The following is a 288,358-nucleotide window of genomic DNA, read 5'->3' on the forward strand; positions in this document are numbered from 1 at the left end:
GAACAGTCGCGAGTTGTGATGTTTTGCGAGCCTTTGCGATGTTTGTTGTTACCCAGCTCAGCGACAATATACGCATGTTGAATATTATGACATCTCATGTATCACAAAGGAGTTGTACATGCCTGCGGCCAAAACGTTTCGAGCCGCAACCTCTTGATGAAGCAATTTCCTCGGAAAGTTTCTCCCCCAACGAAGGCGAGAGTGTCGGCCCACACGTGAACGTGCTGTAGGAAAATGATAACATTCTGCGAACAAATTGGACTTTCTCAACAGGGCATATATCCTCGTACCGTCCGCTAACAGCCCCGTTCCGCTATTTCCTCTGCACGTCGCCAGACAAGAAAAATCGACGACCTCAGAAATTATTCCTGATAGGAATCCTTTATCTTAACGCAGGGGCCTGGGATATGTATCACGCCACACTGGGCAAAGCTAATCTCTGTATTCCGTCGCATACGCGTCAATTCGATAGGTTAGCTGTAAATCTTGGCTCCCCAGGGTTGATATTCAGAGGGCACGTTGCGAAGCAGACGACAAAAAGTGGCGAACAGGGAAAATTAAAACCGCAATAGCCGATAAGCAAACAAATGCGAGCGACGCATTATGCTAGCTTCATTTTCGCAAATCATAAGTTTCGATCCTGTCAGGTTTTGTTATCTCCAGTTCACATTTATCCGCCTTCTCAATATTTGACATATTTTGTCATATCAGTTCACAAACCAAAACAGAATTATTTTCTATTGTATCCTTGACTGCATTTTACAAAACTACAACTGTTAAACGTTTCCTGCAGTACTGATCCATTTATGTCGACAACACATGCTGTTGCTCAAAGCCGGCAATTTCATTTAAAACGTTGCTAGCATTATCCCAGTGCATATGTGTATCTCCACATCATATTCTTCTAACCTTTTCAAAACTTACTGGGCAACTCAACCTTTTGAATGACTCTTCATTCTGATAATTGCGGGCATTACTTTTGATAGATAATCTTATCCCACACAGCAGATTTTTATCGATATATGTTTGTCCATTATGGCTGATTCAGAATCACATTAAGCGTGGTTGTTGTTCTTAGCCGATGAACTGTTAACGGTATTACCAGAACATTTCCACCGTAATTAATGAACTACACAATCTTTATCCCGACGGAATGTTTCAGGAAAAAGTGTTAGAGGGCTCCAATCCATTAAAGTTAACTTTTGATTTCTTATATTTCCTCGCTATTGGATAACCTTTATTTTATCTCGTTCATTCATTGTTATATTGTTGAACAATTAATTTATGTCCTAACAAAGATTATATTAATAATGACAAAGACGCTTGTTGTAAACCTAATGGATTATTGATAAAGACAAATACCGGGTATTTCAATTCATTTGAGGCAGTAGAAACAAAACTGTTGTTGGCACAAAAATGGAAGGTGTTTGAAACAAACTCGTTCAAGGGTCAATCTGAATAAAGTACTGTTGACTAGCCTTAATACTACAACCGAAGTGAGTCATCTGTCATTCAAAAATGTTTTCATTGTAAATGCACAAGACAATTTCTTTGTAACAATGTGTCCAACATATTTATTTCTTGCTTGGGCTTTTGATCATTTCCCAAGAGATGAATTTCTGTGCGATAGGCATTTCTGGAATCAAGTTTTACTCACTACTGCAAAACACTATTTCCCCATCTTTGAAAGCAAGCAAATAGTTATAATTATGATGCAATGTTTTTCCAAATAGCACGAGTCACGAGTCCTGCACTTGGAACTTATGCAATGCGAGTATCTAATTACTCAACACATGATTGCCGACAGAAGACTAGCTATATAAGTGTCCAGAGGTCCTATTTGGAGAAATTATTGTGCTCGATGCTAAAAGCAGAGCGTTATAAATAATAACACAAATTACTTCAAATATAAATACTTCTTTATTGTTTCACAAAGGAATGATTTCCAAATGCAGTGAAAACCTATATCTCTTCAGAGGGTAGAATTCAGAGAAAACCAGGAAAGAATAGGAAGATATTTTGAGGTCAACCAATTTCAAGAGTTAGAGCTAATGGGGGCTTTAATAGATACTGTCACGGAAGAAACAGCCACCCTCCTCAAAACTTAGCCTGGCCAAGTATCACTGGCGCCTTTCAAAAGAGAAATTTGATAGTCTCATTTCACTGCCAAACAACCAACAGATAGAAAGGATAGAAAGCCATAAAACACTTTCAAACATGACAATGAGGCTATAATTGAATCTCAAATTCACTATTTGATCTGGTATGTCGACCAAGCAATTCATTTATACTCTCAAGATCTCTAGTCAAATATTCATTTTGCTATTATATTAAAAAATAAATTATTAAATTATTGCCGAACAGAATTTTATATATATATATATATGTGTGTGTGTGTATATATATATATATATATATATATATTAATATATCTATATATATTTTATATATGCATATATATACACATATACATATATATATATATATATATATATATATATTTATATATATATAACGCCTATATATATATATAACGCTCTGCTTTTTGCATTGAGCACTGTAATTTCCCTTGAGGACATCTGTATATTTCATATCTATCTATCTATCTATCTATCTAGAAAATTTGTATAGCGCCTAATATCCAAAGTTAAACAATGCTCAGTGGCGCTTAGAGTTACAATGAAAATGCTCTCTGGAAGATGTAAGTTTTTAAGCGTCTTTTGAAAATGTTGACATTAGGAGAGGTTTTTATGTCCAGGGGCAAAGAGTTCCAAAGGACAGGAGCTGCTACAGAGAAGGAGCGGCGACCATAGGTAGTCAGATTCCATCTAGGTGTGTGCAGAAGGCATTTATCAGATGAACGAAGAACACGTGATGAGGCACATGGTGTTATTAAATTCCTGAGATATTGTGGAGCTTGTCCATTTAGGGCTTTGTAAGTAATCAGCAAAAGTTTATATACAATGCGATGATGTACTGGAAGCCAGTGAAGTTGCATAAGTATGGGGGTAATGTGGTCGGATTTCCTGGTCTTTGTAACAATTCTAGCTGCTGTGTTTTGGGCACGTTGTAACCGCTGTAATTGTGTATCGGGCAAGCCATATAGTAGAGCATTGCAGTAGTCAAGCTTTGAAGATATAACGGCGTGGACGAGGGTGGCACAGGAATCTCTGGACAAGTACTTTCTGATACGACCAATTTTGCGAAGGAGGAAGTGAATAGCACTGCTAGTGGCACCAATATGTTGTTGGAATGTATGGTTGTCATCAAATATTACACCGATGTTCCTCGCAAATGAAGTGGTTTCAATAACACTGGAACAGATGTTGATGTCAGTGAAAGGCGCTGGTGAATGGTCAAATTTAGATCGAATTAAAATGACCTCCGTTTTAGAGTTGTTTAACTTCAGCTTGTTTTGTGTCATCCAGCTCATAATATCATTAACAGTTTCTTCAACAGAAGAATACGGCAGACGTGGTATTGGATTCTTGAAAGATAGGTACAGCTGATTGTCATCAGCGAATTGATGGAACTGGAGTTTGTGGCGGTGGATGAGCTGTCCGAGTGGTGATATGTAGATTAGAAACAAGAGAGGTCCAAGAACAGACCCCTGAGGAACTCCGTATCGCAGCATTTGAGGCAGTGATCTTTGTCCATTTAGTAACTGACTGGGATCTGTCTGTGAGATATGAACGAAGCCATTGAAGAGGAGTAGATTTGATCCCAAGATTGATAAACGCTGTAAAAGTATGTCGTGATCAATGGTATCAAAAGCTGCAGATAGATCCAATAGAACCAGTAAAACATTTGTCCAGAGTCAAGAGCAGTGAGAATGTCGTTATGAACAAGGAGGAGTGCTGTTTCTGTACTATGATATTGTCTGTAGGCAGATTGTAGTGGATCGAGTAGATTGTTTTGGTTCAAGAAGTCTTTCAGCTGAGCAGCAACGACCTTTTCAATTACCTTCGACAGAAAAGGTAAATTGGAGATTGGACGGAAGTTTTTGAGAATTTCTGGATCCAGGGTTGGTTTCTTTATGAGCGGCTTGACGACTGCAGACTTCAAAGAATGGGGTAAAAAGCCAGATTCCAGTGACAGATTAACAATCCATGTGATAATCAGGAGTAGCTTATCAAGACACAGCTTGACAAATGATGTTGGAAATGGATCCAAACTGCATGTTTTATTCGGCGAATCCTTGATGAGCACAGAGATTTTCTCCTCTGATATTGGTTGAAAATGATCAAAGGATACTGGAGAAATGACTTCCATATCACCAAAGTCATCAGATGAGCTTCGAGCATCAAGGCTTGAGCGGATGTCTGTGATCTTTGTAGTGAAAAAGTCACTGAAACGGTTACTTAATTCCAATGCAGATGTATGGGACGGAAGCAAATTATTATTTGGTGACGATGAAATCGATGATACAATTTTGAAGAGAGACTTCTGGTCGTGAGCATTCTTTTCAATGAGATCTTTGTAATAGTTTACTTTGGCGTTTCGGATGAGGGCATTGGTATTTTTGCAGGAATCACGGTAAATTTGTCGGTGAATTTCAAGTTTGGACTTACGCCACTGTTTCTCAGCAGAGCGTCTAGTTTTCTTGGCAACTGCAATTTCGGATGTATACCATTTACAATTTGGTCTTACAGTGACGATACGCTTTTTTATGGGTGCATGCTTGTCAAGAAGTTCACAGAGTTTTGAATTATAGGTATGAACGGCATCATTCAGATCACGTTGTGGATCAGAGAATACTGCAATGCTGTCAAGGTCTTTCAACAAATCCTTAGTTGAAAGTTTACTCAGTTGACGATATGTGAATTCTTTTTTGAGACGATGTGGTTTCGGGAGAGATAACTTTGCAACAACCGGATTGTGATCAGAGGAGCGGAAGCCATCTACATAGAGGGATGATACGAGTGAGTCAGAGTTGCATATTACCAAATCCAATGTATGTCCGTGTTTATGGGTAGGCTGATCAACAAACTGAGTGAAGTTATATGAAGACAGGAGATCTGTAAATTTCGTGGCATTGGTATCATTGATATTGTCCACATGGATGTTAAAGTCACCAATAAGAACTATATTCGATGCACATGTAGCATACTTTTCAATTGTTGATCCAAACTCACCAAGGAACTGAGTGACTGTCAGCTTGTTTTTAACACTTGGAGGGGGACGATAAACAATGACAACTTTGAGTGAGATGCCATGTATTGAAAGGTTGCTTCCGAGGCTTCAATATATATATATATATATATATATATATATATATATATATATATATATATATATATATATATATATATATATATATATATATATATATATATATATATATATATATATACATATATATATAAAATTAACGTAACCACTTACTGGAAAACAAGTTCATTTTGTTCATAATATTCTGAACATGGTTTAGCCTGAGATACGGTTTTCATATTCCCATGATGGATATTATTAAGGTAGAACGCGCCTTGGGGACAGAAATTCGGGCTTTCACATTTGTATTACTCTTCTTACCTAACACTTATGGGGCTTTTTTTAAAGCTCTTGGTGAAAGAAACGTTTTCACTGTCTTACTTTTTCTTTTAAATCAAAATTTTATTTTCCACCTCAGAGTTATCACAGGGATGGCGGCTATTTTGAATTTCAAATATCAGGTAATCTTGGGTATTTTTTCTCTCTAGTACCAAAATTTGCACGGTGAGAATGATGGAAAGTTTTATTGAAGAAAGTTTGAGCAAATGTTTTAGTCTTTCACTTTTGAGGCGCATATTACCTTAATAAAGAAGACTGTATAATAGATAAGTTATATATATTAAGAGGATAAAACATAAATGGCCTTCAGCTAGATGCTGCTTCTTTACGCTATAGATATAAAACAAAACAATTAAAATGCCTAAAGTTCATTCCAGCGGGAGTATCATACTTTAGTATCGCTGCAATGTGCAGAAAAATTACCAATTTATCCTCGCAGTCAAATAATTAAAATTTATGACTGCTGAGCGACATTCCAAATTCTAACTAAAATGGAAAATTCCAATTTAAACAGATTTCAATTACAGCTTTGAATATATGTTGACCTTGACAGTCCGCTTGCAGTTGACGTCATCAAATTACAGCATTCCAAAGTTGATTACCATATCGACAGCGTCAAAGTCAACCTTAATGGTCAAATGATGTCAATTCTATGTTGTGTTAAAGAGACAATATGGTTAAACTTTCCAGATATCTTTTCATAAGGTTTGTAAAGAAAACATATATAATCTTCTTCTTACCCAGTAAAGTATGCTGAAGTATACGACATTACCCTTGCTGAAACAACGCATTGTCTAGAAATAGAAATATTTTCGTTAATGAATTGATTTTGTCTACATTAGAGGTCATCGTCAATAGAAACTGACATTACACACAGTCTGTGCCGACAAGTTGACCAACCATAATTTCAAACACTGTTTTCGGGTTGGAAGTGACGTTGTATTTCACAAACGGGCAAGAATGTTGGGAAATATATCAAATGCCGCATGGCCGTGAGCTTGAGGTCATACAAATCCGAATGGAACACGTTCTGCCATTGTTTAATGGTGATTGCTTTACCGGGATTGGACTGTTATGGAAGTTGGACAGATCAATTTATCTGTGAGTGCCTATGTTATTATAAAGATGTCGCCTTCTCTGTGCTTTATGTCATCTCTGTATGTGCAAATAAATCGCAATTTTCGCCGATATCACATCATCTTCTTCATTATATAGTTTTCAAATGGACAAAAGTCACGGAAAGATCGCCCTTTTTAGTCACCATCGGACAGGGAGGGCAGAGCCATACGTTTACTGAATACATATACTTGTTTTAATAGCAACATTTTGCACGCTGCAATAGGGCTTTAATGTTAACTGTCGCGCGCTAGTACTAAATCCAGGACGACAAAGTCATAACGCGGTTTTTCAGAAAAATAACACGGCACATGTAGTCACGTGTCCCTCATCGGTCGTGTTTTTTCATGCAATTTACAACACCGACCTATAGGATCCTCGGCACCCTTTGGGAAATTACTCTAAAAACTACTCCAGCTCAGCTACTGATACGGCGATGATAAATCTTTTGTTAAAATGTGGACACTGAAACCAAAGAAAACGCAAATTTATGAAATATTTTACTGCCTTCACCAAGAGAGACACATGAAGTATTTGACTGTAAAACCGATCCTCATCTATCACAGTACAAAATGACAGCTTTACATCCGTTTTCATTCGCAGAAGTTGCATTTTACTTTAAGTTTGATTATTTTACATGGAAAATCACAGGCGACCCATGAAGTATTACTGAGATTTTCACACTGTTTTCTCTATCATTTTCTCTCCTTTCTTCATGCTCTGACTGATCGGAGTAAATAAAATAAATGGTTTATATAACCTAACCTAGCCTCTGTGACTCTTTATTTATTTTACACTCCATTACAAGGACGTATATCTCTCCTACACACATGCTGTAATTAATTAGTCAACACAACTAATTATGCTAATCCGTGGACTTATCAGAGGTTTAGTAACCATTCCTATCTTTCGCGATGTTGACCAACCCGTAAAATCCCTGATAAGTCCACGGATTAGCATAATTAGTTGTGTTGACTAATTAATTACAGCATGTGTGTATGAGAGATATACGTCCATGTAATGGAGTGTAAAATAAATAAAGAGTCACAGAGGCTAGATTAGGTTATATAAACCATTTATTTTATTTACTCCGATCAGTCAGAGCATGAAGAAAGGAGAGAAAATGATAGAGAAAACAGTGTGAAAATCTCAGTAATACTTCATGGGTCGCCTGTGGGAAAATGGAACCCTGAGTTCTATGTGCTTATCAGCAGGCTCGGCATTTTTGTAAGGTTTCTCATGTGTCAGTTTCATGCAAATGATGCAATGTTACAAACATATTTGTCAATAATGACGATTATTCTCTAATCATCCACGTTTATGCCCTAACCCGTTGTCACAATAGCGTTCCTGGACCTGTTTGTAGCGAACAGCATGAACCTCCGCTCGCTTCATAAACAATTTCCTCAAGTTTATTGGCCTTTCTGTGTCATGCGCTAGCGTAAAATTACACCCGAGAATATCAAGGGCAAACCTGCGATTTGGCTTCCTGATGATACATTGTACTATAGATAAAATAAAATCTACTCCAACTCTGCTGCTCACGGTCATCGTATATCATCGCATCTGTGAGGATTATTTTTGTATCCTGTTGATGATATACAATCACAAAAAAGGAATCTTTCCTGAATTTCCAATTGGGAAAAGGACATATAAAGCTCTGTGCCATTGCCCCGCCCTTTGCATTGCCTAAACTATCAAAAAGTGCAGTAAACTTTTCATAGTCCTGGACGTTACTAAGAGTGTATTCGCAATGACCTTTGGCAAATGATACAAGATGTAGGGCTCAGAGGCACATTTCGGTTGTAAACGTTGAAAGTACTTAAGTGCCAACTCTTCCCCTCAGATAGTTTGATATCATAACAAACGGTTTTCAATCTTCAGACAGAACCTTCCATCAAAACGCCTTCTAACAATGAAAGGGCGAGTATAGTACAATGTCTATATAGAGTTTTTGTGACTTGAAGCATGCAAACATGCAAAACATTGCGGCGAGCGTTTTGTCCTTTAAATGGACGAAAATTACTCTTGGCCCTTAGAATCACCGCATCCGAGATCTGCCTTATAAATTTGGTAAAAAAAACCCCATTTACTACAAGGAACCTACCGTGGCGGTCAACACCAACTCCAAGCCAGTGTGTTTTAAATGAAGGCTTTTGTAAATACTCATAACGCCAATCTTAAATTCATGTTCGCTATTCAGTAATTGACCCAGTAACCGCACACAATAGAAAACTTGATTAATATAGCATTAAACCACTATCTCCATTGATGTGGAGAGATATTACTCCAACACTGTTTTCATGCAGAATAATAAGAGTCTATTATATAGTGTAATTATATAACAACATACCTGCAGGCATCGACGATCAGTCGCGCGCCTTTGAGTCGTCAATTTGTTTTAGACAAAAGGTACATGCACTAAAAGTTTAACGAGTATATAGTTTATCCTTAAATTTTACGTCATACATGCAGTGGGGCCCTTTGTATTGTGACCTGATTTGCATATTGACGCAAAACAAACAAACATACGAAAACAAACGAACTGATGTCGTTCACATGCACTCGCTGAAAACCAAATTTACAGTTACAGGAGAGGACGTTCAGTTTCACTTTCAACTAATTTTACTTCCTATAATTCGAGCAGAAAACAATTTCTTGGTAGTTTTTCAACCACCTGCGCTTTTTAGACGAGGCTGTGACTTCATTAAACCAACCCACAATTTGTCGTAAAGAGTACGTATAGCCTCCGTGATAATATTCATCCCATTTTGTGGTAAAATGAATGAATGTGTTTTGTATCAATTTTTTCAATGAAATCTTCTTTACAGTTTCTTTCCTTGAATGTTGAGCCAACTTTATAGGAGCAAAATAATAATTGTGGAGCTTATTGGTACAGAGGCACTTTATATGAAAACGACAACGCGCTGAAGTTACAAGAGTGCAAGAGGTCAACATAGTATCGCGGAATATCACTTTCCCTTTCGACACACATGCAGAAAATTGTATTTCGAAATCCCTTATAAACCTCTGAGCTTTAACTAGCGATAAGAATTAAGAACGTGAAGGTATTAAACAACTAACCTCAGGTAATCAAATGTAAAATGTGTGACCGCTCTTATACCATTGCCAACCCTGTCGCACATTTTATCAATTTTGATGTATTTTCTTTCGTTGGCGTCGAGTTTCAAGTTCTCCGTCAACCTACTATATGTAATCATGATTGTCTCTGTGTGTGTGTGTGTGTGAGAGAGAGAGAGAGAGAGAGAGAGAGAGAGAGAGAGAGAGAGAGAGAGAGAGAGAGAGATCAAGCATTTGTCGTTATATGTTGTATCATCAGTTGGGTAGGGGTAGCCTGGTATTTACAATAATTGCTTTGACTTCGGAGCCATAAATTATCAGGGCAATAACATGTATGACAAGTGTAATTACCCACATAAACATGGCTATCTCTTCCACCGAAACAGATAGTATCTTGTTTGCCATACGTACAGCCGCACTTTCTCTGGCTGACCCCAATTATCAATAAGATCAAACGTGAGATAAAGAAGTAAAGTAATATATATTGTATTTCAAGAGTGGCGATATTTGCACAGCTATATATATTACATTAATGGGTCCAGAGGAATCGTCAACAAACAAACAAACTGTTGCCATCGAAATCTGTATTCTCCTGCGAAATTGTTGTCTACCCGTTTTATTCTTCTCTTCAGTGACTTTGTTCTTTTTTAGTACAGACATCTAGTGAAACAATCAAACATTTGCTATCAGTCGGTCCTCCATTTTATCATGCAATGTTTCAGAGGGGATATGATTCCCTCTTGCATTATTCATGCTAAACATCATAATTGATTTTACAATTTTCTTAATGTACTGTTGGGTAAACGAAACCACAAATAACTGCATTAAGTTTGATTTGTAGTGTCACACAATACGGCGTTTGGTTAAGACACTATTCATATTGGCGATTTTTTTTCGTCTTCATTGACATGTATAGTGAACACTAATTAAACAAAGTAAAACCGAAAAAATTAAACGAGTATATGCCTAAAAATTGTTGACGAAATCTACTTGTGTTTACAATAGTGTGAAATCCGCTTCGCAAAACAATCGATCGATCGCGAAAGGGTCGTACATTTGTGTTTGCATAAAGACCAACAGGTCGACCCTTTCTCTTTAAATGGCGTTGGAGCAATTGTCTTTAGCAAGGTGTCTGAAATAAGAAGAGGCACTGAAAGTCATCGGTGATTCGAACCTATTATTTCTTCATGCAGTTAAGGGAAACAAAAGTGTAAAATGAAATTAAACTTTTGTGCGATAATGAATGCAGCAAAAGGAATAAATAAGTCTAATAGTTTCCTTGAGGAACTCATTCACATATGTATGGGTAAATGAAAGTTATTACGCAGCAAATCATAATAAATGTCTGTTATAACAGCTAGTGGTGGGATAGATCTTCCTCATAAAGGAAACTTAACCGTTCGTACAACATTTTTGAATAACAGCGCACTAAAGCGGAAAAGGAATTCTGATCTTGATGCATTTCAACTTTCTACATATACTCTTCTTTCAAGTGAAATATTACATTTCAGAAAATAGTGTCAAGTTTTTGACTTAAATTAATTGTTATCATTAATACCAAAATTGAGTTTTTTACCCCAAATATACACTCACTTCATCCTTTGTGTAAACTACTGCTATCATACTAAAGTTTAGAGTCTCTGCTTTTTGAAAATTTATAGTATGAGGGTTTCCTTGTCATCTTTGACGAGAACTATTGCTTTGAATAAAACTGTGTTGGCAGCATGCAGCTCCACCTTAAGTTCAAGAAACTATATTGGGGAACTAAGGGTGTTCAGTGAATTACGCACAGCTACATGTGCAGAACTTCGGTACTTTACTTTAGCCACGTTCACATGAAAAGGATATGATACAATCGTATATTCTTTGATAACGGATTTCCCCATGAGAACGCATCTCTTGTGTATTTATGTAAAACACCTTTTTGACAGAGAAAATCCGCCTTGAACTTTCACATTTTATGTACAGAGTAAAAATCCCATCATTGAATCAGAATTTCATAAGGTTTATGCCGCGATCCAATACGACATTTCAACGTGATCATGTCACGTGATATGTGAGGGCGATCGTATATTTCATAAAACAGACTGAAGATTAATGTAATCCCGACACGCTGAATCAAGAATATATGATCTCCTCGGATACAGTTTAATAATTAGTCATATCGCTGAAAGATTACTGAGGAATAATCGGTGAATATAAACATTAATATGATGATGTAAAATATGGCATTATCGAGAGGATCTCCCCATAAATTTTTTATTAAGCAATCTATAGCCATTCTAAATGTTTCTAAGCATGGTTTTAGATATTAATGCATGTTTTGGGAGAAGATGAAAGAATTAATCAAATGAGATCCGCCAAGGTTCAAGCATGCGCAGCATAGCTCTAAATTGGTAATTATCAAAGTCTCAGCATCGAGCGAATTTTAAATCGTATAGTTTAAATATCGGCGGTGCTACGGAAACAGAAATTTTGTTACAGCTATGTATACCGTCCCTTGTCGATGAAGTACATTTGCAGCACTTGCGTTTTGGTTGTTTGTGGAGGCGACGCGCAAATATGGGCAGACACAGTATACGAATTCGTTGATATATTCTAAATTACGCTATCTTCCGCATGAAGTGCGTATGAAAATGCTGACTACGTTGTATGAGAGAGAGAAGATTGAATAGAGGGAGTGAGTGAGTGAAAAAGGGAGGGAGATAGGGAGACAGACAAACAGTGATAAGCACAGACACAGAAGGAGAGATAAGGGCAGATCGACACAAAGCTAGGAACAGATGCAGACGGAAACAAACAGACAAGTGGAGAAATCTTATAAGGCAGAGGGAGGCAAAATGTCAGGCAAAGTTGTGTGTTACTTCTCTGGGTGGAAAGGGTTCGAGTTTGCTCATTAACATCAAACTGCGTCATGAGGTTTATCGACCGAGAGAAAGGTCTGTGTACACCACCTGGAGATTTAGTCAATTCAATTTAGACTCAAATCTTTTCTCATGTCAATCTTGGCAAATTTTCAAGGCTGGACAGGTAAATTGCGTGTGTATGCCATTGTGTGTGTGTGTGTAGGTTGTGGGTGGAAGTCATTTAAACTTGCTTAATGTACGCTGCTGATTTGAACAGAGTGTACGAAAAGTAGTCTCCCGTCGACCATGTAGATTCCCCTGGCTATAGCAGGTGTGTTGCAAATAGGAAGCCTCTTTCCCACGCGTGTCACGTTGCCCTGGAAACGCCAACGGGACATGATTTATGAAGAGCGACAGACACTAGTTGGTTGAGACTTCGTAAAAAACAAACTCGCCGACCTGAATACAGCAGTTGTTCTCTCTTGCCTTGCTTTCAAAGAATGGATGAGAGAGTTGCATCAAAAGAAATTCACTTTTGTGAGATGTTTTGCCTTTATCTTACGCCAATTGTCATTTCATAATAGCAGAATGATGAGTCCATTCAGCCATGAAGATTGACGGGGACAAACTGCTGACCATACGCCCATCGTGGCGACCGTGTCACCGTACAGCGACGTGACGGGCCAGTGCATGTCCTAGTGTCACTCGGCTGAACCACCGATGGGTTTCGACTGCGATAAACTCACTCTAGAAGTTTCGCCGCGGCCTTTTGTCTATTTCATTGCACAGTCTCTGTGTGACATTTGTTGAATCGAGTCCATATTTGCTTTTGTCGTTCGTGAGCTTGGGCACATGAATTATCGACGGTTATGCTGATTAGCTGCTATCCCCGGCATTGGTGATCAGGATCGGCACCGATAAATTCTGTACCGACGCAGAAGTTCAAGCCTTCTGGGTAAGACAAAAGGCATTTCTCCAAAGAGGTAACGGTTGAGCTACAAACAACGTATGCCGGCTGGTCTCAAATCTTTTTCCGGTTGATGAACGACTTTTTTGTCGAAGATACAGGTATGTCAAATAAGTATCAAAGTTTGTTCAACCGCTGCCAAACACAGGTTACTTTACACCATAACCCTATGAACTTGAACTAACGGTTTTGGTCTTGATAAAATGCCAACAAACAGTAGAGTACCTATACTTTTATCCTTCCCTGCTTCTGATATTCGAAGAAGTTGCGATATTCAAGATTTAAAGCTGGCAATTGTCGCTAATATAGATTGCCAGGTCTTGAAGGAACACAATGAGTTGACGTAACTGCAAATGGAACCGAGTTTATACATCCCACAGTTTGATATTTCAAATTGTGGTGAACGAATTTTCCTTTTGTACCAAAAACTGTATGCATCCTTATTCCTTGATTTACATTTTCTACGGAAGAAAGGAAGTCGTTGACTCAGATGATGCAGGCGTTGTATTGCTGTACTTCAAAGCGCACTCGGAAGGACATTACCATATGGTTGCGAAATGACAGAGATGGGAAAAGGCAAACTGACCGACGAGATGCAACTTTGCACGCCGAGGTTGAAGCAGTTGGGCCCCCTGCAGTTTAGAGCAATATGAAACCACGAAGCCATTTTGTGTTTACTTTGAAGAGAGTTGTTCTATGGTCGTTAAACTGAGAAAAAGAAAAATACTTTGTTGCACTATTACTTAAGCATGAAAGAGAGAGAGAGAGAGAGGAGAGAGAGAGAGAGAGAGAGAGAGAGAGAGAGAGAGAGAGAGAGAGAGAGGGGACGAAGGAAGTGTTACAGTGGTTTGAGTTCGACTGGTGGCAATATAGGAACTAGACAAACTGTCTAAACTTGAGCCATAGAGAAAGATAGATAGAGTGGCAACGGGTATTGTTTAAGGCGTGAAGCGGTTACGTAACCAATCCATGTTCGCCTCGCCTCAGGTTGCTCTCGCCTCTCTTTCCGAAGAGTACCGACCATGAATCATTCGGTAATTTCCGGATGTTCGCCAATTGTTAAGCGAAAGTATGTTCGGCAAAGTTTGTGTTGTTGTTGTCGTGTGGTGCTGAGCAGAATTGACGTGCTGGCGAAAACGGGAGTGTTTTGAGCTTCAGGAAAATGAGTTTTACCGTTTTAAAAATTCCTGTCATATTTTTATGAATATATAATAAGTGTGTTTGAACCAAATTTGAAAGTCTTTTATCGATACTGTCTGGTTTTACTCAATGGTTTACGGTCAGTCGTACCCTCTTTTACACGTGCGTCAAGGAAGGACATGTTTATGAAACTGCTGGCGTGTTATTTTTGATTGGCGTGAAGCAGTGTTTTGGCCTGAGAGGTCACAAAGTAACTATGGTTGCTACGCGACTGGCAGTACGATGCCATCTCGTCGTATTTTTCGCATAATCTCGTGTAATTATCAACCACAAACAAAGCCTCCAAAAGTTTAACACCTTTGAAGCTCATTTTAATATGAAAAGCCAATAGGCTACAGAGACGACCATGGAACAAAAGGCATGCAAGTGTTGCCACTCTGTGTATGTTTCTCTGTGCTTGAGCCTATCCAACACTTTATTGTTGGCTAGGCGACAAGGTCAGTCAACTACGAAGAAATAAACGCTGCGAAGGTTGTAGCATTGTCTGCATTGGGATAATACGTATTCAAAACAGCATTACACATCCACACACATCCCGCGCGACAATTCTTCGTCGAATAATGTTTTATTTGGCGAGGCGACAACGGAATATGTTCAGGGTAGCAGCCTGACGGGTGGGGGTGGTGAATGCAGATTGGGATGTGTATTTTGATTAAGTTTGACCTCCTTTCAGACAATGTTTCAACTTTCGCAGAGTTGATTTCTTTGTGATCGACTGATATTAATCCGCTTAGCTGATAATTACAGCCGACAATCTTTTGCAACTTTTGAGAGTATGTCTAGTTCCCGGAATTGCCACAGGTTCAACGCAAACCTCTGCATTATGTGACATCATACAATGGTCTTGTTCCGTGTTACAAAGCATGAGAAAGTAAATATATTGTTATTACACCATGATCGCAACATTAACTTGATCGAATTTCAAATCTAAGATCAAAATCTCTATAGCTACTGTACAACTGAACCGTAAAAAGAGTGTTATGTTCGGACCGTTCGCAGGCGAACAGTTAATATCGCAGCATCAGATCTACTGTTGACGCGAAATCCTTCATAATAGCTTTGTTTATGTGGTCAGCAGTAAAAAGGCCGGTATAATTTACAGCATTAGGTCACAAACCAAGGCATGATTCTCTGTGATACTAAGAGATGGTTCGAGACACAAAAGCGTTAGACTCGCTTGATTACCTGTCTCCGAAGAGAGAGAGAGAGAGAGAAAGCGATAAAGAAAGTTGCAGCCCGCCCAAATCTTTGTGTTGATTGTATGCACATTTCTTTAGAAATCGGCATAATAGCAACCACTTACACCGTACTGCACAAACATTCTGAGCACTGACCCTCCGAGTCTGTGATTATCACGTTGTTGATAGCAACTGTTGAAATCTTGACAACAGAAAGGCAAGCCAAAGTTCATAAACAGCCATAGTGTGTTTGTAGCATTAAAGAACTTCAATAAGCGAAGAGAACGGCAAAAATCAAGCATCATAGGGAGACGACAGCATCATCGGTAGTTCTATGACCAAACGATTCCACGGCAAAAAATGTGATTGAACGTGAAAAAAAAATTAATGCTAGGTTTGTTGCATTTATTGGAGAATCGATGTTTGTTTTCTAATCGGGAACGCAAGTATAAAACAGAATATAAAATATTCGGTTCATACATTGCCACTCAAAGTTATTGAATTTCATGCGGCAACATTTGTCAACATTTCTGTCTTTGTGCTTTCTTTTAATGGTAAGAAGTTTCTTTGTAGCTCGAAAATTAACATATATATTGCTCTTTCTAGTTTATAGCCGAGTTAAAGAGACTTTCAAGAAATTCATGAATTGACATAAAGAATTCATAAACGTCATAAATTCTAGCGTATGTAGACGACTATGTAATTACACATGTCTATTAACTACATACCATCATGGGCCTGTGACTTTGTTAGCCTATACGAACAACCAGTAGGCTCGTTGTCTGAAAGAGGGAATTGCGAGCATAAGTGCATAAAATGGCTACCAATGGCACTTTCTGATAGTCTTTCGCCCCACTAAGAAAGAGACTCCTGGTTTGTGGTCACGTGGCTCGCTCCCTCTACAGTGTGGCGTCTTTCGTTTATTGCGACACGTTTATTGGTCCACAGATTTAAAGCTGGTCAGCCAAGAGAAGCAAGATCAAATTGAGATCCAGTGACCGACACTTCACCCGATTAAGATTTTATTACAAAGCTTACACGAGAGAAGAAAATCATGTCTAGCCGGACAGAGTATGTGTTCTTTTTCCTATGTTGGTGAGAAGGGTTATACCCTCCTCTAAAATGGTTTATTGAGACGCAATTGTTCAAAAAAAATAATGTCTACTATGATCTTTTCTGTGTATGGTTCTTTTCGTTGAATGTCTATGGGTCAAGGAACCTTGTCTGAACAATGCGCCGCTGATGTACCGTTTTTTTCTCTTAATAGTTTATGGAATAGTGACTCCATATAATACGGTCACTTTACTGGAAACTTAGTACATGCATGCGTACAGACATATGTACATACATACATACATACATACATACATACATACATACATACATACATACATACATACATACATACATACATACATACATGCATGCATGCATGCATGCATACATACATACATACATGCATGCATGCATGCATGCATACATACATACATACATACATACATACATACATACATATATACATACATACATACTATATAAATTCAATTTGAGAGCCAGTGAAAACCTGTTCTTTATAGTGTGCGTGTTGAAGTATGAATTGCTCGAACACAGTGCACAATGATGAGCTACGTATTGTAAGGTCGCCTTGAAAAGGCTTGTATATCTTTCTAAAAGATCTCTTTCAAAAGGGCACGTTTTCATCAATAGCCAACCGCCCGAAGAGCTCTTCTACAGAATTTACACCCAGGGGTCTTGTCCGGACTAGAATGTGATATTAAATTAAAGATAAAGATATGGAAGTTATTGTAACACTATTATACGCAAGACAGGGGCTTAATAAGACTTCTATTACAAGCTGTAATTATGTTATATCCCCGGGCTTTAGATATATATGGAGTTTGCATTAAAGTATTTGCCATTCACAAGAAAGAACAGTACAGAATTTTGTCATGCATTTGACAGTAATTAAATAGTTATATCATTTGTACAAAAGGGAATGATTAGCATTCCCGCTGGAAAGAGAGATGGGAAAATGCGTGATAAAGAAGTCAACTGACAAATGACGTCGTCATGAATATATAAATCACTTAATCAGTCCTCATCGAGGAGTTGTAGGGATTTATAATTTGAAAATGAAGGGTTTCGGATTACCTAAATTGTATTGAATTATCGAGCGCTTATTAATGTGTAATCCTGATACACAACTCACGCCTGATTAGTTTCTTGACTTTTGTCAGGAACCTTGTCACTAGTGACCCACATTGTCTAGGTGACGTTATTTATGATTATAAGTGGTCTTACAAATGTATGCCTCATTGTTCACATAATGATCCACTCATTGCATGTCAATCACATATTGTCCTGTCCACGTTCACAAGATTAGATGCATGCGTGTACTATGATGTATGTATGTATGTATGTATGTATGTATGTATGTATGTATGTATGTATGTATGTATGTATGTATGTATGTATGTATGTTATTATGTATGTATGTATGTATGTATGTATGTATGTATGTATGTATGTATGTATGTATGTATGTATGTATGTATGTATGTATGTATGTATGTATGTATGTATGTATGTATGTATGTATGTATGTATGTATGTATGTATATATGTATGTATGTATGTATGTATGTATGTACGTATATATGTATGTATGCATGCATGCATGCATGCATGCACGTACGTACGTACGCACGCACGCACGCACGCACGCACGCACGCATGTATGTATGTATGTATGTATGTATGTATGTATGTATGTATGTATGTATGTATGTATGTATGTATGTATGTATGTATGTATGTATGTATGTATGTATGTATGTATGTATGTATGTATGTATGTATGTATGTGTGTGTGTGTGTGTGTGTATGTATGTATGTATGTATGTATGTATGTATGTATGTATGTATGTATGTATGTATGTATGTATGTATGTATGTATGTATGTATGTATTATATGTATGTATGTATGTATGTATGTATGTATGTATGTATGTATGTATGTATGTATGTATGTATGTATGTATGTATGTATGTATGTATGTATGTATGTATGTATGTATGTATGTATGTATGTATGTATGTATGTATGTATGTATGTATGTATTGTATCTATGTATGTATGACCTTACGCAGGTGTCACACTGAATAAATTATCCCATCATCTCTCCCGAAATAGGAAAGAGCTACCACCAGCTTATTTTTATGTGCAAATTGAGCGAATGTGACACACCTTCATTGGCCGCGTTAAGTCGACGTTGTCCCTATGTCTCCTCAGCAAACATAACAGTCAGGTCACCGCACGTCATTTAACATTCTTTTGACAGCGAGCAATGTTATGGGATCTCCGCTATCGAGTGAGCATACACAGGTTCGGCGACGAACATCTAATCATGAGACTGTCCACATTCCTTAAGACGTTTTGAGTGTAAATTTAAGGTCTTTCTCCAATTTATTGATTTTAATTTCGTCTTGGGAGACACGACAAGCCATCAGGGCAATCATCACTGGAATACCCGTTTATGGGAAGATAGTTGGGAGTTGTCAGAAATGTAACTTGAGTTTTCATGTCGTGCATGACATCTGGAACAATACAGGTGTATACCCACCTCATGGAATTATTGCAAAGTTCAATGCGAACTCCCAGGTCGAACGGAATTGCATCCCTACCGAGTCCGATGTAGAAATAGACTTCCTTTGTGAATTTTCTTTTCGGAAACCGTGCCTTATTCGGCACTCGTCTGATACCTTGAGTGTCGTAATTTTTTTTGACAGTGTATTTCAGCAACATTCTTCGGAGAAGCGAGCAGCATCTTGCCCGAATCAGACATAATGTTTTGTTAGTGTCTCATCTAAAGTTTCGTAGCCTTTTATCTATCCATTCAAACGTGTCATTCCAACCCAATAAATCACTCTGTAAACATTCTCTCAGCACTTTGCCTATCTCATTATTCAAAGAATGTGAATTGAATAATTTAAAAAGATAATCAAGATCGAAGTTACGGTATCGGTCAAAGTCCTTTTCAAATGTTGTGTGACGGTCACCTTTTTACTCGTTGTAAATAGAAAACAGCCGTGACTTTGGACATTTAATTCTTGTCTTGAAAAGAGACTCATTTTTATTCACCCAACGAGAGTGTGTTGATGGGCGAAGAAAATTAGCCTGTCGCACACAACGTATACTGTTTTGCATATTGTATCATACTGCGATCTGATTGGTCGAGACGTGAAAATTACCGTGCTATATTTGCAATATAGCATGGTTGGGAAAAATTCCCATTTCAAAGTTTCAGAATTTCCATTTAGTATCATGATATAATTAGCAATAAACCACCTCAGCAACAGATATACCACTCGATTTTGACCAGTTTACTGCACATACATATATACACTCGCTATATCTCTTGCACATTATGTCGGGAACTGGTTAAAATTTAATGATAATATATGAATTTTAGTCCGGACTAAAATATAGTAGTCAACAATAACGTCGGGCATTTGAACGGGTTACAGGTCGGCACTGACAATTTTACATGGTTTTACTATAAAGATAATTTTCCAAACAGCAGCAACAATTGGTGGGAAATCAATATTTGCAGGTGTTTGCGCCTTAGGGGCCGTGGATAATTAAAGCGCGCGCACGGTAAACGCAATTAATTGTGTTTGGCCTAAACCCCTACTCCCCTAACGAAAGTTTTGAAGTGCGAAAATCCAACAAAGCCTCATCCTGTATCGGCATACCTAAAATAGGTAACTGCTAAAATTGTAACAGTTGGGTAATACATTGAATCTTTGACGTTTTACATATTTATTGCTTCAATAACATAGGCCACCAGCCTTTCGTTACACAAACTATAAAAGGAAATACATAAGTCTTTTGAAGGGGCAAAGATTAAAACACTATCAGTAACAATTACAAATCTACCGAAAAAGAAACTACAAAAGACAGACACACTCGCCGTACAATACTTATATCACTTACACTTGTGGTCTCTCTGACAACTTTCTCTTGTGTATACCATGGTGAATATATTTGGCAAGGCCAAATATCACATGCTTATCCCTATTTTTCATGAGTTCAATAAATTTTACAAAGGATACATTCTCAGTGTAATATACAGGCAGATAATGTTGTCTTAATGCTTGAGTAAAGTCACATATCAACAAAAAATGATATTCATCATCTACAGATCTCTTCTTGCAAAATCTACATAATCTCAACTGTCTTTCTATTTTTAGTTCTCTTCCTCTTACAATTTCTAGTTTGCTTTCTACTGCACATCTGATTCTGGCGACTGCTGATATGAGGTGTCTTTCTGGCAAAATGTCAATATACCTTTCTGGTTCTAACAAATGTTTAAAAGTAATATAATTATAAAGTGAAGTTTCCTTATGGATGTTTGTATGCCACGTTTGCATCGAACTTCAGCGACTTGATACAAATAAAGACAAAAAATAATCAGGATTTCCAACTTCCTGAGTCAACCACGCATAATGAAAACCAAAGTTTTGCAGTAGAATGCGTACTTGACTTGCCCAAGTAATTTTCCCACTATCATCTAAATTTTAAGCATTTTATAGGCTCTGAAAGGGAATCTGTAGTTTTCCATTTGAATCAGTTTAACCAATACTTGATACACTTCTTAACACTTATAACAAATACCGGTAGTCTGCCACATTCTCCTAAAACTGCATTTCTAGATGTATTTAATCGTACGCAAAGAATATTTTTACAAGCTTTTTGTTGAACTCTTTCAACATTGTCATAAAGCTTATAACCCCAAATTTCAGCTCCATACGTCAAAATAGGAGTAACCATAGCGTCAAATAATTTGAAATACAATGATAACGGCAGCTTTTTGATTTTATAATAAAACCTTTGTAGTACGGCTAGATTTTTACTCGCTTGTTGGGCCAAGGTCTTTATTGCCTTACCCCAACTACCCCTACAAGAAAATAACAAACCAAGATATTTGTAAAAGCTTACAGCAGAGATGCGCTTACCGTTAAAATACCATCTCTCTTTTCTAGCAAGTTTTCACCTCGTTTAAAAACAACAATCTTTGTTTTGTCTAGGTTCACCTTTAGTTTCCACTTCTCACCAATAATTTGAAAGCACATTGATAAGATTTTGTAAACCGTTTACCGTATTTGAAAACAAAATAATGTCGTCCGCAAACAAAAGTAAAAAAAGATCATACAAATAATCTATTTGCACCCCTGTATACCCTGCATTCATTATACACGACTGTAATTCACTAATAAATAAAACAAATAATAAGGGGCTAAGCATGCATCCTTGTCTGACGCCAATATTACAATTGAAAAAATCTGAATACTGGTTTTGAACTCTTACACAAGATTGTACATCCTTGTAAATGCTCTTAATCATGTTTAACATTTTACCACCAACTCCAGACATAGACAGTTTTTCAAATAATTTCTTGTGCTCTACACTGTCAAACGCCTTTTGAAAATCAACAAAAAGACAATAAAAAGGCAATTTCTTCCTGGACAAGTGTTTTTGAATGAGTGCGTTTAAAACAAACATGTTATCTATTGTACTGTATTTCTTACGAAAACCAGCTTGTTCTTCTGGGATCTTATTGGTTGCTTCTGCCCAACAATAAAGCCTCTTATTTAAAATACCCGTAAAAATTTTACTGAAAACACTAAGCAATGTAATACCTCTATAATTTTCTGGATTTCCCGTATCTCCTTTCTTGTAAAGTGGCAAAATAATTCCCTTTCCCCAGCCTGAAGGGAAAACACCAGTATCATAAATTCTATTGAAAAGCTTATTTAAAATGGGTAACAATATATCTTGAGCTGATTTGAAAAATTCTCCAATAAGATAGTCTTCCCCAGCTGCTTTATTTTTCTTCAAATTTTGAATGCTTTCTAGGATTTCAGTATCTGTAATTGGTGCATTTAAAGTGTCCTCTTCAATGTAAACCTGTCCTAAATCTGCCGAATAAATTTCCTGAACATTTGCCTCCTCGTGATTTACGTTTAACAGGGAAGAAAAGTACATACCCCAGGATTGAATGTCAATGGCATTTGCAGGATTCCCTTTGTATTTTAACCCACTAAGAATTTTCCACATTTCATTTACATTTTTTGTCGAGTGCAGAGATCATAAAAACTATCAAAGGAGCGAAGAAGAGACATCAGTTTAAGACTTGTGAAGGATATAGGAATACTTCCTCGAAAGTTCTAGAAGATGGGCATCACTGTTGACGCATGGAGAGCCAGAATAGGCGCGTTCCAACAACCGACAACGTGGCGGGGCGGACATCTTGAAAATGAAAGTGTAACAACAGGTGGTCGAAGCTATAGCGCAACGGCTTGTGGTCCCTATGCCTATTTGTTTTCTCCTTGTACTTACAATAAACCTGATTTTGCAGTGTGTTGGGGACGTAGAATTAAACCCGGGGCCAGCTACAGAAAAGGAATTAGCGAGAAAACTACGAAGTAGCAAGCCAACGCCAACTTCAACTCAGTCGTCTCCAGGAAATTCTCCCCAACGCACACCTGTACCAGGAACACATTTAGAAATGAGTGTTGGAAATGAGATACTCAACCAGCTTCAAGAAATGAGGAAAGAAATGAACAATAAGCTGGAAGGGGTTGACAAAACCATTGGTGAGCTGACTACGTCAATGGATGACCAATTTAGTGCTTTAAATTGCGAACTGAATGCGCTTCATTCGGAGGTAAGCAGTTTGAAACAAAGAAACGAGCGTCTGGAAAAGGAAAACGAGGATTTGCAAAAAGAGTTAAATGTCTTGCATCATAAAGTGCAGCAGTTTGAAAATGAGGTCCAAGAGATGAAAAGAGAGAAAGACGACCTAGAAAACCGTTCACGGAGAAATAACTTGTTGTTCTATGGTGTAAATCAAGAAAATAAAGAAAACTGGGATACAACGGAAAGTAAAGTGAAAGACATTATCAAAGACACGATGGGAATAGAAAAGGATGTGAAAATTGAAAGAGCGCATAGAATTTCAAATGCTCCAACCACCAAAGGATCAAACCTATAATCGTCAGTTTTCAATCGTGGAAAGATAAAAACCTTATCCTGAAAAACGGAAAGAAGTTGAAAGGGACAAATATAACGGTTGATGAAGATTTCTCTCCAAGGATAAGAAACATCAGGAAAAAACTTTTCGCGAAACGCAGAGAAATAATGGAAGAAGATGAGTCAAGTAAAGCTTTTGTGAGATTTGACAGACTGATTGTTTACAGAAATGGTCAATCTCTTGCGTACACAGTTGATGAGAAATTAAACCAGGTAGTTGGCGACCAAAGACGAGTATAGAGGTGTGGCCGAGGCCAGAAAATATTTTGTGTTTCTCCTATAAAAATTTCATGTTGGAACATCCACGGGCTAAAATCAAAAATAGGACAACCTTATTTTCATGAATACTGTAGTAAGTTTGACATTTTTGGGTTATTGGAAACTTGGGCTAAAGATGAGTTGGAATTTAGTAATATTTTTCCTGGTTATATTGTGTTTAGTTGTGGTGGAAGAAGGTTAACTCAGAGAGGACGCTTTAGCGGTGGTGTGTTATTATTTGTGAAATCGAAATATAAAATGGGAGTCAAAAGAATCAATAAGGATATAGAAAATTGTATAGTTCTTAAAATGAAAAAAGAGTTTTGGGGTGTTGAAAGAGACATTTTACTTTGTGTCACCTATATTGCGCCAGAGGGGTCATCCTTTTATAATTCCGTAAATTATAGTAACGGTATTGAAAATCTAGAAGACAAATTGATTCAAATTCAAGCAGACCATGAAGGATGTAATTTGATGGTTATAGGAGATTTCAATGCTCGATGTGGAAATTTAGAAGATTTTATCAGTGAGGATGAAAATACTGTAATTGGAGAGTTGGCGGACAGCTACCCAAACGATCATTTCAACACACCGAGAATTCTAAAGATCCAGTGGTAAATAATTTCGGAATGTCTTTGATCTCCATGTGTTGTTCTTTAAGTTTACATTTTCTAAATGGAAGAGTAACTGGTGACGAGGAAGGGGATTTCACGTGTATAGCCAATAGAGGCAGAAGTACTGTTGATTATGTATGTGTATCTACTGACTTGTATCGCCATATTTCACATTTTGAAATACCAACAATGGATGGATCTGATCATTTCCCACTGACATGTATTTTAAAGTGTAACACATCGGGTGATCCTGCTTCACCTTTTGAGAATGCACGTATTGCTAGAGGTACTTACAAATGGAAAGAAGAATCAAAAAGTTTATATCGTGATTTTTTATCAACGCAATACGTGAAAGATAAGCTACATGATTTGCTTATGTTGGTTGATTCTGATGTAAATGTAGTGGTGAAAAATTTATCTGCTCTGCTTGAAGAAGCGGGCAAAAATGCACACATGTTCATGCCTTTCAAAGCAGAAAATGGTATTGCACAGCGCACACAAGCAACATGGTTTGATCAAGAATGCAGGCAGAAAAGACATCTGAAATTCCAGTGCTTGAATAGATTTAGAATATCTGGTGATCCAGCTGACTACGATGAATATTCAAAGGTCAGAAACGAATACACAAAAATGTGCAGAGAAAAGTCGACACATTTCACCAATTTGCAAAATAATAGACTGTACATTGAATCTTTGTAATCTGACGAATCATCTGCAACTCTTTCCTTTTTAGCTCAGGTGTTCACTCACGTGGGCTAATGTCGCAGGGATGTCTGTCTGTCAGTGTACCTGTCTGTCCGTCTAGCTGTCTGTCTGTTGGCGCGATATCTCAAGAACAGCTTATCAGATCAGAATCAAATTTGGTTCATAGATTAGGTTGAAAGCGGCAAGAACTGATCAGTTTTGGTGGGTGTGGCTTGCATATTTTATGCTCATTTGCATAATTAATGATTTTTGAAAAAAAACCCAGACATACATTGAGAACGGCTGCACATAATTTGATAAGACTTACTACAACTATTGATCACACAAGGCTTTATCGGCAATGAAAAACATAAGGGTGTGACAGGAAATTTAACTGCGAATTGCATATTTGATGAACTTTCCTAAATAGGGATGTATCTGAATTGACTGAATCAAAGTTTAAGAAACTTGGTATGTATATTGAAGATATTATGATTTAACATTACTGAAAGTCGAAAAGCATTTTAACGTCAGCCAATTCCTAATTTGAATATTTGATAACTTTCCTAATCAGGGATATGCCTGGATTAACTTGACCAAAGTTGGCGAAACATAGCAAAAATTTTAGTTCATAGACAACTGCAATGTATAATGAAGCAATATGTATTGAAACACGTTAACATTTTCAGTTCATATGTGGTTTGACACAGTTTCTGCCAACTCCACAATGACGCAACTATCAGAATGAAATGAATTGAAACAGTGTATCCAAAATGATTGTTGGGTTATTTTCCACGTACACTAAACCACATGCATGTAGGGCTCGTGCCGCACTACACGCCAAACAAATATAGCGCGATATTTTGCGATACACAAAAACGTGTAGCGAGATATTGCGATATAAAATCATGGAGTGCGATTTTTGCGCACGGTAATCTAAATACAGCCAAAGCCTCTCCCCTAAAAACAGAAATTGCGTTTCCTGTGCGCTTGTTTTAATTATCCGCGGCCCTTTAGGTAGTGATTCTCATGTTGATGGAAGAGGATATTCATTGTCACGATGTCACATGATTTTCCAGTGTCGTGCGATATTAATAATTCCGTTCACAATGGCTCACAATTGTTTATTGCTTATGCAATCACGATTCACAGTACTACCTTTCGTGATGGCGCGTCGTCCGGTCCGCACGGCTTGGTTTCGCCGGGTCGGCGTGGAGGTCCCCTGCCCGGCGAGTAAACCACTCTGAGCTCGCGAAGTTTTTCAGGATGTTATACCATCATTCGGTTGTTATTCAACTTCACGTGACCTCCCCTCTGCTAACATGCTATGACTGTTTCCATTGGTTATTTGAAGGGCATCCTGCGACGGTAGGGACATGCGCGATGTGATTGTGTGCATAATCATAGCTACAAACACCCTAGGTGACATAATTTCATTATAACAATACAAAGTATATTTTTAGGAGAGCCTCGTGCACAATGCGATATTGATGATACTCCAAGGCAATTAATCATCATAATTATACACGACCGTTTCTATGGCAATACTGCCTTACATTCACTGTGATCATGTAATGTTCATGACCTTGCCGATGTGTCCGTTGTAATATTAAGATAAAGAAGTTAATTAAGCGATGAGCTATTTCTTATTTCACTTGATATGAAAGTTCTCAACTCGTGATGAATTGATCCATTATCTTGTGGGGAAAGCGCATGGATGGCCCCTTTCTCGCTTTGTGACTCCGCTCTCGGTGAAGGCATATGTCGCCCGTGGAGGTCTGAGCTGAGAAATTACAATCATAACACTGAAGCTGGTAAAATAAACACCGGGGACGATCGCACCGCATATGATTGTCGGACATTTTGCAAAATTTATTTGCAGGGAACCTGCGCTTTACCGGCACACCAAGGCTGTTGATAATACTTACACAGCAACAATTTTGTCAATGTTGACCGTTGATCGATGTGCGCAAGCGCACGTCGGTTAAGATTGTAAGATGGTAAGCCAGAGATAAAATGTTATCAATTTTTTTTAAAAGTTGTGCCAGCGAAAATCCAGGCTGAATTTCAAATTCACTGCTTTGTATGTTTTCAAATTTAAAATTGTAAGTTCCTTGACAGAATAGCGCCTGATAATGACCACTGAAGCATGACGGTCCGTGAAAGTTAGGGGTCCATGAAAGCTGGGGGTAGGGAGTCGCCACATCAGAACGATGGAAAATTATCAATACTAACCCGGACTATTATAATTCCGGGTACTGTAGGATCTGGAATTATAGATAAATACATGAAGAGGAGGCTTCCTTCCTTCAATAGTATTGCATTACGGTAAAAATGAAAACACTTTCGCTCTGAAAATGAAATATCACGATAAAAAAATATCATATCGCGTTCTCAAAGCGCAACATTTCCTGAATCCATTTGTATTTATAAGCATTTAGGATGAAGGCCCTGTAAACTTTTGGCTGCTGATAATTGATAATCGCATCACGTTTTTTTCCATCATTCAGTGCATTCAGTGCCTGCTTCCTTTATGTAATAATATACACACGATCTTGAATTGATGATAGGCTGCAGGGAAGTGTATTTTGTTCCATGAATGCTAAAGATAACACTGGTGTGAAAAGGGCTGAGAGACGCGACATCATTAAATAAATATTAAGAAACAATCACGTCACAAATTCGGTAGAACTGTTCAGTGATTGAGAATTTCATCAGATATACAGCCAAGGAGTTTTGTTTCTGACGTCATCATCTTATTCCCAACAATGCGCACACAATGTAGGCGATTTTCATCAAGAATTAGGTTTTCTTGTGAAAGTATTTAGAAAGGAAGTTAACAACAGAGGTCAATGCAATTACAACACGAATCAGAAACTTCACTTTGTATGTATGTATGTATGTATGCATGTATGTATGTATGTATGTATGTATGTATGTATGTATGTATGTATGTATGTATGTATGTATGTATGTATTATATATATATATATATATATATATATATATATATATATATATATATATATATATATATATATATATATATATATATATATATACACACGTACAAGCAGAGGTTTAAGTCGTAATGAATTTTTCTAGGTTATCCTTTGTCAAGAAAAGTTTTGAAAACAATCTGTTACACGATTGACTGTGTTGCAACCCTGCGACTCCACGAAGGAGCAATAGCGGCTGTCGTAACAGCATTTCACACTGGCTGTTACGTTTAATAAATCATTAATTGCGTGAATAAATTACGGCTGGTTTCTTTTTCAATACCATGGCTTGTATATAATACATACCGTCAACATTAATTCATTGCAGCTTATTTTGTCGTCAAGAATATCATTTTGGATCGTTGGTAAGAAATATCACGTGTTTCACCGCTTGTTAAGAAACACTGACACGAACATGTAGCAGGTCCTCTTTTTTTTCAAGCAAGTAATAGGACTTCACATGGCGGCGAACTTGGACCAATCACAAGATAGCGTGTTGCAACACTAGCCGAAAGGGCGGGTTGATTGATGTATTTTTCCAACGGTGCCCTATGGAGCTGTGTGCTTTTGAATTTGAATTTGGACTTGTGGACTTTCTGACTGCGCCAGCCGGACGTCGGAGTTCGTCGGCTTTCCAGGTCCCAGTCGGACTATTGTATTCTACATCGCATTCTCTCAACCGCGGTGACAGCATTCAGGTACGCCATACAGCGTACAAGCTCGAATAGTCGTATACCTCATTCCCGGTTTGTTGATCCTTGTCTGTCGTGCGCGAGGCACTGGTGAGTAAACGAATTTTATATGTCAACTGCGCGCGCTTTTGCTTGCAGCCAAAAAATTTTCTTCTTTTCTATTGCCTGAAAACAACAATGGTACTGCGTCAAGATTAAGTATGATATAAAACAAGTATTTAATTTGTATGGGTTTGTTGAGACGACTTCGAGACTTCAAACGAACGTGCAGTGTGCTAATTATGCGTACACAGATGTTGGCTTCCAAAGTGATTAAAACGGCGGCGGCTTTCTATGACTTACACCGTGATGACAGCCGTAATATATCCCCACTCTCGAACAAGCACTGCGCGGAATCGTTACGCGTTGCACCTTCCGGCATATGCTGGACAATAACACTGATACTCACAGACGGCAAGTTCACTCAAGTTTCCATGGCATGATCGTATCCGTGAAGACCCGTCTTCGCCATTGTCATTTTTGCATTATGGTAGTTTTAAAAATAGAACATGACACTGTTGATCAATCCCCACGCGGTTAAACGATATGACGTCTTCATTCAAAGCGACTTCAGGGGGGGGGGGAGACATCGATCTACAATCAACATTTATAACATTTAGTTCTCATGTATGTATGTTTGTTTGGCAGGCATATTATTTTGGAACTGTAGCCTCAGCTAATTATAACCACATAACAAAACTCGGCAACTATTTATTTAGTACATAAACAAATAATGAATAAAAAGGGTTGTATTTTACATATGGAGCTCTGCCCTTCCGTCATAATATAGTATGTATGTATGTGTGTATGTATGTATGTATGTATGTATGTATGTATGTATGTATGTATGTATGTATGTATGTATGTATGTATGAATTTATATATGTATGTGCGTATGTATGTATGTATGTATGTATGTACATACGTATGTATGATGCATACATGCATACGTAGGTAGGTATAGGTAGGAAGCAGGTAGGTAGTTTGATGGATGGGTAGGTGTGTGGGTATGTATGTACGACGTGTGTGACTTATGTTCTTTGCATGTTACAATCTTGCCTCATACTCTAACTGCTAGCCAACTGACAAATATTAAAGTTTCCGTGACGGATGTGACCCGAACTTAGTATATAGACAAATGTGGTCCCCAATGTCAATGTCTCGACCCTTCCGAATTATCAAAGAGTGCCTGGGCAGGGACATATTCAGTTTGCGACATCTAAACAGGGAAAGTTGGCTCAATCCGTTGTCACACATCACACCCGATATGCATTTACACCTGCGCAGTTAGAGAGACGTGGAGCACACGCATCCATTTAATGGAAGTTCATTAACATGTGCCGGGAACATGTGAGCTTTGTAACCTCCACAAATGTAATAATCTCCACAAATGTAATATCTACCACAATTGTAATAAAATCAACCACAAATGTAATAAAATAGTCAACCATTAATGTAACAACTCGCAACCACAAATGTAATAAACAAATTAACCATAAATGTAATAAAACTCAACCATAAATGTAATTAACTTGAACTTGAATATGTGATCGTTTGTTTATCAATGTCCTGAGTAAATAATAACTTTAATAAGACTAGTGTAATGTTATTGCATACTTTCCTGAAACTAGGTTTCCTTTCCGAAACACAGAATAGAATACTTTGAGAATGCTATCAGAAAACGGCGAGGTACTGATCAAACCGTTAGATAATGGAAGTGGAACAGCAGTTCTAGACACTGATAATTACATAATAATCGAAGCGTCAAAATAACTCGTCAACCAGTGATACCACACAAAGTTTATGACAGATGACTCAGAACAAATAACAGAGAAATATAAAACCTTATAACAGAAACTTACGACACAAAACATGTTGACGAGAATATATATTTCAATCTAGTAAAAAAGCAATACGAACACTACCTTGAACACAGTAGAACAAAATTAGACATCCTGGCATCCTAGTTAAGGAACAAACTTCAAGTGGGACAACATAGGAATACAGACAATCTATCGATTATTCCACACAATTTATCCACTGAAGACAAATTTGAGGCGATTGATTAAGAAAGTACGGCAATTTTCGAAAAAACGGTGTTAAAGGATCGTAGTGTTATACAGTCTTCCCCACTCTGGAGTAGAGACTGCACTGATGTTCAGATTACAGCTGTGTCTAGCAATGGCCAATCAGTTCTTTACACAAAACAGGGAAACGTAAAATACACTTTCAAATGTGCAAAATACACCAAACGCAAACAATTAAGAAATGAATAATGTGTGGAGTTGCTTTCCTTATTACATAGATCAATATTTAAGAGCTAATTCCTCAATTGCAACGACAAAATAGATTTATTACATTTATGGTTGATAAGTATTACATTTATGGGTGTTTTTTTATTACATTTATGGTTACCATTTATTACATTTGTGGTTGGTGTTTTTATTACATTTATGGTTGATTTTTGTTACATTTATGGGTGATATTACATTTATGGGTGCATTTTATTACAATTGTGGTTGATATTACATTTGTGGAGATTATTACATTTGTGGAGGTTACAAGCTTTACTAGTGGCGAAAGTACATCACACATCCCGCTGCGAGCTTTCACCGTAGGACTGATCCGACAACCACATATCTCGTATATACAGCTTGGGATTTGTCAAGAGAAGCTTTGAAGACATGAAAACAGTGCACCATCAACTTCCGAAAGATCAAAACGATTTTCACTGTTTTTGTGTATTTCAGACCTTATTATCTTACATTTAGCGCCTCGTGTTAAGTTTAACCTACTAAAACTTTGTTTTTGTTGCACGTATTGGAAAGGGGCCTCTACCGCTTTGGTCTTCGATGTTCTATTATAACAGAGGTCAAGTTGAGTGACACATTTATAGTATTATCGCACTACCACTTAGCTTTGCTACATGGCCATTACATGTATTTCGTCACACCGTTCAAGGTTGCACCGAGGAGCTGAAAGCAAAAGTCAAGGCGCAAGTTTTACAAACCCCTGTAAACGGCGAGTTGAGTGCGATGTTATTAAAAGAGAACTGCTTTTTTTGCCATATGAGATTATGCAGGGCGGTTTGAGTGGCCGGGTCGATAAACACTCACTGCACTAGTTGACTTAAAACAAGCAGATTCACCGAGAATAACAGCTACTTGTTGGTGATCCACTCTCGCTAGTGTGCTCAGGAGCGAAGTTTTTTTAATCCCCGACAACAAACGACAATTAATATCTCCTCAAATATCAAACTTTAGTACATCTCTTTACATGATAACCAATGCATGCCAAAAAACCCGCTCCGGGCTGACCGAGTGCTCTCTATATAGTCCCGATTCAGGAGAAATATTTTCCATTCATGTAGGTGAAAAAGGACGAGGGACAGTCGTTTCTCGATATGGCGAAAAAAAACTTATTACGAGCACTCGACTGCGTTTTTTTTTTTATAAAAGTGGGTGAACCACGCACATTAAATTATGAACTATGTATATCTTTAGACGACAGATCAAGCCGTGACCCATGCAGTGCAAATTACGTTACTCATTCCGTCCTCGATCGGCAATATCAGCGATAATACAACGTGATTCACGCTCCAGTTGCCATCGCCAGGAGACTGATAACCCTAAGCATGCATAATTAATAGGCGATGTTGTTAGAGCGAGAAAATGCTCTCTCAACAGTCGGACGTGGTGTGTGAGTGGTGTCTAGAAATGTTGGCCGTGGCGGCTGGTGATATCTCTCCGTCCACTGTCTCCTAACAGAAAAAATGGAACTTCAGCGAAATGTCACTTCAATTGGCGACATGTATCCGGGCTTCTCCCTCAAGTGAATTTTGAACCGGTCTTCCAATGAACCTACATGAAAATGAAAATGCCTTATAAATGAGAGTTGACCTAGTCTTTGTATTGTCTACACTGGAAACTAGAATTATATGTGAGGATACCAGTCCTGTACAGAGAATTAATGAGGACAGTTTTTTTAAATGATATATGGTAATTGTGTTCTTGTTTGTTGTGACGTCGTTGTCTTGAAAAGAAAGACAAATATTAATTTATTATCTATAATCGGTGCATTTTCTGTTTTCTTAGCAACCGAGAGAAAATGCTAAGAATTGTTCATCGACGTAAACTTGCATGATGTGATCGGTTACTGAGACGGGATATTTGGCAAAGACCTGTCTGTGTTAGCCCGATCACTTATTTTGATAAGGATACATGCGTAGCTGTGGGGTTGTTATAACGTACGCAGTCCTTTAATCATCGCTTCGAATTACAAGTATATCAATATAAGAGATGAATAAGCCGCCATTCGATTTGTCAGCACACAGGTCAGAGTCCCGGGAACGTTCTCTGGAGGGTTAATCTAATTGATGTTGTGTGTCATTAATTATTGTGTTGTTCTTTAAGCGTTATTAATACGGTCGTCAGCGACGCGGCGTATAACACTGCGCCAAGTCCCAAAAACTTAAAGTCAGCCACTGAACAAGTCTGCAGTGTGTCGCAACGAGAGAAGTTTAATGTACATTTACTTGGAATTTGTTTTACAACATCAGTGATGTCATTTTTTTCCCCTTCACGGTAACAATATATGAGTCTTAAGGTTCCTTTCAAGGTGAATACCAGGAAGCGAACCGGTCGGGATAATATCACCGTTTATCGACGCCGTTGATGTCTCGAAGAACAAGGTCGTTCGCTAAAGAGTATAGCGGCCATTTTGTTTTTTACTAGCATGCTACAGGTGTGCTTCTTGAAATTGGAACCGCAAAACTACCGACGTTTTACACACATATGTAGACGTTTGCCGTTGAATGTCGTTGCCGATATTTTATGGTGAATTTCATCAGGATAAGCTGATTGTGGGTCAATGACGCTAAGCGGCACCGCAACATTGTACACTCTTCTGGAATCATACATACATATCATATATCACATGTAGGGACAGTCTGTCATATCACTTTATCATCAGAATCCACACAGTCAATGAATATTAAACGATGTAGCCCCCGGCAAATCGGAGATAACGTGTTGATGCTGTGGAGGGCTGCGATCTGCAGATCGCTGTTGTACGGTTGCCAAATGGTTAGGTTGATCCGACGGTGACTGGTCGTTCCATCAGTTCGCCGCGGTCAGAACCCGAGCTATGGGTTTATCGACAGAGGCCTGCCCGCGCACGAAAGACTGACGCTATGTTTAGAACACTGTGTCGTCTGTCTCATCGTTTCGCCGTAGGCAAAAATTGGTGATTGTCTCGAAGAACAACGACGCGCAAATCATCTATGGTCGCTTTGTATCGTAGGGCTATGTGCGAGCAGTTGCGCATTTCACGCTGCCAAGATAATTACAATCTCACACCGTTGCAATATTTGCACATTGAACGCTGAATAATAGAACTGCGTATTCATAGAGTTTACGTCATCAACCCTCAACAACGAGAAGAAATTATGTTTATTTGATTGTCGTACCATGACGCTCTATTTACACAAAACCCTGTGTTTCCGACAGCGTGGCCCCCTCCCTCACGTTCCACATGAAAGGGCATATCTGACAGCGATGAATTAGAATAAAAATTGCGCTGATCTCTTCAGCATGATGCTTTCGACCCATTAATTTACCCATAACGCCCCTTTCTCTCTATTGCAAAAAAAAAAAAAAAAAAGACAAAGTCCTGAACTGTGAAGTAATGACATTCTTTCACTTGCATCAAAGGCCATGACCTTGACTACCGGAATACGTCTTCTTTAACGAGTTATTTAATGTAGCATTTAAAATGCATGTCGAGGGCACAACTACAGACAAACTATTATATTTTGCAAGGGAACATTACATCGTTAGTTTGAATGACATCGATCGTTTTTTATGCATGATTACGAACCATAATCGCGTTTTCAGTTGAGTGCTGCGAGTATTGAGGGTTACTATGTTGCTTTAAATTGATAACGCCATTGGCCTGTAACTGACAATTTGCCGTCGATAGGGCTCAAGGAGAAACTTAAAAACGCATGTAAAGTTTATCCTGTATGCTACTGTAAATGGCGACTTCATTCACATTCTATACGATCAAAACAGCGTGCGTTATAGGTAGAATCGAACGGATTATCAGTAAAAGTCTTTTTTGCATATGATAACATGAAAATTGTGTAGATAATGTGTTGTTTCGTGTCATGTTCTTTTCGATAAATCGCATTTTTGGACGTGCTATTGCCAATCTGCCCACCCCCAATTCCCTGTAAAAAAGTCCACACTCACCATTGATAACAATGGATTTGGACGAAACCATGTCGAAGAAAGGGTAAAGTGCGACCCTCTAAATTCCTATATTCTTGCATCGCAGTTTTGTAAATACTGGAACGATATTGTAGAAGTCTTGGACTAGGTCCATGTTAAGCTGCTGTTCAATTCAACACTATCCTAGGGGGTGTGTTTGTATATATTTGCCGTCGAAGGAGCCCTTAGACAATCGCTGATATTTATCACCAGGTGAAGGGAAAGTAACCTGGACTGTTGGGGGTCTGTCGTTGCCGGATGAAGTAATCGTGTCAGTACAAAATGACAGTTGCAGAGTTTCCTTGCAAAAAGTTTCCTTTAACTTGTTGAATGTAATAATAAGAATTATCTTGTGACTTTTCTGCTTGTGTCTCGCAGAAGGTGAACTATAGCTAGTTGACCGCAATAAAATGCTTGTGCGTGCAGCAAGCAAACACTTTAAGTTAGTAAGTGTCAATAATTATATGGAAAATATATAGAAACTTGATTATTATATGACCAAGAGGAAAATTATCAAATACGACACGCAGCTTCAAAAGAATGCACAATTTAGTTTCTGAGTATTAAAAATACATATCTATGACATAGTATCCATTAAGAATACAAGACCTTGTATGTTACGGTAGTATGTGACTCGAATGTGAAAGACTTAAACGTTTGACCAAACTTTCCTAAAAGAACCTGTCAACCATTCTCTTTCAAAATAAAGAATTAAAATCAGGAGTCAGGTGCAAATTTTGGTACTAGAGAAACAATTTACCAAAGATTTACAGATACTTGAAATTCAAAATGGCGCCATCCCTGTGTTAACTCTATTGGGGAAAATAAAAGTTTTTCGATTTTCAAAACATGAGACAGTGAATGTTTTTTCTTACTCCAAGGGCTTCAAAATGAGCCACCACAAGTGGTAGATCAGAAAAGAATTGGAACTGTTTGGCAGTCCAGATACCTGTCCCCGAGGCGTATTCCACCTTTAGCATTAATGACATCCGCAGTATGACAAAGGAAGTTATACGTATGTAATATTTGCAAGTCAGTTATGTGTAAACATTCAGTGAACCAGACAAAAATATTCAAAAACTACCCTAGGCAAATACATTATTCTATTGCAATGAGCACACATTCACTAGGTTATTGCGCATATTGAATTCTAGCTGTATATCTGAGATAAAAACGGGACTCAATATGGTTGGAAGTGATAAAAAAGAAACTGAAGAAATTAATTTTGGGCAAGAACTGAAGCGACATTTCACTAATTCAACAAACCTGTATGATTAATTATTATCTATATGCTTCATCCATGATATGCTAAATATGAGCCGAGAACGAGGTTAGCTCGAATTAAACGAGGTCGTATTAAACAGGCTAATTTTAAATTCTATAAATCGCATCGTGTTTGACTAGTTTGATGATAATACTAGGTATTCTACCTGTGTGATTCTCAATATAATCTACAAGTTACACCTGACCTATATTATCCAATCCCTTATCCCTAAACTCAAGATACTCATCCGTTTCAATTTTTGAACACCTAGACAGATGCATGCTAGTATGTGCCACATACCAAATACCCTCACCTGAATTAAATGGTGATCCTCGATCATAATGATTGAGACAGTTTTTATGACGACTAAAGTATTTTTAATTATCGTTCACACGACTATAATTAAATACCACATTTTATTGCACGTCGGTATTACCTCTGTAATGACATGCGGTCATTTACATATTTATAGTTTTACCTCAAAAATGGTCACAGTTAACGATATGAAGTTCAAGAAGAATACAGCAGACTCTCTCAGGCTGTTGATCTTTATTACAATGAAATGAATGTAAAGAAAGTATATCAACAAGTATCATGCTTCTCGGCTCCCTTCAAACAAATATACATGAGACTTACGTTATCATTACTTTATTTTTTCATATATATATATATATATATATATATATATATATATATATATATATATATATATATATATATATATATACATATATATATATATATACACGCTTTGCATTCCGATGTCGACATGATAGATATATAGACAGACAGATAGATAGACAGATAGATAGATAGATAGATAGATAGATAGATAGATAGATAGATAGATTGATAGATAGATAGATAAAAAGGAGGAATAGCTGCTTCTCTGACGTTATTCGTTCACTGATATCGTCGAAGGGAATCATTTTTATTTCGATATGCCATTCTCTTTAATACACTTATTGTTCTCCGTATATTTCAGTTGGATTTCTGTCAACACGTTAATCCAGCAAATGAGCGATTAATCCTTTGTATAAAAAATATAAGCGTCATAGCCTACGTGCCACAAACGAGAACAACATGCCCCAGAGACGACCATGTGACTGGATTAACGAGAGATTCGCTTTGGAGATAGTCTTGCAGTCCACGAGTCCTTGATGATCGATGGAGAGTAAACTTGGATGGCATACTTACGCCGGTTAAGTGGAATCACTATCTTGGATAAACCTGTTTGATCAGCAAAGTGAAAAACATTAGCGCTGAGTTTATCCTGAACTGTTTCGTGACCCTTTCCCTGAGTTCATCTACTCGACAAAACACACCTGGCAGGATAAGAGGGCCACTTCCTCGTGGCCTGTAATGCCAGGAAGGTTTAAGACCTGTGTTTAGTCCTGTAGGTATATATTACTGTATGCAGTCACGTAATCTTTGGCTGTATCTAGCGCCACACCGACAGGTTTGAAAGTGTTGGTAGGCACACAGAACCGTAGCGTGTGTGTGCTTTTATGGCTTGTAAAAAAAGTCAGTAATTTCACTACACATTGACCTCTTAACTGCTAGAAACGACGGACATGACCCTGACGAGATACATAGATCAGCAAAATTTTAATACTTTCTGAGATGTCCGTCAGCAGTGGGCCACATGCGTCCATGAAATGCAGGTACTGTAAATATGCAAGCATTTTAGTCCAAGGCCTGCCACATTCCTGTGTACACAGCGTTTCACGCAGAAATAACATCGAAGCGCTGTGTGTGGACCAGTGTCAAAGCACTTTTAGAATTGTGTGCCAAAAGATATGGGTACCGAGTCTGTTGCAGCATTTGCATGAATATGCAAATGAAATTCAAAATACCGTATACCGTGAATATGCTCGAACTCCATTTCGATATGAGCGTCTCCACGTGAACCTCGACTTGCACACTTAAGTTGTCATTGAAGATTAATGATAAATCTTACTATCATATTATCAAGAGTAACATCTCAGAAATAGAGAATATGATAGCTGCCTTGCGCTACATTAAAAACTCCGCTGCTCTATAAAACTATCATTATGCGCAGTAAAAGTCAAATATTACCATTTTATCATGGCATCAGCGCATTGATGTAAATGATGTTCGGCAAAGGGGTCCAAAAGGTCAGTAGTTTACGCTTTCTTATTCGTGAATATTCCTACACGCTTCATTTCTGGAAATATGTTCAGAGTTTATCCGATTTAATGTAGTGTGGCTTAACTGTTTACTTCTTCAAACGTTTGCAGGATAGCCAAGTAATCGTAGGAAATCATCGGCCGACGATTTTGGATTCCCATCATTGATGACAGGATCCTTTGGGAATTCAAATAACAGTCATTGTGATTGAATCTGAATCCGATGCTGATCCATACGAATTTATACTGACGTCTTACAAGCTCGATTATAGAAATGAAAAATATATATGACGCAAACTACATGTATTTACCGAAAGCTCTACTAGCTGTAATTGTTTTATTTATTGCCATTTTATTCGCTTGAAGTACAGTTTCTTGTTCTACTCCTAAAATTATTTTGAAATGCCAGAACGGTTCAACTTATCAACGCAACTATTGTATCTTAGATTTCCAATGTTATTATTTACCGCTAAATCTTTGTCCGGACTTCTTAAGAAATACAGTTGCTTACATGTGTTATACACAGTACGTAGACAAAGTCAATCCTTTGTATTGCAACATACCTTTGAGAATGGAAGAAGAAAATTACTTTTGTTGTAAAGAGACTATGAACGTGTCAGCATATGTTACAGCTATTCTCGCTTTAAGATGCTGTCCCTAGATGCTCTCTGTCTTTCGTCGCATTATAGTTTTAATGCGCGGACATTCATATACTGACTTGGTAGATTGACAACATATAGACTTCAAACACCATGCAAAACTATTCAGTAACATTTTACAATACTCGGTTCTACTTCGTTCCAAAATATAATACATGTTGTTTTCCATCATATTGTTAAAATAATTTGTTGACTATTACCCATAGTTGACTGTCAATCGCTGTCTTTTTCTTGGGTGGCCACGCATATCCAAGTGCGCTTCCAGTACCGTGAGTGGTAACCGTGCACCTCTTTTACCATATATGGATGTATGCTACTTATTTGGCGATCGAGTAACTTTTGTACCTGCCGGTGTAAATAATGCCAGAGGCACAAGGTTATAGAACGAAGCTTTGCAAGGATTAGCAACACAGGAAGTAACAATATCCATACCTTATTGAAACAAGTTCAGGAAGTGTAGTGCTCAAGGAAATATGACACAGCGGAGAGCCGTTGGAAGTGCAAGACTTTGCTAATGCAGCAAACACAAACAGTTAACAATCCACCGACTATGTGAAAGTTTACCGTCATAAAATCTCTTACTCTCATGCATAAATGACTGTCCCTTATACAAGCTCTGATTTAAAACTCATGTTACAAATATTATAATTTATTTTGTATAACAACACCAACCTTTCGTTAAAAGTGTCACAAATTCAAACATGCAGAAGGATTTACTTTGTCGTAAAGAGTTCGTTAAAGGTAGAATTCTCTACGGGACAGATATTTGGACTCTAAAACATGTTCAATACCTATTTGGTTTACCACTTATGAGAGTTCATTTTGGAGCTCATGGAGTTAAAAATAGGGATGGTGACTGTTTTGACTTTCAGGTACTGGTAAAAACAGGGTAATTAGGTTCTCTTGTGCCGAATTTTGTAATGTGGCACCTGATTTTTGTTGTTGATTTCGAAAGGGGATGCTTTAAAGTTTCTTTACGAAAAGTTTGGACAAAAGTTAAATCTTTCAATATCGAGGCGCGTGCTAACTGAACGCGGAAAGGGCCCGGATCTCCACGTTTTAGCGCTGGCGACATGTTTTTAGGTTAAATTACCCTGCTTTTATCATTCTTTCTTATCTTGTAATCAAGACCCGGATGCTCTGTGTGCGTCAACTGTCCCTGTTAGCTTGACTGACCTCGTGAACTTTAATAGTTCGAATTTCCTTATCAGTTTTACATCGATTTTGCGGATAGATAGCGTCGTGGAGCGTACCGCCATTTACAGAGTTGCAAATCTCCTGAAACCCGTCGATGAAACGCGACCACGGAGGTGCAGGTGCAGACTTCGTTCACGCTCAAGGGTAGGAAAATGCAATTCAACATCGCACACGCCAAACTGAGCCGCTTATGCTAATGTTAAACTCATGGAGACCGGAAGGTAGACGAAAGGCTGTTCGTGAACTTTGAAACGTTCCGACATCCTTGAAACATCAAACATATCAAATTCACCCGATGCCTAAATTTATGCTAAATTATGTTAAAACTTAGCTCTTCTCTGCATTGATATCAACATTGCCTTTCGTTTCAAGGTCACGACAATGACTGTGTCAGTAATTTTGCAATCGATGCAAAAGTACTTTATATCACGGCCATATAGTGTTAGCAGCGTGGTCGTAATTCGGCAACTTCCTAAGAAGCCTGGCAAGATATATGCCGTCTCAATGAACTTTAAAACCTGAAATTGCCCTTGTAGGTCAGAAAACTGAATAGCTAGTAACCAACGATGGAGCAATAGTTCAGCAATATCTTAGTCATATACATATTAATATGCCATCTCCCGCGAAGCAACACATTTGACACTTCCGCTCACAATCAGCTTATCGTTTCATGTGCCGAAAGTTTGACAAGAGTGGCACAGCTGGAGATTTCGATAATTTTTTTCCCTGTTTCCGGTTTGCTGTATACGAACCTTTTGGGATTCAGTCACCATGACCAAAAGAACCTCGAAGACATGTATCGTTAGAGTAGATCACTTAGTTAAAGGCCACGCCAAACTTCTTCTTGATTGCGCATGCCATTCCAACTTCCGCATGGAATAGTAATTCAGGAGGGGTAACTCTGTATTGGACGAAATTCTCACTACTTGTAAAACATTGAAGCCCCATTAGTTGATCAAAGAATAAAATTTTCACTCAAATTTCAACGAATTGGATTTATATTCTTTGAACCCTCTTCATGGAAAAATCCCCGTATGTCATCAGAGTAGGCACAACGAGTCGAGGAAAAAAATTCTTATGTATGTAGTCTGGTGTTGCAGACCTTAAAATGGCTAGACCTTAAAATGGTTAAATATTATATACAGGAGCACTTCGCTCAACGTACATATAAATTATACTACTCGATCGCCAGTATAAACAGAATTTTGACATCAAAGTATCACAGTCCACGTTTGGAATTTCTTTACCTATCGCAGACTAAATGTTTACCAAGTATTTCATACATAAATACATACAAACATAGATAGATAGATAGATAGATAGATAGATAGATAGATAGATAGATAGATAGATAGATAGATAGATAGATAGATACATGCGTACATGCATACATGCACACATACATACATATATACATGTACGTACGTACGTAAGTACGTACATACATACATATATACATACATACATACATACATACATACATACATACATACATACATACATACATACATACATACATACATACATACATACATACATACATACATACATACATTATTCCATCACTCGATACAAGGCAAAGTATTTGCTTCTCAGAAAGTTCCTGTTACAGTATTGTTATTGCCAATCAAGATATTCATATTACACTATTGCAAGATACTCAGAGAATGACAAGCAATATTCTCAGAATTGATGGCTTGTGTAACTTAGTATTTTAGCTGTTATTAGTCTTTTTATAAACGTGCTTGCCGAATGCCTCAAATGGGAAATTTTAAGCTTCAGTGCAAATGTTGAATGTTATCACAATCATGCCAGCCCTGCCCTAACACAAAGTGCTGCTACATAAACATCTCAAGATTTCAATTGTAACTTCTTCATCACGGCTCCTATATTAAGATAAATAATAAATACTGATGATTTCCTGGTTAATTGCATAGGTATTGTTGTATGAGCTCTATGACTATTCCATATTTTAATTCAAATACTTACATTTCAATGGTGAAAGACCATAGTGTTGAACAATGCTGCAGTATTACGGAATCACAATAACCTTAACCTTTATGCATCAATGTATAAAGGACTCGTGTACAAGCTACTGTACCTGATTACATATTCTGTTACGTAAGTTTCATGCATCCTGCAATCTTCACGGCGCTAATGGAAATTGCTGGGTGTGTTATTGCTCTGTACTTGAAGTAATGTGTGTTATTTTTTATAACGCTCTGCTTTCCGCAACAAGCAGTGTAATTTCCCACTAGAACATTTGTATACTTCGAGATATATGTATATATATATATATATATATATATATATATATATATATATATATATATATATATATATATATATATATATATATATATATATGAGAGGATGAGAGAGCCTTGACTGAAGAGAAAATGATTGATTCGTTTCTGATACATTCTAATTTGTTGACAAGTCAAGTCAGACAGTTATTAAACCGTGCAAAAAATTACCCTGCTGTGACAAAAATAGTACGTTGTTTCAATAAAAATAAATGACCTCTGTGAATACAAAGTCGCAAATTGCAGGGCAGAGCCGTGCAACGCTAATCTTCCCGGTGAATTCTGGACTGTTGCCTCTGATTGGTTTATGCTCTGCACAGCTGCTACTCAACCGAGACAGAGAAAACCCATATACATGTATTACTGGAAAAATATGTACCTTTTACACCACAGATACTCCGTTATATACATATCAATTTTCTCTGCAAAATACCACGGGTTACCTGTTAATAGGTGATATATCAAATTCGTCACCGATAAATTTGTTTCAGATACCGCTATTTTTGTCGAGCGGTAAGTACAATCACTTTCCCCATGACCTGATCGTTAGCGCACCGATGAAACATTAGTATAAGATATAAGTGCAACTCAGTATTTCGCACACACAGAGAAAAAAACTACCGGCAGATTAAAGTTCAGTGTCATATCAGTACCTGTAATACCCGCTAATAACCTCTGTTACAGGACCTGTAAATTTTGTCAGATATCAGGGATGTATGAACAGGTCTGTATCAGGCCTGGTATGAAAGGAATGTATTGGCAACAATATTGTCTACATGTTTGTTAAAATTAAGTTTTGTGTCAAGATAGGCCTAATACCAAGGTCTTTCTGATGATTAAGCCTGGAAAGAGATTTGTTACCGATGTGATAGTCGTACACTATGGGATTCTGTTTCAAAGAAATCGACATAATTTCCAGGAATTTGACCACTGTACAAGTTTGTCTAGTGATGACTGCAAATTCTAACAGCCTTAAAAATCACAAATCTTACCGTGAAGTTTGGTATCATCTGCAAATAATAAAGAATTGCTCTTGAGAAGGGGTAAATCATTGACGTATAAAACAAACAAAAAATGACCTAAGATGGATCCTTGCGGTACATCAAACGTTATATCACACCATGAAGACGTACCATTAATAAATACCCTTTGCCTTCTGTTACTTAAGTAACTATGAAACAACTTTAACAGATCCTTATAAAAACATTAATATTGTTTATGAAGCAAGAGAGCGTGATTTACTTTATCAGATGCATTGCTGAAATCAGTGTTAATGACATCTAATTGTGCTATATTGTCAATGGCATCGTATGCACTATTAAGGAGAATAGATTTGAAGTAGTTGATCTATGCTAACATAGCCATGCTGCTCATCAACAATCAATGTATTAATATGGGCATAGATCATATCCGTGATAAGACGCTTAAATATCTTAGATGATGTAGGGGTAAAGAAACTGGTCTGTAGTTAATGACCATGTCTCTGCTTCCTGATTTATGATTGGAATCATGGTGTTTGCTGATTTCCAAACATTAGGAAAACATCCTTGATAAAGAGAAGTTGAAACAATTTGTAAACAGGAATGCTAAAACCTGTATCACACCTCCATGGGATGTGACTACAGAGAGGATCACAATCTTGGGCTATTTTGACATCCAGACATTGTTTTTTTTTGTAATGGACGTATCGACACATCAAAAGTTGGGTAATGCGAGCATTCATATGCATGGCTAATGAGGGTGAAAAGTCCCTTGTCACTGCTTTTCTGCTTGCATCAGCACATGGTAAAAGGGGTGTGTCAACCGTCAGGTGCGTTTAATTTGTACTTGATCGTGATTTCCATGACGTTGTTATCGGCATTGAGTCATGTCATCGGGTTTACATGTCACTGTAGCCCGCAGCGGTTGAATGCAGAAAGTTTGTTAGAAAATTGGTATGAGAAAAAGCAAGAAGAAAATATACGATGAGTTGTAGACTACCTTTTGTTAAATTTACAAGAACATGGGAGGGAGAAAGAAAAATTGCGGTTGTTCAAAAAAATAAAATGCACACAGAAAGATGTATGATTGATGGCCGCCATTTTGTGGTTATACAAATCACGCTAAGGGGTGTATTTGCCAATAGTGATTGCTATTTGGCGTATGGTTTTGACTGTAAATGGCTTACCTCGATTGTTATGTGCTCGGTTTACCCAGGCAGTTAAAATATTTTTAGGGGGCGCACTGTGTGACAGAACCCTCTAAATACAGTCAGTTAAAATGAAATTGTGAAAAATTACACAATCTTCTACTACCAGGATCGATGTAAAAATGGGAAACTAATCAACAAAATTTAAAGATTCAATAGAATGGGAGAATGGCATGCCTTCGATGTTCTTTTTATGCCGAAAAGTGCATGTAAGACTTCTTCGCAGTTCAGGAAAAGAAATTTCTATCTGTGCAATTGCAGATAGAATAGTTCCGTGATATGTAAATATCGAATCTGTAATACCCTGTGCACAAAACTCAATAGGGAATTAAGACCTGTATTTGCACGTCACTTGGCACATATCAAATCAAAATCTTGCATGTTCCTTCAAACTTAACTAAGTTGCAAATCTAAAGGGGCCATGGTTTGATGCTGCCGTTAGGTTACTTGCAAAGCTGTGGGGGCACTTCGAAGGTGCATTTACACAAGAGCCGTAACTAGATGGCGATGATCTATCAAATGATTTAGACACACATAAAGGAGCACCCCGAGATGTTGTTGCTCGGCAACGAGGCTGACTTGAAGACGGCAATTTCTGATGCCCTGGATATGAGACGCAGACAAGTGTTTTTTACAGGTTTAAGTCCCATGCTCTTTTCAGGTTAAGTTAGACAAAAAGAGTCCTGGAATTTCAAGAACATACATTATTTAATAAAATATATTTATCATACTTTAACAGAGCGTATCATCATATAATCGGAAAATGTAAATACATACATTGCGAAACTAAGAGGAGACAATGCTCGAAAATTCTTTTCACACTCGCACACACACACACACACACACACACACACACACACACACACACACATATATATATATATATATATATATATATATATATATATATATATAGATGGTTTTAGATATATCTTAAAACATTGTCTATGTAGCAATTTTTAAAGTTTTTCTGTTTCAACCATGCTATAACGGTCTTCCATAAATGGCCTAGGCTGTGATATCATTTTATTGTATTCATGAAATAAAAGAAAAATAAAAGAAAAAATCCATCCATCCATCCATCAATCCATCCATATATCCATCCGTCCATCCATCCGTCCATCCATCCATCCATCCATCCATCCGTCCGTCCATCCATCCATCCATCCATACATACATACATACATACATACATACATACATACATACATACATACATACATACATACATACATACATACATACATACATACATACATACATACATACATACATACATACATACATACATACATACATACATACATACATACATACATACATACATACATACATACATACATACATACATAGACGGATGGACAGACAGAGAGATATAAACCCAAACACTGTTATAAATTATATTAATGCGTGCATCTCACGAAAGTTAAGTACTCGATGTATCATCAGAGGTGGAGGAACATTAAATTAATTCAATGTAAAACAGTTCATATGTAGTCTTATATGTTTGTAACCGCTGTAATATCGTCACTATATGAGCATAATTACTTGATAATATAATGCTATCTCTTTGTTAGATTATCAAAAGACGTGAAAGCATTGTCACCTGCAGTTGGCCTTACGATTGTGCGTGGGGCACATTGGAATCTGTTATATTCTGTTTTGTGTTACAAGGTCTTTTTTGGTCCTTTGGGTTATATGGTACTAACCACTAATGCAGCGTCGTCTGCGATATACGAGCGCGTGTATACCAGCACAATTTTGTAAATCTATATTGAGATGTTCGATTGTGTATGCAGATTAGAGCGCAACTTTGTAAACTGTCCTCTAATGTGACCTAGCTATCTCTTTGAAGTTATAATAATACGAATAAAAATGTGGCGTTTATCTATTAAAGAGAAAAAGAGGTGTTTTGAAATAAGTAATCCTATTTCAGGAAAGATTTTAGCAGACACAAAATATGAAACTTCGTAAAACGAGTCAGTTATATTTAGTCGCTGAGTAATTTGCTCTTGGTATTATCGCTATTGCCGCTTTCTGTTATTCAGAGTATCAGTTACACACACGTTTAGATAAAGCTAAAATTAAAAGAAATATGTGTTTCCTATTTCAAGGCTTAAAGTATTGATTAGGGTATATCGGCCGATACGGTTTTTGTTTGATATTATACTAGCTGTGACCAAGATAAAGAGTCAAAAGTAATCACAACCACAATCGAATTTGTGAAATTAAAAAAAAAATACAGGTGTAGGGTTTTGAATTATGTATGTCAGGCTACCGGAAACATATTTTTACTGCATATTTTTGAAAGAATATTAATAAATAATACACATATGGGAATATGACGAAACGTAGGAAGCAATTTATGAGTTGAAATTTTAAAATATTACTAAAATGACATCTTAATTTATTTTCCTTACACCTCGTGACCGACGATTCTGATGTATAATTAACAAATAATTTTTCATAAGTTTTAAAACACGGTTGTACCCAATCAGGGTTAATTGCATAAGGTAGGCAATGCTCCTTTAATTTGTGGAGAATATGATTTAGCGAAGATAAACCTACAATGGATACTTATTATTTTTGTAAGTGAAGAATGAAGAACGGAAGATTCAGAAAAAAAACCCAATTTACTTCATATATTTTTTGTAAAATGTCACCATGTCACTCTCGCAAAATAACCCGAATCTTGTTGTTAAATATCATTTCATCTAAAATGGTACATTAACAGAAACATTCTAAAGTCTGGTTACTTTTTGTCTTAATTTTCTTATTCTTACTCTGCTCCCAAAAGTTTGTTCTAATACAAACTATTTACCTTGTCAACATATTACTCCAAATTCATGTTATTGTTTACAAATGAATTCCAGTCGGGATGGAAATTGATTTATCACATATAATGTTTGATATCACACGTGTACAGGATTATTGACAAGTTCAATAAAAAACATTTTGGCGTGATTTTAACTTAGGAGCAGAACAAGTAAACGTGTTTACAGGCAAGCTTGACTACAGGAAGATAATGCTATAAGTTTCTGAGCTACATGTAATGTAGTTTTAACGTAAAGACAGGGTTTATGATTTTAAAGCTTAGGTAGAAGTTTACGACGTGATTATATGGAGGCGCTACAGTGCGGTGCTAACACGTCACAGTGAACAGCAGGAGAGATCTTTTCGTGGGTTTTATTCAAATGAGGATAACGTACACCAGAGGGAGCTACTTGTCATAGCACGGGCCATTAAGCCGCCATTATCAACTTTAGTCAGGCAAATCCCCGGGGCGCATGAACGCTCCCTCTAGGTCCCTCTGACCAAAGACGAAGACGGGTAAGTGATCTCGACGCCTGGAACCCTTGTAATTTACTCACTTATAAGGAGCCTGATATACGTGCCCTTCAATAGCACACTTCTTCTCATTCTGTATAAATTCTCTTCATGTCACAGGTGCGTGCTGTCTCTTTCTCATCGACGAGGAAAACTACGAATAAAGTGTGCCCGTCACCGCCGTGGAGTTCTTTTGAAGTAGTTGTTCAGGAGAATTGACAAGAAGGACAGAACCTTCAACATCGGCGCAGCACTGTCAGGAGTACTTCAAGGAGCTGGTTTTTATGCAGACAGGGAGGATTCACCGGTTTAAATTCGTCAACGGAGTATCTGAGAGTTGCTGATTATCGTCAATGGCTACCTGGATGATTTGTGGGAATATCTACCTTGATTGATTTATTATCAATATCATATAAATAATTTCTCAGAGGAATCTCCGATTTGCCAATACAGTTCCGCCGGGATGTGTTATCTTTGGACTGCTAATCGACTGTGAAGTTGTCCAATTTGTGGATAAAGTTCCGGGGAACAAATCCAGGAGTATAGACGCCGTCAACAACTGTGCGCCGGAATTATGTATGTATCTGTGCGCATATTTTGGGAAAGCAGTACTTGCAACTAGCGACCGTTGGCTCGCATACAAATCTTTTATTTGCATACGGTTTGCAGCTATAGTCCGTGAATAGATTACTGACACAGCGAATGGATGTCGCGTGTGCCTAGAGGACGCTCTACATTTTCTACCTTGCAGTTTCATCCCGCGATCTCCACAACGTACACCGTACGCGAAAGACACTGACGCTCAGGACGACTGTTGTCTGGTCACCCCCCCCCCCCCTCCGCGCAAGACCGAATAAGGAATATACGTAATCTATGTTGAATATCTTAGGATGGATACAGAATTTAACCGCAGTCGATTTACTCCTTGACGTTGTGAAGATCTTGAACAAGATAGTTGAAACTTAACCCGTCGGCCTCGTCAGTTACCGGGTCGCTCGTTCGAATTCGCCAGTCCTCGGACTCCCTTCCCGTCCTCCCGAAGTAGACGGTGGCGACACTACTGAAGACATCTCCGGCCCTTCTGTTATTTACACGCACGATTCTGGTATGCTGAGCGGTCCCTGCCGGATGATTTTATCGTGAAAGTGACCCGCCATGAGAGCTGTAAGCTGGATTGCGTTGTTGGGTATTACAGCTGTACTGTCTTCAAACGTGCCGCCCAATGTACCATCAAGAGTTAGAATCGGTGAGTTATTTTTAAAACAGTTAGAAAAGACAGTTGTCGACAGATATTATGCGGAATTCACTGCTGGGCCATCGATGACTGTTAACAGGTAAAACTGTTTGCGTAGCTCAGCGCACCGCAACATTAATTTTGAGTCCGTTTTCTGTTACTTTTATGCGCAGGGATTACTAACTGGGAGGTTTTAGCATTTAAGTCGGATAGTCCGTTGAACCAATGATACTGCTGACTATACATCATCATGTGAAAAGCTCCTATTCTCATTTCGCCTCTTTTAAAATTATTTCCTAAATTGCAGCTGCATCTTTTTTCTCTGCCTCGCGGGCGAGCTCCCTGCTTAACTATTACTGTACTCTATCATCTTTACGTTGCAAAGCTTTTAAAAATATATCACACCTCAATATTTCATGAACGCGGTTCATTCCCCCCCCCGGACCGGTATAAGAGCACATTAGTTATGCTCCGTTTAAGTTCCATTTCGGGGCATGTGCCAGGTGAACTATCTTCTGGACAGACGGCCAGTTTCCTGTTTATATCTGTCACAGCCGAACAGGTGATAAATTTCGAAAAGTGCTTCACAATTGAATGACTGAAACTAATAGACCATCGCTTGTTATACAAGTACACATTAAAAAAGTCACCTATCTTGATCTTTTTCAAATGCTCTCAATCTCATGCGCCTGCCACAAAACCTATATCACGTTTGGATTCCAAGAATTATCGATCAATTTATCATTCGTGCTTTATACCTCTCTTCGAACGTTGAATATACTTGAGTGCCTAATTTCCATGACATAAACAGCTCTCCCGGGTGTATACTTTTTATAGTTTATTTGGTTATTTTTGATGGGCACTGTGATAACTGTAAGCCTGCTACGGTCGCGATTGTCGCGCGACTGTGTATTTGACAAGTCGCAAGAATGACTGCTGTGTCTACGCAGTAATTGCACCTGCACGGACCTCACAAACAGTCCTCTGCGCATGGTTATCAGATCGCTTTTGTCGTGTAAACGTAACAGAACGAGAATACGATTTTTCTCCCCCGAAGGACATTTACACTGTGCTGTCATTGTCGCTTTTGCTGACATATGTTACGAGATTATTTTGGACACGCCGGGATGTCGTTTTGGTGTTTGCTTTGCTGCATGCACCAACTTTTACTCGTAGAACCACCGATCGCGATGGGGTTGGCGCTGATGGGGTTAACACTGGCCATGGAGAGCCACGTTATTGAATATTTTTTTATCTTGGAAATGCCGGGGTTAACTGTTCTCTGCCACAGATTTTAGTGTGACTGACCCACTGCCATGGAGGACCATTTCTATCATCGACGAAATACGTACGAGAGTAAAAATATGAACACACTGTATTACATGAACATAATCCTATTTTCCAGAACAGTGATGAAAACACGTACAGCAGCTTGTTACAGTGACGAGCGACGGTAGACGAAACAAACACAAAAAAAACCCACACACTGGTCAATCGATAAATAACCTTTATATGACTTTCTGTCTCAAACTGCACCGGTTTTGGCGTAGTTTCTACGTTTTTGTTCCCTTTGAAAAAGACAGTTTCTTGCTCTTTTCCAAATCGTGGCGAAAAGCCTTTTTGCTCACCTTGTCACACCTTTGTATGTATCATATCTCTTTGTTGACATGCTGAATTTTGATCACGACCAGAACTGATCATAATGAATAAAATGACATGCCGTGCACTATGCACTTTCCTTCCAAGACAAACCCGCGACATTTCAACAAAATTTAGCCAGAAGCGGAAGAAAAAAGTACGACGGGTTTCATGACAAAACTAAGATAATGAGGGTATAGTTTGGAGTTACACATACTGTCCCGTTTGATTGTTGAAACAGTTTATTCTAGCTTGAGGTTGTTCATAATATTAGCTTTGCATACTAAAGTCTTTGTTTCGAGCCATACTGTAACGTATATTTTTATCTCATGCGATGTATAAAAAGATACATGTAATAATCCATATGTTTCGAACGCAGTTCATTAATTAGCAATAATGCACCCCTCCCGGCCCATAATGGACGAAAGCAAACTTTGACGACATATGTACGAGGCGAAGCCGAGTACATTATGAAGTGCAAAGTTTGCTTGAGTCCATTATGGGCCGGGAGGGGGTGCATTATTGCTATTATTTTATAGTTTTGGCAATGCCAGTGAATTTGTAGTTGTAGAAAACGAATAAAAAAGGAAAATTAAACTGAGTTTAAAGCCAGTGAGCGTCGTCCAGCATGATCGGCCCTGAATCCATACTGCACAGTGCACTGCACTGAACACGCACGTTCAGCACAAAAAATGACCAGCACTTTCACGGTTCATTTTGAATTGAAAAACGATGTATTTTCGAAGGAAATGAAAAGTAACTGCATCCCTACCGTCTATATCAAACTTGAAACATCACCTTTAAATATCATGCCATTCAAAAAGTCGACACGGTGAAATGCCAGAGATGGAGAAAACGGAATTTCATGAATCAACATCAGTATGATCAGCGAGCTGCATGGTATCAGCTGATCAATACGATCATTATTATGTCGCTAGTAGTACAGCATTCATTGCTAACGATATCAACAGAGTTCAACATTGTTATTCAAATGTTTATATTTCAATAATAATTGTGTCTATAAATTTAATTTTCCGTGGCTTCTTGAGAAGAGCTATTTTATTTCAGCGAACGACATAACTTGACGTAAACGGGTGCTTGAAAGGTACATGTTGACAAACATATACTGGAGGGTTTCGGTACCGTCGCGATATCGAGAACAAGGCAAGGTAAAATCACAGACATGGAGAAAAAACGATGAATGAAAGTTGTCTCCGATTACAGTCAATGCATCAGAATTAGGTGGCCGAGATGTTAGATCAACGGAGAGTCCACGGTCGTCATGATTGTTGGTAGTAGCTGACCTTGGACCGAGACTTTGAATGGCTCCGTAGTATGTCAGTAGACACTTCCGGTTTTTTACATCCATGATGACAGCAAGCTGCCGTTGTTGGCTCGTTTACGGCTGGTTCGAGTAGCCTTTCACGCTTGCATCGTTTACATGGCCACTGACATGCATAATATGCCATGTGTCAAACCCAGTATCGTCTAGGAGTTTGCAAACGTACTGAGTTCTGTTTCACCTATACGGCAACGAAGCGAACCATGTTGTAAACAAACGTAGGATACAACCAGCGTATGCTGAGCGCCAGCCAGACAGACGACAAATGCGTGCGCGAGGACTCAAAAAATGTGATAAATCGTACAGTAAGACATTATTATCAATATGTGCACGATCATCAAGATTTATAGTTTTGTGTATTACATGGTTTATCCGATATTTTCCCTCCTTTTAAATGCGCAGTCCTTTTTTCGTTTTCCAAATAAAAAATTGCTCGCTGTGGGGCCGCAATGCTGAATAATGGAATACATTATCAGAATAATGTATGGATATGACGTCACAAAATTCACTGGTATTGACAAAGCTATAATTTAATTCGCTTTATAATTTCTACAAGCCGAAGTATCGAAGAAATCAGCCCTGGTTCTCCTTTACTCGATCGAACTGCCCTAGTTTTGTAGGTCAGGTGGTTTTTTAACGATTGCCCATGTATGATAAACAGTGTTTTATTTGACGAAAAGGGGTATCACCCGTCTTAACGGGCAATATTTAACTATGTCAGCGGTAATGATTGCTTGCGTGCGGTAATGATTGCTTGCGTGAGGTTAACCGGCTAATTGAATAGCGTCACATGTGCGAGTTAAACATTTCGTTAGAAGTATATTTCATTTTTCTTAAAGGTGGAGAAATGACGCGAAAGATGATATATGCGCAAATATCCCTAATTCTAACGGTAGTATATTCCCCGCGCATTAATTTTGTTATTCTGAAACAAACAAACTCGGAGTCCACAAGCCAGCGTGTTTTCCCACGTAGCCTCCGTCAACCAAACCGCCGGTGACCTCACGCCAATATACTAGCTTCTCGGACAAACATATTCTAATGCACTATTTTTAGAGCGATGTGTCAAAACAGATTGTTTTCAGCTAATAAATGTAACCTTTGCTACCCAGCCTGCACTACGCTCACCGATAAAATTGATTCCGATCCGAACGATCAGCATACAATTGCAATCCGATCGCATAAACAAATTTTCTTTGTTTATTTTAGTTCGGAAATTCTGACTTCCTTGTAAAGAATTAAATTACTGTAACAATAGACAACAAAAGCGTGTCTTATTTCGCAGGGAATTCTCAAATACGAATATTGCATCATGCAATTGATATATGTTTATAACTTGGGAGTAAATATTTCTCCAGGAAGGGATACGCTGCTATCATTATCCTGCGGAGCATGCGCAGAACCCACGGTCTGGTTCGGCAGCTGTGTGTGTAGTTCGACCGACTTAATCGCATCAGCGAATACCTGAATGACAAGAAATGACCAATATCAGTTACTAGGGGAGAGAGGAGGGCGAAAAAAACTCCCTTATTTTGCATTTCAGCCCTCTTGACAGCGATAAGAAAGCGATAATATCTCCCGTTGACCGTATGAAAACCGCATAGCGTATAAGTAAAACACAAAATGCAGATTACAATTGCTTGATACATGAGTAGACATGAAAATGGACAAATGGCAATTGGTGTAGAGATCACACAAATATTAAAAATGTCATATTGAAAAAAAAGAAAGATGTTCCTCGAAGAAGCAAACGAGTGATAAGTTCATGTGATCCTCGACGATTCTGAAGCATTTCTGCCGTGAATACAAAGTCTCCCATGTTGCTATATCATCCTAATGATGAAAAGAAAAGGTCAAATTCTAAAGAGATACAATATCAGAGCCACATTAGGTCACTTGTCAACAACGAGCAATACCTGTCCACCTAACGGCAAGGGATGTCTGTGACAAGACATTTGATGGAAAGACAGACCAAGATAGAGGTCGAATGATAGCATATTTTCACAATTTTGACTGTTTTATTACGGTAAATTGTCATAATTTTTGCTTTTACTTGAATTTTATCGATTTTGACGTGTAAGATGCACTGAGACGTACATGATGTGTGTTTTTAAAGAAATGATGATGATGACAATAATCATCATCATCATCATCGTCGTCGTCGTCGTCGTCGTCGTCGTCGTAATCCTCATCACAACAAAATCCGTATTTTTCTCTCCAAAACGGCATTATTGGGATGATGCCTTTACCATGTCGAGAAGAGGTTTGAATCAGTTCACAGTCCCTCCAACCGCGGACGGACTTTGATCGGGTGGGAAAGCTGATGGCAAAACAATTATTTCCCTTTGTTATACAACACAGTTGTAGAAAAATTTCCATCTTGCTCATGTTCTACTCAGAAACCGGTACCAGAAGGAAGGCGTTACTGTTGTTGCGTCATTCAAGTTTTGATTGGTTAATGAATATGAATGACAGGGAAATGGCTTTGAATCCAACATTACTCATAAAGACTCCCTCAGTTCATGTCATCGATGGAGCTGAATACGAAATCATCAGATTCTCATCAAGGAGGACTTCCCGTCTTGTTGTCAACGTGAAAAAAGAGTTCCGCTTCAGAGATATATTGCCGGCAAATCAGGGTAGTCAATTTTACTTTCCATAGGAACATGCACTCATCGTCGGTTAACCTGTGACGTGAATTCAATAAATATCTGGTGCGTGATAAATCCGACTACAGTGATAATGCTTAACTTGTTGAGAGTGTGAGCATATTTATTTATTGTATTTTCACAAAATAAATGTGATTAGAATAGAACATATATCGTTTCTTAATTTAGATGAGGGGCTATAAAATAAATCGAATTATCGCCACCGATGAGAGATTTCTGACTGTTAACCTTCAGTATACTCATTGTCGTTATGATTTTTTTTTGACAAAAATTCACATTCAAGTAATAATACCTTTAAATAGGACAGGATTTGATTCAATGTGAAAATCACGCACTTGTATGTGCTCAGAAAGAGTTAGCGCAGATGAAAGCACGGGGCTGAAGACCTTGATGGCCAACAAGCCAGGCGCTGTGTGCTGTTACATTGTTTGCCGATTTCGCTTTTAGCGGTTCGTAGAGCGGTCTTTATTACAAGAGAGCAATCAGTGACGCCAAAGAGATTGAAAAAAAAGCACCGTGATCAAATATCGAGCGAACTTTTGTCGTCAATTCCAGGAACACCTTGCGAGAGCTCGCTGGTTTTGAATCGGTGGAAGTTGACTAACAAGCATATTTCTGAAACGTGCGCAGCGTGAGGAGGGAAACATATTGATAGAGCTCACAGGGTCAAACCAAACAGCAAATATCTGAAATGCACCTGTTCACTAGATATAAAAATATCACAGTGAGTCGCTCGTTTTCGATTTAGGTTGATCCACAAAGAGAGGGTCATAAGATATACTCCTTGCTCCAGTAACCACACTCGTTTATTCCACTCAACTTCGGGGCTAACACGATCGAACGTGTAACTTATAATTACAGTACATAAATTATATCGTCCAATGCAGTGGCTAACATACGGTGACTTGATTTGTTTTTAGACTTCCTTACTCAATGACAGAGATCACGCTGCGAAGCATATGCCACCTTTGCAACTCGGTTCCACTCCACCTTTGTGCCATTTGCCACCTAATATTAAGTGGCTCGCCATTAACGTTGCTCTCTTGTACGTGGCGAATGCAATGCAGTTATCATCCCAGCGACGCGCGACCCACGCGCGAAGCGTAGGTCGGATTAAATTGAAAACGTTCTAAAATTGAGTAAATTTAGAGAATAAAAATCAATCATTCGGGTTCACTTACGCTCACATAACCCCGACTCCCGACTTTTGACCCCAGATCTCTGTCACCCTGTGGCCCGAACCCGTTCAGATTGCGACTGTTTTCAAATTCGTCGAGTCTAGTGGCATTGAGTATACTATATAACAGTATGTTGGGATTGCACTTCATATGATATGTTGGAGTTGCACTTCATATGAAAGGATACTGTCCACTCTACGTATAACAGCAAAGCGGGTTTTTCAAACAAAAAGCTAACTATATAAGATGAAATTACTACGGAACGTATCCATCCATCCATCCACCATCTTATGAAATGTCTAACGTAATTATTTTGCCCGTTTTACAAACCAGGGATTGATTGTTATTTATTGTGAATACAGAATCACAATTCTTTCCCTATACTTCATTCTACATTCCAATGTCGATGTAACCTTTAACCCTTTCACCACCATGGTTTGTCCCAAATCCATTGTTTTCTATGGCTAAGTTGGACCTGTATACAGGGAACTGGGGGTGAAAGGGTTAAGGTAGAACGCGCCTCGGGAACAGATATTCAGGCTTTCAAATTTTGTCAATTCGCTTCTGACCTACACTTGCGGAGACTAATTTTAAAGCTCTTGATGAAAGAAGAGTTTTCACCGTCTAAGTTTTTTCGAAAATCGAATTTTTCCCCATAGAGTTAACGTAGGGATGGCGGCCATTTTGAATTTCAAATATCGGTATATCTTCGGTAATTTGTCTCTCTAGGACCACATTGTGCATCGTGATCACTATTCTTGCCTTGGTAAGAGAATAGTCGAAAACTTCATTGGGAAAGTTTGAGCAAAAGTTAAGTCTTCCGCTTTCGAGGCGCATACTACCTTAAGACAATCGATCGGTAAAACGTCTATGTATGTTTCTCTGCACATATATCACAAGCAAGTAATGAGCTATGACCAAAAATAAGCTTATGTCGCTAAATTGCCGTTTTGTCAATATGCGAATATATAGCATGCCAACCATGACAAAATTAAATATCATTAATTGAAATTGCAAGACATGGTTTTCAAGGGGCGAGAGTCCGTTCGTCTGCGCATGCGTTATTTCATCGATTACAACAATACTTTTGTTCATAGACTAGGGTCTATTTTTGTATTAAAGAAACGTTGTTGAATCATGTCAAAATTTCTAACATTACGATGTTACAATAAATGACCAGTATAATTTTCTGAAACCACTTCGCTATCCTTTTTTTACTTAACTTGGTACCACACTCATGACTCGAACTGGACCAACACTTACGCGGTGTTCACGTAAACGGTGCAGGCTCGTATTATTCAGAACCACGTGTTTCATCATTAATCACGTTCTGTAAATCTAATTTTGTATATTTCATCATATGTCTTCTTGCCATGTCATGTTAATGCAGAAAAACTATTGAAAAAGCGTATTTGCAAATTCAATCTGAGTAAATGTTGGTGCACGCCATGTGATGAGGTAAATTGCATTTCATATCGCATTAGATGTACTGCCATTTGTAATGTTTACTGTAGAAATTTTACGGAGATTAGAGTATGTGAACAAAGAAATGGCATTTGATCTAAGTAAGTGATGTAGATACCATGACAAATGCTTTTGTTTGTTTGTTTGTTTTTTAATTTTTGACAGTTGAATGTTGCGATCGTCAAATATGATCTACAAGTCTGTTTGCGTTGGCGATGTAATTGGATATACCTGCAGGTAGAGCGGATAACTTGCAGAGTACTGTTATGATGGTGTGTCGGCAACAGCCGCTATATTTAGGCTGTTTTCCCCAAGCCGTCATATGTCTGTAATATGTCTGTTTTCGGTAAATGGTCTTTGTTCATTGGACACATTACGTGAATGTATCAAAATTGACGCTGCGTCGAAGTGAACATCTGGCTGGATTAAGAGTACAATATGTAAGATACATCTTCACGAGTGAAATAGAAACTAATAAAAAAAAACGTTATGCCGCAATACAATGTATCGCAATTAACAAAATCCCACTGTCATATATCAATGTGGTTGCGTAAGTTGTGCGCCTGCAGTGTGTGATCTGTCATTTTATGATCGATGCTCAATCAAGATATGACTTAATTCGCGCCCTACTAAGTCTACCCGACCCTCCTCGACAGAGACATCGATCAGACATCATCGATGGTAGTGTGACTTCAAAAGAATAGCAATGGCCACAGCCTTTCATAGCCGTGAGTTTGCCTGGTCCTAGTTATACCAGCTGTATTGAGTTTCCAGTTACCTTTGTCGTCATAGTGTTAATCAATCAATATATGTAGCCCAGCAGTGTGCCGCACCATGAACCGAGGGTATCTCTCATCCCCAATTGGGTACAGATGTACCCTTCAGAGTTCGAACTAAAAAACACAGTCTTCAATTTTCCTTTCAATGAAAGTGGTGTCCAAAGTATACATTTTCAGCCAAATTCCTAGGTCTAAGTTCTACATTTTAGATGATTACATTAAGACGCATAATAGAGATCGAAGGTTGAGCAATAGACAGAAATTATGGTCAAACTTTTATATAATCTTAGTCGTCAAAAGTCTACATGAGACTATGAGAGTAATAAGAGGGGTAAGGGACGGGTGTCAAAACCGCCGTGAAAATGTATTTACGTGTTTACTCTACCTATGCCAGCGCCAATCCCCTGGGGGCATGATGTATCAGTGTACACTCGCAGGTTTCACGCGTTAGCATGAAGTAACCTGAATGTTTCATTTTAACACATTGTGTCAGAGATTCGACACATCCGTCCGGTGTTTCAACAAAGCAACCATTGCCGTCATAAATATTACGGATTTGCAATATCACCGCCCGTGCACTTTCAACAATATTCCTAAAGTGTGTGGAGTTTAAAGGGAAACGGTCGTCGGAACAGCGCCTGTGCGAGGTTCTTGTTTACAAACAATGTATTTCGTGCACGTTATTAGATGCTCCTCCATATCATAGCTGCAACATTTAAAGTATACGATGTAGATTATTACAGCCATTTTTTTAATTTTCATCAATCACCATCGTACCTGGGATACAGTGTTTACATTGGCGTATGGGTGCCAAACGACCCCCGGAACAGTTCCGACGACTGTATACCTTTAAGATTGTTTGTATACCACAAAGGTGGCTAAAATGTATGTCTGCAAAACCACGGGAGACGCATTACGGTTGATTGGAGTTTTCTAATATAAATCTTTTGTCGCTTTTTAGGTATATTTGTTGTCACTGTATTGTCTTTCCACGCGTGAATGAAAAGCAATATTGGCCCTTTTTCAGTTCACAATTTCTCATCCTCTCCGATAGGCGGCTGCCGGGAAAGTCAATAATACGCGAGAGAGCCCTAGTACTGCCAGAATCATCGCCATTTGCCTTTCAGATGCCTGGGAACTATTAAAAACTTACTTAAAATTTGCTGAAAGTTACCACTTCTGAAATTGCGACAATTATAGGTGACCTGAGCTTGGTCGAGACTTGCTGGCGCCACCGGCCAGCAAGCCTGTTACGGCACGGTAGTTAATGTTCTGCGGTACTTTTTTTAAAATAGGCGCTTGTCTGATATATTTATTCTGATGTGTAACTGTATATAAGTGAGTATGTGACATAATAAGTATGTTAGGCCTGCTTTGAAAGAAAAATGGTTTTATTTTCTGACGGGCTAAGAGTCTTGTACGAGTTTTGAATTCACTAGCTGCGGTTTAACGTCAACTTTCCGCAATAATTTCAAGCCAATTTCAAACCGTGTTAGCTATCTGAACGCTTATTGTGATAATTTCTTGTAACTGTGCCCAATCAACGTTTTACAGTCTTCATGATGCGTTTCAAGACAATGCAAACTGAGTGGATAAGAAATACATCCTCGCCTGCTGACACCGCGCGTTGTGACGTCACAATCTGAAGTGTCGGTCGAGTTATATTAGCGCGTATTTTGGTATCCGGTTTTCCCACATTCCTTGCCACTGGGAGTGTGATCGTCGGTGTGGGGAAAAATATCACCAACTCGTGTGAGAAATCTGATCCCAGGTCCTTGGGGGTGTGAGATTCTAATATTCTCTACACTTCGGTTGATGTTAGTCGTTGTCAGTAAATATTCAATGAGGTGGATACAAACGCACACCTCGTAAAATTGATAACATTGATAAGAAACAAAACTGCCGACTCTATCATCCAATGCCATCTTCAATACACAATTTAATTCCACTTATCCTCGAACTCTTTCTGCTTTTCACCACCAATATGTCGTTTGACAAGTCATATTTCTTCAAATACTGGTCTATCGGGAGCCAGTACAAGAACTTGTGGTGGTGAAACAAACTTGCACCGCAACATGGGATACATATTTTAGATACAGATGTATTAAGGCGCCACACGCCTCGAAATTGAAATATAAACATACGTTTCCTAAACTTGAAGAAACTTTGAATGATTCCCTTTCGACCTCAAGAATAAAAGATTAGGGGTCTCCATGCAAATTTGGTAGAGAAAAAAATTACACAACTCAGTAAGGTCCGCCATCCCAGTGTTATTTCTATTGAACAATCAGATTCTCGATTCCACAAAATAAATTATGAAAACTCATTCCATGAGCTTCAAAATGAACAACCACAAACGGTGGACAAGAAAAGTGTCATAAACGTTTGATAGTCCGAATATCTGGCCCTAACGCGCACTGTACCTGAACCAAATTCACAAAACCGACTGAAGAAGACATTGCAGGTTCTTGTTAGTTTCCATAATCATACATTTTTACATGGACGTTACCTTCGGCGATATTGGATTGTTGTTTTTCTGGTACCTCGATGATTACTCCCGATACTTCATCGTAATTACTCTTGCAGTTAATGAGAATATCAATTACACTGATTTATGACAGAGTATCACAGATTTTCAACGCCACATATCTACTTGCCATTGGGCAAAATATGATTGCGTAAGTTGGACGGTTTCTTAAAGTTTTCATATTAACTGTTATCATTATCTGATAATGATACAAAATTAATATGAAAACATTCTCATTAATTATTCTATTGTTATGAGAGAGAGAGAGAGAGAGAGAGAGAGAGAGAGAGAGAGAGAGAGAGAGAGAGAGAGAGAGAGAGAGAGAGAGAGAGAGAGAGAGAGAGAGAGAGAGAGAGAGAGAGAGAGAGAGAGCGGGAGGGAGGGAAAGGGGTTCCGAAAGATTTCTATACACATATAGACGGACAAGATCAGAATAAAGAAATCATTTAGCAGTCCTTGGTAAATCACACGAGATTTAAGACAGTATGAGAATGGGAGAAGAGAGGTGTTCCGCGTAAGACTTCAGTAATATTGTATGGTGTTATAGGAGAAACTCAATTTGCCAATGCTGAGAAGACATATGTATCATGACGTGTGCAGTGACAGATCTCAATACAAAGTAGGTGACTGCAGTGCCCTTCTCTAAGTTCCACGGGGAATGATTTAATTAGGTAAACAATTGTTACATCTGAGTTCTACGGTATGATAAATCAAAGATATTGATTATCTGGCTACATAGGACGCTCTCTGAATTTAGGTGGATTTTTGTTTTTGCCAGTGAAACCTTACAGAATCTAATGAGAATTTACCGCATGCGTGTATATCGCTGACATTATTTAAGATTTTTATAATGCATGAACTATACAATATTTAATGTGTTACCTAAAGCTTGACAGGAAGACACTTTGGGACGCCTAGAGTGCACTTTGGTTCTGCCGATCAAGAAGTAAACTCTTTTGATGAAAAATGTTTTTTTCCGGCGTCGAGAGAAACAGTCTGGGATTTTTGTATTCCCTTTGCGTTGTCATCACCCTCGGGCCTAGAGTGCGACGATATCGGTGTTTAATCTAGTCTAGCAATGGAAGCTGAGACGAATGATATATGTTCATTGACGGTTACGGATCTTTTCCCGGACAATCGTTTTCTGGACACGTTTTTGCTTGCGTCATTGCACGTACTAATACACTTTGGTGCGATGATGACACAATAAGAATGTAGAAATTTAAGAAACAATCAGAGACATCCGAAGAAACAATATATATCTATATCTATATCTATCTATCTATCTATATATATACATGTAAGCTCCTACCTAACAACATGCATACATACATAATACATACATACATAATACATACATACATACATACATACATACATACATACATACATACATACATACATACATACATACATACATACATACATACATACATACATACATACATACATACATACAAATATTCGCTCTTTTGTCTACAATGAAACGTTTTCTGTGAAGTATGACTAGTTTAAACTTCCTGAGATACTACTAAGCTATACCATGAGAATGAACATTCAGTGAAACACTTTAAAGGTTTCTACCGTAAAATCAAGTTCTGTGTTCAACTGTCACCGTGCTTGGTTGAATATTCACTGTTACAGAAAGTGTGGACTTCATGCAAGCTTGTAATGAAATCCAGATTCGCAGTCTTCCGTGAGATAAGGGTAGCAGCTTTCATTTCCATACTGACTATGTTAAAGTCATTCATCTAAAAGTGGTTGAAAGTTGACATGTTGTATATGAGAGTCATAAAGGGATGGAAGAGTTTTCCGTACTTTCTAAAATGGCGGCTACGCTAAATTAAAAACATATCTCATAAATTATGTGCTTACCCGATTCCTAGCTACATGTTAAGGCTAGGGCAACTTGGTGGACGTGGCTAACGATGGGACCAATTTTTATTCCAAAATCTTACTTGACCTGTGACCTGCTTTCGTATATCTCAGCCTGCACTTCATGAGACCTAGTATTTGATGACATATAGTACCATATGGAGCTATTCATCTTCTCCATACATCACAATATCAAGACCTCATTAATTATGTACATACTTAATTGTAGGCTACTTATTATGCTACAGCATAGAGAAAGATAGATAGAGTGGCAACGGGTATTGTTTAAGGCGTGAAGCGGTTACGTAATCCATCCATGTTCGCCTCGCCTCATGTTGCTCTCGCCTCTCTTTTCCGAAGAGTGCCGACCATGAATCCTTCGGTAATTTTCGGATTTTCGCCAATCGTTAAGCGAAAGTATGTTCGGCAAAGTTTGTGTTATTGTTGTCGTGTGGTGCTGAGCAGAATTGACGTGCTGGCGAAAACGGGAGTGTTTTGAACTTCAGAAAAGTGAGTTTTACTGTTTTAAAAATTCCTCTCACATTTTTATGAATATATAATGAGTGTGTTTGAACCAAATTTGAAAGTCTTTTATCGATACTGTCTGGTTTTACTCAATGGTTTACGGTCAGTCATACCCTCTTTTACACGTGCGTCAAGGAAGGACATGTTTATGAAACTGCATAATCCGCATAATCTCGTGTAATTATCAAACACAATACAAACAAAGCCTCCAAAAAGTTTAACACCTTTGAAGCTCATTTTAATATAAAAAGCCAATAGTCTACCGAGACGACCATGGAACAAAAGGCATGCGCAAGTGTTGCCACTCTGTCTATGTTACTCTGTGGCTACAGTGACAATATTTGATAGGTATGTGTTATGATGGATATAAAATTTGTTCCAAATATTTGCCTGACCTTTGACCTACGTTGGCCCCGTCAACGCAGCTTGCAGCCTTATTTTTATTATAGTATATATTGTTTTTACATGGAGTGACTTTATTCATATATTATTCTTGATATCACAGTAAAGTGCGACTTTATGCCTTTAAAAATCACCAACAAATTCTTTGTGACATTTTAAAATTTCAATAATAGATTTTGCCCATCTTTAAATAAATGACTGTGGATCTCCGTCAGGATAAGGCGCACAGAACTGACTAAAACCATTGATCATCAGACTCCGCTCACCAGACGGTAATGTTTATTATATTGATTTTAATTCGAACAGTTCCATTTCCTATTGAAACTTTGAAAAACACTGATCAACGGAACATTTTTTGTAACTTGAAATGTTTCAATAAAGATTGCATTGTCAATTGTTGTAAAATTACTAATCAATAAGATAAAAATTAGCCTTTCATAATTGTGACAAAGCCGCCAACTTTGGGCATTACATTCTTTCAAAAGAACAGCCGCTTTTCATACATTTCGCCAGAACGTATTTCCTTCGAAAGCCACTGATGCGAATGCATAAAAACATTGCCGGCATATTTCGTGAGATTTGCATTTAAATCATAAAATCAACATTAAATCATGGCTTGCGATCGAAAATTACCTCGGGCAGTAAATGTTTATCCTCTTCGCTTCGCTAACTTGTGAAAAGTCACCCATGCTGACAGTGATAATGTTCTTAATGGAAATTTTCCGGCCTATTGGAAGATTCTCTCCGGGGCGCTGAAGAGCACAACAGGTGCAGTTGTGTGAAATTAATAAGACGTTTGCTTTCAGCGAAAAGCAATCTCGCTAACAGTAATAGCGATTAAATGTCTGTTATGCGGAAGAAAATGACCCACTCTGAAAAAAATATAATTTAGAAACAATAATTGTGCGTGTACACTAGACTTAAATTTCACATGATTATTTAAAAGGATATAGTCGTCGGAACTGCTCTCAAAGGTCGTATGGGACCCATACGACCAATGTAGACACTGTATCCAAAGTAAAATGGTGATGATGAAAGTTAAAACATGTCTGTCATGATCTACCTCGTATAATTTAGATGTTGCAGCTAGGATGATGAGGTGCATCAAGACATCGTGCACGAAATAAATAGTTTGAGAACAAAAAACTCCCACAGGCGCAGTTCCGACGGCTGCATGCACTGGGCAAAATGCTTGATATACTCCAATATATATACACATATACTGATTCTGTACATGTGTCAAATACGTAAGTATACACATACGTATACTAATAAAATGTAAAACTACACTTTACACTTAGTGAGCAAAGATCTGCATTACGTATACTCATGATCTGCATAGATATATACGCATATCAACGTATTGGAATGTTCCATATATAAAGATATACATTGTGTATGCAATTAATATTGTGTTCCATATACGTCAATATACGTAAATATGTTAAGCACATATAAAGCATTTTGTCCAGTGATATACCTTTAAGTTTACTCAGAAAGCGTTTCGGTGTACGTAATAACATTGCGTTTCAAATTCATACATTTGTAATGTAATTGTAATGGCAAAATGTCAAATATTCATCATAGACTATCTATAGCTTTCACGTGAACAAAGCACACGCGTTCAGCGGGCCCATGCGACAGTCAGACACGGCACATTTAAGTTCTGCTATCTGCGCTTGTTGGACTATATACTTGTGCCGATCTTTATCAAAACTCGCTTTGACGTTTTGTGTTACATTTACTGTGGAGAACCAGCTATACGTATGTGACAATTCTTGTTATACTCAAAGTACTCTCCGTGCTAAGTTGGTAGTGTCGTTTAGCGCAATATACGCATGCATAATCTTCCTTGCGAGCCTTGAAATAGTGCAAGTCTTTCCCCTTCTAATCAACGTACATTAAATAATAAAAAATAATATTTTGTTTTTAAAAAAAAGTTGAAAATCACAACAGCAGTAGCTATAGCCAAAATTTTGTTAAAATGAAGGTGTGTTTCTTTCAATTAAAGTCGAGTAAACAGATGACCATCTTCCCGGGAGAAGGGCTTAGGTGCCGCCATACTCTTTCTTTCTGCAATTTTGAAATAAAAAATTGAACGTAGACCGGCTTTTCTTTTTTTCGGAGCTGCGTGACAAGAACGCGCACAATTTATTTTTGGCTATGTGTAGGTGTGTTATTAATTGCATTGGCCAAAGGGGAGTTAAAATCCGTCTTGAGGCAGTTTATAAGTTGTTAATTAAGCTGCCAATGGCGATCGAGAGGTCTCATTACTGGCTCTTTTCTTTGGATCACAATATTGCGGATATCTTTGACATTTAAGCATGATATTCACAGTGACGCCTTCTTCTTCAACGCATTCGTTGATCATGACTTCGTGACTGATGAGTAAACAATGGCCGGCAGAAATCGCTGTCAAGACAGCGGAAATAAACCACTACTCGCCAGCATGTCACAAATATCCATGTACTGTGTTACCTTTACGACCATTGATAAGAGGTTACGTTTTTCAATGGCTTCTTCATTTGTACCATTTGTTACACCCTGTGAAGAGAGTAATTTTTTTTTTGATGTGCAGCGTGCTCGGATGGTTATATCTGATATGTCGATTGTCACTATTCACAGCAACTTAGGGGCTTAATTTTTATTATTCAATTATAAAGGTAAGATTCAGTCACCCAATTGGATAACAGCTTCCGAAATGCTGCACATCAGCCCTGATTTTTTTCTTACACGGCTTGCACTGTGCTCAACGTGTCGACCCTACAAATGACGCAGTCTTAGAAGTCAACCATTGGATCTTTGGAGACAGTGAGCAAAATGGAAACGGTTAAAAGTAATCAAAAATTTCCCAAAAATGTTCGCAGCCTTACAGTTTTTTCGGAAAAAGAAAAAAATGAGAAAATTACCGGGCTCTTTAAATACCCAAGCTCTACCAACTCCCAAAAAATGAGTAAAACATCATAATGCGAAAAGAGTTACCTATTTGAATGTCCATTGCTAATGTATAATTAGATGTTTTCACTTAATATAGATGTGTGTATCTTTGAAAGTAAAAGGTCAGACAGACGAGGTGCCTGTGATAGATTACAACTGGTGTAAATTATGTACTATAATCAATAATTCAAAACCACCACAATCGTTTAAAGTCTGTTCTGTTACAATAACACACATTATATGGGCATAACCTTCCAAAAATCTATTGAAGTGTGATCATAGAGTGAAGTCCATCGATCGTATTAATCTGCATTAGGAAGAGTACCTGGTTGCCTGGCCATTTTATTCTCGTCACTCGAGTAAATTGATAACAAACCATACGATGGATAATGTACAATAAACAGAAAACCGTATGCACATCGCTGCTTTTTCGAAGTCGATTTGTTATGATTGCTTGTAACGCGCGCTAGCGCGCAACGCAAAGGTCTTTTCAGACACGATACAATGTCACGCCTATTGTCGTGGCTAAGAGAATACCACGAGAGCAAAGCCTGTGCATCGCCTACTTTTATCAGACATCCGAAGGTTTGGCGCGATAAGTGTGCGAGTTTTGGGTATCGGCATTTGTCATTGTTGAACTCTCAGTTGGATGACGCCAATGAAGGATTTTGCAGCACACATTGCGGTAGAAATCGATAAGCTTTTCGCAGCTGTCAAAATATAAATTATTTGTCATGGGGATTTTTGAAAAGGCTTCGATATGATACAGTTCTGAAGAGTACGGCAAAACCGAGATTTTACACGGATCGTGAAATCTTGATCAGTAGCGGGAAAACGCACGATCTCGCCCGATGTGTGCATGTTATCGTTTTGGAAGAGGCAAGCTGTCGCAGCAGAGATATTTTTTCAGATGTAACGCTAACGCCCGATAAACCTATCGAATGAGGCAATCAATACACGATTGTACCGATTGTTAATCTTGGAAGTTTTAACTACAAAGCTTTACTGATTCGGGTCTCTCCCATTATGATCCTTTTTTTCAGTTGCCTAGCAACTATTCATCTAAAAAAAGTACTAGCCACTCTCTTTAGACCATATGGCAGATGTGCCAATCTGAACGTATAGATCCTACTTAATATAGTTCACCTATGTCAGGGTTAATCAAAACTAAAAAAAGAAGATTTTGGTTGGGTTTGATGAGTCGCAATTTCAATTCCTTATTAGCATATTGAAAAATGCGAAGAATTGAACATCTCGTTACCCTAAGTCACCCTCTTGGAATGTATAAATAACAGTAACAACAACAACAACAACAACAACAACAACAACAACAATAACAATAACAACAATGATGATGATTATTGATATTTGACGAATTTCATTACATGTTTACAGGCGTCTCATTTCATTATACCCTGCTGTAGTAACTAGAGACCAACAAACTCATGTCTGTAACCACATTTTGAAATGTTACATTGACGTATGAAGGTTTTAAATAGCAGAGTCATTTGAAAAGTTGTAGAGAAATGAAAATACATAATAAAGGATTATATATATATATATATATATATATATATATATATATATATATATATATATATATATATATATATATATATATATATATATGATGCCTCTGCCCAGTTTGCAGAGAGAGAAAAATAACTTCACGTAAGCGGTGACAAAAAGTTTGAATTTTGATATTTACCGGAAATAATTTTCTGATGAGCAAATGGCTATTTCAATAGACTTGTAATCTCGACTAACAGTAGAGCGAGGTAACATGTGGCACAATTTCACGCCTGACGTGTTTTCCATTATTTTTAGTTGGTCTGTGTACTCCTGAAATCGCGTTGAAATTCTGCATGTGCAACTCGTAAATACGGCCACTGGGTAGGCAAGGCCCGTGTACATGTCAGTGTTGACGACTGAACCTGCGTGCATCCGGGGGACGAACTCAAAATCTTCAAATCTACTTGTGTTTTTCGGTGTGTGTCGGCTAACACATTAATCTGTTGACAAAATTAACTTTAATTTTTTCATCTCTAATCTTTGAGTGACAATGGAAAATTTGATTTTCCCGACAGAGTTCACTAAGAAAACGGGAGCCATTTTCAATTCCCAATAAAAAAATGAACAAATGACGAACAATTAGTCGGATAGTTCCTTCACTTTCATTCTAGGTTATGAAACAATAATTTTTGATTGAACGCCAACTTGTACAAATTGTGAGTGCAAAGTTTACATATTACTTCAACAAGTCCCATAGTCACAGTTGGGTCTCCCTCGTAAAAGGTATGTGTTTCATTCACTTTGCAAACTACGTACAGTTTGCAGGGACGCCAGTGATTTCAAGTCGCCGACCAAATTGACTCTTGAAAGCAGGCAAATTGGAATTACTGCGAAAATAGATAATGACATGTCAGTCCAATTTTAGAACAACAAGCTCGCTCTTACAGCTGTCACACGGGCGCTTTCTGCCTCAGCTGTACGATGTCCATTGATTTCCATTTACTTACTGAACTATTCCAACTGGGTGATATTTTGCCCACACTGTCCCTCATAGAAATGCCGTTGCTATAAATATAGTAAAATCTCATTAGGCGGCATAACCTTGGCCCTCATCAAGTTTTCACCCGGTTTAACCGCGATATTGGTTACAATACCAGTCACTGGGGAGCTGATCTGTTGTTTGCATGCGTGTTTTATTGGGTAAACTAGAGGGTATTGATCGATCTGTACTCGTTGACTGCCGATCAGAATTTAAAATGACGTCGGCACAAACATCAACTTCGTGCACGCTGCCAATGGAAATCCTCTGAGACAGATCAGATTCGGCAAAATTGCATATTTTTATGATCGAGAGCTTCAATCTTTGCGTAAATGATCAGCCCAGCAAACTCTGTTTAGATTGACAGGCACCGTACATGAACTGAATCTTATATTCATAATCGAAGACAACCAACGAGCTTCGGTGGAATTTACATCATTGTCGGGATGTGACGTTAAATTTTTCGATGACGAGACAGTGACATATAGGCCGGAGCGAGGAATAAGTTGCAATAAACTATTCTAGAAGTAACAACTTGGCTTAATCGATGTAAATTAGCCAATAGAAGGGATTTTAAGGACTCCCTCGTTGAAATGCTTAAAACAAGTTGACTTTGCAAACGACTTGTGGCAAACTTTTTACATGCAATGAAAAGAACTAATTTCAAATAAAATCTTAAACAGTTACATTAAAGGGAAACAGTCGTCGGAACTGTGCCTGTGTAAGTTTCTTGTTTACTAACAATGTATTTCGTGGACGATTTCTAGATGCTCCTCATCATCATAGCTGTAACATTTAAATTATACAATGTAGATTATGACAGACATGTTTTACCTTTCATCAATCGCCATCGTACCTTGGATACAGTGTTTACATTGGTCGTATGGGTCCCCTACGACCTTTAAGGGCAGTCCCGACGACTGTATCCCATTAAACAATACGATTAAGATGTGTCTGTTTGATTTATCAAGAGTACAGATTGTCCTGTAAATACGTTTAAAAGTATAAATATCTATATTGTCCGAAGGAGTTTGTAAGAGTGTGGTCGGTAACAGTGACATATGATAGTTAGCAAAGTTTTTATTATCAAATGTAAATCCCTCGCAAGAATGCAGTTTCATGGAGAAGATAATTCGAACGTTTTGAATAACGTTGAGCTGGTATTTGTATAGCTAGACAGTAACGTTCATAAAACGTGTTCAATTCATTGTGTCGCTTCCATAGTGTAGTCATTCACCGTGAAAGGGTTGCGACGCTGCGCGCACACACAGCCGGTGTTCATTTCATAGATGCGAGATTACGAACTGTCTGGTGGATGGACCTTCCCTAATTCGGCCTTTAAACAGTTCGACACTGGTATACGTCGATTTCAGGCGGTTTGATAAGCCGTCGAACCTCGGAACGAAGGTACTAGTAACTAAAGTGACGACACACAGCGGTATCAAAAATACTAATATTTGCCACTGCTGAACGACTCCAGTAAAATTTACCACAATCACATGACGACAGAAAGAGATTTGATTTGTCGCTTGTCAACTGCCAATTGGCTTGTCGAGGTTTTAAACTCTTCATTCACGATAGCACAAATAGTATTTATTTATTCAAGTTTAAAAGATTGACCTATCGGATCAGGATTTGATTAAAATTTGATTTTTTGTTGCGGTGAATCAATGGCCCCCGTATCCATGTTACATGAAGATATCAGACCCATTCTAACAAGCAAATATTTTATTACTTTAAAATGAGTGAAAGCAAATTCAGAGCTGTATTTTCAATAGCCAACACATATGTCACTCGGGGGATTTTAACAGTTCCATTATGCGTTATGTTCTTACATGCTGGTATCTTCATCGGTAATAATTTACAAATTGGCCTGAAAGCTCCGTGTCAGGTAACCATAAATTTTCCCTAGCTGTTTTTTATTTGTGTCGTATCACATCCAAAATGTAAGGAGTTAGATGTCATGAAAAAAGTGCAACCTAATCCATTTAGCCTCGTTCGCATGGCTATCTTTATATGTAACAAACATATATAAGACCCATTCTAACTCGCCAGATTTTATTACTTTGAAATGGTGCAAGTAAATTCCGCCCTACCTTTCACTAGTCGACACAAATGTCGCTCAAAATGAATTTCACGGCCCACATCAATGATATGATATATCCTTACATTCTGGTATCTTCGGCGCTAATATTTTTACAAATTGGACCGAAAGCTTTGTGCGGGACCGGGGTAACGGTAATCGTTACATTCCCCCAGTTATTTTTTATATGTCTCGCAGCACGCAACCAAAATATAAGAGGTATAGTGTAATGCACCATTAAAATTTGCTATAAACATTCAGGCTCGTTTCAGCGTTCGTGACTTACAGATATATGTTTATTTATCTGTTTCTGGTACAAGATTTATGTTCGTTTTGGAATCTGGGTGACTGGCTTGCATTATGAATTATTGAAATGAATGCATGCAAATTAGCCCCACCCTGGCTTTTCATTTAACATGGTGCTCATCCGAGCATGCAAATAGGCCTTTCTTTACATCTGCACCAGACTGATGGGTCGCCCACCTAGAACAAACAGTTACACTGTTGTTGGCTGCAGGGTATAAAACAATGCCTTATCGTGTTCTATTAGTCGATAAAAAAAACGAAAAACATCAAGGCACGGTAGCTGTTTTACCGATGTCCTTTGCCGCCAGAGGGGAGCTGGAACAATCAATTTGTCGTCGAATTGACTCGACAAATGACGGTATCGGTTGTAGCAAAAACAGGTGATTGTGCGCAGCGTGGGGTATGGGTCGTGCGATGATACGTGACGGAAGAAAATAGACCAACGACCCATTGCAACGTTGGCTGCGTTTATAATTACAAAGGAGACATCATTGTGAATGTGTCTGTGTAACAGCGTATATAATCAACATGCTGATGATTCCAATAGTATCCATTTACAAGTATGGTATAATGAGAGAGAGAGAGAGAGAGAGAGAGAGAGAGAGAGAGAGAGAGAGAGAGAGAGAGAGAGAGAGAGAGAGAGAGAGAGAGATGAACTCGAAATTTGCGTTTTTTTCTGCCATGACTCAAACGCATCTACTCTCAACTTGACTGACCGACGGAGTTAGTGATGCTTGAAGAGAAGAAGTCAATTATAGGAGTACTTAAGTAACACAGACCGTAATTCGCCGAATATGATAATAATTAGTCCATTTCTTATCGAGATAACAATCTCTTGATGGGTTTAGAAATAAATGGACAGGGAATAATCCAAAGGAAAGATTTTTAAATTGAGCATTCTCGCCCCAAGGGACGCTCATAGTTCATTTCTCAAGAGCATGATTGCGGGATGTGCGTATTTCTCCGGGATTTACAAATCCGGAATGATACGCGCCGATGGTATTCAATGTGCCACGAAGTGGTTAAGAGAATTGGAAAAAAATCGATATGTCATATTCGATACGGGGCAATGGTGATTTGTGTTTGCCACAGTTCAGCGGAGTACCCTTGCGTAATTTGTACGTGATCTGACGAACTTTCGACGTCATTCGACGTCATTTCGACTTCTGGTATTTTCCTAGTTGTAAATCTCATGTATGATCACAATTGTACGTTTGTTTTGTAGGAATGCCATTCAAAAAGTTGAAAATACATGTCCTGTTCCATAGACCTCAAAAACCGCCAATGTACAAGTTTAAAATTCACCTATGTCGTTATGTCGTGACAAATCAAGAAGTTTTGTCTTTTACAGGACGAGAATACAACGCATATTAATCTCTTTCGCTACGTGGGCTTGTCAAGTTGAAATTTACGCACCAATAAATATGAAAGTGAGAAATGCCCGTCAAATATTACAGCAAAAAGAAGCAAGACTCGGCAGCTACTTAAGAAGCCTTTAAAGCCGTTTTTGACACGGTTTCGTTGGCTCTAGTAAACACTGACTGGACAGAAAATTCCACGAACTACATTAAACAAATCCGTTGGGAAATTTCACAGAAGAGTTGTCGCTGTAAGTGACAGAGAGCTATAACGCTTCACAGCTTTACGTGTCAAAAGGACTCATAAAATGAGTTTTTTCAGGTTTCAAATAATCTGGAGTGCAGTTCTGTTTCGTCAATGTGCAACAACTTTGTAAAAAGTAATCGAGTCATACTATTAGCTTTATACTTTAATAAAAGCTCAGACAAGGAGAATTTTTTTCTTTGTCCTGTGCTTAAAGTCAGCCAGGAGGGGCCTCAATGAAGGCACACTCTCATACCGTACTAGGGAAGTTTCAAAATAGGGCGGAAGATAGCGAGAGCTATAATTTCAATGCATCTCCTTTCTCGTCAGGGGGCGTGGGAGGTAATTTGCCAGTGCAGAGCGTAATAAAATTTCATGTAAGCGTTGATCACACCTTGATGATGTTTCCATCACCCGGGGGGGATAGAATGCAGACTGCGTTGTCAGAAGCGAGGCGAGCGACAAGCCGGGGGTTCCGGAGATACGATCTATCTCACGCGATCTTCAGGTCGAGCTGATGAATAAGTCATGGAATGGATTCCAACAGGAAATAGTTGGTGGACTTCTTGGAGCTCTTCAAGACATTTGCAAAGTTAAGATACCTATTAACACCTAAATCACTCACTCGCTCCTTTCTGACGAAATGATTTGATCTTGGAAAGAGAGTTGACTTAAAGATGAGTCAGGAAACACATGATAATTGAAGGAAACTGACTCAGAAATGGCTTATCCCATGGAATTATGCATGGGTGAAGATATGCCAATTATTGATCCAGAGATTAATTCTCAGTCGCCAAATTATGGTTTTCATTTCCGGGGCTGAGTTTTCCCCCAAAAAACCCGCCAGCATTCATGGAAGATTTACACAAGGCGCAACACCCTTGGGAAAACCGCTTGCGCAAGCCTAATTGAAAAATCGCTTTGCTCAAACAGATTTTCCCTGGAAATGGGGATATTTGTATAATCCTAATCACCGGCTACGTGAGGGAAATTATTGATGCCCGGAGGAAATATCAGCAATCGTGCCCTATTGAATCATTTCAGTTTTGCTTACCTCAAGCTTAAACTATATTTTGTCATCATATTGGAAGTTTAATTTTGCTGTAAACCGCATGATATCCTTTTGGTATCAACATTTTAATCTGGATCGTTCCATATACTATCTTGATTTCGAATTTCTAATTGATTACATTATCGATTAAAAAAAATGTTTCAACTAAGTTTTGAATTTTTTGCTCGTGGTCAGTTACATGTTTAATGTTATATGTGATAAATTTTTATGGTTGATACTTCAATTTTATTTATCTTTAATCTGATATTTAAAGAAAAGCAACCCCTTCGTCTCAATAATATAAAACAATCTAACTTCCATGCATTTCATTGAACGGGGTCTTGTACGGCCGCACAACTGGTAAGCACCAGATCTAGAGTCTAAGGATCGTATGCTATTCCTTTGGAATAAGTTTGCCAGGCTTAACTTCTCGCTTGTGCGTCAAAGGCTCAGTTTGATTAAGTTCAGAATCTGATCTAATGGACATTTAGAGAGGATAAGGAAACACGACGAGCAATGAAAGATCCCCGTTTTGGAACAGATTGACACAAACCAAAATGGAAAGGTTTTATTGGCGGGAAAGCTCCATATGGCTGGGTCGACCAAATGACGCACCGTGTCAAGGAGACAATGTCACTGAGAATATAATCTGTCAGCCAAGCTAAGTAGAACTGAATGAAATAACGACGCTATAGTAATCGTTGTTTATTGCCATGGTTTCTCAATATTCTTTACGCGATGAAAGAGCCATCTGTATGGAATAAACTGCCTACCTCTATTGAATAAAAGTAGCGGTTAACGACCCTCTACATTGAATAGTTGAGATACGCATTCGCCCGCACATAAAGTCGATGACAGATACGTAGTGTATGTATGTATGTATGTATGTATGTATGTATGTATGTATGTATGTATGTATGTATGTATGTATGTATGTATGTATGTATGTATGTATGTATGTATGTATGTATGTATGTATGTATGTATGTATGTATGTATGTATGTATGTATGTATGTATGTATGTATGGATGGATGGATGGATGTATGTATGTATGTATGGATGGATGGATGGATGGATGGATGGATGGACGTATGTATGTGTATGTATGTATGTATGTATGTATGTAGGTAGGTAGGTAGGTAGGTATGTATCACAGATAGATGCTCTATATCCATCTATCTGTCTATGTCTGTAGATAGATAGATAGATAGATAGTAGATAGATAGATAGATAGATAGATAGATAGATAGATAGATAGATAGATAGATAGATTGATAGATAGATAGATAGATAGATAGATAGATAGATAGATAGATAGATAGATCTAGATGAATGGAGGGATAGATGGATGGATGGATAGGTAGATGTGAGGATTATCAGAGGAATCGATCAACAGACATCCAAACACACGTAATAAAATGTCCTTCTACCCATAGATACAGAATGATATAGGAAGTATGTCAACAATTGATAGATTCAAAGATAATAATGTTCCCATGCCGTATTCAAGAAGCTTATATTATGATTTTCCTTAAAGGTGTGCTTGTTGCCTGATAGAAATACATCTATTATTTCGACTCATATTATTGGAGAAAAGCAGCTACTCAGCCTCAAATGCTATCACTCCTCGGGCGTCAGTTTGGCATCATAATGTTCTCTCGAGGACTTTCCATAAATTGTTATTGCACACAGCAGGGGAGCTCATCATCTACTTGTTACGCTTTTGAGATAATTTTGATTAAAAACTCTAATTGTTTGAAGTAGAGAGGACGAAGTCACATTATTCAAACCTAAAGTCTATGTTAATGCAAAACATTACGGCATGATACGTTCCTTAGAGTTTGACTCGATATTACCGGGGGCGGGAGCGAAGTAGAGCATAGAAGGTAATGTTAAATCATAGACTCTGATGGTTAATTTCATCACAAAAAGATGCCGCCAAATAATGTAGGCGACTAATGGTGGATAAAGTCTACCAATTTCAATAAGATTCACGGGGAAAGAAGTCAAAATGACGTTAATTGAATCAAATGGGCGAAAAAAATATCAGCCCTGCTCGTATGCGATTGTCCAGATAAACTAGACGGATTAAACCTGGCACAAGATCAGAGATTAAAAAAGAGACACTTCGCATATAGCAAGACAATCTTCCACTTTACAAGCGCTGGCAAAAAATCACTGATGTGCCTTAGGAGGCTCTTCTGCGTTAGAATACACAACATGGTCTCTGGAGAGGAAAATATATATGTGAGTGGACTAAAACAGAAGAGACGGAAGCTATCCGGGATTTGAAACCTCGTAAATTATGTCTTAAATTCGTCATCGCGGTGTCGCTATTTGCATATTAATGTCAGCGTTTAAGAGACCGTTGCAGGGTCTGTCTGAGGTAGGATGGAAGAGAAATAAAAATATAGTTAAGATAGTATGCGCCTAGAGAGTGAAAGACTTAAACTTTTGCTCAAACTTTCTGTAAGGAATCTTTCAACCATTCTCTTTCAAATCAAGAATAAAAATCGGGGGTCATCGTGTCAATTTTAGTACTAGAGAAACAAATAACTTTAGATTTACCGACATTTGATATTCAAAATGGCCGCCATCCCTGTGTTGACTCTATGGAGGAAAAATAAAATTTTCGATTTTTCGAAAAACTAAGCCAGTGAAAGTTTTCCTTTCTCCAGGAACTTCAAAATATGCCTCCACAAGTGGTAGAACAGAAAAGAATGCTAAAAGTTTGAGAGTCCGAACATCTGCCCCCTATAGGCGCTATCTACCTAAACTTCTACATAAATATATCAGTGTTGACATATAAATAGGTATGGGGATATATATTTATACACGACAGGGAAAACAGTCCAGACGGAGGGGTTAGGATATGTACAACACATGAGAAAGTGTAATTGACAAACAGAATTCGCAAATGTGTACTCAAGAATGTATTTAACATTCAAAACCACTCTTGACGTCATAACGTTTGCACAACAAGCTACTTGGCTGAAACTTTTGCTAAAGAGACGTAGTACGTGCCATACAAGTGAAATACTTAAACTTTCGCTCAAAATTTCCTCAATGTAACCTTCAACCATTTTTTCAATAAATCAAGGATAACATTCAGAGGAGTCACTGGGCAAAATTTGGTAATAGAGAAACAAATTTTATTACATTTACCGATATTTGAAGTTCAAAATGGCCGCTATCTACGGTTAAAATTAAATTATGCGATTTTTGAAAAACAGGAGGTGTGAAAGATTTCTCTTACTCCAAGAGCTTCAAAATGAGCCCGGGCAAGCGGTGGAGCAGGATAGTATTGAAAAAAACCCGCCTGAATATTAGTCTCCAAGATGCATTTAAGCTCCAATGCCCAACGTTTAGACGTACCAATCCTACTAAGCCTTACAGTGTCCAATACACATATACATAGACTAATACACAGGACATCAACCTTTCGTCAGAAGAGCAATGCGTGGGAGTTATCATGACTGAGAGGTAATTAGAAAGAAATATATAAATATATACTGCAATGTCCGGTACTTAGTACCCTCAGAGAGTGATTTTTGGACAGGAAGATATCCTCGCGAAATTTGGAAAGGAAGCACTCATTCAGAATATATTATAGATAATACAAAGAATATCTGTCGAGGTAATCAATTATTTACGGTATCTTCATCTTGATGCTACTCCCACTAAGGAACCGATTAACCAAGTAGATAATAGGAATCGCCTTGATTCAAAGTATTTAACAGGGAGAGAGAATGACTCATAATTAATTAAAATGGACCAACACGTGATTCAGGGTTTTTTAAAAGATTATTGAATTTGAAGATTGCATTTTTCTCCCGCACGTTTAACGCATCTTCAGTTTGGATTTATCTGGGTGACATCATCATAAATATCTTGTACTATACACCTTGCAGGGACGCATTTCATTTTTTTCGTTAACAACACTTTTGTCGCGATATATAAAACTCTAATATCGAAACCCACAAATAACTCTTGGTATTAAGTGAGGAGAAGCTAAATTCGACAAAATGATATGCAGAGAAATACATAGACACGCACACATACATCATGATGTTTACTTAATTGTGTATATATATTTCTAGGAAAAAGCCATCCTCAAAGATTATATATATATATATATATATATATATATATATATATATATATATATATATATATATATATGTATATATATATATAATATATATATATATATATATATATATATATATATATATATATATATGTGTGTGTGTTGTGGTGTGTGTGTGTTATATATGTATGTATGTATGTATGTATGTATGTATGTATGTATGTATGTATGTATGTATGTATGTATGTATGTATGTATCTATGTATCTATGTATCTATGTATCTATGTATGTATGTATGTATGTATGTATGTATGTATGTATGTATGTATGTATGTGTGAGTGTATGTATGTATGTGTGAGTGTATGTATGTGTGAGTGTATGTGATTTAGTAAATTACTTGACTAGTGTGCTCGTCACTTAAATTATACTTTGCTACCCACCGAAATCGTTCACATATTATAGTTTAATGCGCGCTTTCCTCACGGCCTCACAGTCTCACGATCACTATTTCTAGGGCATTTGTAATTCTTTTTAATATTTATGAAATGCATCATTATGGCTTCTCCAAAGGTTAATAGTTGTGAGTCAAACAGTTTTCTACCTCGATAACTCTATAAAAAATTTGAAATACAGTATGTGGTTTAAAAAAGGATTCCTTCAAGTTAAATGCATAAAAACATCACATATCTATAAGTATAATTACTTGTATAAATCGAACCGTTTAACACTGTACAGTAATATTTGTCCATTGTATAACCATGTTATGGCGGAGTGAGATGCTGACTGATTTGCATATATCCGCGAAGACTTAGTGTTGATACCATAAAAGTCACGACCGAAGGAGACCGTGAAAAAGTGAAAATTGAACGGGAAACATTTTTTGCCCGGTACGCTGCCATTTGGCAACCATATACCGCTTCTGAAGTGCTGTATCAAGTTTCATCCAGAACCATCCTTCGTGAGAATTTAGGGTACTGAAGTTCATCTTATAGTGAGCAGTTATCAAGCACATTCAGGTTTCACTCAGTTGCCCTCCTTGGGATCTTTGGGTGCTTAGCATTTTTTGCAGTTATTAAGTGCCGTGCCGTCAAGATTCAATTCAACTTTCTGGAGATTTGTGGTTGCTAAGGTATATCTTCCTAATGTCCGTAGATACCGGGACAGATGACGATGCGCAGGAATAGAAACAGACGTCATACACGTTTATCAGACAGATATCGAACAAACGTAAATGAGCTGTCTGTCGAGAAATGATTTCAAAATGGAATTGAATAAAAATTCATTGTAGAATAATAGCGCAATAACATTTGATAGGTCATTGGAATGCATTGATGAAAAACTGCCTCGCTTAACTCAGACTGACGTACACAGTGTGCAATATACAATACTATACAAATGAAATCTATCCCATCCCCCAATCGGAATTTAGCTGTAAATGACTTTACAGTCAACAAATGCATACCATGTTAACAAGATAAACTCAAAACGATTTTTGGAGTCGAACAAGAAGCTATTGTTTTCTGACACGCCGACTGGAAAATCCAGCAAAAGTTGTTGCTAATGGGAATTTAATGATGTACTTCCTGAACAAAATGTTGAAAAACGGGTTATCCACTGTTCAGCGCCTACGACAGTCAATAATCCCAACATTGCGTGAAATAGGATTCCGTGTTCATATGGCACCTTCCTTATTAATAAAACTTTGTAAATATTCACCGCTCCTTTCATTTCGGTCTCACCATAGAAATAAAAATTACGAAACATCTTCTGTGATAACTAAAATATAGAGCGGTGCTAGTTCTCGCTAACAAACCTTTTTGGGTTTCATTGTTGTCAAATGAATGAGTGAAATTGGTTTTATGAAGAGTGGATTGATATCATGTAATTGCAATACCTGGACCGCACTCATGAAAAGCTATAGCTGCTCAAATTACACAACGATACATCTTATTCGGGACAATGCAAAAGGTTTAATGCGTTTAATATCATAAAGACGCATGACTCGATTGCGCGGGAGATAATTTCACTGCCCTAGGGGTTAAAACCTTTATGCCCTGGAACCAGGATGTACACTTCAAAACGCCAATGCTTTTTTGTTAATGCGAGCAAACTGAGAACTAATTATTAAAACAACTTTTAATATGACTAAATTGGATCGTGTGATCATGCTGCGTCAGTGTTCATACTTCAAAGACTCTGAGAGAAACGGAGACGCTTGAATTTCCCCCTGCCATCCATCTTACCTTTTGTATAAGTAAAGAATGAGGCAGCTCAACCATTTGTGTTAAATCGATACTTTGAATAGTCAAGAGTAATCTAGGCTTTTACTTTCTTCACTTTTTGTTAAAAATAGACAATATATTTTTCCCATTGGGTCTTCCAATCCAAACAGCTGATTGTGACCCCTGATTTGTGTACTTGATTATGAAGAGGAATAGTTCAAAGAATTCTCGGCCAAAGCATGGCAGTTGTATAAAACTTTTGTTTTCAAGATGTGAATTATCCAAATGATGGTAATGACTCTGACTTTTAGCGAAACATTTCGATGCAGATTCTAGATTATTTCACAGCGGTAATGGCGCAACTTGGAATATCCAGGCCTGGTAAAACTTTTAATCGTTTTCACCATAGAAATATAATGTCCCCTCTTTCTTGCTTAACAAACAGGTGGTATATTTAGCAGAGAGGGCAGCGATCTGGCCGAAGAAGCGTTTCATCTAGCAATCGAACACGTCAATGGAAACCCAAACATTCTACCATTTACAAACCTCACAGCCAAGGTCCGGCAGTCAGACAGGTTGGTCAACCAGTTCGGCAACATTCAGAACGGTAAGTGGAGGGTTAGTAATCACGTGACTGAAATTCCACATAATGAATGGACTGTCTACGTCATACATATCATTGCAGTGCTTGATTAATAGATTAATTTCCTGAACAAAATGATTAGTAGCAGTTTAGTTATAGGTACTTGCAATCACTTAATCAATCAATGCTAGGATTTCTCCTTGTGTGTTATGAATGCCACTTAATCAAACTTTAATTCAATTTTGCATCCTTCTAAACTTCAAGGTTTAAGATGGGGTCAATGTTAAACTTGTTTAGTCAACTTGACGTCACTTTATTGAAATATCAATTTGTGCCCTCGTCTTAAAGAAGGAAGGAAACTGTCAGTTTACTGCAATGCATTGTGGGGCTTTCATCACTGAAGTGATTAACAGTCCAAAATTCCTGACAAACAGGCGACAGTTAATGCGACTCATGAATGACAGGCGTTGGGAATATTGGCCATGGAAATTCGCAGCAAATACGGCTGCCCAGTTTTTCATTTTGTATGCGGTAATATCCGCATTTGGTTTGTACCTGTTTAATATTCGCTTTACTGATCCCCGAAGACGCCATTAAAATTGATAAGCAGAAGACGTCAGCCAGGAGCGTGCATTAATGTTTGACTTACAAGACATGGGACAACTAGGATTACCCGTGTCACATTTCTAAGTCCTGGGTGGTCATATAGCGCTATATTTATTTCATAAAGTTTGGCGCGTAACTGCCACAAAGGTACTTTTGTCCCGTGTAAACCACAGAACGTCAAAGTTTTTAAGGTTCCCTGTAGTTTTTTGCTTTTAGAGAGACAAACGGGGAAATGTTTCAGTCTTCATTATATTAAGAACAATGGGTACCCTCTTTTTATAAACTGTAAATTCACTTACACTCGTGCATAAATGTATGTGTGGATTTAAGATCAATCCGCACATGTATACGCAGTTTGACTTGTTATAGTAACAGAAAGATTCTCCGACAGACTTCAACAGCCGCCCTAGTTATCTACTCGCGAGCTTTATCTTATTGATATCAAAGATATTCATCTTATCAAGACCCAACGGTCTACCTTTCCTAATGAGCTTCTGGATCGATCATGGCGAAAAAAAGAATTGTCTCAAACATATGCTCCTGCTGAATGATGGCATTTTTTAAAAACATTCCCTTAAACGATGTCAGTGACCCATCTGTTCTTAGACGCTCTGTGAATGAAATATTGCCCCTTAGTGGCGATAGTCGTTCACCTTTGTCTCATTCATCTGTATGGCTGTGCTTTGACAGGGACATTGACATGCATTAAACATTCACCTCCGTTGTATCACTTACAATAATTGGTTTCCTCCCAATGGCAAAATGGTTTTAGCCTTACCAGGGTATATGCGTTATTTTGTCAAGTAAGTAGCCGACTTTTGCAACTGATAAGATTCGTCTTCTGGATTCGAACTATTCAACTCACAAGAATAGCATACCGGGATGCCAACTTGAAATTCCTGAAGATTCTGTATGGCGTGCATGGCAGATGATATTACTAATGATTTTTATCTGTTAAATTTCCGATTGGTCGGTTTAATTCCCCTTGTTTACGATATAGTAGCCATGTCACAATCGGATACCTTAAAGCTTCTATGTTAATTAACACCACCGTGCTTCTCTCTCACCTATTTCTGAAATATTGAGTCGTGTTTGCTGTATTTGAAAGTTGTCTTCGCTACCTTCTATAGTCTTTCTTTCAAACGCCATTGCTGCCACAATAGCGTGACTTAACAAGTATGTCAACTTCTTCATAACGTTGAGTTCAGCCTTTACACAGGTGTTCTTTCTCACTCTCCTTAAAGCGTCTGAGAGAGCTGATCACATCATCCTTCTAGAAAACTCTTAACCTCTGTTGTCAATGGAACAAATGAACAAATTTGCAAAGACCAATCAATCTGATCTTTTTATGACTTCCAACAAGGCTTCATAAGCACTATGTCCAATTTAGCTTTTTATTCCGGCGAGAACCAACGATCGGATACCGAGAGATGCACTATTTTTTGCTCACCACAGTCGTTCATGAATTGACTTTGGTCGCCCAGGTTACAGCCAGAATATGCATAAAAATTTTCCTCAAAACGTCCGGCGAAACTTGGTTAAATCGAAAAAGGTATCGCTGATCTCAAGTAACACTCTATTGGCATAGTATAATGCAATATCCATTTCCCTGATTAACTACTGTTGTTTTGTTTTGTTAAATGCTTCAAAACATACTTAATTAATCTAATCCACTTAAAACTTAATTATCAACTGGCCATTGTACTTACATTTACATGACTGTAAAGTCTAAAATGGCAAGAGATGTTTGACGTACGTGTTGGTAGCACGTCCCTTTATATACCACCCTTTTGTCTTTGAATTTTCCTTTTCCTTCCTAATGACCTAAGTGTATTTAGTTTCACTGCATTATTAACTATATTCACATGCTTTACTGGCCTCGCATCACACTAATTAATTAATTCATTAATTAATTTCTTTCATCGAATCTCCGATATGACCTCTCCTTACGTCCTCGCCTCAAGGCTAGCCTTTAGAGTTTTATCAAAGATTTCTGAATTTTCAGACAGCTTCCCTATAGTGGCGTCTGTTTGATTAGATCCACACGCAAATAGGAATGTCTAAACGTAAAACTGTATTCTCTCTTGAAATTGATCATTGCAATTGCAGTTACTTACAAAATTTGAATAACGTCATCGGTTAACATCTCTTAACCTATTATATCTGGCGGTAAAAGATCATAAGACAAGTTATCAAAGGAATGGCCTCCGTCGACTTTTTTTATTTGAAGAGTTCGTTCAAAATACGTTGCGAAGCCAGTTTTCTCAAGTGATAATTTAAGTCGTTGAAAACAATATTTCGTTTACGTTGTTGTATGTTGCTGTATATTTTAATTTCTTTTTTTCCACAACTCAACCCACTATCATGCAGTAGTACAATCACTCAGTTAGATAATACTAGAAGAAACCCTCATTTAGTTGATCGATCCGAAGAGGATAAATTTCAACCCTCCAAGAACTCGAAACCGTCTTTATAACTCGAAACCGTCTTTATTTGATTGATGTGATTTCAAATGCCTATTATTAACTTAAAACAAAAGAAATAAGTAATTAACCAAGTTCAAAGACAACTGCGCCGTCAACAGCGTCAAATAAGTCATTATAGGGGGGACATGGAAGAGGTTAGAACTATGAAAAAAATTCCAGCACGGTGTTGAGTCAATGGAATGCCAATTGCTCTGTTTTTTAGTTACAGCTTATATTGCATACGGAGCCGGCAGAGCGTCAAAGTAGATGCAAATATTTGATAATCAACAAAGAAGTAAGATATATATGTTTATCATGGTTTCAATGGGAATTGTTTTTTTGATTTAAAGCTTTATTCTAGGATTACAACTATTGCCACGGAGCTTGTAATTGGGATGGCGTGATACCATTAATCGATTGCAGTATCGGATCACGTGAAAACAAACGTGTTTATGATTTGCTAATATCATGTCCATCCATTCCATTGTGTGTATATTTGCAAAGTTAAGTAATATACCGTTATTTTTCATTCGAGGGCGTGTATATTACACTGCAACTGTATTCCACGCGGTGTCCGGTTCGCCTGACAGTGTACAGTTACAGCGTGCTAGTAGCACATACGCAAAGTTTGTTCTCGATCTTCTGGAACGAGTTTCACACATTTTTCGAGGCATCTCTCAGTTTGTTCACGAGACATAACTTAAATGAAGTGCTCTTTGGCGTTGACGGTTACTCTGACATTCATAATCACTTGCTACTGTTAGCCAAAGACACATCTATGCCATGAAAATGAAACAGAGTAAACCACACTTTGCAGCTTTTATGTTGCAAGTGAAATTCAACTACCATCTAGAGTACGAAATAGCTCTGGAAAAAGACAAATTAGAGAGACATTGCAACAAATGGATTTCAATTTTACACAAAATTGTAGATAACTAAGCACTGTACTTCATTTTTATCTTAAGTTCATGTTACTAAAAAATGTTACCAATAAAACAATTTTAAATACAAAAAAAAAAAAGTTTGTTCTCGATCTGAATGACGGTCTAAATTACTCACCGTGGCGCGGCCGCGGTCGTTTTTTTTTTTGCTTGATATCACGCTGTCTGTATACTTCTTGATAAGCAATCTATAAGGGGTCACCAAAAAGTTAAACGCCATGCCATAGAGCTTCACAAGCAACACAAGCCTAAACGCCTTCTCTCCATTCAAAGATACAATTAGCTTTAGCGTCATGCTGGGCATGAACGAGGCAAGGATAAATGGCTTTCTTTGGCTGTCACGTTTTGAAGAGAGAAAGAGCTTGGGCTAGAACACCCGAGTGGTAAATTCAATTTCGGGTAAATGTTCGCCATGCACCTGTCCTCAGACTTGTATGAATCAAATGATCGCTCACGAAATGTTTTTTTTTAGTTCAAACGTTTTTTCCCGCTCTTCCTGACCATCTCATACAGCTGAAGTTCTTGTCCAGTCGTCTTAAAACAATTTTCATATGATATTCCCAATATTATAATTAAATAGTCGAGTTTTCAAGGCTTAGTAGAACATTACTGAAAGGCAGCGACAAATACATGGCATATTTTATGATTTTTAAGGGCCTTGTCAGCGAAAAATGTTATATAGAGAGTGTATCCTCACATATACATATATGTACTAGTCTGCACTAGCAGTAAATGTCAGTGCACAGATGATGTTATTTGTCAAGGTTCCTCCACAGGGGCAGATATTCGGAATTTAAAAGTTTTATATACAGCTTGTGTGACTTATTTTTGAGCTTACGGATTGAATTAAGTTTTCACTGCTTAGCTGTGCCAAAAAATGAATAATTAATGTTCCCCTCAATAGATAAAGGGATGGCCGCCATTTTGAATTTGAAATGTGGTAGTTGTTTAAATGACCCGACAGACGTACATTTCCACCGAATTTTAATATATGCCTACAGAGGTTTGAATGACATTGTAACCTGATCCTAACCTTGAGCTTGTATAATAATTGATACAAAGGCACACGCGTCACGATTACACATTCACCGCGCAGATGAACAGATCTTCTGTTCATTCATTTTCAGCCTGCCAGTTGGCCATGTGAGACAAAACCCAATCCCGTCAGGCTTAGCGCCAGTGAATGATTAAACGTGGAGTCAGATAACGTGATAATGCCTATCATAATCGAGCGCGCAATTTAATATACAGTCGTATAATTACTCAATTAACTGACAGCATCCTATTGGCAAGACCCCACTGCTCTCCACCCGTGCACAGTCAATTAACACCTGGTGAACAGACATTAACTTCCATCTATTTGACAACTCGTGGTGCGATAAAACCCGACCTACGTTTGTTGGAATTGAAGTCGACACGGACAAAGAAGTCAATTTTTCCGACTACATCTGTGCCACCGGAGATCACTTCAAGGCAATAATACTCGAATTCCTCCTTATTTTAATATGTTTTGTAAGCACAGAAGTGCTCTCCGTCAAAACCGTCCATTGCCGCTGTCAATCAATTTTTGATCAGCCGAGACGCTTGTCAAAGCAAAGTTCGCCTGACCTCGTAATGTAATCTGGACATACTGGCGTTCTATCTAATACTAATTTCCCAGTTAGTACTGTGATAAATCTGGCTCTTTGATAAACATTGTTTTATTAACGTTGGTGTATGGGGTCACGCCACCTACAATGTCGTTTCTTTATATTGATGTAGCCCGTAAAACGTTACTAATAGTTCGATCAATACATTCACACGAGTTATTGACCCAGTGTAATATTACACGGCCATTCTCTTCAAAAGTCACACACATTTTGCAGTAAAACCTCTACGAGGTGCGAAACATCGACCGTATTTCACGTTTAGTCTCGCGGACACCTTTAACCGTACAGCAGCATTCATAAACCCGAAGGACGTACTTCAATCGTTCGCATACACAGACCGTAACATTGACACGCGTTATTAGCCGATAACACGCAGTTTCGTCTGGTCTCCCGTTACTTCTTGGTTGTTTCAATGCGATGTGTTTGGATGGAAAATTTGAGTTGTGAATTTTCTTTGAAATTCTCTAATGAGTAGAATATTATATACCGTTTATGGAAATATCGTACGCTGCCTCTCGGAATACAATCTCCTTGGTTTAACTATTTTCATTCAGCCGATTATTTGAAATTTCCTGAACCCTGTGTAGCCTACATCATGAATACCGTTATAATTGAAAAGGGTACAAATATTCTATTATGTAACAAATCACGATTAAATGTAAAATTAATTTTCAGTGAGCGTGTAAAGTATATCACTGTAGTGGATTTGCGTGTCTATTTGAAATCAGACCAGCCCGGACATCGATGCTTTGGTGACAATTTGGCGGGAAGAGTTTGATAAGGTGTGCCTAATAGCGTCATTATTTGATTCAAATAAATTAAACAGTGGCCCAGCTCACACTCAGCCACTCGGCTTAGCATAGACGAGCTTTTAAACCCCCATTTGAGACGAGACGATTACTGCCAAACACCTGGGAAGCGATTTTTCTCCGACCGTCGCGTGACTAGTGATAGTTTTAACGAAAGGTAACTCTACGCGAGAACCCGCGAGACGGAAAGAGATGTTCAGTCATTGAAGAGAGCAAAAAGTTGCATAACTTTAACTACATTGAAGGATTAATGGTATTAAAGAATGTTTATATGAATTATACAGCCATTAATTATTAGGTCAATAAATGGGATAGCTCACAAAGTTGGAGCGAATATCCTTGATCTCAAGAGAGGTTACATTTGAAATGGTGGACAATGATTTCTTTGTCTTTTATAGCAAGAATAATAATAGCCGAGATTTGCGAAAATCTTCGCTTTGATTTGTTTTGGTCGTTTGAAAACTGGTTTTGGTCACTGAAAAGAATCCGTTTTCAGTAAGATAAATAGTTAATCCCTGTGTTAGATATCATGGAGATTCGTATTCTTTTCGCATATGGAACATGAAATATTTGTGGTTGTATCCAAGGTTACGCTGCCTAAAATTGACTTTCAAAACTTTCGTCCAGTGTGTGCTTGGAGCAGTTTTAAATAGCAAGTACTCAGGTTGTCGATAGAAAACTGACAATTTTATGAAGGATATTTTAATTAATACCCTTTCGATTTATAAATTGGTGTGTTTTTTCAAAAGAATTCGATGCAGGAGCTTTAGTCCAAAAGTCCTACTTTGTGAACCATGTTCCGGCCTAAATATGTGTTCATCGACACTGAGAAAAAACACGTAATGTTTATTATCTTCGTTTTTTCCCATTTTTTTGATAACGTCATAAACTTGCCAGGAAAGACAATATAAAACATCAACATAATTTGATGTGATTCGATACCTCCGTTACGATATGACTCTTTATTCTCCTTGAAAGATCGCGGTGCTCTTCGCCGAAGAGTATTGAGAACCCGGGTGTTCTTTTTCTTCGTGTTACATTTTCTGTAATCTTTTAATGGACGTTTGTTTTTAAGCAAAGCCCTGCGAGCGACATATTGTACCGTGCATTTATCACGCGCCGACAGTAATTTTGCGCTCGTTGGAGGAATTTATGTCCGAGATACAAATCACCGCACAACCAGCAAATGTTGTCGGCCGTAAACCATCCAGGGACTTGAGTATACATATCTAAAAACTCTGACATTCCGTCTTGCACAGTATCTTTGAAATCATTCTGTATACATATTCTCCCATGAGTCTGTCTGTCTGCCTGTCCATCTGTCTCCAAAACTGTCTTGTTATCCGCCTTTTGCCCGCTTGACTTGGTGTATTGTTTGCTGGAAGTTTATTTGCTGAATTTTACGTCTCTCTCTCCTCTCCTCACCAAAATTCATCGACTTTTTATCAATATTTTTCCAATTTGCCACGAAAATTGTATATGTGAATGTAATTGAATTTTAAGTATTGAAAGAACTGTGAAAATGGTTTTAGTGTGTAACTTGTGCATCAACGAGACTCACTAAGCGAAACTGTAATAGTAGGGACAAGATAATTTGCATATTATATAAAGAGAAAGGGGCCAGTCCGCTGCTTCAAATAAGCACAACAGAGCAGATTTGTTTGAATAGCAGTGTCCGAGAAACGAGGTATATTTTCTGAGCGTGTAGTGTGATGTTTACCTGTGATGTTCAGTTGGTTACATTTTATGCCACCGGCACTGAAACGCATGAAAACGTTCTTGGATTCAGATTCACACTATGGCGCTGTGATTATTGGAGCGAGCACAAATATTTATCAAAATGTGCACCACCTGTTGGTGCACCTCCGAACGTCTAGGCTTTTTTAAAATTAATGCTCATTTTATGGACACTTTCTTATTTGAAAGTCTCATTTGAAAACTATTTTTATCAAGGCTGGCTGTCATAAAATACTCTCAATCACGCAGTATCATCATATTAGCAATCTTATGTCAAAGCATATACATTGTACAATATTCTGTGTAAAGGATGAACAAACTGGGTAATTGCCAACCGTTTTGACCACATTAACGGATGCGCGTGTTTATTGTTTTGAACCTCTGGTTTAATGCAAATAAATAAACGTAGCGACATTCCACAGTGTTCGGGAATCACGCGAGTCGATGTAGGATCCCATAGATATCAAATCTTTCACGGGTTTTCGAATTCCTTGAACATCAAGTCTACTTATGACATCTTCAAGGATGTAAGTCATGTTTCATTGTAACTATGAGTTCCTTGCATATTTAATCAATTTACTAACTGCGGGGCTGCAAAAAATCAAGCCTTTTTTGATTCAAGCATTGTATTTTTTAACAATTTTGATCCAGTAATCTTGTTTCTGTATTCAAAGTTTCAAAGTGCTGATCTCATGCACACACCAGTGACATTCTGAAAGTTTCGCCAGACTGATGATTACTGACTTACTCAGGTGATCACAGACGTCCCAGTCTGACCATTTGAAGCAAAGTTATAAGGCCGCAGCTTCTTTTGTGTGCTTCACCTCATAGGGCATCAATTTGATCTTTTGGTATGCATTATGAGGCCGTCTTCCTTTGATGTATAATCGTTATCTATCGGCCTTTCCAAGAATGTCAATTTTAAAAATTGTGAAGTCAATCATTATTTTATGTATTGGCGCCGTTTGGAAATGGAAGGACGGACTGCTTTCATCACTCGTGCAATTCCGATTCTAAATTGCTTTTATCGAGATGGCATCCTTGATGTTTTGTTATTTCGGAACAAGTTTTAATGATATTTCTGTAGGTAAATGACAGCATCGTAATAAAGTTATTGTAATTGCTATAATTCAAGAGAAAGGACCTCTATTTCCAGTGTGAAAATACAATTATAATTAATTATCAAGTACACGTGTAACAGAGGTCTGTAAATTATTTTGTTCTTCGAGGTTAATTGCAACCTTGTAGTTAACAGCATGACAATGCGGTACATAAGATTCCCACTATACTAACGTCCGTTGATGCACTTTATTAATAAATATGTGCATATGTATATAACGTATTTATTACATACCTCGGTGTGACTACAAATCAGTGCATTGATTAGAATAGGTACATCCGGGGAGTTAGTGGGCCGTGTGAACGATGTACGGACCGGTTTCCATGGTTACTAGGTCCGCTGAAGCCCTTCGACGTTTTCGACTTCAAAGTAGACACTTAACGCTAGATGTAAAATATCCATGCGCGCACTGCTATTTTGACTTTCGTTAAAATCTGTTTCATGTTGGTCGATAATGTTAAAATTGTTTGAGAATTCCCGGTATGTAACCAAATGCCATATAGCATTAACTGTGAAGAGGCATGTAATAAAAATATTATTACCTGAATACATGGTTCTAAGGGTCCTCGCAACAGGAGACAATTTGCTCTCCTGGCGTTGGACAAAATGTCACCTGCTCTCGGGTACATAAACCCATGTATTCAGGCAGTAATATATATTACACATTGTGTTATATATATATATATATATATATATATATATATATATATATATATATATATATATATATATATATATATATACGTATACATATAACATACATATACATATACATATATATAATATATACATATATATGTATATGTACATGTATGTATATATATGTATACGTATATGTATGTATATACATATTATATATATATATATATATATATATATATATATATATATATTATATATAAATATTTATCATTGCATTTATAATCACTATCATTATTGCTGTTGCTGCCGTCGTCGTTATCATAATTTCAATCCAATTTTATTCTATGTGAGCCTCACATATGCTGTCAATGAATAATAACCACTCTATGGTAGTGATTGTGATGCGGTGTAAACCAACGTTACGTTCTGCAGCTTTTTAGGATTTATCTCTCCCTTCCACGTTTAATCATAACGCTGTGGCATTTGGATGCTAAGATGGATGGGAGCAGAGACATATGATAAGATCTGTTCCATTTTTCTTGTATTCGAAAATCTCATACAGAACTGCCTTAGCAAACAATCCAAATGGCATCGATGTGATGTGCAATAAATATTTAATGGGGCTCTGACACCTTCAAGTTTCTGCAAAGGGTCAGGCAAAGTTTGAAGCAATTAAAGTTGATCGATAAAATATCAGATTCTACAGAATACGAGATGTGCAGGCAGATTGCGGGACTTGCATCCATCAGTCCCTGGTCGGTCCATGTTAAAAGGTATCTTTAATAAGTTCAGTAATTTCCTAGCGCCTGTCATCTCGGTATGATTTCAGAGCAGTGGTAAACATCTCAGCACATGCCTGTACATGGTCCTCACTGCATCTATTACTGCAGTCACGGTTGTTGATATATGAGTGAGCAGATAAGGCCTCAAATCCTGTGTTACCCCTCAAAGCCTGCTGCTACGCCGTAAAAGTGGAAGATTTATGATTTTTCAACTTCTGAGATATGGCATGCCAATCACACAGGGATACCTATGAGACATACCAAACAAACAAACACCGTCACGTGTATTTGTGCATTGGGATGCTTTACGTCTTACTGGTCAACATCCGGGGAATAGTTCAGGTCTCCTCACATACTTGTGCACGCAACATTGCATATAGCAATGGCATTACACTTTTATAAACGGGCTTGTATCGTGGTACCATTACAGCCCTGAACCATTTTTACTAACGCAGAATTGTAGTGGCACCATGTGTTTGTGATATGAACGGCACTGGGTATATTACTGAAATGGAATTGCGGTATGTTTCTGATGAGGAACGACTTTATAAACAAACTCCTACATTCAGACATAGTGTAAAACACTTTTGAATTACCTGCATGGTTTGTATTAGTGAAATCGGAACTTAAACTAAATGAGTGGGTTGTAATGAAGCTAGCAAGCCACGTTGACCTTATTTATATAGGGAAATGTTTAAATTAGCTGCTTCTTAACTTAGCAAGCCCTAGGCGATAGCTTAATGAGTGACTGTTTACAGTAATATGATGGTCACAATTAAGTATATTTATGTGAGTTTACGTACGTTTAGATCATTGATGATATATTGTATTTCAGCCTTCAAATATCATTAGTCGGTTACACATATATCGTATATCTGTCAGGCAAATGGCATCTGTAAGTCATCAGTGATATTTGTCATTTGAATTTGACCTTGTTTTATTTACTCAATGCTTGGCATACGGTAGGCGCCATATGTGGAGTAGGATATGTTCATTCACGACATCACTTCACGGTTATTTCGACCATAAGCCAAAATATACTTCTTTTTATTTGACTGTTCTATAGGATTTTTGGACTTTCTACAGGTCATTTGGCGTCCTTTTTAAAAGCGCAATGAACAAGTATGCCTTGAATATTTCGCAAAGGTGTTACACAAAACCATTTATGGCATAAACTGAGATAGGTACGAGAACTGACAATGGATCTAAATACTTTGATCTGTTGTGTTACAGCACCAAGAGATATTGCCTTCCATGTATGACCTTTTTCCATACTTGGATAAAAATCTTTCTGACCCCAACACCATTGACCTATACTTGTTTTCTTGCGAATGGATGCATTATTCCTGTTCGGAATAAGTGCAACACTATCGGGAAAGATAACGTCTCCTGCGAATGAGAAAAAAAGTAATGATGGATCATTTTTGTCACGGCCACAAAAACACGTGATCTGTCTTGTCTGTTTGAAAGGGTTAAAGAATATCGATTTTGTCATTATGCGAGATGAGGGCTGCGCCAGATAATTTGCGAGTGTAGCGACCACCTCTCGACTTATTTTCCCTCGCATTTTTTCATCAGTTACTTTCTGCATGTTTGCAAATAATCTTATAATTCATTGATAGGATTGCTGTCTTGGTTTTGGGGATTTCTGAAAGTTACATGTGTGTGATTTAAATAAAAAAGCATACATTATTGACGGCTGCTAGGGTCTAGAAAAGAAGACGTTTACAATTTAATCAAACTTTGAATAAACCCAAGGGATTAGCTCGTCCCATTAGTGGATCATCCGAAGAACATTCCTTTTACTATTGACAAAATCCGTTTTACTATCATTATCTGCCTAACAGCTAGAAACGCTTTTAGCCGTGTTTTGGACTACTTTACCTGTGTCTGTGATCTTTACAAAACATTACTCAAACATTTCACTGGAGCTTAGATTTGAATAGATGTGAAACATTATCCTATCTTAAGTCAGCTTAAGTTAGCTTTCTGCGTAAAGGCAATGATAGTGAAATTTTTCACGTTTAAACCAAGATTACTATACCCTATCGTGTATGGCAAAATGCCATGCAATGTATCTCGTGTTTTAAAAATTTTAGAAAGAAATAACCAATTGAATATAGTATATTGTTACCGTACGCATATTCGTTCATTTGACTATGTACCAGGGCAGAATTACTAATGGGCGGAATACACATATAAAGGTCGTATCAGATGAATTGTTAAAATATGGTTTCGTTCTGGATTGCATATATCTTTCATATAAGATGGAACGTTCTGGCAAAATCGCCTCATTATGCACAGTTCAATATGAATCAACCTACCATAGGATTTATGTTTTCACATACCAGCTTGAAACATTTTGATATCGATACGTGAATAATACATGAAGTGAAAGTTCCAACCGCGATGAAAGGTCAAGAGGTCGACATGTAAGGAATTATAAGGGTACACCACGTTCGTAGAGCTATGCTTGATTATAAAATTGGGCAATTTTTAGTACACCGACATCTCTCGAGAGCCAATTTATTCATAAATGGTTGTATATCCGAATAGCTTTTGCAACGGAATAGCAGTTGATTTAAAATGTGTCCTTGGAAGTTTCAGGGCCGAATAATTTCCATGAATCATTAGTATGGGATTCGGTGTAAATAAGTTTGAAGTTCCCTTCATGAGCCATGATAGTTGACTTTGACCGCAAAAACTAAACGAACGGGGTTACTACGGTCAATTTAATCGTAGAGATAGATAACGATAAGGTCTACTAAAGTCCTACTTGCATGAAATTTAAGGAGTTTGTATTAAAATTGTCGCCTGTCCACTTTAGAACACCAAGGCCGCAGAAGCACAATTTGATGTGCTCTTCAACTCAAACAGCCTCGCCGTAACTAATAGGGTATCGGCTTTTTCTACATCATAACCCAAAGATGTACGATGCCACATAGCTGCGCAAGAAAACCCCCAAAACAGAAAAAAAATTCTCTTACCTATATTTCTCGCTTTGAACTTAACCTTTGGCGTGCGTTTTATAGCCTCTAGAAATAACAAACGCAAAGATTGGCACTACTTGACAAACAACTGTGAGTACTGAATGTCAAGTTCCATGAAGTCAACGGTTCATTAGATGGTTCATTAGCGGCGTCTAGGGATTGTCTGCACTTCATCAATCAGTCGTTGGCTCATCACACATATGTGTTCCGAGACAAGAGACAAACGATACACGAGGCACCACTGGCAACACTGTGACTAGTACACCTCAGTTACAAGAATGAGAAAAAGAATGAGAATAAGTAGTCGAAGACAAGTACAAATTATGAATTATATAGCAAATTTTGATTGATCTCATGAATAATAGATTATATTCCTTGTTTAAATTAGAAAAAAAGTTAAATTTAGGCCAATGGCGTAATTTCCAACCTGTCATCTACCCTAATTACAGAGATATTAAGAAAAAAAAATATATATGTATATATAAATATATATAACCTACATGTATAATATAATATAGTAATACTACATATAATATAATATATTTATATATAATATAATATAACATTATATGCATGTATAATATTATATATTCGTATTGATATATAAAATGTATGTATATGTATATATATATATATATTTAAATATAGAAACATATAGATACATTATATACAATTTATATACAAATATAGATACATTGCATTGAGAAGAAGAAAAATAACAAGATTTTTTAATTTTTCAAATGAACAATTAATACTAAAATCAATGTCTTTTACACTAAAGTACATATCTAATCAATTCACTATTTAAAGACGAAAAAAGGAAACACGAAAACGCCGAAAATAATAAGACGGACAGAAATGACTGTTTAACTGGAAAAACGATGAAACAAACTGAAAAAATAAGAAATTGGCTGTAATGATCAATGATTAACCACTGATACACTGGAAGAGCAACTTGAAACTGGAGGAAATGTACGTTAAAAAGGGCAAAACTTCAAAAGCGACGACTCAAACGCGGGGAGAAGACAGTGGATATAATTGTGAGCAGAAATGACAGCTGAAAATACCACGGCGACAGGAAGATAAATATCAGAGATTTCCGAAAGAATGCACAATTTTAGTCAATAGCATAAGGCAAGATGAGAATTCTCCTTGAAAAGCAGAAAAGCAAATTGGGCAATGGGCGTATACACTGTACTATCGATCACTTTAACTAGAATGTATGAAGTGTCAAATAGCCCTGCACGGTCGAAATTACTAGAGGCCTTTATTGTAGTCGAATTTTTAGTTTCATCACTGACAGTTGTATTTGTATCAACTTGTTGTTCATCCATACCACAGAGGTACATAGTACCTTTGAAAAAAACAAATAACCCAGACACTCACGTTAATGTTCAGAACACAATTTTGAAGGTATACTCGAGGGGGATATGCCACGGCTTCTTCAGATTACCTGTGGACCCTAAAGAATATGGCGTGTTCGATTCTACAGTTTGCAACCCGTCATGATCAATGAATGGACAGCATGATGTTGACAGGCGAAGAAGCATTACGGTCGAGGGGGTACTCCGCAATACCCATCGGACAAAAGTTTATTTTTAGAGTGTGTGCTTTTTTTGACAGGTTTGGGACGTGAGCATATCCCATTGCCTATCTATCGGCGCCGATATTTGAATAAGTTTTTGAATATGTTATATGCGCCTGTCAACAATAATAAGCTGTATGCATTCAACTGTTTCAGCATAGAATTATCAATGCAGGGGGAAAATATCCTATTCCGATTGCTCTATGCTCTTCGGGATGTCTTACCATCATTAAATACCGTCATTTATAGCTGCACACGTGTGCATTCCGTTCACCGTACGTAGAATTAGGGATAATTTAAATATTTTACCATGATTTGAACAAGACTGAGGGTGATTTCAATGCTAGCCTTTTGCATCACTCTTGTCCACACATCTAAAAGTTAGCCATGTTAAAATCCCATGCGATATGTACGGTTATATCTACATCTCGGACAGTAATCTTTTCATGACAGTCTCCTGTGAGAATCTGTCATGAATATGCATGTCGTCTGCTTGCCCTTCGCTCGAGACGTCTCACTAGCTCCTAGGATAAATCGTACTGTCCGCAAATAACTCGTTCATTAGCCATATCATACCAATAAATTATTAGGTAAATACTACGTAATTCTCACCGGGGACACCAACTTTAATTGAGGGAGAGAAATGATTTTTTAACACGGCGCCATTTAATTTGAAGATGAATTGAATTAGCATGAACAACGAAAATAAATAAGGCCGCGCCATTGGTTATCAGGAAGCAATAAAATTAAAACCGGCGGGAAGAGCTACAAGGTGAGGTCAATATTTACAAATTGTGACCTATCGGCAAATGCTGCCTCTGTACTCCAGTCATGTGTTTAGCGATCAGCCTTTAATAAACGGGGAAAACGATAGAATCGACCACCATGTCTGCCATATCTTCTTGAGTAAGGAGAAACCGACGAAACGAGATGAAGAAGTCATATGAAGATGTGTCAAAATGCAATATCCTTTTCAATTGATTGCAATTTGTAACTCTGTCTCAGCGATTTTCCGGTCTCGGGTTATTATCTTGATTTGAATGACAGTGCAATAAATTGACTTTCATCTCCCTGGTCACATCCGTGTCCCTTGATATCCCCATCCTGCCGAGCAAATTTTACTATTTGATTCGGCAAGATACTCAGGTGCCGTCGTTTCTTACTTGATTCTGCCATTTTTCCCCGTTACGGGTTTCGTGGTAGCGGCCATCGATCTACAGTGACAAGAGAAACGCAGTGCAGGAACAGAAAATGAACCGAGCGCAAGGCAGGGTGAGGATTCACCAAAACTAAAGCGGCACTGACAAAGTTGTACATGCCCCCGCCAAATTGTTTTTATGATCATTATAAGAAATCAAGCACGATGATGATGATGATGGTGGTGATGATGATGATGATGATGATGATGATGATGGTAATGATGATGGTGGTGGTGCTGCTGCTGCTGGTGGTGCTGGTGGTGAAGCTAGTACAAGAGACCTGTTCCCGCTTGTCAGTATCCAAGGGAGATAACAATCTGTTCCATCCGATACTCTGCTTTAATGTGGTTTATCAAAATAAGTGATGTAAACAGCAAACAATTGAAGGCCGTATCATGAATGCATATTCATGCACGCATGAAACTGACTACAGACGCATATTTGTTAGCGTGTGGTCTATTTCACGCATGCGTTCTTTGGGAGTTAATGTGAAAAGTAAAACAGGGACAGTTTGACTGTTTATGGATGCAACGTGGTAGTTAACCTTGCTTCTGTTGTTCAACAAGTCCAGCTCGTTTCTATAACACGCTATATGTGGACGAATGACCCGCCACCAGCTACTGTCGGCAGTTATCTGTCGTAAAAGAGGCTGCACTATTATTGCGACAAAGTCGCTATTCTGGGCATATCTCTCATTAAAACTGTATAATTTTAAATGTCAGTACCCTGATCAAAAGAAGCATCAGAGACGAAGAAAAAATATTGTCTTCGACTTAAAATTGCATTTAGAACTAGTTAAGAATGTGTGGGCGTCATTTTTGTGTTTACTCGTAAAATCTGCAAAAAGCGATATTAGTTTAGTAATTTCTGCAAGCATCGATGGAAAAGTGTTGCAGTAAATCATGTCGTGCATGACCAACATTATTTAGATATCCTTGGGTAATTTTTCTGAGGGTATATTTTTCAGGGAAAACAGTAAATAAATTGAAGAGAATTTGCCATCATTAATGGCCCGGCGTAATGAATGAATTTAATATAGGAATATAAACAAATGCATTTTATCAAAGTACGAAACAGAGGATACAAGCTGAGTAGATCTGAGAGACACAGAGAGAGAGAGAGAGAGAGAGAGAGAGAGAGAGAGAGAGAGAGAGAGAGAGAGAGCTACCGTATAGAATAAAATTGATATTCTAATTACAAGGCGCCATACATGCGACAACGTGTTTTTACATTTTTCTATAGTTAGTACTTTCGTCATCTGTTGCCAACACGGTTCTGTTCCAGACGTCAGGTGCGCGGCGCTCGACCAAAATATGTCTGATTAATTAACAATATCGTCAGTTTGCAGTCAAAGTAATCATGCGTATTATTTTCTCTACTCACTTGGGACATGAGTTTTGGCAAGTGGCGTCTTGAACAGCGAAATATAGATGTAAACTATATATAATATATAAATATATATAAATATATATATATATATATATATATATATATATATATAATATATATATATATATGTAAACTATATATATATACTTGCGTTTTGAATCGTTCATGTAAATCAATTTTTGGTTTTGGTCATAGGTCGAGAAGGTACTATATTTTCCATATGCTTAAAACGTTAACTATATATCCGTTTTCGATAGCTAATAGAAATATTTTGTTGATTTTTATCATACTTCGAGTGGGCAATCATTTTTTATTTTCCTGGTGCTTAAAGACTTCTCTGCATAAATATCATTACTTCTTTAATTATGTATGCAATTTACAAACAAGAACTGAAAACAGGGGATGTTTGTATATTTTTAGTAGCTGAATCACACGGATCTTTTGATAAACGACCTTGAGCGTGGCACCATTTGTTAGTGTGTTGGTCTTTTGATTCCCAGGTCAGCCTCAGATGTGTCCCGGTCCACATTTTTTTGAGAAATACGACCCATCTATTAGCTCTTCAGTGGTAATATTTGAGTCGTCACGTGTTGCACTCGACCAGTGGGAAAGATTCAAGCACTGATAAAAAGCCCATAATTTCTCTCCGTGGGACCCTTCATGCATGACGAGTGTGTTGTTCCAGTGTAATCACTGGCGCTTGAAATTCTGAATGCATAGAAAAGTCCGTCATTTCACTGTGCCGTTACCCCTACCTCTATTATCGGTTTTATACAAGGCAAAGGTCTACCTCCTCACGAAGAAAAACATGTTTTGTTGCTGATTAACGGCGTATTCCTCACCTTTGCAAGCGTTATGTCAACCAACTGCATGCTGCTTTCACTTAGCGAAGCTAGGAAGCTGCTTTTGCGAGAAAATTGTTTCATGTCTATAGTTTGTGGGGGTATTGTTTCCTCGTAAGTTGATAAAAAGTAAGATTAAAGATAAAGAGTATTGAGTATACTATCCATCTTGATCCGTCTTGTTTCGACCTGACAAGTGACAGGAATCGATATAAAATATATCTCCTTGATGAGCACGTGTTCCAATATGTGCTTTTCGGCCGCAGATGTTGCATTGGAGAGAAGATGGGTGCCTCCATGGAAAACGCCAGCTCAGATTGGTAAATGCCTGCCGACTAAATTATTCGAATTCCAGGCAAGATCCTGGTACTTGGTTTAATTTCCATGGTAATTTTCTTGGTTTTGTTTTCGGCATGTCGTCGACGAGTTCGCCGCAAATTGAACACGACCGAGTCCCAATTATGTTTGATGGCTTGGACGAAGATTGCTTTGCAAATAGAAAGAGAAATGGCTCGTTCATGAATTACTTAGACAAGTCTTTCTCTTTGCCGATTTTTTTTTGTCCCGAGAATAAATCTGCCGGTTATTTTTGCAAATCGAAAACGGGCATACGGGAATCTTGTTGCTTTGAATTTTCGTTCAAACGACGTATGGCGAGAATCTCGTCAGGACATTGGGAAAGTCATTTCCGCATCTGAAGAGGAGACACGGATGTAAAATCAACACCGGTCTTTTAAGGTGAAGGTCAAAGGCAAGGGGATAAGTTGTCGTACGAAGCAAATGCAATATCAAACACGCAAAGCAAGCAATCTCTTTGATATTTGCCGCTTATGCAGAACGCAATCGCAATGCATATCTTAAACATTGGCTTGTCGGATCAAGTTTAAGTGAGAGAAAGCAATCACGCGTGGGATGTGTTCTATCACCACGTAGATTCTGGATTAGCGCTTGTCTTTATTCCTTACTTTAGCTTGTCAGATCGCCTTCCCCGCGGTAATAAATGATTTGATTTATTGCATGTGGACATTACAAACGATTTCAGGAGGCCTCGGGCTCTACCTGAGATTGTACAAATGTCTTTACGCTGTTAGAAATGCTGTAATAAAGATCGGAAATATCCTGCACGGATGACTATATGTCAAAACCCCGTTTTAGTCTGTGTACAGATAGTATAAGATGATATAGAATCATTATATGTGGGGAGGCCTTCTATGATTTCATCGTTGCTATTCTAGCAGTGACGGTGTTCTTTGGAAAATATTGCATTGCGGGGCGATGACTCCTGCTCTCTCCGGTTTAATTGGTTCTTGGTTATATCATGCTGAGATCGTGAGAGAAACTTCAAGCGCTGCATCCCGGCTGTGGTGAAATGAAAGCGAGAGGAGATTGATCAAGCGACGTGACCAGGTGTCGAAATAATTAAGTGTTCGTCCTTGCCAGTAGGAAGGATGTGGACTTGGGGGTTTTGACCGATATCTCCCCGAGGCCTTTGAATACGTTTGTGTTGAAAACCGTTTATTACGAATTCAGGGAGTTAATCTTTTTCTTATAGCCTGACTTCTCCTGGTACTAGAATGGGCTGAACGCTCGCCGTGTATTGTTCGTAGCTATTTTAGTCAGGTCTGTGTCCCAGCCTTATGTATGTATGTATGTATACCAGGTTTGTTGGCCAAGATTTCGTTTTATAACGCACGTAATTCATACTTCCTTACCTTCTGTGCGGACGAGTGATTCTACCATGATATAAACACAATTCCGATCGAATTTCGTTCAATATTGATTCTGCAAGATTCAGAATCAGACATTTGTTTACGGCTGTGGTTGCAGTGACGTGATAGAGTGGGCAATTGCATGAATTTTCTTCAAATGTCGCAAGAGGAACAAGCGCTTCCTATCTCCAGCCGTGCTTAGAGGGGCAGATCTGATCCCACGATTAAGACCTGGACGTTTTGTTTTATTTAGCCGCAGGTCGACTTTCATGAAACGTACCCAGCCATCGAGCGAGTGGTTATCTTGTACATCAGAGTTTAAGTAGCATATTACTGAAACGATCGCTATCCAAACCAACCAACCAGACATAAAGGGTCACCAGTGGCCTGAACATCTGCCCTTAGTATCCAAAACGTTTGATCTATTTCATTGATTGCCAATAGTGTCTCGTTTAATAGCTGCTTTTTGGGGTCCAAGACAATTAGCCAAACGAAATCACCGTGGCTTGGAGAACTACATGTAAATAGTCGCAGAGCCTCACTCCCTCAATTTGAGCTGCAACTTAAAACTTGGGCTGGCCTTTTTTCTTGTCACGCAATGAATATTGCCTATTCTAATTTGACTGGGTCGCCGTGTTTTCAAAAAAATGTATTTCAATTAGTGGGCTCTCCGAAGATTATCTTATCTCGTTCATGAACTATTAAAGGGTATTATGACGTCACATTACTGGCAATCATGACTTTTGACGAACGTCATCAGAAAGCTTCTGTAAGTTCCTGGGGATGTATATTCTCTTCGCTCGTCAGAGAGGCACCCATAAAAATGGTCTATTTGCGGACTATTTGCTTAAGTCTGCAAATAGACTTAATCAAATAGACACGCTATAATCAAATACGGACGTAAGAAGCATAAGTCGAAGAAGTAACTGTTCAGGAAAACAAGAAGGTTGTACCCTAGCCACAGAGAAACATAGACAGAGTCGCAACGGGTATTGTTTAAGGCGTGAAGCGGTTACGTAACCCATCCATGTTCGCCTCGCCTCAGGTTGCTCTCGCCTCTCTTTTCCGAAGAGTGCCGACCATGCATCCTTCGGTAATTTTCGGATTTTCGCCAATTGTTAAGCGAAAGTATGTTCGGCAAAGTTTGTGTTGTTGTTGTCGTGTGGTGCTGAGCGGAATTGACGTGCTGGCGAAAACGGAAGTGTTTGAGCTTTAGGAAAGTGAGTTTTCTGTTTTAAAAATTCCTCTCATATTTTAATGAATATAATGAGTGTGTTTGAACCAAATTTGAAAGGCTGGTTTTACTCAATGGTTTTCGGTCAGTCATACCGTCTTTTAGAGTGCGTCAAGGAAGGACATGTTTATGAAACTGCTGGCGTGTTATGTTTTGATTGGCGTGAAGCAGAAATTCTGGCCTGGAGAGCTCACAAAGTAACTATGGTTGCTACGCGACTGGCAGTACGATGCCATCTCGTCGTATTTTTGGCATAATCTCGTATAGCTATCAACCACAAACAAAGCCTCTAAAAAGTTTAAAACATTTGAAGCTCATTTTAATATGAAAAGTCAATAGTCTACCGAGACGACGATGGAATAAAAGCCATGCAAGCGTTGCGACTCTGTCTATGTTTCCCTGTGCCTTAGCATAGAAGGCCCTTCACTATCGTTCTCTGTTATAGACTGAAAAGAACTTTATTATTGTATACGTCCTGTCACACACCACCCTACTTTCGTTCAGCGAGAAAACAGCCAATGAGTTTGTACGCAGGTGTCATTAAAACCGCAATCATTAAATATTCAAGATACCTCGCTGTTGTTAATAAATATGTTAAGTGACGCCGAAAGGTTTACCAGCGATTTTAATTATCATTAGGTAAATTCTTACTGTTTTATATTATTTTAATAACTGACATGTTGACCTAATTGTCCAAAAATAGACCACATACGTCACAAAAATCTTCGAAAGGTTCTTTTAAGTAATACTAGTTGGCAAGGCTTCGCCATGCTGGCGCGCCAGAACACCTCTAGCGATATGAGAGTCTGATAGCAGTAATTTGCTGCTTCCTCAAGTGATAGCTCATAACAGGTTTAGTGGAATAAATAATCATTTCCCTTGATTCAATTTCTTAAGTTTTTCACAGCTAATATGGTTCTTATAGAAAATTAAAAGAAGATTCATTAACTCTCGTTATTCATGAAGTATAGTAATCGCATCCTTGTCATGTACCATTGTCACATCCTTCTCCTATCCTGACTGAGCCATAATAAACTGCTTTAAGGTAGGATGCACCACTGGATAGATTTTCGGACTATCAAATTGGTTCAGTTCCATTCTCATCTACCACTTGCAGGGGCTCATTTCAAAGCTCTTGGAGTAAGAAAATAAACTCATGGTCTCAGTTTTTCAAAAATCAAAAACTATATTTTTCCCCATAGAGTTAACACAAGGATCATGGAAGCCATTTTGAATTGCAATTGTCCTTGAATTTGTTTCGCTAGAACCAAACTATTCACAGAGGCCCCTGATTCTTTTTCTGGATTTGTTAAGAGAATGGTTGAAAGTTTCATAGTGTACACCTAATGATATTACCGATTTTTCATATAAAATATATATATATATATATATATATATATATATATATATATATATATATATATATATATATATATATATATATATATATAACGCTCTGAGTTGGTTTCAAAAGGTCGCGACCAAAACATATATTATTTAAATTTTAACACCGACTACAAATAGAATGGTGTGTTCCACACATATAAATGAGAGTGTTGCTTAAAAGCCTTTAACGTCTGTATGATGATTGGAAGATGCATGAAACTCAAGTACAGATATTATTTCTTTATACTTGAAGTAATTTGTGTTATTATATATATATATATATATATATATATATATATATATATATATATATATATATATATATATATATAGATTACTTTATTTACATATATATATACATATATATATATGTGTATGTATGTATGTATGTATGTATGTATGTATGTATGTATATAAGAGATTACTTTATTTACTGAAAGACGTTCACTCGGTCATTTTGTCTCCCCTTCTTACGGAGCACTTTTTCTTTTTACTGAGTAAGCTACATGTAATTGTAAGCCGATTTGATGTATGCACTGGTGGGTCATGTGATAAGGCAATCCGCCTGAGTGATCGGGGAATCGAAAGACCTAGTGGTTACCGTCAAAGCTCGTTGATATGGCGCCTACAAAGTAAAGAACATGCTTTCATCTCTGGCGAAGTGCCTATTTAACAACCCATTTGCCCAAGTGACTTAAAATGTGCGCGTGATCCGAGACTAATTCCACGAGCCGTCCTAATAGATTTAAGGAGAAAGTGTTCCCTGCTTGAGACGTTTAGAGGGTTATTGTTAGTGCTCAACTCCATTACACCAGAAATAACATTTAGATTCAGTTCAATGAGAAGCAGTAATCGTTTAAAATCAACGGTATGATTAAATGATTTCTACTCAAAGGGCAGAATACGCCCAGGTACAGACCTGCAGACTAAGATCCAAAAATCTTCCTTGATGCTCTTGTTTTCGTAAAATTGGACAGATCAACTGGTTTTTTTTTTTCCAAATGAGTTGAACACATATCTATTCGATTTTCGATGTCCTTTCATGGCAACAATGCGTCGTCGTTTAGTGTAAACAGGGGCAGTTCAATGTTTTTCATGAGCACAGCATCTGTCTGACGAGTGTAAATGTGTAAAATTTTCGTTTTCTTGTTGTGTACTGGCAATGTACATGAAAACCAAAATGGACGTCCTAATTTGTATAATACCAATAACAATCTAGGTATCTATCTGTCTGTAGATAACTTCCTTTCTTCCTAATTATTTATATAGCATGTTAGTTACATTATTTCTTTCTTTCTTTCTCCCCTTCTTGCATTGCGTTTAACTTACCATCGAGCTTCACATTCCCATCATATATAGTATTTTTAATGCATTTTTCAATCATTGCACCTCGTCTATGATTCGATAAGCATATCTAACTGCACGTCACGTCACGTTTACCGATGTCGTGTAATTAAAATATTGGCGACGACGCTCACAGACATACCTATGACCATGGCAATTAGGAGACACAAACTTCACTCTTTACACAGTACTGGTGTCAATGCTCTCACACAGATGAAAAACCACGCATATTTCCGTTTTGATACAAACTACTGCAATGCTACTAATGTAGCCAATAGTTCTCATGAGCTAAATTTACTTGCCGAGGTCCGTTTTAGATATTGCTAATTTCGTACCGTGATTAGCTGCCATGTTGTCACGCATATTCGTCGGGGTTAACGTGTACTGTAGAGGCAGACTTGTTTTAAATTATTCAACCGCAGAAGGTTTTGCATGACAACATATGTTTTGTTAACAGTGGTCAGCAAGAATACGACATAGTCAATACAAAATAACTTAGACGAGTTTATTCCCCTGCTTCTATTTTTGTACCTTGCAGCTATATTCTATCTTTTGCTACCTGTGTCCTTCTCGACGGTGTCAGTTACTGCCAGGAGAGCTCTCTCTATAACCGGTTTGGTTCTATCTGTCTGCTTGCACCTGTCTATCTGTGTCTGTCTGTCTGTCTGTCTGTCTGTCTCCCTGTCTGTCTCTGTCTGTCTACATCAAAGAGATTACAGCACTAAATTTTAATCCTAGACTTTGATGGGTTTTAAACTTGCTAGCCGTCAAATTACATCTGCTTAGAAGCCATAGAGAGCTATTTTTATAAATTGTAGCCAAATCTGATGTCTGTCTGTCTCTCTGTCCGTTCTCCCTCTCCCTCCCTCCTCTTCTCTCTCTCTCTCTTTCTCTCTCTCTCTCTCTCTCTCTCTCTCTCTCTCTCTCTCTCTCTCTCTCTCTCTCTCTCTCTCTCTCTCTCTCTCTCTCTCTCTCTCTCTCATATACACTCGAACACAAATTCACAGCAAGACTGACGAGATATTTAAATAACGCACACGTTTTAATGGGATGTGGAAGGATGACATGCAAATTTTCAATAGCTGAAATCCTAGTAGCAGTTAATATCTCCCACTGGGTACCTCATTTGACGCCCTTATCGCTTATACTATGCCTAATTAACGCAAATAAAACCCATTAAGGTTAAGTCATAGTAACTTACCATAAACATTTACATAATCAATTTTCCTGCTAATTCTCTTTATCCCCTCTTAAGTGCGCCAACTCTCATGGATATGCGGAATCTATCCCTGAACTGATGGCCAAGATTAGATCTAATTTACGATATTCGTCATTGAGCTTTAAGACTAACGCTGTCGCATTGACGGCACTCGGCCGGTGATATGCCGTGCCGCCGCCATCTTGATTCTGCATGCTCAAAGGAACAGTGCCAGCGCATGGATATGTCTTGGATGTGATTGTTCGTTATTGCAGAACGACATTTCACGCCGAGGACACTTGATCCATCGACAGACGACACACTGTTTAGGATCATGATTATGTTGTGTCGTTTCCATACTACTACGCAGTCGTTGATTTGGCGAATATATCAAATCATCAAAATTCAGATAAATTTGCCTCTGTAATGTGTTCAAGGCGAAAGTACTCAAAGGCAATGAATGTTTGTCTGGTTTCGATTTAAGGTATAACGCGCCTCGGAGACAGATATTCTGACTCTAAAACTTTTACAATTATTTCTGATCTATCGCCTGTTTGGTTCATTTTGAAGCTCTTGCTGCAAGAAAATTTTTCACCGTCTTAGTTTTTCGAAAAGTGGAAAAATTATATTTTTCTCCATAGAAATAACACAGGGATAGCAGTCATTTTGAATTTCCAAATATCAGAAAATCTTGGGTAATGTGTTTCTCTAGTGCCAAAATATTCGCGATGACCCCCGATTTTCATTCTTGATTTTGAAAGAGAATGATAGAAAGATTCCTAGAGCAAGTTTGAGCAAAAGCTTAGGCCGAAGTCTTTCAATTTCGAAGCGCATGATACCTTAAGTCAATTGAGTATTCGAGTCAGGTACACACTCCATGCTCTACTCATTACTGGCATATACTGCTCCATAAAGTAGTTCTCGCCGTAAGTTTATTTTACAGGATTAGTAGTCTGAGGTGGTACGCACATCGAAACTTAATTTTTTAGAATTTCACACAAACTACTAAAGGCAATATCAAACCAATCTCTTTCGCAATCAAGAAAGTGCAAAAGTGCAAAGTTTGATGAGAGAAATAAATACTAGTAGCACATTAAAAGGATATTTGCCCTATCGGGAAAAAATAACTTTCTAATTTTCACAACGCGCACACAAAAAGAGTGAAGCTTATCTAGTCTGCAGGCTTCAAAAGAGATTACTTGAGTAGGAACTAAGAAAGTTATTGTGAAAATTAGTGTACTAACATTATAATTTTTGTTTTGCAATTTCCTTCATCTTGAATTGGGGGGAAACAAAGGCGCCGTCGATGGAAAAGACAAAGTGCGTTGTCTCATTGAAGACCGGTAGATAAATGCGCCATGAAGTCTCCATTTTTTCTTTCACACAAAAATAGCTTTGGACACATATTCAGGGAAATCCACTGCTACGGTTTGTGCATATGACTGATATCAAGCGGATTTCTTTGCATAAGATTCCCTTGCTTGGACATCGCTCACTTTGATTCATGAGTCTGGGTGACGTCCAGCCACTATAAGCCCGGGCCGCTGTTACGCTTGTCCCGGTACAGTGTTGCAGCCGGCCAGCAAAGCGTATGCATGCTCCTTCACTGTATATATCAAAAGATAATTTTGGTGCACTCCCAGAATGGATGGTATCGCTGCCTCACAAAAGGCGACACTCCATTGCAAACACGACCGCAAACACCGCTTTGACAGTGTGTTCGATGTACCACACGCTCTGCATTGACTCGAACAATGGATGTTAATAAGCGAGGAAAAGTAAATCGGGTTAACTCACAACAATTTTCTAGTAGTTCCATCGCGGCCATTCAATATATCTATGATCGGCCTACGGGCGCTATAGTGCTCTTTCTGTATTCTGTAGACGAGCAACAAAACGGTAACGACAATGCGATCTTAGATCAATATTTACTTATCCATAGCTCTTTATGACAGCCTTTTTCCCGTTATCTGTATCTTTTATTGCGATCTCTGAACCACATGACACTCATAGCCGGCAGCTGGCAGGCTTTTTTGAGCGTTTGATGGAGCGATATTATGCAACGCTGTACACAGGCTGTGAGGAGAATGCGATGGAAATCGGCGACACGTTTCATCGGAGGTGTTGTCTGCCATTACGATCAGTTTCATACCGGAATTTTCATCTTGAAGGGGGCGCTGTTGCATTTTTAGCTGTCATGTTTGATCCAAAGGTTTGATCCTGCTGAGTTGGTGTGAGCAATAAGGACAAGCCTGAACATCATGGCAAATTTGCCGACGGTTTTGCGCAAGGAGAAGGTGACATGGTCACAACTCCAAACGATAAACAGCAAAAATAAAACTGTACTACAATTGCAATCTGGCAAACTGAAGACTGAATAACCATCCTGTAACCATCCACTTATATTTAAGAAAATTAACTTTAAGAAAAATAACATTAAGCGAGTGCACATATGTATTTTCATTTTTTTACAGCATGTCATTTGATATCAAAGGGAGTGGCGGCGATAGTTGGACCAACCACATCCACGGATGTGAAAGCGGTGTACCCTGTCGCCGATGGCTTACACATTCCACACTTCGCTCCGTTTGCTACGGATCCGACGCTATCTCAAAACCCAAACAGATATACCTACCTCTTTAAGATGAGCGCCCCTGACAGTATACAGAGCCAGGCATTGATAGATATTATTTCACACTTCCATTGGTCAAGAATGGCGATATTAACTTCAATGACAGATTACGGTCAGTTTAATAATTTTTGAAAGCGAAATCGTGTATGTATGTATGTATGTATGTATGTATGTATGTATGTATGTATGTATGTATGTATGTATGTATGTATGTATGTATGTATGTATGTATGTATGTATGTATGTATGTATGTATGTATGTATGTATGTATGTATGTATGTATCTATGTATGTATCTATGTATCTATGTATCTATGTATCTATGTATCTATGTATCTATGTATCTATGTATCTATGTATCTATGTATCTATGTATGTATGTATGTATGTATGTATGTTCTTTATATGTATCTATGTATGTATGGATCTATCTTTTCTGCCTCAATCTCACATGCAAGTTCATGTTTATGTTTATACCAGGCATAAATGGAGTTATCGAACTACAGAGAATCGCTATTCAGAGAAACTGGGTCATAACACACGTTGGGCGGTTCCTACCGACCATAAATGCTTCGAGTGTGGATGCCCGGGAGCAACTCGCAATAATACGAAGCAAGGGCGTCCGTCTCGTAATATTGAACTGTCTAGCTAACTATGCAAGATACGTGTTGAGGCAAGCAGCTGAGCTGGGAATGATGCAAACAGGTTGGGCCTGGATAGTTACAGACGGCGTCACGGCAATCGTAAGTGATGTGTTCTCTGTCTTTCTGTCTGCCGTCATGTCTGTCTGCCTGTATGTCTGCCTGTATGTATGTCTCGTCAGTGCCTTATATTAGCACTTTAATGTGATTTTGATTGTATAATTCTCCATTCAAAATTTGCATATTTTGATAGGCGAACTTTGATTGTATCAGGGAGAGATGGTTTTTGTTCATTATTAAGGAGGGACTCGCCTCGCAATCGAATGACTTAAACTTTTGCTCACACTTTCCTTAAGGAAACTTTAGTTTAAACCATTCTCTATAAAACTCGATAATAAAAAATCAGGAGTCACCGTGTAAAATGCTGTTCTAGAAAAACAAATTACCCAGTACTTTAATAATTACAGGCTTTTTATTAGCCTTTCCTGACCGACGGACCAACTATTAAACTGTCAAGTTTGTTAGTTTTAATAAGGACAAAGTCAAATAACAAATGTGTGATTTATTTACAAGCGGCATAGACAAAATTATGAGATGACTCTGTAGAAAATTTTGTTTGATCTGTTATCGTTGATTTCAGTATTTCAATTTAAACCTGCTTTATAGCCTGTCTATGGTGCTAGGAATTTTCTGATAGAAGCTGCACGTCATAAAATGTACGCTACATTTATTAATCAGCATAACTGTTCTCTTAAGGTAGAATGCACCTCGGTGACGGATATTTGGACTCTCAAAATGTTTACAATTCTTTTCTGATCTACAACTTGTGGGGGCTCATTTGAAAGTTCTCTGGTAAGAAAAAGGATTCGCAGTCTTATTTGTTTTTCGAAAATCGAATTTTATATATTTTTCTCGTGGTAAAGTTAACACGGAGATGTGGCCATTTTGAGTTTCAAAGATCGATGGAGGTCAGATAATGTTTCTCTAGGACAAAACTTATATTACCGTATTCTAGATACATAGCGTCATGTTTAATTCGAAAATTTTCCCCGCTACGGAAAGTAACAAAAGATCGCCTTCTATTACGGTAGTATGCATCTCGAAAGTGAAAGACAGATGTTCGGACTCTCAAAATTTTACAATTCTATACTGGGCTGCCACTTTTGGGGCTCATTTTAAAGGTCTTGGGGTAAATAAAGTTTCCATCCTATTTCTTTCGAAATCGCAGATTGCATTTATTGTGTATTGATGGCGGCCATTTTGAATTTCAAATATCGGTAAATGTTAGGTAATTGTTTCTCTAATTCAAAACTTGGGTTAGCTCAGATTGTTATTCTTGATTTGGTCAGAGAATTGTTGAAAGTTACATCGAGGAAACTTGAAGTTTGCGCAAACATTGTACAAAGTAAAAAAACAAAACAAAACAAAAACAAAAACAAACAATCTGGTGGGGACCATGAAAATAGTCGAAGAGGACTGGTCGAGTTCATGGCCGCTGAGTATACTAATAATTATTCAGTACACTCTTAAGTGTGATGGAGGATGGAAACATACACAGTTTTAGATTCAGTAAATGATGTCTCAATGCGGACTTGAAAACTTGTCTACTTGACAATTGTTGAGATAGCCAGGCAGTGAATTCCAGTGTTTCACAGCTGCATACCTAATAAGCTTAATATGTTGTGAAATTGTCAAGTTGAGCTTGGGATACGAAAATTTTCAACCTGTGTTAAATGTGTTGGATACGAGTGCTTTGAAATCTCAAAATAGTGTTCAACTGCATGAGGAAGAATGTTATTTTTCAAGTCATAGACAAACATACAAGTACAATACTATATAGTTTGTAAATATCTAAGTTTTAAGATTTATAAACAGTTTCAGCGAAAACAGGAATATCATGACATTGTATTGAGTCAATATTCTACGCTGGTACATGTGATATATTTTCTGGAGTCATACTTGGACAGTCGTTATAGTTACATCCAATAGGCATACAGGGGACACCGAAGGCCATGTATTGTGGGCAACGTCATACGTGCTAACCACATTGTGACTTTGACTGAAGCAGTGGCTTTTGCTTTTATTTCCTCACAGGAAGGACTTTACGAAGATTGCCTTGAAATCCCTCCTCATCTGATCGGAGTGTTGGGAACCAGGCCGACGATCGACCAAGGAGAACTGTACGACTCATTCAGGGAGTCCTTCAGCGACAACAGACTTGCAATGGCGTCGAAAAAGTTTCAGGTCAACCACCATTGCGAAGACCAATTCAATGTATGCATTCATACCCTTGCTTCTATCGATCCCCCAAATCTGGCGACATTTCATTTTTTTTTTTTTTTTTTTTTTTTTTTTCCCACGTTCACGTTATGTTATCGTTAATCTCATCTCATCGCTGTAGCTACGCTAACTCGTAAAAATGTTATGACTTTCTAGGCTATAAATATTCCCCATTTCCGGCAAATAACGATCCGTCAAGGGTGCTGTAGCGATCTTAACCTTTCTCAGATGCATTCGTCAGACAAATATAGTTACTTTCAGCTAGACTTATTCAAGTAGCCGCTCCCGTAATGGCGTTTTTCCCTCCTGAGAATTCATCCAGGTGATAGAGGGCGCTCTGGTAAGGTCAATGAATTTCATACATGTCAACGATACATTTTCAGGTAACTTTGGGACTCCTCGTTTATGTACATGTACTCCTCATTTTATTTTGCATCACTTTTAAATAATTCATTATTATTTTACTCCGTTCCTTGACGTTAGACGATCTTTACTGTGATGCTTTTATTAATTGATTAATTGCCTTTGTGGTTCAACTACAAATCATAGACACGCTCTCAAAATGATAATTTCTGCCAACATCTTGGCTTTCTTGCCAACGATCTGTAAGATATGATGTTCAAAACGCCCTGTAGCTTCTTTAAATTCTGTTTTACGTCCCAGATCTTGAAGATTTGTCAATTGGTGGTTCAACCCTCACAAACCTGCCCCCCTCACCCCTCTCCCTACTTCATAGATAACTACTCCCGGTTTATCGATGATACAATTAATGCTAAATAACCCGTGGCACGATTAAAACTCATAATGCTATCACGTGCACGTCCGGGCAATTACCCCAAAACGACTTCATAATCAATCGTCATGGGCAATTCTCGGTACCTTAAATATGCCATGTTGCCATCTAAGTGAGTCATAAAAGTCAAAGGCGGTCTGCCATATTTTCAATATGGCGCATTTCTTCAGAAGGTTACAAATCTAGAGTAAAGTTTTACAAGAAGTTTACACCAGAACTGTCTGAAATTTGGCAAAGATCCACGAGTTTAGCTCGTGTTTTTGCCATGAAGACAATTTCAATTGTGTCTAGAGAAGTCGACTTTTTACCCACAATGCATTTCGATATCATATCGTTCGTCCCAAGCACAATACAAAAACTGTTTAAGGTAGCGAGAATTACACATCATTTCATTGCTAACGCTGGTCATTCGCACCATCTTCATTCTCACATCGAATAAAAGCCGCCGCATCGCCTTCACTGACACGCCTGCGCACTAACCATGTTTACATCTGAACTACAAATATCACACAGGTGACGTCCCCTACGGGTACGTACATATGTTGAAATGCGCCAAAATATTATCAGCAGGTTATTCCCCTAAAATGGTGACGGTTTGTTTGTTCATTATGTCTATACGTGTTTCTTCCAGTGTTTGTTTGTTTGTTGTGTCTTGTGCAGTATTGACTACAGCAGATATTTAGAAGTTCGGTTTATTATCATTCATTGTCGTTTTAGACAGATTTTGTTTTATAAGTGAATTGTTTTTATACTTTTGTGTGACAGTGCGTGTTTCTGATTTCTTGCTACCTTTATTAGTTACTATATTCAATAGCTGAAAATTCGACTGAATTCCTCTGACGTCATGATGATACGACGTCATGTATATTGTTATCATCCGCCATTTTTGTCAACCCGTTTTGATAAATCAACCCCATACCTATTAACGTTTCCCCGCCCCCGTTCCTTCCTAAGCCACCGTATTTTCATCAGCAGATGGCCTCCGTCATGCGGACGTACGACGCCGTCATAGCCTTCGCCGCGGCTCTGCACAATTACCTCGAAGACGGTAACAACTTCACGCATCCGAACTACAGCTCCAGGACCTGTTCGAAGAATGACACGCAAAAGTGGGAAAATGGTGAAAAATTAATGAAATACATTCAAAACGTAAGCTTCAACAAAGTGCTATGCGCATGCACACTGTCTTGACCCATCCCGGTTACAACATAGTACTACAGCGATTCAATGATCGCAAACTTTCCCATGGACTTAGTTCGTAACATATTATGCGCCTCGAAATTGAAACACTTTCGCCCTAACTTTCCCTAAGAAAACTTAAAAGAGAAGGTGTTTTATGTACAAGACAAGACGGCTTGACTTATAGCCACGACATTGTAGGCCTCCAGGCATCTTGACACTGGCTTTTAGGATTATATATCCCAGAAAACCAATGTTTGTTACAAATTGTTTTTGTACTTTGTATAAAAGGGATGTATAATTGAGCATATGGTTGTAGTCAGGGTTGGAATATCGTTTATCTCGCAGCTCACGATAGCACAGACAAATATCGCGAGAATGCATTAGGCTTATGCTTCACGTAGAAAAAAAAGAGTAACGTCTTTTCAACAACTTTGAAGAAGATCACCTATGGTTTTGAGATGTACAATTTACAACTCCCCCAAGCAAAACACGCACAGTACATAGTGATTTTGATTACACTTAATACCTCATGCTTTTCACACTTCAGCTCCCGATGAAGTAAATATTAGCAATACTGGAGTAGGAAATAAAATGTGTGTACGACTAGTATTGATGCAGAGCGATTGTAGATTTCGATTGAAGCGATCATTTAAGTCATTCGTCCAATCGGCCAATATCGGAGAATGATGAGCGAGGAAGTTCAGTGGTTTTTACGGAAGTAATTGGATGGTCTCTCAAAATGAATTTGAAGACATCCCAGCCATTGTTCCGTTTCTTGAATATATGTTGGCGTTTCACAGTTTCTGAAAGTAGTTTATTCAAAGCAGCCCCTCTACATTAAACATTTATACCCCTGCACCTACTCAAGACTCTCAGTATTCTCTCTATCGTGACTTCGAAGAAGAAGAAATCAATCGTTTGAAAGACCCCGCTAATTTTTAATGCGGACTAGAATGATTATAATTCCTCTAAAATTTGTATCTACCATCCACCATCTTTAAAATCAAATTTAATTTGACGTGGAAATGTGTTCATTAGAAGTTTTGAACAAAACAGTCGTTTTTGTTTGATAAGTGCTCATGGAGGTCGCTATATGTCCAGGGTATCACGTGTAAGTTGTCTACCCAATGATGTCGACAGAGAGAAAAGGCTCAAAGTTTTGACTAGTCACGAACGATTTTGATTCGTTTCCTCACGGATTATCCCAAGCATAGAATGTGTCCAAGAGTCACACATTCAAACACTAAAACTTTAACAATCATATTGTTTGTTTACCACTTTTGGACCCATTCTAAAGCGCCATGGATAAACAAAATTTTCACCAGCTTATTTTTGTGAATATCGACAATCCATTTGTCCTCATAGCGTTACACAGGAGTGGCGGCTCTTTAGAAGTTGAAGTGTCGGCAAATACCGAGTATTTTTTTCTCTAACACCTGATTGTACACCGTCACCCTGAATTATATTCTTGATAGCGAAAGGTAATGATTTTAAAGTTTCCTCACGGAAAATTTGAGCTAAAATTTGACTCTCAATTTCGAGGCACGTACTATTTTAATATCCAAAGCAACAGACATATTTTATTATCTCCTAACAAAGTACAGTTTTTTATTCATTTGCATATCGTTAAGTGTACACCTTACATTTGTAATACTAGTACTTGCTATTATTCTCCATCGATTCGTTTGAATTTTCCGACGGTGCCTCCATCCCTTCCCCTTTTTTCACCTTTTGAAAAATATTCCTTCTTTTATAGGTGAATACACACGGAACAATGAACTATATAAACTTCACGAAACTAAACACACCATGGATGACCCAATACGACATCGTCAATCTGGGGAACAGGGGCTTCGTGAAAGTGAGTGAACTGGTCTCGTTTCATCCACATTTGAACGAGAGTTCTTGAGTTTAATAATGCGATTTGCTCGTAGTTTCGCCAGCATGCTCGGCGCTCAAACTAAGAAGCAGCCAACAATCTAGTTTTTCTACAGTCCATATGAGATGTTGGCAGACGAATTTCTGTAGACTTCAAACGATGATTAACAAAAGCCCGAAAACATCATGGATTCTGAGTTGCATGTCATGTTACTCAACGCAGCGAATAAAACATGTTTCAGTAATTGGACGAGAAGCATAACTCATCAGCTGCAACTACTGGCGGCAAACCGTACTTTTTCGGCATGGTCCATTAGATTTCGGGGGGGGGGTAAAAACCCGGAGACACATAATCCTCTTTCTCGCTCCAAAGATTTCAAATTGGTACCTTTTTCCGGATTCGGTAAAGCACACAAACATTTTTAAGACTTAAAAAGTGTTTATAATTTCCATTAATATGAATGTTTTGATTATTTTGTCAATTGCAGTAAGGTTGCAATTGTTTCTGAATTACCTGTTTCGTATATTTACTTGTAATTTCCCGAAGATCCAATTGTCTATCGATATTGAAACTCACAGTTAAAACTTCACGTTTCATTGACACTCCACACGCCAACATTGCTAGATGATAGCAATTCATGGGATTGGATCACCGTGGGTTTTTTTTCATCATCACAAGAGGGTGTTTTTCTCGCTGTCGATTAGGCAATCTGATTTCTGCCTGTGTCGATGAATATTTGCCGCAATTCCACACGCTCAATCCACAAAGTGCTGATCTCGTTGGCAAACGCATGTCGATGAAGCCGTCAGTAATTATAGATGGATGCGCTTTAGAAATTTATTTAAAAAACGACGCGGATTTCCTTCAAGCGCCGAGATGAAACATTTATCGACCATTAATTTAGAATACTACTATATATAATATTGATTTTTCCCTGAGGCGTAGCTGTTCATACGCGCTGCTTAATGATCGTGGCGGGGCCCTACACCTATACGGAGAGCAACTCATGAAATATTCACATTGCAATTATCAGGATTGTTTGAAAATTAATGCTTTACGACCAAATATTTCAGTAACTCTAATCCCGCTGCAGAACAGAGGTAACGGCGTTATCACCATCTTAATCTTGTAAAATCTAGGGCACTGATACTCTGACCCCGAAATTTGATCTTTATACCGATGAAAAAAGAACTTTGCCGATTCCTGCATAATCTTCTCTCTTTTCTGAAAACAAGTTTATTCAAGCTCAATGTTCCTTTATGTTCTTTATAAAAAAGGAGCATTAAATGCTGCAAAGTATGCAGGCTAAAGAAATTATTAATAAACGCATTCCTCACAACGAGTCGGACGCTTTTCAGAACATTGTTTCGCAGAGCACCTTCGTCCATACACCCAGTAGCATAGTGAAATATGGAAGTCATTGAGGGCATAAGCTTCCTGAATAATTGTCGTTTTTTCTAGCATTGGAAATTGCTGTTTCAAACAATTTACCTCAATCTTGGATAAACTAACGGCTATAGGCGGGCAAGCGACTGCATAGCTTCTGTTTTAGCTATGAAGCAAACATGGACAGGGAGCTTCATGTTAAACACTCGACAATGTCTCTCGCATGTTTCAGGTCAATTCTACATAATTGCATTCCAGTGTTCTCAGCAAAGGCCTACTTAATTATTGGTTTTCTTCGCACATCTATGCAGAGTGGCAATTTCATCGGCACGGACAGTCGAGGGAGCTTCCAATTTTACTTTCCTAAAAGAATTTAACTCTGTTTTCGTTTTGATTTACAAGGTCGGTGAATGGTATGAGCCGGGCAAACTTGACTTTTTTACGTCGCGTGTGTTCTTCCCCGGGAATACGAAACAAGTTCCTCTCGATACGAATTTGGACTTGAGCAATTACACGCTGAAAATAACCACGATTCTGGTAAGAATGCAGAGATTCACCTACATGAAGAGAGAGAGAGAGAGAGAGAGAGAGAGAGGAGAGAGAGAGAGAGAGAGAGAGAGAGAGAGAGAGAGAGAGAGAGAAGAGAGAGAGAGAGAGAGAGAGAGAGAGAGAGAGAGAGAGAGAGAGACAGACAGACAGACAGACAGACAGACAGACAGACAGTTAAAACATTGCATCTTAAAACTTAGCTGGCGATATGCTCCATCAGAAAACACATCAGCAAAATTTCCATACGCAAAGTGCATGATCGTCGCCATCATTTGCATATTGCCTGTACCATCAACAGTATGCATATGGCTGTGTCTATAAATACTTAAGTGTATTTATTTATTTATGTACTTATTAACAATCTATTTAGTTCAATATTTAATCAACTACTTGATGCGACTTACTAGTATTTTCCAATTTACTACTTCTTACTTCTTGCCTATACCCAGGATGAACCATTCGTCATGTTGACGGAAGACAAGACGAAGAAGGGGAACGACAGGTTTCGAGGGTTCTGCAAAGACCTTTTGGACAAATTACAGACGAGTCTGAAGTTCAAGTATGAGATGAGCCTGGTCCCCGACGGCCAGTATGGCGCCAGGGACGTCGAAAGTGACTCCTGGAACGGAATGGTGTCGCAACTGATAGACGGGGTATGTCCTGGGTTTGCCTTGCATTATATTTCTGAAACCTTATAACCCAGTTTTACGTTTGCAGTACCCATGACACAGTGTCTTAAAGAAAGATAAATGTTGAGATTATTGTTTGAGAAATATTAATAAAGAACTTACAAAGGACGTTGTCATGAGAGAAATGTTATGAACGGAGGATAGATAGATAGATAGATAAATAAATAAATAGAAATATGTTAGATTGAAAGAAAGATAGACACAGACAGACCGACAGACAGACAGACATACAGAAACATAGATATCCACCAGTCTATATATCTGTACGTGTGTAGATAGATAGATAGATAGATAGATAGATAGATAGATAGATAGATAGAATAGATAGATAGATAGATAGATAGATAGATAGATAGAGAGATAGAGAGATAGATAGATAGATAGAACAGTAGTTAGTGCAAAGTAAATTTGACAACAGGAAAAGAGGCTACGTTATGATATCGCGAATGCAGTTGTGGTGGAAAAAAGCATTGCTCGTTAAGGTGTATTCATAATTATATTCTCGCTTTTTCCTCTGGAAAGTGAAAACAGTCGTTTCTTTCTACGACAGTAAGTATTTTACGTGCATCAAATGAAAGCAAAATCGAAAATGTCGTAACTCACAAGTAACCTCCCGTATTTGCATTTTCAACAGAGAGCGGACGTGGCAGTCGCGTCGTTGACAATAAGCTACGAGCGACAGCAGTACATTGCCTTCACCAAGCCATACCTTGACCTTGGCCTGACCATCCTCATGAAGGTCAAGGAGCCCAGCAGGAGTCTGTTCGCCTTCCTCGACCCGTTCAGCTACGACCTTTGGATGGCTATTCTGCTGGCCATGATCTTCTCCGGCATGTGCGTTGCCGTTTGCAGTTACCTCAGCCCCTACGGATATTACGGGGCCTACGTGCAGAGGGAGAACCCGCACGACAACTCGGCGGATTCCACGAAGAGTTTGATGAATCTGTACAACGCCCTCTGGTTCTCGTTTGCCTCCTGGATGCAACAGGTTTGTAGCCTTACCGTATGACACCGTCCCTCCCCATTTTTTATCTAATGTCAACCAGTTGCTTCTTCTATACTTGCCAAAGCTTTCTGAGATACACAGTATTCGGCATGGCAAGTCTACCATGTGTAGATTGCATTACTGTTGACAATCTAATCTTGGTCTGGACTAAATTTATATGTAAACAATAACTGTGCATTTTGCACGTATAGACACTGTGTTTGACAAGCTTCAACGAACTTTTGGGAGTAGAATATGAACTCGCCATTGGCACACCTGATCATAATAGTGAAAAATCATCAAAAATTACAGCCCTGGCCTTTCAAAGCATTCTACTTTGTAAAACGATTGAAAAAATTTACATCGCACATTGTTAACCTAGTTTTTGTTCTGTCAACCAATTACATTTCCTCCACTCCTGCTCGCAATTGCATGTACTGTCCGACTTACTGTAGAATACGGAAGGAGTCACTGAAAACTACAGGTAGCCCGTTTTTACACACAATATGGTCTTGCTTAAATAGTAAGTGCGCGCCAGTAGAATTATTGTCATGTTTTAGTATTTCTGTACAGTGTGTGGGTGCACTTTTCCATTCATGGGCCACAACTTATGCGTAAATAACTTTACGTTTCACTCCTGTCATTACAACAGGGCGCGGACGTCAATCCCAGATCCATATCTGGCAGGATCGTCGGCGGATTTTGGTGGATGGCCGTCATCATCATAACGGCCAATTACACAGCCAACTTGGCGGCGTTTCTCACGGTAGCTAGAATGACCACAGGTGAGCGTTAGAAATGTGATATTAGAGGTGGAGGGACGGAGTGAGTTCGCGAATTAGAACCAGAGCAGCGAAGATCACCAGATGACGCATGCGCATACGCCTCATGTTACCACGGTTATAATCTCTGACAACGGTATTTTCACAACCCACGTCACGGTTCACCGGAGAGCTGAACAAATATGTGACTAGGCCAGGCAGTTAAGTGTTACTGAAAAGAAAAAGGCACATGTTCTGTTTGTATGTATGTTCTACAGGAAGCGTTTCCACGTAAAAACATTATCTGTTAATTTTTTCTTAGAAATTCGGTCATTCTGTCGCTAATTTATATTATCTAGTTAATTTCACTGATTTATAAATGAACGTTTGTCTTTCGTATTTTTCATTTTTTTCTAGATTGCTTTCCTATGTATATATATTATATATATATATATATATATATTATATATATATATATATATATATATATATATATATATATATATATATTAACTATTCCATACAAAGAGTTTTAACCCTCTCCGTAGTGAACGAGTAACACACTATGCTTACTGCGCATGCTTGACTCAAAGCACATTTGGAGGGGATATTAATTCCGTAAAATAAAAAATTAAGCTCCATGATATGTTAAGAATGGTCCATTGACGACCGCCATCCTTTAATTAAACATCGACATATTCTTTAGAGTGAATGGAGCTTTAAGGTTTAATGTAAAATATTCCAATGCATGAATAACGGATTTATTAACGTCCCTCATACCTTGACCTAACGCTGGAGGGCAAAGCATCAATAGCATCGGCACTGCTTCATTGCCACGCCCTTTTTTCAATGTAGTGTTACACAACTGACCCGCCAGGGATCCCTCGAGATTTAACAAATGTCTTCGTTAATTGGACTGGGGCTCCCAGAAGTTTAAACATGCTCCTTCTAATTGCATGACTAACTTCCTCAATAACTTTTCGATGGATCTAATAATGCTAACAGGACTCATGCGACCGCGATGATAAGATAAATTCTCTGATTTTCCCCAACGCGGCGAGGTCTCTGTGGAATTCCGAGGTGTTGTAACCGTTGGACATGTACACAAAGTGAGACATATTGGGTTCAAAACGAAATTTCGCTACGGCCAATTAAAATGATATGAGCATTTCCGGTGACCCGACCTACCCTTGAAAGACCCGCCGACCCTAGATAGTTTTTCACATTTTCAAAAAAATTGAGTAACTTCTCTAAATTTTGCTGTGTTTTATAGATCTCAGTAAACAAAAAGAAATTTTTTTCAAAAATCCTCGATCTACCTATTCTAATTTTCGGAGACACGTTACCGGAAATTCGCAATTTTTATATTGGCCTAATTGGGACAAATGGGTAATTACTATATAAACATACTTCAATATCAATGGAAGGTCTTTCGACATAAAATGTCGTTCTTCTTCAGTGAAACTAGTCATGTAGGATGCCATTATAGTATAGTCTTCTCCAACCTGCAGGGATAAGCTCTCTTGACGATTTGGCGAAGCAGACGGCGATACCCTACGGCACCGTCAAGAGCAGCCAGCCGGAGTCGTATTTCGCGCAGGCCGACGTCGACCCGTACCGGAAGATCTCCAACTTCATGATGCAATTCAACACAAATGTCAACGACACCAAAGCGGGGGTCGACAAAGTACAGCAGGGGAACTTCGCCTTCATCTGGGATTCCGCCATATTGGAGTACGCCGCCAACAAAGAACCATGTGACGTGCAGACAGTTGGCAGGCTGTTCGGCAAAATGGGTTACGGCCTTGGATTGCCGTTGCACTCACATTTAACTGACATTTTCAGTTTAGAAATTTTAAAGTTGAGACAGAGTGGATATATTGAACAGTTATCCAATAGATATTTCACAGGCATATGCGACAAAGGTAAGTGATGACCATTTGCCATGATCTTCTATTCTGGACTGCATATGATTCATGGGTAAGAAATCTGAAACCATTGGAAATCATCCTACTAAATCCCTATGTTATGTGAAAGAAAGGACAAAATCTAGACTGCTATCGATTTCAAACTGTCTAAATTGCATTGTTGATCCGAAGTGCCAATTTTCTTGCGAGGACAGGCGTTTGAGAAGGATATAACCATATTGATGATGTATTTTACGCATGCGTACGGGCATAAAGATCATTTGAACAATCCGTCGACATTGCGTTAGACTTAGAGCGATAGACAAAAGGAAATTCATTTTTCTAACACGGGAATATGAAATCCCCTATGATTTGACTGATAAATGGAGGCAGAAAACGTTATGGCTGGCGATATCGAGAGCATGGAGAAAGTTCGAAGGTCAACAACAGGTCCCAGAGTACTTTTACTAAAACAATGGAGTGTAATTCATCGGAACTGAACTCATTTTATAGGAACTCACATACATTCGTCTTTTGCGGCAGTATGAGTTCCATGAGTGTTCCGTAACTTTGACGAAGTCGCTTTTAAAGCCGATAAGGTGTAACGTTTTGAATTCTTGTTTTATTTTCAACCTGAAATAAGTTCGTATAAATGATATTACTGGGCCATATATATGCAGGTATTATAAACCACAGATTGGAACTCATATGTGCAAGTCTGTCCAAAATAAGCAATAAACGGGATTCTCACTCAAATATAACCCCCTCCATGCAAATACGCCCAAGAAGCTCGATGCGGTGCATATTACATGAATCGGTATCTCCACGGAAAGATGCTGTAATCTATATTGAGACAGGAATTCTGAGGAAGTCAGTTAGATCGTTTAAAAGGTTCTATAGTATGTACGGAGGTGTGGTATCAAACTATGAAACCTCACAATTGCGAACAGATGCGGTTCATTCACTTCTAATGAGTTTCAAGGTAGTTCGAGCCGCGATACTGAAAGATTTTAAAATTTCGCTGAACCTTTTGTAAGGAAATTTTAAAGCATTTCCTTTTTGAAATCAGAGATCAAATTCAGAGATCGGGATGCAAAATTTGGTACTAGAAAAACAAATAACCGTACTAGATTTACCGATATTTAAAATTCAATTGGCCGCCATCCCTGTTAACTTTATTGAGAAAAACAAAATTGTCGAATTTCGGAAAACTAAGCCGGTGAAAGGTTTTCTCACACCAAGAGCTTTAAAATGAACCCCCACAAGTGTTCGACCAGAAAAGAATTGTAAAAGCTTGAGGGTCCGAATATCTACATCTACCCCCGCCCCAGCGCATTCTACTTTAAGTTATGACTTTTCTTGGCCCAACAGACAAGAAGACGAGCACGGAGAAGGCTGGCAGTCAAATGAGTATAAACAATATGCTTGGAGTCTTCTACTTTCTCTTCGCCGGCTTTGGCTTCGGCTTCTTAGTAATGCTGGGAGAGTGGTTCTGGGCTTCCTACAAGGAGTCGACGTCATCGAAACCAGAGTCTTCGAGAAGGGTAATAACAGTAACATTTCTTATTAACGTTAAATTCTCGCCTCGAAAATGAAAGACTTACGCACTTGTTGGAACTTTCTCTTCAATGAAACTTTCAACCGTTCTTCTTCTAAATTCAGGAATACAAATCAGGGTTCACCATGCAAAGCTTGGTACTAGAGAAACAAATTATCTAATATTTACCGATGTTTGAAATCCTAAATGACCGCTACCTCTGTATTAACTCTATGAGAATAACATTTTTGATTTTCAAAAATTAATTCAGTGACAGTTATTCTTACTCCAATACCTCATGAGCCCTAACAACTGGTAGATCAGAAAAGAATTGTAAAAATGTGAGAGTTCGAAGATCTGTCCCGGAGGCACCCGGATTCTACCCCAATTCTGAGTCTAAACGCCACTTTTCATGGTTTGTTCGCGACACAACCTAAAAACCTGATATTACTGACAAAATATCCTTGCTCCGGATACCGAACACTTACAACACTTACGAATGGAAGCTGCTATTAGAATGCCAACAAACGCCATAGTGTCCACTTCATGACTTAATATGAAAGAAAGATGTGTGCGCTACCAGAACTTCCGATTTCCAGCTGCTGTTGTTCGGACAAGAGTTCATAAAAAACACTCGACTCACCAGCAAAAAAGTGTACCGTGCCATTGTGGCGAAAACTTACTAATTAGCTGACAGCCATGATTTTAAACGGTGTTATCGCCCTGTGAATAAGAGTAAATTTTGCCAAATGATGATTGACAAGTAAGTATCACAGCATCCAATTAATGTTATCTACTCAGTCACCAGTTTTTCTGTCGCCACCCTGGTTGTCCCCAAGGAGCAGATCAAAGCATACTTTCGATAAATATTATAAGAATTTTATCAGTGCACTTAATGAAGAGCCCGAGTGTTTGTTACAGGTCGTTCTCGATGCAAACCATTTAATTAGGTGAGAAGAAGTCTCCAGGGAAAAGGAAATTAACGCTTCTTTCGATCCATTAAGATCTCCACTCAAATGCAAATAAAACATATTCAATATGTTATTTTATATTGGAAGATGACCAAGCCAATTTCAATGAACAAAGACGAAGATGTTCACATCACCCTATTTGATGCGTATCTTATCTTTGATTTACGACACTGAAATCGGACGTGCTTTTTTCCAGTCACGTGACGGTAATCTGTCAGAACAAGTCATGATTAACGCTTCAGCGGATCATATCTATGATGATTACTTTCTCGCCCTGTATATTTTTCTCATAAGTCATATCACAAATGGTCGATAAGACATATCGGAGAATTTGTGGATGGCACAGAAAGCAACAAGGGCATGGGGAGTCCTCGTTTCCGTTTATCATCGTCCGATAATCAAATCCGTTCATGGAAAAAAAAATATGGCGGGTGTTGCGTTATTAATGAGTGAGGCCGACACATTGTGTACGAAACGCCCACGAGGAGATGCAACTTAGAGGTTTTTCTTTTTAATGCGAAAAAAACGTTGCGGTCATTTGCCCCGTTCCCTTCTGCTGTCTTCTAGGTTAACGTTAATGCTTTATAAAGAAAACTGCGTGAAAAAGTACCCTGAAACAGTCAAAAATATTTATATTTTCATTAGGATTCGAGATGGGATGATTTGCATCGCAGAGCTTGACTGGTAATATGCATAATATGTGCGTGTGACTGGTGTTTGCAAAATGCGACACGAGCGCTGATGTTATTTTTTAAAAGAATATGGAAAGCCATTGGAATATTATCATTGACTTACAAAATCAATATAGTCAGTTATCCCCTTGATGAGATGCCTAAAATTTATTAAAGACGTGACTTCATCATTGACGTCATCGTGGCCGAGCGTTGAACAATCCCGGCCTTTTCTCGCGCAGTCTGCTTGGTCACATATTACGCAGTTGATCCAAAGTGTGGTCCCATGTAACTACTTTAAAAGAGGGCGCTGTGTCATACCAGCAAATTCGTTGATTTCTGACGTCCCGGAGTCACCTAACGGGAAAAAGTTCAGCGATCGACGCATTGACAGAGAAGAGAGAATGAATACTGCCCTCATCGGCTTCATCTGAATATTTGCAAAGGAAACTGTCTCGATGGGTCTTTCGGTAATATTCTCACCTTGGCGGGTTTGTTTTCATAACGAATCAATGTATGCTGGTTAGAATCCAATCATGGATTGAGGATAATCACGTAAATAGTTACTCGGTGTTCATGTCACGCCGAAAAAGGAATAAAAAAAAAATTACCCGCTCTTACCTAATCGTAAGCGCCGTGACTGAAATTACCATAATTATATTGAAACCACAAGCCTTTCATTTCAATCAATCTAGCATACATAAATATTGACATTAGGGGTACACAGTCGTCCGCGCATGTAAATTGCTAAGAAAGGCATATTACGTCAATCGCGCCGAAACAATCAACCCGTAACCTAAGTTTGCACCGACAGTATCAGAGCTAGACACACGTCAATTTTCACAACTCGCTATACAGGTAACACAGTTACACATTGAAGCACTTTGTAATGTCTCGTGGTGATTTACGCACTCAAGAAATAATCCCCAATACGCTCTGCATAAATGAAAACTGCTATACAGGAAATCGAGCATTTCCAGGCACACTAGGCAAAGCTACTGCCGTGGACTTTCCAAAGATACAACGCGCCGTACCCAGACATATAAAAGCTTAAGCATACTCCTCATGACAGGGATATCATTGTATGTGTACATTGTATACATACATACATACATACATACATACATACATACATACATACATACATACATACATACTCATATAGAGACTGACAAAGACAAACATAAATACATACATATGCATACGTACATACATACGCACGCTTTGGAACTTATCTGAGTACTGAGTTTAATTTTCCAATCACGTTATTATGTTCTGATGATACTGTTGCCGTGATTATTTTTGTTTTTCTCTCTCATTGTAGTTGTCATGGTGCCAGGCGGTGAGGCGGCGTCTGCGGGCCACCTCCAGGAACATCCAGAGATGCGGTTGTAAAACAAAGGATGAATATAACATTGGCAATAATGATAAAAGGGTGACTCTTAACCAACACTTTGTTGGGAACCGCGAGTTTCCACGCGCAAAGTACGAGACGGTGCCCCAGGAGGACTTTCAGCTGGGAGAGCGTAGGCGAAAAGACCCGAGGACAAACTCTGCGGGAAATGAGTGGCGGGCCAACGGACCACACGAGGTTACTAACACGGTCTCCGTCTACTGACAGTCACAATCTCATCATGTGACCACCGTGTGATGATCACGTGTTTGTCAGCCAAAGAGACAGCTTGTTATCACGGTGCAGCTTATAAACATTTTCCTTTGTTTTTGTTTGTTTGTTTGGTTTTTACCTCGTAATCAAACCCTTCTTTCTCACGGGACCCAGTTCCCCACGTCATCTCCGTCCATCGCAACACAATCCATACCGCTGTTAGGTCTTTTTCTGATTTATTTCTTTGTCATTTTGTAAGAAAACATACATTGAAAGCTAGCAAGATCACGAAAGCAGTTCACGTCGTTGATTTGATCAAGCCAGCACCTTGATACCAAGTTGTATTCTGTGGTGAAACCCTCAATTGTAGACAACATCAGGATGAGCTGTTACGCATTTCATTTCCCTCTTCTTGCATGTATACTTTGCATGTACTTGTCTCACACGGGGTGAAGCGACACTTATTTTCGTTTTGTGTGAAGGTTTATTTTCATTATGTACGCTAAGTTAAAGGTATACAGTCACCTAAATATGCCCGTATATGGTCAAAGGGGCATTCCTTGGTATTCAAGATGCCCATGTGAGGCGCTGTTTTAATAAGGAGCCACCCGCTTAAAATCTGTTATTGGTTAGATTTTCTCTTTCCATGATAACTCAGTGTGGCAAAATTGGAACAGGTGACAGTATACCTTTAAGCGGCGTAATTTTCCTGCGCACCCAGTATTGACACGTCAAGACTTGTTGCCCTCCTTCGCATCAGGGTAAAGTTAGAGCAACCTTTAAAGCATGTTTTCTTTAGAATTCTGCCCAGGCCGTGGTCCAGGGAAACCTACACGCAAAGGCCTCTGGGAATAATTATCTCGTAGGGTTATTAGAGTTAGTGAGTGGATGCTGCGCATGTGGTGTCTACGTTCCTCTCGACCTCTTGCCTCATTTTAAGGCGACAGTAGTTGACACACTCGGTTCTTGTTCTTGGTATCAACTGCGGCTCTTTATAGAAGCATCCAACAGCATGACGAGGCTCAAAATAACAGTATTCACCTTGACCTCCTAGGGTGTCTTGGTGCACTTTCTAAGATTCTGATTGAAAAAAAAACTCAAAAGTAATCTGTCCTGACTCAAATTGCACTTTGAACGATATTGCTAGACATATGGTTTCTATCAGCATCCCAAACAACGAAATATATTTTTAAAGGTTGCCATAAGTTCGATCAGTGCAACGTTGAACATCAAAAAACGGTCTCGCATAGAGCACCGGAGGTCGCAGCTACTGTCGGTCTTAAATTAGTTTCTTCCACCCTGCTGTGGTAACAGCACACTCCTAGCTACATCCGGGGGGTTTCTCGGGCGAGACCTGTGTGCATATGGTGGCGATTGTGCTGTTAGTCTAGAAGAGATCTTGTCAATAACCCTGAGTGATGATTGCACAAACGACTTTGACGACCAATCTATGGTAGTCCAACGACACAGTCGAGCCGCTACACTGACAAACGGAAGTGAAATCGGGAAAAAAAGTCGCCACGGATAGACAATTCAATCGATAAGTGAGCGAAAAGAATTTTTTTCCCGACAAGTTCATATAGAGGTATACCAGATAACCTTTTGGATCATCCTGCTACACGGGGCGCGTGATGAGGGACTCGAATTTTCCATCGTTTTTTTCTTCAAAACTCCACTAACGGTATAGGATATAGTCACGTGATTTTTGTTACCAAACTGTATCGGTAGATAAAGGATATAATTTCATATTTTTATACCGGTAATGCAAGAAAGCCGCGAAATCGTACCGATCACGATCAGAAATTGGATTAGGTTAAAAGAAAAAATTAAAAAATTGTTCTTAAAGGTAGTTATAGTAACTAATAACACCTCATAAATCTAAACTATTCCGTTAAGTTTATGGGTTTTCTGTAGATTACGTCATTAATGGACTCTGTGATGACGTCACCAAGAACGATGGGCGTCACGGATCGATCGTGAATGATTATTTTACATTCATGAGTTTCGTTTCTTGCTATTATTTTGGAAACTTAACACACACACATATACAGCCATGCCGAGTCCACCAGTCTTCCAACCTACTATGTATATAGAGAACACGACGTTTTGTATGTAGTATCCATGCCCGTGTTGCGTCATGGATAGACTCGTTGTTCATTTAAGTGATAGGACGTTTAGTTACAAGCGCCAGATTTAGACTTTTGTGTGACTGGACTCAGTCAAGTAGATAAGTGAAAAAGAGACATGTAAATGTTGTGTTATATGTAAGTACCATTATCTGACATGATTCCCTTGATTAATGTACGTACCACTGAAATGCCACAGTGGCCAGTGGGTTTGATTTTAGATTTTTGTATAATTGCGTAATATAGAAATTCTGTTTTTGGTTGTTTGAACCCAGAAGTCTTACAACAGACTGTCCAAGCGTTACTGCCTGACGCTCTCAGACCTGAAGCAACGCGAGATGCGTTTTTACGATGATCTTTCATTCGAAATTATTCTTGAATGAGCGAAACAACGTGGCGATAAAGATCTAATTACGCTGTAAAATATAGTTTAATAGCTCAAAGCCATTCCTTCCGTGAACCTACGAAAGTGAATATGTTATTAGAGTGGAAAACTCGAGTTTGTTGAGGGGTAGAACAGAGACTCTGTTCGATGTCAGTTGCCATAGCAACAAGGGATCACCAAGACGCAAACAGTATTAGAGCAACAGAATATATTATTATATCGACGAATACAGAAATTTGGCTAACCGCGCTAATACATTGTATGGAACAATGACATAGTTTTATGAGACTACGTTTGTACCTTGATCTTTGAGGTGACAGTGATTGAACCACTGTGAAACACTCTCCACTTTTTGCAGCAGCGATTTCGCAAGTATGGAGTTTCTGATGTCGACCTGGTCGTAGTTTGCTTCGATTGACCGTGTACATAACAGCTTGGTTGAGAACACGTGAGAGTTCTTTCGAACGAATCGCAATCTGAAAATTTGTAATGTCCCCAGATTGAGATTAATGACTGGGGAAGTTGTCAACTTCATTAAACTGTTCTTGTTTCTCAATAAACATCCTTTTGACAGCTTATCAACTTTGTTGTCCTGTCTTGGTGTCTACGAAGTCCAAGAAGACCAATAATGTTCCAATAAAAAGACATGAATTTTGTTCCAAAGTCGCTCTACAGTTTCATGAAGCGAATCGATATAAATCCGTGTGCAAACGTCATAAAAGATCTAGAATATCTTTGTTTAAGCCGATTTCTACAGGATGAATAATACTTGGTAATCGTATCAAGTTATAATTATGATTCGATATACAGGAAAAAAAATCAAGATACAATGATCAAGCAGTTCAATATTTCCTTTGATATACATGTACAGGGCAGTTTGGTTCTACCATTATAATTTACCAGATTTATGAACGACACCATGTCGTATTTTATCGTCAAAAATGCTGCCTTCAGTTTTATCCAAGGCCTTTATGCAATACTCGGTCGGAAATAACACAGTGTTTTCACGACTCTAATGGAGTAGCAAGAAGGGTAGGTATAAGACACAGAGAGGTTATAGGACAAATGGACCACTTGTCACTATCTGTCACTGTGTCAGTATGTATGTATGTATGTCAGTATGTATGTATGTATGTATGTATGTATGTATGTATGTATGTATGTATGTATGTATACAGCATTTGTTATGTATTTGTATGTTTAATATATATGTGTCTATATATCAATCTAGCCTTTTTTCGCTATCCATCTGTCCGTCTGTCTGAAATTGATCGAAAGGGTCCGGTTAATCTTCGCATAGTAAATATGTACACTGAGCAGGTCTCTACAATCGCGACAAAACAGGCTTTCTAAAGTATCGAAAATTTGCAAATCAACATTTTTTATTATTCAATTAATAATTAATACAACCCATTCTATTGTCAATATAATGAACATACCTGGAACAAAATTGCTCCGTGTTCTTTTGAAATGGAGACGACGTAATACTAAATTACAAATTAATCGAATTTAAAGCAATGTAGAAATAAGAAGGCCAATATTACAAACCATAAACTTCCCTTACATAGAATAGTGAAACATTCTATCAACAGATTGTTGTACCTAGTGGAGTAGTGGAACATTGAAGATGAATTTCCACTTGGTGATTATCATAAATTAATATTTAATGAGATCGATTATTTTTTATTAAGTGATGTAAACAACAGTCCTTGGAAACTTTACATGTGAAAGAAGACGACTTGGGGAGGGAAAATGATTTATACTCTAAACGTTTCAAGCAAAACGTTTGTTTATATACTTTACTCGCTTTACGTAATTTTTGAGACATAGAAAACTTGTATATCATATTGTACCTGGCTTTATCAATGAGTTTATTTTCTTCCAAATATGAGGTCTGACCATAGTTGAATATGTATGGCGTCACATGCGCTTGTCCAGAGTTACATCATGCGGTAGGCAAAAATTCGTCGAAACAAACTGAGCACTCTGCACGCAAAAATCCAAATTTGAGGGCGCTATTGTGTCGGAGACTAAACCTATTGATATACCAGTTGTAGATAGAGTTATATGTTAATGTTTGCAAGTTCTTCTGTTGGTTCACTAACCGAGTGTATACTTCAGCTTATGGGTGAGCGTATCTTCTGTAACAATGTCTACAAACATAAATAAATTGTCCAGGCGCGGCAAATGAGCGAATAACGATTATATTGTTGCGAAATTAACATAATTTCGTCCACGGGTAGAGCCTCCTTGAGGCAATACGGCTAGTTTTTAATCGAGTTCGGGTTAACTCACAATATACGGCATCCAGTCGCATAGCGGAGAGGCAACAGACAAAACCGCTCGCCCAAATCCCCACTCTCTAAAACTCCTAAATCTTTCTAAATCTACATCTTTAAATCTCCTAACTCACATATGATGTCTCACATATTTTGCCTTATAAAAATTTAGACATACTGGTACTTTAAGTCTGACTGCAAATACGGATGTAGCTTTACTTTTTCCAGTTTTCTTAACGTTTGTTATGTAAAACCACATTGCAACTATTTTGATAAAATGCACGAGATTAACAAATGAAACATAAAATACTTTGGTCCGTAAGCCCTTGGAATTAATTTGCTGAAAACGACTGTCATATAAATATATTCCAATCTACCTTGGTGGCAGGGAGGGTTGATAAGAGTGTGATGTCGATATCTGAACCGTTTCCCATTCTTGGAATGGATATAAACCGCTAACATGATAGGCCGTGAGAAATACACACTACCAATGCGAGGTGTTATAACAATAATACTATTGGAGATTTCTTATTAGTTTTCTTGTTCACGTGTGGGATACTGTGGTCTACATCGACTACAGAGACAGTTTTAGAAGACCAGCAGGGTAACTTAGTCAATGGTCTTTTTCACTAAAAAAAACCCAACAAAACAAAACAAAAAAAACGCATGCATGGTGCCACTAAAAAGTCTTCTCATGAACCAGTAGAGTCCCTAAAAGGTGAACTGTCAATTTGAAGCTGTTTGATCCTAATGTTTGGAAGACAGAAATTGCAAGATTAATGGTTGAGGGCGTGCTACCTTATGATTTTTGTCATGCTGTGGCACATCACTCTATTCTCATTTTTGCAACCAAGGAGCTAACTGACAGAATATGAGACATGAAAGGTCACATGGTTATGTTTAATACTTATCGGACCTCGTCATAATGCCATCCTTTCACTTTTCGATACGCACTCTAACATTTCTGTCAAAGTTTTATCATCTAGGTAAGGACTATAAATATTAAGACAATTTTTGGTAAAGTTTCTTCATTGTGTACCATACATGACATTTGCTATTTTCCAGGTGATTAAAAATGAACTATCGATTTTTAATTTTAAATTTGTTTCATATGTTGTATAAAATATGTTATTTTACTTGAATAATAATATTAATAACGATGTTAATATTGAACATCAAGCATGTCTTTTTTCTTTCCAATGTAACAAAAAACATATTTTCAAAAGACATCTATACCTTTTCTCCGCATTAAATATCCATGCATCAATACCCACCTTCTCGTATTCTCAGGCTTTGACATATTTTAGGAAGAGGATAGTTTTTTAAACTTAATTGTTAAACACACATTCCACAACAGCGTACAATGCGAGAGCAATGAGTTGAAAACAAAAGAGAAGATACAGTTTTGTGGAAACACAGAACATGAGGCTCATGGCGAACGATACAGAGGATCCTACGGCATTCCACAGATGAAAGTTGGCGAAGGCTGCTGATGGCTTATCTGGGTAAAGGAGGCCGATGAAAGCTGAAAAGAGAGAAAAATGGCAATGTCAGCGGTTTCTATACTGTCAATCATAACTGCATAAACTGTTACACGTCGAGGCACCGCGGAGCAGTTGTTAGGGTAACGGTCTCACTATCAGAGGATGGTGAGTTGGGGACCCGGTAGGTCCAGAGTAAACGGACGCACTGTCAGAGGATTTATGAGGTCGAGACTTCAGCACGGTACTTTACTTCTCATTGCTCTACAGTGGGGTACGGATTCCTCATTCTGTAATTGGTCGTTGGCTTGTAAGATGATTGATTGAATAAAAAAGTGCTCTTGATTTCTTGACACTGTTTTTGTTGTGTAAAAGACAGTAGAGAATTATCCTCAAACCCGTGGAAATTATGTCAAAATGCCGTGATGTTCAGCTTGTTCACAACTGAATTCTGGTGCATACTAAGGTCAGTTTGTCAACTATCATAACACCGCATATTTTGTAATGAATTTTGTCACACGGTTGATACTTTGAATTTCAATAGGGAGAAATATACGTTAAGGAAGGCCATAATTTGAAAAAGACAGTAAGTAGTTAGCATTATTTAGTATCTGTGATAAATACCAAAACACATTTCTTAAGAGTCTGCATAAATTTTGCTTACGTACGAAAAGACTCTAAAAGGTACAACTATGTGTAGTCGATCAGCATTATACATCTTTTCCAAAAAGGATCTGGATGAGGCTACAGTCGGCAGCACTGATCAGTCTTCAAACCACTAAGTCCATAATGTCTCATATATCGTTTGAGAGGGGACTAAACCCTTCCCGTTTTTGTATTTCTAAGGCTGCGTTCACAAAAAACGGTTAGGGGGGGGGGCTGGAGGAATTCAGGGGGGGGGTTTCGAAAATTTTGGGGGTAGTGGAGGGGGACTTGAAAAATTTGCTCTACCTGTAGGGGGGACTTGAAAATGTTTGAGTCCCTTTTGAGTTTTACATTTTCCAATTCCTAGTGATAGAGACAGCTCTGACTCTGATGTACATGGTAGTTGAAGAAGAGTTTTGGTCAAATGACACTCATGACAGTGAAACTCACTTGTACATAAGATCAGGCCAGAGAGCAACACATGGAAGAAAACATAGAAATGTTTGAATTCTGGCATATGAGAATAATCAAATATTAAAGAAAAAAGATGGAGTCACCATGCTTGATTTTCGAAATTTTTCACACTCCTATTATAAAATGATACAGAAGTAAAACTTTGAATAGTAAAGACTAAAAGAAAAAAATTTGTGTCATTGTGACCAAATGGAATTATTTATTTTTTAACCATATTTGCAACTATCACACCAAAATTTTCAGAGATTACAACGTTTATTTGATGGAATATTTTAACCTTCCGGTATTGTCAATTTCGAGTAGCATCTAATTCATATAGGTCTTGTAGTTTTGAAACAATGCTTTGGTAGGTCACTGTGCAATACGGCAATTAGCCAGAATTCTCAATTTTCCTATTCTCTCATGATTGCATTTTGTGTGCTCTTCAACAGGAGCAATTGACCTGGCCAGAATTATATTAACTCAAGTTGGCTTTTAGACCAATAAATCTAAAAAAATCACTGATTCATTTAAAGAACTTGCCTTGGGAATATGACTATACAAAGTGCTAATACAGGTAGTGTTGAACACCTGTGAGCAGAACGGCGCAATACATGTTTATTTTTTCTGCGCTCACATCCTTTACAAATATGCGGGCCTGTGATAGTTGGGGGGGACTTGAACAATTTTGACCATATAGAGGGGGTATTTGAAAATTTTTTAGGGTACTTAGAGGGGATCTGAAAAAAAATAAGATTTCAATCGAGATTTCTCCAGCCCCCCCATAGTTATTTTTGAACGCAGCCTAATGCCTGACACGTCCTCAACAAGGTACGGGGCCGAAACTGTCATGGCGTTTTCTTGTATATGAGTAAGCAATTCTTTATATTGAACACAGTGGTGTTTAAATTTCTCCCGTCTCCTTGCTACTCCTTCCTTCCCATGTATTACATCAATAACAGCATCTGGTATTTGAGTCAAGGCTATCTGTACCGAAACTGCCGGAATAGCAGCTATTACGCCAGAGCTTGTAAGAATACTCTGCGTTATGTTAAGACCCATAACAATTCGCCCCATTAATTTGTAACTGCAATGGTATAAAGCGCTGGTTCTTTTGATATAGTCAGCCAACTGTTCAACACTTTCGATGACAGAGAGATGCATTTCACAAGTAAAATATACACTAAGAAGAAATTACATCTTAACATAAATATATCAATCTGACTGGAATATAAACCAGTCACCTCTATCGCAAATAAGACAAATAACCCAATTTTCTTGAAGAAGATGTGCCTTTCTATCATCTTTAGTATCCTGAAAGAGTCCTATGAATTCTAGTCGCTTAAAGTTAGTCTTTTGACATTCCCTGATGAAAGTTGAAATGTTATTATATAGATTATCATCTTTAGCCTCATACCTGGATTTGCCTGAAAGATATGACGATTTACACCATTCCAATTCAACAGAGAAACCAAAGACATCATCATTTTTAAAATGAAACTTTGCAATATTCTTTTTACCAAATATGACTGCCCTACATATATCAATGCATAATTTCATTTAGTATGACTACTGTTAAACCTGTCAAAAATATCCATAGCTATTCTTTAAGGAACCCGACCTTTGATCCTGCCGTTTACGCCCAGTATCACAGCGGTACTTTTTGCAGCTTAACTGCTCGATAGTTCCCTTTGGTTTTGTGTATACTGCGGGTGGGTAATTGCCCAAGTCGCCACTTGAGCTATCGCCTGGGCTACCTGAGCCGCTGTATGAGTTACCCCTAGTTACAGCCAGGGCAATTATTGATATTGTCATTTTAAGAAGAGCAGCAATAGTTATACCATACCGTTGAAATAACTCTGTAAGCTTCAGTTTCAGTGATAATTCTGGATCAGAAATTACGTTACAAAGAAACCCACTCTTTGCCAGTCTTTCACGTGCCTCACTGATCAGGTCATGTTGCACTTCATGTCGATAATTAATTTATTTTAATTAATTTTGGCTGATCTTGTTCTAATTTCAGGCGTAAGTTCCACCTGCTCTGACATAATATTTTTCTTTCATGGTAAAGCTCATTCAGACGCATATTCTCCATCTCTAATTCATCAACAAAAGCTCTATAGTCGGGTTAAGATAATTCTACACATCGATTCTATTTTTGATAGCTTTCATTTATCTGTGTTACTGCTAGCATCATACCGTAGGTATGTCATTTCATCTCTGAGTCGTCGTATTTCACAAGATGTCAGCTCCTCAACCAGCACTCTCATAGATATCACATAGTCGGACTCTGCGCAGGAGTAATAGCACAGCGAAAGCTGGCATCACTGAATACTTTCCTTACAAATTAAGAGGCTCCTAGAACTTTTCTGCGATGGATGCTAAGAATCCTTCTCCTTTCGTTTTTGCTAGCCTGATATCTTTATAATACAGGTTTCAGTCGTTAATCTTAGCATTCAAGAGCAAAAATCTCGTACTGACGGATCAGTGATATTCTTCTCTTTTATGAATTTATCAACTATTTGCTCTGTAAGTTCTAATCTCTGTTCAGTTAACCTATCCACTTGCTGGCTGTTGGGTCAGCTACCGAGTAGAAAAGCGTCAGCTTCTGTAAGGGCATTATTGTTATCGATAAAGAATGTTTCATTATACTTAAAGTCATCATAATCAAACTCAAACTCGTCACACAGAGTTGAATATTTTCTCTCCGTCTGCCACATTTTCCCCGATATTACTCAAACTGATCATTGTTACCAACATTCAGCAGCCGAAATCCGCAGCGAGCAAAGGCAGAGAGAATCCATCATGTGGTTACTCATAATCCGAGTCAGGCACAGCCAGGTGAGACAATTAATATGCTGTGTCCAAAGTTAGAAAGTGGAGTAAATTTAGTTCCAGATACCTTCGTTCTGGCTTTTGACCATATCGGGTCACGAAAATAACCGAGTCGTTCAGACCGTTGCAAAAATTATAATCAAGCACATGATTTTCAAATTTGAGGCCCGGGGATAGATACTTTTCGATCTGGGTAATTATAACTTTATTGAATGCTAGTGTGATCTCTACAAACATAAAAAGGAAAGAACAAACACGACTCTCGATGTTTTTCAGAAAGAGAATCTGAGGAAAATTAAGATGTGTTGCGGCATATTATTTCACAAATATTTTTCCCAAAATGAGTCAAATAGAAGTGGACAAAACGTGAAACTTTTTTGACAGGAGATCGGGATAATTTTTACATTATATTCGCGTTTTAAGTCGAATCTGTCCGTTGTTTTCATACCCTGTTCGATGATATGCAAGATGAAATATGAAGAATAAAATAAACAAATTGATAGGTTTACTCACAACGGATTTGTAATTTAATGAGTGCATCCGTTACACCCCATCCTGCTGCGATGAGATAGTAGAGTATAACCCGGTCATCGGGATCCCATAGCAACATCATGATGATGAGGACACAGCCTAGAACTACTCCAAAAGCCAACTGAGACAGCCTTCCAATGTATTTTGTCAGCAGACCGGACGGAAACGAAGTCAGTGTTTGCGTTATTGATGTACAAAGCACAACATAGCCGACATACTCTACACCAATGCCACACGTTACATACGACTGAAAGGAAAGGATTATTTTGTGTTGAATTGCAGAGATCGGGCAATTTTCATCTTCAATTGATAAAACTAAAATGTAAGATAGAGAATAGCAACATCTCTACTATTAACCGTTCCTTATTGTTGTCTCCTCGGGTGTGGCGAAGACAGCAAACTGGCACACCAATCAACATAGCCATCGTCACCATCAGTGCGTCTAAGTTATATAAGACCGGTGCGTTTTAAGTTATTGTACACTCCTCAGAAATATCTAGTAAGGTATACAGTATTTTATATGTTACGAGTAGTGAACATGTTTAAACATGTTTAGCATTTGATTGTATGTACTCCGCCACTGAGTTCACATCCGTTCTTTATGAAGTTGAACTATTTTTATGGCAAATTCACCCACCAACTACTTAACCCTTTTCACCAGCATAAAAACCCCCTTTGGATCGATGTTGATGATGGACCTATTTACAAGGAGTAGGGGGCGAAAAGATTGAAAAAAATCGGTTGGTCTGGACCTCATGGCACTGGAATCATTCTCATCCCCTAAAAGTATACCGATACTGGGGAACTTGAGAATTTTGACAGGTTTAAGCGGTTCATCAATCAATAAAAGTCGGTATAGTCTCCGATAAGCATGCGGAAGCCTAGTTTTGAATATCAAGCGCACATATCTCACCTCGTTAAAATCTCCGTTCAAAACACCTAGGCGGAGTCCACCGGACATTATAATTGGCACAAGCATCCACATTCGATAATCCTTCCAAAGAGAAATTGTTTTAAAGGTAGCACTTAGTAGATGGATGTCCTCACTTTTATCTTTCTCTTTTGGTAACTTGTCCAGGAAAAATGACAACATTAGGAAAGCAATCACATAGACAGCTGTAAAAACTACAAGGATGACACTGGTGACATTCAAAGGGGGAGGATAGCAATAGCTTGTGCTATTGCCGTTAGTGTCTCGACAGTTGCTGGCCCCGCAGGTATACACTATGCCAGGATCCTCATGATGGCGCTGTTCTGGAGTCAGCAACTCTCTATATACTGTTGCTGAGATGAAGTTGCCGACAATTCCACGCATGTAATAGATGGACGAAATTACACCGAATAATTTGCCGAGCATTGAGTCGGGGGTTTCTTTGTCGCTTACTTCTGCAAAGATGTACGCACTGGCGCTGACATATACACTTTGAGACGTCCACAGGGGACCTGCGGCTAGACCGACCACTACGGAAGTAGGAATCAGTGTGTACCAATCTGGTCTAAAGTTTGCTAGTGAGTACATCATGTAGCAGGCCATGCAAAAGACAATCGTCCACTTCACACCAAGCAGGCGAATCACAGCGTTTGGCAGGAACAACCCGGAAAATATAAACGATATGTAGAGCGTAATCAACGACGCAAATCCAAGCCCCTCATTGCAATTTATACTGCTCTGTAAGGCCTGCAGACCGTCAAAGGCGGAAAAGCTGACCATGAACGCCAAACCAAGGACAAAGATATTCTTCCATATTCGCCTCTTAATTTTTCTCCGTCTTTGCGATACCTCTGGAGAATAGTTGCTGTCTTCAACATTGCTATCAAGATCGCCCTCAGAGTCGGTTCTCTTCCTGACTGTTCCCTCTTCAAGCAAAAGATTAACTTTCTGTTCATTTGCCGCCACAGCCATCATTTCATCCATTTCAATGTCATCACTGTCATGTATTGCATCTAACGTAATTCTTGTATAGCCTGACATTCTTCGTTAAACCTAATTATACGGTTTGAAAAGCACGATTTTATTTACGATTGCCGACAATATATGTTTATCCTGAGTTTTATTCAGCGTTAAAACTTGCACAGACGGAAAATGGAACAGACTAGACGCAAACACAAGAACCAAACACCGACATCAAGGGGATGATCATGATCGGATCAGTCTCGGGCCGGTTCCTAAACTTTTGATGATTTGTTTAACAACTTTGAATGCATTTTGGAGAGGTATCTAGAACATCATATTAAAAGTTTACCGGAATCCGCCTTGGGAAAATATGTCTAATTTGCATAAAACAAATATCGATGCCGGTTGTCCGACAAATAAAATGATTGACCGTATATCACATGTTGAACAAGCTATTTCAGTGATTTTAAAGTTTAGCATTACTTTTTGGCACACGGAATTGTTTTGAAGGTATTATATTTTACATAGGCATTTTGATAATTTGCATAATTCTCATATGGCCGCCAACATTCATAAACAAAAAATATTTTGGCCTTCACGACATTTAACAAATAAGCTATTTCAGTGGTTTTAAACTCTGGCATTACTTTTTTTGGGGGAACAGATTATCGTTTTGGGAATAAAGTGTTTTAATTTTGAAATCTGATTTGATAATTTGCATCATTCAAATACGGCTTCTAGCATTCCTACAAAATCAGCCATTTCAGTGATTTGAAAATTAAAGTATATATTCTTGGCATGGACAAACGATTTTGCAGGTACAATGTTTTGCATAGGCACTATGATAATTTGCAAGCTATTTAAGTGATTTTAAAGTTTAAATATATTCCTTTGGCACGAAGAAAGCACTTTTGGATGTGCAATATTTGCAAAGGCACTTTGATAATTTGCTTAAATCCAATATGGCTACCTAAGTGATGCCCCATTGCTTAATGGCTTCTAATATAAATAAGGTTCTGGTAATTTTTTTAGCACTAGAAATCTATCGAAAAGAAACTGTCAAGTCCTTGGACATTTACTTTAAAAATGCGGAAAATATGCCATAAACGTATTTATACGAACGATCAATTTAAGAATAAAAATTTATTTTAATAGGTGTGCGTGTCGAAGCTGAATGTGTTGAATTAGTCAATAAATATACCGTATTAATTTTTGTAAAGAGCAATAAAGCTGATTTCAAGATGAAAACAAGAACATCTGGAAAAAGACACTTCCTTACATGATGAGACTTCAAAAAACCATAAACACCCATTCAAACTGAAATCAAAATTGACCTCATATAAAAACAGAAAACAAAACGTTTTGAAACATATTTGAAAGCTACGTAACTTACACTTGTGAATATCCCCTTAAAAAAACAGAATAACCACATGATGCTTGCAGAACGCAAATCATTATAAAGGCTATCTAAAAATAAGAAGAGAACAATCAAACATTGTATATAGATAGGGGAACAGCAGCTGTAGACGCTAAAATATCAGCGACAACTGTGCGAGCATCGATACTACACAAGGTTAACAGCAGATGGCATAAAGCGAACGATAGAGGAAATAAACAATCTCATAATAGAATGTATGATAAAAAACCCACGATTGCCACACATATATCTCAGTCCATTAAACAGTAAATACAACGCTACCTGTATACCTTCTACCAAAAATATACAAAACTCAATTACCAAGCACAAAGTTCATACGTATTTCGAAGAGTGGATGCTCAAGCTTTTTCAAATATCAAGACAAATCGTGGATAAACAACATACACAAAATATTTAAATGGAAAGTTTAGACAATCGAAGTTCTAAACTATGCGACATTTGTAAAATTAAACGCAGTGCACATGGACATACATCACATACTACAGCAACTGACTCAGCCAACAGGGTATTAAATCAGCAAACAAGATCAATGAATAGGAAAACCACAAATAAAATATATGACAGCAATGCTACAAATAAATTAGAGAAAGAATAGGTAAAAATTTAACAGTGAATTCTTACAAAGAATGTTTGGGAAGGTGCATTATGGATCTCCAGCTTCACCGGAAACAGCTGACATTACATTTCACGATACCGTCACAGAACCAGAATAATACAGCAACATACGAAACAAATATCGCTCTGGCTGGGATTCTGAGACGATGTATTTCTTTATTGGAATGCAACACGAGCTCAATGAATTAAAATCGAACATCAACAAAATGCATCAGCTTTAGAATTTCCGTTTGAAACTGCCAAGAAGAATTGACAAAATAGAGGCCTAAATATCCATAAAGTTTGGCGATACAAGTAAGAAGATTCTCGCTACCGGAACACAAAACAGCAAATAATACACGTCAGCTCTTACACAGAAAGCCATGTCACTCCATTGCAATATGACTCAGGGGTCTCATTTAAAGTAAAAAAATCAAGGTACATCAGAACTTGCAATAACAAAGAATATTTTACACCGAGTGACATATTGTAGTGAAATATGGCAAGACCGACCGTACGAAAAACAAGAAATATATCACATCATCGGGAGAAAAGAACGTAAAGCAAGAACGTAAGTTGAACAAAAAGTAGCAAACCAAACAAAGAAAGAGGGTTTATTTTTCACAACAATTAAGTCCACACATCAGAACTAAGAGAATCAAACAAGCCTTGACAGAAAACTGGTGTGAATTTGATAATAATTAAAAAAGCTCTATTACAAAACAACCGATTATCGGAATCATAAACAATACACACTTAGAAAATCACCAGAACTCAAAATCCACATAAACGCCCTGCGTACCTTCAATTAATATGTGCAAACACAATTACGATTGGAGAGTTTGTTTAAGTCTCATAGTAATATTTAAAAGTGTCATTTTTGAGATGTAGTTGTTTATATTGTGTAACAGTTGGATTCTGTCAGAATGTTTAGATGTTTGGATTAACTTTATCGCCCTCCCTAACGCCCCCCCCCCTTGTAGAGATTTTATCTCGAAAAAGTCCCTCGCGTGGCCAAAACCTGTAAAAGTTAGTTCAAAATTGTACGAGAAGGAGATAGGAGATAGCGTCATACTTTTAATTAATAATATTGGTAAAGTTTTCAGTGAGAACAATCGAGAACAGGTGATTTTGTTTAATCTTAAGAAACAATCAAAGACTGGTTGGAAATTTCCACGTGATAAACATTGCATAATAATGATATTTTTATAGTTGTGTAAGTTTAGAAACGTATATAACTTTGTAGAGAATGAACACAGAGGACTTATTAGACTTCAGACGTGGATTGCTATGTTTGCCATCTCGTAATAAAGATCTAATGTGGTGTAGACAATCAATATATTGCTGTGTCAGCTTCACTTTCTGAAAGCATTACGATCCAGATGGTACCTCAACTCGCATTCCCCTAGCGCGACGAGAGCAACATAACTTTAAGCCTTTGCTAAGCATGCAGCTTTCAGTGTAAGTTAATGTGTTCATAAGGTGCTAAGTTTAATTTGTTTGTATTGTGGCATTTTGTTATTTAAGTCATATTATTTTTTTGTTTCTGTGTTTTCATTAGCTTTGTTTTGATTATTGTATTATTGCTGTTAGGTGTGATGACTTCTTTCTTATCATCTATGAGGATATAGAAAAGGTGCACTCATTCATAAGAAGGGAGGTAAAAATGTTAAAAAAATGTTATTTTGTAGTAATGTTGTCAGTCTTATTGGAATTATGCAAATCATCAAAGTGCCTAAATAAAACATATACCTCAAAAATGATCCATAGTGCCAATAAGTAATGTTAGACTTATAAATCACTGAAACAGCTCGTTTAACATATGATGTATTGCAAATTACGGTTTTTGTCAGAATGCTGGCAGCCATATTTGATTTATGCAAATTAGACATTATAAATATGGTGTTCTTGGTACCTCTCTAAAATGCATTCTAAAGAATTGTGTTGCAATTTGTGGTTGGTTTAAACCCTATTTTGACAGGACAATAAAAACCACAACAGGTCACCGGCATTAGCGCACAGAGTTTTACATTATATCGGAAGTATCTGTCATGTTCTTAGACCGAACTCGGATTCGGTCATATATGGGTCCAAGCACTCCAAACCGAATTGAAGTTGGTAGAGACCCGTTGTAAAACCACATAATCTCTCAGTCTAGCATAATGCACGTTGTCCGCGGCTTTACTGCGTTTTACGTGTACTCAAAGCCCTGGGGCACTTCCATTACTTGTCAATATGCACACGTGCCGCCCAATGGGGTGGGTATTTCAACAAATGGGTCTAAAATGGGCGTATCAATTCCACTGTAAACCAGGTTCTGAAATGGGCTGGAATTTGGAGTGCCAATTCGTAACATACAAAAACGAATTTCAACCGTCCGTTCCCGTCTCGCTAGCTAGCCACGACTAGCTCTGGGTTGCACTTAATATGTATCGATATCTTTTTTTGTGGTAGGGGAACCATGAAAGTGATCTCCTAGCTTTGGCCAAAGTAAATCTCAACTTGATTGGTTTTAAAACACCGTCACTTATTGGTCAGAACGCCACATACGGAAGATTTTTGGTCAATAGAAAACATCAAAACACTTTATACTTCTCCTAGTATTTATTATGACAGCTCGGCCATGGTCACACGAGCAAGTTCTTTATGGACAAACTTCCGAGCTACTTGTGGTTCGGAATTTAAAAACACCAGTAAGTCTGTAACTGGTGATAACTGATAATTTTCAGAAGTTGGACCGAAATTTGGTTGCAGTCAAATATATGTTCTTTTGCCACATTTTTAGAATTTAACTACATCTTAAAGCATTAGGCTTTGCAAGTAACCCGGTCATACTAATGCTTGAATTTTACCCTGTAATATTTCGACGCTATGACTTTTGACCTGGGTAAGAGGCCATAGAGTTCTAACATTGGTCCTAAAATAAGGGGATCTAGGTCTGAAATGGTCCCTGAGTTTTGTTTTTGTTTTATTTTTATGTTATCGATAATGACTTCCACAGCCAAGGCCATTTACAGAAGGCTGTTAGAAAAAAATATAGACACGGTTAAAACACAGAGACAAGACATACAAATTCTACAAAAACTTAGAGAAAATGCCTAAAAAATATTTTTTAAAACAGTCTAAGTTACAGAAAAAGGCTCTATGCCATTGTAGTCGTTTACAAGCAAATTAAATTGTCTCGGAATTCTACTCAAAAGAGATTCACGAACATATTTGGCGCTATCGAATGGCACATGAAACAAAAACGTACGCCGAGTTGAAAACCATGGTACCTGGAGACCAAAAAACAAGTTAAAACATTGGCATTAAAGGTATGCAGTCACCTGTAATCTAAATATGCCCATATATGGTCAAAGGGGAGTTCCTTGGTATTCAAAATGCCCATGTGAGGGCGCTATTTTTAAAAAGCGGCCACCCGCTTCAAATCTGTGATTGGTTAGATTTTCTCTTTCCATGGTAACTGTGGCAAAATTGGAACAGGTGACAGTATACCTTTAACCTTTGCATTTATGCATTTGTATAAAAATATATTACAAAAATAATCCTCCTCACTGTAAATTGTAATTATCGCACAATAAGTTGATGTCATCGCTGTAAGAACAGTAATTCCTTTATGAAGAAATGTTCAATATTTATGCTGCACTCTTTTCAATTCTGTCAGACTGGTGTTTATATTGCTTATACTATTTCAGATAACAGAGGAATATTCAAGTTTAGACCTTACCATTGTTTGGTACGACACTTTTAAAACGTGTTCACTGTTAGTACAAAGGCTATTCCTCAAAAAACCCAAGAGCTTTTCTCGCACCCTGAATCATGCTACTTACGTGGTCACAAAAATTCAATCATTGTCCAATAATTTCACCGCGACCTCTTCTCAATGCATGTATCGACTTTGTAAGGGAAAGTAAGGACTTTTTTCCAATGAAACGGTAAGGACCTTGCACTTGGTAGGATTAAGACACAATAACCAAGTGTCAGACAAGCTGACGTTTCTATTGATAACAGATTGTAGCGGTAAAGGGTCATTATCCGAATCAACAATACGATAAATCTCACGTCATCGGCAAAAAGTGACGAGTCTGATACGAGATTGTCACAGATGTCATTAATGAAAAAAAAAAATAAAAGCTGACCTAGGTGAAATCCCTGAGGAACGACTGAAACAACAGGTGTCCATTCAGATGAGGCATTTTTTTTATAATCACTCTATTTAGCCTATTATGGAGATATAAATTTCATTTCAGATAGGTGCCCCAAACACCAAAGAAAGTCAACTTATGAAGTAATGGTTTTTTGATTAAAGGGACATAAGCTGTAACTTGCGGCAAGTTTTTCAGTATTCTGCTTCTGTATATCAACTACGGTGTCTGACCCTAATCCGTTTGTCAAGCTGAAATTTCGAGTATTCTTTTTGTCAACACTACTTGTATGTGTGTAGTGATCGTTATTTATTGTTTGAATTCTAGTCCGGACTTGAATACAATTTTCAACAACAACAATGGAGATTATACTCATATAGGTGATGTTGATATGCTAAATACTTGGCATTAAATTACAGTTTAGGGATTCAATAAAAAAGGGTAGGGAAACCACAAAACAAAAGTTCTGAAAAAATAGCCAAAAGATACAGCTTATGGAGCTTTAATACTATCGAATGACTTAGCAAATCTAGTATATATAATATCACATTGTAATTGCTATTAACTGCTGAGAGGAGATCTTTCATGAGAATAGGTAAATTAATGATACAAAGTCTACCAGGAACAAAGCCATGCTGATCGCCAGATATGACAGTAGAAACATGGTGCGAAAGTCGTCTGTAAACTATCTTTTCAAAGATTTTTAACAGATGGTTAGAATGGAAATCGGCCAGTAATTTTCAACTTTTGAACGACTTCCTGATAGCCCTACCACTTCTCTGAACAAGTGCCCCCCCCCCCAAACGGGCACAAAGCACAGATGGTGAAAACAACGGGCGGACACAGAGATACAGTTCAGTCTCAGAAAACAGATCTTTGCGATCACACAGATGACAAAACCGTAAAATTTTCTCATACCTTAAATGATGATTCCACATTCAGCTTATTGTATACCGTGCCGTGTACAAATTAGACTTCAGCAGTGGGTTCTGCTAACAGTCTCTGCAGGGTACTACAGCTGTCGCTCTGTTACTCACAATTCCAAAAACAGCAATTTACAACTTCCGGTCGCAACAGGGAAAACCTATTCATAATGTGCCGTATGACTATATATCAGAACAACCTTCTGCTGCCATCATCAGAAGTGTGTTCTAAATGGTCACAAATGTGACCCACCAATTTACGTGTTCATAAAGTCTTGTCCGATTTTTCTCAGGCGGCGAGCATGTTCTTTACGAATAATTCCAAATAATTTTATAGCAATAAATGCCAAGTAAATATACATCACTACAGAGAAACAAACCGTAAATATGTTTTTTTAGATTAGTGTATTCACAATGTTCTCCTTTAGCCTCAGTCTGAGTAAGAATAATACTATACCATCACTTTAAGGGGAAAACGACACCTAGGTCGCCAAAGCTCCGCTGCCGACCCTTGGCTAGTCTCGACACATTCCAGACCTTGTTTTTCATCGTCCGGTGGTTTGGTCGGCGTACCATAGTTTCCGGTTTCGAAGGAGGGTCCTTGTCCAAGTAAACTCCCTTAGCTAGCGAAGTTGTTTTGAGGGAAAGGTCTCTGCCCGGGTAAACACCCTTGGCTATAGCGAAGTTGCTCCTTGCTTCCAGAGTGCGCCGCTAGTGGTGAAGAGAGAGAACTTACTGGCGAAAAGCGAACGATGCCATGTTTGTATACTGCTAGCGACTACTTTGAATATTAAATTGTACCAGCAAAGCGACAAGGTATTGAAGGCGAGATTAGCACTGGGAGAGCTGATTAGCGCGCTATTGCTTATTCGTGCCCAAAACATTTCCCCTCCATACTCGTGATTTGTCAACTGTAGTCTCTGTGGGGAAGTCTGCATTCTCCTCTGGGAAATTTTATAGGTCGGTGTGTCTGCATCTTCACACTCTTTTATTATTTCACTCCCAAAACATATGTTATCGTATATGTCACTTTGTCAGAAACGTGTGCCGGCTTGTTAAGACGCTGGTGCAAGAAATGCATGAGTGCATTTGAATATACGAGGACAAAATATCTTGCAGCGTACGCAAAAATATAACTGCCAATGTAAAGGTTGATTGGATATTTGGATGGTATATGATGTTAGGTGTTATAAAAATATCTTATTTGTACGGATGTGCGCTGATGAGGTCATTGTTTGAAGGACAATTTGAATCTCCAGGATGTTAATAGGTCAATTGCCGTAAACAGCATTATGCAAAAAGAGCCAGAACGAGAAGCTGGGAACAAAACCGGTATAGTAGAAGGGAAAATTTGGAGATGCATGATATGATTTGGCTAAAAGTTATTTCTGTACCCTAGCTGCGCTTGTTGAATTTTGTGTACGCCCAGCTGACGCGCTGAACGCGTACATTATCTGCACGCGATAGCTGTGCATTTACAGAAAATTCTGAAAATGCCAGATTCAACTTTTCTGTAAAATCCGACTTTATGAATATAAAATGTCCATCTATAAAATACCGGAACTTATGTCCTTCTACATCGTACACTTCATCGACAATAAGGACAATAACCGAATCTTCGGATTTATTTTTTTTTCTTCAATTTTTCAGGACATACATTTAATCCTCTTTCTCCCACATTGTATTTATTTCTATGGTTTCTCTATGGAGCCTGATAGAAAGAGGATTAATCTGTTAATAAAACCTAGTATGAGAGTAATTTTTCCACAAGACCATGGAGGTACATATTAATTCGCTAGTACCTCCCTGAATATAAGTAATTGTGTTCATTACATCGGCTTTTTGTAAGAATCCGATGGAATTACAAGGTAAAGGAAATAGCTTTCCATTGTTACCAGAAATATTATCTTTAGGGGATAATATTATCTTAAGTTATCATGTAAACTTCAAATATCATGTTATACGAACGAACGGAGAGAACAGGAACTTTCTTGTGCTTTGCTGATTTTCATATATGTATCTGTGTAAAGCTTGCACTTATTATCCTTTTTGTTAGTCATTTCCTGTCCAAACGTTAACCATGGGGCTTTACAAAAGTAAAATATAAGCTGTCTCTTGAAGCATATATTAGCGTGCGGACGCACGCAAACCATTCAAAGATACCAGATGTTCTTTGCTGTTGACCTGGAGGACACAGTATGATATTAATCATTTACCAGGATTTCTAAAAACTTAAAGTTATCGCCAGACCATCATTGCTTAAAAGACTAAAAGAAGAAAGCCTCTGAGGTGCATAGCTCAATATTGAAAACCAGGATGGGTTACGTTTATTTCGCTTGACAGGTTCGGCAGCAAGTTTTACGTAAAAACGAGAACGCCGTACGTCACGAATTCTGAGAGTGACGTCACTATTTTGTGCGTCCTCTCCTGTGTACGCGGCAACGGCGTTTCGGATCTTGCATGCACATGTACGAGGAGACAGCAGAAGCCGACGTTCCACATAATAACATGTGGTAATTTATTCTCATGTTTAGGCAATAAAGAACTAATTGGTCGCCTGGGAAATATATGTACACTAATGGTACGTGATAATGAAAATCTCTACATTATTTTGAATTCAATTTTTTCTTAAAAAGTAATCGTTTGCATGGCTTTACAGAGATACATCGTACCTGCCTCCTCGTATTGTCGGGCTCTGACATATTTTCTGAAGAAGATACCTTTCTTTACCTTTATTGTTAAATATATATTCCACAACAGCGTACAATGCGAGTGCGATGAGTTGAAAACAAAAGATAACATAGAGTTTTGTAGAAACACAGAACATGAGGCTCATGGCGAACGACACACAGGATCCTACGGCACTCCACATATGAAAGTTGGCGAAGGCAGCTGATGGCTTATCCGGGTAGAAGAGACCGATGAAACCTGAAACGAGAAAAAATGTCCCCGTCAGCGATTTCTACTATGCTATTCATGACAACTTAAAGCTGAATTAGCTGTTACAGCAGTTCTTTTAGTTATTTGAACATTTTTTGTTGTGTTCTAGAAGACAGTTCTGTTACCCACGGAAATTATGTCAAAAAGCCCTAATGTTGTTCAGCTTGTCGACACAGCCTATGTGTTGTTGACAACTGAACTCTTATCCATACTAAAGTTGATTTGTCAACAATAACACTACATATTTTATCGAATAACGCAATATCTCACACGGTTGATACTTTAATTTCAACGTACTTTAGGGCCAGGGAGACGAGAAGACCACAAATGTGCTCTGCACAACAAGAATATAATGTATAAAACTTATGAACAAACAGTGTCCTTGTCTCTTTGTCACAGGACGGGTGACGATAAGTGATGACAGACTTTTTGATACCAACTTAAAGGGAGTTTGTTGGGCCTCTAGTACGCTTTCCTAAACACTTCCCATAACAATTCCTTAGTTTAACATGTACTAGTGATTAATGCGAAGTGCTTTGTCTCTTCTGATCTGCACCGTTGGAAAAGACCCGACAGATAACATCCAATATATGCCCTCCTATTATACATTTTATGTTAGGGTAGAGTGCTTCGGGGAGAGTTATTCAAATTTTCAAATATTTTCATTATTTTTCCGGTCTACCTCCAGCTTTTGGGGACTCATTTTGAAGCTTTTTTTTTACTGAGTAAAGTTTTGACCACAACTTTGATACAGGGATGGCAGCCATTTTGAATTTCAAACATTGGTGTGTTAGGTAATATGTTTTTCTGGTGCCAAACTTTGCATGGTAACGCCTGGTTTCTATTCATGATTTGGTAGTAGAATGGTTGAAAGTTTCCTTAGGGAAAGTTGGAGCAAATGTTAATCATTTCATTTTCATGCCGTGTTCTGAGTAATTGAAAAACAGAATGTCGAAAAAAGTATGCTATTGTTCACAACACTAGTATTTTTAATAAAAGGCCTTAATTTTTTTCAAAGAAGAGAGTAATTGATTGTGTATATTATTTCACAGTTAGATGTTTCCTGATGAGTCAAATGAAAGTGACAAAAAGGTGAAACCTCTTTTGACAGGATATAAGGTATTTTTACGTTACATTCGCGTTTTAAGTTGCATCTAAGCGTTGTTTTCATGCCCTCCCTGATGATGAGTAAGATGATAGATGAAGGAAAATAACACATTGATTGGTTTCACTACTTACAACGGATTTGTACAAAAATCAGTGCATCCGTTAAACCCCATCCCGCTGCGATGAGAAAGTAGAGTTCAACCCGGTCATCGGGATCCCACAGCAACATAACGATGATGAGAACAGAGTCCAAAGCTACTCCAAAAGCCAACTGAGACAGCCTTCCGATGTATCCTGTCAGGAGACCGGAAGGATACGAAGCCAGTGTTTGCGTGATGGATGTAAACAGGACTACATAGCCGACATACTCTACACCAATGCCACACGTCACGTACGACTGAAAGGAAAGGATTATTTTGTGTTGAATAATTGCAGTTGCAATTGATGAAAATAATATGTGAGATAGAGAACGGTGACATCGTCCCTTGTCGGTATCGCCTGGAGTGGTGCGAGGAGCAGCAAACTGGGACACCAATCAACATACCCATCGAAGTGTCACCATCTCTACATCTGAGCTTTGTAAGAATGGTACATTTCAAGAACATGTAAACTCCAGGGAAATATCGAATGTGGTATGTAATATTTTATAACTTATATGTGATGAGGTAACATGTCCAGTATTTGATTGTATGATATTATGTACCCGGCTACGGAGTACCTGAATGCTACAAATTACATTCCTTCTTTATGTTGGACTATTGGAATGGCAAATTCATCGACCATCAACTTAGCTGGGGGTCGCAGGAATTTCATCGGACACTTCGATATTTAGAGGAACGCCGTAGCTGTCATAAATGCATTTTAAGCATATTATCTTTTCCAATTTCAGAACATGATTCGCATTTTCATAATATGCTAGGCATTACTCCCACGTCATTATGCATTGAGATGAACATTTTGACATTTACAATAACGTTATTGGCATTCAATAAATCATGTTAGGCATTTGCAATACGTTTGTACGCATCCAGTTAATCATGCTAGGCATTACTCTTACGGCATTAAGCATTGAGATTGTCATGTAAGGCATTTGCAATGACATTATTCGCATTCAGTTAATCATGTTAAGCATTTGCAAAAACATCATTCGCATTTAGTCATCATGTTTGGCATTTTAAGCAACATCATTTGCATTTAGTTAATCATGATAGGCATTCACAATAGCTTTGTAGGCATTCAGTTATTTATATTGGCATTTTCATAAATGTTACAGAAAATTTAGTTGACTGTTAAATGCATTCAGTTTGTTATTTTAGGCATTTCAAACACTGATATAACCATTTTTAAAGATTGTAAGCATTTTTATTACTGTTATATCCTTGTGACTGATTTTTGAGGCATTTATTTGGTCATTTTACGAACATTTAACAATTTGATAGGCTTTTAATTAATTATTTTACCACTTTACAAACGTTGGAGTCATGTAAGTAATGATTTTAAGAATCAGCGAGATTTTTAAGGCGTTTCATCTATTATGACAGGTATTTGTAATAATGTAAAAGTTACTATTATAGACACTTCGCAATTTATCTTTGGCATTAGCAATACAGGCCTTGGCAATAGCTTTGCATACAAGTATGACATCATGGTTGGTATTTTTAACATTCCGTTGAAGTATCTTTTTTCAAGGAGGGATGACCTCTAACCTCAAATGATTCTATTTTCCGAGTGACCTCTGAACCCAAATGACTCATTCGCGAAAAATGATCAGATGAACTAACAAAAACGTATGAAATATCTTCTTTTAGGCTTTCACATGGTTGACACTTTATTTTGTGACAGGAATCACCACATGTAAGTTACATGAAAAGAATATAAATGATTTTCCAACAATGCATTGCTTTCACAGCAAGTGTAAGCTCACTGTACTGACCTAGAACTGAACTGATACTAATATCTATTCAAAATGAAGACGATGGCGGAGATTCTTGCCTCTCTTAACCTCGGGGACGTAATTGATACTTTTGAGGGACATCTTGTGGTATCTCGATCTCGATCTTGTGGCATACAAAGGTCAACGACATAACAGTGAGAAAATACTGGACATAAGAACACTACGGCGCGCCAAATGTTTCAAAAATATTTATCGATTCAGTGCAAAAATAAACTGTTTTTCTCAATTGAAATAAAAATTCGGTCTCATTAGGAAGGAAATAAGTAAGAAAAGTATAATTAAAAAATAAAAGACAGAAATGCCATTTAATACTTCATTTTAACTTGAGAAAAAATCTTTAAGCGTAATTAGAAAAACAATTTTCAACGATTTGAAAAAGTCATACATCCATACTTATCGACATACATACACGTATAATAGTTCGCGAAAAAGGTGCAATGAGTGCTGATTTTACAAAAGAAAAAAGAAAAATATGTTATACAGTGATACGTCCAAAAATTCACAAGAAAATCACTAAAAATCACTACTACCACTCGGAAAAAATAGTACAAAAATAAAAACGTGACCCACATACAGAAAATAATTGTAAAAGAATCAGACAAAAAAGCCATGCACACATAAAATTATTTATGTACTTCAGAAAATTAAAAAGCACTACGTCTCATAATAAACGTATTATAGATAATCAAAAATATAATATGAATCACCAGCCGCTTTGACAATAAAGAGAGAAAATCAGAGAAAAAATTCGGCAGTGATGGCTCTAGACAAAAGTGGATCTCATCTACAAAAAAAATAAAATAAAATAAAATAAAAACGAAAAAAATAAAAAAATGCCATGAACAGAGATACAAAAAAAACCGCGTAGGCCTGTGGAAAGAAAAAAATAAATGAGGACTCGCCACAGCAAAAAAAAAAAAAGAAAAGAAAAAAGAAAAAAAACAAGAAAAAAACAAGCACTCGCCACAGAAAAAAAACCAAGCCCGAAATTACAATTATTTTATTCAAAAAACTCATGGTTCACGTTTCCTTCGATCGATGAATCCCCAACAGCGGGGAATCCGATCACCACATACTCCAATTTTTGACGAAATATTAATCGAGCATTTCAGTGATAACGTGACATCTTGAAACCTAGCTCTGTTTGGCTGGGCCCTGCTCTACTTGAAACCATACTTGATGAAATGAAGTGGGCAATATCACCTAAAGAACGTCCAAGTTAACAGTAAATAGTTCCAGAGAGTCAAGTTAACTGAGCCAATTTCAGGCAGTCCACAGGTCAGATCACGAGCGAGACGAACACACCCATGACCCTTCATGGAACACTGCGGACATATCGATGCCTTATAGGCGCGGTATGGCAGGGAGCCCACTGCAGGCTTTCCACCGAGCCGCACTGTCATCGCCGTTTGGCCTACATGATTTCTACATAGTTTTATACCTATGGTTCGATACATCGGGTTCAAATACCATGATAATAAACCACCTCGTTGTTTGCTAATTCCTCGTCTATCCTCAAAGATCACCCAAATCATGATAAAATGAATAGTTTTGAATAAATCTGCCGCGTCTTGAGAGAACGTCCATCGCTTTCCGTGTTCGACAAGACAAGCGACGCAACTGTACAAGCCTTACCTTACGACTACGAGTATGGCGAGAGTGTCCGGCCTTCGCAACGCCAGACACTCTCACTAAACTCGCAGGGCTAGACAGGCACATACGCGACATGTCGATCCCCATTGCAGAAATCTTTATATCCACACAGTCCAATATATGGAGCTACGATATTTGTGCAGTAGCCTATACATAGCTCTTGGTGGCAGGGCAGGGCTGTGAGTTACCGGCGTTATACGGCCTGGCCGTATAACGCCAGTAACTCACAGCCCGGCCTTGCTGCGGTTCCGTAGCCCTACCACTCCCTTTGCTGGTTGTGTTGAGCTACAGTATACAGAGAAATAGCGGCTGCTTGATCAGTGTTTGTCAAGTCGGGCGCGTTCGCGTTCTACAGGTACTAGTGAAAGCGTTGCCTCGAATTTAAACGGAGTGTTTTAGCCCGAGTATTTTGCCTTTGCCACACTCCGTTTAGAGGCTTAACCCACGGGATACGTGTGTGGTTCGATACATAGCGGCCGCTGCTAGCTTTGCATGGCAGAGCTGTGTACGTGTTACGGCGTTATACGGGAGGCCGTGTCACGCCGGTAACACACACAGCCCTGCCATGCAGAACTAGGCCGCAGCGTGCTGCGTGGTATGCAATTTTACTATGCATACCCACACGGCGGCCGCTGTGTATCGAACCACACGTAACCGTGGGCTAGCGGTAAGCCATTGTTTTGTTGGGGTTTGGGCACAGACTGTCTATGGTTTGGGAGAGGCGGCCCTACACTTTACAGCGAGGGGATCGCTGGTTGCCGGCGTGTAGGCCTACTGTACTAGCGACGGGACCGCCGGCCGCTGGCTTACCACCTCGAGTGTACATTGGAGCGAGGGGACCGCTGGCAGCCGACGAACCACCATGAGTGTTTTGTCCACTTTTAACCAAAACTGGTAACTGTTTAATATAGAATGGGACGTGTCGGTAACTTGGACGTCCATGAGATGATATTGAAGACTAGAAGCTGAGAGTTATCGCTGAAATACCCCAAATATCATGTCCAACATCCGAGTGTGATGATCCAAAACCCTCTGGCATTAAACTGTAACAATCATGACGTTGACAATTATTCAATTTTCATGTTGGGCTTTTTCTGCGGGGTGTCCCACTCTGTTTTCTTTTCTCGAACGGGCCTCTTTTTTTTCTTTTTTTTTTTTTTTTTTTTTTTTGGTAAGGCGAGGAAAAAAAAATTATCTGTTCAACGGGCCCGACCGACCCATATTTGGACCACTCCACATTTTTCTTTTTTTTTTCCCAAAATCTTTACGAATCTGAAGAAACGCGGAGATGTTATTCAGTGAACATCTGTCTGTAAGATGAATGACCTTCACATTTTCGATGACATTGACTTGAGTGAGATTGATACAGGCTATGATTTGAAGAGTAAAGGTGGAAGCGCATCACAAACATTTGGTCAAGGTGAAGGGCAGGGTTAATACGCCGTGGAAAATAAACTATTACGCCACGTGTTCCGTATAGCTTAGACACTCTGTACTGTATTGTTTCACCGGCGTTTATTTCACGTCCGAGTGGTTGTACAGTCTATATTTTCTAGTGTTCCTATTTTCAGTGTTCCTTGAAAATTCTTTATTGTTCTTTGAGTCATCACTCGTTCCGATTTTCGTCATGGCTTTCTCCTATCGAATGTGTGATTGTAAGCAGCAGTGCAGGACGGACATGATTTGTGTTTTCGTTGTCGAGAATGCCCAAGGAGTCAACCTTGTGACATTTGTTTGACTTGGACACAGGACGAATGGTCTAATTTCGCTCCCTCGCTCGACGACGTCACCCGGACATCCCCGGGGCTGACCCGTCAGTTTCTGAGTCGCGAGTTTTGGTTGGAATGCACCGTGCTCATATGGCTGGTGACACCAACACAGAAATTAGCTCCGTTAGATTCAGGTGCCGCCAATGAAGCAAAAAGGTGTTCGTGCTAAGTTTTCAGCGGGCAGGCAGATTTCAAAACTAATCAGCGGGCGGGGAGAAAATATCGATATTTACTGTGGGCGGGGAAGAAATTACATTACTTTCAGCAGGCGGGGATAAATTTTTGACAGTGGGCACCGGAAAATACGTAGAGGGAGGGGAAAGCGGCGTGCTCAATAGAACCTAACTTAGAGGGGAGCAATGTTCCAAGTATACTGCTAACTGCTTGCATGGTTTTGTGTTGATCTGGGTTGCATAGTGGGCATCTAGTTGGCAATGGGGAATTTCAGTAGTAGGGAGAGGGCAGCGGGGAGCTTGAATTGTTGTGGGGAGTGGGGAGCGGGCAGACTGTAGATACCGGAGGGCAGTGGGCATCAAAATTCAGTGGGAAGGCACATTTTCACTGTATACCAGTGGGAGGGCAGTTACGAACAGCTCTCACTTTCCCCTCCAAGTTTTAGGTCAGGGTCAAAAATAGAAAAATCGGTATATCAGCCTTCAAAACAGGTTTTGTGATGATTTTGAGAAATTCATGAAATTTACCAGTTGGCGGCACCTGTAGATTGAACTGTAGAAGTGAAGGCAAAGAAGCTGTTGTGAGACAACCAACCCATGTCAACAAAAAATTGAAAAAAATCATGAACGTACTAAACAACATATCCAGTATATGTTATGTGACTAAGAAAAAGCATGAAACACACAAAAAGTGTTTATATTATATGTTCTGTTTAAGAAAAACCAAAAAAAAAAATCAAAAAAAAAAAAAAAAAAATCCGACCTACCTACCCAACTTTGAAGTCATCCCGCCCGTTGAACAGCTTTTTTTTTTTTTTTGGCCTAACCTCTTTTTTTTTTTTTTTTTTTTGTAACCTCGCTTTGGTTTTTTTCCAAGCTGACCTCGTTTGGTTTCTTTACAGCCTCAACGCCGGCGCGATCTCGGTCGACTTTTCAATTGTGATTCTCTTTCTTTTTTTAGTCAGACCTGATGGTGGTTCGTTTTGTTTATTGTAGTAGTGCAAGTACTATTTGTGGTTTTGTTTTTAATCATTCAATATTTTTGTTGTGTGCCTGATTTGTTTTCCTTTTTCCCTTATAATCAGCATTCATTGCACCTTTATATCAAATACACGTGTATGTGTACGTCAATAAGTATGGGAGTGTGGTATTTCCAAATTTTTGAAAAGTTTATCTTCTCATTACGGTTTAAAGAATATTTTACAATTAAGCATTACATAACATTCTGCCCTTTTTTGCAATAATACTTTTCTCGTTTATTTTCTTCCGTAATTCCATCGAATTTTTATTTCAATCAAGAAAGACGGTTGCACGTCATCTTTATCTGTACAGGCACATTCAAATATTTAATGACACGTATTTTCAAATGAATGCTATTTTTATGAAAAGGTACATTAATAAAATGCAATGATATGGACGAAAGAACTTTTTTCTTTATTATTCATACACGTTTAAGACTTGTTTTTAGAAAGAAAATTTGACAGTTTATTTTTACTCTATGACGAAATATTTTGAAACATTGGCGCGCCGTAGAACACACACGAAAACCACGGATACGTTTCAATTCCTACATAGAACATCATGCCATCCAAAATCTACCTTTAAAGGCCTGATCAAAGGTGAAACACTAAGGTACATCAGAACTTGCAACAATGAGAATGACTTTAGTGCTAAAGTCAATTCATTCAATGCAAGATTAGTTGAACGTGGCTACAAACAGGATGAAAACTCTAGAATTTACATCACACACAAAGTTCGCCACCAGAATTACGCAATTACAACACCAGCGAACAAAAAACAGAACGAAAAACACACTTGTGTTCACAACAAGATATAGCCCATACATAAAGACACAAGCTATCAAACTAGCTCTGTGTGAAAACTGGGATCACATAGAAAAGGACGAAACATTAGAGAATTTATTTCCTAAACAACCGATCATCGCTTACAAAAGAAATACGAACATCAGCGACACACTGATTAAAGCTAAAGTCCATTGCATTAGAAACAAGTCAATGAACGAACGAACGAACACATTACGATCCAAACATAAGCATTCTGGCTTCACTGCTAGAAGAACAGGAGATCAACAATATCGACATGACATAAAACAAAAAAGATATACATATATCTTAGGCGACTGAGGAAGAGACCGCTCTGGTTTCGAAACGTGGGGATAAAAAAAGAGTCACCTCTGTCAAGGACACATCTGACTACGCCCACGTCTCGCCATGGCTTATTTTAAAATTAACGACTCGCTTGTTAATTTCCACACTAACAGCCAAAACACAACTCAGACACTAAACACACCAAAGCACATACAAGACGAGATGGCTGATGTGTGAAGCCACTTTCCCTTTAGGGGAGAACCATTTGATTTATGGGGGGGATATGGAGGATTTTGAGTAAAAAATTGTCACCAGGTGAGAGAGAAGAAAAAAAATTGATCCTGTCATGACCTGAGAAAAAAATTGTCATAACAGACAGAAGAGAAAAAAAATGTCACAATGCACCAGAAATAAGCAAAATTTGGAAACCTTATTCTCATGTATTCTTTGCCGGTGCGCCGCCATCGCAAATGTTTTTACCACAAGCAATTCTTATGTTTCTTTTCCCAGCACTTATGATTATAAGCATGCACTACATAGGTCTACTTTACACCTCTGTACACTTCATGTTTTCCTTCCCTTTTCTGACCCAGGAAATCATATTTCAGGATTTCTGTTGCAATATCTCAATGGCATAGGCACTATCTAAAGGGGACTATTTGACTTCTGTAAATTGTGAAAATTTAAAACACATGACAGGAGTCAATAAACTAGTGTTAAAACCAATATATTATTTTCTCAATATAAATTTGTTAGAAAGATGTACCTTGACAATGAAAAATAGAGGAACAACAAATATAATGTAATACAATGTGTGAGCCTTGTTTTTCTGACCACAAACACCGGATCGCAAACATACCATATTCAGGGTTTTCATTAGAAGCTGGCAGCTGGAGAAATGACACAAGAAGGTCACAGATTTTCTGTTCCTGTATATTCATTTGTCTTCAGTCTCTGGCAAACAGAACTGTTTTTCACAAATTGTGTTGTCATTGTTTGGTTGTTGAATATTGTGACTCAAAAACTGATCATGCAAAAAATGTAAAAAATATCAGTGTTCAATGTCATTTTCAAACAGTTTTACCGAGTGCAAAATAAACTGAAACTCCTCTCAGATTTCACCATTAAACACATCAATTTCTCAAAATTTCCAATACGAGAGGGGGAACCCCTTCTCGTGCTCTCCCCCTTGGGGTATTCTAACAGTTTCACTTGGTAAAAAAATTAAAAAACACCTCTCAGATTGCACCAGACTGCACCATTGCACACATCAATATCTTGAAAATTTCCATGCAAGATGGGGGAAAGCCCCTGTGACACTTTCCCCCTAAGCCTCTCTCATGTTCTCCCCCTGTACTTTCAAATTCTGCACGGTCAGATATCCTAGTGAAAACTCTGTCATAATATCCATCCAAATTAAACAATATACTATATGATTAGATACTGCGTGAGCTTTTATATCTTTATTTTATTGTGACTTTGAATTTCATTTTTAAGGGTTCACCTTTTTTCAACCATCATGAGATAACTGATGATAGTCTAGCAGGGTACATCAGGATTTGAAAGGTCTTTACTGTTGCTTAGGCCTATTTTGTAAATTTTACAATTACATGTATTGGTATTTAACTTTTCTTAGTGGGGATCAGTCAAAATTTCAGAGTTAGGGAGGTTACTCAAATTCATCATGGTTGGCGAAGGGGGGGGGGTCACTCGAAATATCGGAGTTTCAGACCATAAATAATGACGGCTCCCTTCAATATATACAACGCATTACAAACTCGATGACCAAGAAAAAAATTTGCACTGCTACTCCATTTGAAAAAAAAAAATGATGCAGGTGTGACAGTAGAAAAAAAAATTGCTGTCACTCTGACAGGAAAAACAAAATTGCTCCCATACCCTTTTCCTCCATACCCCCCCCAGAAATCAAATGGTTCTCCCCTTATTACACGGCGGCGTCACCTCACTTTCCTGTGTTTCTGCTTGAATAATAATCGCAATCATACCAATCCGTAATCCAATAACACTAGGTCAAAATTTGTAAGACAATAGTTGTAAACATAGACACAAAACAGCACAGAACAGACAGTAAATAGACGGTACACAAACAAAGTCATATTCATGAAAGAAAGATATATGGACCTCTGGCCAGAAGACCAAGAAGTGATGTCAGGTGTTTCGAAAATAGTAAGCGCATCCTGCCCCACATGTGGCACCCGCCATATATCAATCTGTAAGTCAGATAGGTAGTGGTCACTAACTAAGGCCCCATGTCACCGATGCCATTAGTGATCATTTGTCGAAGAGAGATATCGTATTTATCAACCAGCTTGCGATACCTGCCAAAAAAGCGTTTGAATGTAGAGACAAGTCTTGCTCTGGTGTAACCTTGATTTAACAGTTTGAAAGAGAGATGGCCATGTCTCTCTACAAAATCACCATATGAACTGCATGCTCTTGCATATCGAATAAGCTGGGAAATGTATACCCCATAAGCAGGTGAGAGTGGAATATTACTGATGAGGTGTGAATATACGCCTGGCATAACTGTTTAAGACGTAGCTGGAGACCCACTGTGCCAACTCCCAGTCGCATGAGTTGGCCATGGCCCTCACTCATAGATGGAACAAGCGTTGGATCGATTCGCTCAGCTTCAAAATTCGAAGCCAAAGTACTGAGAGACATTTGTTCGAGGATTCGTTTTATGGCCATGGCGAAAAGTTCGAGCTCAATGCGTACAATATCATGCGAATGCCCGTTGGAGACGATAGCAGTAAAAGTGGGTTAAAAGCGCGCGGAATTCGCGGGAGCGCTCTGTTGATTCGGACCTATTGCGCAGTCTCGGAATTGAGAACAGCGCCCTCACAAATGGGCTCTACAATGATGAAAATGCCTAAGACGATGAGCTGAATGACTTTGACTGTATTGTGCAAGCCTAATATTGACATGGTAATGAGTTGGTCAATCTAAAATAACAGAACAGCGCCCGCACAGTACTATAACAGTATTGCAAATGCCGAAAGTGAACAATCGAGTGCCTTCAACAATCACCTTAATTGTCTATAACATTGTTTGAAATGCCTAACACGATCATTTAAATGTCAGTAATGTTATTGTGAATGCCTAAAATGATAATTTCAATGCCTATAACATTGTTTGAAATGCCTAACACGATCATTTAAATGTCAGTAATGTTATTGTGAATGCCTAAAATGATAATTTCAATGCCTATAACATTGTTTGAAATGCCTTACACGATCAGTTGAATGTCAGTAATGTTATTGCGAATGCCTAAAATGATAATTTCAATGCCTATTACATTGTTTGAAATGCCTTACACGATCAGTTGAATGTCAGTAATGTTATTGCAAATGCCTAAAATGATAATTTCAATGCAGAGTGACGTGAGAATAATGCCTAACATGTTCTAAAAATGCGAAACAAGTTCTGAAAATGGGAAAGAGTATATGTTTAAAATGCATTTATGATAGCTACGGCGTTCCATACACTTCGATATTTAGAGTAACTCCCCCCCCCCCCGCCAACCATGGTGAATTTAAGTAACCCCCTCTCTAACACAAAACTTCTGACTGACCCCCTCCCAACTTAGAAAAGTTAACTTTTAACACATGTATTGGTAAAATTTACAAATTAGATGTAAATTACAACAATAGTAAAGACCTTTCAAATCCTGCATTGGATATCTCATGACTGTGTAAATGGTGAAACCAACATAATGCAATTGAAAGTCACATCAAAATATAGATTTAAAAGCTCATGCTATAATCTCTATCCAACCATATAGTATTGTTTAATTTTCATGGGTATCACGACAGGGTTTTCATTGGGATATCTGACTGGACAGAATGTGAAATTTCAGAGGCGGGGGGGACACGCGAGAGATTAATGGTGAAAGTGCCAGAAGGGGTTTTCCCTATCTTGCGTGGAAAAATTGAGAAATTGATGTATGTAATGGTGCAATCTGAAAGGTGTTTCAATTTATTTAGCATTCGGTAAAACTGTTTGAAAATGACATTGAGCACTGAAATTTTTATTACATTTTTGCATGGTAGTATTTGAGTCACAATATTCAACAACCAAACAATGAAAATACATTTTGTAAAAAAAAAACAATTCTCAGTTTGCAAGAAATTGAAGACTAAAGAATATGCAGGAATGGAAAATCTGCGACCTCCTCGTGTCATTTAATAAAATCTTGCTTTTCTGTAAACGATATTAGAGGACAATTTAATCCATTCATTATTTGTTTGCAACCTCAGGAGCACGAGCACGAGAGGCATCGTGCAATGGTGCAATCTGAGAGAAGCTTCAATTTATTTTGCACCAAACATTAAGTAACCTCCTTTCCCTCCACATTTTGAGCAACCTCCCTTGTAGCTTTCAATTTTTGAGTGACCCCCTACCGATTCCTCAGACGCCCCAAGGGCCCTAAATAATGACAGCTCCCTTAGTCCATTCACCACCACGGCTTGGCTCATACCCATTTGGATCGATGGTGATTTGAATCTGTTTCAAGGGAATTGGGGTGAAAAGGCTAAGTACATTGGTTGTCCCGGAGCTGTCTCTTCCCCTGACGGTAAAGCGAACACTGTACATTTGGACAGGTTTGAGCGGTCAATCCATCAATAAAAGTTGGTACATATATTAGTCTCTGCAAAGCATGCGGAAGCCTGGTTTGGAATAATCAAACGAGCATATCTCACCTCGTTAAAATCTCCGTTCAAAACACCAAGGCGGAGTCCACCAGACATTATAATTGGCACAAGCATCCACATTCGATAATCCTTCCAAAGAGAAATTGTTTTAAAGGTAGCACTTAGTAGATGGGTGTCCTCACTTTTATCTTTCTCTTTTGGTAACTTGTCCAGGAGAAATGACAACATTAGGAAAGCAATCACATAGAAGACTATAAAAATTACAAGGATGACACCGGTGACACTCAGAGGGGGAGGATAGCAATAGCTTGTGCTATTGCCGTTAGTGTCTCGACAGTTGCTGGCCCCGCAGGTATACACGACGCCAGGCTCGTCATGGTGGCGCTGTTCGGGGGTCAGCAACTCTTTGTATACTGTTGCTGAGATGAAGTTGCCGAAAATGCCACGCATGTAAAAGATTGACAAATTACACCAAATAACTTGCCGAGCATTGCGTCAGGGGTTTCTGTGTTGCTAACGTCTGCAAAGATGAACGCACTGGCGCTGATATATGTACTTTCGGACGTCCAGAGGGGGCCTGCGGCCAGCCCGACCACCACGGAAGCCGCGATCATAGTGTACCAATCTGGGCGAAAGTTTGCGAGCGGGTATACTATGTAGCAGGCCATACAACAGACAATCGTCCATTTCACACCTAACAGACGAATCACTGCGTTTGGCAGGAACAACCCGGAAAATATACACGATATGTAGACTGTGATCAACGACGCAAATCCAAGACCCTCATTGCAATTTATACTGCTCTGTAAGGCCTGCAAACCGTCATAGGCGGAAAAACTGAACATGAACGCAAAACCAAGGACAAAGATATTCTTCTATACTCGCCTCTTAATTTTTCTCTGTCTGTGCGATACCTCCGTAGGAAAGCCGCCGTCTTCAACATGTCTATCAACATCGCCCTCAGAGTCGGTTCTCTTTCTGACTGTTCCATCTTGAAGTAATAGATTAACTTTCTCTTCATTTGCAGTAAAGACCATAATTTCCTCCATTTCAAAGTCTTCAATGGCATCTGTTGCGTCTAACATAGTTGTTGTAAAACCTGACATCCTTCTTTAGACCTAATTATATGGTTTGAAAAATAGGATATTGCCGACAAGGTGTGATTATTGGGAATGTAATCACCAGTGACCGTTAAAAGGTGAAACAGATGAAAGATGAAAGAGGAAAAACCGTAGTAGACTTCTTTTTCTTCTCTCCAAAGCATGTTGAGATACACAGCATTCAGCTTGTACACTCAGCCCGTCAATTGTGTGGACAGTGTTGTTATGATGTTAGCAAGAGATTTCTGGTATGGACAAGAATTCAACTGAAAATAATAATTTTAACAGTGCATTTGACGCGTACGTATACACACTGTGTTGACAAACTAAATAGTGAATGGTTCAACACGCTTTGGGGAGTAGAACATGAACTTGCAATTGCCTTTCAAAGCAAAAATAGCCTAGTACAGTAAAGTGCACCTAAGGGGCAGATATTCGGACCCTAATATTTTTACAATATTTTTTTGGCTGAAGCTTATGTAGTAAATTAAATTTTCACTGGCCAAGTTATGTGAAAATCAAGAATTTTATCCGCCCTTCCCCCAGTCATACACACAGGGATGGCGGCCATTTTGAATTTCAAATATCAGTAAATATCAGGTAATTTGTTTCTCTAGTACAAAAATTTGCACGGTGACCCTCGATTTGTATTCTTGATTTCGAAAGAGAATGGTTGAACGTTTACTTGAGGAAAGATTGAGCAAAAGTTTTACTCTTTCATTTTCGAGGCGCGAACTCAGTTAACAAAGTTGAATCAGCACAAGAGTTCGTTCTCTTTTCAGAAAAATAAGAGTATTTGCAATTCTCACAAAAAGGTTAGCAATACAATGCGTCAGCGTCTTAAGAGAGGCCGGCATCATAACACCATGCACTTATCTATATTTTAAGTTTAGCTTGATAACTTTTTTCAGAGCTTGCAGGGCTCTTTTTTGAAATTGATCGACGGAGGGAAAATATTATTCTCAGTATACACCTGCAGCTGATTTTTTTATTTTCATCGCAGTAGCAGTAACAATAAGAACCGTTACGCCAACGATATCGCACGAACGAGTGTACTGTTTATATAAGGGACGGACCATTAGATCTTGGGAGGGGGGTGGTCAAAAACAGAAAAAAAAATTTTCAGAGCAGAAAGTTAGGAAAAAAAAATCTTCAAACTAGTTTGCAAAATAAAAAAAAAATAAATAAGAAGACAAAGGCGTAAAAAAAAATCTGCAAAAGTCTTTAAAATTTTGAATTTTTTTTTAGATTTTACCGACAGTAAGCAACTTTCTGTATTTTTAATACATCCTCCCGGCACATTTTTAATTTTAATTTATACATTTAGAGTGACTGTATCCCTTATACTGGAAGTTGTGATTATCTTATCTTTTCAGGACTTTTGTATTCTGATCACTTGAAAATTATGAAATTATAGAGCCTGTTTTCTACTAGTTTCCTGCGTACAAACCAAGCAGGTACACTAGGTAAAACATTGAAACTATTGTATGGTTGTCAAGACAGAAAGTTGTATTTGCTTTTTAAGATCAAGGTAAACAGATGCAGGCCACATCAGTTTCATTTTTTTCACAGCATTTTATTACAATGATGAATGCAAGAATGGGTGAACAAGTAAAAACACGTCAATAATGATAAAACAACATATCAAGTCATTATGTATTATTTTGCTTTTAAAAAGGCATTTTCAATTCTTTTTTCTCAAAAAAAACCTCAAATAACAACAGCAACACATGTTTTAACATTCAACAATACACTACGTAGAATGCCATCTATCCAACAAATCCCAACACAAAAACACACAAAAGGGTTGAACTTTGAAAGTTTCTCGATAGCAAATACTGAATAAATCTGCATGGTTAATCGTTTTTGTGTAGCAAATTTCAAAGAAATTGGACAAGCCCTTTCACAGAATACAGATTTTTTGACCATGAATGGCATAAATTGCCCAAAAAGACAAATATTGAAATTTCAACACATCTATACACATCCAATCAATTTGGACATGCTGCTACAGAGAAATAGATGTTTTGATCAAAAAAGGGCAACAATTGCTCTAAAAACATAAATATGCAAATTTCACTATATTATTTAGCTTATTTTAGCTTCTCAGCTTGTCAAAATCAATTGTAAATCATGAGATATGCATGATGTTTGGCGGGGTGCATGTAGGCATTTCACCACGCAGTAGAAAGGGAAGCCAGGAAACCAAAATAGTCAATTTTCAAAACTATACGAAGCTACTGAGGAGCAAGAAGACCATGATCAGAGGAAGATGTGTAATCCGAAAAAAATGCTCCCAAAGTGCCACCAAATAACACCATTTTTATCTCTATTTTTCAAAAGCTCCAACAGCACGAGGGGGACACCCCCCTCCTGACCTCCCTTCCACAAAAATACTCCCCAAGTGCCACCAAATAACACCATTTTAATCTCTATTTTTCAAAAGCTCCAACGGCAGGAGGGGGACACCCCCCTCCTGACCACCCCCCGCAAAAATACTCCCCAAGTACCACCAAATAACACCATTTTAATCTCTATTTTTCAAAAGCTACAAACAACAGGAGGGGGGACACCCCCCTCTGACATCCCCGGCAAAAATACTCCCCAAGTGCCACCAAATAACACCATTTTAATCTCTATTTTCAAAAGCTCCAACGGCAGGAGGAGGACACCCCCTCCTGACCACCCCCCGCAAAAATACTCCCCAAGTGCCACCAAATAACACCATTTTAATCTCTATTTTTCAAAAGCTCCAACGGCAGGAGGGGGACACCCCCCTCCTGACCTCCCCCCACAAAAATACTCCCCAAGTGCCACCAAATAACACCATTTTAATCTCTATTTTTCAAAAGCTCCAACGGCAGGAGGGGGACACCCCCTCCTGACCACCCCCCGCAAAAATACTCCCCAAGTACCACCAAATAACACCATTTTTATCTCTATTTTTCAAAAGCTCCAACAGCAGGAGGGGGGACACCCCCCTCCTGACATCCCCCGGCAAAAATACTCCCTAAGTGCCACCAAATAACACCATTTTAATCTCTATTTTTCAAAAGCTCCAACGGCAGGAGGGGGACACCCCCTCCTGACCACCCCCCGCAAAAATACTCCCCAAGTGCCACCAAATAACACCATTTTAATCTCTATTTTTCAAAAGCTCCAACAGCAGCAGGGGGACACCCCTCTCCTGACCTCTTCCCAGTGACCGCTTGCGTGGCCGCTTGTGGTGCTTGGCACCACATGTTTGCCCTCTTTATCTTCAGACAGCGACGAACGAAAAAAAAATTATAAATCTGAAAATTTACTCTGAAAAAAAAATTTGCACAGCTAATCTCAATTGAAAAAAAAAATTCAGAAATTTACAATAGTAAAAAAAAAAATTTCACGATTTCATTGTGACCACCCCCCCCTCCCAAGGTCTAATGGTCCATCCCTAGAGAGACCATTGGTGAACATTCATTATATTTGTCACACAGTGTCAGATTGGTCCATAATTTGGAAGTGGTATGGAGACAAAAGTTATCCCGTGTCTACGAGAAGATGGCGTGGTGTCGTTGAGGCTACATTTCCAAAGGCTGTGTAGGGTGCTTGAGGATTTCAGGGGGATTTGAAAGTTTTGATGAACGTATACACAGGATACTGTAGTGGGATCTGAAAATATCAGTTCCCTGTATTTTTACATTTTCAGCTTCCACTCTTTCCTATATATATTCAATAAAAACATTGTTATGTTATCCAATGGTAGGATGTTAATAATAACTCGGTTCTTGATGAAAAAAATTAAAATAGTATGACTGAATACCATTTAATTTTCACAGGCAAAATGGCAGGTAGACCGTGTAACCAGGGAAGAAACTGCAACTGTTGATATTTTCCATAGCTGTGTTCTGTGTATGAACCTTAATTTCTCGGCTGTTCTACTCCTTAAAGCTTGTATTGCTACACAACGTATTCATTTCAGCTTTATAAAACCGAATTACAGTCCAGGCTAGTGCTGACTCTATATAACACCAACTATTGACATGCCGTGTATTTTTTCAGGGAGTAAAACAAGAAATCGTTGACACAAAAATACAGAAAAATATCAACAAACATTGCCTGCTGTCCTTTGCACACGTCACCAATGAAAACAAACACCTTGTACAAATGTGTTCGACGAGGTGAAGACATGGCCATTTCAGCATGGTAAGTGAGCATAGAATTTTCTTAAAGAGCATGCAATTTTCCATCGAGAGTAGCGAAGATGGCAAAAACCAGTAGTCATATTAAACATATCTTTTCTCGACATTTTTGTTCTGTGTCTACATCATTTTTGTTGAAAATCATGTTAATGTTTTAAGCTTGTAAACACAGCCTTAGTATGAATGTAAACCAATGTTATTGCGCAATACTGACTTGCAATCCATGTCTGAACTGAAATGTAGCTGTCAGCAATATAAGTGTACATTTACATATGCGAGCTGTGTTGTTCAGCTAAATATTGAATATTTCAACATTGTGTAAAATACTGAAATTGAAATAAGGATAATTAAGATATTAAAACTTAAATTTAATACTGAAATTTAATACTGTTTGCTTAATACATGCTTTGCCACCATACTTAGGGACTTAAGCGGAAGATTTGAAGTATATTTGAGGGTATAGAGGGGATCCATAACAATTTACGATTTCAATCATGATTCCTCCAGCGCCCCGCTCAGTATTCGTGAATGAAGACTTCGCCATCAACTCTCTGTCACGCATGTATAGCACATGGAACAGACGGTACCGGTCTTTAATACAAGACTGACAATTCCAGGTAAAAGAGAGTCTGTGTACATGTTTTGTTCCGAGCATTGTACGGCTATGGTTGGGTCATACCGGAAATGAAAAGTTGCTGTTAAGGCAAAAAAAAAAGAAATGTTTCTGGTCAGGCCTTTCTTAAAAAAATGGTGCGGCGACGCGGATTTTTTTTCCTCCTCCTCAAGGGAGGGGGCAAAGTGAAGCAGCTAATTTGCATAATCATTTGCATATCATTAATTTATATTTGCATGGATGCAAGCTTGCACATGCACCCACACATACATGTACACTCACAACAAAATGCAATGGTAATACACAAGTATGCAGTTTGAACATCATGGAAACTCTTTATTACACATAAATAAATCATCACAGTATTGTAATTACGATTGCAATTAAAACAGAAGATTCAGATTGAAACTTTGAAAGAATGAAATGGTTCGTCTGATTTGAGTTTCATTAATACATATATTGCTAATAAAATTGTCAAAAATTGCCAACAAAGAGGGAAATTCACAAGTTTAAGCTTTACCCAATTCAAATGTAATTGATTTTTATATCGTTTTTGAACGACAAACACCGCGAATAATTTTTCATCACGGGGATCAATTTCAATCAGCTCCCCCCCCCCCCCTGCGTAACTACCACTGCCACTGAACATCGTCGTTCAATTCTTGATTTTAAAAATCCAACCAAGATGATCACAAGACATGAACTAAGTACGACTAGAATCACTCGAAAATCAGGTGTAAAATTTTTCAGAGAACGTGTCAGAGTGGAACCACACGCTACACCAGGATCAATGTCTACACGTTTTGAACACGTCGGCCAACATGGCCGCCGCCATATTGAAATTTATGCAATGTGAACTCGATCGCGATCGCAATCGTGATCGTACTCGGACAAAACTCATCGTTGTAAAATCATAATCAACCTCACCAGTCAACTTTTGTTTCTTTTGCGGTTCATTTCGTTGATCAAAGCATGGGAATGTGATCAAAGGCCCTGCTAGTGCTACACCGCCTACCTCTGAACACTTGTCCGCGATGTATAAGGTCTTTGTTGGTCCATGGACCTCCATGGTTGGTCGTAAAAATAGTCGTTCTGGAATGAAAATTTGTGAACAACCCAGCCGATTCTTCTATTGTTTTAACGTTCCTCTCAACGCTTCCGGACATCTTATCTGATGCATACCATACTTCACACCTTCCACTTCTTTCACCAGGTTGAAAGTTGCAGTGAGCGCTAATGTGTAGACAATGCATGCAACAGCTGGTAGCTACGCAGAGTGTGTGAACTAAGGAGTGGACCATTTGATATCCTGGGGGGGGGGGGGGGGCTTGGAAGATTGGTGGAGAGCCATTATTTTTTTTCCCACCTGCTCCACCATAAATTATTTTTTTTCTACAGGGCATATGCTGGCAACTTTTTTTTCACTTTCCTTCTTCGAGATATATTTTTTTTTACCAAATTTCGGTGCAGTGTTTGTTTGCCTTGGTTTTCACACCCAGTAACAAGATGCTGTTCTATCGCACACAGACTATATTCAAGAAACTAAATAAAGATATGTAAATACATGTACATTTTTGATTCACTTTACAAAACCATATTTGTAAAATCATGTACATTTATGGCATTTACTTGTCAGTGTTGTCCTTACATTGAAAGTAGCCGGGTAATTTAAGAAAGTAGACGGGTGGACTACGAGGGAGCAAAGCGACTGAGTGGCGAGTGAGCGTAGCGAACGAGGGGGGGGGGAGCGCGAGAGGGAGGCGAAAAATGAAATTTTGGAGTGGAAATGGTTTTCTCTGGTGGCATCTGAAGTGACATTTACAGACTGAAACAGTACTTTTGTTGTGTGTCTTAGACGTGGCTCACATACAACAAAACAAACAAACATGATTTTGTTTTGTTTGTATAATTTATGACACACTTATGGTTTTATCTGCAGTGAAGATGTAACATTTAATCTTAAATCACCTGCTGTCTGCTCATTTCATTGCCCATTTCCCATTCTTCATTACCACATAGTAGTTTCCCCAAAACCATCGAACTCATTCAATTCTAATCAAAACACATTCGCTTTTGTTAAGAAAAACATTGGTAAGATAATTCACTATAACAGTGTTCGCATTTACGAATAAAACATGCGTATATAGAAAACTCGATAATAATGAAAAAATGTGTAGAGAGTCGATCCAATGCATAATAATATTACGCATTGGATTGAGTCTCTACGCATTTTTTCATTGTTATGAGTTTTCTATACGCAAACGATAATAGTAAAATGTTTGCAGGCTGTCTCTCTTCTTGTGGTATTTTGACAAAATCCATACATTCAGATTTACACATTTCTGGAAAACACTGGTGAGCAATTTCAATTTCAGCATACTTCCTCTAATCAGAAGGTCATGTATACTGTACAATTGTTCATATTCAGTTATTGTTCCTCAAGCTTGAAATGGTTTATGCTTTATAAAACTCCAGAGCTACTGCTTGATTTTTATTGATGCTGCAGTGTGCATCGAACAATTGCCAAGATTTTTTTTTCCGAGTCGCAATGGTCTATAATTGTTTTTCCATCAGCCACTTAAAGCCAGATTTTCTTTTCGAGCAACTCCACCTGGCATCTTTTTTTCCCCCCACATCTTCCAAGGCCCCCCCCCCAGGATATCAAATGGTCCACCCCTAAAGGATGGCGGGAACATTTTAAAGCGTATAGCGGGGAGAATCAAAGCGTAGCGGGACCGCTACGCTAAAATGGCCTGGGGAGAACACTGCTCAGTTTTAGTTTTATCAATGTAGTAACATTTAAACTGTTCATGCTGTCACTGATCATGTGCCCCAAAGAATTTTCTCTTTCTTTTCAGCCGTTTTGTTTTGGTGTTATAGTGATCAGTGTGTAGTTTGCTACAGCCGCGGGCCACAAACCAGGAAAAAAAAGGGTGACGCGCTGTTGTTCAAGTGACGCACGCGCTGACCAGAAACATTTCTTCTTCTTTTTTGGCCTAACACAAGGTTGGCTAGGGAGAGCGTAGAGAGCGCCCTCGAGCGACGTATCTTTTCAGTCGAAAGGTTAGCATGCGAAAAAGTGCCCGGGTCACAGAAATAGGACACCGGTGAATAGAGAGTACAATATGTTTGCTGTATTCGCCATGTTCTCAGACTGAAAGTTTCGGTCTTGTTTGGGTCTCCGAGTCGGCACGGCACTCCAAACCTAATTGGAGTTGGCGGAGACCCACAGGAAAACCACAGAATCTTTCAATCTCGATCGATGCAAGTTCTCCGAAGCTTTGCACTGCGTTCTACGCGCCACAAAAAGTTCAGTGAACCCGAGCGAGACAATAGGCGGACACAGAGATACAGTTCGTTGGTGTCGCAGAAATACAGCTTTGCGATCACAAATTACAAAACCGTTAAAAATGTCTCATACCTTCAATAACGATTCCACATTTAGCTTATCGTATTTATCGTGCCGCGTACAATTTACACTTCTTAGCAGGAAGTATGCCAGCAGTCTCTTCGGGGTTCGCACGGCCGTTTCTCTGTCACCTTCTCTGACCTTGATATCCAAAATGCCAAAGGGCAATTTACAACTTCCGGTCGCAGAGACAAAAAAAATATTCATAATGTGCCGTATGTACTATATTAGAACAACCTTCTGCCACTACCATCAGTAGTAATTTTATTAATTAAGGGAGCGTTCAGTTATCATGGCCAGGGGTTGGCCGGCAAATTCTTCCTGCGCATCAGTCAAAATAAGTGAACCCCCTCCTACCCATTGTACCAAAAAATTGATGAACCCCCTTTTTCAAATGACCTTCCTTACAAAGTCACAAGGTGTTAATGCTCAGATTTCCCCTTCTGACTTGCTATAATTTTGAAATTACCCCTCAAAGGGGTTGGACAGAAATTACAGATGGATCGCAATATTTTTGCGCAAGCGTGTGTGTACAAAATTTTGATATTTGGATTAAATTGAAAGTCAGCTGTTGATAATGTTGATTCACTATACATGGTAATGTATGAGAAAACTATGTTATACTTTTTCAATGCAAAACTATATCTATGCATTTATAGATATTTGATAATTTACTTAAATGTACCTAAATGAAATAGGGTTGTTACAACTGGTATGTGGACAAAAAGTTTGACTTTAGAATTTCACCAAAACTGTTCATCCCACTATACATGGGAGTCAATGATAAAATTGTGATTTTTTTAATGAAAAACTTGCTATACTTGTGCATATACCGACGTTCAATAATTAACATAATTGTACTTGATTAGAATATGATGGTTCAAGGTGCATATTATGTGTACAAGAAATCTGATTATGGAATTTCGCTGAAAATGATCAATCCTCTATACATAGGAGTCTATGATAAAAGTATGAATAACTTTTTTCCAATAAAAAAATAGGTTAACCTGTGTATTTATTTAATCTCGATTATTAATATTAATGTACTTGATTAGACTAGGGTGATACGAAATGGATGTATTCGCCAAAATTGGATTTTGGAATTTTACAAAAATGTAGATTCACTGTACATAGGGGTCTATGAGGAAACTATGAATAATTTCTTTATAATACTAAACTAGATTGATTTGTGCTTTTATAGGTGTTTGATAATTGATACAAATGTACTAGATTCAAATAGGGTATTTGAAAGTTCAGATGTGGGCAACAATTATGATATTGGAATTTCACCTAAAAGTATTATTTATTTAACTTTTCATGGTACTGATAGTCTCAGTACAGGTTACTGTTAAATAATTTTCCTGACAAAACTTGCTATATCTCTAATATGTAAGTAAGAAGAATTGTTCATTGCCCTAAGTGAGCTTGATTTACAATAAGACAAGCCTCAGAGTTGCCAAGTCAAGATGTTCATGTGACAGATAATTATACTTTTGTTCAGATTTACAGTTGAATAACTTCAGAGAATGAAATCATGCAATGCATCATTTTTATCTCCCAGAATATTTCTAATCACTGAAACTGCTTTTTGACGGGACGGATACTTATGAAAATTAAGTGACACCCTCTGAGCTGTTTGAAAAATACATGACCTCCCCTTTGCAGTTTTCAAATTTGAGGTGAACCCCCCCCCCTGGATTTTGCCGGCCCACCCCGGCCGTAATAACTGAACGCTCCCTAACGTATTCTTAATGGTAGCCCATGTTACGAAATAATCAAGCATTCATGAGGCCAGACAAAAATGGGCATTGTTGCCTGATTTTTCTCGCGGAGCAACACAGGCGTTGAGAGAGTGTTGTTTAGAATCACTCCCCACAATTCTATTACAATAAATACCAAGTAAATATACATCACTCTAGAGAAGTAAACCGCATATATGTTTTTTATTAATGAATTCGCTATGTTCTCCTTTGGCGTCAGTCCGAGTATTGTAAGATTACTGTAAGAACATTATCAGGTGAAAACAATACGTTAGTCTAAAACTTGATCTCATCTTCGTCTTTTGGCCTTCGTCCATACTTCAAAAAACGGAAATGAGGTACATCTAGGTCGACAATACTCCGCTGACGTCGACACTGGGCTAGTCTCGATACCTTCAAGACCTCGTCATTGCTTATTTCTATAATTGGAGTAGCGGATTGCGTTTTGCACTGACTAAAGGGAATGTTGGAAAAATTTAATCACAACGGCATTCTTCCATGAAACGTTCAAAAAATTAAAGAAACCAATCGCTCTTTACATATTTTCTTAACATTTGACACACGTCTATATGTGACGTCTTACTGAACTTCCATCTTCCAAGGAAACAAACAGCTCTCAGTACTAGTAATTTTAGGCACTTGTAAATTGAAAATCATCCATCCTCGTGATTTATCAACTGTAGTCTCTGTAGGGAAGACAGTTTTCTTCGCTGGAACACTTTATAGGTCCGTATGTTCGCATCCTATCTTTTTTTCATGTTTTCGATTTCAAAACAGAGCGATAAGTGCCAGCTTGTCAAGAACGCTTGTGACAAAAATTCATGAGTGAATTTGGATGGAGACAAAACATATATTTTGCAGTTTAAGCAAAAATATGGCTGCCAATATAAAGTAAAGGTTGATTAAAAATTTTGAGAGTATATTTATGCCAGGTGCAATAACAAGTAAGTTTTTTGTACTGAAGCGCACTGATGAAGGCACTGCTCGATCGACTCTACGGAAATAGGTAAGTAAGTCCGCATCAGCATTGTGCAGGTGTAGTTCAAGGCAGTGAGAGACAAATCAATGATGTCGTAAGAAAGTGACGATTTTAGAAACTTGCGTCACTTTACAGGACCAGTAGCTTACATTTGATAAATTTGTTTTTATGTCAGCAGGGAGTCGAAACATCAATTATTTAGCTTGTAAACAGCGTTTACACGTGTAAAATGCTGTGTTATTGCTTACAGTTGAATTCTAGTCCGGATCAGAATTCACTTGTCAACAACAACGATGCTCTCTACACATGTACAGGCTGAGTTGACATGCTGAATACTGTGGTTCTGAACATGCTTTGAGGAGTTAAACAAGAAAATGAAGTTGATATTAAAAACAAACTTTGTGAAAAAATCATTAAAACATTATAGCTACTGGCCATTTAATGTATATGGTTTTATGATATATAGCTGTAAGATAGTTGTTTTCGTGAAAGAATTAGAATTTCCAAGAAACATCTTCATCGGTTTGTACACCTTACGGACCATAATCAACTGAAAACTTGCCGATCCTTCTGCAGCTCTAAAAATATTACGTAAAAAGAATCTTTGCTTTTATTTAAAGGGAGTCTGGTTTGCCTTTTTCGCATTTCTTAAACATACATTCCACAACAGCATAGAGAGCGAGTGCGATGAGTTGAAAACAAAAGACAATATAGAGTTTTGTTGAAACACAGGACATGAGGCTCATGGCGAACGACACACAAGTTCCTACGGCACCCCACAGATATAAGTTGGCGAAGGCTGCTGATGGATTATCTGGATAGAAGAGGCCAAGGAAAGCTGAAAAGAAAATGAATATCATCTATATGACACTGACTTTTGATTCATTTGATTTAGTTAATAACAGATATTGCCACGATGAATTAATTCTTCTACCATAATGATAATAACTATTAAAGTTATGCTCTTATGAGAATATGTGCATTATCATATTTTTTATTTCTGCTGCACAGTGAAATTTGATATCAGAATGGCCAGGCCGTTGGTAATGTATTTGCGTATAAGTTGGGCCTCTGTGAAAACGTCGCTAATAAAAATACACAAAATACCTGTAAAGTGAAATGTCGTGAATACCACTAACTTGCTGTTTTTGCGATGAAGGAAACTTTAAGGTACCTGCAAACGACTGGCATCGAATTAACCGTGACAGTTGAGGCAGTTTCGCTTGATATTTCTACGAATTAACAAATTACATGAAAAGAACCAATATTAAATGTAAAATGAATGTTTTACTTACACTTAAACTGTACGATGATCAGTGTCTGTGCTACACCCCATCCTGCTGCGATGAGAAAGTAGAGTTCAACCCGGTCATCGGGATCCCAAAGCAACATAACGATGATGAGGACAGAGTCTAAAGCTACTCCAAAAGCCAACTGAGACAGCCTTCCGATGTATTTTGTCAGCAGACCGGAAGGATACGAAGCCAGTGTTTGCGTGATGGATGTGCAGAGACCGACATAACCGACATACTCTACACCAATGCCACACGACACGTACGACTGAAAAGAAAGGATTATTCTGTGTTGAATTGCATTGATGTTGTGTTTTCTCTCTGATAAAAAATCTGTTGTAACAATGTTGCTGTCTCTGCTTATTGCTGCAAATGGCCACTTTCCCCGCCCCTATCCCAAGCATAGGCGAAGATCGCCACAAAGGATAGTTCACCATCTCTGAATCTGATTTTGATAACCTAAAGATTGGAATACTTTGAAAATCAAAATCCTGGTACAACCCTTTGGAAATATCGAGCGTGGCATATAATTGGGATGGGTAAGATCGTTCTGTGTTCAGTATTTGGTGGTCGTCGTACTTGGATGCCCTGTGGTTCTGCTGCCATGTGTGCTAGTCTGGCATACATTGGAATTATTATATTGATCATACATTGGCATTAATTTCGCATTTTCACTGGTGGACCATTGTAATGTAATTCAGTGGTCCAATCAAGCAATTTCGTGGCCCGGGACCGCTAACAAACATGTTTTCATGCTCGATTTGATGCGACCGATGTCAACTGCTCGGTAATATACTTTGCATATAAATGAATATATTCTATATTTACTCTGGCCATTGGACTGGCTCATATCTCATGATGTAGCAGCAGGAAATTGTTCAGCAGTTTTAACCTTTTTTCCGTTTTTTTTCCTCTCACAGACAGTATCACTTACCAATTTGCCGAGAAAGTAACAAGGGGTTTGGGCCAAAATCATATGTGCTTTCAACAAGTTAGCTTGGTCTGTTACAGAAGCCTTAGTCTGTAAAAATGATACTCACAATATCTGTGTTCCCAGGGGCCTCCAATTTTCAATTTTGTGGTTAAAATGTACCATATGTTCAGGACATGTTGTGCTTCACCAGTTTTAACAACCTTTACTTGACTTAACTTTGCGTGCGAGTTTTTGTACTGACGAAGGGTTGCACCCGAAACTGCTTGCTTTTTATTCTCTGCGATTTGCAATAGTGTTTTGCATCCCCCTGGTCGGTCACTATTTTAATGTATTCATTTTTACTTACTGCTGTTTTATCCAACATTTGAGGTCGTTTGTAATTTTACTTGACTTGATGGTGAAATGTGAGCTTCGGCCTTGGAAGGATAAAATGAAGGGATCGCCTGAACTACGCCAGAAAATGTTCCATGCACCAAAAATGGATGCACCAGGTCAACACAACTGCAAAGTATAATTTTACGATGTACATTTTGACAAACACGTTTTAACTTTCATCAATCGCCTAGATACCTTGGATCATGGAGCTAGAAACGGATAGCTCCATGCTTTGACACAATGTTTACACTGGTCATACGGGTGAGTTTTGACCTGAGAGCACAGTTCCGACGGCCCTTCCCTCTAAGTGTGTGGATAAAACAATTTAATCATTTGATCATGCTTTCCCAGACTAGACGTTTAGCAATGAAGTCGATAAAAAACTAACCTCATTAAAATCTCCATTGAAGACACCAACGCGGAGTCCATCAGACATCATGATTGGAACAAGCATCCACAAACGATAATCCCTCCACAGAATCATAGTTTGAACAGTGGAAGCAAGTAATGGGGTGTCTTTAATACGTTTTTCCTTATCTTTTGGTAACTTGTCCAGGAAAAACAACATCATCAGGATAGCAATCACATAGAGGGCTATAAAAATTACAAGGATCACTGCGGTTGCACTCAGTGGAGGTGGGTAGCAGTAGCTTGTACTATTACCGTTAGTGTCTCGACAGTTGCTGGCCCCGCAAGTATACATGACGCCAGGCTCCTCATGATGGCGCTCTTCTGGGGTTAGCAACTCTCTGTAGACTGTGGCAGAGATGAAGTTGCCGAAAATACCGTGCAAGTTAAACAGGAACCCGGTGAAACCGAACACTCTACCGAGCATTGCACTAGGATTTTCCGAATCACTGGCATCTGAAAGGATATACGCGCTAGCGCTGACATATATACCCTCAGAAGTCCACAACGGACTGGCCGCCAGGCCCACCACTACGGAGGCTGGAATCATCGTGTACCACGACGGGCGAAAGTTTGCAAGCGGATATACTATGAAGCAGGCCGTACAACCGACAATCGTCCATTTCACACCCAACAGACGAATCACTGCATTTGGCAAGAACAATCCCGACAGTATAAATGACATGTAAACTGTAATCAACGACGCAAATCCCAGCCCTTCATCGCAATTTATACTGGTCTGCAAGGCCTGCAAACCGTTGTACGCTGAAAAGCTGATCATAAATGCAAAACCGATGATAAAGACGTTTTTCCAGTTTCGTCTCTTAGTTTTCCTTAGTCTGTGCGACGTCTCTGTAGAAATGTCACGATCATCAACATTTCTATCAACATCACCCTTAGAGTCAGTTCTCTTCGTGACTGTCCCTTCAAGAAGTGATACATTCACTTTCTCTTCATCTAAAGTTAAGGCCGCCATTTGCTTCAATTGAATGTCCTCACTGTCTTTTGGACGCAACCAGCATGCCTCTTGGTAATTGAGTAACCTGGAGTGCTTTGACTTAAATCTATTGGAAAGTACTGGAAAAAAGCAAAGTTACTATTCATTAAAGACATAAGACAGATTTAAAGACAAATAAAAACGTTTAAGAGGTTGGGTTGGTACGCTTAATTTTAAAATTGTACTTATTGAAAAGTGTCATGAGATGTTCACTGCCCGATTCTTTATTTAATCGGGGTTACCATCATCAATGAGGTCATATAACGGGGCAGGAGAAATTGTGCTTTTGTCTTTCAGCCATTCTTCGCAACTTGAACTTTTTGATAAGTTGAAAAGAGTAATAGACCTAAAAGCAATGTTATTGAATGCGGCCTTGTATTGTTTCCGAGTGCAAACTTTTTGCAAAGTTTTACCTCAGCGTTGACAGACAATACACTGAAATTACCATCGTGAAATTCTATGGAATCCATATCGTACGGCTTTTGTCATATTTGCTAATATTGATAGAGTCACGTGTATCATGTTCCCCATAGCGTTCATTTCAAAACTTAAAGTGCGTTTGTCAATCAGTTGCGTAATTTTTTTTTTCATGTTCGAGTAATCTTATTTGATGTATATGGGTCTATGTTCCTGCAGTGTGAAAGATATGATTGCAATATCGAAAGTATGAGTCATTTCCTGTGTTTTGATCGCTGTTCGTATTCATATTGAGACAATTGGTATTTTTTTTTATGATGTGCCACAAATTCAGAATGGCCCCTAAGGAATTTTAAGTTTTGTGGAGGCAAAAATTACCCCATGTCCATGAGGAGCTTAACTTGGTGTGGTGCTAGTAAGGCTTACATTCACAAATACTGGGTAGGATGCTGGAGAAGGGGGATTTGAAATGTTTGATGGAAGTGGCGGGAGGGATTTGAACGTATACACAGGGCGCAGAGGATGGATCTGAAATTATTTTGTTACCTATATATTTTTTTCAGTTTCCATGGTTTGGTAAGTCATTGAATAAAGAAATTGTTATTTCTATTGTTAATAATTAATTAAGTTCTTGAATAATCAATGTCATTTCATGTGTTTTATTTAAAAATATTAAAATACTCCCCGCATCACCAATGAAATAAAACACCTTATACAAGCTATGTTCGACAAAGCGAAGGCAAGGGCATGCCAGCATGGTTTGTGAGTAGAATGTTCTGTAAGATCATGTAATTGTCATTGTCAATTGTAAGAGTAAATATAAAACATGATATTTTTTCGACATTTTTATTCTGTGTATCAATATCATTTTCTTTAACATCATGTTGGATTGCTAATACAGCCAGAATATGGATGTAAAGTGTTAATATACAATACTGACATTCAATTTATATCCGGACTGAAATGCAGCTGCCAGCAATATAAGTGACGCAGCATATAAAACATATGAAGGCTGTGTTGTTGAGCTGACTACTGGACATTTTAACATATTAGAGTGTAAAACAAGAGATCGGAGTCGATACAAAGAGTAAAAAAAATGACAGAAAATTATCAAAACTTAAGTTTAATACTGTCTGCTTATTAAATGGCTTGCCTTATCACATAGAGGAGGATCCAAAACGAATTACGATTTCTATCATGATTCCTCCAGCGCCCCGCCCAGTATTCGTGAGTGCAGCCTAAGCCTTACCCTTATGAAAATTTTCTGTAGAAATTCTATTGAAATTGATGACAAAATTCAATTTAAGTGATACAGAATTTCTACAGAATTCTACTGAACCTTTATGGAAATTAATGGAGTTTAATGGAGTTTTGGCCCCCTTTTTCTGTAGAAATTCAACAGAATTTCTGTATCATTTCTGTAGAATTTACAGAATTTCTATGTAAATTCGATACACGTCCTACAGAATATCTGTAACACTATATTGAATTTATACCACATTCTACAGAATTTTTATGTAGAATTTCTGTAGAACTGTATTTAATTTCTGCACTCTTTTACAGAAGTTTGTTTGTCTTATACGAGTTCAATCTCTTAGAAAGTATGACAACAATATGTGTTAAACTTTTATTAAGTAAGGAGTACCACCTTATGATATTGCCATAGATACCAATGCAATGAATTACTGCAAAACTCACAAAAAATCAGGCAGCAAGTAAATTATAAACATGTAGTTTATTTCTAAAAGAATTATGATTAACAATCGTTCGAAACTTGATGAAACATACAGGGACTACAAAATATAAAGCAACCTACACATATGAATGCAAGGCCTACCTCTCCAGTCTAGCATGCAGTTTTGAGTTGTCAACTCAGCCAAGTGCATAATTAAAGTGTTGTGTATCTTAACTCACGTAATTTTCAGTTGATGCTGCAATGTGGATCCTTACAGTTGTGACATATTAGTGAGCTCCCTTGTCCATAACACTGTTAGAATCTTGCTAATGGACCTTGGATCCTAATTTTCCATGGAATTTGGAGTTGAACTTTAGTACTTTTCATAAGAGCCATGTGCACTGTGGACTGCCTCAAGTTCAAATGAATAATGCGTGGCTACACTATTATGTAATCAGCCCATTGTAAAGGCAGGAAACTATTTGCATAACAAAGCAAAGGCACAGGTCAGCTCACTTGACCTAGGATCTAACAAAGAGAGTCAGGTTGGTCTGTGTACAGTCATGAAATGTACAAAAGCAATGGCAAAAGGAATGGTACAATTGAAACTGTATACATTTTCCTGGCACGTGTGTGTAAATGAAAATAACTTTTCAGAATTAAAGGGTACACGAGAATGTGCTTAGAACTCTCCATAGGTATATGTCACTACCTTTTCCATATTGAAACCAGCTATATATATGTCACTGAGTTCTTATCAAAGCTCATGCCAACATGCAAAAACATGAACTTAAGTCTGAAACAGTGTAAACTGTGGGGGAAAAAAACAGAAAAACATTTCCACAAAAGCTATGTAACTGAAAAATTCCATAAAAAATATGTTTAATTTCTGCAGATTTTCTACAGAAAATTATCAGCAAACTTCAATAGAATTTAAAGTTTCTATACACATTAAAATTCTATAAAATTTAAATTTTTCTACAGAATTGTATTGAAAATTTTCAATTGAATTTCAATGGAAGCATTTTCCATCAGATTTCCATAAACATATACAGAATTTCTATAGAATATCAGAGTTCAATAGAATATCTACAGACTATTTTCGTAAGGGTAGACTTAACCCCCTTTCACGCCTGTATTGTGCTGGGCACACACGGTCTTACAAGGTTGACAATGCCTTGTAAAAGAGAGTCTGTGTATCACATGTCTTGTGTCAAGCATTGTACGGCTATGGTTGGGTGAGTCTCACGGCGCAAATGAAGAGAGAGTCGCTGGTAACACAAGGTTAGCATGCAAAAAAAATCTCAAGGCCACAGGCACTATTCAATAGACAGTATATACTGGCTGTATTCGCCATGTTCTCAGACTGAAAGATTCGGTCTTGGATTGGTCTCAGCACTCCAACCAAAACTGGAGTTGGCGGAGACCCATAGTAAAACAACATAATCTTTCAGTCTAGCCTAATGCGTAGTCTCCAAAACTTTACTGCGTTACGTTTTACGTGTACGCCAAGTGAACCCTGATCGAGACTATAGGCGGGCACAGACATATAGTTCCTTTGTGTCGCAGAAATACAGCTTTCGATCACAAATTACAAAACAGTCAAAATTTTCTCCTACCTTCAATAATGATTCCACATTCAGCTTATCGTATATACGGTGCCGCGTACAAACTAGACTTCTGGGCAGGGAGTTCGGCCAACAGTCTCTGCAGGGATCGCACAGTTGTTGCGCTGTCACTTTTTCTTACCTCAGTGGATTAGTCTGGACCCCTGACGGTTACGGCTGGCTGCGCTGCTAAGAAAAACAGGGTCAGGTAAGAGCCATTGTTCGCATTGAATTGGTTCCGCTTGCAAAGTTTCCGCAAAGTTTACTACAGCGTTGACAGGCAATAAGCTGAAATTACCATCGTGCAATTCTATGGAATCCATATCGTACGGCTTTTGTCATATTTGCTAATATTGATAGAGTCACGTGTATCATGTTCCCTATTGCGTTGATTTCAGTCAATCAGTTGCGTATTTTTTCATGTTCGACTACTCTGATTTGATGTGTATAGGTCTATGTTCCTGCAGTGTGAAAGATATGATTGTAATATCGAAAGTCTGAGTCATTTCTTGTGTTTTGATCGCTGTTCGTATCATACCGAGACAATTGGTATTTTTTTATGATGTGCCACAAATTCAGAATGGCCCCTAAGGAATTTGAAGTTTTGTAGAGGTAAATATTACCCCATGTCTATGAGGAGCTTAACTTGGTGTGGTGCTAGTAAGGCTACATTCACAAATACTGGGTAGGATGCTGGAGGAATAAGGGAATTTGAAAGTTGTTATGGTAGTAGCGGGAGGGATTTGAAGGTATACACAGTTTACTGTGGTGGGATCTGAAAATATTTTGTTCGCTAGATATTTTTACATTTTCAGCTTCCATGGTTTGGTAAGTCATTGAATAAAGCAATTTTTCATGTCATCCAATGGCTCCACTGTGAATAATTAATTAAGTTCTTGAATAATCTATGTCATTTCTTTTGGGTTTTTTAATTATTAAAGTACTCGCCGCGTCACCAATAAAATAAAAGACCTTGAACAGGCTATGTTCGACAAGGTGAAGGCATGGGCATTCCAGTATGGTTTGTGAGTAGAATGTTCTGTAAGATCATGTAATTGTCATTGTCAATTGTAAGAGTAACCAAGATGTGAATGATCAGTAGCCATATAAAACATGATATTTTTTCGACATTTTTATTCTGTGTATCAATATCATTTTCTTTAACATCATGTTGGATTGCTAATACAGCCAGAATATGGATGTAAAGTGTTAATATACAATACTGACATTCAATTTATATCCGGACTGAAATGCAGCTGCCAGCAATATAAGTGACGCAGCATATAAAACATATGAAGGCTGTGTTGTTGAGCTGACTACTGGACATTTTAACATATTAGAGTGTAAAACAAGAGATCGGAGTCGATACAAAGAGTAAAAAAAATGACAGAAAATTATCAAAACTTAAGTTTAATACTGTCTGCTTATTAAATGGCTTGCCTTATCACAGTGAGAGATTTGAGCGGAGTATTTGATATATTTTTGAAGGTATAGAGGAGGATCCAAAACGAATTACGATTTCTATCATGATTCCTCCAGCCCAGTATTTGTGAATGCAGCCAAACCTTAGACTTAACCCCCTTTCACTCCTGTATTGTGCTGGGAACACACGGTCTTACAATGTTGACAATGCCTTGTAAAAGAGAGTCTGTGTATCACATGTCTTGTGTCAAGCATTGTACGGCTATGGTTGGGTCAGTCTAACGCCGCAAATGAAGAGATAGTCGCTGGTAACACAAGGTTAGCATGCGAAAAAACCTCCAGGCAACAGCCGTTATTTAACAGACAGTATATATTGCCTGTATTCGCCATGTCTTGGATTGGTCTCAGCACTCCAACCAAAACTGGAGTTGGCGGAGACCCATAGTAAAACAACATAATCTTTCAGTCTAGCCTAATGCGTAGTCTCCAAAACTTTACTGCGTTACGTTTTACGTGTACGCCAAGTGAACCCTGATCGAGACTATAGGCGGGCACAGACATATAGTTCCTTTGTGTCGCAGAAATACAGCTTTCGATCACAAATTACAAAACAGTCAAAATTTTCTCCTACCTTCAATAATGATTCCACATTCAGCTTATCGTATATACGGTGCCGCGTACAAACTAGACTTCTGGGCAGGGAGTTCGGCCAACAGTCTCTGCAGGGATCGCACAGTTGTTGCGCTGTCACTTTTTCTTACCTCAGTGGATTAGTCTGGACCCCTGACGGTTACGGCTGGCTGCGCTGCTAATGACAACTGGGTCAGGTATGAGCCATTGTAATACCTGACCCACAGTGTGGTGAAGTTTCAAGTAGACGACGTCACTAGGCCAGGTCTCTCTTTATACAAATATTACGACCTATGCAAATATGACGACCCAGGCCTATCCGCAATACAATAACTCAGTACATGTACACATTGGCCAAAGCAGAACCTGACCCCGGAGATGACTCTGAACTATCCACAAACAAATACAGCCGGGGAAGCGAGGTGGGTAATTTTTAGAAACGTCAAAAAAGTGGCTGACCAACCTATTAAGACTTTCCGAAAATAGGCGGGCACAGAAATACAGCTTTCGATCACTAGTTACATGCCTTGAATATGTCGTTCGAGGCATGTAATAAAGTAAAGTTATGCCCCCAAAGGGCGAACCGAAGACTGCACTTGATTGACGCAATTTGTGGCTGGTGCGATGCATTTTAAGCAAGTATGAGTCGGTGTCATAATTCAAAAACACACTGACCCCATTGAGCATTTAAAAGACACGGTCATCCCCGCCCCCCATCCCATTAATCCGCCGCCCCTCTAGGCTGAAGAACCTGACCAGTCCTTCAGTATTCAAAAGACCAAATAAAAAAGATTATTGTTGCCCGATTGAGATCGCAGAGCAGCCGTACGCAGGCGGTGAGTGTTGTTTACGAAGAATTTCTAATAATTGTATGACAATAAATACCAAGTAAATATACATCACTCCAGAGAAACAAACCGTAAATTTTGTTTTTTTCGATTAATGTATTCGCCATGTTCTCCTTGGCCTCGATCCGAGTATTATACGACTACTGTAAGAATACAATCAGCGGGAAAACAACATTTAGGTTTATCTAGAATCTCTTCGCCGTACTTTGTTCTTCGTCCATACATACTCCCAAAAGATGGAACTCAGGTTCCAGACTACATCTAAATCGACAATACTTCGCTGACCACGCTGGGCTAGGCTCCACGCCTTCCAGACCCCATCATCGTTTAGTAGTTTGGTTGGCGTAGCATAGGCTGCTGTTCGACGGAGGGTCCTCGTCCGAGTAAACACTTTGTACTGGCGAAGTTGTTTAGAGGGTGGAAGGTGGAACACCTTAGCCTAGTGAAATTGCTCGTTGCAAAATAATCTTGGTAAAGTGAAGCGAATGCTGGAGGGCGGTATTGTTGATTAGTGCCACAAACCGTTCCCCTTCTTCAAGTTCGCCTCTCTCTCTGAAATATGTCCGCCGCTTTTTGGCAGTGGTCGATGTAGGCCAATAGGAATATCAACGATGAGAGATGCTATAATTCTATCCCTTTGAAGAAAGCCCGTTTATTCTATAATTGGAGTAGTAGAGTGCGTAGTAGAGTGCGTTTTGCATTGTTTAAAGGGAATGTTGGGAAAATTCAGATCAACAGGGATTCTTTTATAAAACGTTCAAAAATTAAATAACTCGATCGCTCTAATTCCTGGCACATTTTCAACGTTTGATTTTAAAATAAGACAAGACAACCAACGTTATGTGACGTCTTATTGTTCTTCCATCATATCAAGAAAACACAGCTGACAGTACTAGTGATACATCTACTAAATGCACCTGTAAATTGAAAGTCATCCACACTCGTAATTTGTCAATTGTAGTCTCTGTAGGGAAACACAGTATTCTCCGCTGGGAGATTTCATTGGTCTGTGTGTCTGCATCTTATCTTGTTTTTCATTATTTTAAAACATAAATTATCATATATATCACTCACTAAGCTATGTGTGCCAGCTCGTCAAGATGCTTGTGCAAAAAATTCATGAGTGAGTCTGAATGGAGACAAAACATAATTTATAGCAGTGTAAGCAAATATATGGCTGCCGATGTGAAGGTTAATTTTAATTGTGATAGTATATTATACCTTTTTGTACGGAAGTGCACTGGTGAGGGCGCTGTTCGAAACGCAATTTGAATCTCAACGATGTTTCTACGGGAAAAGGTCAGTAAGTGGTAAATATATTTTCTCCGCAACAGCATTGTACTAAGAGGTAAAGTTTGGAGGCTACAAGAGACAAAATCAATGATATCGTCAGAAAGTGAAAATTTTACAAACTTTTGTCACTTTACAGGACCAGTAGCTTGCATTTGATAATTTTTCACCTTTTCGTTTTGTACGTGAATAGGGAGTCCTCGTCCCCAACTCCCCAAGGCAGATTGAAACATCTACTGTTTAGCTTGACAATGTAAAACATACCGCTCACAAGTGTAAAATGCACTACTATTGTTTACATTAGAATTCTAGTCCGGATCAGAATTAGCTTGTCAACAATAGCGATACACTCTACACACAGGCTGAGTTAACAAGGTGAATACTGTCACAGTGTGTCTCAACATGATTACAGTGAGGAGTAGAACAAGAAAGTGAAGTTGATATTAAAAAAAAACAAAAATTGTGAGAAAAATCTTCAAAAGTTACAGCTACTGGCAATTTAATGTATATGGTTATGTGATATAAAGCTGTGAGAGAGGTGTTTTCGTGAGAATTAGAATTATCAAGAACTCCTTCATCGGTTTATACCCGTAACGGACTCTAATGAATTGAATATGGTGTCCAATCCATGCCAAAATTACTACTTTGATTTTACAACACAACATGCCATTCCAAATCCTATTTTACAACTCAACATGTTATTTGACAACACATCATGCACTTCCAATATTCTATTTTACAACTCAACATGCTCTTCCCAATTTCATTTGACAACACATCATGCACTTCCAAATCCTATTTTACAACTCAACATGCTCTTCCCAATTCATTTGACAACACATCATGCACTTCCAAATCCTATTTTACAACTCAACATGCTCTTCCCAATTTCATTTGACAACACATCATGCACTTCCAAATCCTATTTTACAACTCAACATGCTCTTCCCAATTTCATTTGACAACACATCATGCACTTCCAAATCCTATTTTACAACTCAACATGCTCTTCCCAATTTCATTTGACAACACATCATGCACTTCCAAATCCTATTTTACAACTCAACATGCTCTTCCCAATTTCATTTGACAACACATCATGCACTTCCAAATCCTATTTCACAATTCAACATCCCATTCTAAAGCTAGCTCTGCGGAGCAGGGCAGTGTTACTGGCTTTCGAACAAGATTCAAAATGGCGGACGCGAAATGGTCTGTCCCTCGCACAGAGAGAGAAATGCGAACTTTGCACAAGTCTAAAAACGCAGCTTAGCACATTGTGTATCTAAACAAGATGAGCGTGCTCGAAAACTAGGATCGATCACGATTTTAAATTAAAAATTGGCTGTTTTTGGAAAAGAAACTGCGCGTTAAAATCAGCAGTTTTGTCTATTGTGCACCGTGCGTGGGAGGCTTATCGTGAAAGACCGAGATTTACTATATGGCGCATCTGATACGGATATGGTCCCATCGCATAGAGAGATGAAAGTGGGCTTTGTGTAAGTTCAAAAGCACAGCTTAGCTCATCGTGCATCTAGACAAGTTGAGCGTGCTCAAAATAGGAGATCGATCACAATTTTGGGTGAAAAAAACCGATTGTTTTCGGTGGAGTAACCGCGTTGCAACCAGTGGTTTTGCCCACAGGCTCTCGACTCATTGCAGGCGAACCGCCAGACGTCACTGATAGAGTTCTGAGTTTATTGTGGATGCAACGGACTGACATAGATTTGAAATTTCTTTACATGGTCGGGATTGTTAACTTGGTGCGGTTTGCTCCGAGCTGAGACATTTTATAATTTCTGTACTATACATAGCGTGTCAGATATTGCAGATGGCTTCAAACTATTGACTTTTCGTATGTAAGGACTGTAGATACAGTTTTGAGTTTATTGTAGATGCAACAGACTGCGATTTGAAATTTGTTTTCATTGTCGGAGTTTTAACCTTGGTGCAGTTTGCTCTGAGCTGAGACATTATTTTATTTTGTACTATACAAAGCTTGTCAGATATTGCAGATGGCTGCAAAGTGATTGACTTTTCATATCTGTGGACTTTGATCCCAGAGTCCTAAGTGTATTGGAGAATGCTACGGCCTGAGATAGATCAGTAATTTCTCATCCTTGACGGAGTTTAACGTCAGTGCAGTTTGCTCTGAGCTGAGACTAATAATTTTTGTACCTTTGCAGATAGCTGCAAAGTGATTGACTTTTCTTATGTGTGGACTTTCATAGAGTCCTGAGTGTATTGGAGGATGCTGCAGACTGATACGGATTGGTAATTTTTTTAGCCTAGACGGAGTTTTAACGTTAGTGAAGGTTACTCGGAGCCGAGTCATAGATTGTCGGATATTGCAGATTGTATAGCTGTGATATCGCAGCGGTATGGCGTGTATCGAACGCGCTCGGGTCATTGAGGTCATCGCCACAGTGGCGATGACCTCGATGACGCGAGCGCGTTCGATACACGCCACAAGTACCGCTGCGATATCACAGCTATGCAGATTGCAGCAAAGTGAAACTGAAGACAATAGATAGCCGTGAGCATATTGAAGAATGCTTGGAATTGAGATGATTTCGTCGTTTCTTAACAAAATAGGAGTTTAACGCTATAGTGCAGGTTACTCAGTTCTGAGATAATTAAATAATTTTGTTACACGCATAGCTGGTGCGGTCAGATAGTACAGATTGCTGCAAACTATTTTCGTGTCACAACTACACGCTACTGTAATCTTTTCAAGGTATTCTTGTGTCAACTTTTTTATCTCATAATTCGACGAGCAGCATCGAAAAGTTGGTATCTATTTGCGTCACAATGTATGTTGTACAATGGAGAGAATGAAATGAAAGCCGTGGAGGAGTTTTCTTTAATCTTCGAACACTTCCTTGACAAGTGTTCACAAAATAACTTTGGAAATTGCGAAAGTGACCTCTATTCGCAAATACTGTTAACTTTTAGAAATCTCGTGATGTTTTCGTTGTAAATATTTGCTTAATTGCCATTGAGATAATTTTGACCCCCTTATCAAAATTGAAAATTAAGCTTGTGAACTTCATAAAGTGTCTGTCTGCCGAGCTTTAATAAAATATTAAAACTTTTTGCAGCGGAAAATATGTGTTTAGCAACACCTCAGTTTTATATGGCTTTCAGATGGCGTTTCCTGTCCTGTCAAAATGTTAGTCTTTTTCGTTTTATGTAAGCTTTGGAAACCACAAAATAATAATAATAATAATAATAATAATAATAATAATAATAATAATAATAATAATAATAATAATAATAATAATAATAATAATAATAATAATGCAGGAAATCAGTACGGAAGAATTTCCTCTCTGCTTTTTGACCGTAACGTACAACTTTTAAAATATCACTGATTAGGTATTTGGTTGTAGGAAAATAAATAAATTCCTTTCAGGGGAAAGTTTTCTATTTGGCGACAGGAGTTTTCCTCAGCGTCCAAGGGTTGGTAAAGTAAAACAGAATTACAGTCAACTCGCACTTTTTCCAACCCGCCCAGAACCAACTCGCCCGATTAAAACTCGCCCGATACCAACTCGCCCGTTGTTTTGAGATAGGGTGTTGTAGATTCCATGTACGCTAACCCGATGGCCCGAGGCCAGCTATTTTCATGTCATGCCAGGCCAGTAACTCGTGAAAGACGGTCCTGCTGTTCCTAAAGAAGTGAGCCAGTACGCAGTAACTATCCCTATACGTAAAGAAGCCGAACGAAATTTATTCTTTCAAGAGATTTGCAAAACGTGAAATTCGCAAATAAAAAGTTTTCCGTGTTGGCACATATTTCAAGCCGCACCTGCGGTTCTCTATGTTAGGAATATTTGTTGTTAGAAATAAAACGTTTTATGCGTACCAGTTGCTGCGAAAACGAGCCCTGCCACTCTTTGATATGTTCTTCCACTCCAATACCAAGCTACCCGAGTGGCAAAGGCTACCGATTCGCAGCAAGCGTACCAGTAGCTCTGCATGGCAGGGCTGTGTGTTTACCGGCGTTATACGGCCTCCGTATAACGCCGGTAAACACACAGCCCTGCCATGCAGACCTAGCGTACCAGGTACTCATAAAATTGCAAAATAATATCGGGCGAGTTGGTATCGGGCGAGTTGGAATCGGGCGAGTTGGTTCTGGGCGGGTTGGAAAAAGTGCGAGTTGACTGGTACCCCGTAAAACAAGGTTCTTTTACAAGGTAAAGCGAAAAAATCTTGTAGATTATATTGGCAATGTCTACTTAGCATGCGCAATGAACTATGAAAATTGTACGACCTGCTCCGTCACAGAACGGAGATAATGTCTGAGCTCGGAGGGAGGTCAGCGGATACTTATGATTGAGGGTGAATCTTGCCTGGTCTTTCACATGAGCCGCGCACACGATAAGCCTCCCACGGTGCACAATAGACAAAACTGCTGATTTTAACGCGCAGTTTCTTTTCCAAAAACAGCCAATTTTTAATTTAAAATCGTGATCGATCCTAGTTTTCGAGCACGCTCATCTTGTTTAGATACACAATGTGCTAAGCTGCGTTTTTAGACATGTGCAAAGTTCGCATTTCTCTCTCTGTGCGAGGGGACCATGACCATTCGCGTCCGCCATTTTGAATCTTGTTCGAAAGCCAGTAACACTGCCCTGCTCCGCAGAGCTAGCTTTAGAATGGGATGTTGAATTGTGAAATAGGATTTGGAAGTGCATGATGTGTTGTCAAATGAAATTGGGAAGAGCATGTTGAGTTGTAAAATAGGATTTGGAAGTGCATGATGTGTTGTCAAATGAAATTGGGAAGAGCATGTTGAGTTGTAAAATAGGATTTGAAAGTGCATGATGTGTTGTCAAATGAATTGGGAAGAGCATGTTGAGTTGTAAAATAGGATTTGGAAGTGCATGATGTGTTGTCAAATGAAATTGGGAAGAGCATGTTGAGTTGTAAAATAGGATTTGGAAGTGCATGTTGTGTTGTCAAATGAAATTGGGAAGAGCATGTTGAGTTGTAAAATAGGATTTGGAAGTGCATGATGTGTTGTCAAATGAAATTGGGAGCATGTTGAGTTGTAAAATAGGATTTGGAATGGCATGTTGTGTTGTGAAATAGCATGTTGAATTGTAAAATAGAATTCGGAATGGCATGTTGTGTTGTGAAATAGCATGTTGAATTGTAAAATAGAATTGGAATGACATGTTGTGTTGTAAAATCAAAGTAGTAATTTTGGCATGTATTGGACACCATACAATTGAATACTAACAAAGTACCGTACCGAGTCACCTAACGGAGAAGCCACAGACAAAACCGCTCAGCCAAATCCCCACGCTCAAAAAGGAGTGGTTCAATAACCGAGCTAAGATCTCACAATTTTTCTGACTGCGACCCCTCCACACACGCTGAAGAGTTCGTGAAGCACTCACGTGCTCATCACACTCATTATGAACAGCTGCCTTTGCTACTCTAAGCTAAGTTCTGATAAATTAGGTAAAATAATCTTTGCTTTCCTTTAAAGGGAACCTAGTATGCCTTTTCCGCATTTCTTGAACATACATTCCACAACAGCATAGAGGGCGAGAGCAATGAGTTGAAAACAAAACAGAACATACAGTTTTGTGGAAACAGAACACGAGGCTCATGGCGAACGACACACAGGATCCCAAGGCACCCCACAGGTGAAAGTTGACGACCTTTGCTGATGGCTTATCTAGATAGAAGAGGCCAAAGAAAGCTGTAAAAGAAAATGAATATCGTCTATATGACACTGACTTTTAATCCATTTGATCAAAAAAAATGGCCATGATGAATTCTTTTACCTTTATCATTAAAGTTACGCTCTTCTGAGAAAAAAGTGATATACATCTATCGTATTTTTATTTGTGCTGTCAAAAGTGAAATTTGATAAGAGAATGGCCAGGTCTTTGATAATGTATACGCGTATTGTATTTATAAGTTAGGCCTCTGTGAAAACGTTGCAAAGCTACACAAAATACTTGAAAAGTGAGATGTGAATACCACTCATTTGCTGTTTTTGCGATGAAGGAAATTTACGTTGAAACGCTGGGAATCGATTAACCGTGACCATTGACGCAGTTTCACTTCCTATTTCTACGAATTAACGAGTACATGAAAAGACGCAAAAGTTGGGTGTAAAATGAATGTTTTACTGACATTTAAGATGTACAATAATCTGCGCATGAGTAAGCACTCCAAAAGCCAACTGAGACAGACTTCCGATGTATTTTGTCAACAGACCGGACGGATACGAAGCCAGTGCTTGCATGATGAATGAACATAGGACTACGTAACCGACATACTCTACACAATGCTACTTGACACATAAGACTGAAAAGAAAGGATTATTCTCTGTTGAATTGCATTTATGTTGTGTTTTCTCTCTGATTAAAATTTGTTGTAACAATGTTGCTGTCTCTACACATTGCTGCAAATGGTCACCTTCCAGCCCCTCTTCCATGTGTAGCCGAAGATCGCAAACTAGGACAGCAAAAGAAAGTTCACCATCTCTGAATATGATCTTGATAACCTAAAGATTGGAGTACTTCGAAAGTCAAAATTCTGATACAACCCTTTTGAAATATCGAGCGTGACACATAATTGGGATGGGGAAGATCGTTCTGTGTTCAGTATTTGGTGGTCGTCGTACTTGGATGCCCTGTGGTTCTGCTGTCCTGTGTGCTAGTCAGGCATACATTGGAATTATTATATTGACCATACATGTGACATGGGCATCAATTTCGTATATTCACCGGTGGACCATTACAATGTAAATTTAGTGGTCCAATCGAGCAATTCAGTGACTCGCGACCGCTAGCAAACATGTTTTCATGCACGATTTGATGCAACTGATATCAACTGCTCAGCAATATACTTTGCATAAATCACGGCCCCTCCCTTATTTACTCTGGCCACTGGACTGGCTCAGACCTCATTGTGAAGCAGCAGGAAATTGTTCAAAAGTTTTAACCCTTTTTCTTTTTTCCTGACAGAAAGTATCACTTACCAATTTCCAAAGTCATTAAAAGAGGTTTGAGCCAAAATCATATGTACTTTCACCCACTCAGCTTGGTCTGTTAAATGAGCCTTAGTCCGTAAAAATCATACCTACAATATCTGTGTTCCCAGGGGCCTTCAAATGATCAATTTCTTTGGTTAAAATGTACTATACATTTATGGGACATATCTTGCTTCACCAGTTTTAACAATATTTACTTGACTTGATGGTGAAATGTGAGCCATGGTCTTTGAGGGATAAAATGAAAGCATCGCCTGAACTACGCCAGAAAAACGTTTTCATACACGAAACCTGGATACATCATGTAAACAAAACTAAAACGTTTAAATTTTGCGATGTACATTTTGACAAACAAGTTTTGGTTTTAATCAATCACCTAGATACCTTGAATCATGGAGCTAGTAACAGATAGCTTCAAGCTTGGATACAGTGTTGATATTGGTCGTTTGGGTGCGTCATGACCTGGATAAAACAATTTTCTCATTGAAGGCTATTGTAGGGGCTATTTTAAAACACTAACCGTGTAGTACCTAGTTTTCTGAGTTTGTCATCTTTTTGTTGCAGTAGATGGTAAAATGCAGTGCAGGGGGAAAACCGGATATTCGGTTGCCGTGGTGACAATTTCAGGGTTAAAAATATGAGGAAATTTGTGGCAAAGATATCTATTGAACGAAAAGTCATACAACAACCGAATTTTTTCTGTAGCATTCAGATGTATATGTATTACAATATGAACCTAAATCTATGACTGTATAAGATGTCAATATAAATTAAATCATAGTCATCTCGGTAAGATTGAAAAATTAATAAATTTCACAACTTTCCGTCAAGTTTCTACTATGAAATGATTGGATGACCTTGTTTTTTGAAGTTTGTTTTTTTAAAGTATTTAATTTTCTCATATGTTGGCTGATTTTCATTGCATTCCAACCATTCTTTCAAGAGTTATTACTGCCACAAGAAACGAATGCAGTACAAAACACAATTGTTAGGAGTATTGGATTGAAATGTTTACAACATAAAGGTGATACTCATACTTCATGCAAAGTTTACGACCTCAAAATAGGGTATTGGACAAGTTTAATTGTCAGTTAGAATTCTATTTATAAAAGCCTGGTTGTAATTGCTTTCTAAGTGAAAAATGAACTGTTAATTATCAAAAAAACATTGATTTTATAATCAGCATGATAATGAAATTCATGTGAGATTCTTTACTTGTTATGTATATGGACACCATAACGTCTAATATGGTTTGTTTTCTGGTTTAATTGCTATACCTGAATGAAAATCTTCATATGCCTTACAGTAATATCCACACAAAATATAAAACAGAAGCATTTGTTGCAAATTTCTTCCCGATTACTCATTGATCTGGCTTTTTAAGACTGCAATTAGTCTCAAACTCACAATTTCCACAACGCCATATTTTTACCTCTGAAAAAGCTGCTTCAATAAGCAAGCAAATGGTCACTACTTCATACATGATGCCATAACTCAACAAAGTTTTTAGGCAACCAAAAATAGCGATTTACCTGTTTTGAATATATAATTAGACTAAATAAAATTTGACCAGGGGTCAGTGGGAAAAAAACGCGATTTTTCTCGATTTTAGTTAATATTTTTTGAAGAATGATATAGCTTATTTGAAAGTATACATGTCGAGGGTGACAATGAAGGAAAAAAATAAAATTAGATTTTTTGAGCATTTTGACCGACATTAGCCCAGACGATGGCCTTAACCATGCTCTCTCCGACATAAGCAATGAAGCGGAATTACAAAAAGGCCGGGAAAAAGTAAAAATAATGCATTATTGAATTTCAAGCTTAGTGTTGATGATTGTGTTATTGCCATGATTGGAGCATTTAGCAGCTTTCCACAGCTGAGGCCATTTACGGAAGACTGTTAGAAAAATACAGATACATGGCAAAAACACAGAGACAAGACATACTGTTATGTAGGTCATTTCCCCCACACTCATCATGACCTGAGTTCAATTAGTCTAGAACATTCTCAAGGTCACTGCCCTTGATGACCTCACAACCTTGAATTCAATTAGTCATGTTTGGAATGTTCTGGAAAGTTGATTAGTTGTGTAAGGGAGATAATTTTAGAACAGTAATTAGCATGTCAATAAAAGTTCTAGATTGTTCTTATATGCCTTTATAAAAGGGACGTGCACAGCTTCCAGTCAGACTTTTGGGATCGTGTCTCTTGTGTGTTACTAAACTCCAGCCGTAGTAATTTTCAAGACTTCTCAAGACCTTCACTGCCAACGCTGGATTTACACTGTGGACTTTGTGCAACTGCAAGCCTGCAAGCCAAAGGACTGTTCATTCGTCCGACAGACTGTTACAACTCTGAGACTGGAGCTTTGCCGTCCCAGCTGAGATAAGTAATCTGTACACTTTTAAAGCTTGTACTCTATCCCTGACTTAGCAATTAGTTTATTTTTGTAATAAATTTTGTTTAAACGTTAACTGCTGAGTTCACCCTTTTGTTCGTTTTCTCTGCACGTAACAAAATTGGGGCTCGTCCGGGATACGAATATTTTGAGCCGTTTGACAACATTTTGACAGCCTTTCAAAACTACTGTATACTGTGAACTCAGCGAATTCAATCATGGCGGAATTCAAGCCAGACGAATTTATGGATGACCTTGATCAGGACGCATTTGATTCCCTCAAAAAGGACAACCTCATTGCACTGGCAAATTTCCTTAAAGTAGATGTCAAAAGATCTATGCGCAAGCGAGAAATTCAGTTCAAGATTGCAAAACATTTAGTTAATTCTGGCCATTTTGAAGAGTCTGCCTTAAAAGATTATGAGCCTGAGTCTTCCTTCGAACTCAAAAATTAGAATTAGAAATACAGGCAGATTTGGAGCTTAAGAAATTGGAATTAGAAAAGGAAAAATTGCAAATGGAAGAAAGGGAAAGGCAGGAAAAATTACAAATGAAAGACAAAGAATTACAAATGGAAGAAAGACAGAGAGAAAAGGAGAGAGAATTGGAAGAACATCGACTACAGTTAGAAATGAGACGTTTAGAGCTTGGACAGTCAGGAAAATTCTTCCCTTCAGACAAGTTTGACATCACTAAGCATTTCAGGTTAGTTCCCCCTTTCCAAGAAAAGGATGTTGATAAATATTTCCTCCATTTGAGAAAATTGCTCAGAGTCTGAATTGGCCTAAGGAGTCCTGGTCTATGCTTTTGCAGAGTGCTTTGGTGGGTAAAGCCAGAGAAATTTACATTCAGTTGTCAGTAGAGCAGGCTTCAGATTATGATTCTGTGAAGGAATTAATTCTCAAGGGTTATGAGTTGGTGCCTGAAGCTTACCGTCAGAAATTTAGGGATTGTGAGAAGGTGAAAGATCAAACTTACGTTGAATTTGCTCGAACAAAAGAACAACTGTTTGATCGTTGGTGTTCTTCGGAAAAGGTCAGTCAGAATTATGACAAATTACGACAGCTTGTTTTGATTGAGGAATTTAAAAGGTGCATCCGGAGTGACATCAAGACATTTATCAATGAACAAAAGGCAGATACATTGGAGGTTGCTGCACGTTTGGCCGATGATTATTCATTGACCCACAAATCTTCCTTTCTCAGCAAACCATCCCAGTCCTTTTCATACAGAAACAATGCAGGTAAATTTAACTCCTCCTTTTCATCCAAGAATTTCTCAAAGGACAGTAGAAAATCAAATGACAACAGTTCACAGAGTTCAAGTAACACTCCCACATCATCAGATCCCAAGTCTCAATCTCCTTCTGACAAACAGTTTGGAACACTTTCTTGTAATTATGTAAGAAAGACGGCCATTTAATGTCAGAGTGTTTCAAATTGAAAAGAAAACGTGAAGGTCAAAGTGGTCAAAGTGGATCTAAGCCCACCGGCTTTATTTCTTCATCAACTCAATTAGAGTCTAATAATGTGTGCAACACATTTTCTGAGGTTAAATCCCTCTTATCCCCAATTAATGAGGTCAAGGTCAATTCTTCTCAAGATAGCATTATGGGTATTTTCGAACCATTTATTCATAATGGTTTTATATCACTTTCTAGTGATTTCTCTTCCGCTACCCCTGTCAAAATTTTAAGAGATACCGGGGCTTCCCAGTCTCTTTTGTTGGCAGATACCCTGCCGTTTTCTGAAAAGTCTTTTCAGGTTCTAAAGTTCTTATTAAGGGGGAGATTGTAATGACTACATTCCTGTTCCTCTCCATAATGTCTATTTGTCTTCGGACTTTGTTTCTGGACCTGTGACTTTAGGTATTAGGCCTTTTTTGCCTTTTGAAGGGATTCACCTTCTTCTTGGAAACGACCTTGCTGGGGACAAGGTCATTACTAATCCACTTGTGACTGATAATCCTACTTTAGATCAGGATCCAGAGCCAATTGAACAAGAGATACCCGATTTATTTCCTTCATGTGCCATTACTCGAGCCATGTCAAAGAAAACTTCCGAGAATCAAAATACTCTCAAAAATAATGTCACAGATGTTGACTTAAATGACACCTTTCTCAGTCAGGTGTTTGACACGGATCATTCCGTTATCCCTCGTGGATTTGAAACTTCCAGTAAAACTTCTGCTGACCAAAGTCAGACATTTTCTAGATCAAATCTCATTGCAGAACAACACAAAGACCCAGATGTTTTGTCTTTGTTTGACAGGGTAGATGATGAAGGTAAAACTTCAGATAGCTCTGTTTCCTATTATACAAAATCTGGTATTCTCATGCGTAAATGGAGACCTCCAGATGTTTTGGTTGATGACGAGTGGGCTATAAAACATCAAATTGTGGTTCCAAAGCCCTACCGTGCTGAAATATTGCGCCTGGCCCATGAAACCCCCTGGGCTGGTCACTTAGGAGTCAGGAAAACTTATCATAAAATTCTCAGTCACTTTTTATTGGCCTAATCTCAGGCAGGATGTAGCACATTTCTGTAAAACTTGTCACACATGTCAAATGGTAGGAAAGCCAAATCAGACCATTCCAAAGGCCCCTTTACAGCCAATTCCTGCATTTCAAGAACCATTTAGTAGGATACTAATAGACTGTGTTGGGCCCCTACCAAAAACAAGATCAGGAAATGAGTACATGTTGGCAATTATGTGTACATCAACTCGGTTCCCCGAAGCCATACCACTGAGAAATATAAAGACAAAGACTATAGTGAGAGCTTTAGTCAAATTTTTCACTTTATTTGGCCTCCCTAAATGTGTCCAGTCCGATCAAGGCTCCAACTTTATGTCTGGTATTTTTCAACAAGTAATGGATCAGCTAGGCATTAAACAGTATAGGTCATCCGCCTATCATCCAGAAAGTCAGGGTGCTCTTGAGCGATTTCATCAAACTTTGAAAAACATGATTAGGACCTACTGTTTTGACACAGAGAAGCAGTGGGATGAAGGAATTCATTTTCTGCTCTTTGCTGTTAGAGAGTCAATTCAGGAGTCTCTTGGTTTTAGCCCATTTGAGCTTGTATTTGGACATACAGTCCGTGGCCCACTCAAGCTCGTTAAAGAGAAATTCCTATCAGACGATGATGATTGTCTGAATATTTTGCAATATGTGTCAGATTTTCGTACAAAACTCTCTAAAGCATGTGAATTAGCCAGAGAAAATCTTGAGTCATCTCAGCAGTCAATGAAAATCAAATACGATAAAAGCACCTCAAAACAGAAGTTTGAACCGGGTCAAAAGGTTCTTGTTCTACTTCCGATTCCTGGCAAACCACTCCATGCTCGTTACTTTGGGCCATATCTAATTGATAAGAAATTGAGTGATTTAAATTACATCATAATAACACCTGACAGGCGAAAACAAAAACAGCTATGTCACATAATATGCTTAAGCCATATTTGGATAGGGATAATCCTACTATAACTCAGCCTGTCAGTACCGTCAGTTCTGGCCATTATGAAGATAGTGATACTGAAACTGACTTGAGTGAAAATACTCTAAACTCAAAGCTGGGCTCGGTCAAGCTTCAGAACTCAGAAATCCTGGAGAAGCTGGAGTCTACAAAGTTGGCACACCTCCAGCCAGAACAACAACAACAGGTGAAAGAACTGCTCCACGAATATAAACACCTGTTTCAAGATGTTCCAACGAGGACAAACGTCATCTATCACGACGTTGATGTTGGGGACAGTAAGCCTGTAAAACAACATCCATACAGACTGAATCCAACAAAAGCGAAATATCTCCAGGAAGAAGTCAAATACCTGCTGGACAATAACTTTATTGAACCCAGTAAAAGTAACTGGAGTTCGCCGTGCATACTTGTTCCCAAATCAGATCACAGTTATCGTATGTGCACGGACTTTAGGAAGGTCAACACTTTAACAAAGACAGACACTTTCCCAATCCCGAGGATTGATGACTGCATCGACCGAGTGGGAAAAGCCAAGTATGTGACAAAATTTGACCTACTGAAGGGATTTTGGCAAGTCCCTCTGACGGATCGTGCTCGTGAAATATCCGCCTTTGTTACACCAGACGGATTGTTTCAGTACAAGGTGATGCCATTCGGAATGAAGAACTCTCCGGCAACGTTCCAACGGATGATCAACGACGTCATATCCGGGTTAGACGGGTGTGCAGCTTACGTTGACGACGTCGTCCTGTATAGTGACACCTGGGAGGAACACATCAAGCTCATGCGGAAGTTCTTTGAGAGACTGAGTAAAGCAATGTTGACTGTCAACCTTGCCAAATCTGAGTTTGGTTGGGCGAGGGTAACTTACCTCGGACATACTGTAGGACAGGGTGAGGTAAAACCTGTTGATGCCAAAATCAGTGCCATTTCAAGTTTTCCCATACCAAACTGCAAACGACAACTGATGCGCTTTCTCGGTATGGCTGGTTACTACAGAAAATTCTGTCCAAATTTCTCCACAATTACTGAGCCTTTGACGAACTTACTTAAAAAGAAAGTAAAGTTGTTTGGTCAGAGCAATGCCAACAGGCATTTGATACACTTAAAGCCATACTGCAAAGTGCTCCAGTGTTGTCTGCACCAGATTTCACTTTGCCATTCAAATTAGCTGTGGATGCTAGTGATACGGCTGCTGGTGCTGTTTTATTGCAAGAGGATAGTCATGGTGTAGATCATCCTGTTTGCTATTTTTCACGCAAATTTAACAAATCCCAGAGAAACTACTCTACAATTGAAAAAGAGTGTTTATCTTTGATATTAGCTTTACAGCATTTTGAAGTTTATGTTACTTCTTCAAATCAGCCAATAGTGGTTTATATTGATCACAACCCTCTTGTTTTTCTGCAGAAATTTAAAGGCAAAAATCAGAGATTGCTAAGATGGAGTTTAATGTTACAGGAGTTTAATCTTGACATTAGACATATCAAAGGCAGAGACAATTTAATTGCAGACTGTCTCTCTCGTATTTAGAGTTTATTGTTGTTCACTTTCAAGAAATTTTACTTTAGAGTAAAACAAAATTTGAGTACTTAAATCCTTTTCAAGATTACATTTGTAAAAGAAAGATTTTTCTTTGAAAAATTTTCTTTTTTTGAAGAGGGGGTGTGTTATGTAGGTCATTTCCCCCACACTCATCATGACCTGAGTTCAATTAGTCTAGAACATTCTCAAGGTCACTGCCCTTGATGACCTCACAACCTTGAATTCAATTAGTCATGTTTGGAATGTTCTGGAAAGTTGATTAGTTGTGTAAGGGAGATAATTTTAGAACAGTAATTAGCATGTCAATAAAAGTTCTAGATTGTTCCTATATGCCTTTATAAAAGGGACGTGCACAGCTTCCAGTCAGACTTTTGGGATCGTGTCTCTTGTGTGTTACTAAACTCCAGCCGTAGTAATTTTCAAGACTTCTCAAGACCTTCACTGCCAACGCTGGATTTACACTGTGGACTTTGTGCAACTGCAAGCCTGCAAGCCAAAGGACTGTTCATTCGTCCGACAGACTGTTACAACTCTGAGACTGGAGCTTTGCCGTCCCAGCTGAGATAAGTAATCTGTACACTTTTAAAGCTTGTACTCTATCCCTGACTTAGCAATTAGTTTTATTTTTGTAATAAATTTTGTTTAAACGTTAACTGCTGAGTTCACCCTTTTGTTCGTTTTCTCTGCACGTAACAATACAAATTTCAACAAAAACATAAAAAATGTTATGATATATTTTAAAAACGTCTAAGTTACAGAAAATGGCTCTATGTCATTGTAATAATTTAAAAGCAAATTGTCTTGGAATTCTACTCAAAAGAGAGTCACGAACACAATTCACTCTACCGAATGGAACATGAAACAAAAACGTATACGCCGAGTTAAAAACCTTGGTACGTGAAGACCAAAACGAAGTTAAAAAATACCGTCAATGACGCTGTACCTTCTCTAATGTGTGGCCAGGTCAGGTAATCGGTTGTTGGCATGGAGTTGTTGGTAAATAAATGATGATGTAGGGGCATGAGGTGGGATATGGACCCAAAGAACCCAAAAGATGATTAAATACATCAATCAAAAAAATTCTAAGCTACTGTATAAACTGCCTAAAGATAGTTCAATGTGGAAAAAAGTTAAACAATTCAGAAATAAGAATTAACAGTCCAAAATAGTAATGACGCACTTCCTTACTGACCTGAGTGCATGTGAAATACACAACCTGGCATCTGTAAATTAAATGTATACCAAGTGATCATTTCCAGTCACTTTTAACTGTTTTTAATGGATTTTCCAAAGAGTCCTGTGGAAATGATGAAAAACGCCTATCTGGTCTTGTGTTTGTATAACGTCATGGCTGATAATTGTCATAGTATTGAAAAAAAATTGAAAGTGAAGAAATTACTGTTTTTAATAGGCATATTTTCCTTGAAATACATGACCGTGTAAAGAATATATGCTAAAAGTGTTTAAGAGTAAATTTCTTTTCAAAAAATAATTTAATTTGTGACCAAAGGATTTTTATTCTTTGAGTTTACATACAAATTCAAACATTGCAATTTGTTCAATTCATCTTGTGCAGTGCAAAATTTATAAAATGACTGAAAAACAAAAAAAATTGGCAGAATTACAGTCTTTGTGATGTAAAATTATGGGTTGACATCACGATAACTGTTTGAAGTACTAATATACTATAATTTAAAAAAGAAAAATTCATGGAGAAACGGTAAAATATATTGTCAGCAATGTAGTGTTAATTTTGACTTTACATCAAAATATGCCTTTGCTGGATACCAAATATATAGGGCGAAATATCAGCCATGTTCAGCAAATCCACACAACAGCATTGATCCTTTTCTAATTTGATTTGATTTGCTTATGTTATCCTTGTATGACAGTCAGTACAATATGGAACTTGAACACAACACTGTGAATAAGTATGCTGTAAATGAAATGGTGTGGCTGCATCCACATGCAGCAATAGGAGTGCCTTTGTCTCTCACCCCTCATTTCCAACCTGTCCCATCCCTGAAAAAATAGTTTGGTCTTATATTTATAATGTTAATAATTTCTGTATTTGTTAAAATGTGCGCATCTCAAAAACTTTTGATCATAAACATTTTCATTGTTTTTTATAGCTGACCAATCAGTTAACCTGTTTATTTTGAATATTTGCGCATTTTTCCTCAGTATTTGACATTTTCTGAAGACCTTCTTATTCAGTTTGTCATTTTCTAAAAGTTTAAATGCTCCATTGTGTGGTCACGCTTTCCACAAGCATCAAATGTGGTACTTCATATAGTCTGGTTCCCTGACCCATTTCCCCGGTAGAGGGCGTGGGGAAATATAGGGTCAGGTACCGGCTAATGTAAACATGGACGCTATTGGGTTAAAATAAAACAAGCTGTGATTGGATGAAAGTAACACTTGTAACTTTTTCTCATCTTTCTTGGGTTTCGCACTTTCAGGCTCACTTGACACCAACTTCTTGTTTGTACCACAAAGCCGTGGAGGTAGAAAGAAAGACTTTCTACCTCCATGATTTAGCCACTGTGATTTAGCACACCTCTTAATACTTTTAGAACGTCGACATGATGCCTGGCATTTTTCACGAAATTCGGACACCATTCTATCCATCGAAATCAATCGTCGTTCACAGTTCCAACAAAGTTTGATTTCAATTAGCTGTGATATTGCAGCATTACTTGTGGCGTGTATCGAACGTGCTCGGGTCATTGGGGTCACGCCACAGTCGGCGATGACCTCAATGACCCTAGCGCGTTCGATACACGCAACAAGTACTGCTGCGATATCACAGCCAGCCTTCAATCACCTCTATTTCCCCGTACTTCTGGATTAATCCTTTCAGTTTATGTTTCCCATCTCATGTGCCAATGTTTTTGGTTCGGATACCAGTGTTCGAACATAATTCTGATCCAGTCGAATTTTGACCGGCGTTTTCATGGCATCAGCCATATTTGTTGTAGCATGTTCTGTCAGGTGACTAACCTCCGCCATCTTGAACAAAATTCTGTTCAAGATGGCTACCCGGTACCTGACCCTATATTTCCCCACGCCCTCTACCGGGGAAATGGGTCAGGGAACCAGACTAGTACTTCATATAGGAGGGTCTGCCTCTAGAGGGCGGGCATCATGAACACTCCTGTGTTTGTTGGTTAATTCCTCCACTTAAACTTCTGATTGTACTGTAAACATTGAACATGGCCGACGTCCGATTTTCCTGTCTAAAACTTTCACTCATTTTCGTTCATATGACTCTGAAACTCCAGGAAACGATTGAGAAGAAAGGGTTATCTTGAAATATTGAGGTACTCGCCGATATTTTGCAAAATTAAATGAGAAAAAATGCAAGGAAAATGCCGACAGGCTTACACAATGACAGTTTTCAGACTCGGAGGCATATGATCATCTCTGCAGATTATGCAACAGGCCCAGATCACGTGAGGCCATGAGGGGATATCCACGCAACTCAGTACCAAACACTAGCGCTCACAGAGTGAGCAAACACAAAGTGAGTACCCCTAACGTCAGCTCAGTAGTCTGTAATAGATTGTAGTCAACTAAGAAAACCTTGGAGAAAGGCTTAATAATGTGGCTATGCCGCTAAGTCCCTTTTGATTTTTGTCATAGCTCAAAATCGTTCTCCCACACCTCAACCTGAGCCATGAACACCCCCACCAGTTTATGATATGACCCATCACAATGGCATGCCGTCAACGGATCTTGACAGACGGAAGTCTTGACAGACGGAAGTTCTTGACAGCAGCATATTGGTTTTCAACTCTAATACCTTCTCTGTCTATAAATAGACACGAGAAGGTAAAAATTGGCATTAGCCTGTGCATTTATGCATTTGTATAAAAATATACTATCAAAAATAGTCCTTGATTTTAATGACTGTAAATTGTAAATATTGCACAGTAAGTTAACGTCATCACTCTAAAAACAGTAATTCTTTTATGAAGAAATATTAAAATATTATGCTGCACCCCTTTTCTGTCAGACAGGTGTTTGCTTATACTTTTCCAGATAACAGAGGCATATTCAAGTTTAGACCTTACCATTGTGTAGTACAAAAATTGTGAAAAGTGCTCACTGTTAATACAATGGCTATTCCTCATAATAAATCCAAGAGTTTTTCTAGCACCCTGAATCATGCTATTTACATGGTCACAAATATTCGATCTTTTGTCAATAATTACACCGAGATCTCTCATGCTATATGACATTAAACTGGTCCAATAATCATTTTCATTCAAGGTAATACATTACCAGACATTTGAAATTTACAAATTTAAGTAGGACCATCCTGAACCACTGATAGTTAGTGGTGGTACCGGGTGTCCGGAATGGGTAAGCGTACCCTGCTAGCATGCTACACCCGTCAGGATTGGTCCAAAAATTGTTGTCTAAATATCGTATGAAGTGATACAGTATATGAATCACTATTATAAGTCAAAGCCGGGAATGCTGTCGCTAATCATTTGAGTGACCGAGGTGTCATATTCGGCCACAATGTCATCACATCGACCGTAGAATTTTTTGAAAGTCCTCATGAGTCTTTTGGATGTATATCCCTGTCTACTAACCCTACTCAATGCATGGGTATCGACTTTGTGCGCTGGTTAGGTCGCTGTTAACGACAATTTGAATCTCCAGGATGTTGATAGGTTAGTAACTATAATTGCGCCCGCAACAGCATTGTGCGAATTTCAAAAGAGCTAGAAAGAGAAGTTGAGGAACAAAACCAGTATAGCATAGACGGGAAAATTTGGAAATGCATGGTATGATTTGGCTGAAAGTTATTTCTGTACCCTAGCTGCGTTTGTTGAATTTTGTGTACGTCTAGCTGATGCGATGAACGCGTACATTATCTGCGCGTGATCGCAGTGCACTTATAGGGAATTCTGAAAACACTAAATTCAACTTTTCTGTACAATTCGAATTTGTGAATATAAGAAGGCTATCTCTAAAATACCGGGATTTATGTCCTTCTACATCGTATACTTTGGTATTTTCATCGACAATAACGACAATAATTAGATCTTCGGATTTCCTTTCTCTACTTCTTCAGGACATCCGTCTAATCCTCTTTCTCCCGCATTGTATTTATTTCTAAGGTTTGTCTATGGAGCCTGGAAGAAACAGGATTAATCTGTTAATAAAACCTATAAGAATAATTTTTCGCAAAATCATGGGGGTTGTAATAATTCGCTAGTACCTCCATAATTAAAAGTAACTGTGTTCGTTTGATCGCCTTTTTCTCCTAATCCGATGGAATTACAAAGTAACACTAAAAAGAGCTTTCTTTTGTTGCAAGAAATATTTTCTTTTGGATGTAATGTTATCTTTCGTTATCAAGTAAATTTCAAATCCCATGTTATACGAGCGAAAGGGGAGAGTAGAACATTTCCTGTGCGTTGTTGATTTTCATATATGTAACTGTGTAAAGCTACCACCTATTATCCTTTTTGTCAGACTCAGTTCCTGTCCAATATAACACCATTCACCAGGATTTCGAAAACTTAAAGTTATCGCCAGACCATCATTGCTTACAAGACTAAAAGAAGAAAGCCTCTGAGATGCATCGCTCAACATTGAAAACCAGGATGGGTTACGTTTATTTCGCTTGGCACGTTCGGCTGCAAGTTTTACATTAAAACGATAACCCCGTACGACACGAATTTCTGCGGGTGAAGTCACTGTTTTGTGCGTCCTCTAATATGTATGCGGCAACGGTGTGTCGGATCCTACATGCAAATGTACGTGGCGACAACAGAAGCCGACGTTCCACATAATAACTTGTACATGTGGCAATTTATTCTCATGTTTAGGCAACAAAGAACTAATTAGTCGCCTGGGTAATATATCTTCACCGAGGGTAATGACAATTACATTATTTTGAATTTAATATTTAAATTTGAAAATAGGTAATCGTTTGCATGGCCGTACCTAGGTACATTGTACCTGCTGCCTCGCATTCCCAAGCTCTAGCATATTTTCTGAAGAAGATACCTTTCTTTACCTTTATTGTTAAATATACATTCCACAACAGCGTACAATGCGAGAGCAATGAGTTGAAAACAAAAGAGAATATAGAGTTTTGTGGAAACACAGAACATGAGGCTCATGGCGAACGACACACAGGATCCGACGGCACCCCACAGATGAAAATTGGCGAAGGCTGCTGATGGCTTATCCGGATAGAAGAGGCCGATGAAAGCTGAAACGAGAAAAAAATGTCTCCGTCAGCGGCGTCTATGTTGTTAATGTAATTAAAGCTGCATAAGCTCTTACAGTAGCCCTTGAGCTATTTGAAAATATTTTGTGTCCTTAAAAGACAGTTCTTCTACCCATGGAAATTATGTCAAAATGCCCTAATTTTCAGCTTGTCAACACAGCCTCTGTGTTGCAGACATCTGAATTCTGGTGCATACTAAAATAAATTTGTCAACAATAATACTGTATATTTTATAGAATAACGAAATATGTCGCACGGTTGATATTTTGATTTTTTTTCCGTGGGTAAATATTTTACCACAGCGTTAACACAGGGATGGTGGCCATTTCGAATTTCAAACATTGGTGTGTTAGGTAATATGTTTTTCTGGTGCCAAACTTTGCATGGTAACGCCTGGTTTCTATTCATGATTTTGTAGTAGAATGGTTGAAAGTTTCCTTAGGGAAAGTTGGAGCAAACGTTAATCATTTCATTTGCATGTCGCGTTCTTGTTGATTCGAAAATAGAATGTTGAAGAAAGTATGCTATTCTTCACAACACCTGTATTAGAGTTCTTATTTTTTCAGAGAAGAGAGATATTGGCAGTGTGTATGTTATTCCACAGATTTTTCCTGGTGAGTCATATGAAAGTGACAAGAAGGTGAAACGTTTTTTTGACAGGATATGGGAATAACTTCTCCGTTACATTGGCGTTTTAAGTTGCATCTTACCGGTGTTTTTTTCATGCAGCTCTGCATGGTGATATGCAAGATGACATCTGACGGAAAATAACACATTGATTGATTTCACTACTTACAACGGATTTGTACAATAATCAGCGCATCGGTTACACCCCATCCCGCTGCGATGAGAAAGTAGAGTTCAACCCGGTCATCGGGATCCCATAGCAACATAACGATGATGAGGACACAGTCTAAAGCTACTCCAAAAGCCAACTGAGACAGCCTTCCGATGTATTTTGTCAGCAGACCGGACGGATACGAAGCCAGTGTTTGCGTTATTGATGTACACAGCACTACATAGCCGACATACTCTACACCAATGCCACACGTCACATACGACTGAAAGGAAAGGATTATTTTGTGTTGAATTGCTGAGATTGGGCGATTTTCATCTTGCAATTGATGAAAATAATAATATGTTAGATAGAAAATGGTGACATCTTTACTATTGGTCGTCCCTTGTTGGCGTCGCCTGGAGAGGTGCAAGAACGGCAAATCAGTAATCAATATACCCATTGAAGTGTCATCGTCTCTTCATCTGAGCTTAGTAAGACTGGTGCATTTCAAGAACTTGTACCCTCCCGGGAAATATCGAGTGTCACGGTGGTATATAATATTTTATAAGTTATATGTGATGAGCTAACATGTTCAGTATCTGATTGTATGATATTATGTACCTAGCTATGGAGTACCTGAATGCTACAATTGCATTTCATTTTTGTGGGACAATTCGAATGGCAAAGTCATCGACCACTTACTTAGTCTAACGGGGAGCAGTCATTATTTACCGCCTAAGGTTCGGAGGAATTTCGTCGGACACTCCAAAATTTCTAGTAAGCTCCCTGTCAACCATTATGAATTTGAGTAACCCCTCTCTAGGACAAAAATTTTGACTGACCCCCACCCCCCCCGACTTAGAAAATTTTACTATCAATACAAATGTACAAATTTACAGCAATAGTAAAGACCTTTCAAATCTTGCATTGGATATCTCACGACGGTTAAAAAAGTTGAAACCAACAATTTAAAGTCACAACAAAATATAGATATAAAAGCTCATGCTATTACCTGTATCCAACTATATAGTACTGTTTAATTTGCATGGGTATCATGACAGGGTTTTCATTGGGATATCTGACTGGGCAGAATTTGACAGTGAGGGGGGGGGGAGAACACACAAGAGACTAAGAAGGAAAGAGTCAGAGGGGTGTTCTATCTTGGGTGGAAACTTTTGAGAAACTGATGTGTATAGAGCTATGCAATCTGATATGTTTCAATTTATTTTGAGTTCGGTAAAACTGTGTGAAAATGACATTGAACACTGATAATTTTTTTTACATTTTTTGCATGAGCACAGTTTGAGTCACAATATTCAACAACCAAACAATGACAATACATTTTGTAAAAAAAACAGTTCTCAGTTTGCCAGAGATTGAAGACTAAAGAATATGCAAGAATGGGAAATCTGCGATCTCCTTGTGTCATTTACAAAATCTTATTTTTCTGTAAACGATATTAGAGGACCATCGGTCAGAGTCAGTATTTTTAATCCATTCACAATATGTTTGCAACTTCGCGAGCACGAGAGGGGTGTCTTCCCTCGGGCATCGAAAATGTTGAGAAATTAATGTGTTTTATGGTGATCTGAGAGGTGTTTCAATTTATTTTGCACCAAAAATTGAGTAACCCCCCTTCTTTCTCTATACATTTTGAGAAATCCCCCTTATAGCTTTCAAGGTTTTGAGTGACCCCCTCCGATTTCTCCGACTCCCGACAGGCCAAAAAATAATGGCAGCTCCCTTATCCCATTCACCACCACGGCTTGACACATGCCCATTTGGACCGATGGTGATTTGAGTCTATTTCCAGGGAATTTTCTAAGTACATTGAATTTGGATAGGTTTGAGAGATTCGTCCATCAACAAAAGTTGGTACATGTATCAGTCTCTGCAAAGCATGCGGAAGCCTGGTTTGGAATAATCAAGCGAGCATATCTCACCTCGTTAAAATCTCCGTTCAGCACACCAAGGCGGAGTCCACCAGACATTATAATCGGCACAAGCATCCACAATCGATAATCCTTCCAAAGAGAAATTGTTTTAACGGTGGCACTTAGTAGATGCGTGTCCGCACTTTTATCTTTCTCTTTTGGTAACTTGTCCAGGAGAAATGACAACATTAGGAAAGCAATCACATAGAAGACTATAAAAATTACAAGGATGACAGCGGTGACACTCAGAGGGGGTGGGTAGCAATAGCTTGTACTATTGCCGTTAGTGTCTCGACAGTTGCTGGCCCCGCAGGTATACATGACGCCAGGCTCGTCATGGTGGCGCTGTTCAGGGGTCAGCAACTCTCTATACACTGTTGCTGAGATGAAGTTGCCGAAAATTCCACGCATGTAAAACAGTGACGAAATTACACCGAATAACTTGCCGAGCATTGCGTCGGGCGTTTCCGTGAGACTAACTCCTGCAACGATGTACGCACTGGCACTGATATATGTACTTTCAGACGTCCACAGGGGGCCTGCCGCCAGCCCGACCACTACGGAAGCCGGGATCATAGTGTACCAATCTGGACGAAAGTTTGCGAGCGGGTATACTATGTAGCAGGTCATACAACAGACAATCGTCCATTTCACACCCAACAGACGAATCACTACGTTTGGCAGGAACAACCCAGAAAAGATAAACGATATGTAGACTGTGATCAACGACGCAAATCCAAGCCCCTCATCGCAATTTATACTGCTCTGTAAGGCCTGCAAACCGTCATAGGCGGAAAAGCTGACCATGAACGCCAAACCAAGGACAAAGATATTCTTCCATACTCGCCTCTTAATTTTTCTCCGTCTGTGCGATACCTCTGGAGGAAAGCCACCATCTTCAACATTGCTATCAACATCGCCCTCAGAGTCGGTTCTCTTCCTGACTGTCTCCTCTTGAAGTAATAGATTAGCTTTCTCTTCATTTGCAGTAAAGACTGTCATTTCCTCCATTTCAATGTCTTCAATGTCGTCTGTTGCGTCTAACGCAGTTCTTGTATAACTCGACATCCTTCTTAGACCTAATTATACGGTTTGAAAAGTATGATTAGATGTACGATTGCTAACGTGCGATTAATCACTGTTAAAAGCTATCACAGTGGAAATGAGATACCATGAGAGACGCAAGCACAATGAACACGTCGATGGGATAAGGGTCAATGTACCAGTAGAGGGCCTGTTGCTTAACTTTTGGTTTATTTTACTATTTGTGTTTATAGATGGCGTGAATGAAGTTTCTTTTTTTCTGCTCCCGTAAAGCATGTTGAGATACACAGAATTCAACTTGTCCAGTCAGCCCGTAAATTGTGCAGACAGTGTTGTTATGATGTTGACAAGTGATTTCTGGTAAGGACTAGAATTCAAAAATAATAACTTTAACAGTGCATTTGACGAGTACGTATACACACTGTGTTGACAAACTAAATAGTGGGTGGTTTAACATGCTTTCGGGAGTAGAACAAGAACAACAGTTGCAAAAGCCATTTAAAACAAAATAGTGAAAGAAATCGTGAAAAGTAAAAGCTACTGGCTTAGTACAGTAAAACGTGCCTAGGGAACAAATATTCGGACCCTAATATTTTTACATTATCCTTTTGGCAGAAGCTTATATAGTAGATGAACTGGCTTAGTTATCTGAAAGTCGGAAATTTTATCCCCTTCCCCACAGTCATACACGTATAACACAGATATGGCAGCCATTTTGATTATCAGGTCATTTGTTTATCTAGTACTAAAATTTGCACGGTGACCCTCGATTTTTATTCTTGATTTTGAAAGAGACTGATTGAACGTTTGCTTGAGGAAATTTCAAGCAAAAGTCTAAGTCTTTCATTTTCGAGTGGCGATTTCTCTTATATGTGTGCTCACCGTCCCTTTCTGGGTGGAGGGACGGTGGTGTGCTAGATATAGAGTTTTTCATGATTATAATGAAAGTAGGCACATTGGGGGAAGGGCAAAACTATGACAAGCTTGGTGAAGTGCCGCTGAGGCTTGATTCACAAAGGCTGTGTAGGGCGCTTGAGGATTTCAGGGGTTTTGAAAGTTGTATTTATACTAGGGGGTGGGATCTGAAAATATCGGTTCCCGATATTTTTACATTTTCAGCTTCTACAATTTCGTAGTAATTCAATAAAAAAATCATTGTTATGTTATTCAATGGTAGGATGTTAATAATGATTAAGTTCTGGAATCATTTTATATCATTCCATGTCTTTTATTTTGGAAGAAAAATAGTATGACGGAATGCGATTGAATTTTCACAGGCAAAAATGGCAGGTGGACCGTGTAACAGGGGAAGAAGCTGAAACTGTTGATATTTTCCATAGCTGTATTCTGTGTGTGAAACGAAATTTCTCGGTTGTTCTACTCCCTACAGCGTGTATTGCTACGCTGTATATTCGAATTTTAACAACCGAAAGTTGCAGTCGGGGCTAGTGCTGACTGTATATAACAGTAACAATTGACAAGCCCTGTAATTTTTTCAGGGAGTAAAACAAGAAATCGTTGACACAAAAATCACAGAAAAATATCAACAAACATTGCAGCTACTGTCCCTTGCATATGTCACCTATGAAAATAAACACCTTGTACAAACCGTGTTCGCCAAGGCAAAGACATGGCCATTTCGCATGGTAAGCGAGTATAGAATGTTCTTATAAAATTAAAAAGCATGTAATTTTCCAAAGAGAGTAGCGAAGATGGCAAAGATCATTAGTCATATTAAACATGTTTTTTCTCAACATTTTTGTTCTGTATGTCAACATAAAATGTTTTGAAAATCATGTTAAAATGTTTTAAGCTTGTTAATACAACCTGAGTATGAATGTAAATCAGTGTTATTGCGCAATACTGACATTCAATCATGTCTGAACTGACATGTTGCTGTCAGCAATATAAGTGTACATAAAACATATGCAGGCTGTGTTGTCAAGCTGAATATTGAATATTTCAACATATTTAGAGTGTAAAACAAGGGAGCGGAGTTGATTTAAGGAGTCAAAATGCTGAAATAAAGATAATTAAGATATTAAAACTTAAGTTTAATACTGTTTGCTTAATACATGGTTTGCCACATCATATTGAGGGATTTCAGCGGAGATTTTGAAATATTTTTGAGGGTATAGAGGGGATCCAAACGAATTAAGATTTCAATCATGATTCCTTCAGCTCCCCGCCCGGTACTCGTGAATACAGCCTATGAAAAGCCTTCACCATCAACTCTCTACCACGCATGTATAACACTGGAAACATACGGTCTTTTTTAATACAAGGCTGACAATTCCAGATAAAAGAGAGTCTATGTACATGTCTTGGTCCGAGCATTGTACGGCTATGGTTGGGTCAGTGATGCCTGAAATGAAGAGGCTGCTGATAGCACAGGGTTGGCTAGGGAGAGCGTAGAGCTAGCGCCCTCGAGTGACGTATCTTTTAGTCTAAAGGTTAGCATGCATAGCAAATGTCACAGACATGAGTGAAAAGAGAGTTCAATATATTTGCTGTATTCGCCATGTTCTCAGACTGAAAGATTCGGTCTTGTTTCGGTCTCCGAGTCGGCACGGCACTCCAACCCCAATTGGAGTTGGCGAAGACCCACAGAAAAAAAACACAGAATCTTTCAGTCTAGCAGCCTGGTGCATGTTCTGCGTAGCTTTACACTGCGTTTTACGCGTCATACAAAGTGCAGTGTGTGTGAACCCGAGCGAGACAATAGGCGGACACAGAGATACAGTTCGTTCATGTCGCAGAAATACAGCTTTCGATCACAAATTACAAAACCGTCAAAATTGTCTCATACCTTCAATAACGATTCCACATTTAGCTTATCGTATATATCGAGCCAAGTACAAATGAGACTTACCAGGGTGTTCTGCCAACAGTCTCTTAAGGGATCACACAGCTGTTGCTTTGTTACCTTCTCTGACCTTGATATCCACAATGCCAAGGTCAATTTACAACTTCCGGTCGCAGCGGCGAAAAAATATTCATAGTGTGCAGAATACATTATATTAGAACAACCTTCTGCCACTACCATCAGAAGTAATCTTATCCATTAACGTGTTCTAAATGGTAACATATGTGACAAACCAATTATAATAAATATTTATAAGGCCAAACAAAAATGGGTATTGTTGCCCGATTTTTCTAGCAGAGCAACCGGCTGTGCAATGAGCATGTTGTTTACGAATAGTTCCGAAGAATTTTATGACAATAAATGTCAAGTAAATATACATCACTCCAGAGAAAAAAAAACCGTGAATATTTTTTTTAATTTTTTGATTGATGTTTCACCATGTTCTCCTTTAGCCTCAGTCCGAGTATTATAAGACTACTGCAAGAATACTATACGGTGAAAACAATACGTCAGTCTATAGAACCTCGTATCCGCCTTTAAAAGACGGAGGTGAGGTTCTGGACTACATCTAGGTCGACAATACTGCGCTGACGACACTGCGCTAGTCACGACACCTCATTCATCGTACGGTAGTTTAGTCGGCGTAGCATAGTCTCAAGTTTCGAAGGAGGCTTGTTCGAGTAAACACCCTTTCACAGCTAGCGAAGTTGTTTCGAGGCAAGTTGCCCGTTGCAAAATAATCTTGGTAAAGTGCGTCCCGAGCGGTGGGGAAAGAAGAACTTACTGTCGAAAAGCGGAGGGTGGGTCTGTGTTTGTCCCTACTGCCAGAAACGCATTTGATCTTGAAAAGCTCTGAGAGAGCTGATCAGCGCAGTATTGTTGATTAGTGCCAAAAACCGTTCCCCTTAGTCAAGTTCGTCTCTCTCGGAAATATGTCCATCGCTCTTTGGCAGTGGTCGATCATAGGCCCGTAGGAATGTTATTGATGAGAGATGCTATAATTATATCCTTATTAAAGAAAGTCAGTTTATTCTATAATTGGAGTAGCGAAGTGCGTTTTGCATTGACTATGGCTGCGTTCAGGGGGTTCTAAACTTTGGGGGTTGTAGAGGGCAGACTTGAAAGTTTTGCTCTGCCTATAGGGGGAACTGAAATTTTTTGTTCCCTAACTTTTTACATTTTCCGATTCTAAGGTTTGTCAGGTAATTCAATGAAAAATGAATAACATTTTAATGCCATCGAATTGTTATAATGTTAGTTAATAATTAAACAAAATCTAGAATCATTTTGACAAATTACATGATTTTTACCTCGAAAAAATCTAAACATGGATAATTTGTCGTAAAGCAAACTTGCGCCTAGTAACGGGCAGACTCTGCAACTGTTGATTTTTTCAATCTTTCTATGCAATATATCAACTACACTGTTTTGCAGTCTCCCTACAGCATGCTGAAACACACACTAGTCAGTTTGTCGAAAAAGACTGTATAAATAACTATATTGGGTGATAATTGGATTAGAGCCCAGACTGCCAGTCATTTCTCAAAGATACAAATGCATGGTACATAAACACAGGCTGTGTTGGTAAGCTGAATACTGGACAGTTCAGGATGCTGTTGGGAGTATGACAAGAACGCAGAGGTATAAAACTGAACGTAAATATTGTCAAAATGATCAACGTTAACATAGCTACTGCGTACAGGCAGTGTCACTATCAGGACTGCCGTGATACTGCAGTACTTTTACTGTCATTGCATACCTGAGCAGTGACAGCTCTGTCTGAGATAGCCCTGACTCTTATATACATGGTAGTTGAATAAGAGTTTGGGTCATGGCAGTGAAACATACTTGTATATAAGAAAAGCAGCACATGGAAGACCAGGAGACTTGAAAAGTTATCAGGGATTCTGGCATATGAGAATAATCAAATATCAAAGAAAAAAGATGGGGTCACCATGCCTGATTTTCTTTAACCATATCCTCATATACAATGCAAGATTCGAGGTACATGAATATTCCACATTGATTAAGGGTCATTAGCATAGAATTTTAATACCGAAACAATGCTCATTAATGTAATCTGCATATTTGAATATCATTATACCTCGCATCTTGCACTAATAGTATCCTCACCGTAAACATAATACAAAAGTGAAACTTTGAACAGTAAAGACTAATTAAATGAAAAAATGTGTAACTGAGCTTTAGAAACAAATTTTTAGTACGTCACTGTGCTCAGTTTTTTAGAATTTGGCAATTAGCCAGAAATTCACAATTTGCGTACTCTCTCATGATCGTCATTTTGTGTGCTCTCTCTCGCGTCAGCAGGTACCATTGACCTGGCCAGAGTTTGATTAACTCGAGTCGGCTTAGACTGATAAATCCAAAATGTTCATTGGTGAGCTTAAAAATGAATCAATTTAAGAACTTGCCTTAGGAATATGACTTTAGAAACTGCTAATAACAGGTATTGTTGAACATCTCTGGGCAGAACTGAGGCAACATATGTTAATTTGTTTAGGCGCGCACATCCCTTACAAATTGCGGGCTTGTGATAGTCTGGGGGCCTTGAAAAATTTTGATCATATAGAGGGGGGATTTGAAATTTTGTAAGGGTATTGAGGGGGGAATCTGAAAAAAAATTATTTCAATCGCGATTCCTCCGCCCCCCCCCCCCCCCCAATCGTTATTTGTGAACGCAGCCGAAAGGGAATGTTGGAAAAACTCAGATTACAAAGGGAATCTTCCATAAAACGTTCAAAAAATTAAACAAATCAATCGCTCTCAATTCCTCAAACATATTTTCAACGTTTGATTTTAAAACAAGCAAACGTCTATATGTGACGCGTTATTGTTCTTCCAACCTCCGGAAACACAGCTTACAGTACTAGTAATTTTGTGCACCTGTACATTGAAAGTCATCTACACTTGTGATTTGTTAACTGTAGTCTCTGAAGAGAAAACGGTGTTCTCCGCTGGGAGACTTTATAGCTTTATAAGTTATCATTTATGTCATTCACTGAGCGATGTGGTGCCAGCTTATGCGAGAAATTCATGAGTTAATCTGAATGGAGACAAACCATATTGCAGTGTAAGCAAAAATATGGCTGCCAATTTAAGGATTGACCGAAAAGTTTTGATAGTATTGTTATGCAAGGTGTAATAATAAATAAGTCTTTTTGTTACGGAATTGCAATGATGATGGCGCTGTTCGAACGGCAATATGAATCTCAACGAAGTTTCTACAGGAATAGGTCAGTAAGTGGTAAATATATTTTCGCTGCAACAGCTTGTACTTAAAGTTGTAGTTCGGAGGCAATGAGAGACAAAATCAATAATATCGTCAGAAAGTGAAAATTTTGCAAAACTGCGTCACTTTACAGAGCCAGTAGCTTACATTTGAAAATTTTTCACTTGTTTTTGTATGTGAATAGGGAGTTCTCGTTCCAGGGCAGATTGAAACACCTACTATAGCTTGCAAACACAGCGTTTACATGTGTGAAATATACTGTTGTTGGTTACATTTTTAAATCTAGTCCGGATCAGAATCAGCTTGTTAACAATTACGATGCACTCTACACATGTATAGGCTGAATTGACAAGCTGAATAACTGTGTGTCTCCGGCGTGCTTTGAGGAGTAGAACAGGAAATTAAGTCGATATTAAAAAAAAATTGTGAGAAAAATCATCAAAAGATACAGTTACTGGCCATTTAATGTATATGGTTTTATGATATATAGCTGTAAGATAGTTGTTTTCATCGGAATTTCCAAGAAACACCTTCACCGGTTTTTACCCCTGACGAAATAAACTGAACATCTGCCTTCGCTTCTGAAGCTCTGAAATATTAGTTGTAAAAGAATCTTTGCTTCTACTTAAAGGGAGCCTGGTTTGCCTATTTCGCTTTTCTTAAACATACATTCCACAACAGCATAGAGGGCGAGTGCGATGAGTTGAAAACCAATGAGAATATAGAGTTTGGTAGAAACACAGAACATGAGGCTCATGGCGAACGACACACAAGTTCCTACGGCACTCCACAGATGAAAGTTGGCGAAGGCTGCTGATGGATTATCTGGATAGAAGAGGCCAAGGAAAGCTGAAAGAAAATGAATATCACTGTCAATTGAACTTTTGATCTCAAGCCGCTAGATTTTTAGTCACTGTAATTTTCGGTTGCAGCACTACAGCAGAATAACCCCGATCTTAATGTCGTGACCTGCAGCTGTCGGACACGTGACATCAAAATCGGGTCATAGACTTTTGACAATTTATACCTTCCACTGTCTGTCACCAGACCAGACCACTTTGTGGACTACAAATGGCCACTGAGTAGCTGTAACTTTCGATGATTTTTCACCAGACCACTTTGTGGACTTGGAAAACGTAGAAATTCTCTATAGGGATCCTAGATACTTCGAAAGGGGGTGTCAAGGAGGCGACGTATATTCGTGTTAACCAGCCATCCCTTAATAGAGACAGTGGAAGGTATAAATTACCAAAAGTCTATGACCTGATGTCACGTGTCTGAAAGGTCACGACATTGAGATCGGATTATTCTGCTGACAGTAATTAGCTACCAACACAGATGAATTTCCATGCAAAAATAGGAAAATGAATATCGTCAGACTATATGACACTGACTTTTGATTCATTTGATTTAGTTTACAGATATTGCCATGATGAATTAATTATTTTACCATAATTATGATAATTATTGAAGTTATGATCTTATGAGAAAAAGTGAATTATCGTATTTTTGTTTGTGCTGTCACAGTGAAATAGATATCAGAATGGCCAAGCCGTTGGTAATGTATATGCGTATTGTGTTTATAAGTTGGGCCTCTTTGAAAACGTTGCAAATAAAGCTATACAAACTACCTGAAAAGTGAGATGTTGTGAATACCATTAACTTTCTCTTTTTGCAATGAAGGAAAATTACCTATAAACTGGCATCTAATTAATCCTATTTCTACGAACATGCAGAGAACAAAACGTAAATTGTAAAATGAATGTTTAACTTACCTTTAAGCTGCACGATGATTAGTATATGTGCTACACCCCATCCTGCTGCGATGAGAAAGTAGAGTTCAACCCGGTCATCGGGATCCCACAGCAACATAACGATGATAAGAACAGAGTCTAAAGCTACTCCAAAAGCCAACTGAGACAGCCTTCCGATGTATTTTGTCAGCAGACCGGACGGATACGAAGCCAGTGTTTGCGTGATGGATGTGCAGAGACCGACATAACCGACATACTCTACACCAATGCCACACGACACGTACGACTGAAAAGAAAGGACTACTCTGTGTTGAATTGTATGAAAGCCCGTAAGGGACATTTTTTGTGAGGAAAAAAAATTATTATCTCGTGCGCACGAGATACTGTCTTGTGCACACGTGAAAGTATCAGGTGCGCACCAGATAGTATCTCGTGCGCACCCGATACGTTCTCGTGGCCACGAGATAGTTTCTCGTGCGCACGTGATAGTATCTGGTGCGCACGTGATAGTATCACGTGGCCACGAGATAGTATCTGGTGCGCACCAGATACTTTCACGTGCGCACAAGATAGTATCTCGTGCGCACGAGATAATAATTTTTTTTCTCACAAAAAATGTCCCTTATGGGCTTTCATAGAATTGTATTGATGTTGCGTTTTCTCTCTGATTAACAATCTGTTGTAACAATGTTGCTGCCTCCACGTATTGCTGCAAATGTGAATCTGATTTTGATAACCTAAAGATTGGAGTACTTTGAAAGTCAAATTCCTGATACAACCCTTGGGGACGAGGAATATCATTCTGTGTTTAGTATTCGGTGGTCGTCGTAGTTGGATGCCCTGTGGTTCTGCTGCCATGTGTGCTAGTCTGGCATACATTGGAATTATTATATTGACCATACACGGGCATTTATTTCGTATAGTCACTAAGGAATATTTAATGTAACTTCAGTGGTCCAATCAAGCAATGTAGTGGCCCGCGACCGCTACCAAACATGTTTTATGCACGATTTGATGCAGCTGATGTAAACTGTTCAGTAATATACTTTGCATAAATCATGGTCCCTCCAGTGGAGGGACCGTACCGTGTATAAATAAATATCTTTATTTACTCTGGCCACTGGACTGGCTGAGACCTCATTGTGTAGCACTAGGAATTGTTCAGAAGTTTTAACCATTTTCCGAGTTTTTTTCAGATAGACAGTATCACTTACCAATTTCCCAAGTCAGTAAAAAGGGATTTGAGCCAAAACCATATGTACTTTAACCAACTCAGCTTGATCCGTTAAAGGAGCCTTAGTCCATAAAAATCATACTTACAATATCTGTGTTCCTAGGGGCCTTCAAATGTTCAATTTGTTTGATTAAAATGTACCATACATGTATGGGGCATATTGTGCTTCACCAGTTTTAACAATATTTACTTGACTTAATGATGAAATCTGAGCTTCTGTCTTCAATAATAAAATGAAGGGATCGCCTCAACTATGCCAGAAAAACGTTTTCATCCACGAAATCTGGATGCATCATGTAAACAAAACTGCAACGTTTAAATTTTACGATGCACATTTTGACAAGCAAGTTTTGACTTTCATCAATCGCCTAGATACCTTGAGTCATGGGGGTAAAAACGGATAGCTCCATGATACATTGGTAGTATGGGTGCGTTATGACCTGAGAGCGCAGTTCCAACGACCACGTGCACCTCCCTCTAAATGAGTGGATATAACAATTTACTCATTTGACCATGTTCTCTCCGACATTTAGCAATGACGTGGACTATAAAAAACTAACCTCATTAAAATCTCCATTGAAGACACCCAAGCGGAGTCCATCAGACATCATGATTGGAACAAGCATCCACATACGACAATCCTTCCACAGAATCATAGTTTGAACAGTGGAAGCAAGTAATGGGGTGTCTTTAATACGTTGTTCCTTATCTTCTGGTAACTTGTCCAGGAAAAACAACAGCATTAGGATAGCAACAACATAGAGGGCTATAAAAATTACAAGGACCACTGCGGTTGCACTCAGCGGAGGTGGGTAGCAGTAGCTTGTACTATTACCGTTAGTGTCTCGACAGTTGCTGGCCCCGCAGGTATACACGATGCCAGGCTCCTCATGATGGCGCTCTTCTGGGGTTAGCAACTCTCGGTAGACTGTGGCAGAGATGAAGTTGCCGAAAATACCGTACATGTAAAACAGGAACCCGGTGAAACCAAACACTTTGCCGAGCATTGCACCAGGGTTTTCCGAATCACTGACATCTGCAAGGATATACGCGCTAGCGCTGACATATATACCCTCGGAAGTCCACAACGGACTGGCAGCCAGGCCCACCACTACGGAGGCTGGAATCATCGTGTACCACGACGGGCGAAAGTTTGCAAGCGGGTATACTATGTAGCAGGCCGTACAACCGACAATCGTCCATTTCACACCTAACAGACGAATCACTGCATTTGGCAGGAACAACCCCGACAGTATAAGTGACATGTAAACAGTAATCAGCGATGCAAATCCAAGCCCTTCATTGCAATTTATACTGCTCTGCAAGGCCTGCAAACCGCCGTACGCTGAAAAGCTGATCATAAAAGCAAAACCGATGACAAAGACGTTTTTCCAAGTCCGCCTCTTAGTTTGCCTTCTTCTTTGCGACACCTCCGTAGAAATGTCGCGATCTTCATCATTTCTATCAACATCGCACTCAGAGTCAGTTCTCTTCGTGACTGTTCCTTCTAGAAGTAATACATTCACTTTCTCTTCATCTGACGTTAAGACCGCCATTTGCTCGAGTTGAATGACCTCAATGTCTTTCGGCCCTATCCAGCATACCTCTTGATAATTGAGTAGCCTGGAATGCTTTGACTTCTATTGAAATTCATCGATTGGAAAGTACTGGGGAAGGAGTAAAGTTATTTTTCATTAAAAACATGGCATATTTAAGGACTAAAACGAACGTTCAAGAGGTTGGTTCGCTTAATCTTAAAATTCTACTTATTGAGAAGTGTCATGCAATGTACATTGCCTGACTCCTCATTCCATCGGAGTTACCCTGGTATCATCAATGCAATCATATAACGGGGCAGGAGAAATTGATCAGTCTTGTTTTCAGCCATTCTTCGCAACTTGAACTTTTTGAAAAGTTGAAAAGAGTAGCAGGCCTAAAAAATAATGTTATTTAATGCAACGAGCATTGTACGGCTATGGTTTGCAGTGGTCAGTCTGAATGAACAGATCGTAGCTGGTAATACAAGGTTAGCATACGACCAAAAACCCTAGTCCCACAGGCACTAGTGAACAGATTGGCTGTCACGTGATTCGCAATATTCTCTGACTGAAAGATTCGGTCTTGTGTGGGTCTCAGCACTGCAGCCAAAATTGGAGTTGGCGGAGACCAATAGTAAAACCACAGAATCTTTCAGCCTAGCCCAATGCTTATTCTCTAAAACTTTGTACTGCGTTACGTTTTACGTGTAAGACATAGTGAACCTGATCGAGACAATAGGCGGGCACAGACATACAGTTCCTTTGTGTCGCAGAAATACAACTTTCGATCACAAGTTACAAAACCGTCAAAATTGTCTCTTACCTTCAAGAATGATTCCACATTTAGCTTATCGCATATATGGTACTGCGTACAAATTAGACTTCTGGGCAGGGAGTTCTGCCAACAGTCTCTGCAGGGATCGCACAGTTGTTGCGCTGTCACTTTTTCCCACCTCAGTGGATTAGTCTGGACCCTGACGGTTACGGCTGGCTGCGCTGCTAACGAAAATAGGGTCACGCATGTATTACGGGCTATTGTATGCATCGCTATTATCGGTCAATGGTAAGAGCGCTGTGATCGCATTGAATTGATTTCCAACTTGGAGCTGCCTTCGAATTTACATTTCGTTTGCCCATGGAGTAATTTTTACCTTCCTTGTTTCCTGAACCAAGCATCCTATGTCAACATTGAATGAAAAACGAAAAATCACTTATTTTTGAGTCACTGCCGTACATGCGAAAGAAGGGATAGTCTGCCATGCCCAGGAGCGAGAAAAACACAGTCGATAACCGTCATTTCACCACTAAATGCCATCATAGAAGCACAAAGTCGGAAAATTAAAAGTGAAGCCGTGCAATTAACTTCAACGTTCAATGATTCGTAACCTAATTTCAAAGCTTGGCACTGTACCAATATTCTGGTCAAAGGATCTTGTCAGGTGAGTGTGCTCATTAACATACGGTCAAAATTCTGACTAAAATACGGCCAACGGCGGCATAGCCCATACCCGCAGCGCGGTTAAGCCTTAACTGGACAACGTCACTAGGCCAGGCCTCTCTTCATGCAAATATTATGACCTATGCAAATATGATGACCCAGGCCTATCAACAATACAATAACTCAGTACATGTACACATCATGGCAGAAGCAGAACGTGACCCCGGGCCCCGGCCTATCCACAAATGCATGCACATACTGTGGAGATGACCCTGACCTAATCCACAATATAAATACATGTACAAACTACAGAAGATGACCCCAGCCAGGGGTAAGCGAGATGGGTAATTTTTGGAGACCTCAAAAAAGTGGCTGACCACCCTATTTCGACTTTCCAAAACAGGGTGACCCGCCGTGACAAAGGAAAACACGAGTTCATATATATATATATATATATATATATATATATATATATATATATATATATATATATATATATATATATATATATATATATATATATATATATATATATATACGGTATATATATATATATATATATATATATATATATATATATATATATATATATAATATATATATATATATATATATATATATATATATAATATATATATAAGGGGCGTTCACTGTTGGCACTATGCTTCGCTCATGGTATGTATTGCCGTTGGAGCACTCTGGTGAGTCCATATTTTCAATCCTCAACAATGTGTAACCGTACTCTCTGTGCCCAAGTTCTGAGGTTGCCATAAAGCCATTATGGTGATAACCGGGAGGGCACATTGTATACATTTTGTGTGTATGTGTATATATATATATATATATATATATATATTATATATATATATATATATATATATATATATATATATATATATATATATGTCGTCGTGGAAATAACAGTGTTTGATGCGGAAAGCAGAGCGTTATGAATAAATAAATAATGATAAATAAACAAATAAATGAATAAATAAATAAGTAAATAAATAACACTAGACAAAATACTTGATATGCAGCGTATATCTCAAGTTTGTATATGGAACATTCCAATACGTTGATATGCGTAGCGTATTTCTATGCAGATCATGAGTATACGTAATGCAGATGTTTGCACACTTAGTGTACACTGTAGCTTTGCATTTTATTAGCATACGTACTGTATACTGAATGTATTTTACACATGTACATAATCAGTATATGTGTATATATTGTTGTATATCAAGCATTTTGCCCAGTATAAATAAATAAATAAATAACTTCAAGTACAAATAATAATATATGTTACTTAAAGCCCCTGTAGCTGTAACTCTTGAAATTGTCGAGCTGAAAAAGGCTTTCTATTTTCTCTGGTTTTCTTTAAATTCTTCAGCTTTAAAGGATACAGTCTTTTACCACTGAAAAATTGGACAAGTAAATTTAAATTTTAACCGTTATTTTGATTTCCCGCCATTTTTAAAAATTGGTAATATTACAAAGAAAACATAGCATATGGTGTCCCAGTGGAAAACAGTCAGCACTATGCATTATATTGGACTACTCTGTTGTTTCTGTGAAGATTTCAATGCATATATGCACTGCGTACTGTGTTTTTGTTTTATTTGCATGAGGGCGCCATTTTATGTTTGGCCAAACATTTATTATTTGTCTTGCTCAAATTGCACATGTAGTCACAGTGGACAGTTTCGTTCTACCTGTAAAAATACCCCTCAATTAGTACATTCCCATGAACTTGTTTTAGTTTGGAAGTAAAATCACAAAAAATAATGCTAAAAGATACAGCTATCGGGCCTTTAAGTTTCATGAATCCTGCAATGTTAACACAGAAGTGAAAGGATTCTTAGTTCTACACTCTTTTATATGCTTGGGATGTACCATTTCATTTGTAGGTGGTGTCAAAATTTAATAAATAATATTTGTTTTGGTGGCGACATTTTAAACCAACCTAGAGCGTTTGTTTAACAGCGTAGATTTGTTAGCATTGGCATTGTGTAGCTTTTCTGATGTACAAAGATAACATCCTTTGCTTATGTTAGAGTAACTTGACGCTTTGTCAATAATTGACTACGAGATGTCAAAGATTTGAATTTTATCGCTGAAGACCAGCCTAAAGATCGACAAGCTGATTGTAATTGCCGGGACAAATCTACATGCCCCTTGAAGGGTAACCGTCAAGTGAAAGTGTGGTTCACAAGGCCAAGGTATCAACGGGGGACAACACGGAGAAGGTTTACATCGAACTCACTGATAACACCTTCAAGACTCGCCTCGCTAATCACATGCAATCGTTCTGTAGCGAAAAGTATTGGCAATGTACAAATCTCCCAAGGTTTGTCTGGTACTCAAAAGAGGACCTTTGACATCTTTGGTCCTTTCACATCTCGTTATCTCGTCCATCTTTGCATTAAACACTTTCAATTTGCAAATATCCAGATATCTCTGATAAATTTCTCGGATATAGTAAAGTTATACCCAAAAAGGGCGCACCGAAAACTACAATTGATTGACGCAATTTGTGGCTGGTTTGATGTATTTTAAGCAAGTATGAGCCGGCGTCCTTATTCAAAAACACACTGACCCCACTGAGCATTTCAAAAACATGGTGAACCCCAGGAATCCGCCGCCCCTCCAGGCTGAAGAAATTGACCAGTCCTTCAGTATTCATAAGGCCAGATAAATATGATTATCGTTGCCCGATTTAGATCGCAGAGCAGCCGTACGCATGCGGTGAGTGTCTTGTTTACTTGACGATCAATTCCCAATAACTGTATGACAATAAATACCAATAAATATACATCACTCCAGAGAAACAAACCATAAATATTTTTCCATGTTCTCTTTTGGTCTTAGTCCCAGTATTATATGATTACTATAAGAATACTATAAGCGGAAAACAACATCTGGGTTAGTCTAGAACCTCTCCTCCGTCTTTTGACCTTCGTCCATACATACTCCCAAAAGACGAAACTTAGGCTCCAGATCACGTCGACAATACTTCGCTGACCACGCCGGGTTAGGCTCGACGCCTTCCAGACCTCAGTCATCGTTCAGTAGACATACTTTTGAACTTTTGATTTTAAAAAACACAAACATCCATAAGTAACGTGAATTTGAATGGAGACAAAACATATTGCACAGTAAGCAAAAATATAGCTTTGAATGTAAAGGTTGATTGAAAATTTTGATAGGATATTTATGAAGGCTGTAATAAAAAACTTAAGTCTTTTTATACAGAAGTGCACTGATGAGGGCGCTGTTCGAACGGGAATTTGAATCTTTACGATATTTCTACGGGAAGAGGTCGGTACGTGGTAAATATATTTTTCGCCGCTACAGCTAAAAGGTGTGGTTCGGAGGCAATAAGAGACACAATCAATGATATCGTCAGAAAGTGAAAATTTTACAAAACCACGTCACTTTACTGGGCCAGTTGTTATGTAGGTCATTTACCCCACACTCATCATGACCTGAGTTCAATTAGTCTAGAACATTCTCAAGGTCACGGCCCTTAATGACCTCACAACCTTGAATTCAATTAGTCATGTTTGGAATGTTCTGGAAAGTTGATAAGTTGTGTAAGAGAGATAATTTTAGAACAGTCATTAGCATGTCAATAAAAGTTCTAGATTGTTCTTATATGCCTTTATAAAAGGGACGTGCACAGCTTCCAGTCAGACTTTTGGGATCGTGTCTCTTGTGTGTTACTAAACTCCAGCAGTAGTCATTCTCAAGACTTTTCAAGACCTTCACTGCCAACGCTGGATTTATACTGTGGACTTTGTGCCGCTTCAAGCCTGCAAGGACTGTTCATTCATCCAACTGACTGTTACAACTCTGAGACTGGAGCTTTGCCGTCCCAGCTGAGATAAGTAGTCTGTACACTTTTAAAGCTTGTACTCTATCCCTGACTTAGCAATTAGTTTTTTTTCGTAATAATTTTGTTTCAACGTTAACTGCTGAGTTCACCCTTTTGTTCGTTTTCTCTGCACGTAACACAGTTAATAATTTTTCTATTGTTTGTTTTGTATGTGAATAGGAAGTTCTTATTCTAGTCCTCAGGACAGATTGAAACACATACTATTTAGCTTGCAAACACAGCGTTAACACTTGTGAAATCATAGACAGTAGTTTCCCTACTTTCTATGGTGAAATGCACTGTTATTGCTTACGTTTTAATTCTAGCCCGGATCAGAATTAGCTTATCAACAAAGACGGTGCACTCTACACATGTACACGCTGAGTTGACAAGCTGAATACTGTGTATCTCAGCGTGCTTTGAGGAGTAGAACAGGAGAAGGAAGTTGATATTATAAAAAGAAAAACAAAAACAAACAAACAAACATTGTGAGAACAATCAAAAGTCACAGCTACTGGCCGTTTAATGTATATGGTTACAAGATGTATAACTGCAAGACAGTTGATTTCGTGAGAATTAGAATTTCCAAGAAACACCTTCATCGCTTGGTACCTTAACAGACTCAAACAAACTGAACATCTGCCTTTGCTTTTGAAGCTCTGAAATTTTACGTAAAATAATATATTTGCTTTTACTAAAGGGAACCTGGTTTGCCCTTTTCACGTTTCTTAAAGATACATTCCACAACAGCGTACAATGCGAGAGCAATGAGTTGAAAACAAAAGAGAATATATAGTTTTGTGGAAACACAGAACATGAGGCTCATGGCGAACGACACACAGGATCCTACGGCACCCCACAGATGAAAGTTGGCGAAGGCTGCTGATGGCTTATCCGGATAGAAGAGGCCAAGGAAAGCTGAAAGGAAATAAATATCGTCCATATGACACTGACTTTTAATCCATTTCATAAAAGAAATCGCTGTGATGAATTCTTTTACCATCATTATTAAAGTTACGCTCTTCTGAGAAAAAGTGATATACATCTATTGCATTTTTAATTTGTGCTGTGAAAAGTGAAATTTGATATCAGAATGGCCAAGCCTTTGATAATGTATACGCCTATTGTGTTTATAAGTTGGGCCACTGTGAAAACGTTGCAAACAAAGCCAGACTTGAAAAGTGAGATGTCGTGAATATCGCTAATTTGCTGTTTTTCGCGATGAAGCAAATATGTGTTGAAACGCTTGGAATCGGTTAACCGTGGCCATTGACGTAGTTTCACTTCCTATTTCTAGCTACGAATTAACGAGTACATGAAAAGAAGCAAAAATAAATATTTTACTTACATTTAAGCTGTACGATGATCAGTGCATGAGTAACACCCCATCCTGCTGCGATGAGAAAGTAGAGTTCAACCCGGTCATCGGGATCCCACAGCAACATAACGATGATGAGGACACAGTCTAAAGCTACTCCAAAAGCCAACTGAGGCAGCCTTCCGATGTATTTTGTCAGCAGACCGGAAGGATACGAAGCCAGTGCTTGCATGATGAATGAACATAGGACTACGTAACCGACATACTCTACACCAATGCCACACGACACATACGACTGAAATGAAAGGATTATTCTGTGATGAATTGCATTGATAATGTGTTTTCTCTGTGATTAACATCTGTTCTAACAATGTTGCTGTCTCTATGCATAGCCGCAAATGAGCGCCCTCCCTGCCTCTCTCCCATGCGAAGGTGACGATAGCAAACTAGGACAGCACAGGGAAGTTCACCATCTCTGCATCTGATTTTGATAATTTAAATATTGGAGTACTTTGGAAGTCAAGACCCTGACACAACCCTTTGGAAATACCGAGAGTGGCACATACTCTTTCATGGTTACAAGGGGATGGGGATGGTCGGTCTGTGTTCAGTATTCAATGGTCGTAATATTTAAGATGTCCTGTGGTTCTGCGTCCAAGTGTGCTAATCTGGCATACATTTGCATTGTTAATCATACATGGGCATTAATTTCGTATATTCACTGGTTGGACTCTTGTAATGTAAATTCACTGGTCAATCAAGCAATTTAGTGGCCTGTGGGACTTTTAACAATGTCAATTCACGATTAGAGACTGAATAATTGTCTCAACTGATGCCATGTGATCACGTGATATACATGGCCACAAACTGCTCATTAGTATGCTTTGCATAAACCAATACATTGATTTACTGTGGCTATTGGACTGGTGTTGCAGCAGGCATTTGTTAAACAGGTTTCACTCTTTTCCTCAAGACAGTATCACTTTGAAATTTGCCGAATCAGTAAAAAGCGGCACTGAGCCAAAACCATGCCTATTTTCAGCCACTTTGGCTTAGTCTGTTATAGCAGCTTTAGTCTGTACAAATCATGCTTACAGTATCTGTGTTCTCAGAGGCCTTCAAATGTTTATGTTTTTGTTAAAATGCATCTTATGGGACACGTTGTTCTTCACTAGTTTTCACAAACTTTACTTGACTTAATAGTGAAATATGAACTTGCAGGAGAAATGGGAGGGAGCTGCGCCAGAAAGAATTTCATCCATGAAATCTGCAGGCACCACGTCAACAAAACGGCAACGCTTAAATTGTACCGTGTATATTTTGACAAACAAGTTTAACGTTCAGCAATCGCCAACATATGTTTAACAGTGGTTTACATTGGTCGTATGGGTCCCATATGACTTGTGAGCGCAGTTACGACGATCCATCCCTCTACGTGTGTGGATAAAACAATTTACTCATTTGTCTATGCTCTGCCGACCTTTGGCACTGAAGTGGAATTATAGAAACTTACCTCACTAAAATCTCCATTCAAGACACCAACGCGAAGTCCGTCAGACATCATGATTGGAACAAGCATCCACAAACGATAATCCTTCCACAGAATCATAGTTTGAACAGTGGAAGCAAGTAATGGGGTGTCTTTAATACGTTGTTCTTTATCTTCTGGTAACTTGTCCAGGAAAAACAACAGCATTAGGATAGCAACAAAATAGAGGGATATAAAAATTACAAGGACCACTGCGGTTGCACTAAGCGGAGGTGGGTAGCAGTAGCTTGTACTATTACCGTTAGTGTCTCGACAGTTGCTGGCCCCGCAGGTATACACGACGCCAGGCTCCTCATGGTGTCGCTCTTCTGGGGTTAGCAACTCTCTGTAGACTGTGGCAGAGATGAAGTTGCCGAAAATACCGTGCAAGTTAAATAGGAACCCGGTGAAACCGAACACTCTGCCGAGCATTGCACCAGCGTTTTCTTTATCACTGACATCTGTAAGGATATACGCGCTAGCGCTGACATATATACCCTCAGAAGTCCACAACGGACTGGCCGCCAGGCCCACCACTACGGAGGCTGGAATCATCGTGTACCACGACGGGCGAAAGTTTGCAAGCGGGTATACTATGTAGCAGGCCGTACAACAGACAATCGTCCATTTCACACCCAACAGACGAATCACTGCATTTGGCAAGAACAACCCCGACAGTATAAGTGACATGTAAACAGTAATCAGCGATGCAAATCCAAGCCCTTCATTGCAATTTATACTGCTCTGCAAGGCCTGCAAACCGCCGTACGCTGAAAAGCTGATCATAAAAGCAAAACCGATGACAAAGACGTTTTTCCAAGTTTGCCTCTTAGTTTTCCTTCGTCTGTGCGACACCGCTGTAGAATTGTCACTGTCTTCAGCAACATCGCCCTCAGAGTCAGTTCTCTTCGTGACTGTTCCTTCTTGAAGTAATAGATTAACTTTCTCTTCATCTGCAGTAAAGACTGTCATTTCCTCCATTTCAATGTCCTCATTGTCTTCGGCCGCATCCAGCATACTTCTTGAGTAACCTGGCATGCCTTTACTCTTTGATATTTAATGGATTGGAAAGTACTGGGGAAAAAACAAAGTTATCGTTCATTAAAAACACTACGACAAGATTTAAAGACAAAAACCCGAAAGTTTAAGACGTTAGTACACTTAAAAGAGCTTAATATTATTGAGAAGTGTAATGAAATGTACATTGTCAGGTTCATCATTCCATCAGGGTCACCCTGGTATCATTCAATGTGGTCATATTTGGTCATATTGCGGGGCAGGAGAAATTTTACTGTTGTCCTTCAGCTATTCTTCGCAACTTGAACTTTAGACGAGTTAAAAAGAGTAATGGGCTTAAACATAGTGTCGATGACACTTGGTTTACATTTGGTTCAATGTAGAAGGCCAGAGTGAATATGCTTAACGAATTTTACCCATTGAATGTGCATACTAAGTCTCAAAGCAATCGGACAAGCGATTTCAGAGAAGAAGGTCAAAGTCATGGTCATCTTTTTGTCTAATACCTTATGTAAGTTCATGAACTTTACATAAATCTTGCTATAGATTTGTTGCCAATCGGCAATAACTGTGTTTCAGATCATTTGAGAGCAATCCATCCATGACAGGTTTTAACTGTAATATAGCTTCTATTTAAAGGAGAGAAACTTCTCAAATAATTTTTGTTCCCTGTAATTTCCTGTGAGAACACACGGACAGATGCTCAGGACAGATGCTGGTGCTAGCTTGATAACTAACCTAAAACTTGTAACTTCACTGTCTAAGAGTAAAGACTGTAACTTGTGACGTCGTGGATACTTAATCTCTGAAATGTGAATGTCAAAGTCTGTATATTGACTCAAGGATATTTACTTGGTTGAAGTGAACAGATGTGAGATAATGTTGGGACACAACAATAGAAATTTTCAGGCTTTTGTTGTCTCAGGCTGTTGTCATGGGACACAAAAAATGTTCCTGTGTAGCATGGGTCAGTCCACTTTCAAAGCATCACCATTATCAATGAGAAATGAACTGAAGTCACAAACAAATCTTATTTCCATGCTAACAGACCATGTTCAAACATGTTTGGGACGAACAGTTTCAGAGAACAAGATTTTTTACCAAAATGGGAAAACTGCCCCAAAATAAAATTATTAAATTTCACCACAATTTGAACAAATCTAACTAAAGTCAGTGTAAAGTCAATATAAAGAACCTGCATACCAAGTTTCAAACAAATCTGGCCTGTGTTACAGAGTTTTAGCAGAATGCTGGATTTTCCCTTTTTTAACCTCATTTGCATGTTTTCGAAACAAACATGTTCATTCGAACAAATTCACATCTCCATCCCCTGGTGTATCTGTACAACCAATATTAAGATGATAGGTACCGCGGTTTTGGATGTGTACGTACGTACATACATACATACATACATACATACATACATACATACATACATACATACATACATACATACATGCATGCATACATGCATGCATGCATGCATACATACATACACACATATATGCATGCATGCATGCCATACATACAGACAGACAGACAGACACACACACATGCATACAGACAGACAGACAGACAGACAGACAGACAGACATGCCGCCGCCGACCTACCATATAAGCTCTTTGGTGTACCAAATGTGAGCAAAAAAGCATGTTACTGAACGCGGCGGCATGCGTTCTGAGTGCAAGTTTTCTGCAAAGTTTTGCGTCGTCGTGAACTCGCAATAAGCTGAAGTCACCACCGTTAAATTATGGGATCTATGTTGTATGGCTTTCGTCATATTTGCTGGCATTGACAGAGTCACGTGTAACATGTTTCTGTAGCGTTCATATCAGGACTCGAAATGCAGTTTCTCAATCAATCGCATAAGGTTTTTTATGTTCCACGACCTTCACTTGATGTATATGGGTCCGTATGATCCTGCAGTGTGAAAGATTAATTGTGATACCCTGATTCGTTTGTTGTATTTGATCGTTGTTCGTACCATATGGATCATTCACGTTTCTGCTCGGGTTTGATTTTAGCTTTCATAAAATGCTTATTTATATATTTTTGTTCCTTCCAATCAAATGTTGCTTTGCTTTAGAAAACCTGTCGGTAATCTCTGTGCGCCCTACCCTGGGGGTGAAAATATACCATCATGATCATAGTCAATATCAAGTATTTGTCAAGTTGTGGGGGACAAGACAGCTGGTTGGGGAAGACCCTAATTTGACCAAATCATTCATGGATGTGCAATATTTGCATAATGGTACACTTATGAACCTTGCACTCAAACAATTTTGTGTATAAGCCAGACAAAATCTACCGAACAGCAGGCTTGGTAAGCGAGCAAACTTGATAGTGGTGGCTAACAGTGCATTTTTAGGATTGTCTGTGAGACTTGCTTAGACATATTAAGTGACAGAAAATCAGAAAATATGATCGTACTAACAATACTGAGAGAATCCGACAGACGTTCCTATCGCCACTTAATATAAATTCTGTGCTATTTCAAGCAACGCTAAGCCCGCCTGGTCTGTCGTTGTTTGCCGACAAGTGAGGAAGAGACGACCCCCTATAAGAGTGATGAAATGGGTCGGGTTCCTGATTGAAGAAAATGTGGCAGCGCTCCCTATGGTCAAAGGGTGAAGAAATTGAAGAATTGATTAAGTGCACTTACTAGTGAAGATATAAAAAACTACCGATGTCGAATAAATGGCGAGCAAGATGACTCAAATGAACTGAACAAACGAGCTCTTAAAGGGACAAAATCGGCCATTTTTCATGAATCTTGTTTGATGCGAGACACTACCTATATTGTTTGACATGTCGAAAGATACTGAATGAATGGGTGACCATGCATATATTCGACCCGGTTTTAGACACGATAAACGATCACGAAAATGCATTAGGCCTGATGGTCATTTATACCATAAATTCATTTTTGCGAGTCCGAATTTTGACCTTGATTACCCTCCCACACAGCACGTTTCGCTCTCAGTCGGCGCTTCGCTCTGGTTAAAATGACTGTGTTTGGTTATGGAGGACATACCACAGCTGGCTGGGTCAAGGTCAGCTCTAGTCTGACAATCGTATGACATGGACACACTCACTTATGGAAGGGGTGACTGCAGTCCGCTTGGGTCTCGCGATTCTCTATTGATCCTGCTCTTGAACAAACTTAAGGGCCGATGGGCTTGAATTTTGCGCGCCAGGCATGACCACTGAGATCATGATCTGCAGAGTCCCGGCTGTAACACGCTGACTACATAAACAGACCAGGAAGCACAGTTGTGTGACGGCTTATTCAAATATTATGCTGTTCCTTACCTCAGGTCATCCTCCGCTAGGTTACAACCTGCATTCAAATCTGACAGCGATGCAGTGTTCTGCAGTTGACAGCCGCGTTTCAGCCGTTATCCGCGGCCACTGCATTGCAATGCGCGCTGTTGACTGCGTCAGCTGTTGTGTTGAACCTTGACCTCTGATCTTGACACCGTGAGAACAAAAGCGGATGATTTATAACTTCCCCGGGCTGGACTCCGCTGCAAATCTACCCATGTTTTAAAACCATTTGTTGCGATTTACCATACAAAAGCATAGATCCTGAAGCAAGCCAGGCTTTATAGTTACAGAACTACCTCCTGTCCAACACAAGGACTCGCGGATGATAGCAATGCTAGGCGGCAACACCTCTGGAGGGGCCGGGGGTGGGGGCGACTTGAAAATGTCAAGGTATCTATCAGGGATGTTGTTTAATCGTACGCGTTTTTCCCACAAAAACATGGAGGTAGTACTTATTCGTTAGTACCTCCATGGCTACTAAACGTAATTGTTTTTGTTAGATTAGATGTTTTAATAATGCGACCAATTTACAAAGTAAAACTAAAAGCTTTCTATTACTGCCGGAAAGGTTTTCTTTTAGGGACTGGTCAGTTTCTTCAGCCTGGGGGGGGGGCGGTGGATTCATGGGGGGGGGGTCACCCTGTTTTTGACTTTGGTGATAGGGGGGTCACCATGTTTTTGAAATGCCCAATAGGGGGGGTCAGTGTGTTTTTGAATTTTGACACAGGCTCATCATTGCCTAAAATGCTAGTGTCAGCCACAAATTTCATCATTCAGTTGTATTTTTCGGCGCGCCCTTCGGGCGCGTAACTTCAATAATCAGTCATATTTTTCAGCACGCCCAACTTTAACATATCAAGCATACATACATCAGAGATATCTGTATGTTCAATATTTTTCAGCGTGCTCTTCAAGCTCATTACTTAATATATCAGACATTTTTCAGCATGCCCTTCAGGTGCATGACTTTAATATACAAGGCATATATCAGAGATATCAGGATGTTTCATATTTTTCGGCGCGCCCTTCGGGCGCCATACTTTAATAAATCAGAGATATCTTGATGTTTGCTAAGTGAAAGTGTACCATTATGAAATCTGCATTTCATATGAAAAGGATGACAAATTCCTGATACTTTTCTGTTCTCTCTATGAGAATTCAGTATGAGAAAGCAACATGCACAAATATTTCACAATATATATTTGATACAGTGACTTATTTTAGAGAAAGAAAAATGACAAGATATCTTTCGTTCTCATTGATGCAACTATTTTCCTTTGTGTCACAGGTTTTCTGTAGAAAGATGCTTTTTTATGAACAAAATAACAGTTAAAAAAGGCAGTTTTTGTCATTATTAGCTGTGCTTTTATGGTTTCAATGTTACAAGAAAAGGTCCTCTCGGACACTGTACACATCGGATTTGGCTAAAAAAGCTCTGTATGGCTCCTCAGGAGATTTAATTGGATGGTTGGCAAGTCTTAACACCCATCAAAGTTTTTGATTCACTGCTTTTTCCTCTTTGATATTAATGATTGACATCCATTTCTGTACAACAGTTCAGGACATCTGGTTAAGCATTGAAAGTGTGAAATACATTTACAGCTCATTCAAAATACAGCTCATTCAAAATGTACTGTATTTAAACTTTAAGATTGACACTTTGAAATTCCTATCTTACAACTGACATGTCAACAATTTCATTAAAACATAGAATGACTATTTAAAATATAAATATATGTAAAATGTAAAATATAATATATATATACATATACATACATATATATATATATATATTATATATATATATATATATATAATATAATTTTTGTCCACCTTTTACCTATGTCGCGCGCCGGGATGGGGGGGTCACCCTGTTTTCGAAATTTGGAATAAAGGGGTCACCCTGTTTTCAAAATTTTGGAATAGGGGGTCAGCCACTTTTGACGTCGGCAAAAAAAAAAAATCCACCCCCCCCCCCCCCCCCCAGGCCTAAGAACCTGACCAGTCCCTTAGGTTGTAATGTTATCTTTAGTTATGGAGTAAATTTAAAATCTCATGTCATACGCCGAGCGAAAGGAAAGGCTAGAACCTTTCTTGTGCGTTGTCGATTTGCACTTTCGCTCAAACATTCTCTTACCAAATCAACAATAAAAATCGGGGGTCACAGTGCAAAGTTTGGAACTAGCGAAACAAATTGTCTGATGGCATTTTGCGCGATATGTGAAATTCAAAATGGCCACCGTCCCTGTATTAACTCTTGCTCCCGGGGAATTAAACTTCGGATTTTCGAAAAATCAAGACGGTGAAAGTTTTTTTTTTCTACTAGAGCTTTAAAATGAGCCCCAACAATTTGAGAATCCGAATATCTGTCCCCGAGGCTTAAACCTACGACTTGTTATCTTTATTGTCAGTCATTTTCTGTGACAGGGAAACATTTAACGTCCATGTACAACAACGCTCACCAGTCTTTATAAGGGTAAAAGTGAATACAGTAGGCGGACTATTTGCGGAATACATATAAACACGTGATCGCTGCCAAGATATCATTTATTTCAGCTTCGTCAACATTTTCAGACAACGATGACTTTGATGTCCTCATCTTATCTAATAACGTACTAACTGTTCACATTTTATCACATACAAAGAGTTAGACGTTTGAACACCGATTTAAATCTCTTTGATTATACGCTCTGTCTTGAACACGGCCAATCAGGCTGTAATAACACAGAACACCGATTTAAATCTCTTTGATTATACGCTCTGTCTTGAACACGGCCAATCAGGCTGTAATGATACGTCATCGAGCCCGATGAATACATTGTCATCTTTGTTCTTGCTCGGAAATAGTCCTGTGGCTTCAAAGGCTATCTGTGAATGAAAAGCGACAACAAGATATCCAAAGGATAAAAAAATTGTTAAGAATTGAACTCCAGTCCTACAACATAAGCACCTTATAGAAGTTAAATATAAGCTATCTTGAAAAATATGTTAGTGTGCGGACGCATGCAAACCAAATATTCTTTGCTGCAGTGATCTACCTTGAGGAAAAAGTATGATTTTAATCATTCACCAGGATTTCTCTTCTTAAACTTAAAGTTATCCCCAGGACTCGAACTACAGACAACTGCTTACAATACTAAAGAAATCCTCTGAGCTGCATATATCAATATCGAAAACCAGGATTGGTTACGTTAATCTCACCAGATAAATTTGGCTGAAAGTTTTGCGTGAAAACAAGAACGCCATACGTCACGAATTTCTGCAGGTGACGTCACTGAATTGAGCATCAAATCCGCTGTTTGCGGCAGCCTCGTTTCGGATCGATCCCACATGTACGTGGAGACAGCAGAAGCTAATGTTCAACATAGCTTGTACATGTGGGAATTATTGTCATGTTTATGCAATATGCAATTTAAATGGTCGCATGTGAATTACATGTACATTGTCATCAGGGTACATCATGGTGACAATGGATGAATGAACGAACGAACGAATGAATGGATGGATGGATGCATGGATGGATGGATAAATGAATGGATGAATGAATGAATGAATGAATGAATTAAGTAATGAATAAATTGATGGAGAGTGGATGGATGGATGGATGGATGAATGAATGGATGCATGGATGAATGGAACACGTCTTTGTATTTATGTTTCTAAAATGCGGAAAAAAATTACCATTAAAATATTGCAAAGGGACTCAACCACAGCTTAACCTTACTACTGATAGAAACAAAACTTCCAGTCCATTCCACGATAGCTGAGAAGCACAGTCTGTATATGCCTTGACGAAATATTGGCAATCACTTTAAAGAAAGATTACTATTATAAATTTAGTTTGTTATTTTTCAACATCAATGATTCTCATAAGTACATCCCATTTATTCAAAATAAACCTCTGTAATATAAACTAAATCACGTTAGCCAGACATTGATTGTGAACTGTATCGCATTATATCGTTATAAAGTTATTTTTGTAGGACAAAGGTAAGACGGCATATTGTATACCCATGATAGAACGGCAACGTCAAGTACGTAAAGCACACTTACTCGAGCTGTGCTGTTGGTGGTCACGTTCAACGAAACAAAATTCCATTTACCAGCATGCACCGCTGTATTCACCATCTTCCAAACAGTTAGACAACTTGTCCATTGAGCCTTGTTGGTTTCAGGGAGCAGGCAAACTTGCAGAGTGTCGTTTCTTCCGATCATATCCTTACTAGGGTAGTAATAAAAGCTGAGACAAGTTTTTGAAAATTCAGATGGATGCTCTGATATTATTACACGTGCTCTTTTCTTCTCCGTTTGGTTATTAGTGTTCTCTTTTCTTTTGTCCTTGGCGACAAGAAATGTACCTGAAGTGGAAATTGACGATAGTTAACCTAACTCGAGCGGGCATAGTGAAAAACTCCAGGGTTCAAAGTTCAGGATTCCTTTCTTTGATTCCCCAATAGCCTTTGTAGTATCAATCTGATGATTAGAAGTGAAAGGTATATAATGTATATCGGTAGGTCATTGAAACGTCTCTCTGACGGTAGGGAACATGATATATGTTCAATTATGTTCCATGCCTCAAACCCGCGCAACTAGAATATTAACTATGTCACCTTATAATATTTCATAAATCGGCATTTATTGATGACGTGTCATAATTTGTTCAATAGACACAGCAGGGGGGGTGGGGGTGGGGGTGCGAAGTGCCTTTCCCGTTCAGACTCCGGTTATTCACGTGAGCGAATACGTGGTCCTAACTGTAAAGAATACGGAGCAAAAATTCGACACTACAAGTAGTGCAGACAGGTAATTTAAGTTAAGGGAGTGTTGTAAATTAAGTTGACAAGAAATGCCAACCACAAACATTGACCTGTTGACACCATCTATGACGTGTCATAAGCCATCTTACGAGTTCAGCTTGACTGATGATCAAGTTACGGAAGTCCAAGACTTTCCTGAACTCATGAGTCGTGACGTCACTCATCATATTAAATAACGCACCATCAGTAGAATTTTAGTGACATCGACCACTCCTGTGAAATCGGCCAAACGATCTTTCCAAAGTATAAATCTCATTTGGGAAAAAAAAGCTGGAACCTACCATAGGTAGAATTTGTAGTAACATCTTCGATGTGGAGCCCTCGATCGAAAGTCCATTGGTAACCGTTTTCACCTTCAAAGTTGAACCCGCAATTTTCCTCGTATTCAAAGCCGCATATCTGCCGCTGCCCATGGGTATCTGACCAATAAAGGATAAACAGAACTTGAGCCAGTGTGATGATTTGTGCTGTAAATACAACTCAGTGACAAGCAATTTCTAGTATCTTTACAAAAACGGTAGTAAGGTACTCGCCTCGAAAACGAAAGACTTCAACTTGAGCTCAACCTTTCCTTGAGGAAATTTTAGACCATCCCGTTTTAATATCACGGGTAAAAATCGGGGATCATCATGCAAATTTTGGTTCTAGGCACCGTCCCTCCACCCACCGGACCGTGTGTTCTAGGTAACAGAAAAATTAAATATTAACCGATACTTGAAATTCAAAATGGCTGCCTTCCCTATGTCTACCTAACTCTATGGGGGGAAGGGAGGAATAAATTTTCACATTTCACAAAAGTAAACCAGTATAAATTTGAGTTACTCCACGGGTTAAAATGAGCCCCATCCAATGGTACTGAGACCAAAACGATAATTGTAAATAATTGAGAGTTCGGCGAGGCGTATTCTACCTTAAACCTTTGAGTGCTGTAATTTTTTCCACCAAATTTTAGAGCAACATTTTAACAATTTTTTTTGTAATTTTTCTGTATTTTTTTCATTATTTTGGACCGAACGGACATCACATTTCATTGGCTACAGTATTTCATCAAAATGTCGGCATAAATCTGAAAAAAATTGACTGGGGTACATTTTATAAAGGTGAAAAAGAATTGACTTTGGAGCTCAAAGGATTAATGCACATTTTATTTGACCATTTAGTGTTTTCATCGTACCTTTATCCATCCAAGAAGCAAAAATGGTTCCAATCATTTTGTGATGAATTAAAGAGGCACTCCCACTTGGTAACATTTTTAAAACACTTATTTTTAATGCCAACGGTCGATATTTGACGTGGCGACTGCGCGCAGATCGCGAGATATCGATAAAACATGTCATTTTCCGAGCGTATTTTTCACATCCCGAAGTTTTACGACCGTTTCTGGTTATGACCCGAAATCCCCCGAAAGTGTGTTGTTGTGCTGATTGACGATATTCTAAGGAGTCCAAAAACGTTCGAATGACGCAATTAATTTACCTCCTCCTGTGATGAATTTATATACATCATTATCAATGCCCTTACCTCTGGTAATTCTTTTTTAAAACTTCTCCTTAGTTTTTGTCCTTTTCATTATTCTCAATCAGTTGTATTAAATTTTTAAACATTACCACATAGATATCAGTTTTTACTTGTAAATATTAGTTGCCTCTGACGACTACATTTTGTCGTCTGCCACACAGTTACGCGTGGTTCGATACATTGTGGCTGCCGCGTGGTATGCGCACATACCACGCGGCGGCCACTATGCATACTATGTATCAACCGCACCTATCTATACTAGTCACCTATGCGAATTCTGGTGGAATCAGCAAAGTAACTTTGTTTTTCGTATTTTACCGAGTCAGTAGGACTCGGCTTTCTCCCACGGGACATGACCGCCCACCGACGCGAGTGGTACTCCAGCAGCGTCAGCGTAGACTCGTACTCCATAGCTTAGTTGACAAAGGCCCCAGTGCCGAACGTTCGATGTTCATAAGCTGGATTTAGGTAAGCCACCGGAATTCAAACTTTTACTTTTTAAAGACATGTTTTATCGATATCTCGCGATCCGCGCGCAGTCGCCACGTCAAATATCGACCGTTGGCACTAAAAAAATGTGTTTTAAAAATGTTACCAAGTGCCTCTTTAACAAATGGAATACTTTATAATGGTCGTTTGATGTTATAGGGCAACAAGTTTATCATCACTATAATTGGGGTGTCGAAAGCTGTGCTGACCCATGTATTTTATTTTTAATTTTTTTTAAATTTTTAAGACAAAAACTGAGAAATCATAGACATGTTGTCACATATTGTGTTGCTTCACTTTCGGATGACGATGGTAAACTTAGTTGTATCAACCAGCAATCAACGTTGCCACTTCAAACAGTGAAGGTTATTTTTATCGTTTGTTGACATTTAAAAGACAAAGAGAACATTGTGGTGTACACCATATATTCAGGATATCGCTGATACTGTCCTTTACCTTCAGAATCGATTAGATAGTATCCCGGGGACTGCTTGTGAACGATCTCGTGTACGATATCATGGTTGTACTCTGTTAACAGCTGGCACAGCCCGAGAGATGAGTTATTTGTTTTGTAGACAACCTGTTTGCGGTCATCGACAACTTTCGTCGCCATTGTCACCGAGCAATTTGATTGGACTTCTTTCAGTTGCCTTTTCATTTCGTCCAGATCCCTCTGCCAGTCTTTTCCATACCCTTCTACACGTTTCCAGAGACTTTTATTGAATGTCTGGTACAACAAATCGTCCGCACTGTTCCATTCCTTTATCTTGCTGCAGAGGTCTGAAGTCAAATTGGTCCGAGTGGTGTCGTGAGGGCGCACATTTCTCGCCATATACATCACGTCTTCCCATTGCCAGTGTAGGAGCTTCTTCAGTAATAACAGCGATTCATCGAAGTATTCGGTAATAAGCATCAGATCGATCCGACCTTCCAGTTCCTTTATGAAGGTTTTCAGGACGTCAGTATTGTTGTGATAAGCATGATCCAGTCCCAGATCAAAGATTTGCACATTGCGCGTGAAAAACTTGATCGTCTCTCCGTAGTCCTTCTTCGTTCTTTCCCAATAAAATTCGGGATCTCTCAGATATTCTTCGAGGGTTTTCTCGGTACGGATGCTCTTCCTAATCCTTTGGACAACGGCCGGGATTTTGTAATACACAAAGTCCGATTCGAAGTGGAAGCACATCTCTCGTAATATGGAGATATACTGGGTGCCCGGATTCATGAACGTTTCAAACGCTGTTCGATTGTACCGCACATGCACGGTCATCATGTTGTACTTGTAGTTGGTCCAGTCGCCGGGCTTTACGTCGAGGGGTGGCAGAAACAATTCACGTGGACTGTCTTCATGTATTGGGATAACACTGAAGTGCCCGCTAATTTTCTTCGTCTTCATCAATGCCAGGGACAGGTTGTGGGTTAACGCGTATCGGTTCAAGATGGACGACAGGGTTGTACTTGCCGTTTTCCGTGTCTTGATAAAACACACATCACGTATCGGCATACTCTGGCTTTGTCTCCAAGGCAGATTATTATAAATCAATCTATCTTTACCTAGAAAACTGAAGAGTTATTTTGTATTACTTGATGGATCCCAGAAACTATGAAAAAATCATCTCATCGTGTATATACACGCTACGGCCTTGCTTTGCAACTCCAGTGCTGATATTGGTGTCGTAATGAATACAGGCAGGCATTTAACTACAGATTTGATTGAAAAAAACTTGGTAGCATTATGTATATGGTGGAAACATATGGTCTTAATCAAATACTAGGTAACACAACTTAATTTAAATATCTTTTATATTTGCTAGAGTTATTGAAATACGCTTCGATGCACTGAACTGTACGACACAAGCAGGCTTCGAAAACGCGATCACTGATGTCAATCTACCGTATGTTCGTGTTGTCGTGGCGTGTACATCGCGACAAAAAAGTCTAGGATGCGGGGAAGCTGGCGATCCTCTGACTCCGTGCACTGAATTCTTGAAACGTTCAACAGTCGATTGCGTCAGTGTCTTTGCCCGTCAGATTATACAAATCATGATCATTGGCAGAGGGGGAAAAAAGCTTACGGAGTTTCACAATGTTGAGTTCCTCTTGAAATGTCTTGAAGTATTCACGGAATTTAATACATACCTTAATGCCAGCTGGCTTCTACGCTGATCCATTATCGTGACAACCACCACGTACGAACAGATCCCGACCATGACAGTCACACAAAACATTTTAAGGACCTGAAATACAATACATCATAGAGAATTTTCACGAAGCAAAACTCGGCACAAAAGACCAAAAGCTTGCAGTGTCATAAACCGATCTGACGATTGTTATCAATAATAATAGAAGTACGACATGTTTATTTCACATGAACAACAGGCAGGCGCTCGAGGTCAGTGTGTATATATACATCTGTATTGATATAACGAATTACAGCTCTACCCTGCCGTCTTTTTTAACGTAACGTTAGTTACCGTGCGCAATCATTGCCGTTATCCATTTTGTTCAAAAAGTACATGTGACAATGATTAATACAACAACCACATGAAAAAAATCGCATTCTATACCAGACAAATACTACTATATTAGTACTGTAGGCAGTGCACTTACGTGTTTGAGCGCAGGCATTTTCTGAAACCATGTATAATGATGCGAAGCATCAGGTATCTGCTAAGGGTTTCGTCGGTCGGAAGCCGTAATGTTTGATATCAAACACCAGCTTTAAGTCAATCTTTAAGTCAATCACTCGCCTCGTTGGTTGTGTAGAATATTTAATGAAAAATTGTTTAGAGATTAGGTGACAGATGTTAGGGCCATAGTAAACACGATATGGCGCACAGTTTTACCCAATCAGACATAAGTATTAGGCCACATGAACTTATCATTCAGTGTCTCGCGCTGTCCCGACGCCGAAGCAAGTCGGCCATCGGCGGGCTGCTTCATCGCCATGGCGACGGATAGCAATACTATTCAGAGTTATTTAGAACATTTTGAAATACGTTTGTGAGTTAAATACAACGACAAGATCGAAATAGTAGTTCTCTTTCTTGAAGGTGTCGTGGTGGGATTAAAATCATCCGAAACGTGATCTTGTTTAGCTTTGGATCCATAGCTGTAGTGTTTTACTACTTTAAAGCCTAAAAGTCGTAAAAAAAGTCAAAATCGGCACGTGGAAGGCAGGAATCACGTCTGAAAATACTGCAGTGCCTCTCTATAGATATGCAAATAAGGGCTGTATAGTGTTAATGAGATTGTCACTGTAACATATGGCTGCTGTAAGTCATACCAGATAAAACCCAAGATTTAAATCGCCATATGTTGAGAGAGCTGAATCAGATGTAGAAATGAGTTATGTTGTCACTGAATAATGATGTGAGAATCAATAGAATATGTCTGCTTCTAATGAAAAATATTAGCAGCATTAACACCGTGTATGAGATTTGTCTAATCATAAATCCTGATGCAAATAAAGTGTACAAATCGACAAATGTCGTGTGTTTGTCTTTCACAAAATTTATGTTATTTCAAACGAATACATAAATTAGTAGAAATGTTGGAATTTTTATTGTCGCATTTTGCACTTTCCAGAAAAATCCTGATAATTTTAATTTATTTACTTCCGAAAATTAATGAGAAACGCACGTGATTAACATGATAAATCAGAATTTGACATGTTTTTATTTTCTGCAAATGCTTTAAGGTAGACGTCGCCTCGGGGACAGACCGGGTAATTTTATTTGAACTCTCAAATTTTTCCAATTCTTTTCTGGTCTACCACTTTTGGGGTTCATTTTAAAGCTCTTGGTGGAAGAAAACTTTTGAACGTCTTAGTTTTTCGAAAATCGAATTTTTTTCCCCGAAGAGGTACGACAGGATGGCGGCCATTGTGAATTTCCAATCTCGAGAAATCTCGGGTAATTTGTCTCTCTGGTACCAATTTTGCACGGAGACCCCAGAATTTTATTTTTGATTTGGTAAGAGAATGGTCGAAAGTTTCATCGAGGAAAGTGTAAGCAAAAGTTCAAGTCTTTCACTTTCGAGGCGCATACTAACTTAAAGGCCCGATAGCTGTATCTTTTAGCATTATTTTTTGTAATTTTACTTCCAAACTATAACAAGTTCATGGGAATGTACTCATTGAGGGGTGTATATACAGGTAGAATAAACTGTCCACTGGGACTACATGTGCAATTTTGAGCAAGATAAATAATAAATGTTTGCCCAAACAAAAAATGGCGCCCTCATGCAGATAAAGCAAAAACACAGTACGCAGTGCATATATGCATTGGAATCTTCACAGAAACAACAGAGTAGTCCAATATAATGCATATAGTGCTGAATGTTTTCCACTGGGACACCATATGCTATGTTTTCTTTGTAATATTACCAATTTTTAAAAATGGCGGGAAATCAAAATAACGGTCAAAATTTAGATTTACTCGTCCAAGTTTTCAGTGGTAAAAGACTATATCCTTTAAATCTGTAGAATTTAAAGAAAAACAGAGATAATAGAAAGCCTTTTTCAGGTCGACAAATTTCAAGAGTTACAGCTACAGGGGCTTTAATGTAGAATGATTGCCAGCGTTCACTGAAGGGTAGAAATCATGATGCATGGGGTTTTTTTGCCGCCTTTGGGTAATTTTTATTTTACTCATTATGCATTCACACTTTTCATCGGGGATCATACAAAAGAAAACATTAACCCTTTGAGCGCCAAAGTCAACTTTTGTCACATTTATAAAGTGTATACCCTAGTCACTTTTTTTTTCAAATTTCTGCTAAAGTTTTGATGAAAACCTGTAGTCAATGAAATGTGATGTCCGTTTGGTCCAAAATAGTAAAAAAAAAATACAGAAAAATTCATAAAAATTGTTAAAATGTTGCACTAAAATTTTGGAGGGAAAAGTTACAGCGCTCAAAGGGTTAATAGCTACGAATCATAAAAATACACACATGAAGAAAGGAACCACAGGGAAATATTTCTTCTGATATAGTCCTTGGTGGGGCGTTCTGTTCCACACTTTTGAGGGAGATATATTGTGGTTGCCGCAATGCTGCAGAGAATGGACATTAAAGTAAGTCGTGATAGTGTTCTCTTTCAAAAAATGTTGGTTTTATTTGTGTTTTGCAACAAAATGTTAATGATGTATTCAATAAAGTAAAACTGAGTGTACCTCTTGTTCACTTGTGTTTTAACTGAAGCACCGTCCCTCCACCACCATGGAGGGACGGTGACTGAAGTAATGCTGAGACCTAACATGTTAAAGGTATACAGTCACCTGTAATCTAAATATGCCCATATATGGTCAAAGGGGCATTTTTGGTATTCAAAATGCCTATGTGAGGGTGCTGTTTTTAAAAAGCGGCCACCCGCTTAAAATCTGTGATTGGTTAGATTTTCTCTTTCCATGGTAACTGTGGCAAAATTGGAGCAGGTGACAGTATACCTTTAATATATAGAATATAGACAGAAAAATACCAATAGAATATACCAATATAATTGTATTTTTACACAACTTTGTTTCAACTATTTTTCCCTTTCCTTGCGTAAAGACACATTTCAGGGATTTGACAAACTCCATATTTTGACTCACTTAATCCTAGTTTTCTTCAAAACGCCAAAAAGTACTAGTCGGTAAAAGTAACCCTAGGGGAAATAAATTGAACAACAGAGGTCGGACATTTCATAAGAGCTTTTGCAAAATCATGTTTCTGTTGGGAAACAAAACCGGAATTGGCTATGAACATATTTGGCAGTGACGTTGCCATTGAATTAAAGCAATTGAAAATCAAGGACATTTCACCGAGTTTCAAATTTAAGTTAAAATATGAATCTTTACAAAATCTCATTTTTCAAAAATATTATCTTTTTGTGTTCTATATACACGTCGATTGTTCCATACAAATTAATATACAGAAAGTCGCGACCCTTCACCCTTGGGAGCATCGCTAGATGTCGGAAGGCGAAATGGAGAATATGTGGGCCTCTACTTGACGAGATATAATCCAACAGATCGCTCAGAACAATCGTCGCAAATAATGTTTTGCACATTGTCAGATGGTGAGAGCAAGGAATGGACTAACCTCAGGCAAGCTTACAGAGACTCAGCAGGGAGTTGCAGGCACGCCAGCCCGAGCCTGCTGTTGGTCAAATATGCTAATTATTAAATTGCCGAAAATATCCGCTAGTTAGCATTTGTAGCCCTATACGTCTGCCGTAGATATGACAACATCCGACGTTCCTGCACGGTGTAGAACAGGTGTGGAATTAACACACGGTCCGCGACAGCCAAACGTATTATGCCGTGCATGTGTAATGAGAGCATTGTGCGGCCATTGAGCGCTTGGCGCAGGCAGTGAGTAAGAAGAAATGTGAGAAACAAAAGAACGAATGGAAAAAAATATCACAGAATTTGTGATGTCAAAATCAATATCAGACCAAAAAAGAAGAAAAAATAATTCTGCATAAATAGCTAGGGCTAAGCTTCAAACCGAGTGAGGGCACTATATTGGATCATAGACAGTCCAGCTGCACTGTGTATGATTGGACTGACAATTATTGACAAACCGACAATAATGAATACAGAAGTTCCACATTACACATATTGCTGAACTCACCACTCATTGGCTAGCGATGACGTCATGTCCCGCTCTTTCTTCAAACCGCGGGAAAATTCATTTCTCTGGACTGTACTGCAATAGATACATTTCAGCATCATCATTGTATTGTTTGGAAATAACCAATGCCTGAAAGGTTTGGCCACAGTTGCTGTGTAGTATGTGTAATTCAATGTCTGATTGGTGGCAATTGGTAATTCTGAAATTCTTGGCAGGTGGGTTAATCCAGTCCCTCCCAGCCGTTTGTCGTTACTTTTGTTTTCATTCCTTATAAAAGCTACGACCCGATGCATAGTTTTTTTTTTCAAAAGTGCGATTTCAACAAGCGTAAACGAATCGAAGAAGTTTCCCGCGAAGAAGGTAAGTGCAGCTTTTCTCCATGTCCCCTTATGTCGTAATTTTTATTTTTGCGGGCGTCAGTTGTCGACTTTTTGACTCCGGGTTTTGGCGGCCTTTCTTGTCGTAAATCGCGTCAAAAGTATACAATGTGCAGCATCATGCAGTAATTCTAATTACAACGCTTTCAATTTGACAATGCAGAGAAAAGAAAGAAGAAGAAGAAAGACAATCGAGTGAAAATGTTTCGCCACGGAAGATCACGGATGACCTCTGCCTTGGGTTACAATCTCCTGGGCCAGAAGAAGACGCAGGCGAAAGCGCACGATGCGCCCTTGAATGCGATAAAGCAGGCAAGTTCTTTTCATTGATTCGTCAACATTTCTAGATAAATTCCACTTTATCGAAAAAGGTTGGTTAATGTTCATAAGACTGGGCCTACAGCAGATTCAGCGCTGCACATACCAAAGCCAATCGTAACCGAAAGAAATACTCTTGCTCGTTGCATAGTTTTGATAATTTCCGGCGACATTACGAAAACTTGTCCTTGCTATTCTCTCCCTGCAGGCACGTGGACCGTTCTTTGTCGAGAACCTACCAGTCCAGGGCAACTCCGAGAAGGAGAGACCGTTCGCCAAAACCACTCGTCCCTTCCCGGTTCCAGTTCAAGGCAACGCTGCTGTTCAGCGCAAATCTCCGAAAAGTAAGTATGCGTGATAGACCCCGAAGGCGTATTCCGTTCATCTGACGGAAGACTAGTGTCTAGATTTATCGTCGGATGCAAGTAACCTTTTTCAGAAAACACGGCTGTCATTTATTTATCATTTAATTCTCCGGGATTTTTAATACCTAGAACGAAACCATTTTGAAATTCCAAATTCCCGGTACAATTTCTACATGGATATTTTTTTCTTTCCAGAATGTCAAGAACAGGCGTCAGGCGTCTCCAAGTCAACCGTCGCACCAAAGCAAACAAAATGCGACAAACCCGACCGAGCTGAGCAAAAGCTTGAATTGGACTGTAACCGTTGCAGCATCGACGACTTCACCGAGTACGCCGACGACGTCCATAGGTATCTTAAGGTATGATCAGGAAAACGATTTACGAAAATTATCTTTCTATAATAGTTAACCTTGCAGATTGGTTTTACAGAAATCCACTTCAATAAGTTGTGACCGATTTTGACTTTCTCTCCGTCTGAACATTGTTTCTGGTTTCCCATTTAGATGCATGTCACTGCTGACACAAAATTAGTATAAATTGCTGCTGTCAATATGTCTGCAGGTTAATATTATTTGCAAGTTTTACAATTATTAAAAGCCTGAGATTATTTTTCATCATAGATATCAAACCTTATTATTGCTAGCCTAGGATGGGAAGCTAGCAGACCTTGATTTTCGTTCATGTTTCTTGAAAAAATTTCAAGAATCTATGTATACTTGTAATCCCTTACACTTGAAACTGCCAGTTCGTATCTACATTCCTCCAGAAAATGGAACTGAAATGCTGTCTGGCGGAAGGTTACCTGTCCAAACAAGATGGGATTACAAACTGTATGAGAGCTGTTCTTGTGGACTGGTTGATACAAGTTCAGGTGGGTGAAAGTGTGTAGTTGCATCTTGAATGTCCGTCACATCGTGAGGCGCTGCGCTTCCGGTGGCCGACAATCTGACTGATGAAACCGCGCTAACCATATCGTCTGGTGAATTCATCATGACGTCAAGATTTTTGAGTGCAAAAAACAACTTGAGTGTAGTTTCAAAAAACTGACAAAGAACGCGCGTACTCCAATTTTAGTTTTAGATTAGAAAGAAATTTGTGCAGTTGTTTTCACACAATCCAACATTTTGCATAGTTATTCCACAATTTCCTTTGACCATGAACAATAATAGAAGCGAAGAATCTTTGAGCAAAATGATACTCGAAATTAAATTTCTCAAAGGCACGAGTTACTTTAAATTGCTTTTTCTGAATAGTGGCTAGAGCCAAGTCTTTTTAAGGTAGAATGCGCCTCGGGGACACATTCGGACTCAAATTTCTCAAATTCTTTTCTGATATACTACTTGTTGGGGGTTCATTTTAAAGCTATTGGTGTAAGAACACTTCACCGCCTGAGTTTTTCGAGAATCGACAATTTTATTTTTACCCATAAAGTTAACACAGGGATGGCGGCCATTTTGAATTTCAATTATGGGGAAACCCAGCTCGCGGTAATTTGTCTCTCTTGTACCAAATTTTGCACGGTGACCCCTGATTTATTATTTTTGATTTGGCGCGAGTATGGTTGAAAACTTCGTTGAGGAAAGTTTGAGCAGAAATTTAAGGCTTTCACTTTCGACTTGCATATACTACCTTATGTCAGTAAAAATTAGATTAATTTGCTACACCACTATCTTTTCTAATTGAACTTATTGCTTTCTTGTACACAGTGCCATCTCCATTTGAAAGATGAAACCCTACACCTGGCAGTCTCCCTTCTGGATACATTCCTGAACATTTCACCCATACGTCTGGAGAAACTCCAGTTGCTTGGCATCACATGTCTTCTGGTCGCTTCCAAAGTCGAAGAGAGGTACCCTCCTGATGTAAGTTGGCCTATGTGGAGATTTATTATTCATTTTCTGTAATTTGTTGCAATCTTATATAGCTCCGATCTGACTTGATAAACTTTTAAAGTTTCTGGAAATATTAAGTGAGACAGTTGCTAGCTCACAATGTCGCTAGCCAACACAAATTTTAATCTTACAGCGGCGTCTTCGATTAACACGATTGGAGCTAATTTGGGATAATTGGATTGTGAAGTAATGTCGATTTAATCTACAAATTTTATCTCATCTGCTTTTCTTTTTATTATTACACACTTGGCTTTTATGAGTAATTTGCAATATTGCAACATTCAGCTATATGGCACCTAACACTTTTGAGAAATTTGCAAAGTATAGAAATCCGATTATCCCAAATTAGTTCCAGTCGTGTTGATTTCTTTTTCGAGTTTCTCTCCCAAATCTACCTTGATTCTTAAAACATAGTGTCAGTTTTTGCGTGTGTGTCAGCTACCAGAAGTATTTGGAAAAACGTTTGTCCCGCAACAAAGTGATTGATTCTTTCAATGGCATTTTTTCGTCTTTCAGATAAATATGCTTTGTTTCTTGACTGACAACTCGTACAGCAGGAGATCGGTGTTGCAGATGGAGATGATTATTTTGAGAATGTTGTCCTTTGACCTCTGCCATCCAACCAGTGTCAATTTCTACGACCTGTACGTGAATTCGACAGCATTTCAACTTGATGATCACAAAGCACAGGTATGCGTACATCCAGCTGAACTTGCGCCCTCTATTTTACATTGCGTCGCTTAACTGTTGCAGGTCACAACTCGAAGATTTGGCCGCCTTATTGCTGTTGTGCTATCTTTTCGCCAAAAAATTATCGCGATTCATTTTGTCTCCCGAGGGATTACATAGAGTTCACTTTGCCAGATTTAATTTGGTTGAATGTTCGCTAAAATTTCTATGAAGTCTAAAACTTAAAATAGATTTCGTCAGTAATTTTTCAACGCCCACGACCGATCGATGATGGAATGTTTGTTTTGAAATGCCGAAATAACACTTAATATTCATTTTTAATTCGAAAATCTCACAATTTTGGATGCGACTCGAGAGAACAAAAGAGACATATTAAAATCCAACTAGTAAAATAGAATTGATTACTTATGGCAAGCCGCAGATCTCGTTACTGAAAGATTTCGGTATTAATCTATGTGCATTCTTTTTCAGCTCGTGGTCGATCTTGGAAAATATCTTATGGATTTGATACTGGTCTCCACAAGCGTTCTGCCCTTCCCACCTTCTCAGCGTGCTTCAGCTGCCCTCGCTCTCGCCATGAAGGTCATTATGACCGGCGACAAGGCCAAGTACTCCACGTGGACATCGGAGCTGACGCGTACGACCGGCTACACAGAGGCGGAGTTGATCGCCTGCATGCGGATAATGGCGACTCTCCTTGTGAAGGCACCTCATGCTAAACAAACGGTACGTCAAACAGAACTTAACCCTTTCACCACCATGGTTTGTCCCAAATCCATTGTTTTCTATGGTAAAATTGGATCTGTATACAGGGAACTGGGGGTGAAAGGGTTAAGGTAGTATGCGCCTCGAAAGTGAAAGACTTGAACTTTTGCTCAAACTTCAACCATTCTCTTTCAAAATCAAGAATAAAAATCGGAGGTCACCGTGCAAATTTTGGTACTAGAGAAACATTCACCCAAAATTTACCAATGTTGAAATTTCAAAATGGCTGCCATCCCTGTGTTAACTCTGTGGAGGTAAAGTTTTCGAATTTCGAAACACTAAGCCGGTAGAAAGTTTCCTTAGAATGAACCCCACAAGTGGTATATTGGAAGAGAATTGTGTAAAAGTTTTAGAGTCCGAATCTGTCCCCAAGGAGCGATCTACCTCAAAAGAATGCCCCTCCAGCCTGTTGTGAAAACCACATTACCTCTAATTGTACAAAACTTAGGTTATGTAAGGCTGCTGAAAACGTCAGTATATCACTCATCTTTTAGAAAATAATTTTGAGCAATTTTCCATTCTGCTTTTTACAAATACTCGATTTTGCTGACTTCTTGTCTTTACCATAAATGCGCAAACTACCATTCTCATGAACGGATCATTTCAAAACGGCAAGGCCAATCCCAGCTACACAAGAGCCTTCAGTTTTCAGAGTCCCGAAGTTCCTATGAATTGTTACAATCTACCAATCAGCCATAACCTTGCCAACCACTGCACACAGGCCCTACTTTTATGATCAGGCTTAACCTGGGCATGGGTGGTATCGAACAGAATACTCAGATAATGTAAAAGGGAGTTTGCGAAAACTGATCTTAATCCTTTACCTGCCAGACAGTATCACTTCCCCATCTGCCAAGTCTGTAAAAAGCGGTATTAAGCCAAAGCCATATGTATTTTCGCCCACTTGGCTTGGTATGTTACAGCAGCTTTAGTATGTAAAAATCATGTTTACTGTATCTCTGTCTTCAGGGACCTTGAAATCTTAGAGTTTTTGTTAAAATACACCATATGAGACATGTTTTGTTTTACTAGTTTCAACCAACTTGAACTGAGGGTGAAATATGAACTTGGCAGGTAAAGGGTTAAAGTTGATCAAAGTGTGTAAATGAATCGTACCCTTTCGGAATTATTCGACAATCCTCGCACCGCAAGACTGAAAGATTCGTCTCTAGAGGGCTCTCTCTAGGCCCTCGAGCGACGGATCTTTCAGTTTGCCTTGCATGGTTCTCACTTAAACTCTAATCTTACATATATGTTTTGTTCTCATAGGCTGCAAGGGTAAAATACAGCAGTATCTCAAAGTTCGGAGGCCTGAGCCAGCTCCCTCTGTTGACCAAATCTCCTGCAGTCAAACAACTGCAGATGTAATGTGACAAAGTATAGAGACTAAGCCCTGCTTCCGTTTATTAATGCTATCAACGCGCCGTTCTCAGAAGATAGGAAAGCAAAGTGTGTTTATCGAGATTACAGAATCATGGATTACCAGTGATGTCTTGTTCCTTGTTTTCGTAGATGTTCAGAAATGGACTTGGACTGACTTGCGTTGCATTTGTACGCACTAGGTTGTATGCAAATACGAAAGTGACTTTGTCCTAAGTGAGGGAGCTCTCAGGTAGATGCTTTTCCTTTCCCCGCTGGCGGGGGCGTTCTGGACATTTTAAAATATTCGGCTATGAACATGCGAACAATTCTATATTGTACGTGACGAAGAAATTATGGTAGCCAACACATGAACTTCTTCCAACGAAATTGTCTATTTATATTTAAAAAAACTTTATGAATTGTACAGTAATAGATAAATTTTCATTTTCTTTATATTTTCTCTTTTCCGATCAAATTCGCTTACATATAGCAGTTTAAATTCTTCCCCCTTGGGTTGATACATCTGTGTATATATCACGTTGTTCAATTTCAAATTTCCGTTTGTCGTTCCTTGAAATTGCTTTGAATTTACTGTTTTGTTTAAACTAACGTTTGTGATGCGGTTTATCTGCTCAAATTTAATCGAATTTCATGTATTCCTCTTAACTTAATAGACTTTGAAAGATTTTCAAAAAATTGCGTCACTCTGTTTTATGTGCAGACTGAAGCGTTTAAATGTAATGTAAATATGCATAAAAAAGAAAGTTTAATATAATAGTTGATAACATAAAGTAAATATATAAAATGATGAAAATCTATATTTATAGCGCGTTTCGGAAGTTGGGTGTACCTTAATTATATTGATAGTATTTACATAAAAACAATAAAATCTGCTTTCCATCAAATGTAGTTCGTGCTCCTGCTTTTTTCAATGCTACTGAGCTGGCGTACATTTTCTTTTCCATTTTATTACTCTGGTTATACACAAGCAAAATCTAATCTAAGAAATGTGTTAGCTTGGTATATATACTCAGTGGCCCGTCCCCCTGCCCCGGACAACCGTTCCTAGAGCCTTGTCCCCAGCCATCTGTTAACAGCAATACAGCTTTACTGGTGCAATATCTGATGACGTTCAGCATTGAATATAAAGCTCTTTCTCTGATTGGTCCATTGTCACTATTCACAGCGACCTAGGGAGTCTTTGCTTTGTTTTAATTACATTGGTAAGGTGCAGATACCCAATTGGATAACAGCTTATTCAATGCTGCACATTAGCCCTTAATTATAAGCTGAAGGTCTGAAAACTAATTTTGAATGAATTTGCAGTTGACTTTCATCGTGATAATTTCGAAACCTCTCACTCTCGTAACCGAGAATTAAAAAAACAAACTGGGGTCACGGTATGACGCGTCGAACCGTGGGATCATTTTTCCGAAAATTTACAATACCAAAATGTGGCTACACTGAACAACGTTAATATGTGGATAAATATTTTTTTGATTTTCACCCAAAAAATAAGATGGCGAAAAATGTACACCCAAGGCCTTCATACTGAGTTTACGCTAACTGCAAATTAGGGCAATCTAGTCGTAAAAGTGGCTAGTCTGAAAATTCTGTTCCCAAAACGCACTTCGTAAAGGTTTTTATTACCCTATACCTGTGTGACGCTTTTCAAAGCTGAAGTACTGTGCGGCCATAAATTGCAGAACTCCACTTTTGCGCAAACTTCGTCAGGGACGAAAATCGGGGATCATGGTGCAAGATTTTTGTAAAGGGGGGGGGGAGGAATTTAATATTGTCCGATAATTGACATTCATTTCACAGATACAATGCGACTGAAAACTTTTACCCCAAAAGCTTCAAAATGAATCCCTACAAGTAGTAGAAACTTTTATGACTTAATTGTAAACGTGTTAGAGTCCGAACATCTGTCCCCCAGGCAATATTGGTAACCGATATAAAATCTACTGACTTGAATGTAACCATCAGCGACATCTGGCAAAAGGAACTCTGTCGTTCTCCTGTCAGTGCAAGAATAATGACATGAATCAATACCCTCTACAAATTCTACCTTTACTTGTAATTACAAATCAATACTCTCAACAATTGACACCTTCAGAGTAAACCGGTAGAAACTGTGGTTCATTTGTTTCAGAGAAGTTATTCCTATTTCAGCGTTGAATCGATTCAAGAATTTATTTCGCGACAACGTCAAACGCGAGGTAATTTTTTTACGGCGTTTAAAGGCATATAGTAATGTAAATATGCCCATACAGGGGCGTTCCTTGGCTTTAAAAATGCCCATGTGTGGGCGCTGTTTTTATAAAGCGGCCACCCGCTTAAAATCTGTGATTGGTTAGATTTTCTCTTTCCATGGTAACTGTGGCAAAATTGGAACAAGTGACAGTATACCTTTAAAGACGGACTGGGTTGGAAATGAAAAACAAGCATAGATCTTTACGGGCAGAGAAGTGATATACTTTTCTCTTCAATATCAACTGTAGATTGGAATCAAAGTAAAATGTTTTACTGTTCAACATAAGTTAAACCACCTGGGAAAATGCAGGTTCTCCTATAGGAGATGTTTTAGATAAATTTCTAGCATAATATGCGCTGTTGTTCAATTGTTGACTGTCAACACTTCATGGATATAACACCCAATGCACACAACTGAAGGATATCTGATTGTCAGAACTCAGGTCTTGCTCAAATGATAAAGAGTAGAGTACGGTGTTTGCTCAAATATATTTGTGGCAAGAGCAAATGGGCAGGTTTTACTCTGCCACTACGAGCTCCAGTCTGACATACAGGTTAAAAATCAAGCCCAATAAGATCTTAAGAATTTAAAGTTGGCAGAGAGACAAAAAAGTATTTGTGTGTGAGAGAGAGAGAGAGAGAGACAGAGACAGAGAGAGAGAGAGAGAGAGACAGAGACAGAGAGTGAGAGGCAGGAAAAATTACAGTAGTCATTACGGAGAGAAATACAAGATTGGAGTTTGATAAGCATTTGACCAAAACATTCCGAGACCACTCTCATCAAATTTGATATCACAAAGAACTTTAGCTTGGTTTTCAGGAAACGTAACAGATGTTCAGTACAAATACGTTCTTCATTTTCAGAAAGTGGTTCAAAGTCTAAAATCTGGTTGAAAATGATATACTCAAGCATTCCTGAATTAATTTTGAAGTCTCTGTTCGCTTTGTAAATTACATTTAATTTATGCAGTGTTAACTTTATAAGGTAGAACAGCAATCCTGAGTTATGGACAAACATGTCAAATTTTAAAATCCAGCTTATGATAGATTGTCAAGAAATACCAAATTCCACACCCAAATAAATATATGTGACAAATGAACAAATAATTTTACAAACAATATTCTGTCTTTTTTCCAAATTATAGGTTCATTTTATTGAATTTAAAATTCAACTTTAACATACTGTAAAGTAGTTAAATTTACAGTCGGTCATATCTTCAATCATGTCATATCTTTAAAACTGCCAGAAGCTAGAAGTTTCAATGATTTTTCATAGTATTTTGTTTTTAATGTCAACTACAGTTTCTTGTTCTACTCCCCACAGCATATTGAGATACACAGTATTCAGCTTGTCAACTCAGCCTGTACATGCGTAAGCTGTATTGTTATTGTTGACATCTGAATTCCAGTACAGACTGCAAGTCAAACGTAAACAATGACAATGCATTTTTACATGTATAGAGATGTGAATAGTATGTGTTTTAACATGCCTTTGGGGAAAAGAAATAGAACTTGCAAGTGAGAAACAAAACTAAGAAAGTGAACAAGAAATCAAATTTACGGCCACTGACCTTTTAATTATATAATTAATTGAATGATAAATGATTAATAATTTGTTACATAATTATTTGATTACATGATGTATAGTATGGCCTTAAGAAGTTACATAGACCTTGGTTTATGCTAAAAAAGTAACATTGTACTATTATTTACATTTGTTTCATAGCTTAAGCACATGTACTGTTGCAGTTCATTAATTGCACATGTAGTTTGTTTTTTATAGCGTAGAATTTTTTTGAAAAACACAGAGCCATCTATGATACATAAATTTCAATATCAAAATCTCCTTAAAAAGTACTAGTGTCTACAGATTTGATTAAAAATTTGGCAAGTATGGGGCAGGAATAGACAAGAAACCTGCGGGCAGATTACAGGGAGTGCCTTCACAAGGTCCTAATCAGTCACTGTTATACCGGTGGCAGGGGTGTGTAATAGCCCATGCCATGGTGCCTGTAATTCCCCAATTTTCAAGCTGTAATCACTGGCCTGTACCCAGTGACTATTTGTACATATCTGTGTACAGTCCTGTTATTTCTGACTGTATCAATTGTAGACTAAAAGATCCAGCCCTCTGCGGGTGTGACCTCCGACCCAGAGGTGCAGCGGGGTCGGAGGTCACAAAGTGCCCTGCACAGAGCAATATCTTTCAGTCTGCTGTAGTAGCAATAAGTCTAAAGTGTGTAGACAAACATTGCTGTGTCAAGTGTCAAATTTCTGAAGCTGATATAGGAGTCTGTATATGAATTCGTTAAAATGCTTTCCAATACAAAAAGTTCAAAACTAAAAAAGGTTTAAAGGTGTAGATTTGTTAGCATTGATGTGTAGCTTTTCTGATATACAAAGATGTAAAAAAGCATTGATGCCGTATCATTGACTAAGATAACTCAGCAACTTATCTCATTTTGAAGCCAAAATCTGCAGTGAACTTTTCCTAAAAGATTAGGTTCATCATGTTTTCCAGTTATTAATGAAGTATAAAAATTAGTGATAACAGATAATGGGTTGTTAAAAATGTACTCTTTCTAGATTGTGCACACTTTTCTGTTTTCTGACAGGGCAATGTTAATGTAAACACACAAAAGTGTACAAATAAAGTTCATTATCTCAATTGAACTAAACAGTTCTGTCCCAAAATAGGACAATTTCAGTACTTGCAAATTATATATGTATAGATATATCCTGTAAAGTTAAGACATCTTTACAGGGTAAAACAGTGCTCAATACCTGTATGGCAGAGCATTTAACATTAAAAGTTGGCGTCGGAATCATGAATTGGATGTTACTCAAATTTTCATGCTACATGTACATGTACAACATGTGTCCTCCGTAGCAATCATCAGACCAATGGTTCAACTCATCTCACATTCGAATGTTTCCATAGTTTTCTTTCTGTTATTCTGATGTGGTTCAAGAACACACAGAACCATACACAGAATGACAAAAAGAAAACCACAGAAAAATTTGAATATAGGACCAGTTGGATTATTTGTCCGATGATCGCTATAGAGGAGACATGTTGTGGTGTGAGACTTTGAGTAAGCCCAAGCTCATTTCAACTTGTCATCAATTTTTACAATATGTGTGTGTGTATATATATATATATATATATATATATATATATATATATATATATATATATATATATATATATATATATATATATATATTATATATATGTACACACACACAAAATGTATACAATGTGCCCTCATAATAAGAGGATTGTTACAATCATAATAAGAGGATTGTTACAGTGTGTGTGTGTGTGTGTGTGTGTGTGTGTGTGTGTGTGTGTGTGTGTGTGTATATATATATATATATATATATATATATATACACACACACACACACACTGTAACAATCCTCTTATTATGATCACCCTCAGCGATTAATTTTCTTCTGTTTGTAGTAAAGGTACTCCAACAAGGCATAGAGTATGAGTGCCAGCAGCTGTACGCCCATCAAGATGTACAGTTTGGTGGAAACACAGAATATCAGGCTCATAGAAAAGGACACAGCAGCTCCGGCAGCATTCCATAGATAGAAGTTTGCAAAGGCCGCCTCCAAGTGTTCCGGGAACAGAGCACCGATGAATGCTGAAAGAGCAATAAATGATCGGTGCTAGCTTTCAAACATCACATTGACAATTACACACACATAGGGAGGTTGGGATGACACTTTGATTAGGCTAAAAAAAATAAGTTGTGCTGTTCTGATAACATGCTTTTCAAAAATAGGGTGGGTAGGTTGGCAGGAATTTTTTTTTCCAAAATTATTTTATTTCTAAATATGCATTTTTCAGGGCTTCATGGCAGTCAAACACTGGCCACAACATTTCCAGAAAAATGTATCATACATATAAGAGGGGAAAAAACATAAAAGACATCCTCATTCAAGCAAAAATCAAATGCCAAGTAACAAATGCGTGATTTTACAGGTTTTTTCTGTCTATTTTTTTACTTCCGTGTTTATGTAGCTCTAAAAACTTTAGGGTCGGCAGGTAAAATATAGGGTAGGTTGGGGTATCGGAACAGCATAATTTTTTTTTGTTCGGCCTTACCAGTAAAACTGACAAAATTTTGAGAGTAGAACAAGATGTTGTATTTTATCATTTGAACGGAGCATTCCTTGTACTAAGTTGTAGTAATGGACTTTTGTCTCGTAACAGAAGTGGGTCGAGATGGCAGCTATCAAGGAGCGAGTTATTCACTTACATCGCACTTGGACATAAATTAAGGCATCAGTCACACCCCATCCTGCGGCCAGAAAAAAGTACAGGGCCACACGGTCATCTGGTATCCACAGCAACATGACCATGATGAGGCCAAAGTCTAGAGTCATTCCAAATGCAAACTGGGACAGCCTTCCTATGTACTGGGTCAGTCTTCCAGAAATGTACGCTGTTATGACAACAATGATGGATGAACTCAGCGAAATGTAACCGACGTACTCCACACCGATACCACAAGTCACATAGGACTGAATAAAAGAAGAAAAATACTAAACTCTTAAGAAAATAATGATTTTATCTGTCTAGGAAATAAGTGTTAGTTTTCATGCGTATGTTATCATCCTCAGGCCCCTACTGTTGGCTTCCCTCTTAAAGTGTAAAAGGGCAACGTTAAATCCAGTTTGACTCTGAACAGTGGTATGCCACTTGGATGGAAATTAACCGTCACTCACCTCATTGAAATCTCCAGTCAGGACACCCATGCGAAGTCCACCAGACATTATGATTGGCACTAGCATCCAAAGCCTGTAGTCTTTCCACAGGGATATCGTAGAAACGGTGGCGCTAAGAACGGGCTTGTCTCTGATTTTCTCCTTCTCCGTCGGTAACTTGTCCAACAGAAAAGACACCAGCAAGACAGCAGTCACACCGAGAGCTGCGTAGATTACGATCAGAACGTCAGTGACATTCTGCGGCGGTGGGTTGCAGTATGTTGTCACATTCCCTTCATTGATTCGGCAGTCGCTGGCTCCACACGTGTAAACCTTGCCAGGCTCTTCGTAATGGCTCTGATTTCGATTCAGTAACTTTGTGTATACAGTTCCGGATATTATGTTACCAACGACTCCAGCCATATGATAGATCGCTGAAAAGGTGCCGAAGAATTTACCCAGTATTGCGTCCAATGTCTCGGAATCGCTGACTTCTTTGAAAATGTACGCATTGGCCCCTATGTATGTACTCTCAGAGGTCCACAACGGTGCAGCTGCAAGGCCATTCAGCATGGACGCCGGGATGAACGTGTACCACTGCGGACTGAGATTGGCCAATGTATACACCACATAACAAGACATGCAACTGGCTATTGTCCATTTGACGCCCAAGAAGCGAATCAGCACACCGGGAAGGACCAACCCTGATACGATGAGTGACACGTAAATCGTAATCAGCGATGCAAATCCGAGGCCTTCAATGCAGTTAATGCTGCTCTGTAGCGACTGCAAGCCAGCAAACGCTGAAAAGTTCACCATGAAAGCGGTACTGAGAACCAATATGTCCTTCCATATTTTCTGTTTTTTCGTTGTGCGCTCGAAGAGCTTCTCCGGTGAAACGTTCCAACTGTTGTCGTCAAGGCCGTTATCCACCTTCCTCTTCCGGACTTCTCCCTCCCTGGGGATGAGATCGACCATCTCATCATCAGCCGAAAAAACGACAAGATTCTCAAGGTCAAGGTCGTCACTGTCACAGGCGTGTTTTGCGTCTGACATTATTGGTTGGTTGTCAATCTTCTGCAAAATAAATTGTGTGGCATTGGTTTACAAAACACGTATCTTGATGTGTTACTTGCAAATTGCAATTTGTTGAAAGTGACAGGTCTCACAATTTGTCCTCTAACGGTGGAATGCACTGCAAGGACAGATTTTCAGACACAAATTTTTACAATGCTTTGCCTATCCACCGCTCAATGCTCTGCAGAGTCCATTGCAGCTCATGGAATACATGAAGATTCATCACATTGTAGGAAAAATTAAAATTAAATTTTTGCCATAGTGGTAACATACAGTATACTATAGCATCCGTTTTGAATTCCAAATTTCAGCAAATTTTTTTGAATATGTTTCTATAATCTCATTTTTTTTTGCTTGATTTTGAAAGAAAATGGTTCGAAGTTTCCCTGAGGACAGTTTGTGCAAAAGCTTAAAACTACGCATTTCCAAGGTGCTGGTTACCTTGAAGGACCTGTAGCTGTTACTTGAGATGATTATTACATTATTTTTGTTTTGAATATCAACTGCGATTTTCTGTTCCATTCCCCAAACCATGTTCATATGTACAGTGTTGAGCTTGCCACCTCAGTTTATACAAGTACAGACTACATTGTCATTGTTGACATTTGAATTCTGGTCCTGACTGGAATTCAAATTTAAACAATAACAGTGCATTTTACACAAACAGACGCTGTGTTGATGACCTAAACAGGATGGTTGAACATGCTTTGGGAAATAGAAAAAGGTCTTGTAATGGTCATACAACACAGAATAGTGAAAAAATCATCAGAAGTTCAGCTACTGTCCCTTTAATTCACAAAATTGTTACAATGATTACCAAAGACTAAGGGACCGTCTCAGATTGTCGCAGAAGTTCAAGAAACGAAATTTCTTCGTTTAGATCACAACCCCCTCCCCCCTCCCCCTAAACGAAACTTCAAAAGTGCGAAATGTTCATATCTGCCTGAGAGTACAATGTTGCATTTTGCTATAGCTTCTAAAGAAGTATTCCCCTTGCCACATTACAACATTAAACAAACCGAAGCTAATGGTCTGCAATGCCCTAGTGCCAGCACTTGCAAATGCAGTAACACCCGAGTAATCGTCATACGGTTCAGGCGATTTACCCATACACGGATATCTCTCACTTGTTATAGGAAACCCTGTCCAGTTCTGGCCGTTCCAATATGCATTGACTGTTTGATTGCGTTGTCGCAGACACTTGCTTTGATTCCTTACAGCGAATTTGGGCTTCGGTTATATCAGTCTGTTTACACGGTGGTTTTTCCTCACCAGGTAGACATAGGCCCATAGCTAGAGTCACTCCGGCGAGAAACTTCGACATGGGGGCCCAGGCGTGTTCAATCATATTAAAACGACTATGACCAGGTGCATAACAAGTGAGAATACAAACATCTAGTGGTTAGAGCAGATGCTTATAAATAGCACATTTAAAAAATGATATTTTTTGTCTTTGAATAATTTGATGAATGAAAGGTTTAGGATACAATGTTGCTATCGGTAAATTGTGTTTGGGGAACGAACGAGATGGAAACAGTTACAAAGTTGTTGGCACGAGTGTGCATTTTTTTCTTTAATTTAAAATAAACACACGAAAACTTGTGATCACAAAATAAAAGTGCGAAAGTGAAGTTCACTAATTGAATGGATGTCAAACCCCCTCCCCCCCTAAACGAATTAATTTCGCTTTTTGAACTTCTGCGACAATCTGAGACGGTCCCTAAGTTTTGCTTTTTCTTGGATAATTTGTAAATACATTTAACCTGTTCACCCCCAATTCCCGGTAAACAGGTCCACACTCACCATTGATAACAATGGGTTTGGGCCAAACCATGGTGGTGAAAGGGTTAAGGTACTGGTGATACAAGCCTTGAAAGAGAAAGACTTAAACTTTAGCTAAAACCTTTTTTCATGAAACTATCAACCATTCTTTCACAAAGTCAAGAATAAAAATCAGGCGTCACTGTGCAAATATCGGTACTAATTGAGAAACAAATTACCTAACTGATATTTGAAATTCAAAATGGCTGCCATCCCTGTGTTAACTCTATGGGGAAAGTACAATGTTTTGTGTTCTACAGGTTCTAGAAAGTTGAATTTTCACATCCGCTTCAGTTTCTGCTCATTATGAGTGCAAAACACACATAAACATTGGTTATATGAATATAGTAGAAGGTTAGGTTACAACCATTTCAAGGAAAGGGAAACTAGCATGCAGCATACAGCTACACAACAGAATGGCCTGGCAAAAAACGTTGTTGCTCCTCGTCCTGCACAAGCCTCAAAACTATTGTACAAATTAACTGAAGTACTTTTATCCATCATCAATACCCCAACACGATAACTTATTCTCAGTTTGACTCCATTGTCCACATAGTTAGATGTAAAATTATCATTAAAATAATTGCCAAACTGGATGCTGTTCAAAATAACACCCGGTTCACGAGGAAAATCTATGTGTTTTCATTCTTATTCACCAGTTGAAGAGTCCAAATATTTCACAGGAAGAGTGTAGAATATCATATTTGAATGTTGTGTGACATAATTGCCATATGGTCGCGACAAAAATATATCATTTAGTAGAGAAATATGGTAATCAACTTCAATACCATGCCTATCAAGTTGCTTGTACACGTAAAAGGTCCTTTTGCTATAGAATCTGAAACTTGATGTGACGTCCGTATATGAGGGATATTGGAGCCGCACAAGCTGTATCCCATACCCGTGAAAGTTCAATTGGCTATACCATTCAATCCACCATATTGTGCTATCCTGAAACCATTAGAACTGCCACATTATTGACACATTCATTAGAAACGTAATTTCACAGCATTGCACATTGATTTTGAAATGTAAATGTTACACTAACATGTAGTGCCGTAAGTGGGTTATATAAAGGGGCTATGGACAATTAGCCCTTACATCCCAAATGAAACTAATCTAGGGTGAAAGGTCAAGTCTAGTTCAATAACATGCATGCATTATGCCCCAGTTGCGAAATGACCTCACGACTGAACAAACAAACAATTAGACAACAACAAGCAAAAAAAAAGGACAAACAAACAAGAAGGTGAATAAACGATAAACAAATAAGCAAACAAACACAAACTGCAAAAAAATAATCACATTTATAAACTGACTGACTGAAAAATAAATGAAAAATATTAATATTTCCTAGGGTGTTTAATGGTAGCGCAAGTTTCGAGACTTAAACAACAAATGCAAGCACCTCGCCATTGAATGGCTTTCCACTCACAATGAATTAGAAAGGAGGACGGCCGTTCCATCATGGACCCAGTGGGGCCCACAGGCGTGATGTTTTCTGGGTAGTTTCCAGAAATTATATTTTATACGTTTCGACGTTCTCTTCCGTAACCTAATCACCAAGGTAAGAAACAGAATTATCCGGCCTGCCAAGAAAACTGCCCGTTCTAGTCGAAAAATAAACACGAATCCTACAGTCAGTTACCTCGTTCGACGCGGAAGGCTCTCTACTGTCCAAAAAACACTCTCATGTCACGATAAAATGACAACTTTAGGAGAAATCTGCCGTGTTTTGACAAACTAGGCATTTCTGGCGTCCACCGTTGTAATAACGCAACTCATTATCATAATTGTACGCCGTCCGCATCGCTGATTGGTCCGTGAGCAACGCCATCAACGGCATCAGACTGAGATTCACCACTTTCTATGTGCAGACACCGTCCATTATGATAATGAGTTGCGTTATTACAACGGTGGCCATCAGATACGCCGATGTTGTCAAAACGCGGCAGATTTCTTCGAAAGTTTTCATTTTATCGTGACATGAGTGTGTTTTTTGGACAGCCGAGATCCTTCCACATCTAACTAGGTAACTCAATGAAGGATTTGTGTTTATTTTTCGACTAGAACGTGCAGTTTTCTTGGCAGGCCGGATAATTCTGTTTCTTACCTTGTGATTAGGCTACGGAAGAGAACGTCAAAACGTATAAACTACACTTATAGAAACTACCCGGAAAACATCACGCCTGTGGTGGGGGCCTACCGGTATATGTAATCCGGTGTTCAAGATGAGTGGTTATCCCCTGTTCATATATACGGACTGGGGCTGACCTTCGCCAGTAGGAGTGCAGTGCGGGGTTTGAAGCAAACGTAAAACTTTGGAGCTCGGCTCCCTGACCTCGAACAATGGATTTGTCTACGACTACACTTTAAACGAAACGAGGAAGTGTCATGGTGTATGGTCTAACTATAGTACAATGTATGTCACAAGGGACGGGTCAGGGTCAACACTGACAACAGGAAAGAGCGCTACAGCCTAAACCGCATAGACTGCAGTTTCAGTACAACATACGGACAAGCACACTCGCAAGCTAAATGGTATAAACACTGCAAGCGCAACCATATGGTTAAATCCGCCTAGCTGCATTATATGTAGCTCGAGGTTTTGCATGGGATTGTGGGACGGACGGCAAACAAAAACCTCGAGCTATATATACTTCCAACCACCGAGGCTGCCATATTTGTTTTGTCAAGTTTCTGTCAGCAGCTCAGAAAATTCGTAGCCAGGTTCATAATTTGTACTTGCCTACTGGTTAAGTTTTTGGTTCATACCTGTTATTTTAACGGAAAGGCCACCACAACTTGAGGCTATGACGTCAAATCAGTATCCCCATGCACAAATAATGACGACTCTGTACATATGTATATCATAGGTTGTGGACAGTCGTTCTGACCTTCATCTGAACTGTTTACATGTCGCGGGCCACACAAGCGCCCCCTACGACAATTTGTTGAAAATCTCTCTCTCTCTCTCTCTCTCTCTCCTCTCTCTCTCTCTCTCTCTCTCTCTCTCTCTCTCTCAGCATATATATGCACAGACAATTAGGGAGCGTTCATTTATTATGGCCGGAGTGGTGGGTAAGGACCATGTGTTTTCATAAAAAAAACAGAGTGGGGGTCACTTGACTTTCAACAATTTCCACCCTTTCAAAAACATTCCAGGAAATTCCATTCTTTTTGCTCTGAATACAAGTAGGTGAATTTTCTGACTATACTAACTTAATTATTGCCTTGACAAGTCTACAAGTCTGTCTTTCAACAGCTTACCAGCAGAGTGTGAGTGGCAGGTTGGCATGCCCCATGCTGTGGCCGAAGTTAGGCAGACCCTAAGTGCAAGATATGAGAAATGGCTAGGAGACAATGTAACGCAAAACATATGATATTTGATACAAATTATTTTTACTCCATTCTTGATTTCTATGAAATTAAGATCTATGAGGATAGCACATTGTTTGCACGAAATATATTCGAAGTTTCAACATCAACAACCTTCCAATGTAAATTTGAGAAGTCGATTACATATGAGACATGGCTTAGCCGGCACCTCATACATTGTAGGTAATATTGCGCAAACATATGATAGTTGACACACAATATACTCCATGGTGGATTTGTGTCAAAGTTATATCTATTTAGGACACCACATTTAGTACTAAATTCGTTCGAAGTTTTATTATCAAAAGCCTACTAATAAAATTTTTGGAAGTGTTTATTTTTACTCCATTCTGCATTTGTCTATGAGAGTAAGGTCTATTTGATATAATACACTTTAATGTTGCACTAAATTGATTCGAATCATGAACTTTCTGAACAAAAACTCTTTGGGGAGTGTTTACTTATGAAATATGGCTTATCATACACCTTATGCACTGGAGCCAAATTATTACACAAAACATATGATAGATAGCCTACACCCTATACATCGGCTAATATTGCGCAAACCATTTGACACTTGACTCAATATTATTTTTACTTTGTGGCGGATGTGTCTTACATATATAAGTTAAAGTAAGGCCTATTTAGGATACATTTATTAAAATATTTTGCTAAAATTGTCAATAGAAATAGTCTCATTATAAATATTTTGAGAACCAATAAGATGCATGCACAAGCTTTCTGATGAATGGACCCGTACTACGCAAACATATGTTCTTGTCAATACAAGGAATGCATATGCATAGGTAGCGGCCATCGGCCATTATAATGTAAGCAACTGAATTTGATTCAAGTTTAAAATAGCTTGTATACAAATGAATAGCTAAACTGTAATTCACACCACATAATACTCATTGCCACATTAATCAAAGGCCTAGTGGTCGTAACTTTTGACAAGTGGGTTTTTTATGTTTTTGTTGCATGTGGTGGCATGTTTCTAGGTGTACTTAGCACAGCGAGTTGCAACACCCGGTAAGGTGCTTGAAATAAAATTCTTTGTTTGCCATCCGCGTGCTGGTAGGTTTTCAGCGAAAACAAACACAATGTTAACACTATTACAAATAAAAATATTATTTTTCCAAAGGAAACCAGACAAAAATTGAGATTACACTTGTGTTTTTTTGTCTGTGTTTGTTTTTATTTCCCTGGCTGGCTGGTAGGTTTATAAAAATCAAAGGACGACAAACAAACAATTTTCTTTAAATGGCCTAACCTGATTGTTCACACCTGTGTTCTTTATTACCATTCAGCTTGGGCACGGATTCGGTTGCTTGTCTATCATGCCTATGGAATCGTGGACTTCTTTAATTTTTACGTCAAGGATGGAATCTAGCGTAGTTGTAGTGGCGGTGTGACAAGTCGTCGAAGTCAGAATCCGCACGTAAAAGACAAAAATCTCGACAGAAAACCACGACCAAAGCCATGGACCCGCAGCTCGGAATCCGCTCTCAAGCAGATTTGTGGGGCGTCAAAGATCCGTATGAAAACCACCAAAGCAATGGCCGCCTCTACCCAGAATTTATGAGAGCCGGAAAACAAAAACTAAGAAGCAAATAATAATTTTCATTATTTATTAGTAAAATATAGTAAAATCCAACGTTAAAGCTTAAAGTAAATGCAGATCAAGTGTTCCGATCGGGTGTGTATACCTAGTACATTCTATCAAAAAGAAATGTCGAGCAGTAATTAGAGTTCGAACGAGGTATCTCATTATATATTAAGTAAGTAACACGTCACCTACCATAGACGTAAACATTGAATTGCTGACATAATATGAAATTTCCTGTAAATAATTTGAGTCAAAACTTTTTAAAGTTTTCTCCTTTGCAAATGGTACAGTCAGGATTCTTAGGAAGAGACAAAGATATGTTTCGTTCTGACATAATTTGTGTTTAATTATTTATCGTTATCTTCTTACAAAGATTACACCGTGTTTCGGTTGTCCAGATGAGTCAATGGCACCTTTAACCTCATGCAATCATAGACTCGATGGTCTTTGATAAAACGAGCACGATTCAAGCTTCAACACACAACACACACTCCCAGCAGTGGCGCCGCCATAGAATCTTGATCTGGTCCCTGCTCCGCCGTGCCGCTGGCTGCGCTGTGCCTTTGCGCCGCGGCGAGCATAGCATAGCCAGCAGCACTGGAAGTGGGGCAGGGCACAAGACACTGAGAGAGGACAATGATCTTAGGGCGCCAACTCCGAATACAGTAAGACCTGCACACGACCTAAAAGGCAAAAAGAAATCGATTTTCCAAACAACTTGACGCTACAAACATTAATAGTTGACTCCTTACAACTGCTGCCGGAGAATGAAACCTCACGTGACCTATTTTACGACATGTACAGCAAAACAACTACCTTCAGCTCAAACGAATGAGGAAAACAACCAACACCTCCATGGGTAAAGGATGATTCATGCCATGCTAACTTTAAACGAGGCAAACAGCAATGTAAAAAAAGATACTGGAAAACTAAAGCTACTTCATTGACGTCCCAGTAACAATTATTTGTTTTCATAAAGAGAGAACGTTGACATAATTTTTACAACAACTTTTAGCCCTTTGAGTGCTGTATTTTCCCCCGAAAAATTTTAGTGCAGTAGTAAAGTAAACGTGGTCAACTGGGATGAAGTAAGAATTTTTACACCCATTTTATTCATTTATCTACATGAAGCGAAGGAAAAATTAACCATCCATGTAACTAAAGTATAACCCTGACCTATATACGAACTCACGCACGCGCAACAGTGCATTGACCTGAACTAAGCGGGGAAATTCCCTGCTGAGCATGTTTATACACGTTCCGAAGGTGTACGGGAAATTCCGTGTGAGTCATCACCATCAAACTAGCCTATATAAAGGAGCCCCGTTGTCAGTCCGGCCGGTCGCGGAGTCTAGCTGATGTTGAACACGAAGTTCCTATCGGTGCGAACTTGTTCACCCGATAGATAAAATTTTAGTAATTTCCTCTGAACTTAAAATATGACGAAAGACCATTACTTCAAACAAAATGAGTCGTTTCAGATGAATGGTACTGATATCTAAAGTGTTCACTCTTTTATCTTACGTACAAATGTAGTTCCTAAGTCGTTCTCTATTCTATTCCCACCAACAAAACATTCAATACTCATTTCCCCTCCCCGATCTTTATCGATACTTATGATAATATCACAAGTTGTTCTGTTATCTGTTTTCATAGCATAATATCCAACCAAATCGTCAAATTCATCTCCAGTAGCTAACTTTACACATCTAATGAGAACTGTACCATGTTGAAGTATTTTCATATTATCAGTCATCTGTTGATTTACTGTCTGTAAAGTTAATTCAGCTGCCTCATCACCGACACTTTTAAGACCCAGTTTCTTTAAAGTTGTGTCCCAAAATAATCTAACTGGAACTCCGCTAGCTGTATACGAGCAATAATTCTCCCCTCGTTTATCCACCTTCTTAGTGTATTATCTGCCTTCATTATTGTATTAAGAGGACTAATTTTAAGATGAATTGGTATACCAAGAAGTGCAATGTATGGATTCGTAGGAGTAAGCCAACTACGAAAATCTAACAATTTATATTTGTTTACATTGCTATCAAAATAAATCACATTCGGAGTTCCTGGTGGTTCAGCAACACCTCCTGCAATTTCACTATCCAATATATCTAAGATGTTACGCGGCACATTATAAGGCATGAATTTCTGACTAGCCGAATCCCATGTCAGAGCAAAAGGAGTAGAATCATTCGAAGCCTTTGTGGCGTCAATTACAGTTTCATCAATGTCTTTAAGTTCGGAAAATTCTACAGCATGCTCGTGGGGTGGCGCCGCGGCATTGGCTAAAACGAAATATTTTTCGCGGTCTTTATAACGAAGGACGTAATCCTTATTATGATTAGCAGCCATCTTAGTATTATTGTTAACTTTAACATCACTCAGATCTTCAAGCTCAAGATTTTGCATACGAATTGTACCTAGACCGAAGCCACTTGGATCAGACATACTCCGTAGGGACCTATATACAGTGAAAATTAAAATAATACCTTGTAATATACAATACACAGTCATGGCTTCAGCTATAGGAATGACAGTTCTTGGTGCTGTATTAAATGCAACGGCATTCACAGGAGGAAATATTATCGGACAAAAGCTTAGCGGGAATGGTGACGCTCTTATTGAAGAAAAGGTCCGACATGATAAAGCATTAGAAAAATTTGAACATGATCGCAACGTCTGGTCAGAAAAAAGATTACTACAGGCTGACTGGGAAAGAGAAAATCAGGCAAAGGATGCACATGCTGCGGCAGAATTAAGAGATACAGATGCAGAAATCCTGGAAGAAGCAGAAGCGGTGCAAAGCAACTCTACGTCAAGTCCAGCGCAAGCGTTAGCGCAATTCTCAGATTATTATCAACCCAGTCCTGAGCAAAAGAAATATGAGATGATCTATATTGCTGGAGGATTGGTCGTGGGATGGTTTATCTTCCGATAGGGTTACACCGGTAGGGGGCTCCTTCGGAACGCTTCGGAACGACTACAGCAATTCAATACAAAAGCTAATTGGCCAGTTATTGAAATCGATCATGTTCCCATCCTGATCTGTTATCCAGATACGCATTGAATTCATGTAATCTCCCCCTTTTCTCAATGGCATAGAAATTGCTCCGTTTTAAAATCGTAAGTAACCTTTTCACTTATTTCTCTCGTATCCCGGATGGGAAGTATTTGTAAACAGTTCGATACTTTCCCCTGTATGTATCCTCCGGAGGCACCCGAACCAAATGAAACATAATTTCCAGTAACATCGACTACATCTGAATGAACTATATATTTAGTGACTGTTAAGAAATCCACTTTCTTCGGACTCATAGTACTTTTTATAACTGGGTTGTCCTCAGGTTTATCTGAAAAACCAACGACGTTGGCGAAGCTACCTGTGGCATTGAAATAGACTTTAATATCTTTAGCCAAAGTTAGAAGAACGTGGTTTGTCGGCAGATGTTTTTCAAAATTAATTTTTTGCTTCAACCCGATTGCTTTGTTTAACGTATCGATATTGTAGTTACCTGGACGTATTGATTTAGTCTTCTTGGTTGGTCACCTTCTTGATATTTTATTACATTATTCGTCGATGTTATGTTATGCCATGAATTATATAGTCCGCACTCTAGCAGTCTTATCTTCGTAAACTGCGTCGTGTCAATGCAAGGGTAAAAATTAACAGTGACTGGTTCACCTGTTTGGCTTTCAATCCAAATGATCATTGTTGTACGTTGTATATATTACTAAGTATAAGTGTTCGATGAATATTATTACACAGTATAAGGTTCTGCAGGAATAATATTTTTCTGTTCAAGGAGATCTTTGGTCGCAACCGCGGCAGCAGTCGCACCGCCTAATTTTGCCAATCGAGTTAAATTTGGTCGACTTGGATCGCCAACCTCTATTTCAGAAATTTGCTGGAGATCATTAGATATCCCATCGCAAGTCCTGCGATTACAATACCATCGTACATTGTGTTTACAACTGTTTTAATATCCATGATTGCTGACTAGTATATAAAATAAAAAATAAAAATAAAAAATATGGGGAGTTAATCCATCTCATACAATGTAGAGGAGCTGGGAACACCCCCTCCCCCTCCCCCTCCCCTCCCTGTCGGAACTGTTCCGGAGGGAGCTGCTACGTGCTCTGTTTTTTTCGCTTTCTGGGGAGGATCTTTCCGGGGAGGACAGGGGGTATGCCGAGCACGCCCCCAATATAACCCTAATGCAGTCAATGAAACTCCCACAATTCCTAAAACAAGATAACATTTATTATACCAGCTATCGCGTGAGCTATCACACTGTTCTTTCATTGTAGGCGGTAGACTGAGTGCTTCAGTCGCTACCGCATCGCTATCATGAATCATTGCTTTTTTTTCTCCTTGTTTTTCCTGTTCCATTCCGCTAATTTCTTGCCCGCAGCAACTCTCCCTGGATGCTTCGGCGGTAACGTCACTTTCTCTATGTTGCGCTGTGGCGTAGGGAAGATCGTTCCTGACGGAGTCGTTTGCGGTGTGGGCTCTGTCGGCGGGGCTTCTGACGGAGTCGTTTGCTGAGTCGGCGAAGTTGAATCCATTTATTTCAGGTACTATATTAAACCCGATTTTTTAAAATTTAAATGTTTACCCGTAATTAAACGGTGGAAATTAGAGCAATCATGGGCCCCCACGTGTAAGCTATCCGTCCTGATAATCGTTTTATTTCACTGTTTAGAATAAAATCCTTTTTAAGATCAGTGGCATAGTTATCTCGATCATCGATTGGAACTACCTGACTGATTGCGCGGGCTCCTAGATCTATGAAACTTTGAGTGATGGTATCACTTATAAGAGAACTGTATTTCGCTTCATAGACTTTAAAGGCTCGTGTTATGAATTTATCGTTCCACGTTTCCACTTCTCTAACTGTAAACTCCTTACCAAAAAATAACTTACTTTGACCACTTGCGATGACACAGAGTATTTTTTCACGTTTTGTCTCTATTATGGATTGATTATTGTCCGAAGGCGCCGAAGGCGTCGAAGACCCTTCGGAACCGTTCCGGTAGGGCGCTGTCGTATTTGCCGCTGCCGATGACTTTATTAAATTCTCCATTGTTTGCAGTATGTTATCTATTCTTAGTAAAAAATAAAAAATTCGTTTAAACCTGAATCCGAAATATAATATTAACATGGTCTGGAATGTTAGTACGATTCCGAAGTATGGAAAATTCTCCTCCATTAAAATCTATCTGTATATAGAAACACGAATAATGAGTACAGACTTATTCCCAGTTGCTTTTCAATTGAATAAGACGAGCGTACCGACAGTACAGCATGCTGATATTCCTCCCAAACCGAATGGGGGAATAAAACCTATTCTCATGGACTTAGAAATATATGTAACGCCGACAGATAAATTTACTTTTCATCCTCGGGATATATTTAAAGATAACGTAATCACTCATCGATCAGCTAAAGAAAGTAATGTCTGGCTGGGCGGGCCAAACATGAAATACTGGGACCAGCAATTAAATTTCGCCGTATGGTGCAGCACTACTGGTTGTGGTATATCATTCGCCCATCTCTTCGGTTCCGAAGGAAATTTCCGCCGCAAATACGATCATTCTGTCGTTTTCATGTATACTTTACAATACGTCGGATCCTTCATGAAATGGGCGTTGCACTTCCAGACGATACCCCCACCTTCAAAGCTGGCGACAATCCATACAATCTCGTTCAATATGAACTTCTATGTACAGAATTTGGAAATATAAGCCCCACGAAGTCCGACTTTCGATATCGAAAAGGACAAAACTACAGGTCTTGGTTATGGTTATGAATATTACACTAATCGTGGTCCCGTTCGACAGCCAAAAGCGATATACAACGGTCGGGACTTTTTCCTCTCCGCCGACGGAGGCGTTTTCTATACACATACCATTTTTGGAAAGAAAAAACATGTACTGCCCGACAAAGACAGACCACACTATTATTCTTCCGAAATGATGGATCGGAGGGACAATACAATAGTTTCATTCCTCTGAAGGGAGACTCGGGACTAACAAAGGCGGTCTCGCTCGCCTCAATGAAAGCCTTGAAGCCTACGTATATTGCATACTTGGCGCACAAGCAAATATTCGCAGTACCATTGTGGGCGATACTGGCAGTGCAGTGCAAGTAAGAAAAGAATTCGGCGTTCTCCTCGAAGATGAAATTCGTAATACCGACAAAGTAATCAGTTATCGGCGATATCAAGACACAATAATGAATACTGGTGTCAAACTTGATATGGCAGTTTCACCCAATTTACTTCTCTTACCGTCTGAGATGGTCATTCTTTCGGGCCCGGCAATCTCAGGTTATAATAATGAATTGCAATACGCAACAGAATCTATGTCCTTCGGGTGAACGGTGATATAAACACGGAAGTTCGAGAAAGTGCTGTACATGAGATGGAAGGAGGGGAGGAGGGGAGGGATCCTGTGAAGTGGCAGACGAGCCCGGAGAGTCACCACCACCTCTCACAATGACACGACTCGGTCCCCGAAGGCGCCTTCGGAACGGGCAGCAGCAGTGACCGGCGCAGACCCTATTCATGAATATGGTAAAATTGGTTGTTATCTTTAGCAATATTCATTACATTAATGTACAGTATATAGATCCGATGTATGCAACTGTACCATTCAACATGATTGTAACTGGACCGACAAAATTCTGGCAAAACGGAATATGTAATGGATCTCCTCACCGGTCCGTACCTAGGAAAATTCGAATATATAGTTTCATTTGTCCGACATTCATGAACAATAAAACGTATAATAAAAGATTCATTTTCACCGATGACAATGTGTTTGTGTTTCCAGTCGGACTCGATGCTGTGGATGATACACTAGCCTTCGTACGGAACGAATGGGTCGGTACAAACACTTTAATAGTACTCGACGACTGCGCCGCGTCCAAAGATATGAAGAAGCGCAGTGACGTTTTAGTCAAACTTGGTTTCAGCGCAAGACACGACGGACTATCTGTCTGGGTTCTGACTCACAATATACTAGTATTAGTAAACCATTTAGGGAAAACATACAGATGTTAGTACTTTTTTACACACCGAGCAAGACAGACAACAAAACTATTATTAAAGAATATGGAATGGAGGTGTCAGAATGGGAGGCCACGGACCTGGTCAGACAATTGAAAAGTAGGCCATTCAGTAAACTAGTATTTCATTTACGGCATCCGTACGACATAAAATTTTTCGTATAATATAGCAATTATGGAAGCTGAAGCCGAAGGTTCTACCGAAGGCACTCTTAGAGAATTATATTACAACCCGAAAACTGGTTTTGGAGGTGTACAAAAATTGTATGACGCAGCACGGGCCAGCGGACTCCACGTCACTAAGAAAGAGGTACAGGACTGGTTAAAAACTCAGCTAACTTATAATCTTCATAAACCGGTCCCTCGTACTCGTGGCGCGTTCCGAAGGGGCCGGCGCGTTTTCGTAACATCGATAGACGCTCAGTGGGAAGCTGATCTCGTGGAATTCCCTTCATCATTCGCAAAAGAGAATAAAAACATTCGATACATGCTAACAGTAATCGATGTACTCAGTAAATATGCCTGGGCTAGGCCAATACAGTCAAAAACGGCTGATGATACGTTGCAGGCGCTACAAGACGTGATTAAGAAATCCAGGAGAAGGCCCGACAAACTTCAGACAGATGAGGGGCGGGAATTTACGAACCGAAAAATGCAGGGGTGGTTGGAGGAGGCGGGAATTCACTGGTTTCACACCTACAGTGACAAAAAAGCTAGCGTCGTTGAACGTTTTAATCGGACTCTTAAGACGATGATGTGGAAATACTTTACATATAAACAGACACGTGAATGGCTTTCTATTCTACCCCACCTTCTCGAGAATTACAATAACACCGTTCACGGAAGTATCAAAATGAAACCCAGGGACGTAACAGAGGAGAACGATTGGCAGGCATTTTATACACTATTCGGTCCTGAGTTGGCAGCCGGGGGAGCCAACCCTGAATTCAAGCCGGGAGAACGTGTCCGAATTACAAAATACAAGACCACTTTTAAGAAAGGATATTTACCAAATTGGACAGAGGAGATTTTCGTAGTTTCAAAAGTTGTGTACGCAGCTGGCTTGGGAACACCACCAGTTTACAAAATAAAAGATCTGAATGGAGAGGAAATACTCGGCACTTTCTATTCTGATGAACTTCAGAGCGCCCTTTCGGAACGCGACGAGCTGTACAGAGTAGAACGAATTTTGAAGACGAAAAAAATTAGGGGAAAGAAATATTATCTGATAAAATGGCGCGGTTATCCGGAAAGTTTCAATAGTTGGGAGCCAGAGGAAAATGTTATTAGTACTACGTAAGTACTTCGTAAGTTCCTGTGCTGGTTACGTAAGTACTTCGTAAGTTCCTGTCCATGGTACTTGTCAAGTACTACGTAAGTACTAACGTAAGTATTTACGAAAGTTATTCAATAAGTACCATGGAAAAAGTCTTAATTTCTTGAAAGCCGAAAGTGTCAGTTTACCACCCCACTTCCACCCCCCACCTGGCCAAGTATTTATCATGTACTGTCGTAAGTAATGTTCACTTACTGCATCTTTTTCAGCAGTATGTGGATGAGGTGGGGCCCCTCAGTTCCTGAACATATTAAGTTTGCAAGATCTTCAAAGCGACTTCTCATGTTGCCACGGTCCGTTCTTTCGAGCGCCCCTTTTTCAGCTTTATCAATAAGTTCTGGCTGAAGTATAATGTACACAACTGACATGAACCATAGACAAGTAACTCCAAAGTCCACCCTTTTCATCATATCAAGTGCTCGTAAGTCAAACGGAGCATTATAAGCACACACTGTTTCACAAGCATTAAGAAGTTTGTGTAGGTTCTTGAGTGAGACTCGACGTTGTTCTAGTTGTTCTTGACCAGGTGGATAATAAGCTTTTTCAAGTTCCTCCTCCTCGAAACCGTCTATTAAAAATCCCTGGCTGCCGCCGGTCCATGCAATTCCAAAGTCAAAAGCTTGTGGAAAATCTACTGGTCCGACTGTCTCTGTATCAATCGTTGGATTAAGTATATTCTTGAGAACTTCAGGCGTAAGGGGCTGACTAATTACCAAACATGGAAGCCTGTAGTCGTGGCAAATTTCTAAGAAAGTCTGTTTGAACTTGTTGTGAATCTCTTCTAGTTCTTCTAAGGCGGTACCGGTGATTTCGTACGACCTGGCTCGAGTCAACACATTCCGCCTGCAATAATCCCAAGGCATATCTTTGAATATGATAATGAAACTATGCAAATGGTCAAATGCTCTAGAAACAATCTTTTTTTCTTCCGCTGCCACGCCCCGGATTCTAGAAAAAGTTAGATGTTGAATTATGGAAGAGTCACAAATAATGTAGCGTTCCGAAGGAGAGGCCCTCCCAGCCCGACATTGTAAACTAAGAGTATGTTCTATAAACTGATTCTGAAAATCGGCAATCGAAACGTGGCGCTCATTATAAAAGTCGGCAATGTTGCTAGAAAAACTAGTGTCAAATTCTGGTACGTGAGACGCAGACAAATTTACTGCATCGTAACTCTTACCACTTCCAGTTGGTCCATTTATGAATATGTATGACATTTTGGGGATACTATATCATAGAAATTTTTTTAAAATTTTTTTTATTAAGATATATACGATAAGACAATGACAATCCTTTCTATTTCAGATGCAATAAAAATACTTGAAACCGGAGAAAACATCAAAATTGATGATGGAGGCAAATTAGTATTTGGTGAATATGTAGATCCTATTATATATGTAGACAGTGAGCTAGAAGTGGTTTTCAATATCGGACCTAAGTACGGTTCAAAAGATCCAGCTACATGTGATGAAATGTGTGTCCGTTGGCAACAGAGTCTTCAAAAGTTTACCGATCTGATAGTATTCCGTACCTTAGGGGAAAGTTTCGATGCAAACACTGCTAAAAGTTATGCTGCAAGCCTGGCTGCTCACTCCAAGAATACTACCAGATTTTACTATCCATCTAAAGTGTATCAGAAGCGAGGGAGCGGGGCGCAGCCGGGCATGAGGTATTTTAAATTTCGATTTAAAAGAGGGGGAGGGGCTCACGATTTCGCTACATGTATTGATATGGTTCAAGAAATTGACTGTGCTTTTAAAGCAGTGAGTCCGTTACTACCAGTCCGAGAAAATCCTGCTATTGTACCTCGTAATATCCGGAAAGGTAGTAAGATAGAATTCTTAGCATTTAAACCGCGCTTAAATAAACGTGCCCTTTCTTTCACTGTTGAGAGATTAATATTTTGTGCTGCACCTAATAAACCAGAAATTCAAGATGCGGAAGAAATAGTCGACTTAGAAAGATTAGGTGAGATATATAAACAAATAAATGCTGACAAAAATATTATAGTGGATTTTGATGACCTATCATAAAATAATTATTTTTCATTTTTAAAAATTTAGGATAGTATATATCATAAAGATTATTATGGCCCATCGATTACATGAAGCATTCAAGGGAGCAGTTTTACGAAAGAATTTCCTGAAGTCAAGCGAGTCGAGGATATCGGGGAGCTGGTGGATATTGAAGGTATGGTCAAAGGGAGAAAGATGTACTCTGTTTATACCGAAATGGAAGTCAAATTATCGGATCCGAAAACTGGTAATACACAACCGCGTACATTGTATGTTAAATTGAAAGATACATACACAAAAGATGTAAGGAGGGGCGGATGTGGGGCAACAATTAATAGATCGCTACGACCTTATGCTTGATACAATTGAAAATGTTGAGGGTTCTGGTCTCGTTCTCGAGGAGATACTTAATTTTGAAGTAATTCTAGTAGAAGTTTTACTCGGGGCTGGGGCTGGCGCAGTCCAACTTCCCGGATGGTTAAAAAATAAGCATTGTGTTAGCGATCTGGTGCTACCTTCGGGCAGCGAGAACTGTTTTCAATACGCCATCGTAGCAAGTTTAAAGTTGACCGACCCGAGTTTCGTGAAAAGAAATGTGGTCAGGTAAGGAGAAAATGGAATACGTACGCCCCATTTATGGCTGACTACTGTTGGGAGGGATACCCACGCCCACGCCCGCCGATATGACTGTATTCAGGCGCTTCGAGCAGCAAAATCCAGGGGTCAAACTTCAAGTATTCAGATCTACGAAAATGATCCCACTCCCCGTCCGACATAACTGTGTTATATAGTAGCGGAGCCCCTGACGGAACGGATCAAATAGCAAATATCTTACTGATAATCGGTGAAGCCCGAAGGTGCCACTATGTACCAATTACTGCGTTAAATCGCCTTCGTAATTCTCGTACTAATCGAAAGAATGAGCGCAGACAGAAGTGTATTTGTATGGTTTGTAAAAGAGTTTTAAGTCAACAGAAGAATTAGAAATACATCAGGTGTACTGTGGAACAGACGACGCCCAGCCAGATTTTCCTAAGGAAGTGTGTCAATTCGAAGGACATCGGAAGAAGGTCCCTGCCCCCTACGTCGTCTATGCAGATACTGAGGCAATTATTGAGAAGGGGACCGGCCGGCACATTCCAATTTGTCTTTCGTATGTTATGGTGGAACGGTGGGGCGAAGGGCGACCACCCACTGTTTATGGTAAAAGAACATTCACAGGTCTCTCCTGTGTTACAGACTTTCTAAAGGATATGAAAGAACGGGCCGAGTATTATTCTAAATCGTATTATTGGAAAATAATACCGTGAGGGATCCTTCTAATTACCGGCGCGACGGATGTGATCCAGTCTGTATTGCATGTGGAGAGCCGGCAGGATACCGAGTAGTGAAGGAGGAGGCGACCTTCTATTGCGAAGGATGCCGGCCGTCGAAGAACCATTCCTATCTACTTTCACAACCTCAAGGGATACGATGGTTCTTTTATTTTGAAAAAGTTACATGAAATAGATGGAGGGGGTTCCGGACAAGAGCCAAATTAATAGCTAAGACGGGAATGGTGGAATTATGGGTCTCTCGAAAACATTTATTTTCTACGTGCTCAATTGTTGTCGATGGGAAGAGGGAGATAAAGAGACGTTTCTTTTCTATAAAGTTTATGGACAGTGCTCAGTTGATGATGGGGTCATTGGCGAAGTTGGCAAAAACTGTGCCGGAGACCACGGGTGGACGGCGGCGCCACTTTCGTACCCGGACATTCAAAGGGCGAAAGGTTTCTTCCCCTACGAATATTTAGACTCGGTTGACAGACTGGTAGAGAACCAGCTCCCGGAGAGGGGGGGATTTTATAGCGAATTGACGGAAGAGGGGATTTCGGAGTCTGATTACGAACATGCATTAAGAGTATGGGACGAAGTTGGATGTAAGACGATTCGTGATTATATGGAATTCTATTGTGAGACTGACGTTCTACTTCTTGCAAATATATTTGAAAATTTCCGTGACACATGTTTAGAAGCATATAAGTTAGATCCGGCCCATTACATGTCAGCGCCTGGCTTGACATGGGATGCTATGTTACTTTACACGGGTAATAAGTTTGGGCTCATTCAAGATGCTGAGCAGATGACTTTCGTACAACGGGGGAATACGAGGAGGTATCAGCCAGTGTAATATTCATTATTTACAGACAAATCATCCGGCTTACGCTGGCTCCGCCGGCGGGAATTACGATCCGAGAAGCCGGTGACCGAAATAAAATATCCGATGCAAACAATCTCTACGGCTGGGCAATGAGTCAGGCAATGCCTACGGGCGGACTTCATTGGATGACGATGGAAGAGTGGGAGGAATGGGAAGGCGGAGCCGGCGGAGCGGGGGCCCGAGCTGGCGGAGCGTGGGGACCTGGTTCCACCTTTCCACCAAGTTTTCTAGAAGTAGACTTAGAATACCAGCCGAATTACATGAAGAACACAGCGATTTGCCATTAGCACCGCATCACTATGAATTTCCGAGGCAGGGCGTCGACTGATTACAAGTGTGATGGATAGAGAGTCCTATGTCTTACACTACAAGTTGCTGGAATTCTATCTTCGGATGGGAATGAGATTGAAAAAGATTTATCGGGTGCTTGCTTTCGATGAAGCTCCATGTCTCGCGAAATATATTGACTTTAACACTAAAATGAGGGCAAAGGGAGGGACAGATTTTGAAAAGAATTTCTATAAGCTGATGAATAATGCAATGTTCGGTAAGACAATAGAAGACGTTCGAAAGTACAGAGACTTTAAATTTGTTTCGGACTGGAACGGCACGGATAGTGGACGTAAAAAGATTCAGAAGTATAATCCAAAGATGAAACATATAACTTTCATAACTTCCGAAGAGGATGGTGATTCCTGCGACAGTGCCCTACTGGAACTGAAAACGGATGAGCATAGATATGTAAAACCAGTTTTCATTGGCGCGGCAGTGCTTGAACTTTCTAAGCTGCTAATGTATGAGACGCATTACAATTACTTTCGGGCCCAGTTCCCTGGAATACGATTAGCCTACATGGATACTGACAGTTTTGTTTACAGTGTGCCAATACCCTCCCGGATCCGGACGTAACTTCAATGATATAGTTCGGGAAGATGTTGAAAGAATGGTGAGAAGTCTATATATGATACTAGTGGGATGAGCTCCGTCCCCAACTTTCCGAAGATTAATAAAAAAGTGATAGGTAAATTTAAAGATGAGTTGAATGGTGAACCTATTCTTGATTTTGTCGGCATACGCTCGAAAGTGTATGCTTTTCGAACTCCCGTTCGGAGACGAAAAAAAATAAAGGGGTGAAAGATGTTTGTGTTAGAAAACATTTGAACTTTGAAGATTATAAAGATCTATTTGAAACTGGGAAGGAGCCGGAGCCGGCACAGTTTGTACAGTTTGTACGGAAAAAGGCTGGAGAAATCCGTAGTGAAAAGCGTAGTAAAATCATGATGGCGCCAAATGATATCAAACGTGTGCAGTTATACAATCCAGACACGGGCGAATGGTTGGCAGAAACATGGCCGATAGGACGGACGACGGGTTTAAAATTGTAAAGACTTAATCTACTATTTTCAATAGAGACAGGGCATCACTGATAACATAAATGTGGGCAAATATATTATCATTGTGAGCGTCATCGCCACCCCACGCGGTATTTTCTTCAGGATCTCAAGTTGAATTCCGTCCTTTGTGTTCATTACTTTTAAAACCATTTCCATGAAACTCAATATCTTTAAAGCTACGCAGATCGATAAACAGACAGAATTTATTCTTCAAATAATCGGCCTCATCTATATCAATTTCACACCAATCTTTATCTTCAGCAAAATACCGTCGCACCTCTCGCCAAAATTGTCTTGGTATCATCTTCTGAGCGTACACTTTATTTGCAATGCCTTCAATCATTACAGACACAGATTCAATGGAGGGGTTAAAGAAAAGTTCACTGTTCAGTTCTGACTGATTCTGATTTTTAGTGAAGAGTATAGCGATACCTCTAATGCTACGTCGTGGTACATTTATATTTTCATTGATAACCGTGTCCGATTCTTTGAATGGGATTGTTCTAAAATAATGTATATGCTCGTAAAGGTAACTTTTTCCACCGTTGTAATAACCAGCAGTTGACCTCGCGAGATTGAGGTCAGAAATTGTCTCGTATTCCATTTGAATGTTTTTTAATTTATAATTGGTTGTAATCAGTTTATTACTGACAAGTAATTGGGGGGCGGGTGCCAACGTAATTTCCCATTCAATATGACTCCCTAACGCTGATGGATATGCAACTCCATGGCCTGTTATGAGGGGATGAGTGAGACGAATAGCATATTTTGTTTTATATGTGTCGAAAAGTAAATTATCGCCCACGACGGCGGCATCTGCATCGGCCGCGCCACTTCTCAATTTTCTTAGATTTTCGTTCTGAATTCGTACAGTGTCATGTTCGTTCTCTCCTTTTTATGTTTGAAGAGATCGCGATAACATTCAATAGGTTATATTTATTCAAATCGAAAAGTGTCTGGCCCTCAATGTGAGTTTCATTCGCTCCACCAAAATTTTTGCAACATTTTGTACTACACGGGTAGTTCCACCTCCCGTTACTTCGAGATCAAAAACCAGGTCGAAAGTATCTGGAACTAAGAGTACTCCGCTTTCTAACTTCGGACATCGTATGATAAGTGTCTGGCCTGGATCTGCCTCACTTGGATTATGAGCAATCACATGATGAGTTCTTTCTGACTTCGTTCCATTCGGTATTCGGTTGGTGAAAGTCGGTGATAATGTTCTATCGTACCCCATTTTCGTGTAATGTATATAGTAGAAGAAAAAAAGAAATTACAGTTGAAAAGAAAATTAATCACATCTTAAGTTTCACTTCGTGTATATAATTACTTAGAAGAAAAAATACAAATCACATCTTTACATAAATATTTCCGTCTGACTGAAAGATAAATCGATTGCCTGTGTCGCGAATCAATCGAAGAACCCAATATTCTTGGAGATGATGAGCCTCTTGGTCATCCTCAGTATCCTGGAATACAGCTATGAATTCTAGTCGCTTAAAGAAGTTAGTCTTTTGACATTCCTTCACGAAAGCTAATATGTTATGATATAGATTATCATCTTTGAGTCGGACACCTGGATTTGCTCGAAGTATATGTCGATTTACCCGCCGAAGTTTGCACCATTCCAATTCGACGGAGAAAACCAAACAGGTCTTTATTTTTAGAAAGAAACTTTGCAATATTCTTTTCACCAAACATGTTGATGCCGTAGGGGAGTGTCATATATTAATACATAATTTTATTTATAATTACTAATGTTAACCAGTTAAAAATATCCATAGCTGTTCTCCAACAAATCCAACCACCGATCCTGCTGTTTTTAATAGAAAACTGACGAGGGAGCCGATTAAACTGGTATTGCAGCAGCACTTTTTGCGGCCAATGTTTTTAACCATTCGCCAAATTGCTTTACAATTTCTTTCGCTTTTGTATATACTTTGGGCGGACCTGAACCTCCTGCGTTTGCTCCTCCTCCCGCTCCTCCTCCCCCTCCTCCTCTAGTCACAGCCAGGGCAATTGTTGATATTGTCATTCCAAGGGCAGTCAGTATTGCAGCGATTGTTATACCATTTCGTTTAAATAATTCTGTCAGCTTCAGTCTCAGTGATAATTCTGGATCAGAAATTACATCACGAAGAGACCTAGTCGACGCCAGTCTTTCACGTGCCCCACTGACATATCAAGTTGTACTTCAATTCGATCATCAATTTTAGCTAGTCTTGTTCTGAGTTCGGGTGTAAGTTCTGTCTGCTCTAACAGATTTTCTCTTTCACTGTAAAGCTCATCAAGACGCATATTTGCCATCTTTAATTCATCAACAAAAGCTCTATATTCGGGTTTAGATTGTTCCATTGGTCGATTTTATTTTCAAAAGCTCGTATTTTATCTGCATTACCAGAAGCATCTTTCCGTAACTCTGTCAGTTCATCTCTGTATATACCCATGTCTTTTGGCGTCATCTTCTCAGCCGGTATTTTATCCTTTTTCACATCTTCAGAATGCAATTTACGACTCACATTTTCGGGCTCTGCGCTGCTCCCCCTCAAACTGTATACTTTATTACAAATTCATATCCTCCCGCTTCTCTTTTACTGTCTCGAGTGATCTAAATCCACGTCCTGTAGTTTTTGATAGCTTGAGGTTTTTATAATACAGCTTTCCATCCCTAATATTGCATTCAAAATTAATTCGTTCGTGCTGCTTCATCAGTAATATTATTCTCATCTAAGAATTCTTCAGCCAATGATTTTGTAATTCTTAATCTCTGGTTAATTAACGAATCACCTGGGGGTCTATCCCGGAAAGGATCGACTTCTGCAAGGGCATTATCATCGTCTATGAAGTATGTTTCAGCAGTAGCGTCATCATCATCATCATTTAAATTTGCATCATCGAAATCCTGGAGTGGTATATCTTCTCCTCCTTCTGCCATATTGTATTTCTATATTACTACAATTATTTTTTATCATCCCTTACATATACAGTAAAAATGCACATCTCAGTTGTTGAAAGCGTTGAACAATTGGCTGATTACATAGAAAGAACAAGTGCTGCATATCGACGAAGTTATAAATTAATGGGTCGAATTGATATGGCTCTCAATATTACTAAGGGAATTCTTGTAAGTTCTGCTGTAATAGCAGCAATTCCAACAGTTCCGGTACTGTTAGCCTTAACTCCTATACCAGGTGTTGTTATTGATGTAATACAAGGAAAAACGGGTGTAGCAAAGAGACGAGAGAAATATAAACATTATTATGTTCAATATAAACAGCTGCTTACACAAATACAAGAAAAAGGCGCAACCCTTCGGAACGAGGAGGCCCCGGGGTCAGAACTTATTCAGGACATATTTCATCAGGCGCTAGAAATACAAAAACAAGAAGGATTTAGTCCACCTCTGGAAAGATACCTAAGACATTATGGATTGAATGGATATGAAATTTAGTTCGTACCGATAGGAACTTCGTGTTCAACATCAGCTAGACTCCGCGACCGGCCGGACTGACAACGGGGCTCCTTTATATAGGCTAGTTTGATGGTGATGACTCACACGGAATTTCCCGTACATGTATAAACATGTTGTGTGTGACTCAGAAGGGAATTTCCCTGCTTAGTTCAGGACAATGCACTGCTGCGCAAGCTGCCAGCTGTTGCGCATGCGTGAGTTCGTATATAGGTCAGGGTCACACTTTAGTTACATGGATGGTTAATTTTTCCTTCGCTTCATGTAGATAAATGAATAAAATGGGGTGTAAAATTCTTACTTAATCCCAGTTGTCCACGTTTACTTTACTACTTAGTGCAACATTTTACCAATTTTTATGAACTTTTCTGTAATTTATTTTGATAATTTTGGACTTAATGAACTCAACATTTCATTGGTTACAGTCTTTTATCAAACTTTTGGCAAAAATCTGACAAAAATTGACTGAGATATATTTTCCAAGGGAGACAAAAATCGGACTTTGACGCTCAAAAGGTTGTTTAAATATGTTAAGGTGCACCACATCAAGAAAAGTGTCGTGGTGTGATAATTACCCGTTATTCTAAACAATGCGTAATCTTGGAAAACTATAGATGCAGAAAATGTTCTTTCAGAAAACAAGATAGATATAGTCTAATCGTTTCCTCCAATTAAAATAAGTCGTTCAACATAAAGATAGGGCGCTTTAAATAAAATTCTTTGTTTGCCGTCCGCGTGCTGGTAGGTTTTCAGAGAAAATTAAGAAAACAAACAAAAATTTAACACTATCACAAGTAAAGATATTGTTTTTCCACAAGAATCCAAATAAAAATTGAGCTTATGTTAGTACACTTGAATAAAAATTGAGCTTATGTTAGTACACTTGTGCTTTTTGTCTGTGTTTGTTTTTTCCCTGACTGGCTGGTAGGTTTTTCGAAATTCCATGGATGGCAAACAAAGAATTTTCTTTAAATGGCCTAGTTTACCAAACACTAATGTTAACAAAACACAGTTAGACGTAATCAAATTTCTAGATTGAAAACAGATGTCTGATTTACAATTTGTGCCGCCCATCATGAAGTAAGGTATCACTGATGAAGGGGTTATGGCAGGCCAAAACGGGATTTAATGTTAAAACTGAAATTATCAAAACATTTTGAACGTTTTACCCCAATGCAATGTAAGTTCAGGTATGTTTATAGCTGTATCCCCGCATTCTTGATTATTTATTCTACTTGATATTGACTCGGAGTCCTCCAGTGAACATCAAAATTTATCAGAGAAAGGAAAGAATTTACTGGGTTT

The 288,358-nt window shown here is 38.6% G+C and overlaps 11 protein-coding genes and 1 long non-coding RNA gene across 20 annotated transcripts; 2 read left to right on the forward strand and 10 right to left on the reverse strand.

The window, feature by feature from the left end:
- Nucleotides 1-2,251: 2,251 nt before the first annotated feature.
- On the reverse strand, nt 2,252-5,450 carry LOC139136391 (uncharacterized). Its single transcript, XM_070704115.1, has 4 exons — nt 5,386-5,450; nt 3,964-5,170; nt 2,978-3,679; nt 2,252-2,260 (listed from the first exon to the last, which is right to left on the reverse strand). Exons 1-4 carry the CDS (start codon nt 5,448-5,450, stop codon nt 2,252-2,254), a joined length of 1,983 nt encoding a protein of 660 aa, XP_070560216.1.
- Nucleotides 5,451-13,290: 7,840 nt separating this feature from the next.
- Nucleotides 13,291-130,927, forward strand: LOC139137064 (glutamate receptor ionotropic, kainate 2-like). 5 transcript variants are annotated; one of them, XM_070705022.1, is made up of 15 exons: nt 13,291-13,661; nt 48,801-49,926; nt 81,605-81,766; nt 109,844-110,113; nt 110,482-110,744; nt 112,737-112,916; nt 114,670-114,864; nt 116,654-116,758; nt 118,565-118,699; nt 119,161-119,364; nt 120,035-120,388; nt 121,038-121,170; nt 122,658-123,071; nt 124,425-124,597; nt 127,557-130,927. In XM_070705022.1, exons 2-15 carry the CDS (start codon nt 49,836-49,838, stop codon nt 127,848-127,850), a joined length of 2,973 nt encoding a protein of 990 aa, XP_070561123.1. In that variant the 5' UTR covers nt 13,291-13,661; nt 48,801-49,835; the 3' UTR covers nt 127,851-130,927. The 5 variants fall into 5 exon arrangements, with proteins under 5 accessions (XP_070561123.1, XP_070561125.1, XP_070561126.1 ...); XM_070705024.1 differs by having other exon boundaries at nt 13,426-13,661; nt 114,691-114,864; XM_070705025.1 differs by lacking the exon at nt 13,291-13,661 and adding an exon at nt 28,911-29,371 and having other exon boundaries at nt 114,691-114,864.
- Nucleotides 130,928-131,713: 786 nt separating this feature from the next.
- On the reverse strand, nt 131,714-140,542 carry LOC139137066 (protein unc-93 homolog A-like). Its single transcript, XM_070705027.1, has 3 exons — nt 139,487-140,542; nt 138,556-138,820; nt 131,714-134,153 (listed from the first exon to the last, which is right to left on the reverse strand). Exons 1-3 carry the CDS (start codon nt 140,486-140,488, stop codon nt 133,957-133,959), a joined length of 1,464 nt encoding a protein of 487 aa, XP_070561128.1. The 5' UTR covers nt 140,489-140,542; the 3' UTR covers nt 131,714-133,956.
- A 9,526-nt stretch (nt 140,543-150,068) lies between these two features.
- Nucleotides 150,069-173,450, reverse strand: LOC139137068 (protein unc-93 homolog A-like). Its single transcript, XM_070705030.1, has 4 exons — nt 173,263-173,450; nt 163,996-165,065; nt 151,747-152,011; nt 150,069-150,495 (listed from the first exon to the last, which is right to left on the reverse strand). Exons 2-4 carry the CDS (start codon nt 164,395-164,397, stop codon nt 150,221-150,223), a joined length of 942 nt encoding a protein of 313 aa, XP_070561131.1. The 5' UTR covers nt 164,398-165,065; nt 173,263-173,450; the 3' UTR covers nt 150,069-150,220.
- Nucleotides 169,576-171,104, reverse strand: LOC139136177 (uncharacterized). The gene is made up of 2 exons (XR_011553137.1): nt 170,857-171,104; nt 169,576-169,923 (listed from the first exon to the last, which is right to left on the reverse strand). It is a non-coding gene; the product is annotated as an uncharacterized lncRNA (long non-coding RNA).
- Nucleotides 173,451-176,402: 2,952 nt separating the features above from the next.
- Nucleotides 176,403-215,196, reverse strand: LOC139137070 (protein unc-93 homolog A-like). 5 transcript variants are annotated; one of them, XM_070705032.1, is made up of 5 exons: nt 185,748-185,995; nt 183,707-183,880; nt 178,979-180,075; nt 177,285-177,549; nt 176,403-176,827 (listed from the first exon to the last, which is right to left on the reverse strand). In XM_070705032.1, the coding sequence occupies exons 3-5, from the start codon at nt 179,972-179,974 to the stop codon at nt 176,604-176,606; spliced, it is 1,485 nt and encodes a 494-aa protein (XP_070561133.1). In that variant the 5' UTR covers nt 179,975-180,075; nt 183,707-183,880; nt 185,748-185,995; the 3' UTR covers nt 176,403-176,603. The 5 variants fall into 5 exon arrangements, with proteins under 5 accessions (XP_070561133.1, XP_070561135.1, XP_070561137.1 ...); XM_070705034.1 differs by lacking the exons at nt 183,707-183,880; nt 185,748-185,995 and adding an exon at nt 215,153-215,196; XM_070705036.1 differs by lacking the exon at nt 183,707-183,880.
- LOC139137069 (protein unc-93 homolog A-like) lies at nt 207,162-215,340 on the reverse strand. Its single transcript, XM_070705031.1, has 4 exons — nt 215,216-215,340; nt 211,309-212,378; nt 209,384-209,648; nt 207,162-208,569 (listed from the first exon to the last, which is right to left on the reverse strand). Exons 2-4 carry the CDS (start codon nt 212,365-212,367, stop codon nt 208,337-208,339), a joined length of 1,557 nt encoding a protein of 518 aa, XP_070561132.1. The 5' UTR covers nt 212,368-212,378; nt 215,216-215,340; the 3' UTR covers nt 207,162-208,336.
- A 2,542-nt stretch (nt 215,341-217,882) lies between these two features.
- LOC139137067 (protein unc-93 homolog A-like) lies at nt 217,883-224,488 on the reverse strand. Its single transcript, XM_070705029.1, has 4 exons — nt 223,809-224,488; nt 222,008-223,114; nt 220,235-220,499; nt 217,883-219,308 (listed from the first exon to the last, which is right to left on the reverse strand). The coding sequence occupies exons 2-4, from the start codon at nt 223,001-223,003 to the stop codon at nt 219,085-219,087; spliced, it is 1,485 nt and encodes a 494-aa protein (XP_070561130.1). The 5' UTR covers nt 223,004-223,114; nt 223,809-224,488; the 3' UTR covers nt 217,883-219,084.
- Nucleotides 224,489-228,790: 4,302 nt separating this feature from the next.
- LOC139137072 (protein unc-93 homolog A-like) lies at nt 228,791-235,627 on the reverse strand. Its single transcript, XM_070705037.1, has 4 exons — nt 235,474-235,627; nt 231,129-232,217; nt 229,646-229,910; nt 228,791-229,215 (listed from the first exon to the last, which is right to left on the reverse strand). The coding sequence occupies exons 2-4, from the start codon at nt 232,179-232,181 to the stop codon at nt 228,992-228,994; spliced, it is 1,542 nt and encodes a 513-aa protein (XP_070561138.1). The 5' UTR covers nt 232,182-232,217; nt 235,474-235,627; the 3' UTR covers nt 228,791-228,991.
- Nucleotides 235,628-238,207: 2,580 nt separating this feature from the next.
- On the reverse strand, nt 238,208-245,060 carry LOC139137073 (galactose-3-O-sulfotransferase 2-like). The gene is made up of 6 exons (XM_070705038.1): nt 244,923-245,060; nt 244,452-244,549; nt 242,769-243,874; nt 240,587-240,724; nt 239,542-239,846; nt 238,208-238,356 (listed from the first exon to the last, which is right to left on the reverse strand). Exons 1-6 carry the CDS (start codon nt 244,938-244,940, stop codon nt 238,240-238,242), a joined length of 1,782 nt encoding a protein of 593 aa, XP_070561139.1. The 5' UTR covers nt 244,941-245,060; the 3' UTR covers nt 238,208-238,239.
- A 4,751-nt stretch (nt 245,061-249,811) lies between these two features.
- Nucleotides 249,812-255,604, forward strand: LOC139137074 (G2/mitotic-specific cyclin-B-like). Its single transcript, XM_070705039.1, has 7 exons — nt 249,812-249,969; nt 250,186-250,349; nt 250,757-250,861; nt 251,697-251,852; nt 252,399-252,572; nt 253,044-253,298; nt 254,607-255,604. Exons 3-7 carry the CDS (start codon nt 250,760-250,762, stop codon nt 254,703-254,705), a joined length of 786 nt encoding a protein of 261 aa, XP_070561140.1. The 5' UTR covers nt 249,812-249,969; nt 250,186-250,349; nt 250,757-250,759; the 3' UTR covers nt 254,706-255,604.
- Nucleotides 255,605-260,260: 4,656 nt separating this feature from the next.
- LOC139137075 (protein unc-93 homolog A-like) lies at nt 260,261-267,492 on the reverse strand. The gene is made up of 4 exons (XM_070705041.1): nt 267,351-267,492; nt 261,699-262,754; nt 261,230-261,494; nt 260,261-260,611 (listed from the first exon to the last, which is right to left on the reverse strand). Exons 2-4 carry the CDS (start codon nt 262,731-262,733, stop codon nt 260,397-260,399), a joined length of 1,515 nt encoding a protein of 504 aa, XP_070561142.1. The 5' UTR covers nt 262,734-262,754; nt 267,351-267,492; the 3' UTR covers nt 260,261-260,396.
- Between the last annotated feature and the right edge of the window lie 20,866 nt (nt 267,493-288,358).

Source organism: Ptychodera flava, chromosome 7 (genome assembly GCF_041260155.1).
Source record: "Ptychodera flava strain L36383 chromosome 7, AS_Pfla_20210202, whole genome shotgun sequence".
Classification (NCBI taxonomy): Eukaryota; Metazoa; Hemichordata; class Enteropneusta; family Ptychoderidae; genus Ptychodera; species Ptychodera flava.

What these genes read in the sequence shown, in the direction of transcription:
- LOC139136391 (XM_070704115.1), bottom strand. Translation starts at nt 5,450, where the DNA reads ATGAAAACCGTATCTCAGGCTAAACCATGTTCAGAATATTATGAACAA. An exon ending in CAAAATGAACTTGTTTTCCA is followed by an intron (nt 5,171 to 5,385) that starts GTAAGTGGTTAC and finishes TCCCCCTCCAAG; the next exon opens with TGTTAAAAACAAGCTGACAG. An exon ending in ATTTACCTTTTCTGTCGAAG is followed by an intron (nt 3,680 to 3,963) that starts GTAATTGAAAAG and finishes CATATCTCACAG; the next exon opens with ACAGATCCCAGTCAGTTACT.
- LOC139137064 (XM_070705022.1), top strand. Translation starts at nt 49,836, where the DNA reads ATGAGAGCTGTAAGCTGGATTGCGTTGTTGGGTATTACAGCTGTACTG. An exon ending in ACCATCAAGAGTTAGAATCG is followed by an intron (nt 49,927 to 81,604) that starts GTGAGTTATTTT and finishes CTTAACAAACAG; the next exon opens with GTGGTATATTTAGCAGAGAG. An exon ending in CACAGGCATATGCGACAAAG is followed by an intron (nt 123,072 to 124,424) that starts GTAAGTGATGAC and finishes TTGGCCCAACAG; the next exon opens with ACAAGAAGACGAGCACGGAG.
- LOC139137066 (XM_070705027.1), bottom strand. Translation starts at nt 140,488, where the DNA reads ATGGATGAAATGATGGCTGTGGCGGCAAATGAACAGAAAGTTAATCTT. An exon ending in TGAACGGAGATTTTAACGAG is followed by an intron (nt 138,821 to 139,486) that starts GTGAGATATGTG and finishes CTTTCCTTTCAG; the next exon opens with TCGTATGTAACGTGTGGCAT. An exon ending in CATTAAATTACAAATCCGTT is followed by an intron (nt 134,154 to 138,555) that starts GTGAGTAAACCT and finishes CTCTCTTTTCAG; the next exon opens with CTTTCATCGGCCTCCTTTAC.
- LOC139137068 (XM_070705030.1), bottom strand. Translation starts at nt 164,397, where the DNA reads ATGCGTGGCATTTTCGGCAACTTCATCTCAGCAACAGTATACAAAGAG. An exon ending in TGAACGGAGATTTTAACGAG is followed by an intron (nt 152,012 to 163,995) that starts GTGAGATATGCT and finishes CTTTCCTTTCAG; the next exon opens with TCGTACGTGACGTGTGGCAT. An exon ending in GATTTTTGTACAAATCCGTT is followed by an intron (nt 150,496 to 151,746) that starts GTAAGTAGTGAA and finishes TTCTCGTTTCAG; the next exon opens with GTTTCATCGGTCTCTTCTAC.
- LOC139137070 (XM_070705034.1), bottom strand. Translation starts at nt 179,974, where the DNA reads ATGGCGGCCTTAACTTTAGATGAAGAGAAAGTGAATGTATCACTTCTT. An exon ending in TCAATGGAGATTTTAATGAG is followed by an intron (nt 177,550 to 178,978) that starts GTTAGTTTTTTA and finishes CTTTCTTTTCAG; the next exon opens with TCGTACGTGTCGTGTGGCAT. An exon ending in GATCATCGTACAGTTTAAGT is followed by an intron (nt 176,828 to 177,284) that starts GTAAGTAAAACA and finishes TTTTCTTTTCAG; the next exon opens with CTTTCCTTGGCCTCTTCTAT.
- LOC139137069 (XM_070705031.1), bottom strand. Translation starts at nt 212,367, where the DNA reads ATGTCGAGTTATACAAGAACTGCGTTAGACGCAACAGACGACATTGAA. An exon ending in TGAACGGAGATTTTAACGAG is followed by an intron (nt 209,649 to 211,308) that starts GTGAGATATGCT and finishes CTTTCCTTTCAG; the next exon opens with TCGTATGTGACGTGTGGCAT. An exon ending in GATTATTGTACAAATCCGTT is followed by an intron (nt 208,570 to 209,383) that starts GTAAGTAGTGAA and finishes TTCTCGTTTCAG; the next exon opens with CTTTCATCGGCCTCTTCTAT.
- LOC139137067 (XM_070705029.1), bottom strand. Translation starts at nt 223,003, where the DNA reads ATGGCGGTCTTAACGTCAGATGAAGAGAAAGTGAATGTATTACTTCTA. An exon ending in TCAATGGAGATTTTAATGAG is followed by an intron (nt 220,500 to 222,007) that starts GTTAGTTTTTTA and finishes CTTTCTTTTCAG; the next exon opens with TCGTACGTGTCGTGTGGCAT. An exon ending in AATCATCGTGCAGCTTAAAG is followed by an intron (nt 219,309 to 220,234) that starts GTAAGTTAAACA and finishes ATTTTCTTTCAG; the next exon opens with CTTTCCTTGGCCTCTTCTAT.
- LOC139137072 (XM_070705037.1), bottom strand. Translation starts at nt 232,181, where the DNA reads ATGCCAGGTTACTCAAGAAGTATGCTGGATGCGGCCGAAGACAATGAG. An exon ending in TGAATGGAGATTTTAGTGAG is followed by an intron (nt 229,911 to 231,128) that starts GTAAGTTTCTAT and finishes CTTTCATTTCAG; the next exon opens with TCGTATGTGTCGTGTGGCAT. An exon ending in GATCATCGTACAGCTTAAAT is followed by an intron (nt 229,216 to 229,645) that starts GTAAGTAAAATA and finishes ATTTCCTTTCAG; the next exon opens with CTTTCCTTGGCCTCTTCTAT.
- LOC139137073 (XM_070705038.1), bottom strand. An exon ending in CTATCTAATCGATTCTGAAG is followed by an intron (nt 240,725 to 242,768) that starts GTAAAGGACAGT and finishes TTTATTGGTCAG; the next exon opens with ATACCCATGGGCAGCGGCAG. An exon ending in TACTACAAATTCTACCTATG is followed by an intron (nt 239,847 to 240,586) that starts GTAGGTTCCAGC and finishes TTTCCACTTCAG; the next exon opens with GTACATTTCTTGTCGCCAAG.
- LOC139137074 (XM_070705039.1), top strand. Translation starts at nt 250,760, where the DNA reads ATGGAACTGAAATGCTGTCTGGCGGAAGGTTACCTGTCCAAACAAGAT. An exon ending in AAGAGAGGTACCCTCCTGAT is followed by an intron (nt 251,853 to 252,398) that starts GTAAGTTGGCCT and finishes TTCGTCTTTCAG; the next exon opens with ATAAATATGCTTTGTTTCTT. An exon ending in TTGATGATCACAAAGCACAG is followed by an intron (nt 252,573 to 253,043) that starts GTATGCGTACAT and finishes ATTCTTTTTCAG; the next exon opens with CTCGTGGTCGATCTTGGAAA.
- LOC139137075 (XM_070705041.1), bottom strand. Translation starts at nt 262,733, where the DNA reads ATGTCAGACGCAAAACACGCCTGTGACAGTGACGACCTTGACCTTGAG. An exon ending in TGACTGGAGATTTCAATGAG is followed by an intron (nt 261,495 to 261,698) that starts GTGAGTGACGGT and finishes TCTTTTATTCAG; the next exon opens with TCCTATGTGACTTGTGGTAT. An exon ending in AATTTATGTCCAAGTGCGAT is followed by an intron (nt 260,612 to 261,229) that starts GTAAGTGAATAA and finishes TTGCTCTTTCAG; the next exon opens with CATTCATCGGTGCTCTGTTC.